Source organism: Prinia subflava, chromosome 13, assembly GCF_021018805.1.
Source record: "Prinia subflava isolate CZ2003 ecotype Zambia chromosome 13, Cam_Psub_1.2, whole genome shotgun sequence".
In the NCBI taxonomy this organism is placed as follows: Eukaryota; Metazoa; Chordata; class Aves; order Passeriformes; family Cisticolidae; genus Prinia; species Prinia subflava.
In genome coordinates, this window is record NC_086259.1 from 16,476,124 (window position 1) to 16,726,316 (window position 250,193).

The window sequence follows — 250,193 nt, forward strand, 5'->3', positions numbered from 1 at the left end:
GCTTTCAAGTACAGGGTAGATTGTTTGGAGGTTTTTTGGAATATTAGTTTTAAGTTAGTTCTGTAAATAATACATGTGTTTCTTACACGCATTTCAACTGCCACAGAAGCAATTTGAAAAGAAGTACAGCATCAAAAAAAGTAACACTGGGATATTTAAAGTTTAAAGGGTAAAGTTTAAGTGACAATTAACAGTGATTTTTCCATTCTGATGAAGACAGACCTTGTCATTTCAACCCTTAAAAAATCAAAATAGCTAAAAAAGCTAAACATTTCCTTTCTCTTTTTTTCTCAAAGTGAAAACATATGATGATTTTATTTCCAAATACTAAAGAAGGTAGTCTTGGGTTAAATTAATTGCATTAAACGAGCACTTGGAATACGGGATGAAATGTTTTGGAGGCAAATCCAGAGTGACATGAACCTCATGAACTACCAACAAGTGGTTTGATCCCACTTCCAGGTTGTTCCAAAAGGTCACTGTAAATATAACCAGGCATTTTTAGGATTAGCTCTGATACCTGCTTGCTCAGTGGACCAGCAGGCATCAAGCAATGACAAAAGCAGTTTTATGAAAGTTGAGCAGTTGGGGCTTAACTCCGGGGTTGACATCAGGGTCTAATTTTAGGCTCTGCCCTTCCTCGGCCCTGGTAGAGGAGGCTCCCCCTGGGACAGGCTCTCCTGCACCTGGCACTGCTCAGAAAGGGAAAAACAGGCACACCTGATTTACCTGATTTCAGGTATTGTCATTTCTAACACAAAAAATGCTGAAAAGAAACAAAAAAGGAAGTAGGAGAGTGCAATGAGCGTTCTGCATGACTTTAATCTTCACCCATTCAAAGCCCCAAATGAAGGCTTTGCCAACAAATAGGTTTCAAGATATGCAATTAAATGTGTGAAATGAACTATTTCTAGGGTTGCTGGGGTTTTGACACCCTTTGCTTGATCATCTCATTGACAAATTAGGGCAAAGTCCACAAACAATTTTCATCCGCAAAAATGAAATTGTCAGAGGGGCTAAAAGTTCAGGTTTCAAGGCTGCTTTTTAAAAGCACCAAAGACCTGCATTATTTGTAAACTTACAGGAAATTTGTCTGCTGTGCAATACAATTGTGAAACAGCTACATTGTGTAGGAGGAGGACAGCATGTTGTAAAAGAAGTGGATGGCTCTGAAAATTAATATCAAAACCTGCACTTAAGAATGCAGGAAACTCTTTAGGTTTCTCATGCTGAAACTGAAATATTAAATTGTAGCTTATCTAGGAGCCAGTGCCCAAAATGCCTTTGTTAATAGTGTCAATACAATCCTCCTTCTATTTTTCATTGGCTATACTACAAAAATTTAGTCTACTCCTACTAGATAATCTTTTAACTTCTTCTCCATTTACCACATTTTAATCTCACAGGGCAACAGAGAGAAAGGTCTGGCTAAATGAACTTTCTACAAAAAAGCTGGTAATTATAGATAAAAGAAGTACTGTGAAGTTTGGGGATCATTTTTGTAAGCATCACCAACCTTTCCAAGACTATTTGTTCTTGACTTTATGCATCCAGGGACTTACAGTGATGTTAAATGTTGCTTTTTGTACAGTTACAAATACAATTGAAACTGTTTCTACAGAACCAAGTTTTTATTAAGACAGAAGTATGTACTCATATCCGAGGAAGGAAATGTAATGAACTTATAAAATCCATGCTGTCTGATGAGTGAGCCCTAATTCTGACTGTGCTGAATAACTCCAGTCTGAAGGAACAGGAAGGGTTACTACACACAGAGGATATTGCAGTATGAAAGGAACACAGTATCTTCACTCAGCAAAGCAAGGAACAAGAGGGTTCTGAAATTAGGCAGAAGGGTGAGTGCTTACAGTTTTCCTTTCATTTAAGGTGATAATTTTATATGACTGTATTGAAAACAAGAGAAGGTGCCTGATCATTGCTGTGAAAATACCGCTTGAAGGTCAAATTCCACTGCAGCTGCGTAGAAGTCACCTGCATTTCATAGAAAGGGCAGAACTGGCCCTGTGGTAGGAAAAGAAAATACCTTTAATCTGATTTTTCATCAGCTTTTGGATACTTACTGTATGATTATACTGCAGGTATTCTATACATTTATAAATTTGAGGAGTCCAGTCTTTGAAGATTCTTCCACTACACATCTACAACCATAAAAGAAAGCAGGCATTTAGAAATCCTAGCAAGCCTTGCCTGTCAAGACATTTTCTGGCAAGTAAAATTATTTCATTATTTTAAAGGTCGATGAAGTTAAAGCATGACAAAAGCCCTAAGTTACCTCAAATACACAATTATTCTCGATATGTTCAGTGCAAGATATCAGTCCTGAATCAGTCAGCTGAACACTCTCCTCGTGCTGCCAAGTCTTGTAGGTTAATATTTAGTTCAGTGAACAGCCACTCCTTCAGATGGAGTCATCTCCTTCTGTTGACACTAGGCCAAAAGGAACTCTGATATTTCTCTCTCATAAAAGATATTACAGTAAGCTTTGTGTCCTTCCGTCTCCAAAGACATGTTAATAATGCAGTCAGAAATTATAAAGCGTCTTGTTTAAATGGAGAAACTGCTAGCGTGATACAGGTTGGAATATTCACATTAATGGTGCTGTCCACAAATTAAGTTCCAGAAAGCTTAAGTGAACATCATCACACCAATGAAGGAAGGAATTTTAAGCCACTGTTACCAGAATTTAACAACTAACGGGGACAATGACTCTTTAGTTCTGTGAGCTGCTAGGTGTCTGACTAAGGAATATTTTGAAAATCATCCAATCTTGCTATTCACAAAAAGCTACAAACCAAAAGATTCTCCAAAAACACGACTTTGCTTCATTTTACTGGGAGAAAAATTGACATGAGGTGATTGCCCTGCTCTGCTGTGGTGCAGCCTCACCTCGAGCCCTGTGTGCAGCTTTGGGAACCACACATGAGAAGGATCCAAAGCCATTAGAGAGTGTCCAAAGGAGGGACAGGAGCCTGGTGAAGGGCCTGGAGTGGGAGCTGTGTGAGGAGAGACTCAGAGCACTTGGACAGCAGTGGGATTGCTGGGGCTGCCCTGTGCAGGACTTGGAGTTAGACTGGATCTTTGTGGATCCCAGCTTCCAGCTCAGCATATCAGAAATCTATGACTGGAAGTTGACTGAACATCAGCATGTTACCAGATAATGTAACACAATTTAGCATTCACCCTCATTTTTCCAGAAAGCTTCTGAAGTGAAATATTTTTTTAAAAAATCCATCACTAATACAAACAGCAGAACGTAGTCCTGTTACAATACTTTTAGACATCAATTTTCATGTACAGAATATAAAGTTTGCCTTTGGGGCTTTGCCTCATGCTTCCTTGCTGATGCTATGCACACTTTCAGGTCAATATCCCAGCTCCTTCCCTGCTCCAAGACCCCATAATTCAGCCACAAACAGCTGGAACAGCTGGATCCTCTCTGAGCCCTGGAAATGGGGGGCTGTGGGGCAGGAGGGTGGCCGTGGCAGTGCACCACGAGTGCCAGCACAGGCTGCTGGTGCAGACCCTCCCTGCACCCAGCAGGGCCAGGGATGGTGACAATGGGATTAAAGTGCTGCTGTCACACAACCCAGCAGGGTCACACCCTGGGATCCACGACTGCTGCATGGTCTGACACGTGAATTGATTCCAGCAGGGACACTCCACTCTGGTTCCTTAGCAGATCTGGGCTTCATGCCAAGTTTTTAGTAAATCATAATTACGAGCTCAGATGGCAGGGATTGGTATGATGATCAGATCCAAGCAGGGAACTTGGTTCCAATCCCCCTTTTTCACCATAGAACTAAAAGAATGACCACCCAGCACTGAGAAAGCTCAATTTAGCAATGCTTATTGCTCAGTTTAACAAAGTGAATCGCACGGAATAATCTTCCATTCTCAGAGCAATCCATCTCCTGAAAAATTCTACTTCATCATTGTGGACTAGCTCAAGAAGAAATTATTTTAAGCTTGGCATGAGAATTCTGGATAAGATATTCAATACTCACAACTGGACAAAGAAAAAGGTCAGAGGAGACATCTTGTTCTGAACTTATTTTCCTTTTTTATACCTTTCCAATTGTATTGGAGACTAAGAGCACAGTAAGGAAACTACTGGTCAGAAACAGATCCTCTCCTCATCAGAGCCCAACTTGGTGCAGGAGGCAGAGCAGACATAAGTCAGGACAGAGCTCCTGGGCTGAGGTCCAGCTTTGCAGCCCCAGCAGGGAATGCTCTACAGCAAAGGATTTCTATCCCAGCCAGCTGTGGCCAAACCCCATGTCCTTTGGATAATGGAACACACAGACCAGGATGTCAGAATCCGTTCCAAGAATTTTGCCAGATAACAGTTAACAAGGATACTCATTTGTACATATTTTATAAAAGCTGATGGGTTTCATGTGAAGGCTTTGGGCTTTGCTGGAGAGTAAGTATGAAAGAGTCTACTTTACTTCCTCTACTGAGGTTACTTCTCTAGTTCCAAGCAGCAGGACTGCAGAGAGTAAAGACAAAAGATTATGTCATACACAATTAAATATTCATTTCTACACGTTTTTAGAAATACAAATAATATTGTTCTCAGTATGTGTGAGAATTTGAGTATTTCACCACTTTTCTTGAATGTTTTACTTACAATAACCTGTTTGTGATATTTTTCAATAATTTAAATTTATTTTCACCTTTTCTAATTAATAGATTATCTATATAAGATCTAATTTTTCTTATGCTGAATATTTTTCCTCACAAAGTTAGTCTAATATTAAAAGTAATTCCAGACTGGCTGCATCTTTTGAGAAGAGTTAACATTTTTCTCAGTAACTTTTTAAAGGAATTCCATGTTTGGAGCATTCTACTAACATTGAAGGACTCTGTATTCTAGCACTGACTTAAATGGGAAGATTAAACTAAAAACAATATATTTGGCAAATGCCATTCCCTACACTTGTTTTTGAGCTTTTTTTTTTATCAGTTATAAATAGACATCACATCTAACAGGATCACATTCCTTCTTGTTAGTCAGCACTTTAATAGTAAAAACTTGACCACTGCAACATTTTTCTACTGGAGTAGTTAATGGAAACCTCAGTATAGCTCCTATTATGTATTCAAAGTATTTGCCAATTTCCTCTCAGCATGTGAAAACCCTTATTTGTGAGCAATGTGCTTCAGACACTGGGACTATCCCAGGGAAGGCAAAGCGTGGTTACGGTGTAACGTCCTCCAGAACATAAAAACATCAGGAAAACACACAAGAATGATTTTATTGATACCAGAACCTGCAAAGGAAGAGCCACCCTTCAAACCAGCTGTACCCAAGGCTGACCTTTCCTAAGGTAACTCAGTCACATTCCGTTTTATCAAAACACCTTCTGTTTTCATAATGGACTTCATCAATTTTTGCTGAATTTGCTGCATGTTAAATTTTTAATTCAGGTGCAGCTTCTCTTTTAGGAAATGCAGAATATTGAATCGTCTGAACTTTAAGATACAGAAGTAAAGAAACAGATTTGCACACATCAGGGATGCCTCTGTAAGTTTTATGGATGTCTACTTTCCTTTAAAGTACCTAACAGATGGCTCACGATTTTCCAGAGACAATCATGAAAGTCAAACTTATAGGTCAACCCATCTTCTCTGAATATTAACAATAGAAATGGCTATAATTTAAAAACCAAAAAAACCACAGTCCTACTGAAGTACTCCATTATAAAAATAACATGAGCATAAAATATTCTAACACCTCCTCAGAATTCAAACTGTTCACAGGAAAGAGTGAAAAAATCCAAAAATCATAGCAAGGAAAAAAGTGATTAGGGATCTACAAAAAGAAGTTCAGGAACAGTTGTTCAAAGACCTTTCATAGTAGGGATGTGGAACTAAATGGGAAATGACATTCATGTCCTAGAACACAACATAATCATCTGGCAAACTACAAACATGATGGCAAAATTCTTCTCATATGAGCAATGATGAAGCTAAAAAGTCACGGTATTTATGACTCCTGTAACACCAAAAGAACCCCAGAAATCAGACCCCAAAACGCATCAACAACTATTCCCAACAAACAGTGAAAGCAAGATTTCAGAAGCCAGCTTCAAAATGACTCTTCACATTGAGAAAGTGTCTTGTGTGATCAAACTCCTTTATTCCCTTATGGATCCAGTTCATCAGGAACTGTGCTAATAAAAGCAAGGAACTTTGGACTTATGTTTTCCACCTGATGAATTTTCAGCTGGGTTGAACTTCCAGCTATGAAGCCAAAGAGTAGTGCCAGCCTTTACACCAGTATCGAATATGACTGGAAAATACATCTATAAAGCTATACAAGTTCATGTACTATAAGGAAAGATGCCATTTTTTACCTTTTATTTATTAAATTTTATAGGAATTACCAATAAATTCTCAGTAATGAAACTTAACTGAAAACTGAGATTTTGTCATTTTTTTCTGAGGTCAGAGGAAGTTTTCCACACCCAGACAGGTGATTCATCCCATAGAAAGATTTTTGCTTGGCTTTCTTACTCATGTCTTCAGCACTGCTTGTATCACAATGTACAATACGTTGTGATATGAGCCAGGGAGAAAGAAGGGATTTCTCACTGCACGGGAAGGAGGAGGAATTCCACAGAGGAGTGGAATGCTGTGTCTTCAGAACCCAGCTCCAGAGCTCTGGTGCCACCTGCATTGCCCCACACCAATGCTCTTTCACCTTTCTCTGGAGCCAACCCTTTCTATGGATGTATCTCTCTCACAGTGCAGCTCCTTCTCTTTTTTCCATTGAAATCTTCTTACTCAAATAATTCCTAAATTAATTGTCCAATCCCATATAAAGGATGGGCTGAGTAATGAAATCTCCCCACCAACGGGGAAATAGCTCAAGCAGAAGTGATAAGCATCAAATTCTATTCTGAGGGCTCAGCTGAAGGCAGAGGTTGGTTCCACGTTTCAAGCTGGCCACAAGGTGTGGCCTCATTCTAAAAGAGGTGGCAATGCCTGGAATGTAAAAATTACTGACGCAGACTCTGCTCTACCTGGGGTTTTTCCATTACAGATCTGATCTCTTAATGATAGCTTGGGCTTGAATAGTCCCGCATGGAAACATTCTTTTGGAAATTAAAAAATCATAGTCTTCAGATTCCCTCAGAGTTTCTTTCCTCAAAAACCCTACATAATTTTCTAGGAAGCTGTGTCACTGCTATCCAATTTTACAAGCTACTACAAAAGTTAGTCTGAGGTATCACTTACTGTTTAGTTCCAGGGGTAATCTTAAAAGTTTTGGTGGGACTTTATTAAATTCTTGTAAAATTCTACTATACTTGTTCCTATCAAATTTCCTATTGTTTTTTCCACAGGGGTTTGCACAGCCTGTTAAAGCAAAAGCCTGGAGTCAGTATAATTTAATTTAGACATTCTGATGAATGAATTTAAGAGGGAAAATTGAGTCATCATTAATTTGCAACACATTGCCAGACTTAACAGTAAATACTATCACCATAGTTTTGGAAACATCTATCACAAAGCTTATGCTCCAAGTCTTTTATGAACTGGTTTACTACCACAAACAAACAATCTCAATAATTTCATGCTGATATAGACAGCTGGATCCTAAATTCCTATCCTTGAAAATATAAATTTAAAAGTCAAAATAACTTAGCTTCTGCCTTCGAATATTCTTATAGAAAATAAAAACAAGCAAACAGAAGATGGTTTACTGTTATCTAATTGGAAAGCAGAGGGGTTTGTTTGAAACAAACACATTTTATGACTACCCAGGATGAACAAATTGGAGCAGAGTGCTAATAATTTACACCAGCATTGCTCCATGCATCAAGGATCTTTTATGCTCCTGGGAGGGCATTACAAAAATTAGAGTAATGTAGCAGAAAGAATGAGTTTGATCTTCCGTTACAGCATTATTCTATCACCCTTGCTTTGCATTTCTGGCAGCTTCACAAGGAACATCTCAAAGACTGAGAGAAGTGTGCCTGCTGGTCAGAATTCACTGGGCTTATCTTGGACTGTGAGACTTCTAAAAACTATGTAGCAGATGAGAAAAGTGGTATTTCCTCTGTACTTGCTCCCTTTCATGCAGAAAGCCATGTATTTGATGAGAGTATTTAAAATCTCCAGCCCCTTTGATCATGTTGTTAATTTTGTTTAATTGGCTTCATCCCTGCCTCAAGAGCAGGGAATTTATAGGATTCTCTTTACTGGCACATGAGCATCATAAGGGGACTGACCTAATGAGTTTCAAATGGCTGTTGGGAAGATACTGTGAAAATATTGTGACAAGCAGCAAGAAGTTATGAAAGTGAATTCAGGATTCACACTTTGAACTAACTCGCTACTTCAAGTGAAGGAAAAATTCATATCATTCATTATTATTGATAATAATAGTAAAGTAAGTAGATAAAGCAAACTCATAGGCATTATACATAATCTGCTTTGCAGTGATCACAGAAGGCAGCCACCTTCAGCATAATAAACCAGGGATGCCTGCACAGGCAATATAAACATCAGGGGCCTGATGCTGAATATATATTTATATATATTCAAGATTACCAATAAACATTTAAATGAAAATAAGGCGAAAATGACTACTGATTTATAGTCCTGTTCTTCAGATACCAAGATCACAGTTTCCAAAGGTGGTAAAAAATTGAAACAAAAAGGGGTCTGCAATGTATTACTCAGGGCAGGCCATACCCCCATATCTCCTGCTACAAATAAGATCCTCTGCAGAATTCTACCAGAACACAGAACTGCAGTGTTTTGTAGGAGATGCTGCGATAGAAACTTCCCTGCAAAGCCTGACCCTTTACAACGCAAAATTAAGACTTCAAGAAACTTTGTATTAAAATCAAGAGAAAGTCTTTCAGTCACCCTTGGTTTCCATTACTAACTTGTAACACAGCTGAAAATAAACATTTTTACTGCAAAATAACAAGCAAGGGCAAACGAGGAGGTTGTGTTACTGAAAAATACATTTCAGTATGAAAGTTCATTGGCTGAGTAAGCACTTCACAGTACTTTTCTTAATTTTTTTTCATATCTGTTATAAAACCAACTTCTCACATTAATGATACAGATGTGCATATATGACAATTTTGTACTTCTTGCACTTTCTCCATTCAGAGTACATTTTGTGAACAAACCTCCAAGACACAAATGCTAGTAACTCATTAGCATAAGAACTGTGTGTTAATAAAATCAGTGGCATAATTAAACAACAATAGCTCAAGCAACACCAACATTTTGTCACCCATGTATCTCCCATGAAAAAAGAATATTGATATCGATGCCACTGATAAAAGTGTGACTTCATTCTTCTGTCACACACAAAATATCCCTACCATATAATTAATCCCACTAAACTCTAAGGCTGTACACGTGTGTTGCTTTTATCCCCCTTGGAAGCAAATAATTCCAGTGGTTTTTATCATGTCCAAGTCAGTTTTGCTTTTCAATCCTGAAAGAAAAGCATTGTTTAGGAATTCATTAAGCCCTGTATTTTCAGTCCAGACTCCTGTGCACAGAGGAAGGGGATTCACAGGGAGGGAAGGATTGCCCCGCAATGGAAGGACTCTTGCTCATGTTTGGTTTGCCACCATTCTGTGAGGGACTGAACCCTCACTATTTCTGCTTACCAAGGCCCTAAAAAACATCTTCCAGCAGTTGTTGTATTAGGTTCTACCTCAGCTGAAAGTAAAAATATTTACTGCAAAGAAGGAAGGAATTGCAAATGCACCAAAGGTATGAATGATATCGAGCCCCTCGAGATCTGAGCCTGCTTTTGGGACAGAATCAAGAAGTTGTGTTAGTGATTATCCACATGCTGCAGGCAAAATGGGGCTGATCTCTGTTCTTGATCAGCCCACACATCACAATAGCTGGTCCCAGCACACCCAGTGACACAATCTCACCAGAAAGGTGAGAAAGAGGTGAGTCACTACCGTGAGATGAGACACACACGGGCACTGATGCAAGAGCAGGGGGATGGCAGTTTTTAAATTAATGCTGGAATACCAGAACAGCCCTCAATCAATCCTGGGTGCTTTGGTAAGAAGACCCAAGTTAAGATCCTCTTGCTCAGAAGAGGCAATACTCATCTGGACCCACTTTTTAGTGATGTTTCTTCCTGCACTCAAAAGTTACTTGGGCAGGGATGAAGTGGGACACACTGAAAGCCACCTGCAGTACCAGAACTCTGACATGAGGGAAAGAAATCCCTCCTGATGTCTGTGAAATCACAGGGATTTGACACTTGTCCATGTTACTTCTGACTACAAGGTCATGCATTTTAAAGCTCTGGCCTTACACTAAAGCAGATATGTTTATTAAGATATCTTCTGCGATTCATTATCAATTCTAGAACACAATTCTGTTTCCTGAACAGAACAGCATCATTATTCATTGCTTTTCACTTGCAAACAGCTGCTATTTGCATGTGAGTGGAGTCCTGCTTCTTAAAACAAAGGAGAGAAGGGAAAAAAGTGTGTAGTATTGTTCCTTATGATCGCCAGCTCCAGCCTGCATTGCTGGGCATGAGGCCTCATAAAAGAGACCTTGCAAAGCTGAGCTGTTCTTTGTGTTCTGCTGCACAGCTAAGACCATGCATCAAAAGGATGTCTTCTGATGCAATGTCTTTTCCATACAGAAGAGAATATGGGAAACTTAAAACTCCAATGATGAATGTGAAAAATCTTCAAGAGCAAAGAAGAATTAAATGCAAGCTGCTGCAGCCTCTGAACTCTGCAGCACAGCTCAGTTCTAACAGCATGAAGGGAAGAGGTGGAGTAGACAAATGATGGTAAATTGAATGAAGTAGGAGGTTAAAAGGGAAGAAAAAAGATAGTATGTCTTCTGGAACTGAAATTGCAGGAAAACACCAGAAAGTTGGAAACTGAAAAAAGAAGTGGAATGAAACCTTTATATGCTGCGTGAATCAGTGTTTGGCTAGAAACCAGGAAATAATTGCTGGAACAGGCAAACAGTGAAAAACCATTATAGGACCCTCAGCAGGAAACAAGCAGGATGGCCTGGGAGAAGCTGCTGGGCTGGCTCTGGACAATCCCACCGGTGATGCAGGTTAGCAGAAAACAGGGAAAACAGGAATTAGGGAACAGACCCTGCTCACTGTGAGATGTAAAATTACAATGGTCTGGTCTGACAAGCTACAGGAAATACTGACCACAAGAATCACAGATTAACTTGGTAAGAATTAATCTGCCCAAGTCAAAAAGTGACATTGAAATATCTAAAATGGAAGAAAAGATTTCTTTTCTTCCATAAACTGGATGGCTACATCTGGTTTTAAAATGAGTACTTTTTTTCCTACTAAAATAAATAAGTTTTCCATAAAGTGTTGGCTTTTCTTGGTAAAATGCTGATTCATTAAAGTAGAAAAAAAAAATCAAGAAATACAGAGAGGGCTTTAAACTGTATTAAAGTTCTAGAACAGATATGTAGTTTGAGTCTTGTACTTCCATGAGAGAAAAACTGAAACATAACTCTAAGAAGACAATAGCAAAAATAAGGCACCCTGGAAGCATTTCCAAATTTAAAACTTGACATTCCAAACCAAAATCTTTTGACTGAATTTTTTTGTGTTTTCACTGTTTACTTTTTAATTTGTTTTACAAAGCAAAATCAGAAAGTGTTCCCTTTAGCTTTAAAGGCAAACTTTCACAATAATTCTCTCTAAACAGACAGAGATATTTACATAGCTTGATAATTGCAAGAACAGTTGAGTAGGACGTGTCTTTGAGAAAAGGAGGATCAGATTGTACTAACAAGGCATAAATTTTTGCTAAAGTTTCTCTCCTGTGAGGTCAGATACCGAGTTACCAGCAGGAGGATGCTGAGGAGGAGCTACTGGGATGGGAACGGGGCTGTGGCTCCTGCCCCATCTCAGAACATGCTGTGAAGAGTGACCAGGGGTGTACCTGAGCACTGTGCAATTAATAAAAATAAAAATATTCAGCCTTCACTCTTGACAAGTCTGACTTCTGGGTGCTCATTAAATATTACAATATTAAGCCTTTGCAACAGCTATGAAGACACACTCAAGTGAAGGAGATTTTAGCCCTCAGCCATTAACATAATTAGCTCTTATTCTGTTTATTTCAGGCCAACTCAGAACATTAAATGCACGTACAATTTTCCTAGTTCTTATAGAGGAAACAGATGTGAGCTAATTGAAAAATCTCAGAAAACATGTATCTTTTGGAGGAAATATACATTTCTTGTGCCTACTGATGTCTTTGTAATTTCACCCTCTTAAGAGATAATAGCTGTCTCTTTCTTTTCCCCTGTAAATTAAAGGTACCCATATTAACTCAATAAAATAATAGCAGTGAAAGAGAACAAGTATCAGGCCCATTATACTCTTGCATTGCATAAAACCAGTATTCTTCAATAGAACTTTTCACTGGAACTGGTCTCTAGAAATTAGACCTCTAAGGAGAAAAAAAAATTTACACAAGACTTCAACATTTTAAAATTTAACTTCATTCTAAATTAAAAACCAAAGCTTATAAGAGCTGTGCACACTATCGTACAAAGACTGAAAAGAACAAGGTTAGCAGGGAATGGTATTTATCCCAGAATACTCTTTCAGAATACTAAGCCAAATATTGTGTCTCTTAATTAATAGCTGTTGACTGATTTTTCTATCATAATTTTTTCCAGTTGCTTTTAAATTTATGAAAACTTTTGCCTTCCACAAGTTTTCAGCATCCTGTGGCAGAGAGTTCCACAGCTGAATCCCACAGCTCTAAAGGAGCACCTTCTTTTGCTGTTCTGAACCTGCCTGATGCTTTCATTGCATGCCCCACATTTTGTTGGGAGCAATTTCCTCCTCACTTTTTCCATGCCACTCTGATTTCATGGATATCTACCATATCTTTCATTTACAGGCTAAAAGGTCCCACTCCTCATTCATTATCCAAGAGGATGCAGCATCACTCCTTTGATTTGGAATGCTGTTTCCACAATCTTCTGGAATTCTACTGCATTTCCTTTGAGGCACACAACCAAACCTTTGTCTACAGTGTTATGGATTAAAGGTCATAACATGCGGCAACTTTAAAATGCTTTCTGGTTTGTTTCTATTTTTCCTGATTTTTCTCAACATCCAATTTTTTTGACCACTCCTGGGTATTAAACTGACACACTCAACTGAGTGACACTCAGCTGAGTGATGCCCTGACCCTGCTTTGAGCAGGGGGGTTGCAGGATGATTTCTCTGGATGTCTCTTCCAATTTCAACAACTCGGTGAGTCTGGGATTCAATCTTAGGGGACGGCAGATGCAAGATTTCTGTTTTGCCACTGTCCAAGCCACTGGAATGGCTCCTGTCCCAGGGTTATGCACAGCCTCAGCAACCCCCACCAGAGAAAAATGAACACAAACTGCATCAAGCACAGAAAATCATTACTAAGATGAATGGGAAAGGCAGAGCTTATCTTCCACAAGAAAACTAAATGAACTTAGGCTCAGACTAGCAGACTGAAGCCTGAAAAGGTTTATGATTGATGTCTGGAGTACATTAGAGAGCTAAATACATTGAATGGTTATTTTAGCTATATGACAGCATTGAATTAACAACAAATTGTCCAGGTGTATGAACCGTTCTTGAAAAAACTCAAGCTAGAAAATAGGAGAAATATTCTATGAAGGTTTTAAACATTTTTATCTGCCAGTGATTCTGGCAGTACCAAAGTCAAAAGCTCATTATATTTAATATTGAGTTTACCAAGTTTTGACATTTTTGTGAGCTCTTTCTTTCTCGAAACTAAATGATGGGAGAGACAATGTAATTTTACAATGTGCTTTAGCTTTCATGGAATTTCAGACTGTAATGGAATATGACACTTGAAATTTCTCTATCCACATCTATCTCAAGTGCAATATATGCAGTTTGAATCTGTGAGCTATAGCAACAAGTGAGAGAGAGGCTTTCCACAAATTCTGGATCAAATTCTTAACAGTGTAATGAGGAAAAACTCCAAAAGTCTCAGAACTGTCTATATTGAAAAAAGAAATACGAGCCCAGAGAAATACAGCTCTTGGAAAAGTTGATTAATGACTTAATTAATGACTTAGCTGCTAACTCTTTCTAAAGACATGTGACAAATGTTTACAGAGCTAAAGCAGCAATTCTTCTATTACCTCAAATAAAGGCCCTTATTAATAACTGGAAACAACAACAAATTCTTGAACATTAGGTCAGAAATTTCAAGATATTCTTTATATTCTATATTCTGCCTATTAAAACAGGAGAAGTACAACCAAATTAATCAAACTGAGCAGGCTTGCTTTTTAAAACCTCGTGTTCCCTGACCTCCCTGTGCATGAAGCATTTAAGCTACACAAAGGTGGGGCAGAGTTTGGGAACCCATTGGCCTCAGCCCTCCAGAGCTGCTCAGCTGCTGATGTGCCAGAGGACTCAGCATGTCAGATTTTATTTGAGCTGCAAAAGTCAGTCGGGGAGTTAGGAAGTGCAGAGCATGAGACATTATACACCTCATAAACTCTTTTAAGTCAGAGCATTCTGCACAAAAGACTTCGACTCTTTCAGGACTAGTTAAGTACATAAAGCATGTCCAGTGCATTGCTGCTACAATGACAGGTCTGTCACACCATGCAGAGGGTTTGTGCCCACTCGTGAACAGCTTGGGTAAGACCTCCTCCTCCTCCTCCTCCTGTGTCCACCCTGACACACATGTGCATCATATTTTGGGGAGCATCACACACAGGGAAAGATCAACTCAGGCAAGAGATCTGTTGGTTTTCTGAAGAAAAAGCAACAGAGCTTTTCTAACTTTAATTTTAAACAGGAAAAAAAATTGTTATTCCAGTTTTTAGACAGATATCAGAATCTCTGAGGATCATTTTACTCCTTTGATGGAGCCGTGTTACCACATTATCTCTGGAGAGGACACAAGTCTCTCTACAATTCACATTTTAATTCTCATCTTAATCACTCTCTCTTACCAAGTCTTGCCCTCACTAAGGGAATGGCACATACATCATTGGCCTCAGGAGAGTCACTTTTTTGTACATAAATTATTTCTGAATATGTATGTAAGACATAAAAGTGGGCAACACTTAAATCTTTAATTAATATTATTGCAGATTACAGGAATCTCCCTCTTATTAAAGTGGTGAACTTGTGACAGGTTTTAAACAAATTACTCTTGTGTGGTGGAACAGATCACATCTAGGAACAGCCAGTCCAGTCCATCACCATCCTGCCGTGGAGCAATAGTGGTGGCAGCTGCCTTGTAAACCTTTGGAGAGCTCCTGGGGAAAAGAGCAGGGGTGAACAGGTTCAAGGTAGGCTCTGTTATCAGTATTTGCTTGTGGATCTTCTTTAATGTTTTAATTTGACTGCTTAACAGATTTTGTTTCAAAGTCTTTTGGACACCTGAGCTGATTTAACAGTATAATTAACTCATTTAGGCTTTAGTATTCTGATCAAAAATTTAACTTAAATGTGAATAGATTTATTTGCCCAAGTATATTCCTTTTTTCTACTTAATTCTCTCATTTTTTGAAATTTACTGCTTGAAGAACACACTTAAATATTTCAGCCAAAAGGTCTGGCTCAGTCCCATCTCATTTGATGGGAAGTCCTTGAAAGGCTTGGCTGGAAGTGGATGGGTTCCTGATGGCTCCCTGAAGGAACAGCAGGTCCAAGGGGCAGCTGACTGGCCATCACTGCACTTTTTCACAAATATTTACCTAAGTGCCAATATACATTTTATACTCTTCCTTAGGGTCAACAAACCCTGACCATTAAATAACTTTCTACAAACTAATAAAAGTTAAAGAAAACTTCCATGGAGTTTCCTGGAACTCTGGACATAGTAGAGCTGAAGGCTTTAGCTCCAGCTTCACTATGCTGCCACTTGAGCCATCCATTTTCTTTATCTCAAAGATTTATGATGATCAGAAATGGTTCAAAGGCCACAGAAATAACGCACATGGAATCCTCAGTAACACATATGTAATAATATGAACATGACGGATCTTAATTAATTCAGATCCTACAGTTTTAACATTCTGTGGCCCAGATTTACTGACATCTTGCAGCCATTCCCTGGTTATTCTGGTACTTGCCTGTTCAGAACGCCTAAGAGAAATAATATATTAGCCTTGTCTCTGTAATTTACAGTAAATTCCCATTATACATAAATGGAATCATCTGGGACTGCATCATCCTAAATACCAAAATAAATGTGGAACAAATACCAACATCTAGATGGAGCCACATGGGGCTCCATCCATATGTGCCATATTCTACTCAGAATAAACACCTTTTCAACTTTCAAGTGTGATGTTTATAAAATTCTGGTCTTAGATGAAGCAAGTTTATTCCAAAGTTACCAGTTATGGAATATTACTTCACAAATTTAGATTTTTGGCTTTTCTGTAACTTCCCAAGTTGACTCAGCCATTAATGCATTAAATGTGTTGATGGTCAGATCAAGGTTCACCAAAACCAAGCTTAGCTACAGATTACCACCCTATTAGCACAAAATTTTCATTGAGTTTTCCTTCAAAAGTCACAAGACTATAGCTGATGCTGCATCTGTCCTCTGTTTCCCCATCATCATTTTGGTTTATACCATGAGTCATATCCCACAAGGTCAAAATGTTAAACACAACAGAGGATCCATCCCGTATAATGCAGATCTCTGTAACATAAATTAGACTTACTCTGATGCAATATTGAAAATTACTTTTGGTTTATATGTTCAAATAATAAAATTCATGTAGCTTATAATAGGTTTTGATATTATTATTCTTGTGTTACTATAATATTGAACACATTAAAATGCAACAGGATGTAAAGACTCCAGCTTGTACCACTTCAGTGGAATTAAGATCTTTGTAACCAAGAGGTAGATCAAACCCAAAACATAAATTTTACTATCTACATAGTCTAGAAACATAAGACAGGAACAAGTTCAGTAGGACAAATAGTATAAAGTAAATTTAGTACTGAAATATATTTTCCATATAACAGGCTGAGATTTTTTTGAAGGTTTAAAAAAGGCACTTTATCACCCATTAGGAATCAAATGCAATATTTGTGGCACAAGTGCATATACTGTAACATTTATTGAGTCTATTTATCTGAGATAAAACACATAGGATACAAAATGTGAAAGCCATTACCATGTTTTGTCCCCATTTATTTACCTGGCCAGGATACACTGTTGAATTTCCCAACTCGTTTATGACAGAGTCATGGGAATATGGCAATTGCATAAATAAAAGTCAAAATGCAAAGCTATAACCATTGAAAAAGTACAATTGCCTTTTATAGCAGTTCTTAATCTGCTCTTTCCTCAACACACAAATATAGCACATTAACCATTTCTTGATCTTTGATGTCATCATGTGACCTTTAAAATGAAAATGCATGGACTTAACCAAAAGTACTCTTCTGTAACAGATTAATGCATTTGGCCTTGGTTGTGGCACTGTTACAGCTTCCAGGGCAAGTGTTTGTGATGCTGGATGCCAAATATCACAACCATGGACAGACCAATAGGAGAGAGAAGCACCACAGATCAGCATCATTGGTTTAGCCTGGCAATGAGAAGTAACCAAGAAAATACTTGGGTACATCTAAAATAAATCATGTCTTTGTCAGAAACAGTGATTAAAATACATGAAATTAGTAATGAAATAAGTTTCCAACTTCCAAATAGGCCACACCCAGACTGCAGACACGAAATACCTTCCATCATGAACACACTTCAAGCTAGAAGTGCTGGAACCTCCACACACAAGGGACTAAAAAACACCCAAATAGCCGGGACCTTGCAGTTTTTAGTGAATGCACTGAACTTACAGAAAACATTCTGCCTGCATTGACAAAAGAACTACTAATGATGGAGTCATAGACTTCAATTTCTTCTGCCTTTTTTTTAACCAGTCATACTCAAATACCCCTAATCAGATAAACTGCTGAGTCATTCAGGGTGCACTGCTGACTCATGGCTGCTTCAGCATAATTGTGTGGAAAAAAAAGCCTGAGAGAAATTATTTTAGTTAAGTAGCTGCAGCAGAATTAGGATTTCCTATCCTGGTTCTACTCCCATAAAAATAATTATTATATTCAACTGTGTAACTACCTGAAAGCTCAATGACAGCTTTGCTAGCTGATTAAAAAAAAGGAAATATATTAATTATGTTCTCAAACAAGAGGCTTCTAAACAGAAAAGGTGACAGAAATCTCACCATTGTAGAAAGTGTAAAGTTCTGCACCAGCAAGCAACCAATGTCTACCATGTTTTTGGTGTCAGAATTTCCCATCGTTTGGAATGCTGGAGTAAGTGATCTGGAGAGCTCTCCCTGCATTTATTCCAGAAGCTTCCTCCCCTTTCTGCTCTCCATGAACAACTGTCATTGACGTTCTACATCTCACTTGGTATTTCCACAACAGAAGCAAGGGGACATGTGTTTTCCAGCTCCAACAAGAAGAATGTGTGGAGAGACGAGACTCCCAGACGAGGCAGTGCCAAATCCTCCTCTGCTGCCACGATGTGGCCCCACTGATTTCAAGATGTGGCTTTAGGGATAAAAGAAAGAATGGAAATGCAGCTTCATCACAGGCCAGCTTTAGAATGAAGAGGCAGAATATAGACGAGTATGAGCAACATTATGAGTAACATATAATTATGTTTTAAAGCAGAACTATGAATCAAAAGACTCATTAATGGAACCCCTGAATTTATTAATTTTGCTTAAGAGGTAAGCCACTAAACTGCCTTCGAAGTGGTGTTAATACAAAGGTCAGTCAGTCATTACCAGCATAAAGTGTCCTCCTGCACTTTGGAGAATTTGAATGCTTAGTAATGGATGTTAAAAGAAAAGCTGGAGCTTTTTCAGTGCATTTCAGCTGAAAATTGGAATATTTTTCACATAGAAACATACCAGAAATAAAAGGATAACCTTTTCACACTAGGAAATGTCAGTGCTAAACTACAGAACAACAGAAATATTACATTTCTATTGGGGCTTTTTCTGAAATAGACTGTGTAAGTGCTGACTAATGGTGAGGAGGGAAAGACACTCAGCAAATATTACAAGTGCTTTTTACACTTTTTATTGCAGATGGAAGATTCAAAATTCCCACAGACAAACTCCACCTGTGGAAACCCAAACAGCATAGAGCAAAGGCAGCTAGGAAGCCATATTTTTTATTTCATGGAAAGTTTTAATCAATGACAAAAAAATTTCATTAAATCTGGGAAAGGGGTCTCTATAAAACATGCTCATGATTATCAGAATTGAGAACATTTGCATGTTTTCAGATTTTAAATAAAAAATAGATGTCCCAACAAAAGTTATTCCATCCCCAAAGTGGTTTTTAATTGAAAACCTACTTTATTTCCTGCAAAACAAAAGTTTTGCTGAAAAATGTTCTACTTGCAACTATTGGTTTCAGTGCTCAGCCTAAGAGTCTGGAAACCATTGACACTGATAAATCTGCTTGCAGTAGCACAGCAATGCTGCAAACTTCCTGCAATCCCCACCTCCCTTCAGGGACCCAGAAATAGCTGCCAAAGTCCCACCGTGGGCTTAGCTGATTCAGGAGAAATGCAATTAGGCCAGGAAGAAAATGCACTGATTAGTTCTTTCCCAGATAGGTTTTTGCAGGTGAGAGCTGCAGTCTTGGAGAGGCTTTTGGGTTGTAAGAAACTCAGCCAAACTGGAGAGGCAATACCAACTGTCCTCATTAACTGGCTCTTAATCCACAAGTATAAAGTAATTTGTGTTCTGTTTTTAGGGATTAATCTAGGCCACAGCAAGAGTTTCTAGTGAGCCTAATGCACAAGAAAATCCCAAATGCTGAAGGAAAAGCTTGCAGACAAGAACATGGCTTGATACACGTCTTACCACCTCCCAATTTATTTGGTCCCACTCTAGAGCTGGACAGCATTTCCAATCAGTAACAAGATTTCTGTGTCGATGAAGGAAGTCTGAGTAATGGGCATGGAAAATTTAGTTACTGAACCAGTGCTCCAGACCTGGTAAGCACAGCAAAATTTCTCTGGAAAATATATGAAGTGTTTTACCAAAAAATTAATGAAGAAGAACATTTCTTCAAGCTTCTTGTCCAGTCCCCACAATGCTTGTGTACTGGACCTGTGATTGCTATAGACCACAATTAATCCAGAGCAGCACAATAATTTTCCCTTGACAACATTATACCAATCCTTCCCCCTACATATGATGAAAATGGAGCTTCTTCTTCCTCCTTTGGTAGGTTAGGGGGGTGGAGGATTTAGAAAAATTTTTAAAAAGACATTAAACATTATTGTTATTGGCCAGTCCAAGATTTATAATATCTAAAACCCTGTATGTTAAAAGATTCTTACAACCATTTTGACAAGCTACCATGGTTGCTACAGGCCTTTGAAATTCAGAAGGCAGAATGCCCTTAAGCTAAAAAAGTGCCTTTTCTTCATCCCATTGAATTGTACTCAAGCTGAGCCCAGCTACAAATTGTTTAAAATTGACATTTTCTTCTTATACTCGAATTGCTCAGGAAAATTTAGGAACATAGTACTGGAAGGGATTTCTTGAGTCATCAGATGCAGTCTGTAGGCACCATGTTATATAATTTTTTTCATAAAAGTATTGAGCTCCACCTTAAAAGCTGCTGTTCTTTTGCTGAACCCACTACTTCATTTTCAGACTGTTCCAGAACCTAATAAAAATAAAAAATTCCTCTGATTTCCAGTCAGTTTAGACCCATATTTTTCCATAAGCAAATACTGCCCTTTAGCTCAACAGTCCTTTTCCTTGTCTTGTATTTATTCCCTCAGATATTCATATTGTCTCTGGTTTTCCCCTCCAGTGCTGAACAAGCCAAGTCTTTTTCAGTCCCTTATCCTAAATTAGGTCTTTCTCTCTCCCAATCAGCTTCAGGAGCACAGCAACAATGAACTGTCCATGGGCATCCTAAAGGGCCAGGTTTGCAGGACTAACCTAGAGCTGCCAACTCTTCCCCAACCCAAATCATTGAGCCAATAAATTCAGGTAAGAAATGGATTAAGCAAAACTCCTGCAATGCACCCGTTTTTGGAGCCCAGCACCACCAGGGAGCAACAGGAAAACAGCATGGTGCAAGCTTAGGTTTTTTATTTCACAGGTTTTTTTGGAATTGATAATTCTGGAGGTATGTGATCTATGGACAAAACCAGAAAACATCAAGAAGGGTTTTTAAATGTTGTATTAAAAAGCCACTGAAATCAGTCTGAATTTTCTAGAAGCTCTCAAAAGGTTTTTAACCAATGGGGGGTAGGTTTTAAACATTTAGTGACTGCCAAGACAACAGAAGTAATGGGACATAGGTCCTTGCAAAAACATAGTACACAAAGATTGGTGTAATTATGTTGCCTGTGGACTTCTTGGTGGGTACAATAAACATAGTTCTGGGAAAAGAAGTGGGGAAATACATCAACTATGGGAAAGAAAAGAACAGAGATATTATATAATCATATTTGGTGAGTCAATGTTGATTTTGATAAAGACAAAAAAAAACCCACATGGAAAATTGGCTTGAGTATTAGAAAAGCTCATTATTTCCTAGAGCTTGGAAACTGCAAAACAGTGAAAGTCTTAAAGTTTGTAGCAAAAATCACTGGATTAACAAACTAGAGTTGATCTGACAGAAAGCATTTTAATGCTCTATATTTTCTGTCTTTTATTTCTCAGGGTTTGAGATGATCATTCTTCATTGGGTTTTGTTAGCTTTTATTGTATTCCACCCAATAAAATTCCTTATAAATTCCACCCTGAATTTCTCTCTGTATAGGAATTTCGGGGTGATGGATCAGAAAGGCACCACATCTATTTCTCATATACTGAACACAACTGATGCCCCAGAGCAGGGAGAGGAGCCTCACCACTGTTCCACCCTTCCTTTTGTGGAAGTCCATGGCTGAGAAGCACTGGAGAAGGGCAGTGAGAGCAAGGGAATCATTTGCCAGCCTACAAGATGAACACTCATCAACAGCATTTATGAATGACTTAGTATTCAGAGTGCACTTGGGACACTCTTGTGCATCCATCACAGACACACACAAAGAAAGACACATAAACCAGAAAATTAATCCTTTATATGTTGTTTTAGCCAGCACAATGTGTCACTGCTGTGGTTCAGTTCAGCCTGACTTTACAAAATGCATTCTGAAGACGCCACAGCGGGATGACAGCAATACATTTTATCAAGCAGGAGATTTGTTGATTCATCATTACAATCCAAAGTCCAACCTAGCTGAAGGATAAGGTCGGTACAACGCTTCAACATATCACCACTTTTCTGCCCTCCTTGGATAGCTCTGAAATCTGCAGCAATGCAGATTAACCTCTTGAAAAACAGGGAAAGAGTTGTATGTACTGAAACGAGAGGTGAGAATATACCACAAAAGTCTTTAAGGCCATAAGACCTTGCATAGCTTTCAAGACCAACCATAGGTCAAAGGAGCAGTTGATATCATATCTGATTATTCATTTGATTTAGAAGTCCTCCTGAGTCAGTTTTATCTGTTATTGTTCAGTTTTGCTGTAAATCCCAAAAGCAACTACTCAGTGGCTCCTGATACTATAGTCTATGTCCTCTTATAAGAAATACAGTATCTTTTTGTAACTACATATTCTCTGTCCATATATGAAATTTCCTCCATGTCTGCCCTCACTTATGAGATCCTATTGAGAGAAAGAAATATTATTCCATCTGAAGGGAAATAGCTCAATTTGAAATTAATCTTCTACTTTTGAAATTCTTCTTCCTCATTACACATCTGCAGAAAGAAATTTTCTAACTGTCAAGAGGAAATACTGCTTTTTAGGGTGCCACTTTCCAACTCAGTTACCATCAGCAGTGTGTTCTCAGTGTTCTGTTAAAGCCTGCTCATGAACTGAGTTACTTCTCTCCTCTTTATCATGTGAAAGTAGAGGCGAGGTTTGCTCTGTAAGGAATTTTACTACCCAAGAGAGGTGACAGTTAACAGCCATAAAGTCTGAAGTGTACTCATGGATTTCTTGGGAGCAGACAGCTGATAGTCATAACCTTCGGGCTACACAGGCCACATCTGAAGAGGACAGAGACGTTCTGGGTTTATACCCACCAGCATTAGTTTTTTGAGACCAATAGAAAAAGTGGCTGATTTTCTGACATAAATACCAGTTCACCTAGACTTGAAACTCAAAATTCCAAACATATTTCACAGAGATATTTTCCCTTTCTAGTTGGGACTACTGTTTTTATGAGCCTTCCAACACTTCAGCTGCTTTCTCAGTTTTTTGATAGCACCAACAGAGTCAGCAAAGGGGCAGCTACTGAGCACAACTGGCTGCACCAGAAGGAGCCAAAGGCAGTTCCTGCCTCTGCTGCTGTCACCACCATGTGACAGCAGAGCCACTGAAGTAATCCCATGAGTGAAGCAGAGTCCACAGCCCAGCCTGTCCATGATCTCTGAGAAGTCCATGACAGCAGCCAGCCATGGTGAGATATCACGGGTGGGTCAGGCAGAATTCTCAGGCAGGCAGTGAGGGAATGAGACCTGTGGACAGGAGAGGAGCTGTTTCTGGGCTTGGGGGACTGTAAGCACAGCTCTCAGTTCAACCACTGTCTCTGCCACTCTGGGCTAACAAGAAATACCCCCTGTAATAGTACTGGATTCTTAGAGGAGCTCTGGGTCAGGCTGCAGCTCCTGCCCAACCAACAGCACCAGACTGTCAGAGCAGAAAGAGTGACCAGGCACATCAGCCAACTCTACCAACTCTACCCCTTCTGAATGTCAAATATGGGCAGGTACACCCAAGAATCATCAAGCAGCGATCAATGACCATGTCCCTGGGTTACAATGCCCTGTACAGTTAGCATTCTGGAAAAGTTCATGGGTCAGACTCTGAAATAGCCTGAAACCAAAATACAAAGGCAAATTATGTGATCTGCATCATGAAGATGTAGCAAACACTGTCCTCCTAACAATGCCAAATTCCCAAATTCAGGCGTGTTTTACTAACCTTTTTTTGTTTGTTTATTTTACTAGACACTTGAGTAGAGTATCAGCGCCACAACAGTAACCAGCAGACCATGATCACCTCAAAAGTTCTCTTGCTTCCTGCCTTCCTTCAGCTGAAGCCACTCTGGTACTTGCACACACGGCAGTGCAGAAAGAGCAAGGCAGAGAGCAGGAGCTCCAGCACAGGATACATCCTGCTACCACCCTGTTTAATTACTATTTGCAGTTCAAGGCTGCACAGATTACCTCCACCCACACAAGGTAATTTGAACACTTTTATTTCATCTAACTATGTACTGACACGATGTTAACAGTTGCAATTTCAAGGAGTAAAATCCTTAGAACTGCAGTTACAGATCAAGGAGAAAAATCTCAGATCTCTCCCTCTGGTTTCATAAAATTACAAAATAGCTGAGCACAGAAAGGCCCTCTGGAGGTCATCCCGTCCACCTTCTTTTTCAAAGGGTTAATTTCAAAGGTAGATAAGGCAGTGCAAGGCCTTGTCCAGTTGAGTCTTGAAAGCCTCTGAAGATGGAGAACCCACAAACTCTCTAGGTGTCTGTTTCAGCACTTAATCTCTTTCATTATCATTTTTTTCCTTCTGTCCAGTCATATTTTCCCCACTTACAATTTGTGATCATTGCACCACATCCTTTTGCCATGTACAGCTCAGAGAAGTCTGGCACATCCTCCCTATTACCATCCCTTAGGACCACTCTTAGATCCACCTTAGCCTTTTCTTCTCTGGGCTAAACAAACTTTTGTCCCTCAGCCCTTTCTTCTATGAGATTCTTGGTCATCTTCACTTGAAACTCAGTTCAGGGGATGAACAGGGTGGAGAACACGTGTCAAAGATTTCAGCATTAAGGAGCAAAAACAATCAAAAACACCAATAAGGAATTGAGTAGCCATTTTCACGGAGATACTTAGTTGACACATGCTCTGAAATTGTGTTATTAAAACTAGAACGGAAAATTATATGTTGCATTACCCAGAATTAGAATGAGAATGGACTGGTTTGTGCACAAAAGAGAGTGTAACTGAGAGGCTGTTCAAGATAACAAAAAACAAACCAAGACTGTCAGCTGATGATATCAGCACCAATATTCTGCACTGTCTTGAATGAAAAATTATCTGTATCATATACACTAAGCTGCACAAACTCACAAATAAATAGAACTCAGCTCTCATTTCCATACAGTATGTTTAGACAGGCTGATTTGGTTTGGTGTAACTGGTTAACAACACAGGGAACACACAGCAATACCAGTCAGTGAGAAGCACAACTACACCTGACCCGAATGCCAGGCTGAAATAAAGTCACAAATTTTGCTTTCAGGACTCTGAACAAGAAGGAGGAAGTAACATTGCCAAGAGAGCAGATGAAGAAGCAAAATTAATGCACTCTTAGGGAATTAGAATAACACCGAGTAAGACAAAGTGGTGAGAGGTAAGTTGGGAGTAATCCTTGCTTCCTACCAACATTATCTCCAGTTAAAGAGTCCGGTGGGAATTTCAAGGAAGGTGAATTGCTCTTGCCATGTTGACATCATTACTTAAATTCACTGAAAGTTCAGATTTCAGGTTTTGGTTTTTAATACGCTCCAGCCCACTTTGTTCTGACAAGACTATCAGGAAATTTGGGGTTGAGCGTAAAGGTACAAACCTGACTCTCATATCCCCTCAGGTTTTACATTCTCTGATTTTTCAAGAATTAGTCTCAATTCACACTGATAAATGAATTTGTCTTTCAAATTAAAACTAGGCTTTTTTCATTGAGTTCTCTCACTCTAAGAAAGTCCATCTTGGTTTAAGAAAGACTATGATGGAGGCTGTGGACCAGTTCATGCCTCCCACACGTGGGCTGGCTGCCATCTCATCTCTACTGACACACTTGTAGAGAAGCTAAAGAAAAGTTAAATGGTTTGTTATTTGGAAATCAGTATTACAAACGGATTTACAATTTTTAAAAATCACTCTAGCAACAACTAAAAAGAGCTAAATTCTTGATATTTCTAAAGTTGAGAATATTTAATGTCTAAAAATAAAAAAGAGAATGTAAAAACTTAGAGTAATGTCTAAGAACAAAATATTACCAGTTTCCAAGTTCTTTATGAAAAATTGTGTGAGTAACGCTTTGGAAGGGTGCTTTTCCTGCAAATAAATGGAATGCAAATACTAAGTCCCTTAAGACCAAGTTTATAGCCTTACCCTAAAAAAGCAGTCCTAATGATTAGCATGGCTAAGTATGTACTGTAATGCAGAGCCTGTTGCATATTCATTCACAGTGGGTATAATTCTCTTCTTAGAGACACAACCAAACCACCAGCAGCCCTTGTATGTAAATGGAGACTTCCACTAGCTTGTATTTAAAGGCATCTATAATAAAAAATAATTAACACGTACGATATATTTACACATTTTTAAAGTGCACACTGTATGATAAGGCACCATTAAACATATATTATTTCAAAACATAAAACATCTTAGTAAAATAAATAAAGAAGAAAAATATTCCTTTAAAATTTCATTTCCACACACTCCTAAAAAAGAAAACTCCTGTGAATGTATACATCTTCCAAAAAGTGTGCCATTTGGAACTCTAGCTAACTTGGCACAGAAAGAATTTCTGAATGACCAGCAGACAAAATGAATGCTGCTTCTGCCTGGACTACGCTTGGTTTCTCCCATTTTGTCAAGATCAAAAAGCTCTTATTTTAGCTTTACAGGTAAAGAGTAGCTAATCCTTGACTATTATAATTATAATATAATTATTTTATTAGTTCATTATAATATTTTAGGCTGTGCTATGATATTCAAATACAATATATATTCATTTTCCTGAGTGAAACTCAGCATAATGTACCAAGGCCCAAGCATCTAATAACCACAAAAAGAAGTCTCTCCTTAAAGAATGTCATTAGAAACAATACCACAGATATCCCAATTAACTGATGGAGAAGGAGCCTCAGAGTTGCGGTATGGATTTCATCCCTGACTATGCAACTCTACTCAAAACCCAACTGGAGACAGTCATGAGCAAATGCACTCTGGATGACTCAGGGCTGAGCTGCAGGCTTGGTGTAAAGAAGCAACAGAGATTTTCTCCAGCCACCACTATTCTATATTTTCTTACAACTGTATGTATTTTTAAACACTTTCAGTGTATCATGGAGTTTTTTGCTTGCAAGTCCTGGAAAACAGACTTGAAGGCACCTTGTGGCTTCAGGCTCTCCATCCTCACAAATAATGACATTCTGTAAACCTTTCCATGGATGGATCCAGCTCCATACTTTTTCTCATTAATAAGGAATAATTCTTTTAGTTTTCTGAAATATTATGGGTCCTTGCACAGTTTCAGAGTTATTATAAAATCGTGCAGGGATTTTCCTTTTCTTGGGCAACACTCGTGAGCAGCCTACTACTCACAGAGGGTTTGTGAGAGGCAAATACAGAGGTACAAGCTGAGTCTGTGATTGAAAGGCACAAAACACAGCATTGCTTAACATATACAATTTATACACCTCGATCCTAAAACCCTGCATATTTGTAGGCTGGATATCATTAGTTCAGTACAATTTTTATAGAGCAAAGATACAAGGAGAAAAATCAGCTTAAAAATTAGCTTACTAATGTGTTGTAATACACTGTGATCACTCTGAATATCACATGCACTCTGTGTAAACCACACTGAATTTGTCAGATGTCTTCCCCCAAGAGAATCACTCAGATTTATGCGTTTCCTATAGTCTTGATATTTATGGATTCTTTATAATTGTTCTAATACATCTTGTCCAGATAGTACTAACAAAACATATTCCAATCTCCTTTAATTTCAAGTTTCAAATCCCATATTCTACAACTTATTCTTAAGTATTCATATATTGTTATTTATTGCTTAACTGAAAAGCAACTGGAGCTCCACACTTCAATTTCAACCCACATAAAAAATAAGGCCATAACCCAAAATCTCTACTGCTGGACTCTTTGCTGATGTTCAGGATATACAGGAATATAGGAAAACAATGTGTGCCATTTGCTCCTGTTAGATGTGCATCGTGATTTCCTAAATCAATTGAAATTCAGTTGATGAGCCAGCAATTTTGAAGGTTCTGTGTACACAAGAGCTCCCAAATGAGACTGACTTCTACATACATGATCTACACTTTGTCTTTTTTTTCACCCTAGTTGGAAAGTCAGCAAACTGTCCAACAGGAATGTTTTGGCACCTTCTTATTATCTCTGACAACGTGTCAAGTGGGAAAAAAGGCATTTGCAAACAAGAGGGAGAAGAATGTGGAAAGATTCTATTTTTGGTGCTATATTGGGAGGTACTCAATGTGTTCAGAGAAAGACAAAGTTATCATCATTTTATTCTTGGTCAAAATTTCTTTTTTCTCCTTCCCCGATTCAAGCAAAATGGTGTTGGTCACACTAAAGAGAACAGAATAGACTCATAAAGTTGAAAGAAATAAAGTCACTTTTCAGAGCAGCAGCCATTAAATTGTACAATCAACCCTAGAAAAGTTCTGTTCCACAGTATGCAATGTACTGCAACAAACAAACATTACTTTGTTTTCCATATATTACTGTTTGTTTCAATATACTGTGGTATTTCAGCTTCTATTTCAAATGCTTCCTTCTGATGATAAGTAATTGCATGTTACAAGATCCAAGGAAGGGTTTGGAGGAAGACATAATTTGGTGTCAGAATCAAATGATCACAACTACTTGTTTGCTTCCAAAGATAGCATGGCACAGGGCAAAGTACACTGGGCTTTTCCCAAGCCTACTTCTTGTCACAAAATAATGCAAGTCAATTATTAAAAAAAATCCCATGGTGCTTTCTAAATTTTCTTACGTTCATCTAATTTCTACTTTTTAGATGTTCTCTGTATGCTAAGGACACCCTCCTCTTGTTTTGCAGTTCCTTTTTGACTTCATGTCTTGGATAATTTTTGGGATAAGCTTCCTGTGGCATCCCAGCGCTTCCTCAGACCTGACAGGTGAGTATGGAGCCACCACAGTCCCAAGCCCTGGGAAATCCCTGATCCTGCCTGTCACCCACCCAGGACAGTGGTGCCAGAAGTGGTTCTCCTCTTCCTGCAGTAGCTACTCACCATTTCCTGTCCTCTGCTACTCTGTGAACCCACTAAGACACGTTTTTCATTTTCACTCACTGTTCTGATCATGTTCTGATCTGTTTCCATGTTCTGATCACCCTCCCTTCTTAGGTTGGCGATAGACATCTTGCTACCTCATTCCCTGCTTTTGCTTCAGTTACTGCTGCTAAAATATTCCTTTGCCTCCCCCATTTTTTCACACAACCAAGGCTTTGTACTGTCTTCTCCTTGCACTTGCCTTTGGGTCCTTATTCTTCACTCATGCCTTGTTTTCCCTCCTTCTCTCACATAATTTTCATATTTTAGCACAAGAATTCTCTCAATTTCTCCATTTATTAATTATTCCTGCCCATCATTCTTGTTCCTCTTCAAGAGCCAACACAGCCTCTCATGGCAATTTTTTTATTCAAGGTGTTTGCAAATACTCACCTGCACTCCTTGGGGGAACTGTGCCAGTGACTGTACAGTCACATATTCGTACAGCCATGGACTGATTGACTAAACAGTCAATAACAAATCAATAGCCCAGCTATGACAGCAGTATTTTTGCTTTCTGGAGTAGAATAGTTTTGCTTTTAAGTTTATTCAAACTGAGAGATAATTCCTTCAAATAAAGTAATGGAAACCAGAGCATCCATCAAATCCAAAGTGTTCAAATGTGGTGTATCGTGCTTGGAATGCCTCCCTTGCCTGCATTACTCTCTTGGGATGGGAAATAGGAGAAGGCAGAGAAACAATAAGAGTAATGAATAATCACATACTTTGCAAAACCATTAAGTTTAGAGTTTGAAATTTGTACACCAATCTGGATTTTGCTGCAATTTCATTTCATAGATATTACCATTGAAAGGCAAATAAAATTAGAAAATATGTATTCCCAGAAAATCTATTATCAGAAACCCTACAAAAATTATCATAATTTAAGCATTTCTAGTTTTTATGCAAGACTCAGAGGGATGCTGCCTGCCCTGTCTAGTTACAATAAAGACCCGCTGGGCAAATGAAGGTCACTTGAATTTTTTAGAACTTAAAACTTTGTCTTCTGCTAACTCACAGGGAAATGCAACAAAACCATAATCAACTTTTCCTGGGTTTGACAATCGCAAAAGTCCTCTTCATGCTCCTCTCTACTGACTCACAAACCACCAAATCCCAAGGGACTGTGCACTCTGAAACACGGAGTGAGTAATCAGGAAAAAGATGTTTCCCCTCTTCAAAGTATTCACTAAAGCATTCATGCTTTCAAAACTTCCAAGCTACTATTTGTTTGGGTTGTAAATCTTACAGCAATAATGTTGACAATGTTACCGTAAACACTGTCCAATGTAAATGAAATTTACATTACATCTAAAATATGGACCAGATCATGGAGGCTTCTTCCAGTATGATGAGTTGGTCTCACTTCATCTGTCCAGGAACACAGGAACAGCAAAGCCCAGAAAGAACAGTCTGATTATTAGATCTGTCTCAAAATAAAAGACTTACACTCTTCTACAGCTTGGAAAGGGACTTATTTTAATTCATTCAAGACACCTTTGGAAAGAGTTGATACTATGAAATTTCAGAGACCGAATATTTTAGTATGCATCTGAAAAATGACTCACTGGCTCTGACTGCCATTTTGTTTACTGCTGTGGAAAGCTGCAAAATGTAGTTGTAATAAAGCAGACATTGAAGAGATGTATTAAAACACAAACTTAGAGATGGATATATTCTTATATTCAGCTCAATGAGCAGATTTGCTACTGTAAACAATAAATGTCACATTACAATAAGACAAAATAATTAATTTATCAAGAAGAAACCATGGGGTGTGATTTTTAAGTAATGCATTGCTTGGCAGTTAAGTATTTGCTGCATTAATTATTGGAATTACTACGCATGGGTAGTTTACAGTATTTCTTTATCTTTTCAAAATTTTACTCTTTAAATATCAAATCCCAACAATCCAAATACTGCTGGCAAATTGGAAAGCAGAGGACAACTTTCCAGTTACCATAGTCAGACAAAAAAAAATAGTTACATTTCATGTAAGCAGAACATCTTGTCCTTAAGAGTCCAACATCATCATACACCCCCGTAGAGCACAGAAACCATAAATGTCTTTGAGCTCCAAACTACATTTAGATAGTTTTTATTGAACCCGCAGTCAATACTAAGCTGGTTAGCTGGCAAGTTCATAATCACCAGAGGTAATAGTCACAGTTCAGGAGATGGGGTCAAGCAAGAGCTGGATGTGCATGTGTGATTTCCTACTTTCATGACACAAAGTGACAATGTTCAAAATACCCAATATTGATATTTTAAAAAGGAATCCTCTAAACTAGAAGAGTCTTTGGCTTCTCATCACTTGAACCACACCAGGATTTTCGGTCATAAATGAAATTTTGGAAATAATTCAGTGCTCAATACCAGCGACTTTTATTAACCATTACCACATTCAATAACCCTCTCCAACCCATGCTCTGGGCAGTGCCAATTCTCGCATTCACATGGAAAATCAAGACGGGAAAAAGAACAAACACAACGAAGACGAACAAAACCACAGCAAAGCCAGACCCTACAACATCCAGCACTGATCGCAGGTTACAGGGAATGGCTGCCACAGGTCTGCCATGAGGTGAGAACAGCGAGTCTGAAACTCAGTAACAACTAGAGCTGGCTGGCTGGGGAGCCAAGGTGTGAAGAACTGGTCAGCGAACACCCTCAGGGTGCTCTTTCCTACCAATAAATAAAATACTGAGAGGACACTCAACACTTTACCTGGAGAAGCACATCCTCCACAGCCCGAAGCTGCAGGAACACGACGTGTTCCACATGTCAGTCTCCACAGGGAGCAGCCCTTACCTTTCCGGTGGCCACGGCATCGTACTCAGGGTTCTTTGCCACACCCCGACTCCCGCCTCCTCCGGAGCCCATCACCGGCGCAAAGTTCTGCTTCCCCTCTTTGTAAGCTCACTCGTCTTCCCGGAATGACCAATGCACAGCATCAGTCATGGTGAAGGGACCGTAGTGGGTCATCTGCTCCAACCACCCTGCTCTAGGGTTGCGTCCAGGCCGTTCTGGCCAATGTCCGGCCTGGGGTCACTCACGGCCGGGTTCCTGTGAGAGAAGCTCCCCGGGCTGGGGCTCCGCACACGAGGAGCTCTGCGGTGATGGCCGGCCAAGGCCTGTGGTCAGTCAGAACGAAGCCCGGCTCACTCGCCATCACCTTCACACGTTCCTCGTCTCTCAGGTAAGCACCGCGGGGACACCAGCGGTCATGGGGCGGCATTTTTTCCTCCAAGAAACGACACGGGTGGCTCTAAAGTGGCGATGGCGGATGGCTTCGTGTCGCCGCGCATCCCCCAGTCCCTTCAAAATTCCGGCCGCCGCCTCCACGTGAGGGGCAGGAGGCGGGAGGCCGCTGGCTTTCATGTCCCCGAGCGGGTTGGCGAACCTGCAGAAATGCCTGAGGGGCAGCGGGAGAGGCATCGCCGTGCCCGGAGGGGAGCGGGGACGAGAGGTGTCCCCGAGCCCCGCCGCGCCGCCCGGGCCGCCGCTCCCCGGGCGCTCCCGGCCCCTCGCGTCCCTCGGCGGTGGCCGCGGACGGCGGGGCGGCCACGCGGCGCCGGGGGGGCGGAAGGTGCCGCCAGGGCCGCCCCAGGCCCCGCGCCCGCCTCTCCCCGTGGTGACCTTGGGCGGGCGGCGCGGCCCTCCCCGCCGAGCGCCCGCTCTGGCACCCACCCTTCTCGCCCGCCCCTCTATTTTTATTTTTTTATTATATTTTTTTATTTATTTATTTTGGCCGCGGAAAGAGTTTGGGGCGGGGGGGGGGGAATGGGAGGAGGAGGAGGAGGAGGAAGAAGAAGGAGAGGCCGCCGTCAGAGCGGCCCGGGGACTTTCCCTGAGGGAGGGCGCGGGGGGACCCGTCCCGATCCCGGTCCCCGCCCGGGGCGGGAGGCGGCGGCGGCGGGCGGGGTGTGAGGGGAGGGCGGGGGGCGCCGGCCCCGCCGCCGCGGGGGAGACGCGGCTCCCGGCGCTGTGCGCCCGAGCTGCTGCTGCTGCTGGTTACGCCAGCCCCGCCGCCTGCCTCTCCGCTCTCCTCGCCTCTGATTCTGCGCACAGCCAGCCCCAAAGCCTGTCATTCTGCAAAACACAGTTTACTCAACAGAGAGAGCGAGTGGGGGAGCGGGAGAGGTGGAGAGAGGGAGACGGCGCGGAGGATCCCAGTCCCGCACCCCAGCATGGCTTCGGGGGACCTTTACGAGGTACCGGGGGCCGCGGGGCGGGCGGGCGGCGGGGGGGGCGCCGGCCGGGGCGCCGCCGAGGGCAGCGGGGGCGCGTTCGGAGCCGCTCCGCCGAGCCCTCGTAGTTGCCGAAGAGCGGAGGAAATCGCCGAGGGAAGGGCTGGGGTGGGGGGAAAAGGACTGGCGTGTGTGCCCGGGGGGGGGCAGGGAGGGATGGAGCGGCTCCCCTCCCTTCCCGCTGCCTCTCTCTTTCTCTTTCTCTCTGTACTTTCCATCGGGCTTGATCTTAGCAGGCCTTGCAAGAGGGAAGGAGGAAGGAGTGAAGGAGAGCGAGAGTTAGCGGTAGGATGGGGAGGCGATCGCGGTGTGATGAGCCCGGAGAGTGGAGAAAGTCCAGGTAAAGTCATAGGCGCTCTGGACGTGCTGAATGTGCAGATTAGTGCGAAAAAATGCGCCTTAGCGCTGCCGGGAGGCGCAGGGATGGAGGCGGCTCTGCGCCCGCTGTGCAAAGTGCAGGAGCCGGCGCCAGGTTGCTTCACCTCCTGCCCGGGGTGCTGCGGGGGCGGCGGGGGCGGCGGCCGGGCCGGGCCCCGGCTCCCCGCGGGCCGCAAAGTTTGGCGGGGGCCCCGCTCCGGGCGGCCCGCGGTGCGAGGTGGGGCGGCCGGCCGCCCCCGGCCCCGCAGCCCGCCGTGCGCTGCCCCCCGGCTGCGGCGGCGGCGACAGCGGCGGGGCAGCACCGGGCGACGGCCGCCGGGTCGGGAGCTGGCAGGGGAAAAGGAGCCGACGGGCTGTGGGCGAGATCCAGCCGAATTTTGACCTCCGGCACCCAGTTGTAATGCCCCAACTGAGAACGAGTCTAGCCACGGCAGAGAAGAAGAAGGGAGAAAGCTGAAATGAAAAATAAGACAGACTGGATATGGGTGTTTGAAATATCCAGGTCCAGTAAGTGGAACCAGGGTGGAAGTGGAAAAAACAGCAAACATGACTGGATGTCCTACACTTCTTGGTCTGGAGCACCTCCTCAGGCTCCACGTTTCCTGGTGAAATGGCTGTTTGTGTTGAGGTTCTCTGGAGTGCACAGTTGAAGGGCTGGGACAGAAACCATCACCTTCCAGTTGGAGCTGTGTGCCAATGATAGGTACTGCTCAACCATCAGGGTGTGCTTGGGTGTGAACTGCTGCTCTGGTTGGTGGGACGTGGTTGGACTTATTCTCCGTTCGATGATCTTGATCAGCTGTAGGGTCTCAAGTGCAAGAAGTGCAGCATCTGACAGGTTTCACATAGACAATTTTCACTTTGACATTGTCTTTCAAAGTCTTTAGCAGAGGTCATAGCTAAGGGATGACAGTGCTCTGTTAGGATGGTATTTTACTGTGTGTGACACAGACCTCCTCTGAAGTGAACAGCACTTAAACTCTCCTACAATGGTGTTAAATTATCAGAAGTACATGATGATCTGAATAGTGTCATTGACCTTTTCCCCCCCATTTTGCAATATCTGTCATTTAACTTTGTAATTTTAAGGATATTGTATGTCAGCTGTGCTGCTGTTGTGACTCTAGAATAACCAGTGGAAGTTCTGTGAAGAACCACTTTGACCCAAAAAAGTTAGCAATACAATTTTAGGATTAGTACCTTGGATGCGTAGAAGACCTTTGCCAGGTGTTGTCCAAGTTTTCTTTAGATGTTTGGATTAGTTCTAGAAAGAACTAAAGTTAGTATGTCTTAGGCTAATGGTAGCCATGCTGGTTTAGCTCTGACTCATCGTTAAAAAATTCTGCTGTTTTATGAACCTTGTGTTGTAAGATGATGACGTTTGGTAGTTGGATGTGGGCTGTGTCACTGTGTGACCTCCAAGGTTGCTCGAGTAGTCACCTGGTGTGTTCTGTGAGGGAGCAGACTCAGCCCAGTTTGCAGGCACTGTTAGGCCCAGTCTCTTTGCAGGCGTTTGCATGGAAGAATGTCAATTTTTGAACTGTGGTTCAAAGCCTCTGAATCACTTCCTTTCTTTGTTTCTCCATTCAAAATACTTTTGCGTATCAATGTACAATATGGAAGAATTCTCTCCACCAGAACAGGTAGGTGGAAGAAGTGTGGCTGTCCCTTTCTTGTTGTACGAGGTGTTCAGAAAATTACCTCAACTGGTCATGGTGTAAAATCTTCATCTACATGTGGAAGTGTGGCAAAAAGTACATGCAGAGCTTCAGTTATCAGTCCATTTGCATTTTGCATTTTGCATCTTCACTGGGAAGTTCTCTATGACAGAGGTCAGAAGAAATATCTAGAAAGCTGAAGAGTTTGTGTGTCTAATAGGTAACAATTGTGCAGATGGTAGTGGCTTCATTTAAAAGATGACTCAGTTTTGCCTCCCTGCTTTTTCCCCTTCCCAAAAAGCAGCTGTGTCCAGAGGATTTATTAAAAAGAAGCTCTTAGAGCTGGGATGTCCCACACCAGTTTGCAAGTGAGATGAAGTGCTTTGTGCCCTCAGAGCAGTCCAAGTTCTTGAACAAGTAAAATATTATGTGGATCGCAAGATGACCATTAAACAGTTCCAGGATTTTACCTTGAGATAATTTGGGGCTGTGGGTGTAAAGAAACAATTTGAGTCTTACGGTGACATTCCAAAGCTATAGTGCACTCCTGATTCCCCTTTCACTCCTTAGTAGTATCCACATCCTTCAAGGATTCTTACTGAACTTCTTCAAGTAAGACCAGTAATTAACTCTGCAATTTGGAGAATTGAATACTGGCCACAAAATTATTTTTAAAGCCAGTCATGATACAGAAGCCCTGATAAAGCATATGGAAAAAGTACAGTGTGTATATTGCCTATATGAACTCATTATACTTTGGTGGCACCCAAGAAACTTTTATAAATTTTGAAGTTTTGGAAATAGATGTGCATATTTATCCTGTCAGTTCATTCATTTTCTACTGTCATATTATTTTAAAGGCCTTTTCCACCTTTTAAACTTAAAGACAAATTCAATTACTGTCTTTATATCAAAGCAAAATAAGATCACAGACAAAATAACCTCAGTGTTTGGTTTAGTAGGTGCCTTTTTCTAATGAGAAATGGCTTTTAATCATCTGAAATATGTCCTAGTACCTTTGGGTTAGGACTGTGAAACAGGTACCAATTTATTCTAGAAGCAAAAGAACACCTATCAGGAGTTCTGTGTTTACTGGTAGTAACTTCTAGACCTGTGTGTTAGAACCAAGACACTTTACAGCTCAAGATAATTCTTCCATTATATGTTAAAATGTAGGTGTTCGTTTTGATGTTTTTCAGTGCATTTTTTTCCTTTACCAGTGAAGAATCTTGTGTATGTTTTAGTGTAATTCTGGGGCTCTGTGAAATACTGGTTTGGCTTTGCTTGACTTCCATGTGCTTATGATTTCAAGTGGGTGAAAGTGTCATGGAATATTTCTATTTTTTTCCTTGCTTTTCCTCTTAAGAGGTAATCTGTTAAATATTAAAGACCTATGGTGCATCTTTGCTTGGAAATAATAATCTGTAAATAAAGGACTGACAAAAAGGGTCTTCAGAGAAGCCTTCAGTGAGGCTGCCCTGGTTTGCCTTGTGTTTCACAATACACTGTTGGATGCATTGACAGGAAGTACTCGTTCTTTTTGGAAACAGGCAGAAAGGGAAATGTATTTACTCTTAAAGACCAAGTTTGTTGATTTCACATTAAAGTTGTCAGTAACTTGAAGTAACATTTTTCATTTTCCATGCATGATTTGTAACATTATTGAACCCAGACAGTTATCTCACAGACTCTGGTATTTTAGGTCTATGAGATGGCTTTAGAGGGGAAACAATTCCATATGAACAGTGCTGCTAACTTTTTTTCCCTACCCTAGAGCATCCTCTTTACTGCAATAAAAACCTCCTTTACTGATGAATATGCAAACCAGTTACCAGTATCGCAGAAATACTCCTTAAGCTCATCTTGATGCACTTTTTTTAATTTAATGTTTTGGGGGATTGTATGCAATGAACACCATTAGACTTTGGGGGTGATGAAGTTGAAATCTAAAGTGATATTTTATCATTGTGTCAGATTGTATTACAACACTTTAGGTAAGTGATCTAAAGATTACAGCCAATTCTCTGAAGGGGACTTACCATGTATGCGTTTCTAGATCACAATAATAAAACCAGCCTTTAAAGCTCAATAGTTATTGCATTAAAGGGAAGAAGTGACATTTTTAAAAATGGCATCTTCTCACTGAAATGATGCAATGCCCATGGCCAGGAGCACATCCACCACAGTGACACATTTCAACTCAATCTGAGTCTGTTTATGCAGTGGTGTAAGAACGAGCTGCAGTTTATTTCAGCTCACATGATCCACCAGAAAGATAATGTACTTCCAGATAATTGCAACATTTCCCATTTATACCTGCACTCAAGACCAGCAAAGCCAAAACTTGAAGATAATAATGGCACAGTTTGGGCTGCTGAATCCCTATGACATGTGGAGACATGCAGATGGGAGAGAACAGGTTTGAACTTTTGGATGCAAGGTTTGGCTTGAGATGCAGGGTTTAGAAAATCATCTTTGTTTTACAAGGAAATGCAAGTTTTTGAGCGTTGTGCTTTCCATCTTGCATCTCAGTGGAGTCACTTTTTAGCAGAGATACATACTTAAACCTGCTTACTGAACTGAAGAGCAGAAATTATTTTTTAATTATTTCACATCTGTATTTTCTAAGACAGAAGTGACTTGGAAGAAGATGGTGTATTTTAGTAAAGGTTATTCTCAAATCAACCTCTGTATTGATACAACTGCTCTATGGTGAAGGAATAGGAGTGACTTCACAAGCAGAAAACTGGCTTGAAGTAGGATTTGGGGAATATAGAACAGTTAAGCACCTGCTCCTTCTGTACACTGGCAAGCTGTGGATGCAATTCTGATTTCAGTAATACTGAGCAGGCACTCACAAGCTCTAAGATTTGGTCATCTGTAAGTAAACCTTTTATTTTAGTGGAAAAGCTTTACTAATTGTTTTGAAGAATCAGCCATTTATTAATATGTTATCACTGATCTTTTCTCAAAATCAGCCTTTAGAAGACAACTGTCCTCAAAATCAAGTAACCTCCAAGCAGTATTACCTTCAGTAGGTAGAAATCCAGAAATTTTGTTGCCTGATGAAAGTTTTCAGGACTCTATTCCAAATGTGTGATTTGCAGTGCAGACTGTATTCTTCAATCCTAAACTGAGCAATCATCTGAGGTATAAATTGAGGTATAAAGATGGTAACAAAGAGTTAAGCAGAGGTCCTTTCTGCCCATGCCATGAGACTTCTCTAAATTAAAATTACTGAGAGGGGTTCAATATCGGACCTGGGTAACTCTGGCAATATTCATTGTCTTATGAAGAAATTGCAGTTTAGAGCTGCACATGTAACATTGCAATGCCCATGACTGTCTTGTTTACCTACAGTGTCACTATTACCACAAGCCCAGCTTCCTCATTTCATTGTAAACTGCTGAGCATATTTTGGGACACCCAAAACCAATTGATTTCTTGTTACAATCTTGATAAAAGTGTTTTATCTGGCTTAAGTGTGGCTTGCTTCAAGGTACAAGTCTTAACTGTGCTCCTGCTTGGGAGGGACATTGAAATACAACCTTGTCACCCTTGAAACTCTGAACATTTAAAGTGAAGAGACCACCAAATCCACTGAACTGGACAGATTTCCTTCCATTCAGTGTCCAGCTTCAGTGCTCATAACTATCCAAAAATTAAAATTGCATCATTTTTTATAATACTTCCTGAGTGACGAATACAGTGCTTTATTTTGGGCTGGTCTTTGAATATTAAAATATAGCAATAAACTCATTGTTTAATAATTGCTTCTGAAAGTTAAAATATTTGGAAAGAGACAGCTCAAATAATGGCAAAATTTAAATGTGGCCTAATATTGAAAGAAATGGGCTAATTATTTTTTTTTAATCAATGGAGTGATTGTGATGGCCAGCTATGTTGTAAATAGCATTTCTTTGTCCATTCATTTGACTTTTAGCATTAGTACAGTTTCTTGGCTCTGCACATTTTCATGTGCAATCCCTTTTTGTTGTTCCTTCTTATCCATATATTTTTCATATAGTTTTTGCAGCACATTTTATGGCACTGGCATTCTGACACTGGCAAAAAAAAATTAACTAGTTAATTGTTTCTTGCATTCAAACTATTAGAACAATTTAATTAAAGTCAAGTATTTGTAAATGTACATTCATACAAATACAGATATTTTGGTTTTGACAAAAGGAAATTCATCCTTTCTGCCTGTGTAATTATGTAATAATCTTTGTTTATTATTAAAACTTTATGTTGGTAATATTGAAACACTAAAAGGAAATACACCTCAGTCTGTTTTTCTTCTATTACACAGAGCAAATGTGGATTACAGTGCTATTTTGATATTATCTCATTACGAGTCCTGATATAAAATATTGCTGCAAATCTATTAAGTCTCTAAAGACTTTCACAAGAAATTGATATGATTGACCTGTATAGAAAAGAATCATTCTTCTCATGCCGCACCAAAAAGAGGAATTAGGTTGACTCTTACAAAATGGTAAAGGCCAGCAGTATGAGCAGGAGACTATAACAAAACACTAAACCAAAACGAGCATTTAAAACATCTGTCAGAAAGACACTTTTGTCTGAAAATAGCAGTTCCCCTACTTGGGCTTTCCTAGATGTCTCACACAACACCCACAAAATTTGCACTCCATTCCTTCAGAGGAGCACACCAGAAACAATGAGGATTTTTTTCTTCCTTCAGGTTCTTCACTGCATTTATTTAGATTTTGTTGGGGTTTTGTGAAATCATCTTCTATTAATCACTTATATGTGCTCATACTGAATGGATTAAGAAGGAGCATGAGGGACTCCACAGCGCTAATCTGAGCTCCATTGCATGCAGATTAGTAGCACCTGTCAAAAGAAATAGAATTAGCAGATAACATGTGAACACATCTTGGTTTGGACAAGAGTTAACATTTTTATAGGATATCCCACAGATCTTAGGGTCAATATTTAGAGAAGAATGACTCTGGCTGGTGTTAATGGTTTTTCAAAGAACCTTTTTGTAAGATCCCACAGGAGCAGCTGGTAACAAAACCAAGCTGTGGTCCAGAAGGTTTGGTCATCTTCTAGACCACCTGGTTTACAGAGAAGTGTCTATGAATAGAGGTTTCAAATACAGGTATTGGGACCTGTATTGTATAACAGAGCCATCAATTACTTGAAAATAATCACATCTACTCTTGATAATTTATAGATTGTTATTAGTATAATTGTCAAGACAAAAGTTGACAATGAAGAGCTGAATGACAGCAACTGAAATTCAGTGCTTACAAATGCAAGCTAATGATCAAAGGAAAAATAATCCTGACTATGCATGCATAAAAATGAGCCCTGAAGAAGCTGTTACTATTCTGGAGAAATCTTGGAATCATCGTGGAAGGTTTTTGGGTGTGTCCATGTTAGTATTTTAATTTGGATCACGTGCATGCTTTTGAAGTGAGTCTCCCTGTGATCCCCAGTTACCACACCTCTGTTTGCATCACAGCATTGCCTTGGAGAGCAGTGACCACACTCCCTTCCAAAGAAACCACACCAGAAAATGTGTTTCACCTCCTGATGAGTGTCCTGTCCACGGGACCAGACTTCTGACAAACAGAAGTTTACATATTATTAGAACAGCAATTGAGAACGAAAGAGAGGATGATCATCCTTGTGTCCCTGGGGAACGTGGTGCTTCCACCTCTGCAGCACTGCCAGGAGACACAGAACGAGAAGCCGTGCAGAGAGGGGCCATCAGAGGATGGAGTGGCTGTCAGTGAAATGACACCTTAGGACAGCTCTCAGGCTGGGTAAAGAAGTGACTGGATGGTATAATAAAGGCACTTGTAGAATATTTAGTCAAGTCAGAGATGAGTGCTATTTCTCATTGCAAAGTATCAAGAAAAGATACGCAGCAAAGGAAATAATTAGGCAAGTGACAGAGACAAGGGATGTACTTCACAGTACTAAAATCTTGGAAGTCTTTGCCATGGGATGTTGTGGAAATCAGAATTGTAAATGGTTTCAAAGAATGATAAAAAAGGTTCTTGATAGATTGATCCCTTTATACTTTTCAGCACAAATTAATCTTTAAACTGCTAATCATGAGAAGCTGTGAGGGCAGAGCAAGGGCAGCACTTACTCTATAGATGCTGTTTCCTAAGCATCAAGTACTAATTTCTGTTTAAATATACAACATGTTGAGCTAAAAGAACCTTTAGTCTGACCTCGTATGGCAGTTCTTAGTTTTGTACTTACTACAGTCATTAAACAAACATAGTTATTGACTGAGGTGTTGATACGGTCTGCAGAGATCTCAAACACACTTGGCTTACAAGCTGTATCCCAGTATTCTAATTTGTAACCTTTGTCAATTAATACCTTTGCAAAGCAAAGGACAAATCAGAACAGTGGGTTCAGTTTCTGCTTTAAAGCCCTCACAGTCTAGATGTAGAATCATAGAATCATTAAGATTGGAAAAGTCTTCTAAGACCATTGAGTCCAACCATTAACCAGCACCACTGTGTTCCCTAAATCACGACCCCAAGTGCCAAATCCACTTCAAGGATGGTGATTCCACCACTGCCCAGGGCAGCCCATTCCAGACTTCAGTTGCAGTGTGTAGTACAAGGAAACAAAATATAGAAGAAGAGAGGAGGTGATGAAGTAACATTGACAAACATATGTAATAAACTTCAAATTTTGGCTCCTTGTAGCTCTGCTTAATAACTGGGACTAAAGGGTTAAAGATAAACTAGAAAACATTCCAGTAAATGCATGGCATGAGGCAAATGATTGAGTCAATGTTACTGGAAAGTTACATTAATGGAACAATATGTTTGTGATGAACAAAACCAGGTTTCTCCTACGAGAAAAGCATTTCAGCATCTAAAAGGTTTTATCCACATTTATGGTTTTGGATAGGATTCATAGACTCCCTTACTATTGTACAGAATTGTCAATCTGCCTTACCTGAATGTACATCAAAAAGCCACAAACTTTTAACAAACTTTTAACAAGCCCATCAAGTGGTGGTTCTGTTGTTTGGGGTTTTTTTCCAGAAATGGTGATTACTATTATACATAAACAATCTCATTTCTAACTGACCAGCCTGACCTGTCAAATTTTCTCACACATAAACAATGAACTTTTTTGTGACATCACTTGGCAGTCACTCCAACAAAGGAGAGAGCATGGCTCATGCATCTTATTATTCTTACTAATATGAGAGATCCTAAATAAAATCTGACATTGCATAGTTTTTTTAAAAAAATAGTAATAAAAAATAAAAATAAAAATATAAGAATTTTTTAAATATTTATAATATTAATTTAAGGTTTTTTAATAAAAAACTTAATTAAAAACTATTTTTTAAAATAGTTTTTACTTTGTAAAATTTGTTTGACTCTGTTAATGGACTTGCCTTTAAATGTTACACAGCTGAAATTTGCTCTCATATTTTCCATTTTTGGGGAAGGGACAATTTTGCAAGATATGAAATGACATTAATACACCTAATGAATTTGTCTTCCAGAAATCTTTTGTGATAAGTTTCAGGTATTTTAGCACAGGAAATCTCACAGGAAAGGTGCTGGAGAAATGCTGAGAAGTGGGGTTCACATGGAAGGAAAAGGCACAGTAATGCTTACAGGGCTTGTAAATGGGTTCTGAGAGAAACTGCAAAGGTGTTGATCACAAAGTGTTTTGTGATTAATGTAAGGGAGGAATAGCAGACTGCAGTGTAAATAGAAATGCATGAATTTAGGATGACATGGCATGGGGAGACCTTCGTTGATGTGAAGTGACTGCATTTATCTCTACATAAGCAGAGGAAGTAGCAACCTTTTAGGTTCAGCAATGGTGCAACATAGCAGCAAACCTCCAAATGAAATAGGAATATGACTCACATATCAAAAGCTATACAGGGAGAAGGAGGGAAACTTTGGATCCCAGTTAAGTACTAGGAATTGGAGGGTAAACTACATTTATGTACCAAAATGACTCCACATGATTCCAGGGGAAATAACCTGAAAGTTCTTGAAGAAATGATAAATACTGGCTGAGGAGGGGCAATTAGAACTTTGTGATTTGTCTGCAGTAACTGGAAGCAAGAGTAATACAGTCCAGGTGCATAAACTCAAGCTTTTCACAATCTGAAAATTGCAAAAGTTGAGAAAGAACATCCACTATTGTGTTGAGTAAATATTAGCACTGGTTCATCATTTTGTACTGTGCTGACAAGTCAGGACCAATGTACTACAGCAGTCAGAAAAGGAGGTGTGGTAGAGATGATGAAGAACTTGACAGTGTTGAATCCATGTGGTCACTATTACAGATCTTATGCTACTGTTTGCTGCAGATTAATACATGGCAGTATGCAGTGTTTGTACAGTCAGCAAAATACATCATGGTATGGAAACAGTGATAAAAGTAACAGGAAACTGAAAAAAGCAATGAAAAAGAAATTATTTCTGAGAGTGGTTTTTTATGTGTGGTTTTTAGGGTATTTCGTTTGTTTCATTTTTTACAGGGAAATGCAAAATGATCACTTTACTGTCTTTGTGTATAGAAACAGTGTGAGATAGGCAATTAAATAGACAGGCAGTTCAGGTAGAAAATTTAATAAGACTGAATGTTCATCTAACTTACCTTTATGGTCTGTTAATGTCTTATGTACAGAAGAAGCCCTAATCATCTGTGCACTGATGATACCCAGAAGGTGCAACAGAAACATGAGATAAAGTTGTGCTTGATAATCTGTTTTTACATATACCAATGAAATAGCTTCTCTTTTACCCTACACACAGAGAGACCCTCAGATATCTTAAGGAAAGAAAAAAGGTGAGACCCTTTGCCAGCTTTTATTGCCTTTCCAGTGCTGCATTTTATTTGCCTCTTGGTGTCAAGAATGGTGATTGTCAATTAGCTGTGAGAAATGTGGGTCTCCCAGAGGAAAATATTTGAGTATCGATGTTCTGAGCAACACCATCAAAGCCCACATGATTTGGTTCAGCCCCTTACTCTACTTTTTGCTGGTTTAGGACCTTCTGCAGCATTCTGTACGCAATAGTGATGTGTTAGTGCTTCTAGGGAAGCTGAAGTGTAAATACACCATGAGGATACACAGCAAGCAGGCTGCCTGTGTGGTCTGATGGAACTCAGGAGCATCAGAGAGCTGTGCTCCTCCCCTGTCCTCACTCAGCATTTGGAGGCCATTGCAAGGAGAGTTTTCACCAGTAGCAAGTGATTTCCATTGCCTTTCCCCTGCACTCACATCAGGTGATGGGCTAAAGCAGGAGTGCCAAGGTACCTTGTCATCTCTCTGTGCTGACTAAGGCCTGTGTGAACAGCCTGTTGTATGGCATTTATCAAATGGATCAAGATAATAAAAATTACAAGCTCTAAGGAAAACACCCCTTTTTTTTCATTGTACACATCCCAAGCTTTGCATTATTATTCTCATCAATCTTTTGTTACTCTGAGAATGTTCTTTCACTGTAGAGCAGCATGGGTCAATATGGGGACTACCGGATGTAGTTCATAATCTCCTGTGAGCTGCCTCTTGCTGCCTCAGGAAGCATTGAGAAGTTGCCAGAATTGATGGAAGAGTGAACAGCATCTCCCCAGCTTTGTCATGGGCACCACAAAGGATGGCAGATCTTTTTCCTGCACTCTTTGTCCGTCCTATCTTTGGCTTTCTGACATGACATCACTTCCAGTATTTCTAGGGAGTGCCTCTCAGCAGCTGTATCAGGTGTTGGAGTGGCACTGGGTGACCACTTACTGACGAGCTGCTGTGGGCTGTGATTTGAATTGTTCTGAAACTGTGCTGCTGTTAGGTTTTGTGCTTCATCCACTCATGTCAAACACCTCTGACAACCTGCTCTGTTTAGAAGAAAGGCAGGTCTCCTTCTAACATGAGCTGAACCTTCTATTTGTACCATGAACGATGCAATTTCCTCCCCTGCTATTAACTGCTACTCTTCTAGCCTATGTAGTTTACAGGGAGAAAATATCTTGCTTACTGATCAATAAGATCATATACATAAGGTCATTACATATAGTTTTTATTTTGGATATGCAGTCTGCATTGCTGGTATATCTTAGGTTACACAACCCTTGATTTTCTACAGTCCATTTGAAGATATGTGTCCAAAGGACAGTTGACAAACCAAGGACAATATTTTTTCAAGATTTTTTTAATCCCCAAACCACAAGGCAGAATTCCTTTAGTTAACTGAAATAAATTCTGCTTTAGTACAACACTTTTCTAAGATGTCCAGATTCCCTTATTAATTCTAGGATTTTGTGGAGCTCAGAGCAGTTTTAACAGAACTTTTCCTAAATGTCTTTCTTACTTTATGTCCAGCTGCTATTGCTCCTATTACCACCCAAAGGCAGCCATTCCACAATAAGAAGCATCTTAAAAGCTGCACTGTAATGGCAGTTGATCTTTCCAAGTGCTGGGTTAGACACCGAGGATGTTTCTTAGTACTGAGAAATCACCAAGGCATGTTTTGGATGTACATTTAAATACGTACACTTTCACAGGCATTGAGGGGATATCTAGGGATTGCCTACAGATATTTAGTAGTTGATATATCACTTATTCAAGATTTGGAAAGTACTTGAGAAGTAAGCCTCAGGGTTAGCAGAAGAGCTGTGTGATAAGCCTTAGATCTCACAGAAGAGCTGATAGCAAGACCTGCCTTTTCATTCCCCCTCTGATTATTCGGTAGCGCGGTACGGCTTTGCAGAGACGCATACAGCCTAACTGAGGGAGGCAGAAGATGAACCAAGGCTGGTTTACAGTCAGTTTTGAGGGGGTTTTTTGTTTTGAAGTGACGAGTCCGTAGCTCCATTTCTGAGAAGGTTACTTGAACCTGTGACTCAAACAGAGACCTCTCTGAACGGGGTAAACCGGTAGCTGAGCACTTCTGGGACAGAAACTGCTGACGGCTCAGAGCACATTCCCCTCTGCAAACATGGTGGCAGCTGCTTTCGATCTGTGGCTTCTCACTGCTATTGTGTGAGGGAATCACACTCCGAGCTTCAGGAGCCACAACAGAGAGTAAGTAAAGCTGTGGCTCATTTAGGACTGGGTGTTATTTTAATGAGCTTAATAAATCCTATATAGGACTGAAAGTTTCTTTGGAGTTATCAGTCCTGCAAAGCAGCGCTCTCAGTCTGACCTTTGAGCCTTGTACGCTGCAGAGCTCTGAATAACTGCACCAGTTCTGTGCTGCACCAATTTCAGCAACATCAGCAACCCCAGTGGAAGTAGCTCACCCACTTCAGCAGCTGTTCTCAGCATCAAGTTGGTGTGCAAAGGGCTTCCACTGCCACAGCTCACCATGCTCACAGACACTCACTGAAGTGCAGGAGGTCCACGCTCATGCAGAAACAAAATTATTTGCTTTGTGAAAGAAGTACCCACAGAAGATAAGGAGTTGGAATTTTGTTAACCAAACTCATCACATGGTAAAAGCTGAAATGTTCATGAATGTTAATGGTGTCCTTGTAAAGCATGAATGGCAAGGATTTATTTCATGTACAGTATGGACACCGACCTTCAAAGGGAAAAATTCATTGCAGCAGCATTTATCTCATTTTTGGCAAAGCATGGTGATGAACTGGTATAATTTTTTTTTTTAAGTACTATCACAGCTGTTTTCTGGCCATGTTACAACTTTATTAATGGATGTGTATTGTAAGTTATCTATCCTTGGACAGTCTACTTTGGAACAGTCAAACTAAAAAAATGCTTTTATAAAATTATTTCAGTGTGGTTTAATACCAAATGCTGAGAAATATGGTAGCTGTACTAAGAAAATTAAAAGCCCTGGGGCTAAAATTTTTTATAGAAGTGATTTAAAAAACAGAACTTCAACCAACTAAGTTGACCTTGGTTGTTACAGTGCTGGAGAGCTTTGGCTGTGCACAGCTATAAGTATAGCACTGTTTGAATAACTTATCAGAATCTGCCAGTGGTTTAAGGTTGTGACTTCTGCTAATACAAAATCTGCAGCTTTTGATTCACATGATTAGGGAAACGTCCAACATGCCATTGAAAAGGTTTACAGGTATTCTTTGGTTTATTTCAGGTTTTCTTTGGGTTTTGGTAAAACCAAAAGATACCTGAGATTTTGGCCCTTAAGTGAAAATATTCACGATTTTCCAGAATGTTCCTGGAGCAAAAGGTTGTGTCTCTCTTCCAGGAAAAGGATGGCATCCTAGAACACAACGGGATTGCTGTATCTTTCCTTATGGTAGATTTTTGAAGGTCATGTACGCTACAAAAGTGCTGCAAGGACAGGAAAGTGTCACTGATGTGGCCCTCTGTCTCCCTCACACTTGGCTGCCCCAGACCAGGGAGTTCCTGTGCCACTAATGCAAACAACTCACTGAATTTACCCTGTGGAGTTCCCTGATGATGCAGAACTGGGTTATTTCAGTGGAAATTGATTCACTAGTCATGAATTTCATTTGAAAAAATCATGTAATTTTTGGTTCACTGTCTGCTCTAAAGTGACAGCAGCTCTTTTACATACCCCAACAGGCTCAGCAAACTATTTAGTCAGTTTGAGATTGAGAAGAAAACGCTCTTACGTCTTCATTTCCCAAATGCAGCTGATGGTGAATCACTTGTGCCTAGTGAATGGTCTGTCAGGTCAGCAAAACCAACCCTTTCTTATTTTTGGGCACATATATCCAAAAGACACTTACTCTTTGGATAAAAAATGTGAATTTACTTTACTATGGTAAAAAATACATAAGATACTAACTCAAATTATTTATCTCCTTACACTTGATTAATGTTTCGTGTGTCTGCTTTCAGAACATTCTTAGTGTGTTCTGTTTAAATTTGTTTAATTGGTATTTTTGAATTCATGGCATAGGGTTTTTAAAAACCCAAACATTGAAAAAAAACTAAGATAAATTGTTAATTTTTTATAGATGTGCGTCTTTCATAGACAACTGCTTTTTAAGCTTTTGTACTTAGGTAGTATTATGACTCTAAATTAATTCAAATACGGATTTAGCACTTGAACTTTTTGCAGACGAACAAGGCTGTTGTTGTCCTGTTTCCAGCAGGGTGCAGATCCATGCAGATGTAAAGCAGTTTGTAGACAGATGTGGGTAATTATACAGCTGTTTGCAGTAATCCAGTATAGCACAGTGAAAACGTCTCTTTGGCCATGTGACTGAGCACGTGGGTACAGATTTAAGACAATAAGTAATAAACTTTTTGCATACGAGAAATAAAACTGGGACACAGGAGTAAGCACATCTTCCTTGTATTTAATATTTTCTCTTTTTTTTTTTTAGTCAAAATTGTGTTATTTTAAGTGGAGGTCCATTGTTTTTCTAAGAATAAAACTAAGAAAAGAAGTTGCTTATATTGGTCTGGTGAATGCAGTTATTATAGTCCCACACTTCATAAAAGTTCTCTCTCCCAATAATATACAAAATGACATGAATTTGAACTTTAAATGCAAGTGATGAACCCTAAAATTTAGGATGAAGTTTCAGAATATGACTATAAAGCAGCTACAAAATTTTAGACAGAGCCATCACATTAGCTTCCAAATTTTACAAAATGTAAAGAAACATGGAGACCATCTGTTCAGTAAGTTGCAAACCACTTTGCAGGATTTAATGTTTAGAAAATTAAATTAACCAAGAGATATAAAAAGTGCCAGTGGCTTGAAGTTTACCCTTCAAAATTAGAGTTGAGACACACTTTTTAACATTAAGGTTATAACATTCTATTTATGGGACTTTGGTGCACAACCAGCAATGGTGTACTTTCTGTGAATCATGTCAAATTAAGACATGATGACTTTGTAATGATGTGGTTTGAGTAAATCAGAATTTGGGACCTCATGCAGAACATGGATGAAGAACATTCCTGTGCAACTCAGGATGGGTTCAGTGGGTATAATTGTCTTTTTGGCATTCAAATCTGTAACTGTGAGCCTGTAAGTAATGTCATAACACACAAATAACCAAATCTGGGTCCTCATACTGAAAAGAAATATGAATTCCTCTTAACAGAGTGGCTCTTTGGAGACCTGGTATGCAAAATTTACTCTAGATTTGTATTTGAGTTTTAATCTGTGTTTCTTTGGGTTTTTAGTGTTACCAAGACACTATATCCTCAAAGGGTAATAGTCATAGAAAAAACATTTGTCAAAAAAGGAAAACCTTGAAATTGAAAAAAAATTTGTGATATCATATGTCATTTACTCCAGCAGGTCGCTATTATTTTAAAAGTTTTGTGGTTTTCCTTTTAAATTATACTGTACACTAAACACCTAAAATGCTAGAAACCTCAAACTCAAATATGCAGAGTCTGTCTCACTATTATTTTTAGAACATCTGATGAACTGATCTGATATTATTAGCTTTTTATGTTAAACAGCGGTTAAAAATCTATAGTTTGAAGAAAGGCATGGTGACCAATGTTGGAGAATGAGTTTTAGTGTGTGAATAAACTATAAAGTGTAGATCACTGTAATGGAGCAGAAACTTCCAGTACTTTCAAATAACAAGTGATTTCAGACTCTAATTCTTTAGAATTATAATTTTTTTTCACTGTACACACAGTATATTTAGATTAGCACTGGATGCCCTTCATTGAACAGTGCCCACAATTACTTACGTAATTAGATTTAATGTCGTTGACTTACAAGTCTGTGACTAGATGGGCACTAGAAAAGGGAAAAAGCCATGTCTTGGGTATAGTTTGTTATATAATTTTGGGGGTTTTGATCTGTTTTGTTTGTGCCCGGAGTGGCGGCTGTCCCCACCCCAGCCCCATCCTCCCTGGCTCTGGGGCGATCTGTCACGATGTTTGGGAGCCAGGCTGGGGTTTCCAGAGGGAGCTGGGAGCAGGGTGAGAGGCAGCCCTTCCTTTCAGCATGTTCTGTTCAACTGGATGTGCACAGCTGGTATCTCTGACCTTGGATCCTGCTGTTTCTGTGGGGTTTGCCTGCTTCTTTTGGTTTTATTTTTGCTTTGGCGCTGTAACTGAGCTTGCCAGTTTGGCTTCTTTTGCTGCTCTGCCGTTGGGAAGCCCAGAGTCAGTGTCTGCCTGCCAGGACTGGGAACATCCTCATTTCCCACCGGGCGCCACACCACCCGGGCCCAGGGACCAGCCAGAGCTGGTGAGAAATCCCAGGGAGTCTCTCTCTGCCGTGTCTGGGATCTGGGCTGCTGCTGCCCAGTCCCTGCTGAGCCCCTACGGCTGCTCCAGGGGTTGTGCTGCACTGGAGCTGTTTGGAGGTGCCGCAGTCCAGCTACAGCTGCAGAGCTTCTGCTGCCTCTTGCTTGTTGCCCCAGGTGAGGCTGCCCTGCCGTTCTGGCTTGTGCTTCTGCGGTTTCCTGTTCCAGAGGGGCACCAGGACCGGCTGCCCCAGTGGGTTTGTAAAGAATCCCCTTTCCCATCCCGTCCCGGGGGCTGTGCCCGCCGTTCCCGTGTGGGGAAAGGCCACAGCGCCCCTGCAGGCGCGGGGGAATCACCGCAGCCCTGCCCGGCCGGGAGCCAGCGGCGCCCCTGCCGGCCGTGCCCGGAACTGCGCCCAAGGGGAAGGCGGCACAGCCGAGAGAGGCTGGCACTGGGTGTCTGCAGGGGTATGGGTACACTCTTTCAATAGCTAGCATTTATTATTTTTTTTAATAAACAGAGGGTTTTTTTACTTTTACCCCCTGGTATCCATTTTTCTCAATGACAGAAGAAAAGGGAGTTACTGAAGCCTTTTTCTCCTTAGAGGAAATACTGATTCCGGGGCGTTTTCTCCTGACGTTTGTCTCAAAACTGAGACAAACCAAAATCATAAAATGCAGATTCTGGGGCAGAGAGAGCCTGAAAAATCTTTGTTCCTTAAATATCTAATTTTTTAATCATATATTTAAAGATTATTTTTTTAAAAAAATTGAGGCCAAATAGATTTTTTTTATCGACAATTGCACTTCTGACCCTTACAAAAAATTCAAGTGGCTTATTGATTAACTTGGAAAGGACTGTCCATTTTGATACATATGGTATTATGAAGGGTTTAACAAAATGAGACATACATCACCATACAACTGCAAGTAGAAAGATTTCAGACATTCAGATTATTTTCAGTTAAAATTATTTGATATTCTATGGCCATCAGAGGAATTTATTAAGCACCTCACAGTGCTCATCTGAGTAAGGAATATTTCCAGCAAAATTTAGGAGATGTACAGGTGATTCAGACACTTTTTTCTCCTTTACTGTCACCTTTGGAAGACTTTCCAGCCATTTAGAGACAAACTGGAGATTATTCCATCCCTTTTTCCCCAGTGTCATCTAACCAGTATTTATCCTTACACGTCATAAAATATCTGCGATTCCCTCTAGAAGTAATTCACAGGTGCAAACTTGCCTTTTAAAACCTGCACTAACTATTTATGATTGTTGCATTAACAGAATCAGCAAGGCAAGGACTGTAAAGATCCTGGAGCATACATGCTGCCTCTGCTGCCTTTGCCCTGTACTGCACAGTCCATGTGACATTCAGCAGCCAAGGGCAAGGTCTTTTCCAGAATAACAATGAATTTTTGCACAGCAAAACTAACATCTCTGTGCTTGGGGCACACTAGACAATCATTAGCACTTTTCTGACAGACATTCTGTACTAGATTTTGTGATTAACATATTCTGAACATTTCATTTCAAGAACAAGTCAAACGTTGTGGCACGCTACATATTAAAGGAAAGTGCTCACTGTTCTGAGCTTCACCTGTAATGCTGCTAAATAACAGTAATGATCATTAGTATCCATGTAGTAAGATAGGTTTACATGGTGCTTTGTAACTATGAAAATAATATTTCAGAGTGGTAATTGGGGAAATATATACTCTCTAGGGAAATCCTCTGATTATCTAAAAATAAACTTGGTTTGTTTGAATCCTTCTTGCATGACCACAAAAGTTGCTTGTTCCCTTGGAATTAAAATAAAATTAAACACGTGCACATCATTTTGAAATCTTCAAAACATGAAATACTTCGTTATTATCTAGAAGGCAAGATTAATTATCCTAGATACCTTACATTAGTTATTAGCCCTAAAAATATTGCAGAAGGGTGAGGTTTATGTTCCTTCATTGGACTACAGCATGTAACCACATATAATACATCATAAACATAATAAAAGCAAACTTTTCCCAGTATTTATCAGTATTTCTGCTGAGGTGCTAAGAATATAGCACCTCTCCATCATGGGTGTTATTGGTTGGGTTTTTTTATGTTCTTTCTATGTATGTCTTTGTCCACAATTGGTCTTTGGAGAGAAACAATGGTTGAAATGTGATCAGAAATTCCATGTTATTCCAGAGCCGTATAATCCAGCTGTAGTCTTTTCCCCACGTATTCATCTTGTGAGTCTTGCTCCTCCCAAGAATGCCAGGAACCTTTTGGTCTTGTCAGGCCATTATACTGCACATTCTGCTCCCAAGCTGTGAGATGCAAGCAGTGAACACCAGTACAAAATGCACATATACAGCACAAGTTAATCTTGGGATTTTTTCCCATTTTTTATTTTCCACTATGCTTCAAAACAGATCTGTTTCACCAAAATTTTCATTTTGTACACTGCTGTACGTACAAATTATTTCAATGCACCTTTCCCATTTTCAAAACTAGGTCTGAAATTGCTTCACAGATTGGGTGTTCTTTTTGGATGAGGTGCGTAAAAGCAAAGAGAACAGTTCAGGTGGTGACAAGGAATAGAAACACAAACTCTGACCTTGAAGCCCCATCTAAACATCCTGTCCTGCAGAACACTCTATTGCTACCTCAGCACAAACCTCCAGGACAGGTACAGGAAACACAAGTATATATTGATTAGCATATTTCGTCTTACCTTTGTAGTAAAGGTTTGGCAACTTTACCCCTCTTATCCCTGTCTTTAATTCCATCATATTGAATGAAGAGCAAATATACAGCTGTTGCCATGAAGCGTGTTGTATGTTCATTCAAACACTGAAAAGACACCTGAGGAATGACTTCACAATTTATCTTAGTACTAAAAAACATTCATGTAATGACTAAGAAAATCTTTTTAGCTTGTGAGCAGCTGACCCTTCGTCTTCCAACCCATCTTTCCTTTGTACATCTCAAAGAGTGGATGGCTCCTCCTGTATGAGTGAAGGCCAACAAACCCTGATGGTACCAGGTCAAAGAAAGTGGGAAGTTCAAAGCTGCTTGTGGGAAGCTCCCTTCCAGCTGCCTGGTGAATCTAAACTCAGATTAATTGAGTACATTCACACACAGTTCCATAGATTGCACAGAACTCAGTTTTCCAAATGGAGATGCTTTTCTAAGTGTAAAAGAATTAATAAAGCATTAATAAATTATTAGTAAATATTTTAGGCAAAATGTATTACAGAATTATAGAGTAATGCAGGTTGGAAGGGACTTTTGGAAATTATCTGATCCAACCCCTTGCTTAAGGCAGCACCAACTTAATTAGGTTACTCAGGGTCTTGCTCAGTCAAGTTCTGAATATCTCTAAGGGCAGATATTCCACAGCCTCTGTGGACATCTGTCCCAGTATTTGACCACATGTATGGTTTGTGCTGGGCATGACAGTGAGTACAGCAGAAGATTATTATTGACTCTTTAGAATCAGATTAGTTAGCTCTCCAATTCATAGGAGTCCTAGAAGGTAAAAGTCCTTTTTGTAAGCTCATAAACCATTTGCAAGTGGGATCTTAGTATTAAATGTGACTCAGAGGTTTGTTATACTAAAGTGGGAATTTAAGCTTCCATTCATGAAGTATCTGGAAAACAGTTTGGGTGTTGGAGCACCAGTGTGCATTGGTCTCTGCACTAACCCTCAGTTAATAACAAGCAGTCAGCTGCAGCCCTCCTCAGCTCCAGTTTGTGACTGGCATAGTGCCACAGAAAGAACATACGCTAGCCCAGTCCCAGTGAGGCAAACGTAGGGAATAAATCTCAGAAAAACCTACATTTATAAAAATATAATTCTGTAATTGCCCTGTTCTACAGAGGGACATAGAATAAAGCCCTTTGCCACATCATTGCTGCAAATATATCCAGGAGCAGCTGAGGTATTCACACAACCGCCAAGTTAGGAATCTGACTAACAAATACATGGAAAATTTCCTCAGTAATATATTCACTACTTACATATTCAATACTGCTTCGAGCATAGACATTTCTAAATGGTTCCTCAGCCTCATCAGAGTTCCAGTGTCAGCCTGATGCTTGATGGGTGTGCAGCATGGAGATGTGCACATGCCTCAGCAGGAACTCTTGGGGTGATCTGGCAGGCCTCTGGAGCAGGGTGGCAAGGTCTGTACCTCGCCACCTGAGAAACCCCATTGTTGTTCCTTAGGACCCCCCTGAAAGGAGTGATGGATTCCAGACCAGAGCAACTCCTGTGACAGGAAGTACTGCCTGGCTGGAAGTACTGCCAGCACTTGGCCAAAACCTTATCATCAGGAATCATGATGACCTGAAAGAACTCAAGACTCATCAGTTAAATCCTTGGCTTGAGTGAATTACCAGGGCTAACAGAGGACTCCCTGAGATAAGGAATGGTGTCCATCTGTTGCCAAAGGCAGCTTTCAAGAGATGTAAGGCCTGAGGAGAGCAGGAGGGTAACCTGTGGTTGTCTCCTCAGCAGCACCTGAGCACAGCACACAGCACCGTCGGTGGCTGTGATGGCAGCTCCTGGGGACTCTGCACTGCCAGGGGAGTTTCAGGCAGCGTGTGGCAGAGCGTGCCATGCAGCGTGCTGTGGTCAGCCTGACTCACTGCAGACACTGGGACAAGCCCAGGTGTGTCAGTGCCTTTCACCCACCCTGGAAGCAAACAGCCTCCTCAGAGCCCAGCAGATTGCTCCAAAGCACCCTTCTGTTAAATCAGTGGAAATGCTTGCACACCCTGCATGTCTGTGTTTAGAGCACTGCCCCCATATTTTAAATGCACATTTCTCATTGGCTGCACTCTCAGGTGATTTAAGATGCATCTGTCAGATGAACAATGACAGCTTTCTTAACTGCCTTTACTGCTGTCCATGAGATAGTTTGTTCCTTCCAAGCACCAGTAGGAAGTTGGTTTTATACTGGGCAGAATTCAAATCTCAAATACAAATTAAATCTGCAGTGAAAACCAATGCAATAATTGAGGCCAAAACTTGGCCTACTGACCCTGCTCATCTGAATGCTATTTCTGAGGGGATAATGATGTATTATTCTTCCTTTTTGACAATTACTCCTTCACAGATAATTTTTGAAATTTTCTGTGCCATTTTTCTGTGATGTTGCTCTGGTATCCTGGATACTTAGTTGTAATATTCTGTGCTCCTGTCACACCATTATAGTTGCCTAAAGCATGTTTCTTTATTCCTTTTTCTACTCTACCTTTCTTTTTGGCTCTTTCCTGTATTCTGCCACCACATTAACTTCATTTGTGTAACCAAGAAAATGAAGAATTCTACTGAATTCTGAAAGAAACCTTTGTGTTTCATGAGTTTTCGTCTCTTATTATCCCGCTACTTTACAAACTGCAACTTCAGCTTTTTGCTCAAACGATCACCCCTCAGCCTTCTGTATTGTACAAAGTCATCTATTTTTAGCCCTTTCCCTTTAAAACCTATCCCTGCATGGTATTATTCACAAATTTGACTGTTACTACTTTTGCTATATGGATTGTTCCAAACCAGTTGCCCCCTATTCTAGTCTGGATGGAAAGTATGAAGTGGATATATGATTTATCCTTCTCATTTCACCTTATCCCTGTCCAGTCACTCATAACATGGACATGGTTCTACATTTTCCCCTTCTGTGTCAGTGATGGGCAGAGATTACTGTCCTCCTTCACATTCAGACCCATCAGCTGGGGATTATTTTTGATTTCCTTCTCTGTCAGGTATGTATTAGTGTTGTCCTGGTTCTCCCCAAGACAGGGTTAGTTTTTTTGTGGTAGCCAGGACAGGCCAGTACCCTGATGTTGTTCTGTACCACCTCACATCATTGCCAGGGGCTGAGAAAAGGACTCTCCTCCAGGGAGAAGGGGTTTCTTCCAGTCCAGAAAATGCAGTAGAGGGAGCTGTCTGGTATTGTTTACTTACAGGGAGTTTTTCTGTGTGAATTATTTATTTTCTTACGCCTCTTGTTGCTGTTATTATTAATTTTTCTTTTCTGTTGCTGTTTCCAAATGTTCATATCTCAGCCCATGGTCTTTACCTTTTGTGCCTCCATTTGGCAGGGGAGGGGGAGCAGAGGGTGGTTTTAGTGGGAATACTAAATTGGAGAATATAATTTCTAAGCCATGACAATAATTTAAAAAATAATTATATCTCCCTGTGTGCAAGAACTACAAAACACATACTGCCACTGGAGATTCTTTACATAAAAAACGCTGTTTCATATCCTAGATCTCAGAGTAACTCCATCTCATTGTCCATTTGTCTTGTTTTCCAACCCACAGCCTTCATATTTACTAAGCTGTCATTTCAATCCTGGAAAATACCTGCAAAACGATTGTATTATCCTGCCTTAGATATCACTGTAAAATCCACTTTGAGCCCTTCAGTACAATGGCACTTGGACTGACCAGTGTCCCCCTGTAGCCCCTCTTGTCCCTCATCTCCTCTTTGCCGTGTCCCCTTTGCACAGCCAGCAAGCCTCCCTCTGCAGCTGCTAAAGCCTCTCTGAACATCTGAAATCCCAAATCCTCAGCACCTACAGACACATGGAGTGATGCAGGGCTCCCCAAAACCAAGGCTTTCACATCTCTGCGCTCAAGTTTGCCACTTTGCAGTAAAAGGGCTGAGAAAATATTTTTCTACCTACCCCACAAGAAGATGTGGTTTGTTTTATGACAGTCGTACCAGTAGCATTTGGAAAGCAATGACTCACTGAGTGCTAGTACAGTGAATAGTTCAAATATTTGTTTATGCTGTATTATAGTTAAACCTTAGTATTTTTTTCATGTTGAGTCTTCACTTCTGACTAAGCTTTGGGATGGATGTAAAAGTGTTGATCTGAAGTCCTAGCCTTGAGTTGAATATGAATGAAGCCCATATGGTGAACAAAAATATTGTGTGAACTGTAGAAAAAAATACCAAAAAAAGCCATAACTGAACAAGGTAGTGAAGGAAAAACTGCCAATGAATATAAAAGAAAACAGCATTTATCTTTTTCTAATGACTTCAGGTAAAATTTTAATGTAAAAAACCGATGGCATTGCACTTCTGGTTTTCCATCTGAACCCCAACCATGGAATCTCATAGCAGGACACTTGTGCAGTGTTTGTGTCTCTCAGGAGGGGAAAATCAAAGGTGCAGGACAGGGAGCAGCAGGAGATTTTACAGCATTTATTTGTTCTGTTGTAAGCTGTCCCGTGTCTTTGTTGAAGGACACATACACCCAGTGCAGTGGTTTGCATACCAGTGGTTTCCATAGCAGGCTGATAGGCTTTTCCCCATGAAAATGCAGAAGTTCCTGGAGTTCCCCACTAAGTTTAAGATCTCTTCTGATTCAAAGAAAATTGGAAAGCAGCAAAGAAAAACCTCATATGCTTAAAAAGAAAATAAAAAAGTAACTGAATAAAAAGCAGTGTCTTTTGAGATTCATGGAGTGTTCGTTGGTTTTCCTGGGAAAATGTCATTTGATGTTTTGCCTAAGAGTAATTCCAATGAGGAATGGCTTCTCTTTCATTTTTAAGACTATCTAGCCCTTTCACCTTCATTCTAACCTTCCAGGTAACAACACAAATTTAGTACTGAAAAGTTTCATAGCTGGACCTATGCTGTGGGTAAGATTCTGAAGAGTCCCAGCAGCCATTCCAATGTTATTTTTCTAACGTGAATACTGGCTGCTTCAGAAGATATGTTGCCATACTTTTTGTACATCTGGAACAAATGCTCCAATTACCAGATTTTGTGAAATCAAATACAAATACTAGAAAAACAAAAATAAGTTACAAAGACAAGGAGGCAAAAGGTTGACTGCTAATGAGATACAGTATTTCTCAAAGCAAAGGTAACAAAAAGGGGGAAGTTAGGGCAATACTGAATTTTTAAAATACAAACATGTTGAATCAGATGGCCTTTATCTCTCCCAGAAATCTTACTGCCTTTCCTTCCTTGGCACTTCCTTCAAATACCCTTCCAACACCCTCAGGCACAACATGGGCCAAAGACTTCCAATGAAAAAACCCCACATTACCCAGTACAAGTCCTGCAATCATAGCAATGAAAGGCAGTTTTTCAGTGTCTGTCATGCAGTCACTCATGCTCTGAAGAGCTCACTAACAGAGACCATCTGAACACCACTGACTACAGTTTAAATTGCTTACACGGATGTGCATGGCAAGAAGAAGAGATGACATGTATTTATTTTAGAAATCACTAAGTAGATATGCAACCTTCCAAACCTTTCTAGAAGTTTATTCATCTCCCAGAAGGTGTTTCCTGGGAGCACAAGGATTTTTATTTATGCTTTTCAGCGCTGTGACCTGAGATGAGTATGCTGTGCTTTGACTTCAGAGTTACATCTGTAGAAATAATTCCATAGAAATTATCCTTTTTAAACTTAGCCTAGATTAACTTTTTTGATAAGCAAACAATAGCATTGTGCGGTGAAATGATTTTGACACAGAATTTTCTGTGAAGGAAGGGTGGTGGGGTTGTTGTACTCTGCATATACAAGCAAAACACTTAAGTTTATGAAGCTCTAGGTATTTGTACTTCAATTCACTATTTTTTTGTATTTCACATGAAGTATAGAATGCAACTATATTTTAAAGGCATTTATTTATGACTTTCATCCTAGTTTGTGCAGATGTGTATAGAGTTAGGTTTAAGGCTACTTGGAAGCTCAAAAATGTGTTGGAAATGCATTTGCACAGATGCCACGTTCTCATTCTATTTGTTCTCTTTATAAGTATTTATATGGTAACATATCAGAACCTCATTTCATCCAGAATTAGCCAACAGGGGCAGGGAAAGAGAGAATCCAGGGAAGTAATGGCAGATGACATTTCTAGCAATCTTTTAAGTGTGATGCCTCTACAAAGTTTGTTTGTAGTCATTGCACTTTTATTAAATCTAACTCCTAAGTTTTCCAAAGCAAATACAGTGAAATCATGGATTTGGCAACTGTAACTACCAGGGTCACTTTTGGGAACATGTTACTCAGTCCTGATTAAAGATGGAACTGAGGGGGAAAATGGAAAATCAGACACTGAAGCCCTAGATATTTTCTGCATATTCTCAGAAACATGTATTGCTTATTCTAGGGGAGGATTCAAAGTATTATTTTTATTAATCACTAGCTGTCACAGAATTATTTCTCATTAAAAAAACTGATACGATTTATGCAACCTTAAGTAAATACAGAAAGATTATTATTTCACATAGTACCTGTTAAAACAAATACACATCATTAAAAAAACAAAGTAGTGATGTTTGTTGTGACTGTGGATAGAAGGAGAAGGAGACAGACAGTAGCAGGTGTGGCTAAAACCCTGATATTTCTGCCTCCACTGAAGCACTTCCCAGTGGCACTCCAAAGGGGATAAATATTACTGAAGAACTCAAAGCCCTGTGATAGCAAAGGGAGCATGTTGAGAGGTCAAGTATATTCGATGCTACCCTCAGATGCATTCAGTGAACAACGAGGCAGTAATGAGGACAGGAAAAGATCTACTCAGACTTTTTTATGCATCATTAGTCAAGCCAGTGGGTATTATGGTTGAACTAAAAAAATCAAGGAAAACAAACTAATTTTGGATTAAACCTTTTTTTTTTCATTTCCTCCCCAATAAAACAATAAGCTGAAAAGAGGGTTGACCAGAAACAAAACATTTTGTCTTCAGTTTATTTAGTCTTTATTTTAGTTAGTTAAATTTGAACATTGATAGTTTCTGAAAATGCTGTAATGAAATGGTTAGTGTCTCCCAAATAGATTTGCTTTCTTAATGTTTTTTTCAGAAACTATTTATTAAATTTGACCCAATTTCATAAATACTTTTATTCTCCCTTCATGATGTGTTTAACTGGTTAATCACATTCTCCATTGCCATTATTTTATTTCCCAGGAACAAAGACTACTCATATTTTCTCCTTTTATCCTCCTAATTGAAATGCAGGATGCCTCATCACCAAAATACTTGAGTGTGTTCCATATTAAAAAACACCCTCCACAAAACCTCTATACATGGAGCAACAATGTGAAAATAAGACATCTGTGTAGTTAAAGATACGTGTACGAGTGAAAAAAGGTGAGGGTGGAGAGATGGATTTTTGTATGGGATCCCGAAAAAGGTGAGGTCTTTGTCCATCCTTTCTGAGGCTCTTCCTTCAAGTGAGCAAACAAAGAGAACCAAGAGAACAAAGCTGGTACAATCCTTCAAAACAAAGACAAGTAACTCCCAAGTAACACCAACCTGACACAGAGTTTGTGTTCCAAGTCCAAAGTCCTGAATTAAAGGGAGGGGAATGCATGTGTTGTTTATCTGCTACAGACAGAAAAGCAGGAACCCCGACTCTCCAGTACCGATAGCTGTGGTCTACCAAGTTCAGCAGCAATTCAATTTTTTCCCCAGGACATACATGTATGTGTTTTGCTCCTTGGTATAGCGAGCTGCAGTAATTAAGGTAACAAATCCACAGGCAGCCCACACGGAATTCCACGGTTCAATGTACAGTTTTTCTGGCTAGTCCCTGATAGGAAGATGAAAGTGTTTTAAAGCCAAGGATAATTTGGACAGCTGCTTTCTATAAAGTCAACAAGATCATAATAAGTCTACTATTAGTTTGACAATCGAAAGCCACATCCCACATGAGGACAAAAAAAAATGCCAGTTCATTTATTTTGTGAAGCCTTTTCCCTCTTTTCAGACAAATGATCTCAAACTTGCCCAGGCTGAGCTTCAGTTAATTGTTTTGCCTCTCTGATCAATCCTGAAGGGGACTGTGCTAAATTCAGAGTAAAGAGGGTGCCTTGCTTTACTTCCGAGGTGGTTCTGTGTAGATATTTGATAAGCCAGAGCACAGGAAGGAGCTGTTTGGGATGCTGCAGTGAGAGCCCTGGAGATGGAGGAAGGTGTCCACTCTGACTCAGAGACAGATATCTCAGCACAGTTCCCATGTAAATGAACGGAGATAGAAGTATAATGTTTAGTTGCTAATTACATTAGACTCCTTTGGGGAACCCACCAAGATTTCTGTGAATGTACAGTTCCAGCCAGTGAACAGATAGAATTAATCCACTGGTTTGCTCTAACAAGGGACCTAAAATGAACAATTACTTACACTGCTGCAATTGCCCTTCTTCAAGGTTAAATTCTCCATACAGATTCCACTGTTGTTCTTCACATGAGATGATTTTTCTTTGACGAGCAGTTAAAGCTGTTACATGATCTATCCACTTATTTATTCTTCTAAATTAACAATATTGCTTTGGGTTAATGATAATGATTTTTTTTCATTAGATCCTATCCTTCATAAGCCACATATTAAAAACAAAATTTAAAAATTAAAGAATGAAAAAATAAGACCTTGGAGAGTCTTTGAAGGTTTCCTTACCAAAACTGATCTTCGAGCACTGACTTTTCATGGCAGACGTATGTAACAAAAACTGTTCTAAAAACCCTCCCTACCTTCCCCACGTTACCAATATTATTCTAATACTTAATTCCTGCTGCCATTACAGCATTTTTCCTAATGACTTGATCTGAATTTCACTTGGTGCAGTTTAACTCCAGCTTGCTGCCACTGTTTGGCTTTTCCTCTGCATTCTCCCTCTGCCTGAGGCTTGTCCAGCATCCTGGTTCCACAGCATCATGATGCTGTTAATTCACATTCAGGCTGCAGACCCAATACAGCCCATTAGCCCTTGGTGTAGAAATATTCCTTACAATGGCATTCTCCAGCACAGGCTGATAAAATTCATTCCTTCCAGGTAAGAATCCTGCCTTAATGTTCTTTGTTTGCTGTTTTATTTTTTAATTGGCACGTTCAAAAATTTTCTGTATTTACTCATATATTGCATTCCTAAAAATACAAATTTTTATAAGCTGGAAGCAGCTAAGTGGATGTACACTACTGCAGACAAGATCTTTGCTGTAAAATACTGCAATTTGTTGTCATGAGTTCTCTGTTCAAGGTAGTTTCAAGACACAAAGAGGACTGGGGAAGGTTATAGGGACATAATACATGTGTGGATTCAGGAGAATGAGCAGTAATAACAAAGCAGCGAAAAATGCTTTATTTGGCTCTTTGAAACAAGAGGGAGCTGAGGAATGTAACAGTAATAGCCTCGTTTTGTAACCAGATTTTCAAAGAAATGGTGTTTTGATTAAAGATCTCAGACTCTCTCTTGTTTCTTCACATTGGAGCTACTACAAGTGCCCAGCTCAGATTTGAGGATGTATTTATGTCTCTTTTAATGTTTTCAGAAGGGGCAGCGGCCTCGCTGTCAAAATACCACTGAGGCTCTGCATTTTCACTCCTGTCCTGCTAAGTCGGGAATTTTCTCTAATACAGTTTTGGTTTCTCCATGTAGGTAGAGAGGATTGTTGACAAAAGGAAGAACAAGAAGGGCAAGTGGGAATATCTTATCAGGTGGAAAGGCTATGGGAGCAACGAAGACACCTGGGAACCTGAACATCACCTACTCCATTGTGAGGAATTTATTGATGAGTTCAACAGACTCCACGTTACCAGAGAAAAGCGTTCCAGGCACGGGAAACAGGCCAGCAATCCAAAACTATTGCGGGAAAGCAGAGGGTCATCTGTGGAGAAAATATCACATAGACCTTCTGAATCTGGAAAGTCGAAAGGATCAACACACAAAAGGAAGAGAATTAATCCATCACATCAAAAACAGAAACGAGGATATGCAGCAAAGCCAGGAGCTGCAAATGACAGGGCTGCTAAAACTGTGACTTACCGAACTACTCCCAGCGGTTTACAGATCATGCCACTGAAAAAGCCACATAATGGTCTGCAGAATGGAGATGGCAGCCACGAGAAAGACTCCAGACATTTTGGGAATGGCTCACAGCAGCAAAACATGGATTTAAATGATCACGAAGGAGAACAAAACTTGCCTAGCGTGTTGGAAGTCAGTAACAATTCCCCTGTTGTGAATGGAATTGGTATGTGATTTAAACAACTCCTCTGTGCGGGAGGGGGGTGTTAATTGCAGCAACTGCAAGTAGGGCCCACTCATAGAAAAATTGTTGTCACACAAGTGATATGGTGAGAAGCACACAAACAAGTTCCACACTTTCCCTACATATTATACACTTTTTTTTTATCAGTTGGCTTCCCTCTTTCTTTTCCCACAGAGTGACAGAAAGCAGTGTGGACTCTGTCACGTATCTTTGCAGTGTAAATCCCTATGGGAAGTGAGTATGGAGTATGGAGTAGGAATGACATCTGAGATATGTATAATGCTGCAGCTTTAACAAATCACTACGCAGTTGGGTGTGCTCAAACCCAGTGGTCTAGAGAAACCAGAATTATTTTAGAATTAATACCACTCTTGCTAAAGTGTCCTGATAAGTGTGGCTGAATAAGATTCTCTGTATTAATGATTTTCATAGTCAGAAACGCTCAGAACAGCCACGTCTTTGTCTTTAACTGTGACTTGACACATCAAGTCTTAAGGCAGACTTTAGAGGAAGGTACAAACAGTCTTGAAGTGATCAAGAAGATATAGGAGAAATTTCTCTCTAATCCTCATAGTTACTGACTGGCTTAGTTCGCAAAGACTTAAGGTTTATATTCTCTATAAAAACTGTTCAGCTCAATGGAAATCAAATAGCTTCTCATTATCTATATGTGTCCAATCTTTTTGGTTTGTTTGTTTTTAACCCTACCAAATTTACAGCCTCAGTGGTGTTCTGTGACAGTAATTTCCAGGAGTTAACAATAAGATGCACATTTATTTGACCAGGTTTTGGGATTTGGGATTTTGCTGGTGGGGGAGGTTGACCTTTACTTTCATTGAGTAGCCTCCTGTCCCTCTGTGACGCGATGAAGTGGAGGATGCCCTGTCAGTCAGGAGGCAGCCCCAGCCTTTTCACCCTCCCTGCCACTTGGGAGGTTTTACTGATTCCTGAGAGTTTTGAGTATCTTCTTGTGCCATTGGTGTGGGGGGGTGGTTTTAATACCTTTTAAAAACAGCAGGAGCTGTTCCAAATGATTTCCTACTGCTTACTGATACAGCGATGATAGAACCTTTGGAGAATTATTTTTTCTGCTCTTACACACTGCATAAAGGTTTTCATTGAGTGATCCACAGTTGCTCTTGGGGTTTTTTTCCTTCCTTGTTACAGTTAATTTAGAACACAGCTTTATGTATGATCCCTTTCACTATGCATTTAATCTGCTTTACTGTTGCCAATTCACCTTTTTCTTCTGATTCAGTGAAGCTCTTCAAAATCTTTCCTATTTTCACTCCACTTATTTTGTATTGCCTTCAAATTTTCCTCTCATATTTCTCTTCCCAGTTCATTAATATATACATTAAATAAACTAATCCTTCTGCAGGTCCTTGGGACAGCCAACTTGACATGATGAAAAGTAACCATTTGGTCCAATTATTTATTTTTATTAGCTACTTTATATAGCCCATGATAGTACTCATTTCCTTAACAGCTTCTGGTGAATTGCCCTGCCAAAAACTTTTCAGAAGTCAACATAAATTATATCACCCTGCTTTCTATTTTCCACCCTACTGGCAACCTGGCAATTGCTCCTTGATTTGGGAAGGAGAAGTGATCTTGCCCAGTCTTACTGGCTATATGTGATAGCTACTGGGAGCTTTCACACTTGGCATCAAATATGCTGTTAGAAACTCCCAAACCAGCAAAATGAATGGTCAGATTTAAATGCATAAGCACTCATGATGATGTCAGTGAAATCTGAAGGTAAAGCACTTAAAACTGTATTTTGGCTTTTGCATTTTGAGGCGTTTGAGCTCATGTAAGAATGCTTAAAAGGTTACCTGCTTCTTTAAGACAATTTGCATATGTAATTACAGATGTGTACAACGTTTTGGGGTTTTTTTACTGTTTCTAATGAAGTTTTTCTAATAGTTTATGTTATTTGTGGGGAAGTTCAAAGATGCAAAAACGTATCTTTGAAATGCATTAATTCCCATATTTTAGAATCTTCTATTTAATGAAGAACTAAAAGGTCACAAAGAACTGTTAAGGTCAAATGAGCCCTTTCTCTGTCCTCACAAGAGCTAAGGAATGGCCTCCAGCTCCCCTGACTGAATAATCCCTGTCAGAGAGCTCTCATTCAGTGGAAAGCTGCTTTGCCTGAGTAGCCAGGTGTTCTCTCCTGGCCCAGGAGCTGATCTCTGCTCCTTTCAAACAGTTCTTTATGGCAGCTTTTGCATTCTCCCAATCCATCACTTGTGTTCTGTATTTTGCTCCCCTTGCATTCTGTAGGCAAAAGTAAGAGATCTTTAAATCTCTGCCTGGTTCCTTTCTGAAAAGCCTAAGCTCAGCAGCACAGCCAAGGTCAGAAATCCCTCGAGTCCTGCTGTGTGATACCCAGCACATGCAGAGTGGAGAAACTACAGAGGAGAGATGAGACTGCCTGAGTAAGAGCAGACAGAAACTGGTGAAGAAGGGTCAAAATGAAATCACTAGGTTTTTTCTTAATACTGCCCTGCAAGCTTGAGAGAAGCCACATTTCCTGAAACAGGGGTGTGAAATGTCAAGTGGAGGAAACTTGCACTACTCTTCACCAAGTCAAACAATTTCCCGAGCTCCCTCAGTATTCACACTCACACCAAGGATGCCAGTGGGATTCTGCCCTGTGTCCCATTATTATCACAGAAACCCACTTTAATTTGGATTGATACCACACTAAAACCAGGCTGAATTTTTACGGATTACAAATGAAGAAAGTTTCAGAGAAAAATGCCCAATTTGTTGAATAACAGAAATTTTGTTCCAAACATCTTGGGTTTCAAAACTTTCTCCAAACCTGAGCCAAGGTCCTAAGGCTGTCCCTGGGGAGCAGGAGCAGTGTGGCACTCTGCTTGGCAGCACTCCCACGTTTAGCTTGGAGCAGCCAGCTATGCCAGAGGTTTCAGGCAGCCTGCCACTGAGTCTGGGAGTTGAAAGCCTGGCATGCTCCATCCGTGCTCGCAGGGCTCCCAGGCACTAGCATGGAACAAAGAGGGAGCCTGGAGGAGCTGGTTTGGCTCCCAGAAGCGATGGCTCCTGGGCAGCCCCAGCCAGAATCCGAGCAAGCAGAAATTTGTGTCAGCTTTGAGATTGCCTGTATGGAACCCAAATGAGTGTCAGATTCATTCCACAGCTAAGTGTAAGACTGCACAGAAAATATGGATGGAAGTTTTAGGTTTGTCTTGAGATGAAGCCTAGATTGGAAAAGTCAAAAATTCCCTACAATTTGAAAACCCTGCTATAGACCCTGCTGCCAGTGTGGGTGTATGCTTGAAGGTCTCCAAACCCCACCAACATGAACCAGTATTGTTTCATTTTATAAAAATATTTAACCACCAGCGCATTGAACCAAGCAATACAGACAGTAATGTTCAAACTAGAAGTAATCAAATAATAGCTATTTTGTCTGTCTGCCCATGCCAGTTCAAGCAAATAACAGCTATTTGAAAACCAGCTTTTGATGACTCCTTGAATGAGTTTCCACCAGTCTGTTTGGTTTTGTGTATCAATCCACTGGGGCACGGGTGTTTCTTTTTCAGCCTCTAGACAGACTCCCATCAGGAAGCTCTTTACCCCAGAAGGGTGAGCGTGTACCTACAGGTGTGTGCACAAAACGTTCAGTGCATCCCAGGGGAGGCCTGGGACCTTGTGGGAGTTGGGACAGATCTTTAATACCAAAAACTGTCTTCTACTTTCTACACATCCTGCCATAGGGAGAGCAGAATCATCTTTAATGACAGTTAAGGGTCTGCAAATTGGAAAATATTGAAAAACTCTGTGAAGAACATCCATTGATGTTCCCAGGAGCTAACAGTACTGGTCTTTCTGATGATATTTGTTGTCTTCTGTTATCACATTTCTGTTTCTCTCCAGCTATTGTAATTGAGAGTAATTGTTTTGTCAATTTTCTTGACAGCACCAAAAAACATCCCCTTTTAATTTTCTCTTTCCTTTTTCTACATCTCTCCTTTTGTGTACCATCTGCTGAAGAATTTCTGCCTGTCATGTATCACTAACCACTGTTTTTCTCCATTACAAAAATCTTTGTAGTCTCATGGTGTCCTGGATTTAAATACTCTCAGTGACTTAGTCATTGCTTCCTCTTGGTTTTTAGCTTATTCTGTTTTATTTATTCTGAAAGAATACTGGCAGTAAAAGACAAGCAAACATGCTTGCTCTCTCAATTTGGATAAAAAATCATTGCTTTTAGATATCTCACAGATATTGCTTTTAGATATCTTACAGATGCTCCCTTAGCTGGAGAAGTCTGAAATTATTAGTAAATTATCAACAGAACACAGCTTTTAAGTATCAAACCAGAACAGTACAGTATTAACCATTACCCACAAGAAAGACAGAAAAGAGGCAGTAAAAGGCTGTTGGGAAAACTGAGGAATGCCAAGCTCCTTTACCAGGGAGAGTGAGGGAGCATGGCTTATTTCACCTAGAAAAATTAAAGCCTCAGCTCCATCATCCTTTCCATTCAGCACAAATGCATTCTGCTGATGAAAGCAGCAGTCCAGCTCTCCTTCCCATGACACCCTGATTGTTATTCCCACCCCTCCCTCTGCACTGGTTTTAGTTCTCTTGAGGCTCCAAGGTGAACTGCATCTGTTTGAAAATTAACCACTTTTGCAGGGTGAGTCTTCAGCCAGAGCAGATCACCAGCCAGTTCATGGTGTGGCACTGGGGTTGCTGTGGAGGGTGGTGGCACAACTGCACCATTAAAGTAACTCTGATGGAACACTCAGAAAAGATGTGTCTGAAAATAGCAGGAGTTGAGGTGTCCTCTAGCAGTGGACAGAAGCAGTGGAAGGAGATGTGGAGCTCCAAGTCCCTCAAAGCTCTGAGGGTCAGTGCGATCTTTCCTCACTTTCCTCTCCCACTCTTTGCCTGCCTCAGCTTTTTAGAATATAAATTTCTAATATGTTTTCTGCAGTGCCTGGTAGAATGAAGCCCCAGTCTCAGAGCCTTTGGCAGTGGTGGAGTACTATAGAAGATGCAGGGGTAGGCAGATAAAATGAAGAGGATTACAGGAATAAAAGAGGCTTCAGTTAGGAGAGGGGGTGGCTGAGGGGCAGCATGATCAAAGTTCACAAAATCATCAAGGTCTCAGATACACTAAATACAGAACTGTTGCTCCTGAAATCCCTCGATAGCAGAACTAGGGACCACTCACCAAAACTGAACATCAGAATATCAGATAAAAGCACAGATGAAAGAAAATTCTTCTCTGTGTAGTGGTTACCCAACTTCTCAAAGTCTTACCAGAGGAAGCTGTGGAGACAGACAACATCAACAGGCTCAGAAGGGGATTAGAGAAATCCATGAAAAGGTCCACAGGCAAACACTGAAGGGAACAGGAGGGATGAGCCCTCTCATATTCCCATACAACATTGAGGGATGATACTATGGGAAAGGACTGCAGAAAGCAACCAAGCTTGCATTTTCTCCTTAAATAGCATCCTTTACTGCCATTTTTTACTGCCGTTCTTGGAAAAGGATTACTGCAGGCAGCAGTGCTCTGGGAACATCTTAGGTTCCCTTAAAAACATATCTGAAGCTTCTTCCAAATATGAATGTTGGCTTAGGTATTCCACAAGTTCTACTGCTGATTAAACACAAAGTAATAATTTAACTCCCAGTAAAGGAAAGAGTATTTTCTCCCATTCTGTTTTCTTTTTGTACTTCTACTGAGCATCAAATACTCATTTACTATTATGCCAGAAAACCACACTTAGATGTATCTAAAGCATCCTTAGTTAATTTGTGACATCCTTAATTTGTTTCATGTGCAGTATAAATTGCTTTGAGACTTGGAATGTCTCTTTTTGCCTGTCACAGTCATTTTTCACCTTGACATACTCAGGTGCTGCTCACTTTGTGTGCGCTGGGCAGGTGCTGACTATTGACCCTCGTGAGGGACAATCCCAATGGCTCCAGAGCAAACCTGCAGGAGCTCCACCACCTCCACACAGCAGAGGTGCTGAATTGGCCTGGTTCTGCATCAGTGTAGTCTTTAGAGTGTGCTAATCATTTTCTCCAGCTTATCAGGTTAAACAAGGTTAAAGGGATGCACTGGAGACAGGGAAACAAGCTACTCACTATATATTGTTCTGTTAAATGATCCACTTTTAGAAATGGCACTTTTTCATTTATGTTTCTCTCATATTTAATTTAGATCTTTCCTCTGGTTAAATTTCTTTCAGCTGGCATCCAGATAGTTAAAATACCGTAATAAGATCTATAGCTTCTTACATCATATATTCATTTACAAACTGAATACATAAGAAAGAATAAAAGAAACCAAAAAATTACTGTGAGGCTTTTTGTTGAGCTAGATTATCTGAGTTAATTAATATTCTACTATTCTATTATCATCTGTATTTAAAATAGATGTAGCATAATCTTCCATACTAGGTAGATAATCACTACAGTTAATCTGACACACACTCCATTCAATGGGCATTTGTGCCTCTGATTTTATAAATTCTTTATACTTTTTTGGGAGTTTGAAATCACCACAATTCAGCAGCTTATTTCTGGTTAAGCACTGAATAGATAAAAATGCAATATTTAATAGCCTGGCTCAGTCAAAGAGTTAATTAGTTTCAATACATTATTCCCAATGACACTGTTGTTGTATTAGTAATTTCACAAGTTGATTTCTGTTTGTAAGAATACATGTCAAAAAAAAAAACAACCTTAGGAAAAAGAAGAAACATGCCATAGGAAATTATTCATAGCATTTAAAGTTCAAGCACATGGTAATTTCTACACTTGTAGACAGTTTTTGTCCAGAAAACACATTTCCAACTCTTCTGGTTTCAAATGATTTTTTTAAAGTGATGATTTAATGGAATTTGGCCATGTTTACATTGCAGCAGGTAAATCCTCTATTCAGTATAACCCAGGCAATGCTTTAGATGGTATCTATTAATTCAACAACAAAAAGGTTTCCTGGTTGCCTGAACAGGCTCCTGGACAAAGGTGGATCCCCGTGTGTGGATGTGGAGTGCCCACATGTGCACACCACATGAGAGGCAGTCCCACAGCGCTGAGCACTGGCTGTGTTTGCACATCCATCTCCTGCCTGCAGTGCACATCCAGCATTTCACACACTGTGAACAATTCCACAGGCCACTGCCAACTGAGAGGTGTCACACAGATCAGTTACCTACGTAAGCATCAGGCTGAAACACAGCTAATCTGAAATGAGGGTCTGTGATTTGGGTTTAGAGTCATCTGTCAGGAATTCTGATTCTAGTCCAGCAGAGCATTTTTAATTGGATGGTGGTCACTTAAACTATAAAATTTAAATCTGTGTTCTAACATTCATGTCATCTGCCCTTTAAAATTTCCTAGCTATTTGAAACCAGGAGCTGGAACGGGTCAGCTTTGGCAGGAGTAAAGAACAGAACAAACAAAGGTGTTTTCATTCAGCTCTCTCTTGGCCTTTCTTAAAAATGGTGCATTGTGGGCTGGTATCTATATCAACAAAACCCAGTGACTTTAATCTCTGTCCCTCAACAACCTGTCTCTGCTTCATTTTTAATGGCAATAGTGTGAAACATCTGTAATTAGAAGAGGATTATTGCATGCAAACCTTGTAAAGCTCCTTCAACACCCCCGCTCAGCACTGTTGCCAATCATCATCTATTGCCTCTACAGAAACACTGTAGACATCAGCAAAGGAATGGTTTGCAGTTCATACACAGTGTAAGTCAGAATAAACTGTCTTTTTAAGCTGACTTCTTATTGCTCTTACTTGTTTTTAAGGAGGAATTATATCTTTCTTCTCACAGTTCTCTTTTTCCCCTACTGCTGGATACTCTCCAAAATGGCATCAGTTCCTTGGGTCTAGAGGTTGTCTGATCAGAGAACAAAAAGTTCTGCACGTTGGAGTACAGAACAGGAACAATGGCTTGAGGCCACATTGGACTAGCCAGGCATATTTTTTATTATTTTTATTATTATTTTATATTTATTTATTCTTGTTGAAGCTAATACAGAGTATCACTCCATTTCTTTGATGGTATAGAGGTAATTACGCTTTGATTCTTTCCGTCTGCAAGGTTCTTCTCTGGCCAATGGAAGCTTGAATCTACACAGCACTGTGAAAAGGAAACTTGATGGAGAGAAAGATTACGTCTTTGATAAGAGACTGAGATACAGTGTGAGACAAAATGAAAGTAACTGTCGCTTCAGGGACATTGTGGTCCGGAAGGAAGATGGTTTCACACATATTTTGCTGTCCAGTCAGACTTCAGAGAACAATGCACTGACCCCAGAGGTAAGTGTTTAGCCCTAAAAGCCAAAGAAAGCCATCCTAATGTGTGGGTTATCTGGCAAACACTGCACTTAAATTCAATTTTATGTCTTTTTTTCCTAATTGATGAAATTAGAAATCTGGAATACAGACATATCTAACTTTTTCATGCTTGGGATTCCTGTCCAAAAGAATGCAATGGAAATTAAATTTTAATTCATATCTGAAAAAAACAAATAAAAGCAATGAAAGGAATGGCAGAATCAGTATTTCCAGCATGGAATTGTGTGAAGCAGCTTTTCACATGTTGAAGTTACTGATATTTATTATCCTTAGGAGAAATCTGGTCTCTTGCCTTTTACTAATTTAAATAGTGCTCCAGTTGTATACAGAGAATTTCAGTCTATATCCTGAGACAGCCGTTCTAAATTCTATCTTGATCCCTAATTACTTTTTCTCTGAATCACTGTGTAAGTCCTTATTTATGAAATCTTAACCAATTAGGGGCTCTATCCTCAGCTGAATTGCATAAAGTCATACAACATATAAAAGATAGAAATGAATTCCCTTGTTCCAAACCTTACACACACGAGGGCAGACTCAGACTTGCAGCTTGTACACACATGGATCACTGGAAGGGCTGAGGAGCTTTTCCTTGCACTCCCTGTGGCTGCAATGCCATTCCCATTATACTATTACCAGTTTGAGCCCCACCTGAGGGAAGAGTTGATTGTAGCTTTGAGGAATCATTTTATTGAGTAAGAAAATGGATAACTTTGAAGGTAATTACTTAAAATGGGCAGGTATGATGATTCCCCTTCTCAAATGCACACGTACTCATGGGCAGTAATACACTGAATGATATTAAATGGCTAAAACTGATGGTACATAACATTGATCACTCCTAGTTTTTAAACTATCTAATATTTAAAAGGACTGTCTTGGTAATTACCACAGAACACCAAACACTCGCTTTTAACACTAATTTCTTAAAATGCATTAGATGGCATCAAATCCATCACTCCATCTCTGTCTTAATTACCACTAATTGACACTGCAGGTAATTTAAGTGAAGGAGCTCAAGGGCCTGAAAAAAATATCAAATCATGGACGTGCTGTGTTCAGTCAGAACAGACACATCTTTACATTGCTGGCCGTGCTGTTCCACATCAGCAGTGTTCAGATGCTCTAACCAGGGGATTAATTCAGGCTTTTTGGATCTGCCAAACCAATCCATTTCATCCTTTGAAAGTTTTCAATATGCCAGGAACCCACTTCTGTGGAAGAATAAGTGATAAGCATGTAAAAGTCATCTTCCTGCATCACCAGCGTAGACTATTTCTAGAACCTTTATTGAAGCTCACTTGAAAACCAGGAAATACATTTTAGAAAACCACTTTACTGACCAGGATGGTCAGGAATTAATCAGGTATTGAGTTCTCCACGTGGAGATTGTCTGTTTAAACCTCATCCAGGCCAAGAGCAATCTCAGGCTCCTGCCCTTGGAACACTCACGGCTGTAAACTCGAAACGGCTCCTTTGGCCTCGGTCCAGGCTGCTGCCCATGATCATTCACACCACAAAATCCAGCACCTCCAGGACTGGCAATTTCACAGTCTTGTTGGCAATTACAGCAAAAACCTCAGGAACTGAAAGGAGGAATGTGTCGAAGGACTTGCCCCTGCAGTTTGTCACCCGTAGCCATAGGTGAGACAAACTGACAGGGTATTTCAGGGAGGTTTAGAGCATTTTCAGTTTTGATGCCTTTTATTCCCAGTGAATACAAAGTACAAACACACAGTTCCTACAAAATGAAGACAGTGTGTTTCATTTTGTGTAAAGAAATGCTAACTTCAAGCTTTATCAGACATTTAGTCAATTATGTTTGCCAAATAGCAAAGGAATCATTTATTCAGAGCAAGTCTATTTGATGTGCTTAAATAGTGGCCTGGTTATATCCAGCCATCTACATTAAAGAAAGAGAAGTTGTGCACTGCAAACAATCATTTTAAACTTTTAAACTTAAGCTTATACAAAATTTTCTCAACCCTCAACAGCTCTGCTTCCCTTTGTGCTTTACAGGAATCTTTAAATGAAATTTAATAGTTGTGTTCAACCATTGGCCCCTGCTATTTATGCCAATTTAATTAAAATAGCAAAGAACTTATTTATACCAAAAAAACCCCAAAGTCCAGAGAAGTCCACCTGACTCTTCATCCTATGTTGCTGGTAACCCCATTTGTGCAGGTGATTTTAGCATGAAATGTGTCAATGCTCTTTCCAGCAGCCTTTGCACTGACTGAAGTTGGCTCAGTGCCTCTTTAGTAATTGAGTTTTTTCTACAAAAATGTTCAGGGCACTACTGAAATTCTTTCTTATTTTTTACAAGAGCTTATAAAACTTCCAAGACAGTGTCATGAAACAGCAGGTCTTGTTCTTATTTCAGTAACTTAGGCTTGCTGCTTTTAGGATTTGTTTTTTAAATAAATTTGTGAAAAATTTCATTATGAATTCCATTAGGGCATTTTTTTCTTGTGGGACTTTTGCTGCTCCTGAAGCTCTTCCTCCAGTGATGCTGCTGCTGTTTTAACTCAGCACATATCAAGGATCCCAATTCTGTTTCAGACTAAATGGACCCATCTGCTCTTCTCATTTAACACTATTAACAGAGCTAGGAGTTAATATTCCCTGAATTAAAAGCAAAACATTCTCTAAACAGCCAGTGCTTCCATGGAAGAGTGACAGAACTACCTCAAGTACCTTCTCCTACACAAGAATCAGGTTTCAAATTTCAAATGTGAATAGCAGGATTTAATGTTCTGCCAGGTGCAGTTTGGAGCACTGGCTTGCCTTGACTTTTCCCAACCTGGGAATAATAAAAAAGAGGCAGGTACAAGTTTACTGTTCTCTGTAGTACTGCTCTCTACACAAAAGTGAATTTTGGGTTTGGACCAGTGCCAGTGCCTGCAGCTTTAGAGGGTCCCAAGTCCTTTTTTAGGTGCCGGACAGAAGGGACAGGGAATCAGTAACACAAAGTTTATTTATGTAAAAAGGCACAACGGAGGAAGAGGTTCTAAGAACAACAGAATGGCTTTAAAATTTTGCTTTACCATAATATTTACGGAATAATTACCTTTAAGAATATCACAGTGAGTCCTCAGAGATTCTGAGAATTTTTAACTAGTGCTTCTATTTATATGAACAAGAGATTTCTGTTCAAGATACTTTGTGTAATTATGGTGATAAATTCCTAGCTCTTTGATTTTCTCAGAATGTAAGCAAGATGGAAAGCAAAGGGCAACAAATGCCTTTGGAAATTTCCTGCGTCCAGCAAAAGTCATTAAAATAAACTCTTAGAAGTTTAATGAAGTTTTAACGGGTTCATGTTTGTTTTGCAATATAAGATGTCCTGTTCAAGAACCAATGAGATTATTTACTTGACAGGATTAAATATATAAGCAATTTCTGAGAAGGTGATAATTTATTATATATTTGTGTTTCAATAGAACACTAAGTGAAGCACTAGGTCTGGTCTAAATTTACAATCCAGTCAACTATCATAACAAAAATAACTGGCCCATACTGTTGTGTAAATACTTCCTTGGAAATTTTCATCACATGCATTCAAATAGAAATACTGTCCCCACAACTGAAAATTACCTAAAAGGGCATAAAAAAGCTAATTAATAAAAGCACAGATCTGGAGAATATTGCTAAGGAGCTCTGGAAATAGTAGTATTAGATCTGGTCCACTAGAGAAAATAAAATTTAATTGGACAAATGCCATAGTTTTAGCAAGATGGGGAAAGGTTTAAAGGCTATGGAAGAAAAAAAAAGAATATGGAATCTGATAAAGAAATGTAACTGAAGACAGGTTGTATCTCTGTATTTGAGAACTGAATTCACCACCACATTAAACATAAATTTGTCCTTAAAAACAGAGAGCAGTTCTCAACTAAAATTATATTTACTTTACAGTACTACAGTTCAATACACAGTTCTGCAGCCCTGCAGACAAACCAGCTCTTTTATCACTGTTTTCCTGTTTGTAACTTCCCTGTAATCAGGGAAAGAGCTGGAGAGAGATGCCCATCCCCAGATAACCCCCGGGGAAAGCCAAGGCTGCAGAGGCAGCAGTGAGCAGGATTTGCCATGACCAGGCTGAGTGACAAAGGGACCCAGGGGATTTTGGAACCATGGCAAGGTTCCTGTCCAAGGGAGTAGCACTGACTTGGCTGGAATTGCTGGATTCCAGTGAGCCTCCAAGCACCTTTGGATGATAAATTAATGACAAACTTAAGGCTTTTAGAAAAAACCATACTTTTTAGAGCCTGAAAATGCTGATACATAATGGTTTCTTTTGATAGAAACAAGTGGAGCAGGGAAATTTCCCCTTCTGCTCATAAACAGTAACCAAAGCCTTCCCACTTTTAACCATATCTGAGAAATTGATTCCCAATAACAGACTCAATACCATCCTCTCCAGAACACTGAAAAAACAGGGATGGCAGAATATTGGTTTTTCTTACAAGTAATGTAAAGTCTGCTCAAAAATTTGGATGGGTTTTTAGATGGCTTTAGTCATCCAGATCAGTGAGGGGCAAGATTAAAAAGAGGCAGGTTTGTAACATAATGATGTGAGTGAAGGACAGCACTGATGACAGCAGAGAGGTGGCACATAGGCAAATGACACTGGAGGAAGGGGAATCATAAAGAAACTTGCTGAATGGGTATCATGGCCTCATACTTACTGCAGCATTCCTCACTGGATAGAAGAATGTTTGACTGGTATTCCTAATATTTATACATTCACCCTAAGAAAGAGCAGATTGTGAGATCTTTTACAGTGAATGTAGAGGACAACATTGCATTCACATGGAACTAGGAAAACCCAAATATGTGTATGTTTTAATTTTAATATCTATCGCATTCTAAAGTTTCTCTTTTAACACTGAAGAGGGGTTTTAGGGGTTTTTCCCCTTTGTTTCCCCATTGTATGTGCAGTGTTGCTGTGTTTCCCCCAGCTGAGGGCTGAGACAGCCTCTGAGACTCTCAGAATAAACAGTGCTCCTAAAATCGCTGATGACATTTTTGTACCTGCATAAGAATTTCAAATGCACTTCCAAATTCTGCAGCTTTTAATTACTTCACTTCCACCCACTGTAACACACTCAGTATTACAGGCATTCTGAAGTGCTCTTGTAGAAGTGAAGCATCTAAAAGTTCAGCACCTGCTCTCTCATGCCCGGTCCCAGCAGCCAGTAATACTCATCCTTACACAAACCCAGAGAGAAAGCAGCACAATCCACAGGATTTCATTAAAAGGGTACCTAGGGGGTGGCATCAACACAACTTCAGTGTTTAGGGACATTCCTTAAACAAGGCACTTCTGAGATCTAATGAAGTTTTGGTAACAGAAAGTAGTGAACAGAAATAATCACAGCTAAAAATCTTGGGTTTCTCTCACATGGAAACTCTATTTAAATCCCCAGCCATATTTAGCTCTTTTACCTAAATTTACACCAACAGCAAATCTTTTGGTGCAAAGAGAAAAATTTGAGACAGCAGGACCATATCTATAGGAAATACTTTGACCTATGGATGAAGGATAGGAGGTGCCACTCTAGGTGAAATCAGGGTCCTTGCAGTGAGGAGCAAATTATAGAGGAGAGGGAGCTGAAATGGGTTACAGCTCACAAACCACACCCAGCTGTGACCAAACAAGAAGTTACCCATCAGAAGTTTATGAAATAATAGTTCCTTTTAAAAATCATTAGGAAACAATTCTCAGGCCATTTTCCTACTATACCAATAGCTCAATTCTATAAAGATTTTGATTAGGTTTGATTTATGGTGCAATTAATAGCTTGATCCAGTTGTAAAACAAAGTCAAAATGTCTCTTTTTCAAGGGACTTTTATGATTTAATTTTTGTAAACTGTAAAAGTGCCACTGACCAGAGAAAAATAAATAATATATTGGTCGTGTTGATGTATATGATGTCCTCTTGTCCTGCTTTGCTCTGGTTGAAGTCATATAAACCAAAGTAATTGAAGAACTGAAAACTGGGGTTTACAAATTTTGTTTTCAAGCTGTTGAGGTTAATAATAGGCTTTTGCTGTGATAAACATGTTCCTGAGGATACAGTGATGTACACAATGAAAATAAAAAAGTGATATTTGAAATTAATAAATTGCAATCAAATAGCATAAGCTGGGTAGAATTTCCCATACAACAAAGAACTGCCAAGTCCTAAAACCTTTTTGAATTAGTAAAACATCAACAAAGCACTGCCAAATATAAAATACTTTGCAAACTCTCAGTGTTATCGTTCTCATGATTCTAATATAATTCTATATCAAAATTATATATATATATATAATTGATGTAACTATTGATAGTGCCCCAAATTTAAGTCTCTCAAAATCAATAAGGTTTGTAAAAGTAGGGAAATGATATTGCCACGGCATGCATGTCGAATTGTTTACTTTTCTTTATCCACAGATCATGAAGGAAGTTCGGAGAGCATTGTGCAATGCATCAGCTGATGACAGTAAACTCTTACTTCTCAGCGCAGTGGGAAGTGTATTCTGTAGTGGCCTAGATTACTCATATTTAATTGGCAGGTTATCCAATGACAGAAGAAAGGAAAGCACTAGGATTGCAGAAGCTATAAGGTGACCCAAGCTTACCTATGATCTCTAAATTATGAAATGCAGTGTGTGATTATAAAAATATTTATCAGGTCCAAAAATGTTGTATATTTAAATGTTGATTGCATTCTAATTATAGTCCTGCAAATTTGTTTAGTAAAAAGAAACTTGGACCTTTCCATATTAGAAAAGAAAGCACATTTATTCCAGTGCTAATATCCATAGGGATTTATTTTATTCTAATTCTCTGTATTTAATATTTCAAATCATTCCTCCAGATTCAAATACGACTTTGTTGTTGTTTTTCCAAAATCAGTATTGCTTCATGTTCCAAAGGCAGAACTTTCACTTGCTTTAATGCTCATCCTTTGAATGAATTTCATTCCAAATGGGAATCCATGGCTTCCTCATAGTCGGTTGGAATAGCAGTCTGCCACTGTATTTCAGAACCTTACTAGAAGGGTCTCCACTCTTCTTCTAAAATTTAAATTACTTAATATATATGTAAATATAGTTTTATTTTTGTACCTAAAATGTGACTTTCCTTATATATATATATCACATCACCTTAGTAGAATTCCAGGGTTTGTGACATGCAGTCTGCAAATCAATCTGCACAACACATCACCAAATATTCCATTATCCACAAGGTAGATTTTCTGATATAAATCAACATTATTCCACTAAAGCCAATGGTATTTTACCAGTCTGTACCAGGAGAAAATTTGGTCCCCTTTTTTCTCCCCATTTCCTACAAATAATTATTCTTTTGAGAGCTTTAAAACTTGATGCAATAATTCTATGAAGGAATATTAAAGAATTTTTTTACAAGATATCTCTACTTGAGATTTATTAGTATAACATAAGATCAGGTTTAGGTGTTACACCATCAATTATCCTAATAAAAATACTGAAGATAAGTTTGGATTCCGGGTTAAGAACTTTGTAAATTCTCAAAGTAGCAAGTATTTTGAAATATTTTAAAAGGTACTTCTTAAATGTAGTAAGTTACAATCTGTTTGTAAGACCCTAACTATGCTTGAATATCATAGAGGGGTATTTTTTTTAAAGAGAAACTCTTTGAAGGACACAGTCTAAGTTTATTTTTTAAATGTGAGCGTTTTTAACAATGTGGAACCAAAAAAAACTGAGGGAAGAAAATGACTATTCTTGTTTGAAAACACCAATACACTCACCGCCCACCAAAAGATACAAATTTAATATTATTCCTGTAAAAACTGTGCAGTTAGGTGCTGTTATCTAAGTTTACCTTTATTTGCACACATCTAATATACAGGTATACTTATCAATCCAACATTTTAACACGACTGTGATACTCAGTTTTTCTACCCTTGGACTGACGGAACACTCTTGAAATACTGGTACAATGTACTGCTCCTTGTCAAGAATGTCGGCTTCCAGCCCACTGAAAATAGATTTTTATTGTACTTCTGGAAACAATACCCTACGTTTTCCATTTAGCACTCTCTGTGCTTGCTGTGAATAAAGGACTCAACTCATGGAAAATAAACTGTAATAAGAGAGGAGAAAATGCCCATTGCATTTTTCGGTGGTTTGGATGATATAAAATACATCCAGGGATCTCTGCCTCCAGTGCTTTACATCAAAGTGGAATTGAAATCTTGGTCTCCACGTGTTTCCACCTTGCAGAGCATGGCTCTCCTGTACTGGTCACAAGTTACGACTGAAGTTCCAGTCCCTGTCAAGTGTCCCCTCCCATGAACGGTTCCTGCATTGATGCTGTGTCTCAGCCACGGCGGGTGGCAGTGATCGGATGAGCGGCGCTGCAGCTCCTCTGCAGCTCACAGATCTACCCCACATCCATCCCACACCATCCCAGGCCTGAGCTGCCGCATCCACACGCCCTCCCACAGCAGGGAAAGGCAGAGAGGCTGCACAGTGTGGCCTGCAGAGCCCTGGCATTGACACTCTCCCTGGAAGGCATTCCCAGCACGGGCTCGCACCATCAGCTGGGCAGCGTTGGGAGACCTGAGCCACAACACTCTGGGTATGCTGGAAGAAATCAGACAAGGACAAATTTACTTGCTCAGATTCTTTACAGACCTGGATGTACTTTCAAGCCCTGACCAGGAACAAGAGCCTGAATCAGTGCAGAAGTGTCTGAGCATCCCAGCTTGTATCTGATGGTCAGCCTCCCAGATATCCTCTAGCAAATCCAGAAGACCTCTGCAGACACTTCTTCCTAAGTTTGAGCATCTGGGTCTATTATAGCAATAACAGCTGTAATCTGAAATAATTTTCAAAGACTGCTTTGAATTTAAACAAGGATCTTTCAGCATAACTTTGTGTGAACTTATCGTTTGGAGACAAGGAAACATGCCAGGTTCAGGGTACAGAGATGACCCAGTGAAACAATGCACCAAACAGCAAAGATAAATGGAGCTTCAGCTTCTGGAGACCAAAGGCAGGCATTGTTCCCCTCATCATCTCCCAATATCGTAGCCTTCCACTCCATCCTTTAGGTAGCATGTTCCACACACATCCATTTTACCATCCTCTGTGCTCCCCATTCTTTCCTCATGACAGAGCCTTGCTGTGCCTTCTCCATGTTATGTTTCCACTCTCTCCAGGTCCTCCCTCCCTTCCTCATACAAAGACTTCCTTCAACCCTTCCCCTCCATTACTGTGTTCTGCCTTGTTCTTCCTCCACATTATCTGTTTCCTCTCCACATCCCTAATTGCTTTTCCATATTCACTTCCAGCCCCGTTTATCACAGTGATTCCTGCTTTACTCTACAACACTAGTTTCATCTGCCTCCACATGGTCCTCAGATTTACTGCCACCATTTATTCTTAGTTTGCTTTCTTTTTACTTATCATTCATCATATCCCTATTCCCAACTGCAGTCCTGTCTGGAAGGCTTACGTAACTACTGAGGTTCTCAAAATTCTGGAATTAATGAGGTGCCATGATCCACAGTTACTACTCAGTCATAAACAACCAAAGAAATAATGAGATAAGGGAACAGCATTGTTTCTGTAAGAAAAACAAATCACAACTCTCTTTAACCCTGCTCTCCTCTAGCCAGAAATGGTCTTGAACAGACAAAACCAATGTTCCTTATTTCACTCTCTTTGTCTTGACAGTAATCTCCTAGTTTACTTCTGTGAACAGAGCTGCATCAATTCTCTGTTTTCCCATGGTCAGAAATTAACTCCTTACTAGAGAACTTGAAAATCAGAATGTATGAATTGAAAACTTAATTATGGATCATCTCAGACTCTGTCCTCATTTAAAATACTCTGCACTTCAGCCCAGTTGCCACATGGGCTCTCTAACCTGCAAGGCCCATCTGTGCTCAGGTACAGAGGCCTGGATCCTTTTGACCTCAGTGGGAGAGCAGCAGCTCATCAAAGGGCACATTTGACAAAATGTTCTTTCCTAAAATCTGTCAGCAAAGATGCACTCTGGATCTAATAAATACCCAGTGCAAGGACAGAATCTCCTCTTTTGCTTGGAATTTGATTTATCCATGTCTTTTTTCTAAAGTAACTGAGCATCTCATTTGCCTCCATATACCTGCTGTGCACTGAGCTGCTGGAGCCCATAATTTGCCCACAATTACACTCTTGCTTTTTCCTAATTGGTGTAAAGGCCGTTCCATTCAACAGATGTCTTTCCACAGTTGCTGGTAGGTAACTTATTTAAAAGATCTCCTCATTGCACAGAATTTAACATATTCTAGTTCATTTATCCAGATGAATCCAATGACATTTAACTTCCTTATTATTTCTCATCACATTATGGGGTAGTCAGGCAAGGGCATCTGCTTTGTAACAGCTTTGCTGAAGACTTTTGCAATGAACACCCAACTGAAGATCGCTCGTCCGGTTCAAACATTTTTCTCTCTGACTCCCCTTTGCACGTCTTGTTCTTTTTGCTGGTGTGCCATAAACATTGACAGTCTCCCAATCCACTGACGGGACTTGCAGTAACCTTTGCCACAGCATCTTGAGAGAACTTTTTGAAAAAAATAAATATTCAGATGATAATATTTCATCAGCAGCCAAACCAGGTGCATCCCAGCCACTGTGGAGCAAACCAAGAAGTGCTTTGTGTACAAACTCAGGAGTTACTGGTCCAGAAGTAAAATTAAATCCAACCAAACCTTTCTGCAAAAAGTACAACACTCAGTGCAATCCACTTAATACAACATACACAAAACTGCCAAAGCCCAGGTACTCGGAAAGATTAAATAGCTAAAAATAAACAAATTTTTCCATGTGCAAACTAGAAAGTATCTTGCAGTTCTGACCTCATAAAACTGGGCATATGTTGTGTTCTTCTGTGGTTCTAATTTGTTTTCAGATTAAGTATTTTAAACTTGGGTATTTATGTGTTACTTCTGTATTCAAGATCTTTCTTTTATTTTCTATTTTAGGGATTTTGTAAAAGCTTTTATTCAGTTTAAGAAGCCAATTGTGGTTGCTATCAACGGCCCTGCTCTGGGGTTAGGAGCTTCTATTTTACCCCTGTGTGATATCGTTTGGGCAAGTGAGAAGGCTTGGTTTCAGACACCATATGCAACAATCCGACTCACTCCAGCTGGCTGCTCTTCATACACATTCCCACAAATTCTTGGTGTTGCACTGGTAAGGTTTTCCATCTCAAATTGCTGAAGAACCTTTCATAAATTCCTGATCTTCTTTCTCTCTTTAAAAAGTAAACCGTTTTCTGAATTGTTTCTAATAGAAATTAAATCGGTAGAAAGTTCATCTAATCCCTACCAACTTCTTATCACAAAATAACCTCGGAATTCAATATACAACACCTGCTGTACACAAGAAGGATTGCCAATATCATGGTAGAAAAGTGAAGAAATACATTAGCAGAATAACCTTGCAGAATAGTTGCCTGCATTATGTTAGGAGTAGGCAGTAACCCAGCCAGATACAGCTCTCTGCTCTTTAAAGATAATCCACAACGATTCCAGTAAGACTGCTTAGCTTTTACCAGTATAATAAATTAGAATTTGCCCCACAAATATTTCCTACCAAGTTCCATGACTCTCAACACACTAACACTGACAGTTACTCTTGTAAGATCAGCGATACAGATTCACCATGCTTGCCAGCACATTTCTCTTAAATTAAACCCATGCTGTGCTCTGGCCACCTGCACAATCCTTAAATAGCTACTGAAATCCCTTTTAAAGTATTTTGCAGTATGGAAAGACACAGAAGAACATTTGTAATTTAATCATAAAAATAGCAGGCAAGTATGAGAAAAATTTTAAGGGAATTATAACCCAAGATTACCAGAATCTTTTGGTTTCACAGGCAAATGAAATGTTGTTCTGTGGGAGAAAGCTGACAGCACAGGAAGCCTGCAGCAGAGGACTGGTGTCACAAGTCTTTTGGCCAACAACATTCAGCCAAGAAGTGATGCTGCGAGTGAAAGAAATGGCATCCTGCAGTGCAGTGGTAAGAAATCAAACTCCCTCATTAAATGACATTTCACAGAGGTAAGGTGTGCTCACAAGGCTCATCACATGTGGGACCTCGGTTTCCACAACCATACCTGTGAAAGGCTGATATCAGAAAACCTGGATAGGGATCAGTGAGCTCATGGAGTTTCTCATTTTTCAGGGATAGGGGTAGGGGGTTATTTCTTTTCACCACATTTGCATTTATTCAGTGAGTGGCACCTCCTTGCCTCATATTTTGAAACGGGATTTTAGTACATGTTTCCTTCATGAAAATGTAATAGTCTGAAACTCTACAACTGTACAGGGAAACTTCTGTAAGAAAACAGATTTGCCTTTCACTTTGTCCTGGCCTAGCATGTTTCAGCTGAATCTGCCTTCTTTCTGCACCTGCACAGTTCCTGCTGCTGCAGAATGTTCCACACAGCACCCAGAAGGGTGGGATAGTGCCAGCTAAGCTCTGCTGTGAAGGAGAGGTGAGATCCAGACAAGAGGGATTTGAACACAGTCTGGTCACAGTGTATTATAACTTTCCTTTTGTGTACACAACAGTTGAAAGAAAATCCTTTCCTATCTTTACTTCCTAGGGGTTTTTCCCTTCAGGCAGATATATTCCTGTTCTGGGCACATCCTTGTTTAAAAAACATGCAGTGAAGAAAGTGATACTGGCTGCAATAAAACTGCAGTAATTAAAGTGAAAATTGTTATAGTTTCTTGCTATATTCCCTATGCCTGAAACTGTCTCAGCATCCCTCAGTTTAGTAAAAGGAGGTAGAGACACAAGAGATTTTTAATTAAACAAAGTGTAGATTAGATCTCACAGAAGACATTGAGAATGAAACTCTCTGGAAATGCAGCAGAATTTTATTTGATGATGCTGATATAATGTGTATTATTTGAGTTGGGAAAACCTCTGGGCTTTACTGTGAATTCTTTCTTTCCTCACTGCTATTGCTTGTCAATGAAATTTTCTCAAGACTCCTTAGGAAGACCGGTGCTGACTTGGGGACAAAGATAAACCCTCAAAGACTTGTTCACAAACAGATGACAAAAAATACCCAGGCCCTTGATTTGCTATGAACACCATTTACTTTGCAGTAGCAGTGTTGAAACCCACAACATGCAGGAACTGGGCTTAACATGAAGGTGTTGACAAAGCTGAGTGAAGAGAATGCACCTCTGTTCCCACAGAACTGTGTTAATTACATTAAATCTCCTGTCCTCAGAAAATCCGTAATGTAGGAATTATTGTTGGGTTTGTCTGACCAGTTAGGTTCCTTATGAGATACATACTGGTGGTGTGTATTTAAAAACTAATTTTAAAGGAATCATTGTGTTTAAAAATGGGTCTGGGAAAAATGAGCTGAACTATGGGAGCAACCATGGATGTGCAGCTTGTGCCTTTCAAAACTTCCCACAATTACTAAGGGCTTGAGGTTGGACTTCTATTGCAAAGATCTCAGGTGATTTGTTTTGTCTGCCAGCTAAATCTAACTCCAGAACACAGCCAGAGTGTGCTTGCTTTGCTTAACACCATTCTTTTACAAAATGTTTCACTTTTATAAAAATGTAAGCAAATAGGCTTAAAAGAGATTTGCAGTAAAGTCCCTTTCCTATTAATTTCTTTATTGATAAGGAAATAATACATGAGGAAAAATTGTTAAAGATGATGGACATCCACATTTCATGTCTAACGTCTAACATGTCTAACCTTAAAGGCCACCTTCCAGAAAACAGGTGGGTTGTATATTGTGCCTCACATATTTTCATTTCAGTGGGAAGGAGTTCAGCTCCTTGTGCTTCATGGCAGACCTTCAATAAACTAAGGTACTTTAGAATCCCTCATTCTTTTAAAAAGCTGGCACTAACCCATCAACCTCAATTCTTAAAGATGCTGACTATCAGCAAGTGGAGTTATGGCTATAAATCAAATGCAATTTCTGTGCCCAAAGGAGTTATTTCGATTGTAAAGCAGTCAGTAGTCTAAAAATGCTGGTCACACCATTATCCACAGTAATTTTTTCAGGTTCAAAATAAAATACTGAGTCATATTTTGGCTTTAGGTATTGGAAGAGTCCAAATGTCTCGTGCGGAGCTTCCTGAAATCCGGACTTGAAGATGTGAACGAGAAGGAGTGTCAGATGTTGAAACAGCTGTGGAGTTCTTCCAAAGGACTGGATTCGTTATTCAGCTACTTGCAAGACAAAATTTATGAAGTCTGATGTCTTGGCCTGACTTAAAGAGAAATTGCTCCAGTTGTGACCAGAGTCAGACATGACCATGTTTGAGAAGCAGAGGCAATGCATCAGTGAGGAATTTGTGATCCCAAAGCCTGTGGCTGTGTGAGGCACACGGCTGCTCGTGGCCGGTTTGATTTTGTGGGCAGGCGTTCAGTGGGCGCGACCTGTGCAGAGGCTGCATCTTTCACATTGCTCATCCACACCCAACTCTACATTCCATGTGCTGAGAGGCACCACTGAGGCCCAGCAAGGCTCACCCACTGGAAGGGTTTATTTTGTCTGTCCTTAACTTATTCTTGCTGTTGCAGCACATCTGGGCTGACACAGAGGGCTCAGTCTAAAATCCGGGTCGGCACAATCTTTTGTAGACCCAAAAACCATACGTTAGAAATATGTTAATTATTTTTTTTCTAAGTTCTAACAGTTTAATGGAAAAATCTGATAATTTATATGTATAGTGTGTAAATTTAGTTTACAAAAACTACTAGATTTTTTTTCTTTGTTAAATTTATTTAACTTATTTATTTTGTGTTCATATTCAGCTGTTTATTGATCACAGATCTTATTTTCATATTTCCCTTTTGACTGAATTAAAAGCATCATATGAGAATGCAAACACATTTTTAGCAGCAAACTGAGTAGAAAAATAAAGAATATATAGAAAACCCACAGAATGTTGTGGGCAGTAGATGAAACAGCCACATGCATGCTCCTCTATGTGTAAAATTGTACAAAAAAAAGTACAAAAACAGATTCATTTGCCAGGGTTAAGAGAACAAAAGTGGGTTCTGGCACAGTGAGTCCCCCCTAAGTCTCTCTTCACTTTCTGCCTTCTTGAGGAGCACTGAAGGGCTTGCCAACCAGACGTTTCTTTAAGTTTACTATATTCCTGTTAGCGGTATCAGTAACAGGGTGAGTGGTGCCGTTCCGTGGCATCGTACTGTTTTTCAGGTCTAAACACCCCTTTTGGTCTGAAGTCTAAAAGCAAATCCTTATGAGCCTTAGTCTAGCTGCCTGATTCCTCAGGTGTGAGATAATCTCTGCTCTGGAGGCCTTTGGGTGTGGGCCAGCCGTTTCTACAAGGTGCTAGGCATTGAACTTGTGGAGGCAGAGGTTTTGTTTTGCTTTTCCCAGCTCTCCACCTGGCCACCCCACCACCTGTAACAAGAACTTACGGCTATCCATAAAAGCAGTCCACAATAAACAAGGAAAATCCAATCTGCTCTTTTCAAATGTGATCCTAGAACTGTTCAGTGACACTGACTGACTTCTGAACACTGGATCTCTCTGGGTTCTTTCCTGCTATGGGCAGTTCGTGTGGAAAGGACAGGAGCATGCTCTGAGACTTCACCTGCCATTGTAGTATGCCCAAATTGAAACCTCTTGAAGCAGAAGCTTTGCACATTTGTTTGCTTTGTAATTTGTGCACTTGCTCTCCATCCTTGAGCTCGGTGATTATGATTTAAACCTCTGCAAATGAGGCTGCTCAGCTTTCTCCCTCTTAGCATTACCATAAAGAGTTTCAGCAAAGCCTTTGTAAAGTTATTGAACAGGTGATTCCAGTAAACAGTAGCCTTCAACATATTAATGTAACATTTCCTTTTCTACAAATAATTAAAAGTGGGTTTTTTATGCCCTAATTGTACCACTGAATTTTAAGGCAATCACTACTCTTAATGCAGAAGTTCTCATGGAAATTCTTCATCAAAAATACAGAATCTGGCTTCTAATTAGCCTGTTTAAAATGTTTTTTAAAAGAAACTTATTGAAACCATTAGCTTACTTTAAAATGACTGAAAGAGAATTCTTTCAATGACTATTTGAAGTGATGGATGCACGGTTTGTTTTCTCCCAACCCTTGCTTTTGTCCACAGCCTGCCAGCAGTGCCACGGGCCGTGCTGGATCGAGGCCCTGCAGGGGCAGGTGCACACGGAGTCACCTGGAAAAAGAGGGATCACCCAGGTGAAAACCACTCACACACACACACACGACTTTGCACAATCAGCCCCCAGCATACACCTTCAGAAAAACAAAAAAAAGGCAGTGGAAAGTACCATGATTCCTCAGTTTCCTTCATTTCCTTTATTCCTGTCCAGAGAGCCATAACTCCTAATCATTTGTTAATAAGATGTTGGGAAGATTATTTGCATACAATGCTTAGTTTTTGTAGATAAATATAGCAAGATTGCTCAGCAATGTGAAGGAATGCATTCTGAATGAGATTTGCAAACAGAGAAGACTCTTACGTTGTTGGATCTTTCAAACTGCACCATTTCATCTGAATTTTCAGATATCTGTATCTTAGCATTTTTTATGACAAACAAATGGTTGAAATACATTTTCTATAGTTATTTTTCCATTAAAGCAAGCGCTAACCATAGTTAACATTTTTAATTATTCATATCTATACAGTTACAATCTAGTTTTCATGGAATCTATTTTCCCTTCAAAAAAGAGTAATAACAATGTTGAAAGCTTCTTTTCCAGTATTTAAATATCAGAATCTGAATTTTCTCTTGTGTTTCCATCCTTACTGGGTATTCAGATATCTAGATGTACTGTACATATTAGTCTGGGTACCTTTACTAATATTCACAGTATTTAAGATGAAAAATGCAATTTGTTGTTTAAGTATGTTATTTTATTCTTGTGTAAATTGTTTTGTACAATCTTTAAAAATCTACAGTTTTGCATTTGTAGATATTAAAGGTAAGCAATTTATTTTGTGTTGTCCTGCATGTATATTTTTGCTGTAGATAAGTGTTGCTTAGTTTACTATTTCAGTACATTTCTGTTAAAATAAATAAGCTTACAAACTTTAATACAGTATATATTTTCAAAATATAAACTTTTATATTTCTGTGGTAGGTTAGGGTATGCGTTTTAGGCAATCTTTTTCACTACTATGAACTGTTCTTTTAATCTATAATATAATGGTTTTGTGCCAATAGTTTTTCATTAGAATAAAATGCTCTTTTAATGTTAGGGATGAACAGAGAATTTTGGTTGGGGTTTGTTTTCTTTTTGGTTTTGGGTTTTTTAATTATTTTGCCAGCCTTTACAGTTTTAAATATAATTTATAAATGTATTGCATTTGTGAATAAGCCTTACCATTAGGTACAAGAAATCTTTAAAGCTGCATAATTGCTTATGCAGCACTAAGGACTTCCCCAAATAATTGCTGTAAGAAAGTTAGCAAATCAGAGTACAGGGCCTTAAGTTTTTCTTGTGAAAAGGATAATACGGGTTGTTTCTTTTGAACAACATAGGTAGACTTGTCAGCATGGGCTTTGTTATATATAAACTGTGCATTTGTGCTCCCAACCATGGTAGTTTAATCTCAGGCTTTGTGTGGCTGGGTCTATAAAAGTCAAATCTGGCTAAAGCCAGCACTCTTTAGGAGACACTAAAGAAGTTTACATAAGAGACTTATAGACAATCTTATCATAGTACATTTGGGTACTTGCTATCCTCAATGTGTTATCTGTGTCTGCCCAATTAACCGTATGTTTTAAGCCATATTAAATCTCTTTACTGCTATTTTAAATACTACACTGAAAGTCATTCACTAGCTTGCTTGCTCACAGACAGGATTTCAATTTTTAGTGAATAAAAATGTTATGCCTTCCATAAAAAACAAAGGACCAAAGAATCGCATTATTCTAACAAAGCATTAGTTCCTTTGCCAGTGAACTGGTTTGACATTTATACCGAAGATCAAACAGTCTCTTTCTGCTTCAAACACTGCGTCCTCATCCATGTCAGGTGTAAGGGGGAAAGATGTATCCACTGAGGTGTTGGGAAAGGAGTGATGTTCAGCTGGGATGGCATGTCTATTGGTAAGGCTTATTACCAAACCTCTGAGATGAAGCAAAGAACCAAAAATTCACAAGTTATGTCAATGTAAATTTATTTTCAGAACTTGCACAAATAATTAATTGTAGAACTTTGCAAATTAGGCCCTTAAGTTATTTTGTCAGAATGCCATGGAACAGACTAAAACAGTTTCTAATATTTGTAATGATGAGTACATATTATAATATTATAAGGGTACAGGCACCCCTATATCACAGTGTTGTAAATATTTTCTGAAACTGGTACAGTACTGAGGGACTTGTATCTTCTGATATATCAAATATTGACTGTCTAGATCAAATTGTACACAATTTATTTGTTGATGGTCCTGTAACTAGTGTATGGACACATTTCTGGGTGCCTTAGAAGTTGTATTTTTCATGTGTGTTAATATGCAGTATTTATACATTGTGAGAAGCTGCTTTGAATAAAAACATTGAAACTTCATTTCAATGCAGTGGTTTTCAATTTTACATAATCAGAAGCAATGTGATAAATGATAGCCATTATATATGATAATAATATTCATGGGCTCCTGCCTTCCCAAAGAGACCAGGCACACAGTGGGCTTTTCAAAAGAATTTTTTTTTCAAATGGCAAAACCCAGGGCACTAAGAGACACTGCATTAAGAACTCTCTGAAATCAATTATGATCCATTTCAATTACCATTTCTTGATCAAGTCCAAGAAAACCACCAAGAACTGTCACCAAAAGCACTTTGTAGGACACCATTATCACTTTCCCCATTATCACTTGTTTGATAAAGCATTCCTGCCCAGAAACAGCTGCTCCAGGCAGGATTTTGGCTCCACATGAGGGAATTTGAAGTGGTGTTTGCCAGGAGGGCCAAGATCCAGCCCAGCCTGGTGCAGGAGAAGGTGGATCAGCCTGTGGGCCCCTCGTGGCTCTAGACATCATTTTTGCTGTACCAGAGGATCCTTTGCTCACAGCATCCACAAAAGCTATTTCCAATCACGTATCTCCTGTGATTAGAGGAGTAACTGTAAATTACTTCTGCCTGGGGCAGAAAAGGAGGGATAATTTTACAGAGAGCCGGGGTTAGCCAAGCCAGCTATACAACAAGGTCTGAAAAAATGACCTACACTTCACTCAAAGGAAACAATTATGTTCTAGCAATTATATTGGTTGGCTTTAAACTGACCAACACTTAGTAAAAACCCTGGTCAGCTATCTGAAGCAGAGGATTGTGCAATTTAGTCTTGCTTCACTATCAACAAATGCAATTATTTATTACAGTGAATATTGTCAGGAGTAACTTATTCTGGCATGCAATGGACTGTGAGCAATGAGCACATGATGAACAGGATGTGACACCTTTCCTGTCTAACAGTTTTATCGATAGTTTGGTCTAGTTTTGACACAAATTTTCAACATGTCAATTTCATTTTAAATAACTCATTTTTAAAAGAAAGCAAAAATTCTTTAAAATTAAAAATGTCATCCAACTATTTGGGGGAAGGATTTTCAAGCTTTTTCAAATGTCAGTCCCTGTTGCAGCAAATTAATACACAAATTACAGGGAAGAGGAACCTGTTATGTATATATAAAGAAGTAATTGTATGTATAAAAGAACAGGAAGGTATTAATCCCAATTAAGGTATAAAAACAGGTCAAAGCTCTGAATACACTAAGATGTGCCACGTCTCATTTTGAATAACAGAAGCAGTATTTCATATGGCAAGAACAAGGAGAGGTTCTGAAAGCAAATGAAAGCATGCAAAAAAAAACCCAGAAAGACAATTGTAAACACTGGGGGAGTTCAGAGCAAAACAATTGTCAGAATTTGGACTTGGAGACAGTTTGGTTGCAAAGGAAAAAGTCAGGTTTGATTCTGGATATATTAACTTCAGGAATTCACCTCTCTTATTTGTCTTATTTGTCATGAAACCACCTCAGAAGTAAAATTTAATCAAACATAATCCATCTCTTCACAACTCTGACTTAACCTCAAAGCCAGTCTTCAGCTGTAGCAAGAGAGTTTCAGATTACTAAGAAAGCCAGACTAACAACCCCCTCTAGAATTCAAACCATTTGAACTTTGTTAACAGCACTTTGCTTTAATTTATACTCTTTCCTTGGTTTTACAAATTTGCTCATTATAGATATATCATAAAAATAGAACTGCTAAAAACTTTATTAAATTCCAATTAAGTCCATCTGGTGTGACTCAGTAATTTTCATCTGGAACAGTTAAGAGTACTATGGGAGAAAGAAGGCAATTTTCATCTGGAGAAATGAAACATTTTGTATTTAGTAACTTTAAAAATTCTATGTCAGACTTTGTTACCTTTCCTTATCACTTAATGACACTGGTGTCACTTGAACAAACCCCCTGGATCCAAGTCAAGAGCCACCACCATCAATGGAGAGCCTCATCCTGACTTCACTTGCTTCTAAAAAACCCAGTGGCTGATAGGTACCACAGCAAACTCCTTCACAGCAATAGTACAGGAGTATCTTGTAGCCATCTCTTCAAAAGATAAAATTTAACAGCGGTGCCTATGAAATTCTGTATAGATTTCAACATTTTCAATGTTACTGCTGACTCCTGTTAGTAGAAAGTCATGCCCTGCTGTGTTTTAACCTTCCTCAACTCTTCAGTCACATTTATCAACTTGAATTGTGGATGACTGTGTAACATCTGTGAAACTGATTTTATACATTGGTCATAGACAGAAATATACTGGTGAACAACTGTAAAGAGAAAAGTGAAAATGCTCTTTGCAACCAGGAGTCATGTTTGAAATAAGGGCTGTCGAACTGCTGCTGCTTCCTAAGATGAAATAAAAAGCTTCTAACAATGGAGTTTCTAAAATGAAAAATTATTTAAACACTAAGCAGCAATCTTGACTCGTTAGAACTGAGTTAATTACTATCATCTAGAAACAACTTATTCACAGTCATCCAGAAATGTGTTTCTGATGTGTCTGGAGATAAGTACTACACTACTCCAAAAAGATCAGCAATTCCCTACTGCTGTCCTTCCAGATGCCTGGTTACTGCATATGCTGCCCACCAGGCTCTGGGTATTCACTTTCATTAAATGAATACAGGAATTCACATCAAACTCTTCCCATGTCTAATTATTCAAGATCTACATTATTTCAGCCTCTCACTTGCTGATTTTATATACAGCTGCAGCAACTTTGTCAGGGGCTCAGACTCTGACAATTCCCTTCAAGTCTGCCTTTTGCCCATTAGACTCAAAATGAGCAACAACTCCACACACCCAATGGCTGAGGGCTGCTCCTGCTCAAGGGTCAGATGGGCACAGCTTTGATGGCTGGTTGGACTGTGGGCTCCAGAGCTTCCCTTTATTTCTAAGAGCGAGCCTTACTGAGATCAGTGGTCCAGACCTGAGTTTTATGTCACGACCTTTTATCACTCCTTTGCATAGGGCTGCTCCTCATGAGGTCTGAGGCCTCAATGCAATTTAATAACTGTAAAGCAACTACAAGCTTCTGATGCCCATGGCCAGGGCATCTGACAAAAGCCCAGACATGGTGCTGATAACACCCACCCCACCCAGAGCACTTGACTTCATCAGACCAGAAAAACAGCACATTTTATTCTTCAAGTATTTACATGTAGCAGGATGAAGCAGACTTATTTTCCTGGATGCTAATGTGATGCCAGCTGGAAAGGAATATCCCAAAGCACGTTAGACCTGGTAGGATTCATCTTCCATACGTGGCTGTAACTAGTTAGAACACAAAGACACTGTCTCCTTCTAAATGATGCTTTTTAAATAAATGCTTTTCATCTGAAAATATATTCAAAGATTAAAACTGAGCTTTAAAGGAACAGTCTGCAATGTGGCTGATTTGAAAGGCTAAAACTTTTCCCAACCATTTCAAGTATGAGAAAATCCAACAGCTCTCCATTTGTGATTCAAGCACTTGGTAAACACACTCCACAACTGTACCATGGCTGTGTGCCAATGAAATGGTGAGTCAGCAGGCAGGGGAGGGAATCAAGTGTCAAGAATGCATTTAACCCTCACTCAGAGAACATTCTTCTTACTAACAGAATGAAAGCACAACATAAAAATGCAAAAAATTACTGGAATTTTTTAACCACTAATACAGGCAACTATCTCAATTTTCTTCCAGCTTTACAGAATTTCTCAAATTTTAAATTAGGACAAACACTTAAGAAAATAGCTAACAGCAAACTGATGAGAAAGAGGTTCATGAACATGTATCAGTGCAATCCTAAAATCCTTACTCTGACCAAAATCCCAGTGATAACCCTGGCAAGACTGAGTGCTGAAGGGTTTCACAGGAGCATTAGAATTGATAAAAATTGATACTTGCACAGATATTAAAAAGGAGTACATTTTCCTAATGAAAATATAGTTCAACTCACCTGTCCTATTTCCAGAGGAGTATCTGTGCACACTACTTTGCTTCACAGTTTTCTTGTGGAGTTTTTCCTAAATCATTTTTAAATTAACCCATTGTAAAAAATTCCTCACTAAAGCATCACTGTGCATGATCACTCTAGGCACTCTATTCAGGATGGAAAAAGAACATACGAAAGTGTGGATTAAATACATATATATATGAAAGAGTACTCAGTCATCCACCTGAAGATTGAACACTCATTTACAAGGTTGTTAAACACTGCCAAACCTGAATGACAGCATTTTATACCTCCTTTCTTACTCTTCACAGGTGTAAATAACCTCACTGGACACCTGGGGAGGAGGGGAAAGGAGCAGGGAGAAAAGACTCCAGTTATTACCTTCAGAGTGTTAGTTAAGCGTAGTTACAGACCAGCTGTGAATTTACAGCTTGCCCCTATTTTGGAACAGATACAGTTTCCAGTTAAGGCTGAGGACAGCCAGCTCTGCCTGAGCCTACAAATACCTACCCAAAGCAGTTTTTTTAAACATCTGGCCCCACTGACCTCCATGGCCTGAGCCATCTCCTCCAGGAGCTCAACTCACAGCCAATATCATCCCTTTCCTGTTAGTTTGTCCTGCCCTGATTAAGCCTGGGCTGTGAAATGGCAGAGATAAGAATTGGTTTGTATAGACACCTGGTATGTCCAGGGTGGAGATACAGTAAGCATCCCTTCAGAGCTCTGTGAAAGTCTTTTCTCCCATCTAATGGCCCTCATACAGCCTAAGTCAAAGTTTAGACAACACCATCACCAATGGCATTAAGAGACAAGGCCTGGCAAACCCGGCTGGAGTGGTCAGAAAGATTTTCCCCCCGTTCTTCAGCTGTCTTTCTGCCAGATGTTAACAGCTGTAGCAGAATTACAGACACATCTGAGCCAAAGCAGATAAATTTGAGCTGACTGTGAGCTCAAGTGGTTGACCAGAATCTAGGACATTTGAAAGATGGCAATGTCCCACAGAAGAACACAACAGCAGGAAGATTTTCTCTTCTAACACCACATTCCCCTCCATCATCTTACAGACTGGAAATACAGAACTATGACCAAAGAATAACTATGAGAAACCAATGTCACTCACTGTGAAGGATTCTTCCATGAGTTGCACTTGACCTACACAAATGTGAGAAGAGAACCAGGTCCTGAAGAACTTCATTTTAGAAATTCCCCATGCATGCTGCTAAATTCCTCCATCTGAGACTTCAAAAGAAAGAGAAATGCAAAAGATTGTCAGTGTGCAGTATTAAGCTTGCAGTTTATGGAAGAAAATCAAGACACATCTTTCTTGTATGCAGAAGGCTCTCTGTAATCTTCCATCATTATAACACTAATTCCCAGAAATCCTGCAGAGCTCCAGAACTCTCTAGAGCACTATTTTTCATACCAAATACTTCTCCATGAAAACTATCTTTTAAAGAAATCTATTTACAAATAGGAAATGCTTTATTTTTTCTCCCAAACCCAAACCCCTTTTTAGTTTTCTCTGTGTACCTCCCTGGGAAATGACAGCATCTCCAGGTTATTCCATCCTACCCTGCTTGGAGCCTGTGGAACACACCAGGAGAGACAGAAAGAGAAGGAAATGACACATGTAATGACATTACAAGGCTAACACAATTGTTGATTTAGCACCAAAAGTATCCGAACACTTTAGAGCTTGGTGGCTTGTTGTATGAAGGCTCTTCACCCAGATAATGTGAATAATTGTTGGGAATTTTATTTATATAATTATCAATTTTTATGCAGAAAGCATTAGCAGATACTGTTTTAAATAATTTCAGATACTCAGCACTAAGTAAGTGGCTCATTTTCAGGAACCAACCAAGAAAAAACACTCCACAGAATGTCATATATTCCTTCAAAAGGGGAGCTACATTTCATTAGCATGGATGCTTAACTGGAGTAAGCCTCAGTATGGGGACTGTTTTCAGCAATAGTTGGTAATTTAGTAAAGTACTAATAAAATGTTTAGGCAGGTTGCATTTAAATAGCATAATGATATATAATGATATATAATTACTAAAAAAGAGTGCCAAAACCATTCTGCAACAGACCACATTCAGTTTTCATGCACTGTGCAAATCCATTTGAAAACAGAAAGGATTCCAATGTCCACTGTACAGTGGCCAGGGCACAGGCAAGCTGTGAAATTTATGCTCTCAGTCACAGAGGAGAACCTTTTACTTAAAAGCACACTCCAAGTTTCTCTCACAGAAGCTACAGAAATTAAAAGAAAATATTCTTAACACATACAGGAACAAATAAGCACACAGCAGCAGTGAAGCCAGCAGCTCTTCTGCAGGGTCATGATGAAAAACCACCAGGAAAAGAAGCAAGAGCCTGTGAGGAAGGATAATGCTCACTGACCCCACCACAGGGGACACAGCAGGAACCTGGCCCCACAGGACGTGTCTAAGGGTGAGGCATCAATTCAAAAGTAACTTTGGTGGAGAAGGTACCAAAATGTTCTGCTGCAGCAAGGTATGGGGAGATAATTCTTTGTGGCTAAGCAAAACATGCAGCAGGCAAAAGGAACTTGTCACAGCCAGGATGAGTTTCAACCAAAAGAAAATGCAAATATCTACAACTTAAAAATGTGTCAATGAAGATAATCGCTCAGTGGCAAAAATGCATAAGGGTGAAGCTGAAATGCACAAAATTGCAACCTTAGCAGTTAAAAAATAAATTTAAAAAATAAATAAAAATACTGCAGAGACAAATGTTTATATTATAGATATTATCTCTAGAAGATAAAAAGCAGTAACACCCAGTACAGAGGTATTTTGATTTTCTAACTCCTCTTGTGATGACAGCAGTTCTCAAACCGTGGTATAAATGCTGATAGTCTAGCAGGTCCCAAAATTGCGTGCAGAATCTTTATATTCTTTATAAATCTTTGTATTTCTCCATAATAGCCATTAGTGTCTTTTAGACTAACAAAAGGCTGCCATGAACATGGGGCCCATGTTCCAGAAAAGGTCCTGTTTGTTCTTAAATCAAATCTAAGTGTCATTCATATTATTAATATGGTGACAAATAGTTTATACATACACATAATAATTGTGAATTTTTTTATTTTACTCTACATGAAGCTAAAGCTTGGCAGGCCCTTCCAACTTAAATTATTTTATGATTTGCAAACAAGGTTATATGCATGAAAATAACTATCTTTTTAAAACAGGAGGAAGGTCTTGTTCATTTGACAAGAATGGTTCATTTTTTAGAGATTCAAGCCTTACAACTAGAAAAAATAGGTCATCTTCAACTGATATGAAAAGAATTATAACCAAGCAAGTACAAAATGCTGAACCAACATCCTTGGGGTGAGATTCTCACCCTGTAAGTCAACTAATGCTCTAAAATGTTCTAATTTCTATTACTCAAGACCTCCCAATTTTTCCTGTGTATAATCTGTGCTTTGAACATTAAGATAACATTTATATGAAGGGAGTAAGATATTCAGGGGGTTAATGTTCTACTTTGTGGACAGATTACCAAGAAAGAACCTTCCCTTGTTCTAAAAGGCATTTCTGTTCTGTGGATTCAGAAAGCTGATTTCACCACGTAACTGAGTCATGAAGGAAACTGCTGAGCAGCACCAGCCAAGAAATAAAGATCAGGTTGCCTCTACTGCTGCTCAAACTTGCACCTTTTTTGCTCAAACCCATTTGTACACAGTCACTTCAATCTCTTTAGAGCTCCCCTTGTACAGCAGTTTGGTTTCCTGAAGCACAGCAGGAGCTTCATCCCCACCCTCCCAGATAAGAGCCCTGAGCCATAAATCCCAACACTCTGCTTGCTCTCTCTCACTGATCTACAGAATTAAGAATTATAAAACTGAACACACAGTGGACAAATTCACCAGTTCCAATGTGGCAGCAAGGTGATCACCCAAACCCTTTTCCCCTTTTCCTTCCCATCTTTGATGCTGGCAGATGTGGTATTAAGGGACACACCTATGTGGAGGACCTGGCAATGTTATGTTTGGTGTTATGGTTAGACTAAAGGGACTTAAAGGTCTTTTCAACCTGAACAATTTTATGATTCTATTACAATAGAGATGAGATCTTAAACCCAGATTTGTCTCCATTACCAAGACGCTGTGGTAACACAGACAAAGATAGTTCTTGTCCTAGGAGGCGGAAAATTCACCATCAGAAATAGTTATAAATACAGAACATGGAAATTTGATATTGACCTTGCTGCACTAAAATCAATAAGAGATTTTTCACCAACATGAATGGATCAAGCCCACAGATGGGAGATCCGCCAGCTTTGCTCATCAGCCTCTACCTAGCCTTTGCACAGGCTCATTTATTACAATCATCACATTAGAGGGAGGTCTTTGAGATCAATACAAAAGTGGAACAGACACAGTAGGTTTGTATGAAATGGAAAAATGGGGTTTGAAGCTGGGATCAAGAGACAATGAGACAAAAGACAAGCAGGAAATAGCACAGGTTAGCAGGTGATACAAATCGTTACAACTCCAAGAGAACCGTGAGACATCTTTATGAATACAGGGCTTGGAAACTAACAGGATAAAGCACAAGGAATGAAGAGGTTGAAAATGGGGCTTTACTTCAAAAAAAGAGGAGGGTTGAGTACATTTTTATATAAAGGTAATTCAGGGAAATAAAATATTTCTCTCAAAATCAGGACTTGGAATTACTCAGTGGATTTGTTGTCAGCCTGCACAGTGAAAGGCATTGGGTTTGAAGGGAAGGAGGGACTAGTCTGAACATGAGGGACACAGTAATGCACTGACTGATTTACACAGGATTTTGAAGTCAGAAGCAACAATTGTAAAAATAACCACAGAAATTTAAAAATACCAAAAATTGTGTGTTCTCAGAGCACACAATTACATTAATAAGCAAACAAGCTGTTAGTGGGTATCGCATGATTGATTTTTGGGTTCACTGCTATGAAGATTTGATTCAAAAAACGTAAAGATACTTCCACTGTGACTGATAGCAAGACAAATGAATTAGGGGCTGCCAGCCAAAGAGTCTATTTTATCTCAGGAGAAGGGTTGCTTACTCATCCCTAGTCAAAAGCCCCTTTTAAACTGGAAGCAATTTTAAAACCCCAAGGAAAGATGGAATTTAAATTATTTGTGAGGGTGGAAGACTGAGAGGTTTTCCTACATGACCAGTTATTTCCCAGAAAAATATCAGATGCTCTATCATCATATTTGTGATATTTTCCCCAAATTAAACTCCAGCCAATACAGTTAAACTCAGACTCATCACAGCAAATTGAATTTGCTCTCCCTTTCTTTGCAATGTACAATTGTTGCAATCTGCTATTTGCTTTTCTCATGGTCATATTTCTGCATAAATCAGTGCATTCAAATAATTCCAGTGAATCAGTTAATACTTCAAATGAAGTTCAAATGAATTCAGATGAATCAGCCAGTTTAGAGAGAGAAAACAATTGAGCAGGTCAAGGTGATGGGTTGAAACCCAGGTTCAACCCTCTGCTCCAGCATGAGGTGCTCCACGCACATGGTATGACATGTGAATTGCTTTTGGGATCAGTCTGCAAAATATTTAGGTACTTTTCACTGAAATCCCCTAAACCACACAATCAGTGAAGAACCCCAGTCCATCAGCTATTTCACAGAGCCACAGAATGATTTTGGTTGGAAGGGACCTTAAAAATCATCTCATTCCAGCTCCCTGCCATGGCAGAACACCTTCCACTACACCTGCTTGCTCCAAGCCCCATCCAACACTTCCAGTGATGGGGCACGGGCCAGCCACAGCTTCTCTGGGAAACCTGTGCAGTGCAGGCACAGCAAAGAATTCCTGAGTAAAGAATTTCTTCCTTTCATATGTTCCAAGCCTGCCCTTTCAGTTTAAAACCATTGTCCCTTGTCCTGTCACCATCTGCCCCCATAAAAAGTCCCTCTCTCTCCTTTTTATAAGCCCCCTTCAATGCACTGGAAGGCAGAAGAGACAAATGAGGTCTCCCTGGAGCCTCCTCCTCCCCAGGATGATCAGCCCCAGCTCTCAGCCCTTCTCCATGGCAGACGGGCTCCAGCCCTCTGAGCATCTTCATGCCATCCTCCACTAACAAATCCACATCTCTCTTCTGCTGTTTTCCCTTGTATCCAAATTATCACAAATTGTAACTCCAAAACTGTGATCAGCTGTTTAAACCAAGAGAGAGACAGCAAAATCATAAGCTTTTAAAAAAGCTCAGACAACAGAGGGGAATGGAGACATTTTTTTGTTCTATACCACTCCACACTGGAGTTACATCTCCCTTTCTGAGATACTAAGGTTCCTCTGGAAAATAAACAACACACAGACTAACCATTCATTCATCCATGAGATAAACTCAAATTGCCAGCTCCACAGTTAAGCAAATGCAAAATAAAGTGACTAAGAAATTAGTCACTGAACAAGTATATTTGAAAATAAATTATGCATATTATATGAATGGTGTCTAACAATCTCTTTTGGCAAGGGCATAACTCTGTGAGCACTGAAATCAGTGATACAGCCCAGGTTCATTTCCACAGGTCAGGATGAGAGTCCTGAACTGACATCCTGACAGGCATTTAACCTGTGCTGGATCAGCCCCTCAGCAGACAGCAAGCAGGTACTCTCTACAGAAAACCTACCAAGGACACAAAGAAAGAAATATTAGAAAGAAAATGAAGTCCCAAAAGTCCTTTACTGTAAAGACAGACACTACTTGTGGATGGGTGAACCTCAGCATTTAGCTCCAATACAAGGCAGAGAGCTGTAAGGGAGTACATATTTCCATCTGGGCACAACTCCAATTTTATATTAATAAACTGGCTCTTTTTTGTAAACAGAATCAATATCCTGTTGAAAAGCGATTCTCAGAAGAGCAGGAAATTAGAAAATATTAATATTAAATTAATCAAACTTCTCTTCATGAAATATTGTTCATGTTAATGAATAAATCTCTTTTTTTGATTTTTTCAGAGTATGTACACTTGAGAACTGAAAATGCTACCCTATGAGCTATGTGCTCATTTGAGATATGCAAAGGTACGTATTTCCTTCTTATTAATTCTGATTCCACGAACACTGAGTGCAATTTCTACTTTCAGGGATTATGAATTATAAATATGATATAATTTTTCAGGATGAATCATAAAGAATAAGTTTCTTTTTGGTCTTTGGTATTTTTCAGCAATACTGGATTTGCCTCTAAAAGTAGAAGGGGCAGGGATAAACCATGCAAGAAAGCTAGAATTTTCTAAAATGTTTTATTTTACTACTGGCACACCAAATTCCCATTTCCTTGTCCCTGTCAGGAAATCTCAGAGACTCAAATGTCATCAGTTACATCACTGGAGGCATTCTAGTCCATGGCTTGCATTTTTACATAGCTAAGGAATTTCTAAGTTCTCTACAGTTTTTCTTTTCCAGAAGGGTAACAGCAGTTCCCAGTTTAGAAGAAATGTATCCAAGACAGAGAGAGGCTGCCCTGGGCATAGAGCAATGAAAGCAGGGACAAGAAGGAAGAGTGAAATGGGGTGAGGTTTGGGGGAACAGAATGTCCAAAAAGATCAGAAATGTGGCTTGGCTTGTGAACCTGATGAATATTACAAGCACTCAGAAATTATTACTTGGTCTGAATGTGGATAAAAGGCATGGGGATAAGAGAGGAAAAGAAAGATTTTTCCAATCTTTCAAAATCTAAAATCATAAAAAATCTTTAAGATTAAAGAAAAATCTGCTGAAACAAAATTAGTTTGTAAAGCAGGCTTAAGGTGCAAGCCTAAATTTAACCACAGCATTCATTACCAAGAACACTTCAAAACACATCACACCCAGGGAAGGTTGGTTACTTACTCCATCCAGCCTGTCTTTCTAGATCTCAAAACTTTGCTTCCTTACTGCATCAAGCTATTTTAACTTTTGAACTGAAGAGTTGCAGGGGCTTTGGTATGACCTTCTGAAGGAAGTTACACTCGAGCAGAACATACCTGAAAATATCAAGTGCACAAACCAAACACCATATTGAGAATCACTTGCAAGACTGGTGCTTTATTTACTGAGCCTTTTTCCTTTTGCGTCTGCACATTCACAAACAGTAACTTTTTATGATGTCCACTGGAAGCTCAGTGTGAGAGTTCACTGTGATGCCTTTCAAGCAATAAGTAAACATTTTTAACTGTGTGTGTGCCAGATTAGCTGGGAGTTTCCCATGTCCTGCCCTGCAGCCGAGATCACTGCTGACTGCCCCTGAGTGTGGATTCCACTGGTGAGTGGGAGAGCGATATGACAGTTCCCTGAATTACTCACTCACCCTAACACACACTTTTATTACAATGTACAGAATTCACTCAGGGGAAAGAAAGTAAATCTATTCACAGTCTTCAACATTTCTACCCTTCCAAAAACGTATTTCAGCAATTTCCAACCATCCCTCTTCTCTCTGTTATTTTTAAAATGCCATCAAAATTAGCATAAACTGTCATTAATTTCCTTTGCTACAGTTTGTTACCTGTAAAATGGGAGTGGTACACACATCTCTCAGACTGCTTTGAATTAAAATGATAATCCAAGAACAAACATGCATGAAAGCCTCTGAAGGAATTAATCTACTTGTCTATAGGGTTGAGTGTGAATGTTGTACATAGGTCAACTGAAAAAATCAGAAAAAAACAAAATACCAAGTTGCTGTCCATTTTAATGTACAAGGAGTTCATTCAGAAATTTCACTCTTGAAATGACAACCTTTCCAGCAAATCTGACAATGTGCTTTCACCACTTTGCATAAAACATTTACAGAGGGGATACCGCTCATCATTGAACTCAGCTGACATATGAACCAACAATGAGCTGGAAAGCAGCAATCAAACCTTCTGTTTTTGATGGGGGCATGCATATACTGAAATTCCCTTATTTTCTGGGAATGACAAAGGAGGCTGCAGAGTATTTTGCATCGCAGCTCTTCCTCAACATCACTACTTTTCTCAACAGAACCTATTTTACTATTGCATTCACTTTGCTCCATGCAGAGCAAGAAGTACAGATGAATTCTTGCTGTTAGAAGAAATTAACCATTACGTAACACTAAAGCCTCCAAAAATATCTCATTCCTTTTGAACTCTGACTATAAGTATTTCAGAAAACACACACACTCCTGCAGAACCATGTGTTTATTACTGGAAGCCCCAGCTTCCTCACTCCAGTCTTTGTATATGGGTATTATCAGCATCTGCAAGTACAGTTTCCACTACTGCTGAAAAGAAGAGGAAGAAGCACAATGTGGAACTGAAAAAGTATGTGCACAGCTTATTATGTTCAAAAACAGCTGTGAATGCATGCATTCACGTGCAAGGATTACTGCAGCAAAGCCTACAACCACAGATAAAATTAAACTGATTTTTTTTCAGCCTCCATAGTCCTCATGTAATATAAGATTTTTACTTTCCCTTTCTGATGTGCCCTAAAGCTTCCTGCATTCCAACCTCATGGTCTTCAGCAATGCTTAGCATGAACCCAAAGCCTCTTGTTCCAGTCAGCTGCACTTCATCAGATCTACTGGGAAGCACCAATACTCAAATAGACCTACTGGGGAACCCCTGAGCTGTTTGCAGCATTTACAAGATCACAACTGCAGTTCGTTGTACACATTTCACTTACTACACTCTTTATGTTTTAATTCAGAATTTGAGAGGTGGGGTACATGAGAATCACATTTCAGAAGCTGGTTGGTTTGGTAACCACAGTACTTTGTTGTAATATTTTTATGTAAGGACAGCCAAAGTCAAAGAATATCATATTAAAAAAAATCTGAAGCCATTTCTTGTTTCTTATTGATCTCTGGAAACAATACCAGATTTTTAGTAGTTTATATCATCTGCCAAAAATAACACTTATCTATCCAAGCACACTACCACTCAATATCCTTTTACAGGTGTCAGTGAACACAGCACGAAGCTGTGATCACATCAATTTCTCAAATTTGCTTTCTCAGTTTTAAAAGCAGCACATGATCCCAGCCAAGACTTTTGTCATTTTCACAGCCTGAATGAAGTATGAAACTCAAAGGCAGTACTTGGATTGGCCATTCCTTCTCTCAAACTTCTCAAATAAAACATTTTCTGCTTGTATTTTTTAATGTAATATCTTCAAATCATTTAGATTATCACGGCTGTAAGAATGATAGACATAAATATTCATGGCACCAAATATTGTAAGGAAAATTCTTCAGAATAAGATCCTCAAGTTCTAAATTATATACCATAGAATATATGGAGCTGTCATAATTTACATCCATGGAGAATCTTTTTCATTTCATACATCTACTGAAATATTTTGTCCCTTGGTCATGATACAAACATCAAATTTAGGATGCTTTCATTTTGCAGGTCCTCTAGTGAGCACTACACTACAGAAGGCACTGAACCTTACAAAAAACAATGCATTCAGATGAAATAGTGTCACTAATTTCAAAACATGCAGCTGATTCTTACCACATTTCAATAACGCGTCTAATCTCCCATCATAAAATATAAACCAGCTCTCTGAAAGGCTAAATAACCAATTTCAGCTGCTATGATCTGCACAAAGACTCTGCTTTAGTAAAAGATATTTGGTTCCATCATTTTTAATATATCAGTTTCTGCTGTACTAGATAATCATTTATCCAAGTTTTAATTTCCAAGCTCTGTGCTGTTGACATTTTACAGTGTTTTCAAAACATGAAAATTAAGAACAAAAATATGACAACAAAGAGGATGGTGAAGATGCTCTAAGAAACTATTTTAATTTTTTTAACCTGCCTTAACTGTGTTTTATATCGTGTGTACTGAACTCCTGCATTGACAGGAGTTCATATTCTTTATTATTCTCTTAATATGAATGTTCATAACAGACTGGCTGCCGGTTCATCTTCTGACATAATTAAGAACTAAAGTTTAAGAAGTACACACTATACACCCACAGAAGATGCCACATAAAGGAATGATTTTCATTTATGGTTGTTTAAGGACACTGCTCCTAGTCTTTAAAAACGAAAGAGATTTGCTCTGCAGACACACATGAAAGTGTCCCCGTGCTGATGGGGACAGCTGAAAGCTGTCCAACCACTGCTGCTCCAGAGCAGAGCCAAACGACAGCTTCTCTGTAGTGAGACACAACATTCACCCAGAGCCAGGTTTCCTCCAGAACTTTGGTGGCAGAGCTGGAGAAAAGAAATAAAGAGTTCACACTTTGTTATAACTGCATTTTTTTTCCTCTGTTAAAACAATGCCACAGGTCCTTAATCAATGCCTCATTAAGGCTTAACAGCACCAGATTGGCAATACCATAAAAAACACAACTTCTGCCATCAGCTCTTCCCTGCTTTACCTTACTACAGATCCTCAGTGGCCTTGATCAAGAGAGGAGAAGAGAAGGAAGTTTGGGCTATTAATTCCTGAAGAAATGTCATTCAACTAATGGGAAAAAAAGAAAACAAAGAGCAATATATTCTCAGCATCTTGCAGCCATGAAGAAGGATCTCTGCCAATCCTTTAACTGACAGTATGTTCAAGTGGATTTTCCTGAGACATAAGAAGACTTTCTTGGGTTCTGTATTCCAGTAAAGTAATATACTGTACAGGAAATGATAAGAGAGAATGGAAAATTAACATGGGGAGCTTTCCACACCAAATAAGTACCCAAGTGGTTTGAAGGCAGCCATTTTGTTTCACCAGACTCTTCCTTCAGCTCTGCAGAGAAGAATTTGGGGTGTGGACAAACCCCCACCTTGTGTAGACTGTACTGGTGGAAAAAGGTTTATTTTTATCACCATCAGCTGCAGAGGTTTCTGCCCCTTCAGAGCAGCCCCCAGCTGTCCTCTCTAACCAGCACCAAAACCACTTCAGCCAAGACAAAGTAGATTAGCACAGAGCTGTCTCTTCACACTGTTAGAAAAATGCCAATGAAAGCTGCAATACATCCCCTGCCCTTCCCCCTCCAATCCACTCATCCTCTCCCTCATGCAAACAACAGCACTTAACTGACCCCTTCAGGCATCACAGGATGCTAAATAGACAAATAATGATTTTTTTATTGAACAGGAGAAAAAAGAGGAGAAGGGGGAAAGTAGGAAAGCCTTCTTCAGTTGCCAGCTTCGTGTCTCCTGAATTATAGTAATCAGCAAGCCATGGCTTTATATTCAGTACACAAATGGAAGAAGGAAGGTTAATTTATTTCACCTAATGAGAAATATAATGTTTCCTCTTTAGCAGATAAAATACAGAATGGGCCAGAAAAGAGTAAACTAAGTATACTGCAAGACAAGTCTAAATTATCCTAGTCTTCCTCTCCTTTAGGATCAAGACCTTCTATCCTTTTCACGACAAGAAAATATTTTACTGTTCACCATTTAGAAAGATTATTCAGATTGGTTTACTTTGTATTTTTCAAACCTGAAACACCAGAATGAATAATTACAAGTGTTCACCCTTTCTATTACTTTAGGGCCCTCTAGGGCAAGCTGTTTAATTCTTCCCTTTAAGGCTAAACACTATTTTTCCTCCTCAAGAAGCAGTTCAGAGAATGGCATGGGTTTGATCAAGAAATACTTGAAATACAGAATAAAAAAATCCTCCATTATGGGCAAATGCTAGGAATCTCTTCCCTCATCTCTTTTTTTCTGTCTTTGAGGAAGACAAATTGCTAAAAGTTTAGACATATAAAAACTAACAGCAGCATCAATTTTGAAGCAATGTGTATTTCAGCAGACAGCACATCAGTCAGTTTGTTTTATAGAACCTGAGAAATGATGTTTTAACTTTTACTGTTGCCTCTGTCAGAGTAGAAAAGATGTAGTTTCTCTGCTTCGGAGCACAACAGATAATGCTGTCATATTCAAAATTATACTTATTGCTTATGCATATAATAACTACAACATTTGTCCTGCATTTAATTTTATGCCTGTGTTCAAGTGTTGCTTGGTTAAAAGAAAAAAAAAAGGAGAAAAATAGTGCACGTGTGTTCTGCATGTAAATGCATTTTTTGATGTGGAGTGCCTACTTTGGGGAAAAAAAAAAAAAAAGGACAAACTGTTGTGTGTTTTAGGGAAGTAATTCAAAAGCCTTCCAATCTTTCCTAAAAGATGATTACACCTTAGCTATGGCAAGTGCATTTCTACAACACAATGGTAACAAGCTCAGACCAAAACTTTCTGAACTCCTCAGTTTCTCTTGCCCACTGCATAGATAACCCTCCCCAAGTGGTTTTGGTCTTTTTTCCCATAATTAACGTATTTTAATGCGTTCTGGGTAAATCTTGCAGTGACAAATTTAACCCATTCACTAAACTGCTCTGCACAGAACACTCCAATGTGAGCTTTTCTTGCAGAGGGTAAGGTCTGAGCAATCCTGTTTGCAACCCATGGCAAAAACACGGGGTTGGACACAATACTGATGTGAACCAAGAGGAGGTGTCTGATCCTTCCACACTGAAATGGAAGGTGCAAGTGAACCCTCCGTACAGCCCATCCCTGTCCACCCTCACACAGCTGAGGTACAGCTTAGATGATTTAAATTAACAAATAAAGCATTGTGTGAGGTCTGTCAGGCAGTGGGGGTTAATCACAGTGCAAGACAGTCCCTTCTCTCTCTCCATACCTGGAGCTGAAGCTCTTCCCATTCCATCACAAACATTAATTTTTCCTCCTAAGACATAAATCCAGAGCAGCTTAACTCTATATCCTAACCCCTAGTATTCCATTCTGGGAACATCAGCTCATTCTCCTTCCTTGAAAGCTGGCTAGCTAAAATGTTTTAAGTGCCAAAGTATTAGTATTAAGCCAGAAATCCATTATTCAGCCAGTCAAACAATACCTCAAAAGAGCAAGTACAAGTAGCACTGCAGCAGGATCAATAACATCCAGAGGACAAGAGCAGAACAGATCCCTGAGGGTCAGTCTGCTCCAGCTCAATGACAATAACAAAGACTAGATGCACCAGGTATCTCTGGCAGTTGAGGCACTTCACAAATATAGTGCCCTGGAACAACATATTCTTTGGCCCTGATGGAAGTAGCCCCTTTAAACAACCCTCTCTCCCCCAAAAAATCACTACCATAGACAGTCCTGAAAATTACTGACCTAGTCCATGTGTTTGAAAAATGACAATAAATCCTCATTTCACAAACTTCCTTATTCCTCTGCCTAGTCTATATAACTGTAAACTCTTCAGGGCAGAAGCTAGGGGAGTTTTAACACTGCAGTGAAGAGTACTAAACCGAATATGGCTTTAAGCACCAATTTATTGTCAAAACAATAAAGGTCTATTTCATCCAAATATTACCTGGTTGGTCAAAAAAAGAGCACCATCTAGAATCCCCCCTTTTCCAATTCTTTGTTGTAAGATTAGTAAACCTTTCACTGGGTTCATCACTAAAACATCTATTTGACTCAAAAAAGGGCCCCTAATAAGACTTCCTCAAGATGCTGCTCTTTCCTCACTGCTCTGACTTTTGGCTGCTGACTCTTCCTTGTTTTGCTGACTCCTCCTAATTTCCTCGTGTGTGTGTGCATGCTTACGTGTGCGTGTGCGCATTTCCTCCTCCACTCCCGAGTTCAAAGCGAGCACAGCGCTCTTGACCAACACGCAGAGGCAGCAGGGGAAACGAGGAGGCCGATGTGACTCAGAGTGGCTGTGAAGAGATAACAGCTCAGTGGTTAAATCGGCATCAGTTCTCTCGGGGCAGGCCCCTGCCAGCAGCACCCTGTGCTGTGGTGCTACAGAATGAACCAGTTCTTCCTCCACTGCAAGAAACCCCTCCCTGACCTGCAGCTGCCAGGTGCAAGGGACAGCCGAGAGTCAGCACTTCCTTTGTTACCAATATTCGTGTATTGATCTGTGTCAAAGCACAGAACTCCAGCCCAACCTCAGCCCTCCCACCACAGCTGGTTTAGATCCTGGGGCACACAAAACATTGAAGCCTCATAACTGAGACCCCTGCACAACACTGCCTCTTTACTCCTGAGATGGTATTTTACATTTCCCAATGGATAATCCTGCCCAGGAGCCTTTATACCATGGCTGTGAGTGTCAGTTCAAGCTGAGAGGAGGGAAGATGAGAGATGATAAGGTGGCACAGCACTTAATTTCCTCAGTTCTTCCAGCCCCTTATTATTGCTGGAATATAACATTACCGCTTTTTATATCCCGAATGGTCTTGATCTTATATTTTAACACCAAAACTCTCTACACTATTGTCCCAAAGAACAGCAACAATAGACACCAGCAGAGAAGAAAGAGCCTAAGTGGTGCAAAGGAAAGAAACCATGGGAGTGTGCCTGCATCCTCATTGTGATCTGCTTTTCCTGCTTCACCCGGATTATGGGAAATGTTTTTGTTGGTGTGAACCAACACAGGCTGCATCTGTGTACACAGGGTTGACATCACAAACTTTGTAGACACACAAATGTCTAGAAGGAATCTGCATCCTTCAACACCATGCCAGTGCCACCATCTCCTCAGACACACTTAGGAAGCGCTGCCCCAAATGTTTCAACTAAATCTGACAAGGTACAAGAAAAAGCTGTAGAGGAGATCTTTAACTTGACAGAAATAGGTTGCAGGCCTGGAAGATGGCCACCTGTCCACAAACTATTGGAAACCACAGACAGACATCTTTGCTGAAGTCTACACCCATCTCTACCTTCTCATCAATATCCACCAGGACTGTGTGATTAACACCTCTAGGGAGAATTTCACATGGAATTTTCACACGGCTTCTGCTGCAATACAGAAACCTCTGGCAAAGGTAAGTTTCTGGGGTCAGCAAACCATCTCTGTAGCTCAGAAAAATGAGCTTCATTCTATGGCCCAGGAATCTCTGAAGTAGATGAAATGATATAAAGGCAGAAACAGATGTAGGGTGGATCTAGGAATTACACAGCTGCCTATGTGACCATGGAGAGCGTACAAAGAGCCAATGAAAAGTAGAGGTGGAGGTAAGAAACAATCCCACCTCAATGGATCTGTCCCTGTGGAAGCAGCCTTTTGGCTTTAGTGACATTCTGTCTGTACTCCGCACAGGTACAAAGCAAGCAGTGCTGGAGCCACGATTCAGGGCAGAGAATGGCATTTTCCTGAAACTGCTTTGTCACAAAAGCATCTCCCAAAACCTGTCTAAAGTAACTAAATCAGCAATTATTCTCCTGACTGAACAGTTTGCACAAGAAAGGGTATTTTCAGAACAGTTTTAGGTATTGATGTGTGTTAACCACTGGCAGTAAGAAAAATCATAAAAACCTTGAAGGATGATACAGACTTTCCAGGTGTGAAATACCCACTTGTCTCTAAGAGGCAACAACAGCTACAGCAGTGAATGCTGAGAAGCCTCTGCTGTCGTAAATGTTATTTTAATACAATCTTGTTTTTGTTTTTACACAGAATCCAGCTCCTTTCCCGCACTGGTAATTTTATGCCCTCTAGAATGCAGTACTGTAAGAAACACTCAACATTGTGGTGAGTTCCAGAGAACTGGTGATGACATGATATTGTCAGCACCAGTTTTAATATCTGTTGAGCTGGGATACTGAACAGATATGGGGACCTTCCTCACAGACAGACAGAAATAAAAGGCCTCTGTTTGTTCCTGTAACAGGATCAATATATGTATTAAAGGAGATTCAAAGCAAAAGTAAACTGAATTTCAGAAAAGCTTATGCAAATGGAAAATCAGGTACATGGCTTTTTAAGTATTAGAGAGCCTTGTATGTGATATGACAGAGGTTGCTGGTGTGTCTGAGTTCCTCTGACTCACATCTTTTTTAATATGTTCCATCCAGGCAAGTCACTGTCTTCCCGTCCCACTGTCTTTGACATGGATTCACAGGAATCTGATGACACAGAGAAGTGTGCAGCTGGTTTTGGTGGTAAATTCCCTCCCTGAACATTCACATGTGATGCTCCATGATGTGCTCCTCAATGATGCACATGACCCTGCCCCAAGGAGAGTCAATCTAAAAGCTGCACGGCACAGCGGTCACGGAGCATGAGGGGAGACAGGAAATGTGATTTCTGCCAGCAGTACTGCACCAAGTGGAATCACTCACTTCAGCAGCTTATAGATACATTCTAGTTAAATTTATAATACTTAAGTGCACAGAGTTTTCTGTTTTTCCCTTTTTAAGACTAGAAAATGAGGTTATTGTGGACAGCTCAGGTATCTTGTAGATGTTTCAGTGGGGTTTGCATTACCAATTAACTTTCCCAAGTAATGAGGTATAATTCCCCCTGAGAAAGCCTGCTTCATCTTGATATACTCCCCACAGAAACATGGAAATCTCACAGCCAAGGCTCAGATTCATTAGATTTTGGTGGATTTTTTCAGTATTCTTTAAGAAGCGGCAGGAATAAAAGTTTTACATGGGAGCCCTTCTACTGTTTTCCTCTCTGGGACAAACACTATATAATCATTGAAAAGTGTTTTAACAGTAAGAAAGGTAACAATATTTTATAATCAGTGTGCATATAAAACTATGCGTATTAAAAAGTTCAGCCAATTTCTCCAGAAAACAAAGAAGATAAATGACTGCTGTGAATTAGTTTGGGGCTGCTCCTAAAAGACGTCTCCATTTCTCTCATGTAACAGGTAGTGAAATTAAAAATTTACTCTGGCTTTTATTCACTGACACTGTAATAAAACACCCCAATAATTTGGCAGCAGTATAAACGGTTTCCCATCAACATGAATAGTGTCAGTGTGTGGAGGTCTATCTATTTTTACTTGAACTCAAGTAAATCAGAACTTAACCACTTCAATGTGAATTACAGTGATTCAGGTTTAAGAAGGAAGAAATCAGATGTGGACACTGATTCTCCAGGACCTTTGCTAATGAAACCAGCTCTATCATTGTTTATACCCTCACTGAATGATCTCACAATCATTTGGATACAACAATCAGCTCTTGCAGATGGCTGACTGCTAAAGAGGAGAAAAAACAAAGAGGTGTATAACAGCCACACTGAAAGGCTTTGATAACAACACATCAACTTCATAAACTTGTGTCCTGCAGTAACACAAGTGAACATTCAGCCAACCACAAGAAACAAAGGAGAATGTGGATGACTTCATCAGCCATTAAGTGTGTTGTGCCCTGATCTAACAGCATGACTCAAAACTAAAATCAAGGAAATTTGTCAACAAGCGTTTCCTCAGCTCAGAAGAATCCTCAATTGTTGTGGCTTTTCCTCTGCACCCATTTGGGAGTGTCACACAGAAATGAATGGGAAGGACTGGAAGCAGACCGTCGCTGTATTTTACCAATTCTGAATCGATAAACCCAGTCAGAGAGGCAAAGGCTGAGCCTCTATTTGGTTTAATTTACTCTGGGGACTGGAACAGATATACACTGCAACAATTCCATCTCTTCCCCCTGCACCAAGACCTCCCAGGCTTGTTCAAACACAGCAGAGCAGCCTCTGTGACTCTAAGTCACAGCGGTCCTGAGAAGTGAAATCCAGAGAGGCTTTCTGTGGCTGTGGAAAGAAGTTCTCCAGCACTGGGAGTTACATGGAGAACCAAGAACAGATTAGATGAATATTCATTATTCAAAGTAGGATTAAGAAGTAAATGATGGTTTGAGGATGTAAATTATGAGGGAGAATGACACAATCCCATACCATTTAAAGAGTGCCTTCTCAAACTGCCCCCGTACTTTCACACCCACACTTTTTCCCTTCCCTTAAATGTTAAAGAGCTGGGGAAGAGGCCTCATGCACAGAAACTGCATATGGATACCTACCCTTTTTTTCATATATTTCTGAAAAAAAACTGAGCTCTGGAATATGCAGGAAAAAAATGGCATACAGGACAAATTACTTCAAGGCATATTTTACTCTTCTAGCCAATAAGTATTTCCAACTCATACACGTGGCAACATATTATTTTTCTGATCTGGAACCTCCTCATATAAATACTGAACCAGTTTTCTATACCAGCAAGAGTATTTCATATGCATCTTAAGTGACTTCACATTTTGCTTCATCAATGAATTCAATCATTTTTCAGCAATTAATCTGTTGAAGTGTTATTTTTAAAATTTTCTGAATTTATCTGATGAACTGCAACATACACTGAGATCTTTATTCTAGTTTCATCCTTTAGAAACCTAGTTTTTGGCAGGTGTTCAAAGCAACGTTTCTATAAACTGCAAGTGCAAATATGTCTCACAGAATGCAAAGAAATGAGAGGACTGAGGAGACATTTAAGAAAACACAGTGGAACAAAGGGGTGACCTTGATTACAGGGGTAATTTGTTTTATACACCAGTATTTAATATATGCCAGTATTTGTTTCTGGCCAAAACTCTATTCTTTCAGAGCAGCACTCTGCTGAGTAGTGTAACAGGGTATTCTCTTTGTACTCCAAATTTTCCAGCTTTTAAGTGTCTCAGTAACAGAAAAATTAAGGATTTTAAAAAAAATCAACAGAGAAGAGAAGAAAGAAACCAAATTAAAGCATGGGAAGTAACTGCAAGCACTCTACCCATAGCTGGTAATCACCACTCTACAGACATGGGTAAAGCAGAGGAGTGGAGTTTACCTGCCTAAACTCACAGCCCAAGTTAATAGGACAGTCAGGAACAGAACCCTCATATTCTCTCCTCACCTGAGCACCAAGCTACAGCTCTTAGAAATGGGAAAAAATATTCACAAAAAGCCTATTTCTATAAAGGGAGCATAGGAGAGAACAGTCCCATTGAGGTAAATACTTGTTTGTGGAGATTACTGCTTGTCTCACCAATACCCCAGGGACCAACTTGTCTGCACCCATAATTAGGGCAAGCCCCTCTGTAACTGCATGAGGTCATGTTTTTCTTTCAAGCAGCAGTAAATTACCATGCTTGTTATCATTCCTCTCTCTACACAGATTCTCTTAAAAATTAGATTATCTCTAGGGCATCCTTTGCTATTTTGTCATTTGCAGTATCATTCACTCTACAGTAGGAAAAAGGCCAAAAAATTGAGCATTTAGGGTTTGAGAAACAAAGATATTAATGCATTAAGGGGAGAAAAGAGTCAAAGAAGCAGATCATTCTGGAACTGCCAATTTTCTGTATCCTTTGAGGATTAGATCCAAGCTTATAATTTCTGTGAGCAATTATCTAAATAGAAATGCTCTAATTGCACTAGGATTGTGTTTTCTCTGGAGTGTTATTTCTTTCAAGCATCCTGCTGTTTATTTATATTCAGCTAAATAAAAGGTGTGCTGAGTTACCCAGTGATTTACACTGCAGTAGGGACGTTACCAGTGGTACACAGGAGACTGCTGGGGTAGCACAGAAAGCCCTCTAGGCTATTCTAACTTACTAGAACAAAGCCCATTCCAGTCTCTGTCTTCTAAATTCACAGTTTAATAAAGAAAACAAAGCAATCCTTCCTGGATGATTGCCAATGAGCTACTTTGTTGCCTCTGGAATCACTGCCAGCTCAGGGGAAAGTAGGGAGAAAATTAGGTATGATGCACAACCACCCAAGGAAAACAGCTTGCCCAGCTTGGTGTCCCACGAGTCTGGAAATGTGTTAGAGGAGAGCCTGCCACGGAGGCAAATACAGCCACACACACTCTGTGCCCTCAGGAGTGACAGCAGCTTACACTGATCACTTCCATCTGCTTCCATGGTGCTCTAATCAATATTGGATGACTGACAGAGGCAACAGCACCAAAACGGCCAGGACAAAAGACCCAATGCTCGTTAGAGTTTCATTCCTAGAAAAGGGAGATCACAAAGGTTGGCTCAGGAAAAGTCTGTCTTAATGGTTAATAAGCCTGTAGAATGGCTTCTTCTGTAGAACCCCTCACACACTGGAGGGGAATGCAAAAACTCTCCTTCACAGGGAATTGTCTAAAAATTGTCTAAAAAGGAGTCCTAGTCCTCCTCCCGCATCACAGCAAAGTTTCAGAAGAGAAAGCAGCAAGGGGAACCTCACAGCTCACTGCTTTCAGCTTGAAAACCAAAATGGATCACACTACCCTACAAATCTTTAGTGACAACATCAGGAGTGGGATACAATCCCTAAAGGGTCAGGCAGCAGAGAAAGTTTTCTATTGCATGTATTCGTATCAAACACTACTTACTACCCTAATTTTTGTTTATTTATGTTTATACACAGTGAAGGAGGAAAAAAAAAGACAGAATGGGCCAAAACTAAGTGAGTTTAGAAAATTCAGGAGATTGCATGAAAATTATCATTTCAGGGGCACTAAGTATCAAGTCAGGAATAATTCCCTAGAAATGTCAATGATTCCTCAAAATTCCAGTCAAGAATAACTGCCTTATGTTAACAGGAAAGAAACAACAAATAGCACATTCCTCCTTTTCTAAATGTGTCATCATTAATGGACATTAATCAACTGGGGGAGTAAATGAAGAGTATTTCTATCTGTTTTAATTCTATTTCTGTGTACAATAAATTAATTTTAACCATTTTCAAACAGGACAACAACTTTAGAACCACGGTTCTGTTCTCATTTCCAATAAAAAAAAACCAAACATAATAAATAGTAGTTTGCATAGAAGCCCAATTTTTGTACCAAATTTTACCATGCAAAACATGCACAGAGCACTTGTTGATGAGCTACAGGCATCTGTGAAACAGGTCCCAAGAATAAAACACAAAAATATGTTAACTAGCAACTAAACCCATAACAGCAAATACATTCCAATCCCTGTCAGGGACTGAAAAACATATATTTCAGACATACACCTACTTAATTTTCTATGCTGCCATGGACATTACCATCAGCAAAACAGTATCTCCTTGCCTGTCCTTTAACAATGAGGAAGATGACTGTGAGTAAAATAAACATAATAATTTCTTGTCCAAAGCTGTCACTCAGATTGATGGAACAACTCCGTTTTTCAACAGCTGAATTAAAGCAGAGACATAGCTGATAATTGTATTGCTTTTCTCTGTTTCTTCAACTGAAGTGAGAACCTTCAGAGCTTGGGACATCCAACACCAGAACAGACAAGTGCCACTTACGCATATGCAAAACATGAATTAATGTCAAAAAAGGGTCTGCTGAACAGACCAGATTCAGAACTACTCTTGAGGGAAAAAATTCTATTTTAAGCAACTGGAAGTTTTTCTAGTTCAGTGAGTTTCCATCCTTCAAGTCCATAGTTCACTTCAGCCACTTAAATATTCTTGCTTCCCAATATCACAATATTCTCACACAGAAAATTTTCTGAGTGCATTTTAATGACTAAGTCTTTGACACAAGAGGAATATTTAAGTCTTTGCTTCCTTCTTGTTCAAGTTTACTCCCTTAGAAACATGAGCTCAAGCACACAAAATCTCCATGTAGAAGCAGAAATCCACATATAAATTAAGGACTTTTTTCCTTCCAAAAAAGAGAAAAAAAAAAGGAAACAAAGGAATATGATAAAGGATCCTGGAGAGCAGAGGACACAAGAATCCCAGCCCAGTCTTCAGCTCTTGCAAGCCTCATTTCAGCTCAGAGGGCAAGAATGTGCCAATGAAGACTCTGGTGTTTAAACCACCACACACAGATTTGGTGATCGACCCTTTGCAAGTCCTGCCTGCTCATCTTTCTTCTTCTGGCTCTAGAGGAGAAAAAATAGTATTCAAAGCCAGAGCTTTCATGGTATTTTAATGATCTTGGGATTCCCTGTCCTCTTTATGGACCCCAGATGAAAACCAGGTCCTCTATATGTGCTCAAAGTTTATGTACGTCTCTCTTCAGGATGTTCTGCTATTTTTATACAAATATCATGATATTCAGTGGCAGAAAGAAAGATTTCCTGAAATAAACTTGTACTCTGCTTTGTCTTCCACAAAATAAAATTTTTACCACCTAGTTTGCAAAATGTGATGGCACAATTGCTTTTGCCAAATTCCAGCAATCATTCAAATTTCCAGAAAAACAGGTCAATTTAGGAACACCACATTTAGAATTGAAAATGTGAAGGATGCACAGTAAACCAGTACTTTAGCTGGGAGCAAACCATAACATTCTATCAACATTTTTCTTCATAGAATAGCATTGAATAAAAATTAAAAGTTTTCCATCTAGGATGGGAAAAAAAAATGAGATTCCTCATTTTAAGACATAAGAAGAAGAATAGTTTTCTCTGCCATTAATTTGGTATTAATTTTTACTAAACCATTCAAGGAAGAGCAGTGTCTCAAAGGCTCTCAGTATCCAAGATACTTAATGCACAACCTCTGGATTCTGAAGGCACAGTTTGTATCTCAAGCTCAAATCTTACTTTATCTCTGCTTCATTATCTCCATCTCAGTGGAAGACAGTTCCATACTGTTTTCCATGAAATTAATGGGTGTAGTAGTATTGTATTTCTGTTTATTATAAATGCAGTACTCTCTCATCATACATCCTCTTCTGGCTGTTTCAATGCTGCCTCCTCAAATATATTCTTTGAACTGTGCTCCCAATTTCCTGTGAATAAGACTCTCTTATATGATGTCCCCTACAATAGCCTTCTCTTTCTCATACATATTCAAATATCAAATAGAATCTGTATTTCTCCTATATCTTAGTAAATTTTTGCATATAATTTAAAAAATCAAGACATTTAGGGCAAAACCTGAAACAGTGTTCCAGTCATAATTCTCACACATACCACAAAAAGAGGATCAGCTGCCTTCCTGGTGGAATTTCACCCTGAGTTTCATTTGATAATTCTGCTTGACACAACCCAACAGCCAGGCCCTGGTCCCTTTTCCTAGGGAACAAACCCAATCTGTTCCATTAATGTCCAAGAAACAGACAGGCTTGAACAGTTGTATCACCATAAAAAATCATTCATCATTGACATTCCTGAATGCTCTTTCTGCTTATGGAGGATATTTTCAATCCCATTCAGTGCACTGGTAACCTTAGAGAATCAAAAATCCAGGGATGTAAATAGTTATATTGTTATTGTTAAATTGTTATCTTCTCAAGACCTTTCATCCACAGCATGCAGAGCACAGATGTGCTAAAGCAACCGGTGGTCACATTCTATCCTCTAGAGCAATAGTAGCTTTTCATTTAGTTAAGAGAAAATATTTAAAGCCATCACTGCCTCCATGAACTGTTCTTCTCTAATATAAATGGAGGGAATGACCATGGCATCTATGAATGATGAGTTTTCCATACTATTTTTCTCCTGTCTTAAACCAGTCTCTAAGTGAAGATGTTTAATTGCATGTGTGGATGAAGATATACTAAGGTAGCACTTCAGGCTCCAGAAACATGGGAAGCATGAGCTTTGAAAACTTTACCAGTTTGCAACTGTTTAAAAATTTATGAAAAAAATGACAGAAAGTGTTACTGAAATTAAATACACAGAAATAATTGCAAGGCTACACTAAATGTATGTGCTGTATACTACAAAGCCAAGCAGACAGGATCAAATGGGTTTGCACTAAACAAGGGGATGGGGCGGGGGAGTGGAAAAAATACTTCAGGAAAACAGAACAATGGCATAATTTAGCATAATTGTACTTGGGCCAGATCCAGATGATCACTTGGGAAAGGATTCTTCTCAAAGTGAAAGGTGAATGGAGGAAGGGAGTTCAGGAAAGAGGCAGGTGTTTGTCTTTAAAATAATTTATTTGGAGAATGCAATGAGCAGTGAATGTGTTATGTTGCAGTAAACACTCCAAATACCTCAAAATACTATAGCAGTGTCTTCTTTGCTTTGATTGTTATTGGGTAGAAGGCAAACAAATGTTTCTTTGTGAAAAGAACTTGGAGCTCTGCCACAAATGGTCATGTCTAACACACATTATTTATGACTGTATAAAGTGTAAGAATATTAGTCACTTAATGAAAAGCTGGAGGATGTCTGTTATGAGATATGAAATGATCAAAACTTGTTAAAGAAGGTTAAAAATGGGAATCTCTTCACTCAAGAAGCTGCTGTGAGTCTCCACCTCAAATCTACGGAAATGTAGTTTCAAGCTTCTGCTGAAACAGCTGTCCCAGGCATCACTACGGACCTTTGTGAATTCAAGACACAACACTGTCTTCTCCAAATCTCTTACACACCCTCACTGATGTCTTTGACATCACAAATTACCCATCTCTCCCTAAAACTTCACTTTGGTACAGTTTATACTGTGGGCTTCCTCCTTGCCCTTCTTTTTAGAGCTCCATTCAGTGGTCTATTTTCCCTCCTCCTCCCTTCACACCCTGTAGACATTTTCCAAGGGACTCTTCTCACTCCATCCCTTTTTCACATTGTCTATTTTTACCCTTCTGTTGACCTCATTCACTCATGGTCTCTCCTCAAGCAGGGACCGACAACCCTCAAATATTCCTCTTTTGCACATCTGTACCCTGCTACCTTTCTCCTGTCTCACAGACACTGCAGTACTAAATATAACAATAGAATTACACATTTATCCCACCTAACCTCATTCCAACCATCACCTTCCTCTCCAAAAAGAATCTTCTACCCAACTACAGATGTAGGTTTTGAAATGGAGCAGTCATAAGATAGATATTTTTCTTTTATTTATACCTCACTTATTTCCACTTTATATTGTTTATTCCGCATATTAAAGAAGGAGAAAAAAAGAGCTGTCTGAGAAGGAGGAACTCTCTTTGGATTTATATTCAGACAAGGAGATGAAACAGGACAAGAAGAAACAATAGCTTTTTGTTGTTGTTCAGAAGATGACTGAAATTTCGTGAAATGCAGAGCTCTTTGTACCTGGAATCCAATTACATAAAGTGTTCTGTACCTCTGCCGCTGAATGCTGTGAGTTACAGGGTTTGTTGCTCGGGCATTTTAAATTGTGCTTTTATATTATTTTGGCTCTTTTAAAGCAGCTCCCCCTTTTCCTAAAGAATGGCTGTTTCCAGCCATCAGACTTTGCTACCTCTGCTACAACAACGTGACCGTGCCTGGCTAAGTACTTGCTCAATCTATTTATTCAGCTTCCAACACAGCTCAGCACCATGTATCATACACATCGTGCAAAAATTTTGTTCAAGCATAATCATGGTTCTTAAAACTCAAACTTTGCCACACAATGACAAGGTCTCCACATTACCAGAATTACTTTCCCTCCTCCTCCACCCCCATCCAACTTCTCATCAGTCTCAAGCATGACTCAACCCCGTTGAAAAGCTGTAGGTTTACAAGTAATTTCATTTCTTTCAAGTGAGATATATCATATGGAGGAAATAAATAAAATGTTTTCAGTGTCTGGTCCCCAGTGGATAATAGGGTCTATCTGACTTCATAAGCTGCTTCTAACTGGAAATTTTTCTGTATTAGTTGTGGCTTAACCAGAGTGAAATCCCCATTCTGAAGCCCACTCTCTGATGGCAGCACCACCTCACCCAGTAGCACATCAACATTTCCTTCTTGCTCTTCAAGCTGACAAACGTATTTTGGAACTATTCCTGTTCCAATTCCCGCCTTATCTCCAAGACTGCGGGCAGAGTAAAAACTGCCTTTGGACAAATGCATTTTTCCCAAGGTCCTGTGTTGAGAGCCATCTTTTACTTGCCAAAACCCCAGACTTCAGCTACACTCTGAGGTTTTCAACACATTTTTAACCATTTCACTTTCAGATCCTAGGCAGTTTATTGGCTAGCCAGGAGAAGTTTGTGTATGTGCTCTTCTCTGTCTCCCTCTCACTGGCCTGTGTTAAAATGTAAACAAAACAAAAGGTATGGGGGGCAGGAGGAGAGGGGGAGAAGAAAATTACTGTCATGAATCATCCTAAGGAAAATGAAGCTAAAATATCATGTTTTCAGTAGTCCTGAGGGATTAAAAGCAAAAGCAAACATTTATCTGGAACAACTGATACACTGCTATGATTGCAGCTGCTTCCCCCCACCAAGAGTTTCATGGTGTTAAAATTTTGAGGATGAATTATATCACGTTTTGAGTATCCCCTGCTAGCTGCTACTTGCCCTAACTTCCAGTCAAATTACTTGAACTGATCACTGTCACCTCACTGTACAGAATTAAAAGCCCCATAAGAAAAGCATCCCCAAACCTACAAAAATAATTGCAGAAGAATCAAAAGGGGCAGATGTGAAAAAAGAGCAATGAGGGCTAACAGAGAAGAGATGGTTCATTGAATTGAAAGGGGCCAGGTAGTAGCTGAAATTTCAGTATTATAAATAGGACATTATGTAGCTGAACTAAAAATAGGAGTTTTATTTTTACATGATGTTCCTTGCTGCTGGCTGCTGACCTAGAGAAAGAGGACTCAGAAAGGAGAATTAAACAATTCCCCACAACAATGCAAAAAACAAAACCACTAGCCTAGTGCCAGTGCCTACTTGTAAACTAAGAAGAATATAATTTTTTACACCAATTTCAAAAGATGCATAATTGAAAGAACTCCTTAATGCTGCTGTGAAAAGAATGTAATAGTACTGAACAATTTCTGCAGAAAACCAACAGCAATTCCAAATTCCCTGTCTACATGCTCACTTGTAAGAGAAAATGGCTGGTGTATGTACTCGGACTCCTTCACTCACTGTGTCCGTGTACAACTGCTCTCTGCCCAGCACTAATAACACATTTTCTTTCCAGTACTCGGTTTCAAGTCAAGATTGAGGGGCCCAGCAAAGGTCTGGAGGAAAATGCTCTGTCAACTTGCCACCTGCCAACTGTCTCAGGGCAGATCTTGCATTCTCCCCTTTCCTAAAGGCCAATTTTACACTTAAACTGAGAATCCCAATTCAGGTATGGTAAAATGGCAGCTTTTCTGGCCAGCTGCTGAGGTGGTTGTTCATGCTTTGTTTCATTTAAAAAAGAAAAAAAATCAGCACAAGCCTAAACCACCAAATCTGGATTTAAGTTTCAAGCCCACGCATCTAATCTTCAGCACAAAAGAGACTTGAAACCCTGGTTTTGGTTCTGCTTACAAAGACAAGAGGAAGTTGTAAAACAAAACCAGATCTGAATCTGAACTTAAGCTCACAGCTGTTTAAGACCATGGCTTTTGGAGGAACCCATCATTAGCTCAAATCTAAAGGACTCAATAGACTTGAGGTTTCCCTGGGCTGATTTTGGCTTTATCTGTTAATACTGGATCTTTGCAATATACCACAGACCCCAAAGGCCTGTGCTCAAGTATTTATCCATCACTAGTTTTGTAGAAAGCTCAAATGAAGACGAAACATGGTGATTCAATTTTGAAGAGCAAGCCATAATTACTTAAAAGATTTTATGGCATCAAGAAAAAATAATTTGCATTACTTGTCATTGCTGATCACATTGAAATAAAGGCATTTATTATAAGAAATTATTGCAATTATTTAAGGAAAACACTTAGCATCTGTGTAGTCTATATGCAAATCTAGTAGTCAGTCATCCTTTCCCATGGGCTGAAAAATAGCAAAATTCGTATTTGCTGTATTTGTACACTATTCACATCTGTCATTACATCGGTGATCTGATTTGTTTGGGAATGCTAAGACTCAGAACATAATTCTGCACTTAGCTAAAATAATTCTAAAATGCAGGTTAGCACAGTGGCAGATGATAATTCAAAACTTCTTGCTGCTGCTAAGCTATTTTAGCTTCTCTCACTGTCAAAGCCAAGTCAAACACACCTAAATTAAAATGCCTATTTGCAGTGTGTCAAAAGACAACAGAAAGATTAACGTATTTTGGGTTTGCTCTTGATTTTTGGTAATATTTTTTTCACTTTTCATATGGTGAATCAAAATCCCCAAATAAACACCCTCAGTGAGGTTGCACTGTTGTATTCCTGCTGGGTTTTGATCCATTGGACAGCTTGAGAGAGGAACAAGGATTGTAACCCTTCCATATTGGGAATGTTGGCTAAATTGGTCATCTCCTTTCTTTCACCACTGTACCAATTTTTATGCATTTATACATACAGATGTAGGTATACAGGCATACACACCACACTACTCCAAATCTGGTTTTAGATGGTACTAATAATTTCAACAACCCAACATTTCTGCCTTTACTTCTTCCTCTTCCCATTCCTTAATAACTCACTTGAATAAAACAGAGAAGAGTTGCTGGGCAACCTCCGGAGCAGCCACAAATGGAAGGAACACAACTCGGGAATGGGCACAGCAGAGACCCAGGTTCACCTGACCCGTACTTGCCAAGCATGACCTACATCTCTTAAGCACCATTTTTGGTGTAAGGGCACAAGGAAACGTCACCTTAGCAGCATCACAATACACTAAAACTGGCCTGATGATCTGTAACTACATCAAGCCACAAATAAAAGTCTTGATGATTAATGTACCAAGTTCCTCCTCAGATATTCAATCTATTCAAAGACATATTTTCAAACAAACCAGTTCCCTTCCTGCTGTTCCATTCAAAGGGAGAATTCTCATTTCCCTCGCACGTATCTTCACTTTCTGTTTCTTCCATAGTACATATAGTACACAACTTCTGTATGCAGTCTCTTCTAAAACATTGTAAGACCTATTTAACCACTAGAGATAAAATTACAACATCTCCAGTGAGTACGGAACACTGGAATTGGTTTCCACTCAAAGTACCACTCCCTGCAATAATTTGAGACTTCCCAACCAGGAGATTTAGATCAACTAAATTATTTTTGCCCTCACCTTGAACACAGCCCCAAGCACGGAAATAGAAGCCCATGAACACAAGCTCAGCACAAAAAAAAAAAAAAAAAAAAAAAAAAAAAAAAAGGAAGAATGTCTAGCTCTTGTTGTAACCAGATGATTTAAGAGTCTCCATTTTGAATACCAAGCAGCTCCAGAGGAAAGTGTCAGGTTTCCTTGTTGCTGCCCCTCTTCAGCCCTCACCATCTATTCTTGGCCACTCTGCAAACAGGACCAACAGCAGCACAGCTGCATCACACTGAGGACAAACTGGTTTTCTGATGAAACTTCTAGTATTTACATCTTCTCCTCACACAAAATATCATAAATGAGCCTTTCCTATTTTCCTAGTTCAAATAAATTCTCTTATCACAAAAGAAAAAAAAGCATCTTGACACCGATTCTTCACAGTTGTTCCCTCTCTTGCAGTAACAGCCAACAGGTTTTGGACTGTTTGCTGCCACACACCACACATTTGTACATCCACCTAAATGAAGCCACTGTGGACCAATTATGAAAGATCTGTTATTCCATTTGGAGCTCTTCATTTGGGGATTTGATTTTTGATTTGTTTTCCTCTGAGGTTTTTTGGAAGCACTAGTGGGATGAAGTTTAAATTAAATTGGGACCATCCGCATCCCAAAGACAACTATTCAGTAGCACACATTTAATATTGATTTAATATGATTATGTGGGCTGTTTGTAACCGCAGCTGTCTAACTGATGCCACTTAGACACAAAGTACTTTATATATTCATTACCAAGAATGTTAGAATATGAACCAAACCAAAACACAGCTACATAATCCACACAAATATGTAGCTCTGAAAGCTACAGGAAAGTTAAGAATTAAAAGCTGCAGTTTTCAATTAACAGAGACAGCTGAGGTGGATTGTTTTCTGCATTGCACACACGGTCTAAGGTGCCACTAGATAAATAATTACAATATCACAGAATACACAGAGCAAGTGACAAACAAAGCATTATGCTACACAAAACGGATCACTAATAAATCAAATCTTCACCCATGCCAGTTGTCTTTGAGGATGACCTTCTATTTTTGGCTGCTTTCAGAGCCATGTGCATCAGCCAGTTCCAACATCCTGCTGAACTTTGGAAAACAGGAATGCCTGTATTAGGGCACAACAGCTGTTTCTAAAATATCTCTTATAGCTGTAACTACCAGTCCAGGGGGTGGAAGAAAGTGAGGTGTAGTCTTCTAATCATACCAAACACCACAGAGAGGACTTTTGGTAATGTCAGCGCCAGTCCCTGCTTGGTTTGTGGCTACACGTGGGGCTTTGCTCAGCGCTGGACACAGCAAAGTCCAACCACACGTTTCAACAGTGCTGTTCTGAGCACAATGTGGACTTGATTTCAACAAATTTTTAAAAAGTGGGTAATAAACAGAAGTAGGCTAGTGCAAGAGAATTCAGCATCAACGTGCGATCAGCAGCATCCCCAGAGTACGTCAGAGCACAGGGGTACCTGTGACAACTTCTGGCCCATGAGGGAAGAGTGTGATCTCGTTTTACTTGAGGCAGACACTGTGGCTGGGCTGCACAGAACCCAGGGGTGATGACACCTCACCAGCACCCGGCTCTTACAAGGGCTGATGCCACTACTCAGCACAGCACCGCCAGCTGGGCACAGACCAACCTCAACCCCGCAAGGTTGGGGCAAAACCAGCAACCAGAGCCCCGCCAAGATGGCGGCGCGGCCTGAGGGAGCCCCGCCCGCGCGGCGGGGAGGCTGCGGCCTCCCGCGGGACCGAGCGGCCGCTGGGCGGCGCTGCCGAGCCCGCAGCGCGGGTGCGGGGACGGGGAACGGGATGAGAACGGGATACGGGGGACGGGATAGGGGACGGGATACGGGGGACGGGGTAGGGGGACGGGATACGGGAGGCCGGATCGTGGCCGCCGAGCCTGGCGACGTTCCCGCCTGCCAGGCGGCGAGTGGAGACGGCGCTGCCGATCGCGGTGATCCCGCAGCGCCAAGGCTGGCGGCTGGCCCCGGGAGGCAGCGGAGGCCGCCTTGCGCAGCTCCGAAGCGGCCGCCGTCCCGGTCTGGCCACGATCACGTCCGGTGTCTGTCGGCTGACAGCGAGCAGTTCTGCCAGCGCTCGGGAAAAATACCAGAACATTCCCAGTGTCCTTCCTGGCAGTCTGTAACGAAGGATTTCCCAGTGGCACCGCCGGACGGAGCCGCAGTCACCGCCGGCATCGTGGCACAGCCCGAGCGCGGTGATGCCGGCGCGGGGAGCAGCCGCCTCAGCGCGGGGCTGGAGGGGAAATCAGATTTACTTCAAGTCGAACAATTCAAGCGTCGGGCTGCTGGCAGCAAAGGTCATATAGCTTTCAGTCAAAGGTTTTTGTAAAAATTAGACCGCTACTGTCATGCTAACAAAACACGTCCTTTGCTCTCAGCACCTCAGTGTTGAGGAGTACATGGTCACAGCAGCGTTCCTGCCTGTAACTTAGCCACACATATTCCACACTCTTCAAGGCATTTGACGCTTTTGCCAAGCTGAAACAAATCTCCGGCTTCTGGATGGCTGATGTCTGTACTGGGAATGAGTTCTGTCAAGCCATCAGTAACATCTTGCCGGGTAATTAATGTCCCAAAAGATTTTTCCGCTCACTTGTATCTTTGAAATGTATCTTGTTTTGTCTAAGGGTCTACATTAAAATACCCATAAAAGTCTCATTGGTTAAAGCAATAGCTTTACATGAAGATTCCCAGCCTTTAAAATGTCACCAAATAGTTCAAAAGAATAATTTTAAAGCATGATGGTGCACAAGAACCATTTTCAGTCTAAATAAATATGTTGTTCTGATTGATACATTTTTTTGGTACACAACAATTTAAGTAGGTTTGAGGAACCTGATGTGAATTTACTATTCACTTTCAAGTTTTTATTAGTAGACCTTCATGTACTGCAAGGCAGTTCTGTTGATGAGCAGCATGGTTTATCACTGAGCCTGTAAAATAAACAATCTAATGGGACCACTAAGATTTGCTGATACTCCATTCTAGTCATGTTAATAAAACTCAATGTGTAACATAAGTTGCAGCACTAAAATCCATTATGTTGTCCAGGTAGAGCATCTTCTTTGCTTAAGCACTAATGCTAATAATTAATTTTTAACTCAACTATCAGAATCTGGTATCAGTTTTCCAGTTGTTTAAATCTTTTTAGGCATTCCACAGAAATGTGCTTTCATTTATATCAGAAAAAAAAATGTATTAGGTGTCATGAATTTTTTAAAGCATGGGCAGTGCCAAATTCAGGAATGCCTGACTGGTGAATACACTTTATACATGAGGTATAGAGCTTCAGCAAATTGTGTAACACATCGGAAATGTTCATTACAGGGATTTCCAGTGACAGAAGGAAGAACTAACTCACAGGACCAGTCCTCATCCAAATTGTACAGCCAGCTCAACTAAATCAAGGCTTTGCTTCAAGGTCTACAAACTACACATTGTCTTTATCAGCAACAAAGGACATAATTCCTTGAGGATGTTACCAAAGTTTATACGGAAAGATGAACAGTACATTCATAATATATTAACACTCAGCACTGCAGCTTAACAGGAGCACCAGATTCCAGCCCTGTTGTATAAAGAAATTAACACCAGAGCAAGAACTCACTCTGCTGTTCTTATACTATGCTGCTGCTATTCAGCAGAGTATTTTTCCTTCTACTAAAAAATAAATTTTAAAAAAATTAAAATAACGAAAAGAGAATGTCATTTAGTTTTCCAGCAAGAGAAGGTACACTATGTGTTTCTGGTAAAACTGGAGGGATTTTGCTGGACAGTTGTAATTCCCTTGGTCTGTCCTCCTCCTGTCCACCTGGACTTTTATGGCACATCAATATGGAAAATCCTCCATTATGGCCAGAGCTGCCATTTGTGCTGTTTCCCCCTTCTTCACTTTCCCACGTGAAACACCTATGAGCTTCTCACATGCAATTCAACACAAATTACATCAAATTTCTTTTCTCTCTCAAATACACTCTTGCAGAAAGAACAATGGGCAAAATGCTCCTATAGACAAATGACATTGCAATAAAGTGTCTTCAAAGTCTACAGAGATAAGGTTTATTTCACCCAAGCTCACTTCAGGAAACAAGAAAAAACCCCGTATTTACTATTTCACCCTTACCCCTTTCTCTGTCAGATAAATCAGTATTATTGCACCATTCAAGATCAAATTAGCAACATGAACATGTCAAACAAAAGAACAAAACCCACAGGAATCAATGGGCACTCTCATATCACACTACTAGTGGGCAATTAGCAAAGAGAGACAGAAGGAAGACCATGATCAGACTTTCACTAGGTAAACAAAGCTTATCTGTAAAATAGATTTATAAATAAATGCAGTTGAAAGTATCAATAGGAATTGTGTGTGCCATTTGGCCTTCCATTCACTAAGCGCATTGATCTTTGCAAACATGATTCTGACTAATGAGCTGTGTTAAGTGGCTCTTGGTTTCTTATTTTGTTGCTGTGTGAAAGACTGGGGCTCACAGAAGCTGATTAAAGAAAAAAAAGCTTCAGTGCTTCTGCACTCAGATATCAGCTTCTCAACCTAATCTCTGGAACAATTCTCTATTTATTTATTTACTTAAAGGCTACAAATCCTATTTAAGAGCTTGCCTGAAGTAGGTTGTGCCATCTCAAATGGAAGAAGTATCATGGATGCAGAGTTCCCAGACAGGGGAGTTCACTATGAAGTACTCTTTGAAAATACTCTGAAAAGTACCAAGAAAGGCTGCACCACTTCCAACCATTCACGTATTAATTCAAACAATGCATCATTTACTTCTTCTAAGAAACATAATGTCAAGATGCAGAAACAATTGCTTCAGCCTTGCTTGAAGTTTTCACTGAAAACATTGGTGGTTTAATTTTACCAATTTAATTGGGTCCATCCAGGTACTGAAAAATTATTCTAATAATTTTAGACTAAAATTATTCTAATTAACCCTTCAAAACAGTTCACAAAGTACCATTTTCTTCCAAAAATAAGGGCATGTACCAATTTCAAGATTATCAACAATGGTTCTTACAACAAACCATGTAATTCACTGTAGAATAGGCACCTTTTTTCTGAAAGGTTTCAAGATACTTTGTATGTTTGGCTCAACAAAATTTATTTTTTATAAAAGTCTTTTGCTCTAGGCAGAACTGAGGCATTATTTAGAAGTAAGGTGAATCCAGCAGACACACAGAGAAGCAGCTCCATCACTGAACAAACTGGTGTATGTCTTGATATCAAATCTTCTGAATTCTGAGACTTGTTCTGGGCTTTTATCAGTTTGATGGCAAATAAACACCTTTTATAGGCTAACAAGGCAGCTTGGTAACACAATACATATTGACTTGCCTGAGAAAGTTACACCTTTCATTTCAGTGTCAGTTTTTCTTCAGCCTCAATAGTCATAACTTGACTTTACCTTTGTACCAGAGAAAATGGAAGAACTTTAGCTTGTATTTTTGGCAGCACTCCTCTTCAAAAATCATTCAGCACATGTTGATTGTACTCAACAAAAATCAAGGGGAAGCTTTGTAAATCCCTGGAAATGTTCCATTCTGAATTTCTAAAGCCACTTGCTTTGGGTATGATGAACAAATTGTCTTACAACAGTCTCCACTGTACATATGGTTGGCAGGGAGGATTTGTAATCTTCTCAGCTGAAGACAGTAGCTTCATCCTTATAGCTCCAATAAAAATACTAGAACTCTAATTATTCCTTGATAGACAATTTCCAATTTCAAGCCACATCTGTTTAAAATTTCTTTTCCTAATCCATTTAAGAAGTGTTATCACAACATTACAAAAAGTGGTGGAAAAAGTAATTTAGTGTTTTGCAATGAAAAACAATTAAAAACCTACAAAACCCAAGATATGAAAGAGAAACTGCTAAACACAAGGAAATAAATGCAACTCAGTAGAAAGTGGGGAACACATAGTACCTCACACACACCAATTCCTCATCACTTAACAATCATAAAACTGCCAGAACAAAGACTTGCCACAGTAGTTTTCTTTTAGAGGTCAAAAATGAAGTTGGGTTGTGAGCGATGTATTTATTTTTTCACATAGTTTGCCTTGTTGGGAATGAACATGTATTAGATGCATTTATTGTGTCACCATTTCCCAAACCACAGGCTGAACACTGGTGAGGAAACCCAAGGATTCTGTCAGCTCCAAGTGAATGTCCCTGTGGAGCAGCAGCTGCCCCACCACAGCACAGCTCACTGCGCTGAGGCTTTGTGAGCATTTATTATCCTCTCTCGTTTCTCCCGGTTTCTGCGCCTGTTTTCTTCATACTGGAAGATAGATCAGGAAATTAATAGATCAGCACTTATCATTAAACAGGTATGTCAAATTTAAAACCATAGAGAGCATTTTTTACCCAGGAACAGAAACAATATATTTGACTGATGCATTAGAAATACAGCTCTTGTTAATATCTAGATATGTTTATTTTTACTTTGAATTTAACATTTATTCCATTAAAATACAGGTGTCTAAGTTTGAAGTTATTAAGCTAAAGAGTATTAGAACATTCTAATAAAGAATATTCAGTTAATATTAAGGAGGAAGTTAATTATACAGTGATCTAACATACAACAGCTACACTTCACACACAAACTAGGAAAAACATTGCACTGGTGCTATTCTAGAGGACAGGTCAAGTTCTTTCCTATTACAAGATACTGATTAATGTGTATCTGCCTTCTGAAACATGAATTTGTCATCACAGGCTTGGTCTATTTTTGATCCTGGTCATTAATCATATGCACAGATAAAGCAGGATACCAAGATTAAAGAAAAAAAAGGCAAATTTGGATTGAATGAGGGTAAGGCAAGTGGGGATTTTTTATGGTTTAAACAAGAACCACAGCAGAGGCAGGACTCCAATGTAAAATGGAATCAAGAAAGCCTTCACAGTTAAGATACATGTATATCACCATATTTTCAAGTATGCCCCTGCACAAGCAGAAGCTTGAAGAGCCTTTCTTCCATTGCAAACAAAAATGAAACATTTTCATGGCTCAAATAAATGAAAAATTAAAAATCAATGCGTAATTTGATATGTATTTCATGGGAAGCAAATTATTCTTGTCCTTAGGTTACAGCATATATTTGTTCAATATTTTAATAATTGGTAACAAGAATAAAACCCAAGTAAGCCACAAATATTCCATTTTCTATATAATGTAATAAAATACTAAAGAAATTGATTTTGCAAAGGATTTGCAGTTTTTCATCCATTATACTGATTGGTCTATAACTGAAATAATGACCCAAAACATTACTTAACATTTACAGAATGCTTAACTTTTTCCCTTGGCAATATTTAATTTTTCAATAACCCATCCATGGTTTTATGTCGAATGAGAACGTTGGATCTTTAAAAGCTACATCTGTACCTATTCAATATTTGTGAACAACCTTTCAGGGGTTTCCTAGTAATGGCATATCAATATAAGTACATTTTAAGAAGGCAGACAAATATAATCATCAAGAACTCTTTAATGTAAAGGCTTCAATGGAAGAAAAAATAAGAATAATGAGATTATGTGGAAAGAAACTTTTTAGTATGGTGAAATTTATGTAAAAATTATTAAGTACAGTTTCAAGTTAAAAGGTGTGTGAAATGTTCATTTATATGTTGTCAAGTAGGTACAACCACATAAATATAAAAACACTCTTCTGAAAATGTGCCTATTAAAACAGTTAATCCACGTAAACTCCCATAGTCTTCATCCCTTCACATGTGCAGATATTTTCCTTTAGGGTCTAACTCAGCAACTCATTAAGTGGTTTCAGTCAGTGTAACTGACTTCAGCTTTAAGTGTTACTTATGTAGAGGCAACCATTACTGCTTTATATTAAATTCTGTGCAAATACCACTACTAAAAAAATTAAGAAATAAGTCAGAAGCAATCTGTGAAGTGTCAGTTCCTATCTGCAATATTTGTTTCATTAAAATGTGCTTGCCTATTTTTGTATATCAAAAAATACACCACGCCATTTGTTAATGCCAGATTTTACTTGACAAATTTATTAAAAAAAAGTTTAGATTTGGTCTCAAGTGCCCACAGCAGAATGTGCTTACATTTATTGATTCATACTACTTAGTAAAAAGCAACTCTAGTTCTTTCTCATTTTTTATTAAGCATTTAGTTCACAGTATTGATAATTTATTACTTACCTCTTTTTTTAAGCACTTCCTCATCTCACGGTCAATATCATTGCAATGGCCAAAAAACTTCAAAACATTGTGCTGATGAGTTAAGGAGAAAAAAAATTACAATTCAAAGGTTTCGTCCTCTGAAGCTCTAAATTAGTTTAAATTCATTTGCATTTTTCAGCATATCCTGGTCTTCTTTTCCTTTCCCTTTCTTGTGAAAAGTGGTGTTTGGTAACTTTTTTCCCTAAGCAGGCAGAGGTTGGAGCTGCTCCTGAAGCTCACTTGAGCCACCCCTGCTTTGCTGGAAGTTGAAGGTACTCACCATGTATAACCAGACTAAAGAGGACACTAAAAATAAAGCAATTGTTTAAATGCAGAACATACATTTTATTGATCTAGAAGTCAGTCTCGCACCTCTCACTCACACTAGGTTAAATGATGTACAAAAAAGGAATATTCTGAGCTCCAGGTTGTGATACAGAGGCAATGTCCTCCCTGCATTTGTTTTCATTATTTCTTTGTGACCTAGAGGGGCAAAGGATTCAGTGCTCCATTATCCCAGCTACATGAAGAATGTGGTGTTGGTCCAGAAGATGCACTGGGCTTAACTGACTGGAACATTAGAACCAGTATAAAAAATCTTTCTGAATCTTGAGGTTAATAAATAAGATGCATTTACCATCTTTATGGCACAGCTCAATTGTGGGCCTTACACACATTTAAGTGTTCTTAAGTTTCTAAAAAACTGCAGGCCTTGTCCTCATGAGGGCTCTCCACAGCTAACATGATGGTATTCACCATAAAAATCTGTCCTCTTAGCCAGGATTTCTTGCAGCAATTCCATACTACTGGGCCTTAAACCACTCTCAGAATGCATGGTTATAGAAGGACTGCTTTCTCAGGGGTGCCATGCCACAGAACCTCATGGCAGAAGCTCACAGCAGATCATCCAAGTGAGTTAGAAGATCTGAGGGAGGGGGCTTTTAGCAAATTATTGGCAGCTACACAATGAATGGAGACAACTCAGCCTATCTTGCTGACAGCTAATGAATTTAAATTTAAAAGACCCAGAAGAACGAAACTGATGCACATGAAGTCCCTCCCATACTGCAGAGGGAGCCTGTGTGCATTTCCAGAGCTGACCAGCAGCTGGGTGCATTCATACAAGGGATACATGAACACTACTAAAGATTCAAACAATGAACAAGATCTCAGCCAACAGAACACGACTGAAGTAGGAGTGGGTTAATAAAGTTTATGACAAACACTTAACTATTGCAGTGCTATAATTGGCTTGTTTATACCTCTGTGATTTATAAAGGGCATCAGAAGACTCTGAAGCAGTTGCATGGAATAAGTGGTCACCTTACTGCACACTGATCTTGCTTTTACAACATGTTCATTCCAGCTAATACACATTTAATTTTGCATTCTACTTGCATATCTCATGTTAAATTTCAAGGTGAACGCTCAAGCTAACTCCACTCCAAATAGTGCATACAGTGGGTTTAAACTATGTTTATTTAGCCAGATTCCTAAAATGTCAACTTCTTGGCTGAGATTATAAGGGAAACAAAGAATCAGTTTCTCAAAAATAGCTCTTACACCTATTACAGTGATACAGCTGCAAGATAATCCACATTTCTTTGAGCTGCTACCTATAAAAATTCGTCTATTTATAGCACATACTTGGCACCAGAGTGGAGTTATTAAAAAAAAGTGACTTCAAATAGGAATCCCATTAACCTCTCCTCACTGGATACAAAACTTGATATACAGAGCAGGTTCTAGATTAGGGATAAATTAAATCAAATTGACTGTTGCGAAAATGGACACCCAATTTAAAAATAATGCTTTTAATTCTTCAGGAATGGTGATTTAAATTGTAGATGAAGGTTCTTAGGACATTTTGGCATTATAAGAAAACAGCAAGTAGGTACCAATAACTCATTAAGATCACTGACTTCAGATTTCAGTGAGTTCAATTTAAAAAGAATATTTCATTCCCCTTGAATTTCAAATGAAAAAGTTTGCTTCCTTTCAACTGAATGTGAAAAAGTCATCCTCACCCTTTCTGTTCTGCAACTGCCAGCACAAACATCCTCTCCCAGCTGAGCACAAGCCTGACAAAAGTAATTCCTCTTCCTGTAAAGATCAGCTTCAAACAAAACCAAGAGACCATAATTCTGTGCATGACTGTTACTGCTGCTCCCAGTCCCTTCACAAGTCAGACTGACAACAGATTCCTTTGAATCACTGGATTCCAAGGAGTTCAAGTGCACCTTTAGTTCCAGTTCTCAAGACAGTCTAATAAGCTACGTCACACGAGTCCATGATATTTCTATCGTGACATTCATTTAAAACAAAATAAAACAAAACAAAACCACAAACAAAAAGCCAGCCAACCATTCATTACTTGCAAGCAGTAAATCAATACTGCTGCATTTCTACTCAAAGCACAGAAAGACCCCTATGCATGCAGGACAAATCTTAATTTTCTTTCCTAATTGCATTTCTTTTCACAGTTATGAAAAATAATCACAACACTTTCACTTTATATTGCTTACATGCTACTGTTCTCCTAACTGATGGTTATTTGGCAATTCTTTTGATACTGTAGTAGTTAATGTACACGTAGTCTTCTCAATTCTAGCTACTGAACATTTACCTACAGTATAACATTAAAGTTGTTGCAAAAAAAATCAACTAAAAAAGGAAAGGAAAAAGACTTCTACAATCTCTCAAACAACCTAAAGCATTTTTAGGCAAATTAAAATTTCTGAACTCAGAAGAAAAGCATAACTCCTACATTTAATTCAACTTTTCATTTTCAATCTTGGAGATATTCTGCACAGGAGCAGTGGAATGGGAAGTACCAGCTATGAAATGGTATCACCAGACTGCAGAGTGCTTATGTTTCAAGATACTGCACTCCAAGTGTCAGCAAAAATAAATTACATGTTACTGAAGAAAACCAGTACAATATTCTCCCTGCAAATGAATTTTAGTATTAAAATCCTGCTTCCTTCATTGCTGTAATTTAGAAACCATAACAAAGTGTGGCGCTGAAAATATTTTTTAATATGTTACTTTAGCCACATTAAAATCTTGCACAAATGTTGTTACTCCTCTTTCAGATAAAATGTCTTCTCTCTCACATTTTGTGAATTATCAGCCTTGTCTCTCATTCTGTAATGGTGCTTGAAAAGAAAAATTTACAATTCTGTTCAAAACAGTAAAGCTAACATTTGCATTGTCTTAGAATCTAATTGTACTAGAAAAAAGTATCATCACAACTAACCATGGAGGTGAAAATATTGTAGACTGCAGGTAGTGGTGTAAATTAAGGTTTTCACATTCATAGTGAATATTTAAATATGTTTTTATCTCTGTAGAAACTATGAAATTTAACTTTTTAATGCAGTAATACAGCAAGATTATCTTTGCAGAACATCTATTTAGAATATACTGGGAAAATAATTAACAACATTGCAATGATGCTGCAGAAAGCTTTCAGTGCAGGGGCCAAATGTTCTACATCTAGAGTTGCAGAAGATGTAGACAAAGCAAATTCTTAAAAGGCTTTTAAACAAGTGAGATGACAATTCCATAACCTTGAAGCGAGGAAGAGCCTGGAGAGCCTGAAGACAATTTAGCATTTCACATCCGTGAGAAGGTGCCTGTTAAGAAGATGGAAGTCAAACAGTAATTCCCAATTAGCTCTCCAAGACTGAACATCAGGCACGTGGCTGTTGGGATCCCCATCAACACATCTGCTGATAACCACACTGAAGCATCTGCCCCAGGGACAGCTGGAATATGGAAATGCCATGAGCTTACAAAAAGAAGGCATTTGAAGCTGATTTTGTTATTGCTTTTTGGGGGTACACAGTACTAAGAGGTGCAGAAGTTATTTCAGTCATTAAAATCTGTCCCTAAGTGCTGAGCTGCAGCACAGAAAATTTTAAGGTATGTTGTATTTCCTAAATAAATCACTGGCACGATTTTACACAGTCATCAGACAGCTCTTCAGTGAAAACACACCAGCTATACTTCATGGCTGTTCTGCCTAGAGGAGTGTTCTCTCTCCATGATCATATCATATCATCACTAATTTATCTGACACTCATTTCCCCAACCCACCCACTCTTTTCTCTGCTCAACACTTCTTACCTCCTTGTGACACTGCTTGAGCAGACTGATAATTACATTACACTCTTCAGTGTGCAGATGAGGAGACAGGTCTGGATGCATCTTTAGTTAGGGATGATTTTAGTAGCACAAGGACAAGAATCCGAGAAAATTTCCACCTGCCAACATTAAAATAGTGTCACTAGCAAGTCTGATTTAACACATAAGATATTATCATGGCGTTACTTTAACAATATTTGAGATCAAAATGCAGTTTAATGCATATAATTTATATTACACGGTTACAGTCATTAAATCAGCACGTCTGATCTTCTAAAGAACCCAAATGTTAATGATCAACTAGAAGTTTATAATCTTGGCCATCACAGACATAAACACACAGCTGAGATTTTAATTCTCAGGAACTCTCTAGCAGCATTAATCTTTCTTGAACTCCAGATTATCTTTTAACCTTCCTACTTAATTTTTCTGCTTTCTTCCTTTAAGAAGTTTATGCGATTTTCTTCCTACCTTTCCACCTTTCTTTTCTACCTGTAATCTTCTCCAAAGATTACAACAGGAAGCACAATGCTATTCTATTACAGCACTCTAAGAAATGGCATCTTTTTAGCTATTTACACTTTTTTAAAAATCCTAATCCAGACACTGGTGGTTCTTTAAAAATCAATACTTAATCACTTTATCAAAACAATAATGATATTCTTTTTAAATCACTAAGAATTGAAATGTCCCTTTGTGAAACTCCACGTTGTTGCCTCTTGCTGTTTCACTGTGCTCCTTTGAAAAGCAATGGGATTGGTCTTCCACGTGAATTCCCCACTCCATCAGACAGTGGAAGGAAGCACTGAGGTTTCCCTCACGTTTTCTCTCTGGAGCACTATAGGGGAACACCCTTTCCTGCAGGGTTCTGTGGAGAGGGAGCGAGTTCCTCAGTTGAAATGGATTGAAAGCATCATAGGATATAAGATGACATCTCTGTTCAGGAAGATCACCAGAAATGGGAGGAGAAAATTCCAATCCATCCCAGGACAAATGGGCTCATCCTGTAAAATTTTATTTTTATGGCCCATACTGTCACTGAATTAGACAGATGTCTGTTTGTTTACACAGTATTTTGTCATTTCCCCTTCTCCCAAAGAGATCACCTTTCCAGTTGCAACACAAAAGGCAAACACCACTACAATTGTACTCAGCAGCAATCACTGTCTTACCACTCCTGCTAGACAGACTGGACAAATACAAGTAACCAATGGTTAGATTTTACAACTGCAATATCCCAAAATTCAGCTGCAGTACTGACAGTTATAATCTTCACTGCTATTCCTAGAATGCTCACGGAATATCTCTGGCTTAAAGAGCCACATACACTCATATATCCAGTACATACACTCATATATCCAGTACTTCCCATCATGTGTTCAGCTTAACAGAGTTAGATGCCCACAAGCAAACTTAATTTTAAAAATCCAAACATTTAAAAGCTACTGAGAACCCTGAGAATATGTTACACATAGTGTTGTAATGATTTCTTCCAAAAACCTTCCCCCATACTATCTGGAAGTCTAATACTACACTACACTTACTCTTAGAACAGAAGTTGTTGGAAACTGTACAAGTTGCTTAAGCATTCTTTTCAACAAATTAACAAATGAACCTTTAGAAATATGACAGCAGGAGCACGACTGTAACAGCAAAGTGATTAAGAACCCTGCTGTGTTATTGCCACCAGCTTTTGATTGCATGCCACACAAAGTCAATATGTTTTAAATTTATCAGCAGAGCCTTTTTGATAGCTCTGGAGTTAGCATTCCCCTGAGAGGGTGACCTGCTCAATGGCTGTGTGTTATTTTAACATGTGTGAACCCAGAGGATTATTAAAGCTCTTCATCATTCACCCTCTGCCTGTGCTTCCTAAAACTGTCACCCGAGCTGGCAGCTCAGGAGAACACGAGAGCAGTGTCCTAATGAAACAGGGAATGCACATCAGCACAGGCCAGCTCAAACAGAGCATTTCAAGGAAAAGAATGATTATTTCTAAACTAAGAACAGTAATCACTGCCACGGTTTGCAGAAGTATTCTCAGCCCGTGGATGAAAGCCACCAATGCCTGGAACAGAGGTGATGGTGCACTGCGTTAGTTCAAAGCCTCCTCACAACTCCGAGGGATTTTCCAGTGGCGCCTCTTGTGGAACAGAGCTACAAATCCAAGGTGCCACATCAGCTCATGGATCAGTACTCCTGGAATCTCCAAATAACATTCAATATTAGACTGTTTCAAGTTGTAGCACTCAGTTCTGGTAGGATGTGGACTGAGTCACCAAACATCTTTCTGTGCTTCCCTGGAGGCTTTCGGCATTTCTCAAGCTGTGACAGAGCAGTGCTCAATGTTAAAGTGAAGTTTAGAATGTCAGATTAGACAGTGGTCTGTAAATGAGCAGGGAAAGCTGAAATCTTTGTGCTGGAGGGGAAAGACTCTGACAAACAAAAGAGTTTCAAGAGAAACAACATGTGTGAAGAAGGGACATTGGTTTCCTTAATTTCTTTTTAATAACATTCTAATGAAAAATAAGAATTGCAAGTTGCCATTGTACCAGAACTTAAGCCCAATGGACAGAATTTTATACGGGCAGTAGCTCATTGGGACTTAATCTATAAAAGAATACTGGGAAGACAAAACAAAACAAAGCCAAAAAAAAAATCAGGAAAAAAAATTGTAAATAATATAAAGTGCTCTGAGGAAACTACTAACAGAAATGCAGGGTAAAGAAAGCCAAGGTAAACACACAATACAAGAAATACTGGAAGTGAAGTAAAAGAACTTTAGAAAATACAGGAATTGCTTTAGAACTGCAAAATGGTAAGCAAATGATAATATCTGAAGTGACTATTTGGAGAAAAGTAGAGAAATTATCTTTTTACATAGTGGCACTGACATATTTCACTGGTTTGCACAGAAATGTTCTGCCCTTTAATGTGTTTGATATGAGATTCAGGGCAATTTTTTCTTCCTTGATAGAAATTACTTTACATAGATACCTCAATGATTTGGTTAAAATACCTTAAAAATACAAACTTCCATAAACTATTATTCTCTGAACACAGAAGACAAGGATGAGAATAATTAATCTTTCAGCTTCCTAAAACGATTTCTAAATCTATGCTATTCTTCTGGGAAAAAATAATTAAGAAATTGTCTCATTCCAATATAATATTCTGTCTGGTTTCTCCTTAAGCAGGGGAAACATAGGATATTCTAGCTTTATGGTTTCCAACATAAATCAGATTTTTTCTGAAAAATCAAAGGTCTAAAGCTGGAAATTCTCAGATAATGATACTGAATTTCCAATACTAATGTTTCTGTTTAGAAAAATAAGGAGATAATTCCTTGTGTAAGCAATCTTAGAGATACTAAGCATCTCAAATTTCCTAATAGCAATCAACATATAAATTATCAAGAGATGATACTCATCCCTAATCTAAAAATTGATCTACACGTGTGTTCAATACATCAAATATTACACATTAATTGCAAAAGGAACCTACATGTACTATAGAATTCAAATAAACTGCAGACACCCAGGAAGTAGGCAGAAACCAAAGGCTGACCCAAAAGAGCAGTGAGGAACACTGAGGGCATTTCATGTTTGACACCAAAACTCAAAATGCTCATTTCTCTCCACATGCCAATTTCTCCTCCTGACTCCCTCAAACTTCCTGTGTGGAGAAACAAAAGGTTCAGTAGATTCTCACTTCTTCCCAAAATCAACTCTGAGGTCAGCATGGCAGGAATCCAGGGCAGTTCCTTTCTTTTCTCAGAATCTCCTATAAATATGAACTAACATAAATATGAACTAACCATTTCCCTGATGCAGAAGGAAAACTGAGTTAGGTTCCTTTAGTTTTGCTGATTAGCCCAATGTTTAATCCTTCCATGCTTGAGGGACAACAATGAAGGGAAGGTTTAGATCTAGGTAATTGTTTCCATAAGATACTTTTTCCATATTTAATTAAAACATGTTAGAAGACTACCTTTAAAACCGAGTTTTACTATTGTTCCATTTGAAAAGAACAATCTCTTTTTTTTTCAACTTTCTAAGGTCAATGATAAAAAAACCCAAACCACATGAATTCACACACACTATTCAGAAAAATGATCTCTTAAAGCAAAATGCAAATCCTTTTTTAGCAACCCTGATGATGCAAAATTACACCTTAGCACCTACTAATGATGAAGCTCTTGAACACGAACACAGAACTCTGCTTTGCACAGCGCCACGGAACACAAACATTTGCTGCAAACACTCAAATGACGCCCACAAGGCGGCAGCAGGAGCGTGCAAACCACAGCAGGGATTCACAGCAGGGAGGGGAACAAACCCGAGACTCCTCTCAATACACTCTACTCTCCACGTTTAACATTTCTTTTTGCAGTTAATGTCACTGTCTAACTTGAGTAATACAAAACATTTGGAGTTTCGCATTCTCAGTTACACAGTATTGTTCTGTTTGGAAAAAAGGATTTAATCTCAGCAACTTTTTGTTTACTCAAATCCTATTTTCTCTAAGATTGAACAAATTTTTAGCATAAAAAATTCAGCTCCACACCCAACAGGCTGGTGTTTACTTCAAGGTATCATTCGTGCCACTTCAGCAGAACTCCTGCATTCCTTTCCTACACACAGAATTTTGACAATAGCTTTGAATACTCTGTGATCAGCAAAATGAGAAATCACAGTTGATGCAAACCATTTCAAAACCCAAGGGAACTCAAAGCTCAGGACTTTGTTTCTACCTTTCAGTAATATCATTTACAGCTTCCAGCCCAGGATATTGAAGTGTCACTGCTGTCCTTAAGGCTATGATTAGGCACACTGACAATGACCCCAAACTTTCCAGCATCTACAAAAAATTAAAAACCCATTTTAATAAAGCAAGCCTAGCTAAATCTTACAAAATGTACTCATGACCTCTTGAGTTTCTGTCTCTGAAACTAGCACTGGTTTTCCAATATTACTTATTAGAATGGAGGAAAATAATTTAGAAACGTATCTATGAAGACTAGAAAGGAAACAGAAAAAGGGTCAATTATGTCTACTTTGAGATCTTTTTAATTATGTAGATGTAGAATGCACTTACTTTCCCTGAACCTAAAGAATATTTTTTTATGTTGATAAATAAGAGTCATATAGATTTTACATGACCACTTTCTGCCAACAATTCAACCTCCCTCACAGCAGTAGAATGAGCTAACCTGCTTTTAGTACCTGATGAAACTACATCATACCTGATTTCATACTTAGCAAAACAAATTAAGAAAGTGTTAATCCTAAGGAACAGAGCAGGTGGAACACCAATTTGAATACTAATTTCTACAATTTTATTAAAGGTTGAAATAGGTGAACAAGTAAAGCACCAGAAGATATTTTCACTTTCTGGCAACTATTTAAGGTCGTATTCATACAAGAAACATCAGCAGAGTTTTGGCACAATTAGTGGGATGTTTTTATTGTAACATACAGCACCACTGCCCAGTACAACACTATCACAAATTACTAAAGGAGCCTCTTCCTATTCCTGTTATGCCTTTGCAGAATATACAGTTAAGAATGACAAGATCCAGACAGCATAAATCTAAAGCACTGTCTAGTGGAAGGTGTTGCCTTCCCTGCCTATGGCAGGGGCATTGAACAAAATGATCTTTGAGGTCCCTTCCAACCCAACTCACTCTACAATTACATAAGGACAAGGTGCTGTCACCAAATTCCTGTTTTGCCAGCTGCTCTTGTATTTCAGCCGCATCCACGAGAGCAGGCTTCTTTCCATTTCATCGCCATTTCATTAATTTCCCGAAGAACTCTATGAGCCTATCACAATCTTCTTGCTTACTGTAAAACAGCGTTTTCCCTTCAGAAAGAAAGGAAGCAAGAGGATCACATTTCCGTTTTGGAAAAGACAGGCTCCGACCCTTCTAGGAGCCCGATCCCGTGACGAAAGGAAGGTAGAACTCGGCAGAAAGTAAACATTGTTTAATAGCGCGGTTCTCCCATGGGGTGCGAGGAGCTGGGGCAGCTACTGTTAAGGCAGGGGGGTCCCACTGAGCTAGGCCGCGCTGTTCGCAGCTCCTCACTGCTCCCGGAAGGCCTTAAAGAAGCAACGGGACACACACAGACACAGGAAAAGCAGCTTACGGCAGCCACAACCGAGAGACCCGTGATCCCACACAGACCTGCCCTTCCAAAGCCCTCCGGGAGTTCCGGAAAACGCTGCGCGATGAGCGGAGGGTCCCAGAAGGTGGACCCGAGCTCAGCTCGGCACGGCCCCCCCAAAGCCAGGCGACTGGAAGGGAAGGCAGCAGGAGATGGGGGAAGGTTCCCCTATACACCCTCTTTTCCCTGAATTTTTCCCGTTCCCGCTGGCTCCGCCCGAGGCCGCCCCTCACTCACCCCGGTGCGGGGCGGGTCCAGTCACTCGCCCGGCCCCAGCCGGAAGCCGCCTCAGAGCGAGGAGCGCGGCGGGGCTGCAGGCGGGGAGCGCTGTGATTGGATGGCCGGGGGACGGCGCGGACTCTGATTGGTCGGTTCGAAAGGCGGGCGCGGGAGCGGCGTGGGGCGGCGGGGCCGGGCCGGGCTAGCTCCGCTCGGGTCGGTCGCGGGGTTTTGCGCGCCCGCTGTCCGAGGGCCACGGACACCGATCGGACCGGAGAGACAGCAACAGCCCTGGAGGGCACCCAGCGCCCCTTCTCTCTGCTCGCACCAGGCCTCGGTAAGGGCGTGACGGGATTTGGTCTGTTCAGCCTGAAGAACAGGAGACTGGGGGGAAACTCATGGCAGTGTACAACTTTCTCGTGAGGGGCAGGCAGTGATCTCTGACGACTAGTGAGTGACAGGATCCCAGGGAGTGGCATGAAGCTGTGTCAGGGGAGGTTTAGATGGGATATCAGGACAAGGATTTTCATCCAGTGGGGGTTTGGAACCGGAACCGGCTCCCCAGGGCAGTGGTCACAGCACCAAGCCTGCCAGAGCTCAGGAAGGGTTTGGACCACACATTCGGTCCCCTGGTGGAAGTTTTGGAGTGTCCTGCACAGGGCTGGGAGTTGGACTGTGATCCTGGCGGATCCTTTCCAGCTAAGGATATTCTGTGATTCAGTGTCTATGTAAGTTATTGCATGTGTTTTAAATTGCCACTGTCTAAATCTGTAGTAGTGCCACACTTAGGCCTGACATCCATGTCAGCCAGTTGTGCCGAGGTGTTGCTCTGTACACCTTCAAAGGGAGCAAGTCCCCTGAGCCTGCCTGTGTCTTGCTCTTACCTTCTTTAACCTTTCAGTTCTCCAGGCGGTTCCATCATGGATGAAACCGTGGCTGAATACATCCGAAGAACTGTGCTAAAAATCCCAAAGAATGAAATCAAGATGATGCTGCAGAAATGGGGCTTTCTCTCTGAGGCACAGCTGCAGACTCTAAATTTCCACCAGACAAAGGACAACATTTCTCAGGAAGTTGTTCAACTCTGTGAGGTAAATCTACTTTAAAAAACGTCAGTGACATACTTCAGGATGCATGAGAAGCATCATGTAAAAAACCTGAAACATTAATCTTTGGCCACAACACAGCCTCAAATGGCACCTTGTAGTCAGGAAAATATAAAGCTCAGCTGGTAAGGATTGTGTTCCTCTTGCTCTGCAGAGGAATATTTAAACCTTGCTGAAATAATTTTTGTTATTGATTTCTCAAAACCTGAGACCAGGTGTGGTGTCTTTGAAGAGAGTGTACGTGCTGTGGGCTTCAATGAAATGTCCTTTAAACTGCCAATACTGAGATTATTTTTCACTTGCTAACCAGTGTGATCAGGCATTCTGGACCTGTAGTTCACCATATACTCTTGTTCCTTCCAGGAAAATTCTGCAGACATAAAGCAAGCAGCAGTTCTAGACATAATCTGTAAGTAAAAAGTGAATTAAATGACATTTATTTTTTCTGAATAAGTTCATAGTGCTCTTAATTACATGGTGATGACCCTTGTGGGGTGCAGATGCATTTAGGGTAAGCACATCACTTTTTAGATGAATCTTATTGCATGTGACCTCTTTTACAAAAAGCTTAAGATCAACAAAAGTATGTAACTCCTAACTCCAATATCAATTCACAACTTGATTAGATAACAGTTTAAATCTCAAGGGTTTTTCTAACAGTCCCCACGTCTTACATTGGGCAGTTTAGGTAAAATCCTTCCTTAAACACTGAACCCCAGGAATGCCCTTTATTAGCCACTCACCAAATTACAAAAGAACTTTACATATCTTTTAATTAAAAATATTTTGCTTTTATGATTACTATGAATGGTAGTTTAAGAATGTTAATACATTATATTGCATTATCAGAAGTAATATTTTTAAAGTAACCCGTCTATAAAAGTATTATAAAATTCTTTGTACCTTTAATTCCTGCTTGATAATACATTATGTTACTGAGCAATTCTTATTTTTCTTAGACAACCACGCCTACCAAAACAAAAGAATGTGGAGTGTTTACCAGATGAAAAAATCAGGTAAAATGTCTTTCCTTGCTGTAATCCCACATTTCTCTGCACCTTAGTGCTGTGCTGCTTCATACCCTACATTTTAACCACAAATGTAGTCTCATCTGGATTTTTGCTGTAGAGAGATTTTTACATTTTACTGCAGCCTAGTATGGATTTTTCAATGGACATTAATGTTTTTAGAATACTTTCCATTAACTTCTCAAGCTATTATTACACTTTAGTAACTACTAATTAAATATCAATCTTTTCTCTGTATAGCAATAATATGGGTCAGAATTAAAATACAGCTTTTCATTTAAGGTTATGCAACTTCATCTTTTTCTGCTTAATTTTGTTTCAGCAAAACTAAAAACATCTCTACTTCTTGTACGCACGAATCTTATTTCTGGTTGGGTTTTTTTGTCTCATGTAACAGGAGAAGAATTGGAATATTTTGACATAACAGATTTCAGAAAAAAGTTTAAAAGAAGACTTCGGTCAGCCTTGAAAAATGTAAGAATAAATCCATTCTAAATTTGCTTCACAGCTTTTGTGTCAATATGTTGTTTTCAAAACTGTTCCTTACAGTTTGAATCAAGAATTAAATGGAATTATTCATTTGAGTATGATAGGAACTGCATGTGAAATAGGAAAAATTTATTGTATATCTGTTTTAGCGACTTCACAATTATGCTGGAAGAACATAAAATGTAAATTTGTCTTAAAATGTGACTGGCTTGAAGAAAGTCAGCATGTTGGTGGGTTTTTATCAAATCTTTGCCCAGTTTGCAGGAGCCTTTAGAGGGCAACAAATCCAAATCATACTCACAGCCAATCAGCTGCAATTCATATCCCTCTCTTATAAGAAAATTTTTAATATTTTGGGGGTTTTGTTGGGTTTTTTTTTAAGTCAATCCAATTGAGTCAAGGTAAAAAGAAGTAAACAAGGAGCAAATCAACAAGAATAGAAAAGGGAATGTTCAGACTTGATTGTGTATTCTTGGGCAGTGACAAATATTATGTTCAGGTCTAAAATCACAAGTTGATCAAAAATTTAGTTTCTCCAGAAATGGACATATTGGAATTATTGCCACTAGCCCTCCTTCTAAACAGACATCTTTGTGTGGTTTTCCCAAAAGAGAGATTAGTGCTTATTTTCAACCTTCAGAAAAAAATGTATATTGACAGGAAGAAAAGCAATATTAGAGTTTGAAAGGTGATTCTTCTTTTTATCCCAGTTTGTGAGGTTATTGTTTTTCTGTGAAAATTTTATTTAAATACAGTCCTTACGACACTTAGTGTGTTTTTTTCTTTTTCAAGCAGTGGTACTAAATTATGTTTGAGTGTTGTGAACAGAGATGTTAAGAGAGAAGACAATCTTTACGTGTTGGTTTTCTTTTTCTGTCAGGTCACCATCACCTTTAAGGAATATGAGGATAATGCAATCTGGATTAGAGTTGCCTGGGGAACACCATATAAAACCCCAAACCAGTACAAACCCAGCTATGTTGTGTACCATTCACAGACTCCCTATGTCTTCATTTCTGCCTCAGTGCTGAAGAGCAACATGCCTCTGCTGTGTCAGGTACAGCATAAACCTGCCCAGACCCTGGCTTCCCCACACTCATGTACAGCTATAACTGGGTTAGCTTGTAAGAGGTTTGGTAAAGATGCCTCACTTAACATAATTTGTTAATTTAATAATTTGCTAAACTATGTACTTTATTTTTTTTCTCCTTAGCTCATGATAAAAATGGGGCAAAACCCAAATCTTTGGATTGGTGCATTGTGAATAAACTCAGTTTATTGGGATTTTTGCTGCTCCTGAATTTAATTTCTTAACCAAGTCTTGGGCAGTATTCCATTAAATTGTCTCACAGAAGTTGAAGAATATTAGATCAACACTGTTAACTTCAAGAGCTAAGCATATAAGCTCATCAGGAAATGCTGATCATTTCTGTTAGCTTGTGGTGATCAGCTTTGGTAGTATTTTTTCCTCTATTTAGAAATTTCCTCAAATTTCTGTAGTAGTAATTCAAATATTTTATGATTCTCTTGGTTTATTTTTCAGCTGATAAGACTATGGGCTTAGCTGGTTAACTGTGAATGCTTTTAAATATTAACCTGACTGTATAACAATCTCTGCAACGTTGTTTCAGAGATGAAAACCCTAGTTAAACAGCAGTTGCTTGAAACAAAAACGTCACAATGTCTAGAGATGCTATTTTTTTATATATTACAAACGCAGTGATGATTAAGACTGATGTTAAAACAATTTCAATTTTCATTTAAAGGCCCTGATTGTTGCTTCCAATTACCATGACATCCGTGAAATGGAGCTTCGAAGTCATTCTTTAAAATCCCTTAAAGATATTGTGTTTAAGAGATATAGCCAGGTGAGCCACTTCACAAGTAAATCCTAAGATAAGTCTTGCTTTTTGTTTCAGGCCTAGTTCTCACCCCCTAGCAAGGGGGAAAATTCACCTTTTCCAAGAGACCATCAAGTTAAAATATTATTGAGCTTCTGAGGTCGACAGCCTTTCATGAAGGTAACATCACAATGGGGATGTAATTATTTAGTATCCCACGTGCTCTTTATTATTGTAATTCCTAATGGCTAAACTCAGACTAAAAATTAAAACTGAATTAACAATTCAGTCCTAAGCTTTTTTAGCATTCTTTTATTAGGCTTCCTAGAGCCATGAGTTGAAGGCTGTTGGAATGGGTGCTTATTCTGCTCACCCATGTAAAACTTGTAAATATGGAAATGTTCACAAATACCATAAGACAGGCTTTTTTTTTTCAAAATTAGTTGGTTTCCAGACCTCTAGTAAAGGTCAAAATTTGGAGAATCATTCTTCCAGAATGAGAAATAAAAGGAAATATATTCAAGTTCTTTTCAGCTAGAGATTCTAAAAGTAGAACTGAACTAAAATCTTTTTTCCTCTCTCTCTCCATTTAGAATTTCCAAACTTACACTACAAAACCTCTGCAAGGAGGGAAAGTAGAACCAGAAAATGGTATGTATATTTGAAATGTAAAAGCAATGTAAATGTCATTCCTGCTGGCTTGTGCTATGAGATTGATCAAAGGAAATGTGCATATTCCCCATTCCCATGGGGTTATCCAGCCCTGGTGCCCTTGGCACTGGGAGAGATCAGTATTTCCCAGTACTGGCACTGGACATGGAAACCAAATCCACTCAATGACCTGCACCTCACATTAGCTTGTGTTTTTCTCTTGGTGAGAACTGAAAATATAAATGGTAGAGACAACTACCTTATCCAAAAAACATGCAATGAATTCATTAAAGCTGTTATTTACAAGTTTTCATTGGAATAATCTGATCAGAAGAACACTATTACAGCAGCTGACAATGTTGTCTTTCTCTTTTCTTTTCCCTATCTTTTCCCCTGCAGCAGACATAAGGATAGTTCAAGAAAACATAAGGGAGAAAGAAAGGATCCACAGACTGAACCAGGAAGCTTTTGGTAGTGGTCCCCAACCAAAACTCGAATTTGCACAATACAGGGTAGGAAAAGGAGCCAATTTGATTTGGGGTTTTCTGATTTTGATGTAGTGGTAGTTAGATTAAATTTCAAATTTAAGCTTTTGTGGGTTTTTTTTTAACTTTAGGAAGTTTTAAAATAAATGAGTTAAAAATCTCTGTAAGAAACAGACTGAAATTTGATCAGAGTTTTGTGTTTCAGTCTTTCAGCCTTGTGAACTCAGCATTTGGATCTGTTTTTGTAATAAAAGTAGATTTAGAGCAGTGTGTCACAGCATGAGAAATTAGGGTTATTTTAAGTACATGCAAAGCTGATGCTGTGTATGACACCATAACTGACTTCTCGATGAGGCACAGGTTTTATTGTATGAACAGATAAATTAAAAATTCTAAGAAATACTTCATGTTTTACAGTGTTACTGAACAAGCTGCCTCTTGCTTTTAGTAGAAAACTCTGCCACATGGTGGCACCCTCAGATTTTATTACATTCCTCCAGCTGGAATCATGTTATTACAAATCAGAAACAGTCTTATTTAAATGTTTAAATGTAATATGTAATAACATATAAATAAATTATATTCATTGCTTATACTCACTGGTTAAATTTTGTGTTAACAGCTTGAGACAATGTTTAAAAGTGATCCTAAAATGGATGTTTTGGATAAAAAAGAACCATTCAGATGTTTGGTCAAGTTTTCTAGTCCACATCTTTTAGAATCACTGAAATCCTTGGCACCAGCAGGTAAGTGTTCTAACTCTGTAAAACAGGGAAATTCCAGTGTTTTAAATATTTTTGTGTTCTTACATTCTGCTTGTATGTTGCATAAGGGAGTGACTTCATAGTTTGTTTAGAAAGAGAAGCATAGTAGAATAAAAATGTTACCACTTTAAAAACTTTTGTCTAAATATCTTTCAATTTATTCTTAGAATTAGTGGTTTGTACATGGATACTCAAGCTGTGGTTTAGTTTTAGTGGTTTAGTTTTGTGTTTCAGTTTTATTAACAGTTATGAAAGGTAAATAATGGTTGAATACAGCTGCAATTATCTATCTCTTTATCTCTCCCCAGGTATGGCTGATGCACCACTTTCACCACTCCTTACATGCATACCACATAAAGCTAGGAATTATTTTAAAATTAGAGAGAAAAAAGGTTTATTTCCAGAAAGTTTTGTAAGCCCTTAATTTAAAACTGATTCATAGAGAATTCTGCAACTCATTTATTAATGGTATTAATCTAAATCATCATAAGCTTTTAAAAGCTAACTTATTCTTTCTTAATACCTTAAAGTTTTTTCCAAATTATAGCTCTTCTTGAATATTTTTTCACAGCTGTCTTTAACAGATGTTAGCCTTAACTAGTAACAAAAGCTAGTTGCAAAGTTTAAACAGAAATGATGATTACTTTAAATTTCAATGTGATAACTGCTTTGAACTGTATTTTCAATAGTATTTGTGAAGTTAATAAAGACACAATAATAGCTGTAGCTATTCACTTTGCTCTCATAGCTGCAGATGGCTGCAATATTTCATATTTTGGAGAGAACACCTGCCCTGTTTGGAACAGGGGAACAATCCCACACAAACGGGTGGGGCTCCCTGGCTGCAGCTCAGGCCTGTTTTTATCTAAGTAGGTAAATTGTATTCTAAGATTTTTTCAGGAATGGGAGAGAATAGACTTTTGGAGTATAGATGTCAGTAAGAAGCTTCCATCCAGCTTTAGGAGGTATTAACTCACCTTCCAAAGTCTTTCTCACCAAGGGCAACAGCCAGTAACAAATACCTGAGAATCTGCCTGTTGCTATTGCTGTCTTATGAAATTTTATGTTGGAAGAATACCCTGAAAGAGGCAATATTTTCTTTTGAGGAAGGTACACGTTTTACAGTATCTCAATTAATATTTGATCCTTCTGACATCCTTGCCTGTTGCCACTGGGGGTATTTTTGCGTGGGGACAAAGATTATGGAATCAAGATGGCAACAGTCACTAATGCAAACAACTTTGCATTGGAGTTCTTTAGAGCTGGTAAACATTGGTAATTGTATAGATATTTCCTGCTTTGTTTTTTGAGATTGATTTGATCTGAAGATTCATTTAAAATGTACAATTAATTTTCAATTCTCTTATCTGGATTGTTTTGTGTCTACTTGGTGTATGTAGAATTCCAATATACTTTCAATATCTCAGTGTGCAGAAGCAGTTGTATTTCCAGAGGTTGTTTGCATATATTTTTTGAACTGTAAATAAATGTGTAAATTAAGTCTTGTCATAAAAGTTTGCTTGGCCTGACTTAAAAGCATTACTTATCATATACTGATTTTTGTTTTGGGTTGGTTTTCAGCACCTCTATAACTCACACATGAAAAGAGATTTGGAACAATATGCTAGTGGTATGGATTTTAGGAATTCCAGCTGTGTGATTTAGATGTTGATTTGACAAAATACTTGACATAATGTTAAGATTCTGGAAGAATTCCAGGTGTGGTGTGATAGACATTAAAACTTGGCTCTTAACATGTCTCACCATACTTCATGGATTCAGATCCATTTAGATTCCAGCATATATTTCACTCCATGCAACTTGTTCTTCATAAAGCTCTCTCCCAAATAACCTAAGTGCCTGAGCTGGCAGCGATTTGCCATAAAGTTAAAGTTCCCAAGTGCTCCAGAGCACTGTGAGCACCTGGCCTGCTGCCTCTTGTTTCTGGGAAAGGCAGTCTCCATCCCCCTTTTATCATCCCTGCTTGGAATCTCTGATTTTCAGAGATGTTTCATTTCTGACTTCCTGTAAGCAGGGGATATGTCAGGAATGACACAGCATTTCCAGGCAAGGAGGTGTGTATTTATTAATTTGTCAGGAAAGATCTGCAACTCAGGTTCCTTCTTGCTGAGCAGGTGTCCCCATTGAGGAGGTGAGGAGAAGGCAAAGGAGGAATGTGGAGATCAATCTTGTCTTCCCCATTCCAGTTGTCCTCTTCGAGGAAGCTGGAAATTTGGGGTTAGATGTTTAAAGGTCCCTTTCAACCCAAACTCTTCTGTGCTTACCCCAATGCAGAATGCCTGCAGCTGAGGGCGCAGGGGCTGCAGGAGGAACACACACCCTGGGGCTGCACCTGTGGCATAACTCTTACCCAATAAATGGTGTTCATCTTTTCCTTTAATTGGATCAGCTATAGGGGAAAAACATCTGTGTGTTGTGTTGGTGATTCCAATATCAGGAAATCGGAATACTCTGATTTGGAAAGGGACCCACAAGGCTTGTCCAGTCCAACTCCTGGCCCTGCCCAGGACAGCCCGACAATCCCATAGGGATTCCAGATGCTCCTGGAGCTCTGCCAAGCTGCTGCTGTGGCCAATTCCCAGGGAACTCTGTTCTAATGCCCGACTCCATTCTGGATGAAGAACCTTTCCCTAATACCCGACCTCCCCCTCCCGCCAGAGCTCAGGCCATTCCCTCGTGTCCTGTCACTGAGCAGCAGAGAAATCAGCGCCTGCGTCTCCACTGCCCGGTGCCACACACGAACCGCGGCCCCTCGGCCGTGCAGCGGAGCCGCCTGAGCGTGTGGGCCGGGCGGGCCCCGTGCCCAGGCCGGAGCTCCCGGTGCCCGCGGTGCCTCCGGTACCCGCGGTGTGCGCGCTTTGTGCCGCGGGAGCGCGCACGGGCCCGCGCTCGGCCGCTCTGCCCGCAGCCGCCGCCGCGGGGCGCTGGCGGGCGGGGGCGTGGTCACGCCACGTGCCTCATGAATATTCAGCGCCACGGCCGCCGATTGGCCGCCGCCCCCGGAAGCCGAGCGGGGGCCGAGCAGCTGACAGCAACATGGCGGCGGCGGCCGGGCGGCGTGGTGGGGGCTTGGGGTGGCCCCCCGCGCCCGTGAGGGACGTGCCGCCCGCCGGGGAGCTGGTGCGGCCCTCGGTGACAGAGCTGTCCCAAGTGCGGACCAACATCCTGTGCACCGTGCCCGGCTGCGGGAAGGTGCTGCCCAACAGCCCGGCCCTCAACATGCACCTCAGCAAGGCGCACCCGCTCCAGGTACCGCCGTGAGGCCGGGCCGGCCCCGCCGCCCCCTCCCGCTCGGCCCCTCACCGTGGTTGCGGGGCTCTGTCGTGGCGCAGCGCCGTGTTCCGCCCCGGGGCCTGCGGCCGGCTCGGGGCCGGGGCCGGGGGGCGGCTGCGATGTTGGCTGTGCTGGGGTTTGGTTCGTAGTGAGATTGAGTGGGGCCGTGGTTCCCCACCTTGAGGAGAATTGGGATTCTTCCGAGAGATTCTGAGACAACTGGGATTGTTCAGTCTGGAAAAGAGGGTGTCTCGGGGTGACCTAATTGAGGCCTTCTGGTACCTGAAGGGAACTCACAAGAGGGATGGGGACAAGAGCCTGGAGCGGCAGGACAAGGGGGAATGGGTTCAAATGGAAAGAGAGTAGGTTGAGGTTGGCTATTGGAAAGAAGTTCTTTACTGTGAGGGTGGGGAGGCCCTGGCACAGATGCCCAGAGAAGCTGTGGCTGCCCCATCCCTGGAAGTGTCCAAGGCCAGGCTGGACAGGGCTTGGAGCAGCCCGGGACAGTGGAAGGTGTCCCTGCCCGTGGCAGGGGTGTGGAACAGGATGGTGTTCAAGGTCCCCTTCCAACCCGAACGATTCTGTGATTCCAGATGGGAATAATGAAGTGTTTATCCTTGTCGCTTGTTTAAATTTCCCCTTGTGAAGGGCCCCTGCAGGTCCATGTATAAATACACAAGTGTCTGTGCGGATGGGCTGACCAGTTGTGTTGAGGATTCCTCTGAAATTACTTACAGAAAAATAACCGATTTTGCACACTTTTGTAAACATAGCACAGGCAGTTAAGAGTTCTTTGGGACTCAGCTTCTGTTGTTTTACTTGCTTATCACCAATCTTTCTGCAGTAAGGCTTTAAAGCTCCACTTGCGAGGTGCTGTGCAAACATGCAGCATTTCCTAACCTTATCAGCTGGCAAACCATCTCCATCCCAGCACCGAGGGCTGTTATACTGGGGTTTTGTTTGTTTTTTTAAAAATGTCTGAGCTAAAAAAACCAGCAAAACAGATGGATGCCATTTTGGAAACAAGCCCTCATTTCCATAATACTCCTGAGCTAAGCATGTGCTGGGGGGGAGGAGAACCGCAGTTCAGCAGGCACACACTGAGAGTGTGCCTTTTGGAAAGATATCCTTGCTTTTCCCAAAATCATAATGCCAAGTGTGCAAGGACAAATTGTATTCCTAGAAAACTTCAAGTGCAGCGTTTCTAGCTGCATTCTGTGTGTGCAGCCTCAGTGGGTGAACAATAAACATCCCTGTTTTGTGAAATGGCTACAGAGTCAAGTGTGGGTCACACGTTCCTTGGTGAGGAACAAAAGGAAATAGTGTCAAGAGTACTTGCTGTCTCCTGTCTCTGGGATGTTTTAATTTCATTTCCTATACCAACTAACAACTTTACTGTGTGTTATGTCTTAGATCTCACATGTTCGTGTGGGGGGAGGTACAGCAGAAGTTCAAAGTGTTCTTTCAGGTCAGCAGAGTGGTTTTGGTTTTGATGCTCTGAATGTGCACTGCAGCTGGTGGGTTACATAACTCAGGGTGTGAAGGGTGAGGAAATGCTGCTTTCTCACCCAGCTTGCTGTTAGCCATCAGAGCCTTGTAGAATTAGAGCAGACTCCATATACCTAATTACTGAATCCTGTGATGGCTTGGAATGAATACTGAAACGTGGATGGATGCAGATTTTCAGAAACTTCTTGGCTTGTTTCAAGGGCATTGTAATTGAGACTAAAATGTTGAGGCTTAAGGGAGGCTAAATATTTTAATATTGGTATTCCCTTTTAAGAGGTAGCTGATTCCCCAGATAAAATGAATTTAGTAGATTGCATTTATTAGTGAAATATGAAATTAGTGAAGAGGCAACATGGCAAATGAGATGGTAAGAAGCTATTAGGGAAGGAGAGAACATAGTACTCCTGAAGAGAAGGGAGGATGACTTGGTTAATTTTCATTAATAAAATAACACCAGTAGGGTGTTTTGATACCAAAACCCATGAGGGATTGCAGTGGCACAGGAAGGACATTTACATAGGAAAGCAAGATGACCCTGTAAAAACAGAGTCAAGTGCAGCAGTAGCAGTTTTTAAACTTGTGAAGTGATAACAAACAGTTTGATCAGCTCTGGTTTGTAACAGAAATAACCTGAGGTGGGAAACACTTGCAAAACAATTTGGTCATACACGGATGAGCATTTAGGGTAAAGCTGCTGTGAGAAGGGCAATCCTAAAATATGGCAGAGGGATATTCTATGTCAGTGTTGTAGGGTAGGAATCTGATTCAAATAAGTTAAAATAAACCCAGAAGATGTGTAGAAAATAACTGCTAAGGGTGATGAATGGCAAATGTTTCTGACAGGGAATTTAGAAGAATTTTTTTGTGTTTGGCCTAACAAAAGAAGACATAAAGTATTGATATATAAAATTTTATTTACTGGCTCCTTGACAGAGGATAAACCAAGGCGGGGAAAAAAAAGAGCAGTGGATATAGACACTTAATATATTAGACTTGAGGTTTTTATTTTAACTTTTTGGTCTTTTGTCTATATTATTTTATGGGAAGAAGGGAAACTATTTCTGTGTAGCTTAAAACAAAGCTAGAAGAGTTCAGGTAAAGGAGAGGACTCTGTGGATTCCTGTGATAACACAGAGGCTGTAGCCAGTGTGAACTGGAAAGGGTAGCATACCCTTGGTAGGTTACTCAAACACTGCACTATCACAGAGGTGCTATCATAAGAATAAATGCACTTCTCTCCATGTCCCATTTAGTAAAGAAAGGGCTGAGCTTCTGCTGCAAAAGCCCTCATGTTTTAAATAGTTGCCTACAGTCTACTGCAACATAATTTGAAATTAATCCTTTGGAGTGAGCCTTTCTGGGGCAGGAAAGCAAGACATCACTGAGTTCACCTTGACTGAGTCTGTAGCAAGGTCTGCTAATTGCTGTTTTCTGAGTTATTGTAACAAGCCATGTCGATATTCCCTGCAGTGCAAAGGTCTGCACTGGGAGAAGTTCATTGGACCAAATATCTATCTACCAATAGTTTTGGTGGGTGGATGTTGTAGAAACGTGGGATATAAAATCGGATAAGTAAGGAAGGGAGCTGTGAGAATGTGTGAAACAGGACTGGCCAGGTGGGCTTTGAGAAGATGGAAGATTAACCATTTAGAGCCACAAGGACTTGGGATAGATCAAAAACAAGCTTATTTGCCATACATGATATCTTACATGTGTAGAGGATCTCTCAACTGGCCACAATTAATAATGTTGTGGTCTCTGCCACTAAAGGCTATGTTCCAAATGTTTAAAAAGCATCTTACTGGTGTCTATCAAGCTTTTACATGCTTGGTATTTTTCTATACCTTAGTATTTCAGTAGTTTTAAATAACCTGACTGTGGTTTACCTGTTAAGTGGCTGAATATGTTTCCCATATTGCCCTGTCAGCTGTTGGGTTGTGATGTTAAATATAACACACTTATTAGCATTTTGTTTAGGAATAAGTAACTCTAACTGCCAGCTACTCAGCATATTGGTATCATCTGCAGTGGGAGAAGCCAAACACAGCTTTATTTCAAAGACAGATCTTTTCTCTGAGGACTTTGACATGTGATGAAAGTGTTCTGTGTAAAATCAGAGTTAAAAAGCGGAATTGGGGCTGGAACAACTAGATTTCTTTGTGTCGTGTTCCTGTTTGGGCAGTGGCTCTAGGAGGTACAACAATAGTCACACTGATGATTCAGCAGAGATAGAACAGGCCTATTTATGAATGGGCTGTCCACAGGGAAAACTGCTGTACATAAAGGTGCTTAGAAGGTTAAAATGTTACATGAAAACTCCCTTTTTGGAGAATTATTGCAGGTTTTCTTGATATGGCAGCTGATAATTTTGGTCAAGAGGCTCTAAACGTTGCTTTTTTGAATCTGGTCTGTCATTAATAAAAATGAACTTATGGCAATGTCCGCAAGTAGCTGTGTTGAGTGTGTGGAAATATACTGAAATATTCTTGAAGGAATAGCATTTTACACAAAATATCTTAGCTTAAGAGGTGATTTGAGGGAAAACAAAATCATTGAAATACCCCCCTCCCCAGATTCCTGAGGTGTAAATGAGAGGACTTCAAAAGCAAGGCTTGAGTGGCTGAGGACAGCATTGTCGGGTGGGTAAGAAGTGGGGGTGTGAGCAGTGAAGCCCTTTGGGCCCTGGCAGCTGAGTACAGACTTTGTTTGCTTCACATTGGGAGTACTGTTGTTCTTTGTGCATTCTCTGTGTTTGGTGTGACCTGTGTAAACACGACCAGCTGGAGATCTGCCCAAAGAGGTACTTAGGGAGTGACTGGTGTGCAATCAACCTTCCACTACTGACTGTGCTCACTGTCCTCATGCTAAGGAAAATGGGGTGCAGAGTTCAGACAGGGCATGGTCCCATTTCTTCCCTGAAAAATCCGTTTGGGGATGCCATCATGGACTACAGTAAATAGACTGTGTTTGGCCTCTGATTCAGTCTCAGGATGGAAGGAGACTCACAGCTACTCTGAGCATCATTTTAAATAGTTCACTTTTAATTTTTTTGTTTAAACACAGATGCCTGATGCTTCCACTGAGACCCTTTCAGATAGGATATATCTAGAGGTATATGTCTAGTCTGGTTTCTATGCCTGGCCTCAGTAGGAAGGGGTTCTGTGTGATTGAACAATCTGGACAATCCCACTAGTGTGTCCTTATATATACACTTTTGAGGTTCTCTTTGATCAAGTTATGTTGCTTTCTTCTATGTACATGTGAGGTCAGTGAGACAGCTCAGATGAAAAGCCTGGGTAGATTGGTCACTTAGTGTTTGGAGGGTCAGAATTAGCATTTCAGTTGTTTCATAGACTTAAGTGAGATTTGGTTTGTGATGCAAATTAAGTGGCAGAACATACTTGGCATTTTTCATTTCATTACATGTGAACTCTGAATAGTGCTAACAGAATTCCAGCATCAAGGAAGTGTGTTCCAGTGACTAATCTTAATGGAGCTTTTCATACCATGCTACTAACAATTAAAACCATATTAAATCAGCAGTCTAGGGTAGTATCTATATGGAAATTTTTTTTTGGCTCAAATAACAGGAAACATGGGACGGAGTGTCTTGGTAAAAGTAAATAGTACAGTACCACTACTCCAAAGGGCTTGTTGTAATTGCACCTGGTAATTTCGATGGGATATTTGCAAAGTGGCATCCACACAGGGCAAAAACTCCATTTGAACTTTCAAATCACATAGGGAAGTGCCTCCAACTCACTGAGATGTGTAAACTCAGCCATAGTTGACGTGTACTCTGAATATTGTCTTGAATATGCAAACCTGTAGAATTGTCAACTTCTCAACTGGTTCTTTTTCAGGATGGAAAACTTAATGCACCAATAAGGAAGGGTTTGAAAACTTCACAGAAATTCTACTGCTGTCCTATTGAAGGCTGCCCTAGAGGACCAAACAGACCATTTTCCCAATTTTCTCTTGTAAAACAGGTATTCCTGTTTCCTGAAGTATTTTCACACTGATTTAGTCCTGTCTCTACTGCAGAGAGTGTGCACTTTTGCATACAGATACGAGCATAACCTCTTAGCACATAGGCAGAGGTTAGAGAACTGTATGCAGCAACTCCAAGTGCACACGTGGTTCAGGAGTTTGCATGTTTGCATGTTAATATTGGAGGACTTGAACCTTTTGATCAGACAGATGCCAGTGTGTTCTAAACTAGATCAGAGCCCCTCTCCACAAAGTAAATAAATGGAGAAAGACTAAGGAAGAGGGGGAAAAATCACAGTAGCAACTAATGAAGGTTTAAACTGTGGCTGATGCTTTTAACTGCTTTTTCAAGTGCTCAAGGATTATGAGGCTTTTCTCTGCTTTAATACCAAAATGCATTTGTTTACTAGTTAACCTGTTTAAGAAAACATGTAGATTTGTTTTTGCATTAGTGAGCAAAAAGAGCACTGTGCTGCAGTTGATGACCTTGCTGAGCTGAGGACTCTGTAGGAGCTGAGGGGCTGGCACTTGGTGCCATAAATGAAAAGGAAAAATTCTGGTGTTTGCTCTGATGTTGACCTGTATGACTTGAGATTATTTGCTTGGTTGTAGATCTTCAGGAGTGTGCACAGGTTGCAGCATAGACTTGCTGTGCTCTTTTGGCAAGGCTGATCTATGGATTTATTGATGTCCACAGGAAACCTTCAAAAGCATTAGAATAGACAGTAGATAATAGAAAAGATAATTGTTTATCTGTGTTTTTAAGATGCATGTAGCATCAGCAGATTTGCAAACTTCAGATTCTCACTGTTGCCTTCTTTAAACTTATTTGTAGTAATGCTTTAAAAAAATAATTAATGCCACACTTCAGTGCTACTTAGCAACTAAAACATTACAGATATTTTCTCTCCTAACCATGATTTTCTTTTTTTAATCTTCACTGAAAGCTAATGTTTACTTTCCCTTGTGTATTCTAGCACTTTATGAAAATGCATGCTGAAAAGAAGCACAAATGTGATAAATGTAGTAACTCCTATGGCACAGAATGGTATTTGAAACGGCATATAGAGGTCTGTGGCAAGACTTTCCAGTGTACTTGTGGGTGCCCTTATGCCAGCAGAACAGCATTACTGTCTCACATTTACAGAACTGGCCATGAAATTCCTGCAGAACACAGGTAAAAGTGAAGCAGTGATGATACATTTATCACCAAGTCCTGTGTGTCTCATGTGCTGCCTTTTTGTCTCCTTTCTGTTGATTAAATAGGAAATAGGATCACGTTGTTTTAGCTGCAAAGCAGTTTGCAGTTTCTTTGTTGCTTTTAGGAGTTTCTGTTTTGTTGAAGTCAGTGGAGATCATCTAATCAGTAAGATCTGGTTTTCCTACATAGAAAACAAAAAATACTGATGACACTGCAGTGCTTGGCATAAATGGTGGAGATTCTTGTTGCATCTGCTTTTACAGTTCTGTGACAGTAGAGATAATTTGGTAATGTTTATAGCTGGTAAGTGAGGTGTGGAATGCAGTTCAAGTTATTTTCTTGTACAGTCTAGTCATTGTTGCAATTTTTGGTGGATATATTTTTTACCACCTATCTCTACATGTTTAGATATATAGTTTTAGTACATACATATATTTCATAAAGGGCAGTCCACTTTCTGAGGCCTATCCTGTCTGTCTTTGAGGTTCAGCTGCAGCAAAATTTAAGTTTCGTGTGAAGAATTGCTAGATTTTATCTTCCATTTCCATGAGAGACCATTACCTGTACACATATTTTAAAGAGCTCTGTCCCTTCAATGGTCAGTGTGAGTCAGTGTCAAATTAACATGTTAAACGTCTTCAAATAAGAGTGCTTAATGTACAAGGGGGAAGAAACTATCTAAACTTGCACATCCATTTGGAAATAGGTCTCCATAAGGGGTAATGTTTATTCTTTTTTAAATGAGAGAGCAAGGAATGACATTTTAAAAAGTTGAACTTCATTGAGTCTTTTTATTTTAATCTGGATTCATTGTCTTCTCATATCCAGCCTCATCTGTGACTTCAGTTTGTATTTGCAATGCAGTGACTAAAAAGAATGGAAGGCAGATGTTCTGTGTTTGAAAGAAGTATAAATTGTTGATCTCATGTTCACAGGGATCCTCCTAGTAAGAAAAGGAAAATGGAAGCCTCTGTACATAATCAGCAGCTGGCAGAGAAAGCGACCGAAGCATTCAGCAATACACACAGCACTGCTCCTGGCACTCAGGAGCTGGACTCCTCTGAAGTGAAAGTAGCAGCTTCTCTTGAAGGCTCCTGCAGCTCTAACTTCACGAACCAAATGCAGCCAAAATGTGCACCAAAGATGCTTTTACCCAAGCCCAAGGTGGCTTTGGTTAAACTTCCAGTGATGCAGGTTGCTCACTTGCCTGTGTATGTATCTGCAACAGACCCTTCTGTCAAACCTGCTGTAGTGGCTGTTGATAATCAAGGCTCAGTTGTAAGTACTGTTCATTTATTGCCTCAGTCTATAGGAATTCTGATTCCAGCCCTAGAGGCAGAAACACTTGTGTTTAAGGACAGCATGCCCGTTTCAAAAGTGACGACTTGTGGTGATCGGGAACCAGTAAGTACTGGTGTACAGGTTGAACTGGACAAGGTTACATCAAATAACACAGGGCAAGAGCTGGGGAATGTTTGTCACAAGAACAAAATTTCTTCAATAAATATACAGACTGACTTATCTTATATCTCACAGAGCTTTGTACCTGCTGCAGCCTGGACTCCCAGTTCTTCTGTGTCCTCTTGTTCTCAGACAGATCTGTCATTCGGTTCCCAGGTTTCATTACCCATCAGTGTACAGACACAGACACTGCTGCCTGCTTCCAAACTGACTTCATCCATAGCTGCTCAGACTGATGCTTTCAGTCAGGGCTGTTTTCCAGCCTGTGGCATTTCCAGAGAGACTCAAACCAGTAGGACACAGGACTGTATTGATGGGAGAGTACAGATGGACCAGGCTGTAATGTGCAGTGACATTTTTGACAATGTTCCTTCATCATATAATGTTTCTACTCACATTGAACTTCCAGAAAACAATTTAATGCCTGCAAATATAGATCAAACCTTGCTGCAAAGAAGTAGTTGCAAGAGCCTGACTCAGGATACGGTTAAGTCTGAATCCCTTATCAACTTCAATACACAGACTAATATACTTCCACCTCAAAATACAACAGATAATCAAACCCAGACAATGGACCTGCTAAGCGATCTGGAAAACATCTTTTCAGGAAACATGTCTGGCCAGACACTGGATAATCGTGGCCTTTTGTCCGAGACAAGTTCTAATGCTGACACACATCTTCCATCTGGTCCACCACAGAGCACGGGGATAGACTTCGACATCGAAGAGTTCTTTTCAGCATCCAACATCCAAACTCAGACTGAAGAGAGTGAGCTTGGTACCCTGAACTCTGAGCCAGTTTTGGAGTCACTGGACATTGAAACTCAGACTGATTTCTTATTTTCAGATAGTGCCACTCAATCATATAACTGTCGAGGCAATTCTAACTTCTTAGGTTTGGAGATGTTTGATACACAGACACAGACAGACTTGAATTTCTTTTTGGACAGTACAACCCATCTGCCTTTAGGAAGTATTCTGAAACAGTCCAGTTTCTCCATGAGCACTGACTCATCTGATACAGAAACCCAGACAGAAGTATATATGGCTACTAAAAATACACCTACTCAGAATATTGAAAGCAAAGTCCAGCTCAGTAGTGCTGAGACACAGACTATGGATAGCTGCTTTGAGAATCTGGGGAGTTTATTCCTTACCAGCAATGAAACACAGACAGCAATGGATGACTTCCTTCTGGCTGACTTAGCCTGGAATACAATGGAGTCCCAGTTCAGTTCAGTAGAAACACAGACCTGTGAAGAGCTGTGCTCCTTGTTCCAGAGCTCTGACAAGCCCAGTCACTGAGTGCTACGTAACATAACTTCCCTGTGGTTTGAATTTAACTTATTGGGGTGGGAGAGATGGCTTTACCAAGTGATCCACTTAGCATTATTGAATGTACTTGTCATGAGCAGTTGACCTAAGAGACTTTTCATGCTGAAGGTACTCTATTGAATACGTAACTTTACATAAACTATGTGTGTATAAATAGAGGGGAAAGCGGGGGGGGCTGTAACATGTTAATGTACATTTGAACCTTAAAAAAAGATGTGGTGCCTATGTTTTTTCCTCCAACTTCTTTACGAAGCTGTTACTGCTTTCATCTAAGTGGAAGAACTTTTAAAGTTGTTCTCTATATCTCTCTCTGTTCCTGGCTTACATGCAGGGTTCCGTTGTGCTGGACCAAAACCCTGACCTGTTCAATTGAGATGCTTCCCTGAACTTACGGGGGAGGATTCTATTAGTGTAAGCTACTTCTGTTTACTTTTTTTAGTAGCTTGTATTTTAAATCCGGCATGAACATAATCAGCCGTATTGTCTTCTTTTACTTTATGCCTTCACAGCTCTTTCTCCTGCATAAGCTGACATTTTCCAAACACCTGTCCAACACACTAGACACATAGAGATTCTTGAATTGTTGAAAATATTTATTATTAAAAATGTGTGTAGAAAACAGTATTTTTTTTTTCCCTGAGTGGCACTGATGCTCTTTGAAGGGTAGGAAAAGAACTTGGAATTTGTAATTGTAGGGAAAATTAGTATGTTGTCCTTTTAGCTAGTGTAATAAATGGGACTAACATTTTTAGAGTCTTCAGAAGGGATTTGCTTAAATTATTTTTGTCTGTAAGATGCAAATGTTACAATGTGTGTGCCTCAGAGACTGGAATTACTTGGTTTTGCTGAAATTCTCGTAGCTTTACTGAGATACAAGTTGAGACATGTTATAGTGGTTTACTACCTTAAGAGAAATCTTTCAAAATGGGCAATTAAATTCCTTAAAACACTCACCTTTACTATTGTTTTTGGACTTCCTGCTTCCAAAAACAATTGGAATCCACACAGCACAGCTGGGAGATCACAGCTCACAGAAGCCCTTCCAGAACAGCTCTGTCTTGCTTTTGCACATTGATCTGCAGCCCTCAGTTCCTACAGCTTTCACAGTTTTCCTGAGTATAGTCAAATTCACACAAACTGATTTTTCATAGAAGAAGCATGTGACCTCTTGGCACCTTTTTTTTTAATGTTTAGGTTCTCCCTCATGCCACTGTTTGTGGTATTTTTCATTTACATTAAGCCAGTTGTGAATGTATGTTGGAATTTGGCCTTAATTAATTTTTATCTCTTACTATAATATCTGAAATGTAGGCTTCTGGTTTTCTACTGGACAGGTTTTAGCTTCTATAACCTTAAAGGAAAAGAGAAAACTCTTTGTGTCAAATTCCTGGGCCTGTTAACAGACTTTATTCCTCCATTGTTAGAGGAGGGGTCTTGGCTGCATATTTTCTCTGCAGCCCAGCAGCAAATGTATGTCCAAGCCTTAGGTTTTGAGGACTCCCTGTGCTTTGTGCTGCATATTCTCAATTCAAAGATGTGGGAGTTAAGTTACTCATCCATTGCAGCCAGCTTGTTTTTGTTGCAGATGAGCAATACTTTCTTTTTTTCTTTTTCTTTCTTTATCTTTTCCTAATACTCTTTATACTGCCATGTTAAGTGTCTTTACTGAAATAATCTCTTTAGATTAATCCTGAAACTCACATTTTCCTTCTGAAACTCCCTCTGTGTTGCCTGTTTGATTTTTCAACGTTTCGAGGTATGATTTCAGACACTTCCAGTCTGGCTGAAGAAACTGCAGAATGGAATCTTGCAGTTCCTCAGGAGAAAGTAACTCTGCTGTGGGGAATGCCCCCAGGTTTCACAATGTCTGTAGAGTTCTCATCTGAAGGGTGGGATATATTTAAAAAAAGAAGGCCTCACTTGTAATTTTGTTTCTTGTAAAGATGACTGACTCATATTTACCTGCCTACTTTGAAATTGAGAGATAAGATAATGAACAAAGTTAGGTTAATTTATTCTATTGCAATATCTTTCTAGTAATGTTGCAACTTCACATTTTAAAGTGTTTGTCCTTTTCCTTTCTTCCCCTGGTTGGAATACCAGAGAACACTTCTTCATACACTGATTTCTGTGTCTGCCATGTGCAAGGTGTCTGTACTGACAGTGAGAGAGAGGCAGTTACTATAAACCTGCTTTGGAAAAATGGTATTTTCCACAGCTGTAGAAGCTGTTCATTACCTCTGAATTGAGAAAGTCAGTCTTTACTCTGCAAGAGAAGGAGTCTTAGGTGCTCAGGAGCAGAATTACTGAAGGGTTTGAGTTGAAACCATCTGAGAGATCAGTGAGGTTTAAAGTACTTTGAAACTAATTTACAAATTAGAGTGATAATTGCCATGTTGTGTAAGCCAAAGCTCTTAGCATCAGGGACTGTCAGGAAAACCCAAAAGTTTGTGTGGACGAAATCTTATAATGTAATCATTACCCAGTTATTGTACTTTGTAATTAAAAGTGTTTTTGAGCTTTGTGTGCTTTATTAGAACACACAAATCACAATCCTTTCATTCATTCTATTGGTTTAAAACAATTTGGACTTTAATTAGGTGAACACAGTACTACAACATGAAGTCATTTATTGAAAGTGCAGTATTAAGGAATTTTTAAACATCTGCACTGTCTTAGGAAAGAAAAAATTAACTTCTGACCAAAATTAACTTCTTTCTTCACTAATTTGTTCCTCCATAAATCATTCATAAAAGTGAAAAACACATTTCAATCGTGTATGTCTGGCATATGTCACTCAGTCTGGATTTATTAAGTATTTTTGTGAAAATGTGAAGACTGCAGCCAGACTTCATAGTTTGGTGAATCCCACACAAAATTTCATGAAACCTGATCTGAAACACTGTTGCTGAATATTAAAAATTCTTCACATTTAAACAAACTCTTGAAAAAGGCTGATTTTCTATTTTTGCCTTTGTTATGAAATAAACTTCAGACACAACTATTTCTGGGTAGAACTAAAGTGATACTTATCTCCCTTTTTCTGCAGTTTGTCTCTGATTTGATTTTCAATGCACTGTATTGTAAGTATTGGTCAGCAGTGATTTGCTGTCTTACTCTTTTTTGTATCCCCTATTGCAATTAGAGCTGCTATACAGAAAGTAACATCAGATTCTCTGTAGCCTCTTAGCACAGTTTTTTAATCTGGAAATGATACTAATGTTATGTGTGCTTACCCTTTGTGTTTCCTACTTAATTCTGTTAAGCTGTGATTGCTGGATCTTGATCTGGATGCCAGTGTAACACTATGATAAAATGGAATAAGTACTTTTGTAGTTTCATTTGTGCTTTTCTTTAATATATAAAGAGTTGAACAAAGGAACAGCAGATTTGGGACTTGCATTCTGTGAGAATGTAAGCACAAATAAGCTGAAAAATGAAAGGTCTGTCTTGTTGCCTTCCATATTTGTTTGTCAGAATGCTGAAAGTTTGTCTGACAGTAGATGTTTCTTCTTTTTGTGTCTGTTTCTGCTAATACACCTGTAAATACTTTCTGCTGTGGGTAGGGAGGGAGTCCTCCCCAAAACTTTGTGTTGGCCTAGAAAAATTGGTAGTTTTAAGTCAGAATTTGCTACATATTCTTAGTTATTCAAAGCTGCTTGTGTCTAGAAAATTCTCACTTCCAAAGGATCTGAAAGCATTACAAATTTATGTATTCTTGAAGCTGTAAATTAAACAGCTGCAAAAGAAACCTTGTGAAACCTCGTTTAGTTTTGAACAACTTGGTCACTGTCTGTAACTTCATGTATGTAACTAACTCCTTACAAATTTTTATTCCAAGGCACAATACACAGATTTTTTTTCTGTTGGAAACAAGAGGCTGAATTTCCCTGTTGGTCATATGGACCCCAGTTGTGTAGGGGCAACAGAACAAAGAACGCTGGCTGCCTTCCACTGTTCTAAATCCTTATGCTGCTAAGATGTCAATTGATTTCTTTGTGAGGCTGAGTAGAAATGTAAGAGTTAGCAGGATTGGGGGCTTAGGGGGCTAGAGGGAGTTTAATAGCCTCTTAAATGTAGGGAAAGTTAATAGAACTGATACTTTATCAACATAGGGTACTCAACTTGTGAAAGAACATGTTCCTGAAATGGCAACTCGGAGGTGAACCAAATGTACTTGCCTTTATCATTAAGGTTGTACAGCTTCCTTTGCTTTAATCTATTTCTGACGTGCTGGTTTTTTAAACATGATGTTAATGTACCATTTACTGTTCCAAATGCATTCACACCAAACTGTTGGTAACGTTCTGGGCCTTGCAAGCTTTTTCATTCCTGTTTGGTTGAAGGTGCTGCTATGCTTGTGTCCTGGTGGGATGGGCCTCCTGTAAGCAGGCTGCCACTGATAACAGGAACACTGTGAGGATGTTTAATGGTAGCAAACCAGTGCATGGTGCAGTCATGCACCTGCTGTTTCTTTTGTTGTTGTTTTTCAAGAGTTGATGTGAATTTAAATATGTGCGAGAAGGACTTGCTGCTTAGAACACGACTGAATTCTCTTGTTTCAAGTGCCATTGCTATGCAATGAACAGAACTCAGCGCTCAGCCCCGCGGTCAGGGTGAGGGAATGTTTGTGTTTGTGTGTGTGAGACTCTTCACTGAAAACGTGACTGGACAGCCTGAAACGGTGGGAACTCCTCGAGGAACTGCCGAGTTAAATTACACAATTCCCTTTACTGTGACCATTTTTCATATGCTGGCTTTACAGTACCTTCAACAAGTAGCAGTGGAATGTAATAGATGACTTGTGGTGATGTCAGCTCTACGTTTTGCAACATCCAGTGCTTTAAATGCTTCAAGCACCTGCATGCAGAGCTAGATTGACAGTACCTCTATCTACAGACATTTGCAAGTGCATCTGTGATAAAGCTAGATATGAAAGATGGCCATATCTTTACAGCTCAAAGACTTCAGCACCTGATTACAATCTCATTTAAATTTGTAATTATTTGGAATGGATGAGTAATAAATCTCATGGGCGAGTCTTTCCCAAAGCGTGTGTGAGTTAATCTCAGCAAGGCTGAGAAATGTCCTTAAAACATTTTTCTTTTCTTCACTGGTGGGATTTTTTTATTTAGTGGACAAATCTAGTTTTCAAAGGTTGTTCATATTTAATTCTTGCTATTTAAGCCAGTAAACTTGCAGTGACCAGACGAAACCAAGCATTCATTTCTTAGACCTATTTTACAAGTGACAATCCCAAAGAAGGAATGTTGTCCTAGTAACTGTGAAACTTGTAATTACATTATTGCATGCAGAGAAAACCTTGTGCCAAAATACTGTTTCATATTTCCCTCTGTTGGAAACTGAAGTGTTACACAAAGCTATTAGTAAGTTATTCGCAAGTATTGAAATGTTTTGTTCACAAATGAAGCACTTATTCAGTCCTGTAAATTATACATATTTTGGAATAAAGTTAACTTCAATCATTTTTTGCCTTCTGTTTTAATGGCCATGATCTCTGCCTGCAAAGGCCTGGGTGGGGGATTCAGTGCCTATTGGCAAATACCACCCATTGCTCCTGAACATCTTAATTTAGAAAATCTCTCCTATCTCAAAAGTCTCTCCTATCTGTCTCAAACCTCTTGTCAGCGCATGCAAAATGTAATCTTTACCTTGTGTGTGCAGTGGAATGAAAACCTCTGCAGTTCCAGCTCTGTGACAGATGCCTCACCTCTACAACAGACTCTTGGGTCAGTGTTCCTTTGCTTTCTTCCTCAACCTTACCATCCCCTGTAGCTTTTAAGATCTCTAGTGTCATAACACCAAGTAGAAATTCAGCTGCATTTTGATGGCTGGTTTTCAAAGTATCCTATTCTCTCTAACACATTATTTTGTAATGTATTTTATATAACAGAGAAAATATTTCTTGCTACTCTAAATATTAAAAAAAACCAAACCCTAGAGTGGCTTGGTTGGAGTATGCCTCTTACTCTGTCCTTTTTCTTCCTGCACAGTTCCCATGCTTAGTGATGATCCCAGCATTTTCTGTTAGTTGGAGGATATAAAATGCTGATTTCTGCTGTTACCTGTAAGTCTTGCATGTGTGATTCAGAGGAGGTGAATGAGCAGAAGCCTCGTGGCTGAAGGTTCCTCTGCAGTTACCTCAGCTGTAGTCCTGGATGAGGCATTCCCTGATGGACAGCAGGAAACTTCTGCATTCAGCCCTGTCACAGTCCAGGTAAGCATTTGCAAACAGCAGCATTCACGTATTTCCAGAGGGGAAAGAGAGGTATTTCCAGAGGGGAGGATGTCAGAAATATCTTAAAACTAAATTCCTGTTCAGAGCGTTTGAAATCATGGAACAGTCAGATGTGTGAGATCCCTCTAGGAACAGCAGCCGTACTCCTGACATAGGGATGGTTCTGCTTTAGATGATGCTGTTACTTCAGGAGTTCATCATTCAGAACAGATTTCACTTATGGACAAAAGTCAGGTATTTTGACAGATTGCACCTCTGGAAACTCTACAAATGGTAGGCAGTCTGAAAGGCAGGGAAAAGTAAATCTTGGCTGAGAACAGACTGAGGAGAAAGTGGCTGTTCAGAGATAGGGAAGCCCCATGTATTTTCAAACTACTTTCTTGCCTGCTGTTGCTGAGAATTTTGCTGGCAGTGGAAGTGTTCATGACTAGTTTGGGTTTAGCTCCTGAATTTCCTTCACTTGAAGAAATTGCATGCTGGCAAGCTGATTGTTTTCCATCAGAACAATGCACTTAGAGGCTGATTTTCTTTCTGGCTGCAGGATTTGACAGTGAATCAGTCCTGTGGATGTTTGGACCTAAAACAATAGGAGAAAAATGTTGATTTAACTTTCAGGTGTTCCATCATTACATTTTTACATTGTTGTCAACAATTCACTTGTTTTGTTTTGGCACCTTGAATGCAGGAAGCACTTCTGGCTGATCCAGCCTGTAATTTTATTTCCTTTCCTTGAGCAGGAATGGTGTTGTTCTTGAGAGAACTTAACACAAAAACAAGAAGCTGCTGTTTCCTCTGCTGGAAGAACCCAGTGTATTCAAAGGCACAGAACCTGATTAAGCCTATGATGGCTGAAATGTTGTGTATTTGTTCCTTTACATTCCAGGTCTTTAGTCAGTAGCTTTTCTGGCCTTCTGCTGCAGGTCTTGTGCAATAATCTGTGAGTGTGGTCCATGTTCTTATATCAGGTTGTAGTAAAACCTCTGTCTAATCTGTCTGATTTGACAGTTTCGAAAAACACAGCAAACCTCTTACCTGGCATGAAACTGGAAAACATTGAAATAATGTTTATAATTTTCCCTGCAACTTTTTTTTTTTTAATGTCGTCCTAAAAACCTAATAGTCTGCAAAGGCTGCAACTTAAAATTAGTATAACAAACATCATTGGCTTAACTTTTAATTTCGTAATGCATTCATTTTTCAGCTTTCTTGCTGAAACAGCATTATTTTCCATGGTCTGAATGGAAGAAATCATCTCCTAGACTTTGAAAAATGTTTCTAGTTTCAAAGTTATAGATATATGTATATGAATGTTTACATTTTCTATTTAATGGAAAACGTGACTGAAACAAGTATATATGAATTTCTTTATCTTGGGCCTATATGTGAAGGATGCTTGTTTTGTAGAGGCTGCATTTTATATCTAAATATGGAAAATATTTTATCATAGGAGGAAAGGTATAAAGAAGGGAAAAAAATGGTCTATAAGACCTAACTGTAAAAAAAATACAGTATGCAACAAACTTATTTTTAGGTCTATAAAGTCATGAACTAGTGCTACATTTGCAGTTGATAGAAATCCCTGTGGTTGTTTTATAGCGTGGAATGAAGACTGAGTCACAAGGACTCTCACCAGAAGATGGGATTTGGGGACATCCGTAAGGTGCATTTTTTCAGATCTTTCCATGAAGAGAGTGTTAAAAGTTCTAGCACTGAAAGAGTCCCAGACCTGCTTGCTGTTACTTAATCCTTGTTAAGCAAATTCAGTCCTTTAAAAATGCAGAATTACTTATATAAGAAAAATAAATGCTCTTTATCATTTTCTCCATAAATGTGATGTATATGCTAGGGTATTTTTTCTTTTTCACTGTCTTAACTGGGCTCTTTTTTTTAGCTTTTTTTTTTTGTTCTCCAAAAGTCTTAAGTCATTCAAGAGTCAACAGACAGTTAATGCTTCATTAATAAAATTATGTGTGAGCATCATCATACTCTTAAGGCAGATTCACAATGTCATGAATGTAGGTAAACTCTTAAAATTCTATTTTCTTGTTAATGCCATGTGTTCATTTGGATCCCAGTACTTAAAAAAAAAGCCAAAACAAAACCAAAACTGTGGAAACCAATACCCAAACACAGAACACCCTTTCCAGGTGTCACATCTCTTCTTTAGCAGAATTTCAGCCTGTTGGAATTTACTCACTGATCACTGTTTGACATCAAATATCCTTGATGATATTCAACTCTATGAATCAAAGGATTTTCACCTTAATAGATAATGACTGCATCACCTAGTTGGTAAAGATAATATTTGATGCAGAAATCAATACCATTGTTCTTTTACAGAATACCTAATTTTTTACATATATATATACTTCAAACACACTATCTAATTCTAATCTGGCGCTTCATAAGATATGACTAAGATATTTTCTTGGGGAAATAAATAAAGTCTGAATTAATCATCAGTGTGGGAAGGTATTTTTGAAGTAGAGGCATGCAGAACAACTGTATCATGCAATGCATAAAGTGTAAATACCATTGTCACATTCATGTAGTCACATAAGATGATTAAACTCAGGGGTGATATTCTCCTGTAACACCTCCATAGTTCAGCAGCTTCAGAGGAGCTGCACAAAGGAGAGGAGAATTTGACCTTTACACTTCATGTACTGAGTCACAACTCCATCTCCAAAGCTGCTGTAACCGTAATGCACTTCGCCTTTACATGCATCTTATCTGCCTGCAGTTCTCACTGCTAAATATAAACCTGTTCTGGAAAGTTAAAGTGGACATGTGACAGTGGCCACTTTGGATAAGCCCCAGCACTCAGACAGACACTCTGCCCTATTAATGGTTCCATCCCAGTTCTGCCTAATGCTCCCCAGCGCCGGTGTTTGCTTTCTCCTAGATTACCTGGACTCGAGACAATCAATAAATGCAGCAGAAGAAAGCTCCCGTTCACTTTCTGCTGCAGCTCTTTTTCTTTGCAAATCTTTTAACAAAGCTGAACCAAACGTCTCTGTTAATTTAGCTGGAAGTTCCCAAGCATCAGACGGATTTTAAATGCACTTTGGCATGGCAGAAATGTCAGGGGCACTCAGCTCACGTAGGCAAACAAGAGGCTGTCTTTAAAGTTTCTGATGTCAGCTGGCAGATGCATAGACAGGTCAACAAAATGTTATTAGGACAATGTTAATTAGGACAACCCTTTATCCTGTGACCGTGCTATTTAAATCTGCAGAGGGAGAGAAATCTGGAGGAATGAAAACAATGCTTGAGCACCATTTCCTAAGGCTGTCAACAATAATTGCATTGTAAGACCTTCTGCTCTTCTTGTCCTGTAATAGAGCAAACCTGCATAGCTCTAGAATTTACAGGATGCTGTCTCCTTTAGTGCTGGCACCTTCAAAATTATCTTGTCATAAAAATACTACTTTCCAGTAAAAAGGTGATAGGTATTTCTTTAAAAGGGGTAGCGAGGGCAATACTAATGATTTCTGTATCAGCTTGGTTTTGACAGTATTGTTTAGAAAAGAGTCTTGAAAAATGTCCTTAACATAGTGCTATAGAAGCAGAGACAGATTAGGCTTTGAAACTTCAGTGCTCAAAATTTTGTGAACTAAATTAAGATCAAGAGGGGGTGGTGCATGGCTGCCTACTACTGCATACATTAAACCATAGTTTCTGTGTGTGGTAGTGCTTACTTGCTTCTAAGGATTTCAGCATTTACTGTGCAAATATTTATAGTAGGCAAACCCAAAATTTGTTTTTAAATGTCCTTTTACAAATGGTGCCTGATGCTTACTGTCTTTAACTCGAACCACAGTTTCCACATCACAGAAGGATGCAGAAGGCTGCAAGCTATTTGAGGGAATATCTGTGTTAAATTTCAGTGCTCAAGACTTTCATTTACTGCATTTGTCTTAAAATTCATCAGAGGGGCAGACCAGCCTGGTAGTAAGGACACCCTCAGAAGTGAAAGGTGTGGGTCAGAGTTTCCACAGCTCATTGGGCAAGTGAGCAAGAGTAAAAGGAAAGCAGCAGCATCCTCAGATTCAGGGAGATTTACTGGGAATGTTTGGATTGAGAGAAGAAAGTGAGAAATACCATTGTGAGAATTCTGGTGGTGTTTACACAGTGACAATGTTTGAGACAAGGCTGAGGTGCTCCTGCAACTCATGTTGCCTTGACCTGGCTAGTCTAAAACTTATTGTGTTGGTCTGGGTTTTTTTCTTTCTTCTTTCTTTCTTTTCACTGTAATGTCTTGGGGTTTATGCTTTTTCTTTTTTTCTTACTACTTTGGAGGAATCTGTATTTTCACCTCAGTTATGTGAACTACCTCACCTGCAATCACCAGAGAAGAAGGAAGTTGGGGTTTTTTGGTTCCATGAAATGCCATGGTTGTGGAAGGAAAGAGGAGACCTGAGAAAGCCAAAAAGCAATAGTATTACACAAGTTTATGATAAGAGAAGTTAGGCAACTAACATTACCAGAAGAGGGGAAGTGAAACTTTACAAAGGTACCCCAATTGTGTAAAGTACAGCAGAAGCTAAATTACTCCAAAGTTGTATTTCCTGGCATACCACGAAAACATCCAGACCTGACTGAATGTGGAATTTGGTTTAAACCAATTTAGCTTATTAGTGCTGATAGTTTCACAGTGGTTTAAAAATGCAAAGATGTTGCATAGTGATGGAATAAGTAAAGTTCTCTCTACTTTAAATCTACTTGATGTAAAGTGAAATGAGCATCAGCCAAAACTAAGTCTTAGTTCATTAGAAAACGTTCATTATGACAGAGAGAAAATATGGAAAAAATAATTCAGCCATGAGTTCATGTTGTTTTACTAAGAAATGCTCTTTTCTGTGAGGGAGACCCCGGAAAGAAATCTAAAAAAATCTTTCCCATGGTGTGCATTAAAGGACAAGTGAGACAATTTAAAGATTCTGGGATAATAAATTTAGATGTACTTATTTATATTGTTACTATTTGACTTCTCAAAACCTGTGATCAGGCTGCGAATGTGAGACAGTGGAACAGTGAGACATATTGGTGTGAAATTTAATACCAATGGGCATCATTATCATCTGTCATTAACAAGATTTTGTAGCCAGCAGCAATAATCTAGAAATTATTTTCATACTTATTAGTAAAGGAATTAAAGCTGATTGTTCTGAGACAGTGGGCAACTTTTCCCTGTGTTCTGATGGCTTTTTTTTTTTTACTCTTAGTCCTTATCAGGTTTACTTGTCCTATTCTTAATCTTATCAGCCGCATTTCCACTGCCTAGACTGTCAAAGGAGCACTCTCAAAGCTGCAGATAAAACGCTAGAGGTGTAAAAAGCTCCTGCTCAGAAGCTAAATCAGAATCACATGTCAACACAGTTCAGGCTCAGGCTCCGGCAGGATGGTAGGATCACTGTTTTTAATGCCATTTACTAATTAAAAATGAGTCCCAGATTACGGAAAGTCTGGAATGAAGCGGCTTACTGAAGTGGTGGTTTAGCTCTTTGAACCGGCTACACAGAGTCTGTCATTAAAGTGTTATTTCTTTGAATATTGCTCAGCAATTTCCAAATGCTCTTCTGAGAGAGGCAGTGTGGTTTGTGTTTCACTCACTCATTCCCCCCGCGTTTCGGCTTTTACCCCCGATGGAGACGCGTGGCAGGACTGCAGCAGGTGTATTTTATTCGGCAGATGTACTGTAAACGCATTACAGCAGATCAGCTGGATTTCTTCCTTTAAATGTACACTGTGAGATCCAACTTGCAAGCCAGCTGTTTCTTATCGGCCCGTGTAATCTTCCCAAGCCCGGCTTTGCCTCTTCCTCTCGCAGCTATTTCTGTAACGGGATCGGACGAGCGAGAGCGCCGCTATGAATTTTAATGCTTCCACTGGGGAATCCCTCCCGCCTCCTCCTTTTGGATGAGATCCTCGAGGAAAGACCCAGAACAGAGCGAGGAGGAGGAGAGGGACGGCGTAGTGGCGGTGCTGGGAAGAGCGGGAAGGGGGAGCCGCGGGGTGTAGTTGGGCACCAGGGCGGGTGGGAGCCATGGGGAAGGAAGGATGGCCCGGGGCGTGTGTGGCTGCCTGACCGCGGCACGTCACCAGCGGCAGCGGCCGGAGCGCCGCGATCCCGCCGCCGCCCCCGCACACATGCACCCGCCGGCATCCCCCGGGGCCGGCCGCGACCTGGACAGCGCCGAGGGCATCCCGCTGGCTCCGGGCGAGAGACGGAGCCCGCGGACCGGGCGCTGAAACCGCCTCGCCATCCGCACGCCGCGGTCCGAGAGGAGGAGCCCCGGGTGCCGCGCCGGCCGCCGGCACCGCCGCCGCTCCCGCCAGCACCCCATGGATAAGGCGGGCTCGCTGCACAGCTCGGTGCCCGGGCCGCCGCCCCGGCTCTACCTGCCGCGGAACTTCAGCTGCAGCGCCTGTCTCTATGGCAGCCTGGCCGAGCAGTGCAGGGCGGGCTGCAGCCCCGACGGCGACGCCGCGCCCACGCCCGTGGTGCGGGAAGCGGCGGGCGAGAAGCCGCCGTCGACCCGCGGCCGGGAGCCCACGCTGCCCGCCGTGCCCCCCAGCCCCACGCAGCGCCGCCGCGCCAAGTCTCTGCCCACGCCCGGCGACCGCAGCCTGCGCCCCGCGCTGCAGCAGAGCCCGTCGCGCCGCAAGACCGTGCGGTTCGCCGACTCGCTGGGGCTGGAGCTCACCTCCGTGCACCTCTTCTGCGAGGCCGACCTGCCGCGGGTGCCGCTGCCCGCGCCTCCGACGCCGCGCCCCGCCGACCTCCTCAAGACCAGGAAGCCGCCGGCGCTGGGCGACCTGGAGCCGGTGCTGTTCGGGCCGCCGCCGCCGCTGCTGGAGCCGCTGTTCCCGCCGCAGCCCGGCGCCAGCCCCGGCTTCGCGGAGCGGGTGCGGCAGCACAAGGTGAGGCTGGAGTGGGTGCGGGCAGAGCCGACGGGGCTCCGCGGGGCCGTGCGCGTCCTCAACCTCGCCTACGAGAAGGTGGTGTCGGTGCGCTACACGCTCAATGGCTGGGCCAGCTGCGCCGAGGCTGCCGCCACGTACCAGCCGCCCGGGCCGGCCGACGGCATCACCGACCGCTTCGCCTTCCTGCTGCCCCTGGGCGCCGCCGCCGCCGCCGCCGACACCGCGCTGGAGTTCGCCGTCCGCTACCGCGTGGCCGGCGCCGAGTACTGGGACAACAACGAGGGCAAGAACTACCGGCTGCGGGGCCGGCAGCGCGTCCCGCCCTCCGCAGGGCCCCCGCAGGACCCCGACAGCTCTGCCTGGATCCACTTCATCTGACGGGGGCAGCGCGGAGCCCGCGCAGGGTCGGGGGGGCCCTCCCGGGGGCTCGGCGCCCTCCCCGTGCCCGGAGTTCTGCCGAGTTCTGTTTACAGAGGGGTGATTTGTGTTTTCTGTGTCACTAGCGGGGCCGGGGGAGCCCTGGCTCGCCTCCCAGGCGCTCACGGGGTGTGGGCAGGGAGGCCGGGCGCGGGTTCCCCCTCAGAGTCCCGGGCACCGTGGCTTCCACCAAAGCGGCGGCTGCCGGCCGGGAATGTGCGGGGTTTGCCGGGATCCGCAGGTGAGTGCACATCCTCCCGGCCCCGGAGGTCAGGCTGAGCTGCTGTCACCTCAGCAGGTTACACTGCCACAGGGCATCCCTCCGTCCTATTTGCCTAATCCGGCTCAAGCAAAGCCCGGATCCGCCCTCAGCGCCTCGCTGACCCGCTCTGTTAGCGGGGTCAAGGGCCTGATAGTGCAGGCTAAGGCACAGATCTGTTTTGAACCCAAAAAGACAAAAGTGCGGATGCCCCCAGGCGTAGCTGTGTTTCATTATGCAGTGAAAGTGCTCGATTTCAAGCTAAGATTTTTTTTTTTTTTTAAACTTTTGAACCCTATTTCGGGTATTCAGTAATAGAGAAAAAACAGCATCACATCCTATTTGAAACCCCACTCACTGAGGGATTTTTGAAAGAAAGTGTTTTGGTTTAGAATTCGTGTGGTATGTTGATGGAAAATTTTGTCAGGATCTGGTGTTCGTTTCAGTAGGACTGGTCCCACAAAGCTGCTTGTGTTCAGGAAAGTTGTGGAATTGCACCAAGGAGCGAGAGACGGCAAGCATTGAATCTGTAATTCCAGTCTGCATCACGAGCAACACCTTCATTTCTATTTCTGTTAACAGTTTAATTGAACAGTATCAGTGCAGGAGCCTGCTTTCTGAATTTCCTGCTCCAAATTCTTCATAATAATTTCAGTAAGTGATGGATTTCCCAAAAATGGTGAGGTCTAATCAGACAAATCAAAGAAAGTTCTGCCTTGCCATATAAAAGTAAATCAATCAAAATCACACAGCATACTGACTGCTGCCTTCAAAGGTGTGTTTTAAATTATATTAGCACTAAACAAAGCATTTTCATTTTAAAGCATGCTTTTTCAGGAGTTCAGCTGCATACAGGTTGTGCTGGTGCTAAATGTGGGTGCTAATTTCCCAGGATTGAGGCATGGATGTGTTTGCTGGAGAGGGGCCTCTGCAAATATAACTTGTGAGAGTGGTAAAACCATGTCAGTGTGATTTTCTGGTTGTGAAGGGCTGTAAGATCAGGGCTTTAGGGTTTGGATTTTGTGTAGGTTGTTTTGGGATGAAATGTGATTTTTAAACTGCTTTTTGTTTCTTGAAGGGGTTAAGTGCCCCAAGCAGCTTGAGTAATGTCTGGAATAATGAGTTCTCACAGAACCTTTTGACTCTGGTGAGAATTGAGAACAGTTTTGTCTCCTGAGGGTTTGATTCAGTCAGAACAATTAAACTTATAAATTCTGGGGGAAAAAAAGAGGTCTGGAAACTCAATGGGAAAAGAGAATTTAATTTCATTTCTGTAGATTACTGGTTCAGATTTAATGGAAGTAACAGCAAGACTGCTTTCTGTAGTATTGGTAGCTTGGTTTTAATTTCCCAGTCAGTTCTAATCCCTGTGCTTTTAGTGAAACCAAATTTAACAGAAATACACTGTCAGCATCTACTGAGTATTTCACATTTTAGTATATTAACATCCCCATCTTGTAATACAGTAATCCTATAAGTTACTGGAACACATTTATAAAGCTAGAATTGCACAGTTAGGGTCTTAAAATGTTAATGATTAAAACACATTAAGTGGTGTATTTGATAAAGCAAGCCCAAGTGTCTTTTAGTTGGACTTTACATTTTATAAGAGCCTTAATACTGGAGAGAAGGAAAAGGACTTGTCTCCATTTGAAAGCACTTTGAAATCTGGTAGAAATACAGCAAACCATCATTTATTTATGTGTTGTAGCTTTCCAAAGCTTGGCCTTTTTAACTGACAGAGTGAACCAACAGCAGTTGTGTGGACTAATGAAAATGCTTGGAGACAAAAGTAGTTTCTATGCATTTTAGATCAACTGATGCTGCAATTTCGCTTATGAAGTTTTAACAGGATTTCCTGGTTTTTGTTTCAATGGCTTTAAAAAACACAGACAGTGCTAAAAAAACTTTTTTAACACTGAGCAGTTCTAGAACTCCAAAATTATTTTCCAGTGATTGGCAGTCTTTATTGTCGTTTGATTTATGCTGCATGTGTAGGTCTCCAAAAATTCTCTAAAAATCTCTAAAAAGAAATTTGACATCTCCTTCTAGCAGCTGTGGCTTAAACACTTTCAATTTGGATTACCTAAGTGGATGTACCTGAATCAAGTGCACAAGGAGGTGGTTGTATTTCACTTTATTTTTGGTCATGACTTAGGTGTACTTACTGTTGTTCTTGGTTGGAATTTTACAGGTAGAATTGGGCTATGGCTTTATAATACTGTTCAGATATTATTGTTCTTTTATTTATGGCCACCTTTGCCAAACACAAATCTGGATATTCAACCTTTTGAAGTTGTAGCATACCAGGAGAGTGTTTTGCAAAACAGTCTCCTGAGCTTTCAAGCAGTTAATCCTGACCTCAGCCTAAATTTTGTGAGTAACTTGATAAGGCTTGATCAGAGATTGTTGATGAGATATGTGCAAGTACAGTAAAAGATGTGGTCTTGTGGAAGATTTAGAGACAGCTCTGTTGTAATGCCTGGAAAGGGAAGGCTGCACCCAGCCAGAGAATGCTATTGATGAATTTGTGGAAGGAGATTGAGGTGCTTCATAGAAATATCAGTAGCATATGCCAAAGCTGCACTACTTTGATTACACATCTGCACTTCTGTCACATGAATTTATTTCCAAGAAAGGTTTATTCACATTTGCAAACACAAGTTCAGTTCAGTGGCTGGGAATGGCTTTTTCCACTGGCAGCATTCATGTAGTTTTCAATCCATTAGCTTTCAATCTGAGCCCATCTATAATACTGTAATACTTGTTAGAAGCATTGTGGTAAGTGGAGATGAAATAGAAATATCAAATGATATTTATATAATTCATAAACAATGACTTTGAGGAGAAAACCTGTGTTGCAGGGGGTCAAGTTGGCAGGACACCAATAATCTTATTGGGATTTGGGGCAAAACATCTTTTTAAAATTGTATTTCTAAAGAATATTGTTCAAAAAATAAAACTTCCACAAGCCAAGTAAAATACCTGAAAATTTTCCAGCCAATTTGTTTCTGGAAAAAAATGGTTTTCTATGCATGAATGGGGTCCATGCCACCTCCCTTTCCAAGTGATGGTTTAGGTAAAGCAATAATCCTTAGGTCCTGTGCTTCACTTGTAAGTGCATTATTCATTGCTTATGTCTCTAGGTGTAAAATGTGTCTGTCATTCCTGGTGCAAAGCTGTAGCTTTGTGAAATGTGCCATGTTGGTTTTTGTGCACTGTAATGCTCAGTTATACAGCGAGTCAGGTTGTACTGTAAGGCTGATAGATGTGGATGTTTGCTGCTTCACACTGGAACTGGTAGGGTTGTGCATGTGATTCTATGCCTTCTGTGGCAGTACTCTGGAGATTTACCCTAATTATTAGAAATCCTAAAACAAATGAGAACTATTAAGTAAATGGAATTTCAGCTAGCTAAACATATTATTTATTAGCATAAAATCAGGAACTGAAGGTGTTGTACTTATTTTCACTAAATGTACATAATTTCAGGTAAATTAATTTTTTTCTCCTTTTACCATTTGCAAGTAACTTTTTGATGTGAATGTGTGTGCCTCAGTATCTCAGTAAACAACAGAGTAAGTGCACACTCAGTTGTTTCAGCAGATGTGAGGGGCAAATGTATTTTGAATGAACAAATGTCTGTTCATGCATGAGCATCATCCCTTGACAGATACATAAAATGTTTTTCCATAATGCCAACAGGCAAGCAGCTGCTAATTTTAATGGAAAGTAACCTGCAGAAATACTCAGAATCTCATTTTTTGAACATATCATATATTAAAGTTTTTATGTGCCTTTCAGCATTTCCTAGAAATAAAGCTCACGTGTTCCTTAGCTCTCCCACCACAAGTCCAGTAACAAACTGGTCATTAAAATGAAATTTTTACAAAAATATAATAATCCTAATTCCTGACACATTTTTAGCTGTGCCAGAAATTGTGTGTCTATAGCAGTCAGAAGGATTTGATAATATTTTCCTATATTACAGTGGAAGAAATGTCAGTCAGAAATGTCTTCCCAGTACACCTCTGCAGTTATGTAGTTAAATAAAAAAGAAACAAATTGTGACTATAGTTAATATAACAGAATATATTTGTTGTACATATTCACCTCTTGCACAAATATTCTAAATATATATTCTATCTGAAGCCAGAAGTTCTAGTTTTCTATGAAATCTGTCTGTGGAGACCTGGTCTTTTCAACTTTTACTGTTACATATCTGATGCTGCATAATGCATACTGTTAATATTTTTTGATGGATTTAATCTGTCTGCAGGGTTTATATCATGAAACAAAAGTGCTCAGTGCAAGGAATATCTGAAGTAAATTAATTTACCTTCCAGCTGTTCTGCCAGGCTTTTTGGCAAATCCTCAGTAATTCTGTTTCCTGTAGGTACTCGAGGTGCACATGCTTGGTATAAATGGAAGGATTACTTAACAGAATGGAAATGTTTTTGAGCACTGAAATTAAGGATTTTCCAACATAAATAGTTCAAGGCAAGAAGTAAATATAGTCAATATTGTTGTAAAACAAAGCCCACTGGCCTTATGTAGAGCTGATCAGTATTTTGTTTAAAATGGAAGACAATGGTCTATTTCAAAATTAAGCATGTTCAGGGAAACACACCCATTTCAGTGAAGGTTTTCTCAGGTTCAGGTGGTAGGACAGAATTGCCCTAAAATAAAGAAGTGGTAAGAGTATTTCCTTACATCTGTGTATGGGCTTGAATGTAGGTGTTCCATGAGCAGAGTGGATACTGAGCTGTAAAACCATTGGCTTGGAGGTTTTCTTTTTCCATCTTACAAATACTGTTTTAAAACACCCTCACAGAAAGGATTTTTGATCCTGGGTTTCCCCATCTCGTGTGAATATCCTCTTCATTAATCACTCTGGCTTTTGCTTGAGGCTTCTGTTGTTAAAGAAAGATTTGATTTTATTTTTATGCTACATAGGAAGATTATTTTACATTAGATTTTTGGAGGGAAAGGCAGGGAAAATCCTTTCCTTGCATTTTTCATTTTTAGATATTAAACAATAGCATGAACTATAAAAATTGCTTGAAATTACATATGCCTAGTGATTCCAAAGAATATAGCTAAGAATAATGTCAAGTGTGAGATGTGCTTTTTAAAAAACATACGTGCTTTGATCTAGAAAGGCAGGGAGAAAGTCCTAGTCTCCAGTGCAAGCTATTAATGCCAGGGATTTCTTTCTATGCAATTCTATGGTGCACCTGTTTTTATAGGGATTAACTTGATTGGTGTAGTTCATGTATCAGTGTGTTATGTATAGAATATTCTGTTTAAAGTGTCATTAAGGAAACTGTGTGTCTTAAATGGTGTTATAACTTTAGGCTCTTTTTTGTCCCACCTGACTTCACTAAATCATAAGAAACTCCTCTGAATAACAATTACAAGACAATATTTCATAACATTGCATAATCAAGTCTCACACATTACACTTATCACCTTTTAGGACAAAAGTTGTGTTACTGTTGTGAGTTTGAAAATTTTTGTATTTCTGTATCTTGAAACAACAAACCAAATCATACCACACTTTTAAACACAAAGAGCTAATAAGTGTGTTTTTAAAGCTGATTGAAAGTAGTCAAACTAAAATTGGCTCAGATTACTCGTGTGTCAAGTTTCTAAACTGTGGTATAAAAAATGTTTGTGTACCTCCTGTGCCTCCTTCGTGGAGAGGCATCCTGGGTGCAAAACCTGCCACCATCTGGACAAGAATCCAGGTTGCACTGCAGGAAAATTGCTGTGACAGAATTGCTGTTCTTGGAGAGGTTTGAACAAACCCAGCTCCTCCCTTGCAGTGTTATTACACAAATAGAGATTCTGTCTGTTGAATAGAGTTCTTCAATATGCAGGTTTTCTTACTGTTTCTTTGATTTACTGTGACTTCATTCTGAAAAAAAAATGTTATTTAACTCTGTACTTGACTAGTAAATTACTTTGGGTTGTAGTGTCTTCTGCAATGTTTATATTTCACCAAATAATGTTTGTTTCTAATGTTTGTAAAAGTTAATGTAATATCACCAAAAGTCAAAATTTTCTAATAATGCCTTGTAATTTACCTAGCCTTACAGTATTTCAGAAAATTTTCCACCAAAACTGCATCCAGTCACTGCTTGTCACAATTATGAAAAAGAGATATTTATAAACCTGTAGCTTCTAGCTGCCATTAAAGATTAATGAGACAAATAATGAGCATGTGGTGACTACAGACTTTTTTCTTAAATTGACAAACCATTATGTCTTTTTTGTTTGGTATCTGAAGCGATGATGTTCCAAAACCTCCACCCATGTTGGGATGTACCTGCAAATCTGAGACACATACCTGATATTTGGGGCACCTTTCCCAGCCAGCCTGTCCTGAGAGTATCTCCAAAAATATTTTCTCTTCCAAATATTTTTTCTCTGTTCATTGCCTACTTCAAAATATTTGTTTCTTGAATTGTTACAGTGTGCAATCTTTATTCAATCTTTATTGTACTCAGCATCTTCTCAGTTTTCAGCTTTTCTTTAACACTTTTTAAGCCCTTTTTATAATACAGATAAAAGCCATATAGCCACAAGGAGAAAAAATGTTCTGTGTTTGTTCTTATGTGATTGGTACAACTTATTTTTCTATCCTCTTTCAGGAAAATTTGCCTAGCAATCTTATTAATAATATTTTTTTTGTGCATGTATTTCTCTGGAAGAGTGCAGTAATTAATATTAGCTCTAGATTTCTTTTGTTTCCAGAGGGAATGTTTCATCATTTAACATCCATTTAATCTTTCTGTTCAAGTCAAAAGGAACTCTTAGCCCACATAAATTACAGAATCCAGAACTGTTTTCTTAAGGTACCATTACATAAATATTAGACTGCATTAGTTAGAATCACAAAGTGTAATTTAGATTTCTTTGTGGTAAGAACTATGTTTTGAATTTAAAATTGCTGTTTTACTTGAATGATCTGAAGTAATGAGATTACAATTCTGAGTGAAGATTATAATGAAGATTAGTTTTACATTGTTCTTGGATTAATTTTTCTTTTTTTTTTTTTTTTACTCTTCCATGGGACAGTATATATGACTAGGGTAATTTTTCTGATGATTAATCAGAACTACATTTTGTAGATAGTCTTATTATTTAACAGGAGTTAAAATAAATGAAGTGTTCAGACAGTTGTTCTACTACTGATGATGATGATAATAATAATTGTGGTTGAGGGTAATACACTGCAGAAAAAAAGAGCTGTACCATAATGATATTACACCAGTTTTATCACTGGCTTTGCCTTACCAGTTGTGGCACAAGTGAGGGCTTCTCAGAAGAGCCAGGAATTGCCAAGAACACTTAATTCAGTCATTTTCTCTTGATCCAGACCCACACAGTACAGAAGGGAGGCAGGCATGGCAGAAAGCAGAAGCTCTCCCGTGTCCTGAGAAGTGCAGACTCATCCTCTTTGATTGACTTTCATGGTCAGAGAAAGGTACAAGTGCCCTACCTGCATTTAAATGCTTCTCTAAGCAGAATACATCCAGCAGCATAAATAATTGAACACTATAAACAAATGACCAATAAAACAGCCTAATAGCAAAGGATGTAGGGTACTTGTACTGCATTAAAATAGATCAGGTCTGAATTATGCTTTGTCAGGAAGAGAGAGAGGCATCAATATTGTGGGGCAAACTCAGAGCAACCCAGATACCACAGAGACAATTCTCCTGCCAAGGACTGTTCTTAGACTGTCTCAGTGTGGGGAGAGTGGAGAAATTACATCAAGGACACTCCTGAGCAGCTCTCAGAATTTGTCTGGGCCATCTGCAGTATATCTTGGTGGTAATTTGCAATGACTGGATGTTGCTCGATGTTTAATATTGCCTTAAGGCGTGAGGTCCTGGTCCCTGGAAACAGCGTCCCCAAGGGGGCTGCTTTCCATCACTTCAGTCACACGGCGGCGGGTACAATGAAACGAGGTTTAAGTTGATTTCTTTGTTACAGGCAATGCTGTGAGGAATTGTTTGTGTGTTTTAAACCTTTTCAATGGAGCAGGGTGTCCTCATCTCTTGCGCTGCTCCGCAGTTCCCCTGGGCGAGCGGCACCCGGAGCTGCGCTGAGCCTGCGGCCCTGGGAGCTCCCTGCCCCGGCCTCGAGGTTCCGAGTGCCACCGTGTGGTGGATTTGTGCGATAATTCCTATTTTTCATTGCAGTCACAGCACCGTTTGCGACCTGAAGCATTTTTTCCCCCACTGGTGACCTGAGTTTATTAAATAATTCTGCGATATTCTTAGGGTTTCTTTCTCTTCTGCAGAATATTTAGTGCGGGTGCAGTTCCCTTTGCCTCTTTGCTGTGTGATCTCCTCACATCACAGCAGAGCCTCGTGTGCCCAGAGGCTGAGTGATTGCTGCAGTTCCATTTATTCACTGGGCTGGAGATGAATCCTTTCTGTGTCAGGGTGGAAGATTAAAACTCAGTGACGGGAACCATTTCTGCAGGGATATTTTAGATTCCCAACCTATCAGTCTGAAGGAAAAGGAGAGAGGATCCTTAGCCACAGAACATCACTTGTCTGCAGACACCAGTTCAGGCAAGCATTGGATACTGAGATTTGCTGCAATTCTAATCAGAGCTGCTTAGCAGATTGTCTCACTGCTAATTTAATGACAGTGAAGCTGACATTGCCCTTTCTTTATGCTCATCAAAACACTTGGCAGTGTTTTGATGTATTTTAGTTCTTTTAAACATTGATTTTTTTTCTCTCTCTCACTAGTAAGAAGTAAAAATTACACAATTTCTATTTATATGCAAGTACAAGATTCACAGAGAGATGCAGCACTCCATTGGCTGAAAAACAAACAAAATGTAAGGTATTCAAGCTTTTGGGCACTGATGTTAAAATCTTGGAAAATAAAATACAGATTGAAAAACTTAGTTCCATGTTTAGCTTCTATTAGTAAGATAGATGATTGGGGAGCTAAAGGGTTTGGTACTTGTGGAACAGTGAGGAAGTGTTGGCACAAAGAAAGGTGATGATATAAATTGACCCCCAGGAGATACAGAGATGTAATTATTGGTTGTGGGATTATAACTTGCTGTAAACCAAATCTCTCTATTGAAGCTCTAATGTATATAAATTATCCTCTAATTGTAATTGTTAAGTTCTTAAGCTCAGGATCAGGACTTAAGAGGTCACAGATAAGGTAATTATTTTTGTAAGAAATCATCTCCTTTTATTAATTTTCTGTAGGAGAACACACTGGTGAACAAGTTTTCCCAACAATTTATACAAAAGTGTTTAAAATCGTGTCACAGACCAAAGGTAATGCACATTCACTCCATCTTTTTATGCTGATAAAGACATTCATTGTGGATTTGTGTCAGCAAGTGCTGCATTCCTGCTCTTGCAGGCTTCAACCAGTGCCTGATGCTCTGCTGCTGAACTTAGTGATGAGATGCTCAGAGCTCTGCTTGGGGAGCAAACATCAAACAAGGAAGAACTCATTATTTTGGCAGCATAACTCAGGTAGTTGAGTGAATTGTAAAAAGGTATAAAAATATTTGGTCCAATAGACATAATTTGTCCTAAACTGCAGAACACCACAGCTCTTGGCATAAACCACATGGGGGAAAAAAAAAACACCCACCAACATCTTATTCCCACTGTTGTGGGAACAAAGCACTATTGTTCCCATTTTAAAGGAATAAGTCACTTTAAAGTTGTATACAATTTTAAAAGAATTAGGGATAGAGATGTTCTTGATCCTCCTCTTTAAGCAACAGAACATCACTTTTCCACCTGTACACCATGTAATTTATCCACACTGATGTATGTAAACTGCTAATACAGTTAAAATGGGCAAAGTTTGAGGAGAGATGAGGTTTGCCAGTTTTTTGTTGTCCAGGTTCCCTAAGTCATTACAGAAATTACGATTTTATTGATCAAAATAAAAGAAAACAAACATTTTAAGGGAAAAGGGTATAAAAACTTCTTACAGTGCTCTGGACTAACCTCTGCGGGGAGATCAACAAGGGTCAGGTATTACACTGCAAAGAATGAAGGGCCTGAAAGAAACAGTATCAAATGAAAACATTTTCCTGTGTTCCTACCTCAATTTGCCTGCACTTGCTGCATTTGAAACAAACTTTCTCTTTCCTATCCGAAACGCACAGGGGGTAAAAGGCTCAAATTGAGGCCGGGGGGATTGTAAGAGGCCAGGACCAAGCTCCCAGCCCTCAGAGCCCTGAATGTTGTCACAATAAATACTGCACAGAACTGTGAATAATGGATAAGTACTGAGAGCTTTTCAAACATTTACAGTGGGTTTAAAACAGCCTTTTGTTTATCAACCACTGCCAAGATAGAACTCCTGTGGAAAACAGTCAAACTCCCTCTTTCTTCTTCCTCATTTTGCAGTTTAACACCTGTGGAGAAGATGAAACCATCTTAAACACACAGTGGATCCTCTCTTGGCAGGGCTTTGATGTGTGACTCGTGCAGCAAAAGTTTGCTCCTAGGATTTAAACCCAGAAACTACCAAAGCAATTACTTTGACATTCATTCAGATCACAAAAGAAACCCTCTTTTTATACATTAGAAAGGTTTCTGTATTACCAGCAGTGTATTGAGGCACTTTAGAAGGTCTGTGATCCACATCCCTTTAGAAAGAAGGAACTTTCAAAGGAATATGAACTTTGCTTTAAGTCATCTTACATGAATTAAGCATTTCCCCTGCTTCCTCTTAGATCAGCCTAAATTGCTGGGGTTTGTTCCCATTTTGTGCTTAGCTGTTAACAACCATTTTTAAATTGTGGAAAAAAGTTTTAGACCAAAACTCTGCTGTACTATTGTGTTTTCCTAAAGTGCAGGTGTGTACAACTCCACTTTACCATTAGATATCACATCAACTTTGAGTTCACATTTGTGGATTCATTAAATATTAAATCTAATGGAATCAGCTGCTTTAGTTCCCTGGTTTGCAAAGGGGAAGTTTTGGGTTCAGTCCCAAAACTTCAGATGTCATTAGAGTAGGTAAGCAGGTACTGGATCATAAATACAGACACACATGGATACAAGATATGTTAAACTATTGCTGATGACATGATTTCCACAAGTACCTGCTCTGCTGAAATCACCACAAGTGCCAGGCAAAAGATGTAAAATTAATTCCTTAATTACTTGTGACTTAGGTAGTGTTTACTAGACAAAAATACAGCCTAAATAATCCACTGTGGAACCTTGATAAACAATCTCTGCAGAAAGCACAGAAAGAGGAAGGCCCATCCCTCCTGCCTAGACAGGACTACTTGATTATACGTTAAAAAAAAAAAAAAAAGGTTCTTTAAAGGAATAAAAATCACACAGTGGGGTAGTTGATATGGCTTCTCCTTTTTTGGTATCATCTTTGCAAAAAGTATTTCAGGGAAAACTGTAGTCCAGGTTATGAGAACAGTCATGTGCCTACGACAAAATTGCCATATTAAGGCTGCTGTTATTGAATTTGATGTCAAATGAATCTATGGAACTAAATATTTTAGCAAGTGAATTTTGCTTCCCAAAATATTACAGATAACATCTGAAGTTACATGAATCAGACAACAAAATAAAAAACCCTCACAGGTACTCAGATGTGAAACACATTTATCAGTGTAATTATTTATAATCTTGTATATGTGATCTTGAGTGGTGTTTTTCAAGTTGCCAAAACTGGATATCCAATATTTCCTTAATTGATGACAAACTACACTGAGATATTTTATATGAATTTATTTCATTATTCCAGCTCAGTCCTCAATGGATTTTATGTATTTCTCATAGGCATCTTCAGTCATCAGTTCATCAAGTTCAGCAGGGTTTGCCACAGTCATCTTGATAAGCCAACCTGTAGTTAGGGAATTAAAAAGAATTGGTAATATCCTATGAGAACAATTCATTCATGGTACTGCCTTAGGAAAGCACTCCCAGCAGGAACAACCAGCCTTGGATCACTGGAGAATCAGCCAGGTTTTTGTGCAGACAGAACAACATTTCAATGTTTAAAAATTGAACAACCAACTCATCATAAGAAATGGGTTTTTGAGTCAGAGCAGTTGTGTAATTTAGTGCTGGCTGAAAGAATAAAGGACCTGACCTCTCAGTATCATGAACTCTTACAAGATCCAAAACCCAGAAAAGTAGTCAAGGCAAATAGATTTAAATTCAGCCACAGTGTATATCTGAAAATAACATGTTTTAAAATGGCTGTTCAAAGATGACACTGTGATAAATGCTTTTATGTTAAATTTTACTGGGCTTGAACTATATTCAGTATATTCCATTTAAGTCTCCACACCATTAAACTGGAAGAACAAGAACTGCAGAGCCATTTGTAGTAGCAAGAATCCACATAGTATTCATTATTGAAAGATAACAGTGACATCTTACCATCTTGATAACAGGATTTATTGACAAGCCCTGGATTATCTGCAAGGGCAGCATTAATCTCAGTCACTTCTCCTGAGAGAGGGGAGTAGAGTTCACTAGCAGCTTTCACACTTTCCAAAGCCCCAAACTCATCTGAAACAGAGAAGAGGATTGAATGTTTCTAAGGGGAAAACACAAAGTGCTTCCATTTGTTCACTCAGACATTCTGGTGATGACCCAACCAGTGAAGAAATGTCTTGATCTGGAGCAAGAAAACAGATTGAAGTCACCCACTTTATGAAAAGGATCAGAAGTATTAAATTAGATGTTTATGCTCTTGAATTCTGGGGAATTTGTGCCAGCTGGCTACTACAGAAGGGACAGGAATTCCTTACATTTGGTTAATCCTTTGCCTAAAGCCCCATAGCACATATGATCCTGACTTAAAAGGAACAACACCCAGATCTTGCTTCAAGAGACCCAAATATGCCTTTTATCTACAATTTAAACCTTTTTATTTCTAATTTGGTTACAAAATCAACACAGCCACAATTTCAGCAATCCCATTTTTCCTTCAGAAACACTATCAAGTGCTATATTTGCACTCACTGGGAAACACACATTAGTATTCAGAAGCAGCCAGCAGCTCTTCCCTTTTTCCTGTTTTGTGGGGAGTTATGGAAATGGTTCCTGCAGCAATGTTAGTCCAGAGCAGCTCCCAGCCACAAGCAAACAAGACAGAGGCTGAAGGAACAGGGAGCTGTCAGAAGAGTAGATAGGCACCAGCACAAGGGATCTGAGAACAACTTGTTCTGGGAAAGCTTAGAATTAGGCTGAGGCCAGAATGGGTAGAAAAGAGAAGAACTTAAATGGAAATGAAATTCCCTCAAATAAAGCAAAACTACAAATTGGTTAATTAAAATCCTACACAGAGAGACCTTTTGTGTAACAGTCAGCATTCAGTGTAATAGATTTGGCCCAAACAGTTTGATAGGGATCTATTCCACAGGAAGGATGGCAGAAGAAAGGCCTTCTGCTTTAGCTCATAAACTCCCATTCCTTTTTTAAAAATTGTCTGAAGATAATGACAATCTTTTCTTCATGTACTACCGAGACAGCTCTCCATGTTAATACAGGGAAAGGCTTTGCATTTCTACCTGGTAATGTTCACTTTCTTCAACAGGAAAAGTTACATTATTGAATGATGAGGAATGTAATAATTTGTACATCACTAATGAACAAAACCCCTGTGATTACATTTAATACCCCAAAATTACTGAGTCTCTATATCTGTAGAAAAATTAGAGCTTGATACCAATTACAAGTTTCCCATCATGCAGCTCACAAAGTGCATAACTGAAAAATTATAAATAAACACTTGCAAGTCCAAGTCAAAGAATAAATATTTTAAAAATAGAGTGTAGATAAAATTGTTAAAAAAATATTTTAAATACTTTATTTTTGAATAAATTTCTTCAGTTTTGAAAGCAAGTATTTTCTGCTGCTAAGCACAGTGAGAATTTTACATTAAAACTGCCTCTTGTAAAAATACCTGAATTTGTCTTGTAGCCAGAAGATTTATAATGGTATTAATAACCATGAATATTATTTCAGAAAATCTGTCTTTGCAAAGGAAGAGTGGGATGAGTAGAATAATCACTTCAAGAGCAACTAGGACTGAAACTTACCGTGTTTACTCAATTTTGTCCCAACTTCTGGAAGACTACAGTAAACAACATCTCCTAATGCTTCCTTAAAAGAAAAACAAAAGCATCAGAGCATGCATTAACAAAACTACACATAGGAGAGAACTGATACAGTAACTCTAGAATCTGCATGTAAGTATTCTTTGTCTCTAAATATTGTTCTCATTCTTTACAGATGACATATTTTTCACTTTTTCTTAGCAAACACTTAATATGAATAAACTGTTGTGTTATCATGCCCCAAATACCAAATTATTGTTTCTCTATTACAGTGCTAATAGCCCTCAGGCTCAGTTTATATGCAGATTTCTTCTGGTGAATGAGGAATAACATCTGCTGATCGTTTTAGCATCAGCCACAGAGAGCTGTTAGCACACAGTGTGTCCTTACTGACTTAATTGAGACCCTTATCACGGTAAGAGTTGGCTAAACTCTTCCCTGACACATGTACTCTATATCACACAAGACCAGAGAGTAGTACAGTTATTGACAGAAATATGAGATTAAAAGAAATGCTGCTTGTCCTGAGAAACATTAATTCTATTTATTGAGAGCATGTCCCATTCTTTTTTTAAGTTTCACATACAGCCCAGAATTTGCCTGTGACTATTCCAAATCAAGTCCCTTCATGAGAACAAAAAATCCAAAGGAATTCCTGTCCTAGGGTAAGAAATATATGCCATGCTGTAAATCTGTTCATAACTGCTCTATAGCCAGAGAGATTTCACCATTTTTGTGTTCAAAGGAAATTTGACCTAAAAATGTACACGGTGTCCTCTTCACACACCATGAACTGCTCAGGCTTAGACCTCAACATTGAGGTTTCTCACCAAATTCAGCTCTCCACAGGCTCAATCTGAAGCCATTAAGACCTTATCAGAATGCTGAGGTGGCACAAATAACGTGATAGACCCAGGTCCAAAAAATCAGTGTGTTGCATATGCAATTAAAACAATAAAAAACCGTAAATGTCCAAAGAGCAAGGACAGAGCAGATAGGCATAAATAAATATTGCAGACCTGAGCAAGGGGGGAGGGATCAATACCTGCGCAAAATTGCTGATTCCTACTGTTCCAATGCCATTTTCCACAGATATCCATTCGTGCTTGTCTGTGAATTTGCGGGCTGAAAGGAAACAAACTTGACATTTCAGAAAGAAGTGACATGTTGCTTGTTTAAATACAGTAACACATTTGCAGGCTTAAATTACCGGGTTTTTCAATAAGTTTGTTCGCTTTTCTTGGAAAATATTTTAACCAGCACATGCAACTTAAGCATAGAAAATGTTCAGTGACAGGGCAGAGGCTCACTGGGTGTCCTGCCCAAAGTATGATCAGTTCCTGTGCAACCATCTGGAGACTGATAAAGTACAGGAGCAAAAGGAGCAGCTCTACTTCAAACAGAAGTGCAAATCTAAAGCTTAGATGTGTGTTTTACTCATAGTTACACATTTCTGTGATAGCACGGCGGCTTTTCAAACATATTTAGTGTTTATTTCTGATAACTACTTTATTGTGGCTGGAATGTTTGTGACTCTAGAAACACTGTTAGCATTACAGCATCTCATTCAAAGTGCAAGCTGGCACAGTTCTATTTAATATTAAGGCAAACTAATACAGGAAAAATTAATAAGGCGACTGCTACTGAGTAGAATTCGCCCTCTGTTAATATTGTTACTGTGAAAAGAACACAGTAGTTATTCTGTATCACTTTAAAATAAGTCTGTTAAACCCTTGATAAGTATTTTCACAGCAAGGTTACAATTCTCCTTACATTTTAGATCTGGAAGATTCAATACAGCTTTATTAGAGGTAATTGTTTTTATAAAGTCATATGGAGAAACTTTGAAAGAAGTAACTGAAACAAGCAACATTTTTCTTGCTAACATTTTCCTGGAAATTTTCTTACTCAGGGAATTTTCAGCCTGCCATGTCTGTTTTCTCACTTCTACATAACTTCCCTGTAGATACCTTCCTACATCTTTTTTAAAATTATTTATTTATTTTTATTTTCTACTTGCAGCACCCATCCAGTCAGGCAAGGGATGTTGTAGAACCTGGAAAAGGTAACTTATGAAATAGCTCCCTGAGTGATTAGTGCCAGAGTAGTACAGCTGCACCTTCCTTTTGAGCTCGAAATTCTCCTCTCAGGTTCATCCTGTGGGCTGGAATCTTTATGGCAAACACCAGAGAAACTACACTTCTGCAAATCCTTACATATTTTCTAAAACTGCATGTGAAGGAAAACAGAAGAGCTCGCTGTAGACCTGCTAAAATCTTTCCAGACAGTCAATACTTTCTTCAGTTGCAGTGATCCTCTGGTGTCTGAAAAGTTCAAGAGTAGCAAATCTCAAATAAAATGGTTTGTCTTAGAATCGGGCCCAAGTTTCATAGAGCTCAGTAGAACAATATGTGGGTTTGCAAGTACAGTGCAAGTACACAAACAAACATGAGTAAACTGTAAATATGAAGTATTTTCCCATGAATTATCAGTCAAAAATCCACAGAATTTCATCTAGCACAATTTATAACTACAAAAAATCTCACATGAACAGATCTTAAATGTCTCAAATAATTTCGGGTCAAGATGTTAAACCCATGGGGATTCTATTGGAAATGGGTAATGAACTGTAAGAAGGAGAATGACAATTGACAAATCTCAGACCCAAGCTGAACATTAGTGATGTTACACATGGCACAAAGAAGCCAACCAGTACATTTTTATTCGGGATAATAACACTGTATAGAATTGCTTTATAAAGCAAGGCTAATAAAAAACCAGAAGATTTTCACACCAGTTTGGAACACAGCAGTGAAATGTTCTGAAGAGTTAGAAGAGCACATGACTTTCTTGCAGGACAAAAAAAAAAAACCCAAAAAATAAAACCAACCAACCAACCAAAAATCAAAACAACAAAAAACCAAATTCACAACAAAAAAATTCTGAGCATGCAACTAAAAACACTGCAAATAAAGTAAAGGTCAAATTAAAGACAGTTAATAAGTAATCTCAAAATTTGAACTTTGAGCTTATGTGGTCAGTCCATTAAATAAATCAACCTAAAGGAATATGAAATGTCAATGCAAATCTCTCTCTGCATTTTTTTACAGAAGAACAGCTGAATTTATTCCAGCTTCATTCATTTCAACAGGACTTTGGTTTCAGCTTAACTAGCACATTCAGAACTCAGCCCTTCATTTAGTGTGACCTGCCTCTATTAAATATTTCAGACATACTTAAAGAGTGAACTCACACCTCCACAAAGAGGCATACAAAAGTTTTTCTCTCTGTCTCAAACAAAAGCACTGTTTTTTATTCCTTCAAGAGATGTATAGAAAAACAATGGGTACATTGACCAGAATAGTGAAAAAAAGTTTACATCTTGACTCAGTTTGCAAGTAATGAACAATAAATATTATTTCTTTCACTTGCAGCAGAATCAAACAGGTAGGTTTGTCCAGAAAGAAATGGATGTGCTCTTCTCAGTGGCAGTCATTACTTTTACCGCACCTTCTCCTCCTCTTCTCGCCTACTTTTTAAACACTTCTGTTTGCTAGAGTACCACAGATTGTGTCTTTCAGACTGTCGTGGGAAACTTCCATTCAAAGAGAGCTTTGACAGCAGTAGATGCTTTAAGAATTACCTACATCAAATGCAAAATCACAGCAAGCAATGATGCACGAGTCCAATGATCCCCTGCCAAACCTGTGCAGCCCAGAGCGGCTCCGGGCCCTGCGAGCCCGGCTGGGTCTCTCTGGGTGCCCACACCAGACCCTGCTCTGGTTCTACCTGGGCCAGACCCCCACCCCTGCCCCCTTCTTGTGCTGCTGATGCTCCTCGGGGCCAACATCCAGCTGATTGCAAGCGGCAACGCCGGGAAAAGCGATCCGCTATGCTGGGCAAGCTGCGTGCGCTCCCCGCTCGGCCCACTCTGCGAAGCATCCTTCTGGGACCAGAGGGGACTGAGCCGCTCAAAACTACAGTGTGGAGACGAAGTTAAAACTATCTTGGCCAACTACCGGAGGTGAAGCTGCTCCTGTGGGAGCGGGCTCGGAGTGCCAGCAGCGCCCGGGGACAGGTGAGGGCCCCTCGGGGGCTCAGCCATCTTGCGAGGCTCCCCGGGCCCCGCCGACACCGGGGGGCTCCGGGCGGCTGCAGCATCGCGCTGCGAGGGGCCGCCGGGACACGGCACGGCGGGAGGCAGGGGAGGAGGGAGGGACAGAGGGACAGAGGGACAGAGGGACAGCGGGACAGAGAGCGGCTGCCGCCCGCGGCCGCCAGCGGGACCCGCGCTCCGGCCGCCCCGCACACCCAGCCCCGGCTGGCGGGGGCTCCCCCGCAGGCGAGACAGGGGCGAACCCCCGCAGCCCACCCTGGCCACCCTCCCGGCAGCACCGGGCCGCCGTCCCGCCCGCCCGCCGCGCACCTCCCTCCCTCGGGCCGCCACTCACCGGACAGCAGCAGCGAGCTGGTGCCCAGCCTGCGGGCCGCGGGCCCCCGCGGCGGCAGCGGGAGGCGAGGGCAGCGCGGCGCCAGCACCGGCCCGACCCGCCGCAGCGCTCGCCACGCCATCTTTGCCGGGGGCGGGCGCGGGCGGCGCCGGCGGGAGGCGGCGATGGCGGCGGGGCGGGGCCGGCGGTGGCCCCGGGGACCCGCGGGCCCTGAGGGGCGGCCCGGGCTCGGCCCCGCGCCCCGGCGGCCGCGGGCACCGGGCGGCCTGAGGGAGCCGCCATGTTCCGTGCGCCGCCTCGGCGGAGACGGAGGGGAGTGAGCCAAACAGTGCAACAGCCGCTCGGTGTTTATTAAATAAATACAGGCGCCAAGACTACAGCAAGTGCACGTGGGACGTTTCGCCTTAGGGTCACCGCTATTTCTTAGCTATTACTGCAGAATAACGCGCCGGCAGCACTTTGAGGGTGATGTGAAAAAGGCATATTGGGTGTGTGGCTCTACGCAGATATTTACTATATGTAATATGCTAGGTAGAAAAGTTATGCAATATTAACATTTAAATAATGTAGTAAATGTAGTTTTTAACATTGAATCTAAGTAAGAATTGTGTGTAAGGTATTGTCCTTAGCTCAAGAGCAAAGAGAAGATAACCCAGAGGTTTCTACACAGAGAGAACAATTACAACAAGCCATACTAAAAACCCCTCTTGGATGTTTCAGAGGGAAAGATACATATCTCCTTGAAACCACCCTGGTCACTCCAGACCGTGCATATCTCCTTGAATCTACCCTGGTCAAGCGAGACCATTGTATATCTCCTTGAATCCACAAAGCCACCTGGTTAAGCCAGACTCCAAGACGCCAGGGGTTTTGCAAAAGGCTCTTGGCAAACGGGCTTTTCTTAGATAAAGTATGCATAATCATCAAAGTTTGTCCTCAAAAATAGAGATGCTTCTCTCTAACGGGGCCCTTCTTTCTCGCAGCTTTTGTCTGAGAGGAGAGGGGACGGTAGACCCGGGCTACCTTTCTTTGCTCTTATTGCCTCATTATTTGTCCTGTCTCTGAAAACTTTTTAAACTTTTATTATTGTATTAATTTTTTTGTAACCAATTTTTATTCTTTATTAAATTTTCATAAATTTCAAAAAGCGAGTTATTGGCATATATCACAATTTGGTAGCAGAGGATGGTTAAAATACCCCACTGTAGGTGCTGTGAGAAGATTAGAGACCAGGAAGACGCGTCCCGCCTGCATTAGGCGGCCTCGGCTCTGGTCCTCGCTAAGTACCCCAGAAAGGGGTAAGATCCAAAGACAAAAGGAGACAATAAGGCAAAGAGAAGGGAAAGAATTCCCTAAAAACCGCGGTAACCAGCTCCTAACATCAAAGTGTGCACGAAGAATAAAGACCCAAAGACAACGGAGTGGTAAGAATTGCTGGGATTGGGGGTAGCAGCGTTTTGCGCAGAACGGGGGCTAAAAGTGTGTGTGTCTGAGAGGCGGGCTGGGGTAAAACCCAGACCTTCCAAGCGAGAGCAGAGTCCCCTACGCTGCGGTTCCGTTGTCCCGCGAGGGACGCGGCCAGCACCGGGACGAAAGTAAATAGTAAAAAGGAGTGAAAGAAACCCCCCCCGGGAAGAAGTGTGTAAAAAGGGAACCCTAAAAGCTTTTGCTAGGTTGAGGAAAATTATTCCAAGAACACCCAGGTTATTTTAATAATCGGCTGGGTTGAAGAAATATTCCAAGAACACCCAGAATTTAGCTAAGTTGAAGAAAATTCTGAGAGCACCCAGGGTTGATAACCAGCTAGATTGGAGAGAAATTCTGAGACATCCAGGGTTATGTTAAATTCTGCAGAATCTATAAAATAAACCCAAGACATCTGGGGTTGGAAAGAGAAATCCCAACATTGCCAGATTGAAGGTTTGTGAAATACATTATCTAGCCAGGGACTCTTTAAAGAGTGTAAAAGTTGTGTAAAAAAAAAAAAAAAAAAAAAAAGGTACCTTGTTGTTGTCATGATTGTTGGTTGTGTGTGAGAATAAGTGGAAAATAGGGTGGAGTGAATGTGGATGAATGAAAGTATAGAAAGTGTAAATTTTTATTTTAAACTTTATTATAGTTCCTCAGAGAAAGTAAACTGTATTAAGAAATAGTGTGAGAGAAAGGAAAAAAGTAGCTTTTGTGGGAGTAAAGGGAAGTTGAACAGAGACAAGGGGGGTTAGAGTAGAGAGAATATTGAAAAATGGGACAGAAATCCAGTAAAGAGAAGATAGAGAAGAAAAGAAAAAGTAAAAAACCATCCACAGAAATTCCTCCAGACAGTCCACTGGGAATCATGTTAAATAATTGAGAAAAAAACCCTTGTACAAGGACAAAGGATAAAATAAAGATGATACAATTCTGTATGCTAGAATGGCCAAGAGAGAAAATAAGATCTGATCACGTTTATTAGCCTAGATATGGTTCCTTCGAAAAATAGATTTGTCAGGCTTTAAATGAATTTATAAATTCAAAGGAACAGAGTAATTTAGAAAAAAGAAATTATGCGGCCTGTTAGACTGGAGATTATAGGAGAATCAAGATTTTTAAAGTAGCAGAAACCCCTAGAACAAAGCAAGGAAGGAAAACAGGGAAAGGGAAAGAAGGAGAACAGGAAAAAAGAGAACAGGAGAAAAAGAGAGAAAAGGAATAGGACCCTCTGCAGTTTCTACCCCCTCCTTTTCAAAGCACGCCTGCATTGCCAGAGTCAAGACCCAGCGGGAGGTCTCCCTCGGCCCCAATGTCGGAGTTCGTCCCTGCCCCCGCGTATACCACGGGTCCCGGCTTGTCGTGTAGTCTCGCCCCGGTTCCCGTCCCGGGCGTGGGTCCGCTTGGGGCAGCAGCCCCGGTAGCACCGGGCCCCCTCCCCCGCCCGCCCCCAGTAGTGGCTCCCTGTCTGCCTGGGGCAGCAGGAGCGAACTTTCTGACCCCTTCCTCCATAGTTGTAGGTCCGCACGCCTTTTCGCCCGCCGCAGTGGCGGCGGCGGGAGGTCTCCCCTCCCTTTCTCCGCCGGTGGCGGCGGCGGGTTCGCCCGCGGCGGCGGCGGCGGGAGAGGCTTTCCCTTCCCTTTCTCCGCCAGTAATTGCAGCAGACCCTCTCCCGCTCGCAGAAGCCGCCCGTTTCTTGCCCCTTTCCCCCGCGACCCCAGGTCCCCAAGCTTTTCCGCCAGCCGCAAAAATAGTATCGCCAGAAACGGCGGCAGCAGCGGCCCGACCCTTGCACACCTCTCCTGTAGCTATGAGATCGCCAGCCCTCCCGTCCGCCGCGGTGATGGCGCCGCAGGCATCTGCGGCTCCTAGCCCTCCTGGGACGGCGAGTCCCTCGCTGCCAGCGTGTGGCGAGTCTCCGCCGGTCCCGTCTCCGAGGACCGTGGCGACGACCCCGGCCCCGGCGATGCCGGGCGCTGCTGCCGCGGCCCCGTTTGTGCCGGAGACGGCAAGCCCAGCCGCCATGGGCCGCGTGGGCAGCCCAGCCACATGGAGTAGACAAGAAATGACTTCCCCTTCGGAAATTCCAGTAGCAGACCCCGCCCATGCCCCTCCTCTGGAGGACTCAAACTCTATAGTTACTTGGGAGGACCAAAATTCTATAGTGAGTCCTCCAGGAATTCCACTTCCTGTTAGGAGAATCGTCTCTATGGAAACCGCTGCCGCTACGGTTAAAAAGAGTTCTTTGTCTCTGCCAGATGCCCCTTACAAAAATACTAGAAATGCAGTTAAGAAGCAACTTTCTCCTGATTATTACTCACCACATGAAAACAAAACTAAAGAAAAAGAATGGGAAAAAGAAATTGGGCTATTTCCCCTAAGAGAGGTACCCATGGGAGGGGGAGGAACGGGTTTCGTGAATGCTCCCCTAACCTCCTCTGAGGTCAGGAGTTTTAAAAAAGAAATAAGAGAGATTCTGGAAGACCCCATAGACACAGCTGAACAGCTTGACCAGTTCCTGAGACCAAATATCTATACTTGGGAGGAATTGCAATCCATAATTAAGATATTATTTTCTCATGAGGAAAGGGAGATGATTAGAGCAGCAGGAGTAAAAATATGGAATAGAGAGCATCCCCAGGGACCCTCTGGAGAAGACATAATGCCGACAGAACCTCCAGAATGGGGTCAGAATAATGAGGAAGGGAGGAAATGTATGAATGATTATCGCAATACCATAATCAAAGAGATAAAAGAGGCAGCCCCTCGAGGAGTAAATGCTAAAAAGGCTTTTGAAATACAACAGGGAAAAGAAGAAACCCCAACTGAATGGTTAGATCAACTTAGGAGAAATATAAAACAATATTCTAGAATAGATCCTGAAACTGAAGTAGGAAAAGCTTTATTGAGAGTAAATTTTGTTACAAATGCTTGGCCAGATATTAGAAAAAAATTAGAGAAGATTGAGGATTGGCATAGAAAACCCTTAGATGATTTATTGAAGGAAGCTCAAAAAGTCTATGTTCGAAGGGATGAAGAACAAACTAAGCTACAGGCAAAAATTATGGCAGTTACTATGAGGGGAAGCAATTTCCAGAAAAATCAGAGATACACAGGCACTGCTTCTAAATATGATAGTCATAAAGACAGGAGAATAGAAAAAAATCAAAACCCAACACCAACAAAGCCACAGAGGCATTCCAAAAATGTCTGTTTTTTCTGTCAAGGTGAAGGGCATTATAAAAGGGACTGCCCTAAACGGGCAAAAGATCTGAAAATCTTCAAAGAGATGAATACAGAAAGTGACTAGGGAAGTCTCAGGCTCTATTTTTTAGAAGACAAATACCATCTAGAGCCTGTGATAACCCTAAAAGTGGGTCCCCAAGGAGAGGAAGTGAAATTTGTAGCAGACACTGGCGCAGAAAAAACTTGTCTCATAGATATTCCCAAAGGTTATAAAGTAAGTAAAGAGACTGTAAAAGTAGTAAGTGCAAAAAGAGAAAGTTTTTCTGCTCCAGTCATCAAAAATGTATTAATAGAGGGAGAAACTAGATTTTGGGTAGGAGATGTTTTGCTGGTCCCGGGGGCAGGCAGTAATTTATTGAGACGAGACTTCCAAATAAAATTAAGAATAGGAGTTATACCAGAAAATGGGAAGATGACAGCTAAAATACTGAAACTAGAACAGGAGGATGAAAAGAAAATTAAAAAGGAGGTATGGGCTGCTGAAGGAAATAGAGGAGGATTGAATATTGACCCCATAAAAGTTAAAATTGAAAGAGAAGATTGTCCCATACGGGTGCGTCAGTATCCTATCTCATTAGAGAGACAAGAAGGGTTGAAGCCAGTAATAGAAGGACTGATAAAGGATGGTACACTAGAACCCTGTATGTCTCCTCATAATACCCCCATTCTTCCAGTAAAGAAACCTGATGAGAGTTACAGACTGGTACAAGACTTAAGGGAGGTGAACAAGAGAACTCAGACCAGATATCCAGTAGTTCCCAACCCGTATACTCTCCTAAGTAAGGTCCCTCCCCAGCATCAGTGGTTTAGTGTAGTAAATCTTAAAAACGCCTTTTGGGCTTGCCCATTAGCCGAAGAGAGCCGAGATATCTTTGCCTTTGAGTGAGAGAACCCACAAACCGGGAGAAAGCAGCAATTAAGATGGACAAAATTGCCGCAAGGTTTTACTGAATCTCCAAACTTATTTGGACAAGCTTTAGAAACCATATTACAAACTTTCCCCACTCCCTCTGGGATACAAGTTATCCAATATGTAGATGATCTCTTGCTATCAGGAGAAGTAAAAGCTGAAGTCAGAGAGGCTACTATAAAGCTTTTAAATTTTCTTGGAGAAAAAGGATTGAGAGTATCAAAAAAGAAATTACAATTTGTAGAACCAGAGGTAAAATATCTTAGACACTTAATAAGTAAGGGCAACCAGAAGCTCAGCCCAGAAAAGATTGCAAGAATATTATCCCTTCCCTCTCCCTCTTCCAAAAGGGAAATCAGAAAACTACTCGGCTTATTGGGATATTGTAGATTATAGATTGAAAGATACACACAGGCAGTAAAATTTTTATACAAAAAGTTGACAGAGAGAGATGATATAAGATGGAACAAGGAAGATGAAGATAAATTAAGAAAACTGAAGTCAAAACTGGCTTCAATCCCAGCATTAAGTTTACCCTCACTATCAAAACCCTTCTATTTATATGTGAATACAGAAAAGAGAGTAGCTCATAGAGTTCTAGCTCAGGAGTGAGGAAGAGTAAAGAAACCAGTGGCTTATCTATCAAAAATGTTAGATCCAGTGAGCCATGGCTGGCCAGTGTGTATTCAAGCTATAGCAGCTACTGCAATCCTAGTTGAAGAAAGCCGTAAACTGACTTTTGGAGGTAAACTAATTGTGTGCACACCTCATGCAGTTCGAAATGTGTTAAACCAAAAGGCTGAAAAATAGTTGACAGACTCTCGGATGCTAAAATATGAGGCGATCTTGATAGACAGTGATGATTTGACATTAAAAGTAAATAAAAGCCTGAACCCAGCTCAATTTTTATATAGAGAACCAACAGATAACTTAATACATGATTGTCTAAAAATTATCCAATACCAGACAAAGATTCGAGAAGACCTTGAGGACCAAGCCCTTTTAGAAGGGGAAATAATTTATGTAGATAGTTCTTCCAGATGCCTACAAAGAAAAAGAATGTCCAGATATGCAGTAGTTGATGAGAAAAACATGCAAACTATTGAAAAAGAGAAATTACCCTCAAACTGGTCAGCTCAAACCTGTAAATTATATGCTCTAAAAAGGGCACTAGAACACTTAGCACATAAAAAGAGTACAGTTTACACTGACAGCATGTATTGCTTCGGAGTAGTACATACCTTTAGAAAAATTTGGGAAGAAAGAAGATTGCTTAATTCAAGAAGAAAAAGATTAGTACATGAAGGGCTCATTTTAGAGGTCTTAGAAGCATTAAAATTACCTGAAGAGATAGCTGTAGTACATATTAGAAGTCACCAAAAGGGAGTAACTCCAGAAGTAAGGAGAAATAATTTAGCAGACCAAGAAGCAAAGGACGCAGCAGAGAATAGAGTGGAAAGAGTAATGTTAATATTAACTACAAACGAGGAGGAATTGGAAATTCCAAAATTCAGTGAAACTGAGAAAAAAGAGTTAAAGGAGATAGGAGGTGAACAAGATGAATCAGGGAAATAGAAACTTCCTGATAGAAGGCAATTACTCAATAAAATACTTACTAGAAAGATATTAGAAGACATGCATCAAAAAACTCACTGGGGTACCCAAGCTTTGTGTGATCATTTCTTAAGAAACTATAGGTGCATTAGGATTTATGGGGTAGCAAAAAGGGTAACTGAAAAATGTATAACTTGTCAAAGGATAAATAAGAAAGTAATGAAGAAAACCACCCGGGGAAGTCGAGAATTAGCCCTTAGACCATTTCAAAGTATCCAAGTAGATTTTACAGAACTTCCTCAAGTTCAGCGATGGAAATATATATTAGTAATAACAGACCATTTAACTCATTGGGTAGAGGCAGTTCCCACTGCCAAAGCTACTGCTAATGTAGTAAGTAAAACCCTTTTAGAACAAATTATTCCAAGATATAGGATGGTTAATAGAATAGATTCAGACAGAAGAACACACTTTACATCAAAAGTGTTACAACAATTAATTCAAGCCTTAGAGATAAAATGGGAATTACACACCCCATGGCACCCACAAAGTTCGGGCAGAGTAGAGAAGATGAACCAAACTTTAAAAAGAACTTTAACCAAATTAATAGTTGAAACCCGAATGTCATGGATACAATGCTTGCCTTTAGCATTACTGAGAATTCGAACACAACCCAGATCAGATCTGGGAGTGTCACCTTATGAAATGATGTTTGGGTTACCTTTTCTGACCACTAAACATGAAAATGCTACTTATGAAGTAGGGGAAAGGAGTGTTAAGGGATATATTAACACAATTGCAAAAACCCTTGAGAATTTAAGACTAAAAAGAATAATCCCTCAAACCACCCCTTTAGACTTTAAAATCCATAATATTCATCCAGGGGAGTGAGTATTAGTAAAAACATAGAAAGAACAATCTTTAACTCCACAATGGGAAGGTCCTTTTCAGGTATTGCTGACGACCGAAGCGGCAGTCCAGACCAGAGAACGAGAGTAGATCCACGCCAGCAGAATCAAAGGACCTGTGGAAAAGCCTAAGGAGTAGACAATATCATCGGAACCGAGTGAAACGAAATTAACCCTAAAACGGAAATGAGAGGTAATGAACTGGGGAGATCCGCATGATCCAAGAAACATACACAGGATCACACCAGACTGAGAAGCTAGACCGAGTTTGCACCAGTGGTTTCAAATACCACCTAGGAAAACTTTAAGACACCTCCGGTACCCTCCCTAGGGAGGAATACTTCCACCACAGACAGGAGGATCGAGATTGTTTCAGACAGAAAACCCCTGTGTTTTTGCCTTAGCCTGTGATTTATATAAAGAGGAGGGAGAATTACCTCATACATTGCCAAGCCAAATACCCTGTTTGATTCACCCAAATACTAGACATGCTGGTTGGTGTAAATGTAAGTGTTTGAGCTGTGGGAAAAATTAGTACTGTAGTTCACACAAACGACGCTCTCGTTGCATGAAGTGTAGAGTGTCACCTGAGCCCCCTATCCAAGCAGAACTTGAAGCTACTGAAATAATAACTTAGTTGTGTAGTTGGGAATTATTAGTGCCTGTTGAATGAGAGATAGCTGAAGAAGAGTAGGAGACCACAGTCAAGAAGTGTCAAAAACGATTTGCCTGGAAATTAGCTAAGAGAAAGTGACAATAGAGGAGAGGGCAAGACCAGATTGGCCTCTGTAATCGCCACCGAGAAGATCACATACACCTGCTGTGGGCTGCAACCCCATAGGCATGGGAGGTGGAAGTATAAGCCATACTAGACCTCTGCTAGTTCTGTCACTCATTTTCTAGCTCTTCCCTTTTGGGATGCCAACCAAGCCATGCTACAGGTGTTACCAAAAACTGTATATAGAAAGACACCGAAGCTCCTTCTTTATTTCTCACACTCATATCAACAGTCACTGTTATAACCCTTCCAAATTAGGAAACTGCATACACAATGGGAAAAAGTACTAGATAGCAGAAAATGTGAGGAGAAGTGAATGTGCAAAAGGAGAGAAATAGATGTGTTTCACCCACATTACTGAGAGTAAAACAAAAGATTTAGTAAAAGAAGAATTGATAAGCAAAAAAGCTAGGCCTGCACCACCACCAAAGCCTGTACCAATCTCGCTGGATGGTTTGTATAAGAAATTAGAACAACAACTGGAGAAAGAAATAGATATTTCACAGATGGGTAAAAATCTGTTTGTAGAATTGAGAGAAAGAATAAGTAAAGAACTCAACGTAACCAATTGTTGGGTCTGTGGAGGGGCTTTGATGTCAGAAGAATGGCCATAGAAAGGCAGCAGCTTAGGCCCAATCGAGCTCCTTAAGTAGAACCAAACAAGTATAAAGGGAGAAAATCGGCCAGGGGGATGGATTTTAAGTTCAGTAGTCATAGGGGAGGAATGTCTTTGGCGTGAAAGAAAAAAGTTCCTCCGTAAAGTAGGAAAAACTCCCTGTAAAAGATACAAGGTTAGTAATGGAACCTCTGTATAGTAGATCCCAGAAGAACCTACCATGTACTGGACCCAGAAAAAAGAAAAAAACGGAAATTGTAAATATAATAATAAAATCAGGCTTTTTCAATGTAATGATACAGGAAAGAATCCTTATGTTGGCATCCCAGAGATTTCTAAATTTTGGGAGAATATAGATGAGCAAAAATTAGACTATTGGAAAGCTCCAGACAGTTTGTTCTAGATATGTAAGAAAAGAGCGTATCCAAAACTCCCTCCCAAGTGGAAAGGGAGCTGTACTCTGGGTGTCATACAACCAAGATTTTTTCTTTTGCCCAGACCTGAAGGGGATCACTTAGGGATACCAGTTTATGAAGATCTAAAAAGAAGCAAGAAAGATGTAATTAGAAGATTCCAAAAATGGGGAGAGGATGAGTAGCCCCCTGCACGCATACTAGAAACATACGGACCAGCCACCTGGGCACAAGACAAGAGTTAGAGATATCGAACTCCCATTTATATGTTAAACCGTATCATAAGGCTTCAAGCAGTCGTAGAGATAATAACAAACAAAACTAGTAGTGCAATAGAATTAATATCCAAGCAACAAACTCAAATCAGAGCCGCTGTGTACCAAAACAAGTTAGCACTAGATTACCTATTAGCTGAAGAAAGGGGCGTTTGTAGAAAATTCAATACATCAGATTGTTGTTTAAAAATAGATAATAATGGAGAAGCTGTCCTAGATATAGTCAATGATATCAGAAAAATCGCCCATGTACCAGTCCAGAAGTGGGAATCCATGCTAAGTACCAGCTGGTGGGATAATGTGCTAAGAATAGAATAGTAGAAGAAACTAGGTTTTTTCCTCTTATGTGCTACAGCTGGTTTAATATTCCTCCCTTGTTTGATCCCTTGTTTTATCAGATTAATCACTAGTGTAGTTCAAGGTATGCAATTAGTGACCTTAAATCAAAAGATAGATACAACAAAAACGGTACAAAAGATAATAGTATTAAGAAAACAAAACAGAGTAGCAGACCCCCTCCAGGAAGCCAGACTGATTTATGAAGAAAATGAACATAGAAAGGATGCAAAAGAGCAGTAAATATCGCTCGAGCCAATTTTATTATAAAAAGAAAGAGGAGGGATTGTGAAAAAGGCATATTGGGTGTGTGGCTCTACGCAGATATTTACTATATGTAATATGCTAGGTAGAAAAGTTATGCAATATTAACATTTAAATAATGTAGTAAATGTAGTTTTTAACATTGAATCTAAGTAAGAATTGTGTGTAAGGTATTGTCCTTAGCTCAAGAGCAAAGAGAAGATAACCCAGAGGTTTCTACACAGAGAGAACAATTACAACAAGCCATACTAAAAACCCCTCTTGGATGTTTCAGAGGGAAAGATACATATCTCCTTGAAACCACCCTGGTCACTCCAGACCGTGCATATCTCCTTGAATCTACCCTGGTCAAGCGAGACCATTGTATATCTCCTTGAATCCACAAAGCCACCTGGTTAAGCCAGACTCCAAGACGCCAGGGGTTTTGCAAAAGGCTCTTGGCAAACGGGCTTTTCTTAGATAAAGTATGCATAATCATCAAAGTTTGTCCTCAAAAATAGAGATGCTTCTCTCTAACGGGGCCCTTCTTTCTCGCAGCTTTTGTCTGAGAGGAGAGGGGACGGTAGACCCGGGCTACCTTTCTTTGCTCTTATTGCCTCATTATTTGTCCTGTCTCTGAAAACTTTTTAAACTTTTATTATTGTATTAATTTTTTTGTAACCAATTTTTATTCTTTATTAAATTTTCATAAATTTCAAAAAGCGAGTTATTGGCATATATCACAGGTGAACACTGCGTCGTTTTCCCAGGATCGCGGAATAGGCTGAGTTGGAAGGGGCCCTCAAGGATCGAGTCCAGCTCCTGGCCCTGCAGAGACACCCCAGCAATCCCAAATGTGCCTGAGGGCGTTGTGCAAGTGCTCTCTTGGGTTTGGGGCCGTGCCCATTCCCTGGGGAGCCTGCTCAGTGCCCGATAGTCCTCTGAGTGAAGAACATTTCCTAATACCCAACACAAACCTCCCCTGACACAGCTCCAGCCATTCCCTTGGGTGAACCCATTTTAATCAGAAGCTGTAATAACCTAAGCGTACAACCTAACCTAACTCTACCACAGCAGCTGATAGCAAACAATCAAATACTTTGCACACAAGCAAAGTGACTTTTCAAGGTGGTCTTCATTCACTCGCTGACAGATTGTTCCAGTTGTTCACCAGTGACTGGCTTCTCTTCCTTCTTGCATTTTATCCCAAAGAAACTGAAGAGTTTCATCAGCATTAGATCAACAATCTCCTCTTCTTCTGAAGCCTGAAATAATAACAAATAGATTGCTCAGAGGTGCACACCCAAAGTGGCTTCAGTCTGTGCTGAAGCCAGGACAAGTTGCAAGACAAAATCTCTACTTGAGGTGAAATAAGCCAACTTTCAGCAGATAATGAGTGACTGCAAAGCAAAACATTTTGCCAATATTTTTATCCAAACACAAGCCCCACGTGAGTATGGACAATGCAGAAATTTTGGCTGTCAAATCCCATGGAAATCTCTCTACAGGAGCCGGAATGCACTTGCCAGTTCCCATACAGCTCGTGGTATACACAGTGAGACACTAGATGAAGTAAATGAGGAAAACAAAGTATATATCCTGTCTTCTATCAGCCATATCCTTTGTTTTCATCTCCCTTGACTTTATTTAAAACATCAGGGGATTCTGGGCAGTACTGGAGTGCTAAGATGGATTTCACAGCACACTGTCAATAGCCTGAATGGGTCAGGCACTCACAGTGAGAGTTTTAAAAGGAGCTGTAAAGCCTCATGCACTTCAGTAGCAGTTTTGGCACTGATTTCAATATAGCCCAGCACATATCTAAGAGATTTTTGGTGGATGTAGCATGTGAACAGAAGGCTACAAATCATATCTGAGCAGGGACTCATCTGAACAGGAATGGACAGTGTAAATCTGGAAAATCTGAAGTGTACTTTCTGAGCAAATGTTGCCTTCTTAAGAGTTGGACTGAATTGACATGGTTTTCATCCATGGTTGAATACCTGAGTAAGCACTGAACAAAAAATGCTAAAAGCAGGAGAGCTTAGATGAACAAACCTGGTAATGCTTCTGCTCCTCACTAAAAGCAACCAGAATCACCGAAATGAACAGATTCAGTACCACAAATGTCATAAAAATGATGCAGGATCCAATCAAGAAGGAGCCTAAAATTGGATTGTAGTCCAAGATCTGTATAATGCATAAGGTAAGACATCAAAAAATCAAAAAGCATACATACCTACCTATATACCTACATACATACCTATAAGCAGTTAAGACCCAATTAGAAGTCTGTCACCTTGAAAATCTTATGTCTATTCAATTAAGACATATGTATTATGCACTTATATAAATTTTCTACTCTAGTATTGTCCTTTGTTGATATGATATAGTACAAAGACAAGAATATTTTATACATATATGTGTGAATATGGGCAATCTTTGGGGGTTTTAAAGTATTTTCATTGTATTTTAGTGGTATAACAGTTTCACATGAAAGCTGACAAGCCTGGAGAGCTTTATTCACAGAACAGCTGAAGCTTCCTAATGGCTCAGCTTTCAAAATAGATGAAATCCGTGTATGCATTTCATTTATTTTACTCTATACTCTATAAAGAAGCACAGTCACTGTCAGAGACACTTATAAACCAGGGGTTGTGAAAAATCAAAATACTAATTTTCATTTAAGCTACAACATAGAAATGTATTTTCAGGATTAACATCAGTGGAATATAGAGGTGAAAATGTGCCAAATCACTGAGCTTCAAAGTTATCCATATCCTATTTGATCCATGATCTAAAAACATGCACCAAAGAGGACTTCACAGTCAGAGATGTCAAAAAATAAATCCACAAAGAAATGTTCAAAGGATATTGAAATATTTGAAAGATCTTGCTGAAAAAGTGGTATATAAAGAATAACAAAAAAAAAATTAACATGAAATTCCCTTGTGGAAGGCCTTGCCTTTCTTGGGAAGATAGAGAGGGTGTTCAGGACAAACACAGGGCTTTGCTCACATTTCTATCTGTAGCTTTCTAAGGAAATTGCTCCAAACTTTTTGCAATCAATTAGTAACATCTCTAGCTGAAATGTGAGCAGGTTTCTCAATGAAAGGTTCATTATGAGCCTCCTCGTGGTCAAAATAGGACATGAAAAGAGGTTTCACTTGATGTCTTTTTCTTGCTCAGAAAAGGTGGCTGCTTTAGGGAAGCTGTGGAGCTTGCAAAATTAGATTAATGTTTAACACTAATTGAAAGTCCTTCTATTTGCTGGGTCAAAGCATATTTGATAGCTGAGAGGCCAATTGTACAGCTGTAAACCTCTCAAAGTTAGATGTGGTACCTCCTCGTAGTTGAAGATTCCCAGCTGAAGACTGACCATGGTCTCTGCTGAATCAAAGAGGGTTTTGTAAGAGCAGAGCTTCCAGCCAAATATCAGGTTTGCCTGCAGAGGACAGAAATCATGTCTTGTGTCATGATCAGAGTCTTTGCTGTAAAGTATGTTTAGCTTGAAGACCTTTTATCATGGATATGAGAATGTCTTATATCTGCTCAGGCTGCCACTAGATACATAAAAAAGGCAATTATTTCCCACTTACAATCTAGTCAAATAGGAAATGGCACTTTCTGAATGCTCCTCAATTTAAGCTTTTTCCAGAAAAACTTTTTTTCCTGCACTTTGTTCTTGGTGACATCTACTGCACATAGAGAGTCCTTATTTTTCAGCTCAGTGTTTGATTTTTCACTAAATTTCAGTTTGCAAAGAACAGACAAGTAGATGTTTTAACTTCTCTTTCACTCATACTGAAGACTTGGGCTCCAAGCTGCTAAACTAAGATTTAGACAGGCAGCTTTATTCCATTTTACATGGCAAAACTCTGTTGCTTTTTGCATTCAGGAGTGGTTGATTTAAGCCAGCAGTACCTACAAGCAGACTGCAGACAAGAGAAAGCTCCGTGGTACTCACAGCAATGGAATAGGCAAGGAACATGATTGCAATGACAGTGATGAATCCAGAGATATCACCCCATGCCCTCCGTAGTGTTGAAGTGATCATGTTCAGTTTAGGGTTGAGCCTCAGCAGATGCCACAGTTTCACTGTGGAGAGAAGCACCAGGAATGCAATCAGGTAGCCAAGAACTGCATCAGCTCTCGCTGTTTCACTGAAGCTTATGGAGCTGTTAGGGAAAAAAAAGAAAATACATAATATACCATGCACACAGAATGCTATGAAGTGCATAAATGGGGATGCTGGAAAAGCCAGTCACCCTGTGCTGGGGTTTCTAATGAGTTCCTACTTGAGTGCTTCCACCTGCACCTCCTACTCTGTGCACACGAAAAGCTCAGTTGTTTATGACTAAGATTTTTAAGGAGAGGGGGTCTATGCTGTAGCCCAAATTCTGCTCATTATCCTGTGATTCTATCATCTTTTTCCTGTGTGACTATTTTTAAAAAGATGTTATAATATTCCATTCTGTACTAAATATTCGATTATTCGGTTGACATTCTAACCAATGGCTTTTTATAACAAAGAACAAGGCAGATTATGTGTTTTCTGGGTGAGTGTCCTGTAGAAAGGCTTGTTGGTTCACAAGAGGGTGATACAGACAGGAGACTAGGAGCTAAAAAAGGGAACTTAGTGCTCAAGTTTGCTGGATTTTATTAGAGCAGTATCAGAAGAAATCCTATTGCTGACACAAATCTAAGCCCTGACACACTTACAGGCTTCATGAATTTATAGCCATCTAGGATAGCAATATCTAGCACAGACAAGGTGCCGTCTGGGAAGAGGAAAAATAGATTTATTTCTGCATAAGTAGCAACAACAAAGGATGCACTAAATAGCATTAGTACTTACTCCTCCTTGTGTTCCTGGTAGTAGCTGATGTCCCGGGACCCGAGGAGTGTCCGTTTCACAAACACTGACAGAGCACTCCAGCTAATCAATATAATGGCCATCTCCAGGAGATTCCACTTGCTGTGGAAGTATCTCCATCTCAGGCTCTTCAGCAGCTTTCCCTGGGAGGAGTTTTACTGTTTCAGTCTCATGACTCCGTATCATACAATGAACCTCTGAAGATTAGGGCAATGCCCTCCACAATAAAGCAGACTGCTCCGCATTAATAAAACTACATCTTGCTCTAGTTTCTCATTGTCTTTCTCAAAAACAGCATCCAAGCCAAATAAAGTGTTGCCTTCCTATATTTACTACTGACACTGTACCTGATTCAATCTTCCATTGGTGTAGTGCTACTGAGGTCGAGTACAGTCCTAAAGCTTTTGTAAGTGAAATCAACAGCAGGCACAAGATAATGCCCTCAGCCAAACTTCCCATTGGCCTCACCTGTACTGTCATGTAGTACACAATAAAGAGGAAATAAATGACTTCTGCTGCAACCACAAAGATGTGGAGGCTGTCGGTGTAGGGGTAGAGCCGGACACTCTGCAGCTCTGCACTTGTGAAGAAGGCCCCTAAAAAACAAACAGGGATCACCTCAGGGGTCCCTCTGCTTTCATTCAAACAACCCAGTTCACCAGTAAGACTTCTGCACTTGCTTTTACGTCAGCGTGAGGCTGAATCCAACCACTGAACTAAGATTTAGACTTCACTCTGTGAGTAACCCTATAAAGGTTTGAAATTTTCCTCAAACAGGAATTTCAGAGAGTCATGGCTTTTGGAGTGGTAGTACTTGTCTGCTTGAGTCTTGTGTGATAGCACAACAGTAATCCCAGCAGGACTGAGTTTGAATTGGACTGCAAATGCAGAAATACAGCAGAAGGACTTGGAATTTTTAAAAAAGCTGAATCTCATTCTAAATCCAAAATGAGCTCAGTTTGGGCTTTTTCCAATACTTGGACACATCCTAGGGAGGCTGATGCTCAGACCAAATGTTTTCCTATAGCCTTCAACCAGAATATGCTTTCACTATTCTCTTTGTTGTATCCAGATTATGTATTACATGTTTACATAGCTATATATTAGAAGTCATCTGGAACAAAAAAGACAAATTGTTATTTGCATGGGTTTTTTAAAATATTGTATTGATTAGCTGAAGTGATTAGGAAACAGAATTTTTCTTGTTCCTGCTGTGTAAATTCTTGGGATCAAGTTTCTGTACTATGTTTTCTTCATCAGCAGATGACCACAGCATAAGCAAACATAAGATATTCCATTATGGTCTATTTTACTGTAATGCTGCATTTTTCCTCAATGGTTTAGAAAATTTGCATTGATTTTCTCATTATTAGATTTACTAATTCACTTGTCTTTCCTGAAGAAAGAACTAGGGAAACACTGACAGTGTGTAAATCTACCTTCTGTGGGTGCATTGCTTGCTGTCTTCTGAAATGTGTAACTTAGGCTCTCACCTAAAGCATTGCTTTCAAACATCAGGCTTATAATGCAGAAGAGGTTCACGTTGGCATTGTAGACTGTAAATTCAACAAACACGGCTCTTGTGAAGGTGTCAAGCCAGACATTGTTGAAAAGGTACTGGAGAATTCTGCCAAAAGAATTCTAGACAGTGATCTAATTCATACAGGAATGAGACAGCATCACATGGAGAATGCACTGCTAATTTACAAGAACACAAGTGGTACCTGGAGGCATTTTTAGGGTCAGTTCCCAGGTGAATCACATATCCCCCTCCGCCATAGACTGCAAGTTTACCCCAGCTGGGGTGTCCTCTCAGTTTGGACTGACTCTGATACTGCCATGCTGAGCTCAAGTCAGAGGAGTTATCAAAGACTGAGGTATTCCAGTGCTCCCCATAAAGTGATGTATCTTCTGTTTGTAGGGAATATGGAGCATGGCATTCCTCAACGACGTGCTGGAGTCTGGGAGAAATAGGGCAGGTGTCTCCTTTCACTCGTACTTGGCGAATTCGAGCACTACCCACCAGCTTGGAATTGCCATCTGTAATGAATCCTAAAGAGGAGATGGAAAAGAGCAGCACTGGCAATATGACAAAATTAATAATATTTCTTCCTTTCATTTATGATTCACTGATGCATTAATATTTTGCCATATATTATTTTCTCAGAAACACTGTAAGCAAAATAGTAGTGAAAATGAAACCCTTGTGTTGATTTGAACTGAGTTTTTAAACATTCACAATAACAGAGTTCTGTGTCACTCCCATCTGTATTTTATACAGAAGGAAAGTGAGGCCTGGGGGAGAAAAGTGCCTCACCTCGAGTCCCATAGAAGAGTAGCCTTGTGCAGTGTTCATGTGGTCTGTCATGTCCAAAGAAAACTCTGCTAATATATTTCAATATTTACCCCTAAATGTGGTCTGGAAAATGGGTCATATTTTACTGGATATGGCTAGATAGAAACATGCTGATATTGCATAATTTGCCTTCACATTGACCCAAGTTGTGATGCAAACAGCTCCTGAGAAAAAGCTTTATGGTGCCACCTGTCTGCCACATTATTTTTATTATGGAAAGAAAGATGTGTAAAACTGAGACTATATCTGAATATCTGGAGTAAGTATGTAAAATGTGAGAAATTTAACATTGCAGTGCAGAACTTCTGGGTTATATTAAATATAAGGAAAATATCAGAGGATGTTGAACTTGGGGTCAAGCTGTGGAGTTTTGCTATCCACTAGTATTAATATTATAAGATTGTTTGCTAGCTCACAGTCCCTTTCTCCACTCAAATATGCAAGTTATAGTTAAGTATTAAAAATAATGTTTCAGAATCTGGCAAACTAAAGGGAAACAATGTGACTCTGCACCTTTATATGATCCATAAAGATTTTTGAGTAAAGTAGTGTTCGCCCACGTGAAAAAATCCTGGTAACTGTAGACATCATGGAATCCATCCGTAAAGCTGTCCTCAATGTGTTTGTTTAAATAGTAGGAATTGGGATCTCTCTGCCCATAGGCAACCAGTAACAGCATCCATAAAAACCCCAGATAGGCTGGAAAAAACAGGAAGAGACAGCACATGTGAGCTCTGAATTAACAACGCTGTTCAAAACAGATTGCATGAATTACTGTCAGCACCTGTTAGGCCAAGGCTGTGCTTTGTGGACTCTGAGTGACCAGAGCTAATGAATGCACCCAGGCTGTTCAATGTGCTGCAGTTTGAGTGTTTCACACTTGGAATATGAGTAGCAGTCAAGAAGATAAGTGGCAAGGCTGAATAGAAGTAGTCATGGCAGCTCCAAATAAAATGAGTAGTCTTAACTTTGTTCCAAGTGAAGTTGAGGTGATTGTTTTCTGCCATTGATTTTAGAGGAAATAAAACAGGGGCATAAATCATTATCTATAGATACTATCTGCTTTTAGAAAGATGGCCTCCATCTGCTCTTTGATTTCAACTTCATTTAACTATTGATCTCCTCCTTTTATCCTTTCTGCTCTCCTTTAATCTCTGGTTTGTGATGTGTTTCTTTATCATAAAATGAAGCCTTAGCCACACTTTTCTCTCCAGCTGACATTCCCACCTCCCTGCAGCTCCAGCTGCCATGGAACACTCTGTCTCTACCTCATAACAGCTGGCAGAAAGCTGAAGATATGCCAAAACCTTGTCACCCAAGAGAACAATATTTTCACTGATGTAAAATTACTGATGAGTACTACTGAATAAAACAAGATAATCTACATATGGGTAATACCCAGGATTTCTCTGATGAGGGCAAATGCTTTCTGCTCCTTCATGCAGCTGATTTTCATTTTCTCCACATCAGCAGCAGGAGGTGGCCGGTAAATATTGCTTCTGCTGTCCCTTCGGACCCCAAAGAGAGGGTGTGAATCACCTGTGAGGGACAGCAATGAACCCTGGAGTTAGTCATGATCATCCATGTCCTGCTTTTTGTTTGTTTGGACTTTCTAAGGAAACATTTCTATTTAATGCATTCTCTCAGGAATACAGAGGATGTGATTTAAACAATTACTATAGCAATTGTAAGGCAAACAGTGGGGAGGGAAGGAGCTCACAAAAACTGTGTTTGGTTTAGGACCAGGTGTGGTCCTGGTGCCTCTCTAGGCTGAGCATCTCAGAAGGTGCTGTATTCACAGCCTGAGGCTGAGCAGGAGGAAAGGTGTAGATCAGATAACTTTGCTGTGCCCTAGGATTCCTGTCTGCTAGTGAAGGCTTTATTTAGATATGGTTGTGACTGCAGAAGCCACTGTTCAGTTTAGGGGAGTAATACAGATAATTGTGGCTATGGAAATGTATGTAACCTGAGAATGTCCATATAGGGCTTAAAGGATGTGAGAAATTTCTTTGTGAGAGGTTTTAGTTATGCTTGTCAGATAGAGCTACCAGTCTACATGAAGGGTAGACTTATTTATTTTCGCTAAGTTGTGGAATAGTTACAGGTTTTGTTGCAAGCCAGTTGAGCTTAGTCACATATTCATTCACAAAGCACTCCAAAAGCTTGGAGAATTCTGCACTTCCTTTAACAATTTTTAACTTTGCAGGCAGTTACCTGGTACAGATAAAGGCCCATCAATAGCTGTGTCTTCTTCATCCTCATGTTCCACCTTCTTCAGAACCAGAGCAAAAAAAGCAGCAAATCCCAGCACCTGGAAAGGATCAGAATTCACCACATATTCCTATTTCATATAAAGCAGCCTTTGGCTTTGACCTGGATCCCTCTGGATCCAGGCACTGCAGGAAAACAATTGAGCTCTAGGTTTGTTGAAGCCCATAAACAAGAAAGCAGTGCACAGTGCTGGGCTTTGTCCAGCTAAACTGATTTTGTGACACATCCTCACTAGTCAGAAACCTCATTAAACCCTGACAAAGCAAGGGAGATGAAACTAATGGAGTTAACATCAGCAAAACCCAACAGAACTCTTGTTCTGAGGGCAAAGCCTTCTCATTTTATATGCTAAATCCTGTAGCTCTTCAGAACATGTTACATTGTCTTCCTGCAATGGCAGCAGTGAGTTCATCCCGGCCAGCGGTCGCGTTTCTGAGGCTCTCACCTTTAAGGGCTGTGTGATGAAAAGACTTTCCAGGAAGGAGATGACCATGGAGATGAGCCACTTGATGGAGTTCTCCTTGCCATAATGGAGTCCGTAGAGCATGGTAAAGAACCCGGATACACCGCTGGTGGCTGCCACAAGGGACCAACCAATGAACACAAACCACCAGGGCAGCCCTCTGGGAGAAGGACTTTTCTTGTCATCTCTGGACAAGTTTGGAGTATGGGACCACCTTGAAAGTCAACCAGAAGAGAAAAAAATTGGTCTGTGATGGAACAGGAAACAAAATCGCAGTCATCAGGTTTACTGGGAACAGGCAACATTTTATGGCATAAAATCAAAATATTCTTTCAATTAATGCAGTTATATAGGATATATATACCAAATATATATACCAAAAAAGTACAGTGAGAAAAAATAATGAGGAAGTGTGCAGACATCAGCTAAAATCAAAATAAGTGTGATGGGCTTATTTACTCCTCAGTTCATGCATAATTGAATCTGCAGTAGAATTATTGACAAAGCTATGAGTGCATTTAGGCTGCTGAATGCATCTCTTGTGATCACCATGATGGCCAAGTGATGTAATTAGTGCAATTGTTTTCAATACTTCCAACTTAATTATCATATTTCATGGAACTATTTTTATCTGCTTATTAATTTTTCTTTATCCATACATTTTAAGAGACTTCTGTGTCTTTGGAGCTGGGTGATTATCCCAGCCCTTTATTATCACATATCATTGCTTTGTAACTATCCACTTCGGAGGCAAAAATGATAAACAGCAATGATCTGTCATTATTGCATTTGTGGGCAGTTCACAATGCATGGAAATTTCTTTGTAGCTCCTGCAGTGGTATAATAGTAAGGCTTATTTTTACAGATGCAATAATAGTTATCTAGCACATGTTAAGCAGTACTTATTTGGGCTCTGTCATCCTGTCCAATTTTGAATTTATGACCTGAATTTCCTTATACTGAGAATGAGAACTGGGTTACCCCTCACTGATTGATGCTGATGTGCAGATTTGGTTCTCCAGGAGGTTCTTCATGTGTTGAACCTGACAAACAGCTTGTGTGTAACTCTGAGGCATCTGAAATTTATGGGGCCCCAGTAATTCCAGCTCCATCTCTACATGCTGGAGTTGCACGTACAAGCAGCGATGGTAATCACTGTATTTCAGCTGGTCACAAATTCTCTTCTCTGGAGTTGGACTTCTTGTTTTTTCTGCAGGCAAAGAATTATTTATTGAGAAAATAAATAGTCCCAGATTAAAACACTGTTCAATACAAAGGGAGGTTGAACTGGAGCTAAAGATCCATGAGTGTGACAAAGACTAACATTTGAAGGGACATGTCAAAGCAGCTTTAGTACTAGAGCTTAATGCTCTTCTGCTGGAATGGCCTGCAACTTTTTCCAGAAGGCAACTGAGTTAAACAGCAGTCCTAAAAGCTTAATAGATCAGATCAACTGTTAATTTGTTCATGGTGTACTTCTGCAATTAGTAGCTTGGAAGACTCCCTGGAAAAGCCAAATGTGAGTTTTAATGAAACCAGTGAGATTTTTTACTCATATGTTCTTGTTAGCTTAGAGTCTGACTGAAAGAAACAACAGCACAAGGTCAAGAAGAAAGAGAAAAAAGGACAGGTCAAAGAGTTTGTGAAATAACTGCTATTTGTGAGTCTTTTTATTTGGAGAAGCTGATCCAGCTCCCAAGCCAGACTGGTAGCAAACATTTGATTCTACAGCATAAGAAACAGAGATTTCACTGTTGTCTTTACTTCGTTGGGTGCTCAGTGGTGCAGTGAAAGAACAAGGAGCAATGGACGCATCTAAAACATGGGAAATTTCTGAACATAAGAAAAAACATAGATGTTGGACACTGGAGTGGGTTGCTCAGAGAATTTGTGGAGGCTTCAGCCTTGGGGACATTTAGCATCTGACTGATTCGATACTGGGCAATCCTGCTCCCACTAACCCTGCTCTGAGCAGCATGGTGGGATCCAGAGATCCCTCCTAACCTCAACTGTTCTGTGATTCTGTTGTTGCCTTTGAGTCAGAATGTAAGAACAGCTTGGGTCATCACATCCAGTGCCATCACCATTTTCATTGCAAGGGTTTCAGCAGGCATTTCACAGTGTATTATTTTCCTTGGATATCCATAGCACCCAATGTGACAATTATAGGGCCATCCCTCTTGCTCTCATCATAAAACCCTTTCCCACCTCTGTTCTGCTGACAGATGATGTCCTCAACCAAAGACAGGAGTGTGTTGATATTAGTTGATTTTTCAAGGTCTGGTGCTGAGGTGAGAGATGGAATCTTCAGGGCTTTAAAGAGTGAGTTGGCAATTCTTCTTATGTCCTAGGAAAGAGAGCAGCAACACAGCAGTGACTCTGGCTGCAGTGGCTTAAGCTGATGTGATCTGACAGTACCACTGGCTGGGAGCTACACCAACTGCTAAAATCTCCAGAATGGATAAGAATAGCACATCCTACCGTGCTGCATGTGACAGGCACATTTCAGTGAGTTCAGCAAGGCCACTTTCGGGTTGAAAAGATCCTGCCTGAGGACTTAAGCTGAGAAAGATGTGGTCCATGATACCTTTTATCTTCACTGTCTTAGTGTTGCTTTAACTCTGAACACAGTGATTTGGTCACACACAGTAACTCTGCAAGGGCTGGGATGTACAAAGGCAGACCTTAATGAAGGATTGCATTTAGGTAGGCAAATGAATGCTTTGCACCAGTAGTAATTGGCTTTTCAGACAGGCTGAAGGGCATCGGAACAGGGAAATTTGTGGAGCTGGGGAAGCCGATAGTGTGTGGCAGCAGAGGGCAGTGCAGGACTCACTGGGACTTGCCTTTGTCACAGCCTCTGGAGTGACAGAGGCAGCCTGGGTGGCCCCTGGGGTGGGAGGTAGGCTTGGGGACACTTGGCCATTCTTTCCCGGCTTCTTCTCTCTGCCCTGCTGGGCTGGCCGGGGTCGTGTGTTCCTGAAGATCTGCACAATGAGCAGGTTGATGGGGAACATGAGGAGGGAGCTCTCAAAGCCAATCATCACTTCCTGCCATGTGAACTCGATCTTACCTGTCAAGGTCAAACAGAAGAGAAAAGGAAAAATAACCCCAGGCAAAATAGACCATCAAGTGTCTCTCTTGTGAAAAAACCTATTTATTCAACTCTTGCTTCCACATTCTACTGTCTCTCTATTTGCCTGCCCAAGCAATGGTGAGGATGGTTACCCAAATCCATTTTCTGCTCAGCAGGATCCTTTGGCACACCCCAGAAGATGATGCTGGTCAGCATGGTGCAGAGCAGCAGTGAGAAGCAGCAGGACACGCGCTGGGCTCGCGTGAAGGAGCTCCGTGGGGAGCGGCTGAAAACCGAGTACCAGATGTGCCCATCCTGGAAACCCTTGGAGGTCCTCATGAAAAACAGATTGCTGGGAAGGAGAAGAGGGAAATCAAATGGATATGTGGAAAGGAGAGTGAAGAACAAAGCCCTAGTTCAGGGTCCCAACCTGTTCATGCTCCTAGGCAGGAAGTATAATTCTAGCAGAAGTAATAACTAGGAGAAATTATCAAATATCATGGCTTGATTTGCATGGAATGGTCATAGCTACTTATGTCCTTTCCTTTTGGCCACAGCATAGAGGGAAAGTGAATAGTTCCTATTTAGATTGTTAAGAAAATTAAATCTAAGAGAAGATGTTTGGGTTTTTGTAGGTTTGTCAGGTGATTCTTCTTTAGCACCAATATTTTCAGTATGGTACTACTGTTAGGGTAATGATTAGATTTATGTAACCATCCTCCCTCTCTCCCTTGTTCAGAGCTGTTTAAGGACAGTGGAAATACCTTCCTTGTTTTCTTTTTTTTCTAGAGCTTTGGTCTGTATTTTTCATGCTTGTTTTTCCAGACTGACTGCTATCAAGAGTAAAAAAAAATACATTAAATAGGAGGTACCTGAACTGCTTCATGTCCTGTTCTGTTGCTACTGGGAACACTTTATCTAGGACACACTCTCCAATATCAATGGCCAGCCAAGAGTTGCAGAGGAAGTACCATTTCTGATCCCATGCTAGATCGTGGACTAATACTCGATTCACATACCTGTTGGAAAAACACACAGGGCACAGTCACATGTCACTGAGTGTGTAAAATCCAGAGCTCAACAAGACTGGGGAGGACAAACTCTGGCCTTCAGCTTCTCAGGGTGATTAAACTGTAAGGCACAGGACATATCCCATCATGTACTGGACATAGGAAGCACTCTTGGTCCTGCAGTTTAGGCTATGATTTTGTCTATTTAGTTGCAAAAGCTAAAATCTAACAGAAGAGTTAGATTCTTTCTAGAACTGCAGAAAGGATAATTTTCAAGTGCTAGAAAGGGAAAGCTGTTGCCATTATAAAAAAATTTTTGTGGATTTTTACTTCCCAGTGTCTCCAGACCTCCACTTACCAGGATGGACTGTCCCCTGAATTATCATGCCACAATCTAATACTCTGCAGTTCCCCAAGAGGGAAGAAGGTACAGAGGAGGAAAACATCCACTCCTCCACGTTCAAAAACTGCTGTATCAGGATCATTTAGATGGTGGGGCTCACTCTCTCCATCCAGTCCATAGAGGGTGAGAGTTACCTGGAAAACAAAAAGACAAAATGAAGACGTGCACATCTCGATCCTATGTGTGATTGTTTCTCCTTTCACCAAACCTCAGGGCTTTCTGGCTCAGACAGTGCATTTGAGCTGTCCCGTTTAATAGCCTCAGGTGCTTCATTATTCATCCAGCTCTCTAAGCAAATAAACTCTCCTCCCACACAGTGCCACTGATACCTTGGAGGTTGTGGCTGCGCCACGGCGGTGTCCTGTGAAAACTGTCACGAGGTAACGATACTGAGCAAAGGGGTCATTGTCCTCCAGGACTGTGATCTTCACCTGCAGAGCCACACAACATGAGCAGCACGTTAGCTGTCCTGTAAGTACAGATTCCTGAAAGCTGTGAGCAGGAATTTGTGATTTTGTGAACAGTGTTTACTTACCAGTAAACAGAGAGTTACAGGGAAAGGAGTAGGATTGGTTAAAGACTTCCTATTAAAACAGGCTAGGCAGGGTGGGAACTGGCCTGAATACATTGACTTTATTAGCTGGAGACTTACTTTGGCATCATCCTGGATGTCTTTCCTTCGAGCCCAAATAACTACAAGCACATATATCAGAAAGATGCATCCTACAGTTGTCACCACCACAGGATTTTCCACGAATGTACCAAACATCTGTGCTGTTTTGCTGACATCTATGGCATTGGGTATGACGAAGAAGGAGCTCCCAAAGAAGGTCAGATGGTTGCAGAGGCACTGTGTGCTGCTAGGATTTGTTTTTGGTCCTACCTGAAACCCAGGAAAGATTCCTGATAAAACATCTGGCTTCAAAGTATTAGATGACTTACCAAGCAAATGGAAAGACAGTGCTGAGATTGGTAAGTTGGTGTAGAAAGCTGCTGCACACCAAATTGTCCAAGTCTTAATAAGAAATATTAATTCTAACACCTAACCAGTAATAGGCATTACAATATATTATGGCCTTGTCAGAATGGCTCCATTTCTTCTTATATAGAAGTTCATCCCAAGAAATAGGAATTGGAATGTTGTTTAAAGGTTAGTTCAATATGACTGAACTTCTTAAGGTTATTAAAACATCTCAGAATGATGTTGTTCTATGGTGTCAGTTACTACATGATGGTGGTTATGAGGGCTGGCTTTGAAATGTGTAACAGACACATTGTTTTGTTTTGCTCTACTTACATGACATCCATAGCTGTTCCAGCCTCCCTGGTGCTCATCCCAAAATACACAGCGGGATGCAAAGCAAGTGGCATTTATAGTTAGTCCATTGTAGAGTGTTGAATCCATTGCCATATCTTGTAAAACCATGAAATAGTAGGTTCCCTCTCCAAAAATGAGTTCTTCTGGGCTGAGAACCCAGCTGTTTGTCTCACCTTGAACATAAATATTTTTGTTTTAATGTATATATAGAAAGGCTAATTCAGAAGTATACAGCTTTACTGCATGTAATAAATCAAAGAAACAGGCATAAAATCATTCTTGGAAATCTTCATGAAATCAACTCATTAATCAAATCATCCCAATCTTTGCTCCTGTTAACCCTTTATTCTAGAGATTGGAACTTTGAAGCATGAGGTTTCTCTCCAGCTAGACACCTGAACTCATGGTCAAGGCTCACTCTGCAAGTTCATGGGTCACTAACCTCTTATCTTACCTCCAGAAGTTTTCTTACAGAAGAGATGATTTTTCATATCATAGTTGGTTTCATTTGGGTGATAACCATACCCCAAGTAAAGTATCAGTGGAATGTCATGTTCAGATTCCAGGTGGATCACTATAGATGTATTTTCTGAGGTAACATTGACTTGAAAAGTGCTATAATTGCCTAGATTCAACAGAATCTTATCTTCCTGAGTTGCTGAAAGCCTTGGTAACATGATCTGGTTTTAAACAGAGAGACATAGGTTTAAATACAGAAAAGCATTTTTCTTCTCAGCATGCAGCCACATGCTAGATTATCTTTTATTTCAACATCAGGAAAGCATGGCCAGCAAAAATATCATTTTCAAAGTAATTTTCTTATTTCTGTCAACTGAACTCTGAAAAGTTAATTTGAAATCTGTGTAGACTCATCATAAAGCCTATGACCCTTTGTGCATTTCTGAACTGAGAACTGTGATTATGACTGAGATATTGGCTGCATGAAGTGCGTGTATGAATGATTTAGATGGCAGTTCACACATGGGCTAGGAAGCCAAAGAGTAGTACAATAAATACAGTGGTTGGATGATGAAATCAGACTTCACATTGTGCCTTGGGACAGCTGGAATCTGGAATCTATTTCCACAATCATTAGCATTCTTACATTAATTTAGAGGATGAATAAAACGCTTCCTTTTCAAGAAAAGACAAAAATATTTGTTATTTCATTCATCACATTACACAAATTCCTCCATCACAACTACAGACAGCATCAGCCCATTATCAAATGTAATGAACACTGCCAGCATTTGTGTTCACCTCACAAATGATAACAGATGACAGTTCATTAACGGAGAAAGGAAAAAAAAAATGGGAAAAGAGGGTGAGAGTTAGGAAATCGTGGATTTACCTCAATGTTCTCTTTGAGGTTGCTGACTGGTATGATCAAACCATCCAGACCAGTTAGACTTAGACCTCCCACTGTTCCACTGACGTCAAAACTGCCATCACTGGAGAAAAAGGGATTCATGGCAAAGCTCACCATCTGTTAGAAGACATTAACAGTCACACAACTGAGCTATTGTCAATATTTCATTTTATTCACACTCTGAATGGCTGGATAGTGAAGGATTGTGCTCAGACCCAAATAGGAGTCAACTTTCAAGAAGTCTACATCCAGATTTAAATAAGACTCTACCTTATCTCTAAGGCTGGTCTATAAACCTTGAAAGTGATTTTCATTCTGAAACATGTACAACAATCTTTATTGTTTCCATACACTGTAATAGCTTTTTGGCAGAGTTGGAAAAGGTGCAATGAAAAAAATGTTTGCAGATATTTTAGGGGTCTCCCGAGAGGATCAAATCAACCAGAGAGATCTTCAGAAAATTTATCATGAAAATACAACAATTATATGCAATCTATTGTTCTGAGGGAAAAAACAGCACATCCTAATTCAGATAGGGGACGTGCTACCATCAGCACATTTGTCTCCTGCAGGATGTGAGTGCCCCACACTCAGGTGTTTCTTGCTGGGATGAAAGAAGGCTGCTGTAGGTCAGTTTGAATGTGATATGGACTCTGAGCTGTTGCATCCTCCTGAGAGCATAAGATGTAAACAAACAGCACTTAGATTTGTAGGTATTGATTCATTCCATTGCCTGCTCCTGCCATGCATGTGTGAATCTAAGTGTATGTAAGGGGCTGATGGGATGGGGAATTTAAGAATTCAGTTGTCCTTAACTCTCTGAACCAACCTCATGCAATTAAGATAAGAGAAGGCTTCTCTGACCAATAATTTCAGATTATTTTCTTGGCATGACAGGAGGAATGAAGTGTGCTCATGTGTTCATGGTGAGAGGATAAACAATCCTAAAATCATTAGATCAGGAAGGTAAGCTGGATATCAGATAGAGTTAGATAAAAGCTGTTTACTTGCCCTTATATCCACTGTTTCGTCATCAACTCCTGAAACATTGAGAGAGGAAGCAGGTGGGAGAGTAAAGCTGGCAGAGCTGGAATTGGAGATGTTAATGGATGTGCCATCCATGTTTTCTGTTTGTAATCTGTCCAGTTAGAGTTGGGCATAAGCAAAGCAGGATAAAAGAGAAAAAAAGAAATAAAAGGAAAAAAACCCAAACATCAATAGCATGGATTTCATATATACAGAGACAGCTTTCTCTCTTCATGAGTATAACTTAGTTGCAAAGCTATTTCTGCCAGTAAATACTTCATACATGAATCTGTCCTGATGCAGTACTCCACATAATGCTACTATAGAATCATCAAAAAAGGGGTGGAATTGGCATATCAGGAGAGGAAATTTTACCAAGGTGTACTTATTTGGAACACTTGATTTCTGTGTGAACATGCTCTTGATTGAATGCACAGTTTGATGTGGATGAAAACCGGGCTCTGGGGGAACAATTTAGGGATGATTATAGGGAATGGAGAGTGCTTGTCAGACTCCTCAGGATTATATTGGCTTTTGCCAAACTGGTTACAGCTCCATATAACATGTCATTATTGGCAGCTTGGAAAAGAAATGAGACCCTTAGCTGGCATGACATGAGTTTTCTACATAATTTCAAAAGTAAGTGAGTACTGCCTCATTCAGGAAATAGTAGTAAATTCTCTGCTGGTTAAAGAACACACAGCATGGGAATTTCTGAGGTGATGTTCCTGGAGTCCAGGCTGTTCTTACTATCAGTCACTAACAACAGCCTTGTTGTACTATTGAAATTGTCATTATGCTACAATATTTAGTTAGTTCCAAACATTCTGTTTAAGCACAATGGAGTTAATATTTGTAGCTCTCAGAAGCTTCAGTGGAGGACACTGCAGCTGTTACCTGTGCATATACAGTGTGGCAGAGGGAGAGGTGAGGACTGTTGGCTCATCACCTGGTGCCTTCCCAAACAGAAGGGCACTCTGGAGATTTTCAACTGTACTCAGGAGCTGGTGTGACACTGAACTCTGGAAAAGGATTGGAGGAGGAAACTTATGACAAAGGTACACAGGATCATCGAGCTGCACATTATTTGTCATTGCTTCTATTTAATTTTGGTGTCTTACTAAGCTGACAAACTTGGTGATGAGCTTCCTAATCTCAGAGAAAGTTTTTCTATTGCAATTCAGTTTCTGTAATTCTCATTGAAACATTGCAGATGGCAAATAAATGCCTTACAGATTTTACTTCTAGATTGTAGTATTTATAACTTCTACACATTGAAATTACAAGCATGACATCAATCAATATTTCCATGTACTTTTGTGTATTAATGCCCTTAGCTGCACATGTTAGTGTTTAGTTATTCAGAAAAGCAAGACCTAATTACATATCAACTGTGTATTATGAGTGGGTTATTGTTGGGGAACTTGTCCAGTTCATAATCTTTTCTCTCAGGTTAGATTTATTTCATCCCTACTCCCTTGCAGTGATGAAATTAAAGTATGTCCAGCCCAGGAAACTCAGAGGGTTCACATATAGATAGGAAAGGATAGGACAAAATAAATATGTTGTGTCTTTCTGAACAGATAATCAGATTTTTCTCAAAAGAGCTGGTTCAAGCTGAGAAGTAGTGGCAGCAATCATGAATATTTAATTCCTGTGGCTTGCTTGACTTATGGGGCAAAAGGAGGGGATAGAAGCAAATCTGAAAAAACCACAATGTGCTTGTCATCAATGAGAGATCTGAGTTGCTGCAATGTTCTCTGTCCTGTTCAGCTTTCAGTGTAACAAATCTTAAGAGGCCTCTATCATCTTCATTACTAGACATTCAATCTAACATATCTAACTGGGCAGAAGTTTCCTCTGATATTCAAGTCCATCAGGGTATCACAATGAACCCTTCCCAGTACCAGCTAAAAAATACAGGAAGCACAAGAGATTTTAAAAACCTCCCAAGGCAAACAAATATTCACATATAGTACGGTACCAACTGGACCAACTCTAAATTACCTGTTCTGCCTCTGGCATTGAAGTGTTCCCAGCTCTGATTTCTACAGAAGCTTTAAGAACATTGCTCACTGCATTAAACAGATAGTTGGCTGCTTCCTTTAACTCCTGACCATCTCTGCTGTGCTCTGTGTTCACAGCGAGCAAGGAGGCACTGACATGTTTCAGGGTGTTGCTGGCTTCCACCTGCATGAGAAACACAGGGAGCAGTTTATATGTGCTGGCACTACAAATGACAGAAGTGACACTTGTGTCATTTACTGAATATTGCAACGTCAGTAATCTCTTGGGACTATTAGTGGGTAATGCCATTTTTACTATAATTATTTGTGCTGGGTAATACTTCAGATGCTAATAAAGATGATATACTAGATGGCACACCAAAATGGAATACAGGCGTGAAAAATGCAGCCTGCTTCTGCAGATATATCCATAAAAAGATGAATAACATCTGAAGGAGGCTTGTCTGGCAAACCCTGGGCAAGGATAGCTTTTAGATGGCCAGTAAAGTAGTAAGTTAGATTATACATTTCTATCTTAGCACCAGAGTGCTAAGTGCCAAAGGAGAATGAGTTGTACAATTTTTATTTTGTGCTTGGATGCTGCTTTGTGACTGGGAAAGCACTGGCCAGATTTTAGCCTAGGGAGCCAAGCAAATTCACTGCAGGCTTGGACACATCCATCCCCAGAGCCTGTGAACACTGAGCAGCCTTTCTGTAGGGTGAGGGCTGGAGCAGAGCTGTGCTCTTGTCTTGCCAAAGTTAACCACATCCTGCTGAAATGCTCCCAAGCCATTGTCTGGCTCCAACTCTATAATACATCAGAACTCAGGACAGCTGTTTTTATTGCCTGCATATTTGGGAAACTTCCCCAGTGACAGTTTTGTCCTGCCAGATGCTCATCCCCGTAAGCATAAATAGTTCCCTGACCATTGCCTGTGTGCATTTTGTGCAGTGATCAGGGATGAATGAATGAATTCTAGAAAAACCCTCTTGGGGCAGTTCTTCTTCAGGGTCCTAAAAGTGCTTTACAAGAGAAAGCATGCACCCTGACATGTGTCTGACTAAAAGTTAAGGATTCTGTCTTAAAAATGTATGATAAATGTAATGGTCATAGCCTGGATTGTAGAGACTGCTGAAACAATAACTGAGACTTGAATTTACTTACTCTAAACAGAGTCAAAATACTGCTGCTCAAAATACACATGCTGGTACAGTTGAAAAAATGGGTAAGAACAGATAATTATAAGGCACTGAAACTCTTCCAAGGTCAGTGAGATAATTAGAGTCTCTGCTATTAGTATGAGGAGACATAAGAATTGCTTCTTACCTGTGCTGAGACAGACAGCTCTTCACTCCTGTAAGTGATTTCTTTCAATACCTCTGACATCTTCAGAGCAGTCTGCATTGATGTTATGTTAACAACAGAGAGAGTTGTCAGCATCAGCCCTCGGAGCTTGGGATGAAAAGGGATAATTAGGCAAAGAAATAAGATGCTAATTAGACTGTGAAAGCAGTGCCGTGTATTGACAGCCAGGCTTGCTGTAAGTTGTGCAGCAGAGTAAAGCTCCACAACAAGGATCATTTGAGCTGATATTAGCTCTACTGACAAGATGCCACTTGCCCTAGTAATTATATAATCACGAGTTTTATGTTACCTCCCAGCACGGGGAATTCATACGCTTAACATCCATTAAGAGCAAGGAGAGTTACTTGTGAGAATTTGTACTAATGTATGTGAATTACTGTGTAAATGCCACTTCCAGAGAAAGCAGAGCCATGTGTGACTGATGTTATTCAAATAATGAATCTTAATTGAAGGATATATTCTCTAGATCTCTTCATCTGAGGCACTTAAAGCACTGTACAAATATTAGCTTAGGACTGAAACATCAACTGGTGGCTAAAATGGACAAAAGAAAATTACCTGCCATCTAGTGCTTTTGGGGGAAATTAGGATATTTATCCCACTGGAGATGGCATTTTATTGATATTTAAATTGCTTTGGAAAATCAGGTTTAGATTAACTAGTTTAAATTAATGAAATAACAGTTGAGAATTAACTATTTTACTGATGAGTGAAAACCAAATCATTTATATAGACAAATAATGAAAAGTAACTGAAACCTTGTGCCAAACCCTGAGACAAATGCTAGAAACTTGAAACCTTCATTGATTTCAAGTGGTGATATGTGGGCTTTTTATTACTTAAGAGCTGTCAAAGGATATGAAGAGTCCACTATATGGCATTGTACTGCAAGAAAGCATTTTGCTGACCTCTTTTCGTGTGTTTGTCTGTAAAGACATGTTAAAAGTTTCCTCTTGGATCTGCTGATTAAGGACAGATGTCACTGACTTGTACAGCTGGAAAAGACTCATGCTGTTGTTCCCATCTTTTAGGAAGGTGTTTGCCTTCTCAGATATCACAGCCTGCAGGGTCAGGTTCCCATCCATCAAATCTGCAGGTCCAACCTGATGAAGGAATCAGATATACTCTCAACATTGCCAAGGCTGTAATAATTTGCTTTGGACAGCTTCCATAATCATCTTAATCACAGCCTAGATAGAGTGTGATATAAAACCTCATGTTCCCCATTTTAAATGTTTTATTTACCCTGATAAGGGTCTCCTTACTGTGGCACTGGGGAAGAAGCAGGAGGCTTTTGGGGTCTACACAGAGTAACTCCAGACTCAGTAAATAGGCTTACACTGCTCAATCAATGTCCAAACAATTCTTTTAGACTTCTGTTCTAGGAAAAAGGGCAGTGGAAGATCTTTTGACATTGAGCACACAGAGAATAGTCTCTGTTAGATAGAAAAAATGTGATTATGGCACATTCAGAAGGAAGTAATATATCCAAAACAGGAATAAGCTCCAAAAGTCAATTATGGGTTAGTTATCAACTTGAGAGTTCTTGAAAATAATTAATTCCACCGTGTACCTTTACTGAAGCATTTGTTTGAACTGCATCACCAAAGTTGTTGCTAACAATAATTGTCACATGTAAAATAAAATTATTTTCCTCTTCTCCAAGTGGAAGATAAACTGGGAAGAGTTCAGGGTCCGGGCTACAATCCAGGAGAGAATCTGAAACAGGAAAGAAGGGGTCAGGGACCACAGAGACACCTCCTGCTCTCTGAGAACAGGGACCCAGGCATGGTTCACTCGTACCTTTGCTCTTGTTAGGAGGAGCCGAACAGCTCTCCAGGGGACTTACCTGGTGTCACATAATAGCAATATGTGAGCTGCCTGCCGGGGCCGGCCCGGCCCGAGCCCGGAGCCTCGCAGGACACTCTGAAGGCGGTGAGCACCGAGCCGCGCTGGGGGCTCACGGCACAGCCGGGCCGTTCTGGCGGGGGCACGGTGCTCACCACGAACGATCCCTCCCCGTAGCCTCGCTGGGTCCTGGCTGGGAGTGGAAGGAGCAGAGATGAGCCAGGACCGTGCCCCAGCAGCACCGAGCTGCATCGCGCCCACCGAGCAACGCGGCCGTGTGCCCGGGAGAACGCAGGGCAGGGTGCGCCCAACAGCAGTGACATCCTGCTACTGAATAAACCGTAAGGGGAAAAGAACTATTTCAAATACGTTAATGTTTTTATTATAAAGCAAAGCTCCATTATTTGATCAAGCATTTAGCATAACTTTTTTTCAGGTGAGCCTTAACAAAGTTATTAACTGCATTTCTCCTGCCATGCGGCACCCCAGAACAAACTTAAATCTGCATTATTTTAAAGAACTCGTATATAAAGTAACACCTTTCAACCTGTAGACTAATTTACCTTCATATTTGTCAGTGAGGCGATGCATGTGTGACATCAATATGATATCACGTCAGCAGAGACTACCCAAAGGAGTCTGTAAACCATAAAAACCCTGCTAGTCCCTACCTGTTACTTTAATCTGAAAAGCTTCTCCCTGTGTCTGCAAGAAGGAGCTGGTCATTCTCAACTCAGAGGTGTTGCTTTGAAGCAAATTCAAAGAGTTCTGCTGGAAACCAGTCAGGCCACAGGCCAGAGGGAGGGTTGTAGACTGGAAAATCAGACAGAAAAGAACACATGGCAGTAGAGGCTCTTTGCAGTTCTTACTATTGTGATTTATCAGGAGCAGGCTGGCAGTTTGGTGCCCTTCATTATAACCCCTACCAATTCAGGCACCCCCTGTCTCAGTCTTCACAAGTATTTTTTAAGCATCCACTTGACAAAATATCCCTCTGAGGCCGTATGATTTGTGGATATTTATTTTCGTGTGTACAGTATTTCTGACAAATCTGGTGCTCTCACCTTGTTTTGGAATGTGTTATCTAAATACCAGTTATAATATATGGCCTGGGAGTCCTCCTGTGTAGAGACACTCAAAATAACTTCATCACTAACATTCACTGGCTTGCAGTTTGCCTCACACCTGTAAGGAAGTAAGATGGGAGTTACACATAGTATGAGATGTCTGGGAGAAATTTCAGACATATCTTATGGCATTTATTCCTATTGGTTGAATGAGGTTGACACATTGAAATCTTCAACACCGGAAGGATGCAATGGGGTCAAAAACCCTTAGTGGTTTTTGGAAGAATGTGTTTCAGTTTATAAAAGGATTGTGTTTAAAAACACGGACTGAGAAATGCAGCAAGACATATTTGGTCAGTAATTTTTGTAATGGTAAGGTGTAAATGGATCTAGGATAATAAGTTTTCTGTCCTGTGAGGGTGTTGAGGCCCTGGCACAGGTTGCTCAGAGAAGCTGTGGATGCTCCAGCCCTGGAAGTGTCCAAGGCCAGGCTGGATGGAGCTCTGAATAACTTGATCTAGTGGAAGATGTCCCTGCCCATGACTAAGGAGTGGAACAAGACGATCTTTAAGGTCCCTTCCAACCCAAACCATTCTCTGATTCTATGATTTTATGATTCTATGATTCTCAAAGCACAATACCACTTTATTATCATTATTACTGGAAACTGTGGCCGTGCACTATGCTTGTGCAGTAATAATATTAACCCATGAATACCAGGGTTTAAAACCAGACCTGATGTCCAGTTGCAGTTCTTGTTTTGCAGTCACATAGAGACATTGCTCGTCCTGCCTCTCTTCAGTGCCATGGTTTTGGATGGTAATCCTGACAGTCACTGCTGATTTCGGAGGAGGAAGGCAGGAAGGTGGGATTTGCACCTCACTTTGGTTGATTAGGATTATCTGTTGCTTCACACATTCATTCCAGGCAGGCCAGCAAGCTCCTGCAGAAACATTTCCTTTATAGTTAGAACAGCATCTTATAAAGGACTTTCCTGCCATAAGTTTCATAGAGCTTTATAGACAAATTTCTTGAACACAATTTAAAGAGTTGGTAAGTTGGATTACCAAAAATACAGGCTTTTCCAAAGTCAATTATGAGGTCATAGATAATTATGGGGATAGAACACAGATGGCCTGAATCCCAATCCTGTTTTCAGCCAGAAATGTTTTTGCATCATGTTTAATGTTAATTATTGTTGTTTTATTGAGACACATGTACTTTGCAAATGCCCAAATGTGTAAATCACTTGGGACTAGTCCTTGGCTGTGAGAGCGAAGCTTTGGACAAGTAGATCTTGAAAACCTGAAAAACCAAAACCTTTGGGAGAAGACAAAATGGAGCCCTATGCCATATTATATACCATAATCAGTTTGGTGCCAAAACTAGGGTTGAGTAGAAGGACACTCTTCATGTACAGTGAGTGGCAAACTTTAAAGCCAGAAAATGAAACATCCTTAAGTCAGATTTTCAACACTGGATCTGACACAACAGCGAGTTTGTTACTCATCAAGTACAAGTTGGTGAAAAAAGCTTGGGAAATGCACAAACCACAGGTCCAGAGAAAACTGGAATTATTGTTGTTTTCTGGCCAGCCAAGTGTAACCGTTGTGAAAGGATCCACATGGCGACTTGGTTTAATATAGATTTTGTGATCCTAAATAAGAAGTAAATGTATCAGTTAGAACACAAACATGTATAAACACACACATAAGTTGCTGCTTTATAATGATAAAGGTCTGAAAGTTTAGACCCCAAATCCCTGGATGCAGATCTGTAGTTTACACGATCTTTCCCTTAGCAGAGGTAGTATGGAAGTAGAAGCTGTGGGAATAGAAGCAAATGGCACAGAAAAATTGTGTGGCAAAATTCTCCCAAATGCAGAATTGGTTTAGAAATGCAGCTCCCATTTTCAAAACTAGGTACTTAGGACATTAATTCCTATTAAACCTTCACATCTGGACCAAGACTTCCAACCCTTGAACAATCATTTGTCTTCTGACATCCCTTTTTTATCTGAACTGGATATATTGCAGCTATAAACAAAGAGAAAAAGGGGTAGCTGAATTTGTGTTTCTGTGTACAAAATTGTGATACATTTGGTTTGGATTAGATTTATATTCCTCTGATGCAATATATTCTTGCAGGTAATCTGTAAAGCGTGATGGCTCCTTGTGAAGCAGTGTATCTCCCATAGCAGATGTCTGTCTGCTAGTGTTACCGTTAAAAACTAGATTTCTAAGATGATAAAATATTCTATCTGACATTTTTATTATTTAAATTTGGACAGCTGCTAGCAATTGGTGTATCATTAACATCTTAGTTTGCCATAAACTAAAAAATTTTTCATTGCAAGATAATTTCAACACTCCAATACAGAAGTAGAAAACACTTGGGAACCATTTAAAATATATTAAACTCTACTTGAAGGATCACTCTTCAGAGAGAGGTTTGCATTAGTCAAGTAGATTAATTAAAAATTAATCTAAACACATTTTAACTTCCAAAACTGAATTGTTATGAAAAGCTCATTTTCTTTAATCTTTTTAATGAATTGTAGATGGAATGCCTGTAAACACATTTGTCTCCAAGACTTGTGGTATAGATTTTGTGTTAAACCATATGGGGAACAGAATATCTAATCCATCATTTACTATGCTACAAATACTTCTTTTCTGTCTTATACAGCACTTTTTCACTGGTAAGAAAAATTTCTAAGCAATTTTAAAGAAAGATCCTTAAATAATACTTACATTTTTCTTTCGGGTGTTTGTTTTGTAGCTACCTTCTTCCTTAGCAGAATCTGTTTAATGTAAAAAAGAACAGAATATTTTAGTGCTACCTGGAAAGCTTTCAGACATCCTCAGTGAATATGACTTAAATCCACAGGATTTGACTACTGACAGTGTGAAAGATGGGGCTGTCAGAATCAGACTCCAGAGCTGTGATAAACAGCACAAATAGGTAAAATGGTAACAACAAACTCATCACAGACTGCAAAGGAGATAATCCTGGTTCTTCAAACATAATGCAGTAAATCAAAATATATTCAGAGAAGGTGATGGAGTTTCACTGATGTGCAAAGGAAAATTGATGGAAAGCACTGGAAAACTTTCAATACAATTAGTGCTAAGGATATTTTATTTCTGGTATAATCTGCTCTTGTAAATGTAAGGATGAGCCATCTAGAAGCCATTAGTGACAGCAATTTATGAGACTGCTGTGATGCAAATGTTTTCTGGTTTCAAAGCTATGTCCCAAGCCATAAACTTCACTCATTATTTCTAGGGACAAGCAGCAAATGTGCAATGTGTTACATATACAGAGTGATGCTAATTTATGACTACATCAAAGTCAGGGAATCTGCCTTCATCAGGAAGAAGCCTCCACAAAAGTTTTCAACACTGTTTCTGGAAGGAAAGCAATTACCACATGCAAACCATAAACACTTCATGAAAAGCTCTGATTGCAAAAAGACACTTGGTCAAAACCAGCACTGTCAGATTAATGCAATTACCTTTTTTATGGGAGCTGTTTGCCAGCACAGTGATGAATCCAAGATCCAGACTCGTGTTTGAGAAGGCGTTCATGGCCACCACTTTCACTAGAAAAGTACCTAGAGAAGGCAAAGGGCCAGTTAAGAGTAGCAGAGGGCCCAGACCAACAGGTTTGAAGTATAATATCCAATTTATAAAGAAAACCTCTCTTGTCTGTTAAGAGTTTTCAGGAGGGGTTCTGATGGATGTCCACTGCTGAAAGGCTTTTCCTGGAATGTTTTTCCACTTTATCTCAACTTCTTAATAACTCAGCTGCCCTTTTCCTAGCTTTGTCATGCTATTCTTTGTCAGCTATGACACTATCATTCAGGAAACTAGAGGTGTACAAACACTGGAGGCCAAATGAGTTTAGGCATCTTGAGACAGCAGCTATCTTGTTTGAAAATTTCTGCCTATGGGGAAGGAATGTTCAAATGGGTACTGGGTGAACAAACAAAACTTTAATATTGAATAATTTAAAAATATGAAATGAAATCATAATTAGCTTCTACTAAGTGTTCCCACTTTGGCATGGGGCTGGAATAGCTCATTAGGGGTGGAAACTTTTTTATCTTCTGCCACTGTTAATTAACTCTTAAGCACAATCTGCCTAATTTCACATTTTCAAGGCTTTGACTATGTAATAATGGAAAGGTAATATTACTAACATGTTTATTCATAATTAGCTCCAACAAAAGTTGTGTTGGAAATGGACACACAGAAAAACTCCCCTTTTCTTTGTCTATGAGAACTCCTCAGATTATGAATTACTTCAGTGTAAAATGCAGAACAGTCTAAACTTAAAACATTATGAACAAACAGGAGGAAAACACTTTGCTATTCAAGAAAATGTCCTCATTTGTACTTCAATCAGATGGTGCCATGAAAAAATAAACCCTGTGTCTTTTCACTGTGTCTCTTCCATTGCAAGAATCAGGTGAAGCCTTGCTCTGAGCCTGCATATGCAGACCCATTCGTCAGCTCTGGTTTTTGGCTCCCTTACATAGGACTGTGCTGGTCATCCTGCTCTGCAGATTAAGTTTGAACAGCCAGAAAAGCTGCCAAATTCAGCTGTACATTACTGTCCCCTAGCCCAGGGTGCTGTGGCTCTTTGTGTGACCTGTCCTGGAAGCACAGGAGGTGTCAGTGTGCTGTACCTTCCACGGGCACAGGAACGCTGTACGTCCGTGGCTCCCCTCCAGGGCCGTCTGCTTTGTGGCAGTGGGTTTGGTTGGGTCCCATCACCTCAAACATCACCTTCTCCGGGGCACCACGGGACACAGAGACATTCACCTCCAGATCCTCCCCCAGCTGCAGAGTGTGGGAAGCTACTGCAGCCTGAATTCCAGATACTGCCTCAATTAAATGAACGGCAATACTCGCAGAGATCTCTGTCCCATTCCTGGATGCTCGAATTTCCAGCTGGTGGATCCCTGGGCCTATCAGCTCTTGAGAGGCACTGCTGAGTGTCAGGTTATGGGGGACAAGACCTTCCTTTGCACTGGATTCAGTCAGTGTCATGTTATCTGCTAACACCCTGTAGGTTACTCCATTGCCTGCAAAAACACAGATGAAAATTTCTCACAGCTTGTGCAATAGGCCAACAAATTCCAGCTGCTTTGTGCAGCATTCCAGTGTTTATACAGGAGTCACAAGAACACTGCAGCAATGCAGGCATTTTTAATAAAGTCACTTAAGGTGACAATGAAAATTGATTGTGTGTTTTCTGCTGGGAACATTTGAGAAGAGAACAATTTGAGAAGAGAATTTGAACATACACTACTGAATTTTACTATTTTTCAGTGCTTATGTGGCTTCCAGGAACTTAAAGTAAGAAAGGAATGTACACCAGCAAATGTGTCCAGCTCAGAGTGGAATCCTCTTACTCTAATCAGAGGAGCATTTCCATGAATTTCAAACTTCAAATACAGAAATACTCTGACTGACATCACATAGATTTTTGTGACTAAAGTTATTCTGTCAGCTTTATCAATAGGAAAAAAGGGTTTATACTTAAGCTTTAGGTGGTGAAATATCTCTGAGAAAGAACTCCTCCAGGGGAACTGAGAATTAAATTGCAGGAATACAACAATTAGAGGGAAAGCATTCACAAAAAAGAAGGATTATTTTGCATAACGAAAATCTCGCTTCCATCTCATGAACATCAATAATATTTATCCTTCCCTTTACATCATGCAGAGAAATCCTGCTCACCTCCACTGAGCTGCACTTGGATGCACAGCTCCTCCCCATAGGGCGCACGGCAGTGGGAGCTGTTCCCTGTTCCATGCTGGCTGTAGCACCCGGTAATGCTGAGCTGATCCTCCTTATCCTGAACAGTCACCTGCCTCTGGGCCAACACGTGCCACTCGCTGGTGCTGCACTCCACAAAAACTGTGAACTCCCCAGGAGAGGAGTAGCTGTATGTGAGGTTGCTGACCAGTCTAGAATAGAAAGAGAACAGCTGCTCCTTGTGGAAGACTATCCTGGGAAGTCCTTCACCTTACACATCCCCAAATCTCATTCATTCGAATGTCATTCCTACCACTAAGACAAAATCTGATTTTTAAATGCAGAAGAAAAATGTTTGATCTATTAAAGACAGGATTTTTATGCAATTAAAACAAAAAACCCCTACAGAATGTCCTTGTCACATTTTAATCGTTATCAAAAAACACTACTTAAACTTAAGGAAATAATATTTGCTCGTAGTTTGGCAATTACTGACAAGTTTTCAGTAATTTTGAGTTTTAAGATCTGGAATAAATAGTCTTGGAAATAGGAAACACTGGTTATAATAAAAGAAAGATTGTGATTGGCAGCTTAATATAAAATTTTGTATTGATTTCAAACCAGGTTTTTGCAGAATCCAAGCCTCTCATGTGCATGTTCTGTTATTAAGCTATCTAGTTTTTACATCTCATTTCTGAGACTTGGCACACTCAATAAAGTGCAAGCAGTGCAATGTACTGTTTGTCTGAAGAGAAATGAAGAATATATCTTACGTTAGAGGGAAGTAAGGATCAATGGTGTGACCATCTCCAGTGCTAATGGTACAGGAAAGATTCCCCGAGTATGGTGAGAGCAGCCAGTTCAAAGTGACCGTGACGTTTTCAAAGACGAAACTTGTGTCTGTCATAACCAGCTGCAGACCTGCAAAGCAGAATGACAATTCAGTGCCAGTGTTTGTCTACTTTTCTTACAAAATTCAATTAATTTTCAGACACTGAGATCCAGCCTGCTCCAAACCACAGCTGGTACTGCTGCTAATTTGTGTGCATTAGTGGTGGGAGTTGATTCTTTTCCATGGCTACTAATCAAAATTTTTGTTGGAACATAATTTCATCTAAATGTGTTTTACATGTCTGAGTTTTGGGCTTTGCATTCTGCTCAGAAGTCTCAGTTAGGACAGGGAATCTACGTTTTTGTGCCTATTTTCAATGATCACCACTATGCCAGTTTCTTCTCTGAGGATGGAACAGTAATTTTTTTAAGGTAAATATCAATGGTCTCAGTGTTACAGCAAAGAACACAACAGGCTTCTAGTGTGGGCAGCCCCCTCCCTCTTACCTTCCTTGCAGTGGTATTGAATAGACAAATAGCTTCCCAAAGCTGGACAAGGATCTCCAAAGAAAGTGCCATCTGCTGCCACCTGGCAGGCCTGCAGACCATGACAGTGGCCTGAAAAGGGAGCATTTCAGAGCAGCAAGTCACTTTTGCCTTTCCTGTCATAACAGCTCAGATGAAAGATGATTGAGAAACAAAAATGGCAGGAGGAGCAGTATCACGTCTCTGATTTCTAGACAAATTTCCACATCACTTTGACTTTAGTGTGTTGCTTACTGTGTGACATTTCTTAGCACCATTTCATTTTATTGGAAGAAAGCTGAATTTGAAATAGTACAAAAAAAAAAAAAAAAAAAAAAAAAAAAAAAAAAAAAAAAAAAGCAGCGTATGTGTTTTATTTAATTTTGATCGGAAGCCCTAAGAATCACCCTGGGGACAGGCCACAGTCTCAAAGCCCTTGGCTCCAGCAGGGTGGGTGCCTGACAAAAATTCAATATCCCACTGAATTTTTCAAGGAATCAGGGTGCTCACATATTTTTCTCCTACAGTGACAGGAGCCAGGCACACCCTTGTCCTTTATTTGCTCCTCCCCTCCTCTGAATCTTTGCTCCTCACAAAACCCCTCCTTTCCATCCAGCCTCCTGTTCCAACCTCCTCCCTGTCAGAAGTTCTCTGTGATTCCCTTCATTTTAGAAATAATCCACTTTCCAAATTTCTAACTGTACTGGAATACAAGACAAAGTATTTAAGGCTCAAGGAACTTTGGTACACACTTTGTATTTCTGACAAGCAACGCTGTAAGATCTCACCTGCTACTTCATCCTTGACACTGATCCAGCTGCAGCCTTCATCTGTTTCCAGCTGGAGAGGAGTCTCTGGCACACAGTAGTGAGGGGTCTTCCGCCCATAGAAGCTCTCTTCAATTTGAATAACTTCTCCTGATCCACACTGGACAGTGGCATTGTAATTATCACAAGCAATGCTCTGACCAGATTCTAATAGGAGAAAAAAAATCCCAAATATTACCTTTTTGAGTTTCTGAAAAATTCTGCTATAATTCTACTGCATGTCCATTTTGTTTTGTTTGTCTTTCTTCCCTTTTCTCCCTTTAAAGCTGAACAATTAAAAAATATAAGAAAATTACAAAAGAATTAATTTTTTGTATTTTTTAAAAGTCAAAATTAATAGACTTATGTTTTTATTGCCTTAAAACATTGAGGACATTTTCAATAAGCAAAAATATTGTAATTATAAAATAAACAGTATTTTTGTGGAAAGCTCTTAGGATTTGTTTGACCTGAAATACTGGAAGGTTTAAAGTTACTCCTTACTTCCAAAAGAGCTGTATGGATTGCATAATATTCAGGTAATTGCTTTGGAGAATAGTTTGCATATTAAGTATGGGAGCTGATCCCATTTCTGCTACAGAGGCTCTTTTGTTCCTGTGTGATATTTGACTGACTTCATTCAGCAGGACTGCTCAGATGGGTAAGGTCATAGCTCTAAATGCATACACCTCATTCTTTGATTAATGTAGGACAGTTAATTATCTTTCAGAATTCTTAGTATCATGTAGTAATCAGGATACTTAATAACCTGAAGAGAAGGATGTGGATAACTGCTCTCATATTGGAGTGTTGCAAAAGGATGTTTTTGTTTCAGCTGTCCCAGGTTTAAATACATTGTCCTTCTGTTGTTGTTTGGATCATTCCCCCCAAGTTCTTTGAGTAACAGTGCCAATGTGTGCACACTGCAATAACTGTGTGTGCTATTGTTATTTAAAGGCTAAAGCTAAGCCTGGCTGTAACTATAGCAACATGATCAGTTTGCAGATTAGAGCTCTCTAAATAAGCTTGAAAAATAACTTGCTGGTAAATTCTAGTATGGACTATTATCTCATGCCCTTTTTTTTTCTCTTACATGATGATTTCTCACAGTATTTACTGTCTCAGCAACTTTTACATGGAAAGATGTACAAAACTTAGTCTGTGTTTCTAGTTACAAATCCTGGCTCAATACATTTATATTTACTATAATAAACTGCTAACTTACAGAGCACCAAATGGTAGAATTGCCTTGATCTGGTCTTGGTTTCCTGGGTAGTGGAATGATGAATGTAGTGGAGGATATTGTTGCTCTTTGAATTTAATGGGCTCTCAGTCAGATCCTATGGTAACAGATGATAGCTTCCTTACAAACAGACAGTTGTCTACCGTGGTTGGAATGGAAAAATAATTTTAGTCTGTTTTTGCAAGGAAAACAAGCTTAAGGGATTGTGCTGTCTGCCAGTTTCCTCTCCCCCAGTCATTTTTAATGTTAGTCATCTTCTGCTAAATTTGATGTATAGATATAAACCTCCAACACCCTAAAATTTCATGAAATGCAATATCTAGGGAGAGAGAAAGAGATACATCAATGTCTCTGTGAGAAGTAGGAATTATAACCCTATGTTTACCTATTCTGGACCATGGAATTCAAGAGACCAGCACACAGCTGGAGCTCTGGAGCAGCTGCAGGGGAGGGAACTGGGGCAGTGAAAAGTATCTGCAGAGGTGAGACATGCTGGGGATATGGGAGTGAACTGGGAGTGCTGAGGAGGAGATGTGGAACAGAAAATCAGGATAGGGAACAAAACTTTGTTAGTTTTGCTTATTCCAGAACAACTTGTTATTTATGTCAGGAGTATGAGACTGCTGGACAGGGCAGTAGCAGTTCTAGGGCTTGTGGAAACCTGTCCTTGCATACTTGATTGGAAGCCTTTTTATATTAGTGAGCCCACACCAGACTGTTCTTCCAGTGCTTGTGACCCCAGCTCTAGCTGCAGTTTAAAGTACTCTTGTGCAAAGTGTGAGCAACATAAATTCCCCTCATATCTATATGTTGAAAGTGTTCCTTTCCAGAACTGTTTGTTCCAAGTCACAATTCGAGGGACACAATGTCTGTGGATTTTCTGTCTGAACATAGGAAGCACAGGCTCTTTTCTGCTTCCTTAACCTGGGGAAAACCTTGAATTTCACCTGGTGGAGGGGTCTGAGAAGAAACAAGAAAACCTTGCTCTCACTTTTGCTCACTGCAGGCTGCAAGGAGTGGTGCCTCTGGAAGCCTGACTGTATTTTTGCTGCAGTTACAAATGGAAATTTTTCTGGCACACATTAATGAGTGTTTTTACAGGGCAGCCACACATGTCCCACCTAGCTCAGGTGCCAGGGTTTTGTGGGAGTTTATTCTTGCAGCCATGTTTTCACCTAGCCAGCTTATGTCCAATGAAGATGGGGACAGCAACACATTAGATTCACTCTCAGATCCATTTCTATTTTACCAGCCCTCTGTTGGAACCCTGGACCTTAATGTCTGGTTTCTGAGCGCCTACATCTCCCAGTGATTTGTGGGTTGTTCTTTCTTTGGATCAGGTCTTACACCAGCACCTGGAAAAAGAGCACTTGCTGGGGCTACATGGCTTTTTGGTTGTTCACATTTAGGAAGATTCATTAAGTTATTTCCCATCTACTTTGAAAGCAATGAGGCAGTTTATGCCCCATTGTGATCACAGCACACTCACTTCACTGTTCCAGCTGTTGTGTTTCTTACCAAACTCGCAAATGAAGTCGAATTCCTGGCTGCAATTTTCAGTCACACCCCACTGATACTTGGCATTCTTCAGGATGTACCCACATGTGGATGAGAAGGGAGATGGCTGATCCTTGTACCAGTTACTGTAGCTTATATTTGAAGTGTCCAGCCAACTTATTGACCCTGTGAACAGAGAAATTGTGTCCTAAATGTTTATTTTCCACAGTAATACAATTAGAATCAGAGCCTGCAGAGTGGGACAGTAGCCCTGCTCCTACTGAAGCAGAGGTGGTTTAGTCTGGGTAAGGATCTTCAATTATGTTTTATATTGAACCTAATGCAATCATGAAAAGAGACATTGCCACTTCCACCTGTGTTCCCAGCCTCAAAATTTCACCATTTCCCTTGCATCAGACCTTGCAGCACTTCCTAGTGGGATGAATTGGCTTCCACTGGAGACTTAACACAGCACATTTGTTTCACTGGGTCAGCAAGCTGGTCTCATTTACCATGAGTTCACACAACCACAAGATTCAAAGGAAAGGGTGATAACATGCAACAAGGAAGTGAAGCAGGCAATTAAACATCTTAATATAAATCTGAAGATGAAGCAACAAAAGACAGAGGCTTTTCAGCAGATATCTACAAAGGCATTTTTACCATGTTAAGAAAGCATCATGAGCTGATACAATTTTAAAGACATGATTTTAAAATCACCTACCATCAGTAGTTCCATTCAGCAAGGAGTTTGAGATCAGTCCTATCCACCATTCCTGATCCTCAGCAATATGTTTTTGCAAGAACTCTTGAGTGTCCTCATTTTGAATAAACACAAGGTGCCCTCCTCCTCTCTCACACCAGCTCTGGGCACTTGTGAAGGTTTGCTGGAGTCTAACAAACTCATAGCATGAATGCTTGAAAGCTTGCTGGTCCTTTGCACAAGGGATTCCTTCATCAGTTGCTTCCTCCATGGCCAAGCACACAGCAAGAGAAATCAGAACTGTGACCCCCAGCCACATTCTTAGCTCAGTGCTGTGTGTTGCACTCATTTTGCCTTCCAGGACACCACTCTTTTTGCTGCCTTCTTCAAAAGCTTGAGATGTCATCCTTGCCATGCCATCGGCATTTCTTCTTCCTCTTTGCTGCTTGCCACAATAGCAGCAATAGAGCATGGGACAGAACAGAACTTCTAATATATAATTGTGATTGTGTCTGGGGGGCGTTGCGCTGTTGCTAAGCCCCTGCACTGACCCTTGTGAGCTCTATTGTACAAATGTCACATCCCATGTGAGATCAGTTTGAGAAGAAGACATTAAATCATTGCTTTCCTCATGAGCAGAGAAAATAAAGTTGATATATGCTGCTGTTGAACACATGGAAAAGGGAGATAAAGCTCCTACGTCAAAGGCTTCATTGTGTGAACATTGAAGTTGGGAGGTCTTTACAACAGCAAAGAGATACAATAGTGAGAATAAGAAAAATGAGAAACACAAGGAGTTATGAGATGGGAAAACACACTGCTTCTCTAGATATATTTAATTGGTCTGGATTGCTTTATCTGTAATAATTATTGTTTGAGGTGCTTCTTTTAGATGCTAATGTAATGTCTAAAATTATTGTATCATATCTATCCTGCTCTCCTGTTTACACCGTGAAGATTAATCTCAGCTGTTCCATGTAAGCTTCATTTTGAACTCTTGTGTCTGCTTAGAATTCCACACACTAAGTGAAATGCTCCCATCAGCCCTTAAAAGGTAAGCTGCTCAACTATTTGGAGCTACAGTATTTATACCTGCTGGGAGGCTGAAGGGAAGGCCATAACTTAAACCAATGATTTAGGAAAGATGAAAATATTGCCTTAATCATCAGAACTACTTGAGAGCCCTATTTGCACATTCCAAAGGCTGCTGATGGACTTTGGGAAGAAAGCCCAGCAACATTTAGGAGCTGAAATCTCTTAATGCATCTCGAACTTCCTTATAAAAGATATCCATCAGGTTTACAAAGCCACCAGCTTAGTAGAATCGCAGTACAAATAAGGATTTTAGCTATTGTAATCCTCCTGTCCTCGGCATTAACTCCATTGAGTTTGATGCCATTATTACTAATTTATACCACCATAACCTGAAACTGAAAGAACACACACTTATGTTTAGACATGGGTCGGTGAGCCAGTACCACAGCACAGAGGAACCAGTGGTGTTTGATGGATTCCTGCATTGCAGAAATGCCTCCTGTATTGCATTTCTGGGCCAAAGGCAGTGCCCAGCCCTGCAGTGTGCCAATCCAGCTCCTAAGCTTTCTGCCAAAGTCAGTCATTCACTGCATCCACTCAACATCTAAGAGTGAACTTCAATCCCAAGACCTTTATGGACCTCCAGTTTATGGCTGTCTTGCTCAGCTGGAAAAAGCAAGACTGTTATCAGCATTTTCAAGATAAAGTTAATTGGAAAGTGTTTAATGGGTAGGAAAATTGTGGGGGATGAGAGGAAAGGAGAAGAAAATGCACTGTGCTGGATGTCTTTTTTCTCATCACACCTGTAAATCAAGAGTTCAGCTGTTGTGGTGTGTGTTTTTGCTTTGAGTTTCTATTTCATTTGTGTGTTGTGACAAGCAGTTTGTCTCCCCTAGACATTTCTCCCTCCACTCTTTGTGACAGGCACTGTCTCTCATTTGTATCAGTTTGTTCTATTCTTAGGTTCTGTACCCTAATTGTTATGCATGCTGTTATATATCAATTCCTTTACTTGTCAGCTGGCCACTCCCTAGAAGTTTCCATATTGGCCCTCAAGCATTTATTCCTTCCCTAATCTCCTCCTTTCCCAGTTGTCAATCCCCTGTACCCCGCCCCTGTTTCTAGAGCCTTCCCTGCCCATCTTCCCTAATTCGATGTATCATTTGTTATTCTGTATTGTTCCCCTCCCTTTGTTATCCCCATTGAGTTCTGTACTCCCCGCCTCAGACTCCTCCCTAGGTGTACCCTCATTGTTTGCTTTGTGCCGCCCCTTCCATAAAACCCACTGTCAGAGCCCTGCTTGAGGTTCTTGGGGCTTTACTCTTCAGTTACCAACACCTTCACTAAACCTCCTCAGTCCTCCCCAAGCCCTGTCTGGTCTCTGCTTCATCTCTGCACCCCAGAAAGCGACTGCTGAGAGTGTCAGTCCCAGGGTGGGGAGGTGTCACAGCCCTTGCTGCCCTGTGCCCTGGGACATCAGGAGCACACACCAACATTCAGCCATGGAACCCTTGGAGCAGATCCCATATGAATTTCTGACTGATTAACAGGGAGAGCTTATGGAGCAGCTAAGATGTGAATATTCAGACTGGATTTCCCAGCTCTGGAGAAGGCAAATCCATATTCTAATTAGCTAATTGGCCCAGACACCCATCCCCTTCCCGGATAAGACTGTGTAATTACAATTATCAGCTGCTTCTGTTGGGGGTGTCTGCAAATTAGGAGTCCCTTTCAGGCCCCATACAAAACTTCACAGGCTTCAGTTTGGGAATGCCCAATCCAACTGTTTTATATTCAAGCTGTTGCAGCAGTCAGAGCTGAGGGCAGCTGCTCTTCAGTTAGTTGGCCACTGTATGTTTGCATGATGCTTTCTCCACACTCCCTGCTTCTTCCTGGGCCCTGCTGACTTGCCAGGCTTCACAGCAGCTGGCATCCAGCCCTCCCACTTTGTCCTTCTAGATACGAGAAGCACAGCCTGTTTCTGAAAGCACAGGCATGATGAAGGAGACTGCACTTAAATGTACTGGTTTGGTGATAGAGACATTTCCAGTAGCAGCTCATTTTTGTGATGAATGTGTTCTGTAGCATTGTCCAGTTCATTCTCTGCTACTGGAAATCTGACTACATGAACACACTAAAACTGCCAGGGCTGGGGGTGCCACAGGCTCTCCCCTGTGAATCTCCTCCAAAGGCATTGAAATTAATGGAAGTCTCGTCTCTGGCTTTGATGGATTTTGAAATAGGCCCTGAAAAAGAACAAATAATGTTTGGAAATGTCTACAAATAAAGCCGAGCTCTCCAAGTGAGTCTACTGTTGGCAATTTCTATAGCAATGTGCATTTTTTTCCTAATCTACGGTTGCTATAAGTTACTCTTCAGCTGCCTGCAGCAGATGGAGAGTGGAAGAAAGAAAATTTCCCTCTTTGGCAGTTTGTTGACTTTTTATGCTTTAGTGCCAGGAATGCATTCTGTCAGTCTATTCTGTTTGCCACAAGAATGAGAAAAGAATTTACATGAAAAGAAAATACTGCTTTTAAAGAATCAAAATTAGCAGCTAAGGTCTTCAGGAAGAGAGAAACTTCCAAAAACCCTTTTCACTCATGAGTGAGAACTCACTTGATGACAAGTAAATTGTCCTCCTTGAACTTACCTTCTTGTGGGAAACATGTCTTTTGCATTCTTCCTCAACAGAAGGACATTTTTTAAAAAAACAGCTTTCTTATGCCAGAAGTCTTTGACTTTGGAGTGGTCCTGATCTGTACCCCAGTGCAGATCACAGATCACAGCTGCATCACAACAGCCTGAGAATGTCCTGTGATTCAAACTGCAGCACTGCAGAATAGCTTGACCATCCATAATAGAGACCAGAAAGTGCTAGATTTGAAGAATTAAGGAAGTGAAGAGCTGCCAAAGAGAAGGAATAAATCACACCCTTGTTCATTTTGGCTGTTGTTCATTTGCCTTGAGGAAGAGCAAGTAAATCTACTCTCTGTAGAAGGATATTACCATCTTTACATTCCTGAATATTACTGAATGCAATATACAGATTATATCAGGAATATAAACATCTCTGTGTTCTATTAATTGAATAAACATAAAAATGGAAAATTGATTTCTATTACTTTGACTTAGAGGTAGAAAAAATTATTTTCAGGTATGATGAACTTCAGACAAGATTATGAGTAGTCCATTTTACTGTGTCATGTTAACTTGTGCAGTGTGAAGAGCATGGTTACCCTGAGAGGTAGGAAGTACTGAGTCCTGAGCAGACTCTACACCTCCACCTCCACCTTCCATCTCTTCAGCTGGTTTTAAAAGTGCCCATTTGCCAATTAATTTAAGGAGGTGGATCACAACCCCACTTCCTTCCTTGCTTCTCTCCTGTGCTGCTTAACCTGATGGTGAGACCCAGTTATTGCTGACTGAAAAGGGTTTGGTCTTGTTGTTGCTTCTACTGTCTAATTTTCCATGAGGCAACACACTGAACTTACCAGTGATCCCTGCCAAGTTGCAATTTTGATGTTATCTTGTTTATAAAAACAGGGAAAACAATTCTTATCTGTACAGGGTGCAATAATGAAATTAGATGTTCATGCCTGGCATGATGGGGTCAGGATAAAGATAAGCAGGATTACGTTCAGGAGCTGTTGGTTTGAACATAATTTCTGTTTATAGGATGTGTATGGTTACCTATATGTCACCTGGATAAGTCCCTGAGGATCTTCTCATAGGAACTTCTCCTTGAAAGTGTCTGGTGTTGCCTTTAGGCTCATAGCTGGCCTGTCCTCACTGCCACAGTTGATGCTTCAATCCCTGCCTTTTCCCAGCTATTTCCCCTGTGTTATTGCTTTTCAGAACAGAACTTTGTTAGGAAGAAGGGGGTGAGTGGGCCCCATAAGAACATTTATTGAGCTGGGCTTATCAATGGCCAAATTGAGCCCCAAGTTCACAGAGAAAGGAGCAGAACTATCTCAAGAACCTGATGACGCCTCATGTGTCCTTGTGATCCTGTCTGACTAAGTGGCACAATTTAGATTTGCCATTGCCTTAATATCTTAATTAGAGAAGTGTTCAAAGCATTGAAGGTGCCCTCTTTAGGTAAAACATTAACTGGTAGATACAAATGGACTGAACTTTGCCCAGCATGCACTGAGGTAAAATAAATTGCTTGGACCTGAATTTACAGCCATCATTTACAGCCACTGTGTCTGCAGTCTCTCCAGATTTCCATAAGTGTAAAACTGGCCAGACTTCTTAGGTGCTTCAGTTTCCACCTTGTTTATGTTATTTAATTTGGTTAGACATTTTTTTCTGTTAATTATGAGCTATTTCAGAGCTTACACAGCATGGAGATAGAGAGGAAAAAAAGCTCTATTACACATTGTTTTATTGACAATGTCTCTTATGAGTAGATATCCAACAGCTTATAAAAGAGATCGGCTTCACAACCCCCATAATGAGAAGAGTGAGGCCCAGCAGCCTCTCTAGGAACACTGTTTTTGTGTTAAGCCTTCTACACTCAGTTGCCATTTACTAAAAGCAGAAAGCAGTCCTTTTGAATTTTCCTTTAAGTTCCCCCCAAGATGTACAGTAGGCTACCAGGTAGAATAGAGTGCAGCAACATTAACTTCTGTCACCATACCCGTTTGTGACCCCATTTCTACACCCTCAGCATGGAAGTGAATGCCAACCTTCACATTGTCATCCTGCCCACTTGAAAACACATGACTGAACTGTATAATTTACATATTAAAACATGTAAATAGGGATGTTGAAAGGTGCAGATAAGGTTACAGAAGTCTTAGAGCAAGGAAGTTTATGTGGATACAGTGGTTGTTTATTTGTTTTAATGTCTAGATAATGTTTAAGTATTTGGGCATTAGGATCACAGGGCAGGCTTATGATGAATACCAGTATGGGTAGGCCAGCAGTTCCATGCCTCAGCACCTGAAGAGTTTTAATATTAAGTTACATTGTACATTTATTTTAATTAACAATTCAATATTTCTCATGATAGGTATTAAAACTATGACTGTAAAAAAGAAAGCAATACCTTTGTTTATCAAAGAAATCATGAAATCTCACAAAAAAACTTCCCCTCCCCAAAATTGAAATCTTATCAAAGAAATTAAGATCTCATAAACCTAGTTATTTTTGTCCAAATAGTGAGTAAACCAGTATATGATCAAAACAGTTTTGACCCAAATAATATCTGGTCAGAATAATATAGGAAAACTATTGTTATTTAAATTTGAGCAAATTTCATTAGTAATTCGTGTTTACAGTTTTATCTGGACAGTGCAAGAGATGTGTTTCTAAATAGTCTGGTGGCAGTTTTGTGAAATGAGATCATGCCAATAAAAGAGTATTTGACACAGATAAGAACTTGTGTTTCTAGAAAGTGAGATAGCAATCAGTGTGATTTCAGCAAGAACAACTCCTAAGTTCCTATCAGTTTTATTGCTGGAGTTTTATTTGGTAGTGATAGATAACTGCTGATGGCTGAAAGTTCTTAGCAGAGTTTAAAGTCATATATGTCCAGTCAATTTGACATTTGTTAATGGGCTTTAATTAGAACTCAATTTCTATAAGCAAAAGATTAAAAGAAATTAAGTGCAATAGAGATAAGGAATTATATTGGTCTCTATGTGATTTCTAAGGCAATAACCTGCTTCTTGCTAAGTGAACCAAAAGTACAAAGGTAGGCACACAGCAATGGCATTATTGTTGTACTAGAAATGCAGTTAACAAGCTCTGCTGTCTTGGAAGGCTTTGTTTCGATTAACCACAGAAATCACATGCAAAATGTCACCCCCAGCCTCCAAAAATATCTTTGTGGCCATTTTAAAGTCTGGGAGAGAAGCTCAGGGCATGCAGAGACTGGAGGGAAGTGGAAGTGAGAAAGGGTCCAAGAGGAAACAGCTTGTGGCCTTCATCACAGTTTAGAGCAGAAATATAATAAAGCAAATCTGCACGTGATAGGGAGCTTCAAAAATATTGTCATGAGGGGTGAACAGAGAGAGGAAACGGGAGAGAAATGTGAGATTTGATTGGAGAAAGACTTATATTTGTAGGTTTTGCAACAAGAAGAAACATTCTGAAATAATAAAATTAGAAAAATCATCTAATCCACATTCTCTACTGCTGATAATTACCCATTATAATTGTAAATCAGTGCTTTGATCTTTTGCCATTTTAATGTAAAAAGGGGGGAAATCACACAGTTGGCAAGAAAATTAATCTCCGCATACTGTACTAAACTGCTTATTTGTCATTAGTGTGATGAAAACAACAAAAAAAGTGTTTTCCTGGTAAATGAAGTGTTGTTTACAGACACGCAGGAAAAGCTAACTTCATAAAGCTTCTTTATTTAAGTTGTACAACATAAGAGACAAAACTTTCAGTCACAGACACCTAAACTTAGCTACCAAACACATTGGGGTTGATTTCAGAAGCTGTTGGAGATCTGCAGCTCCTTGTTCTTCCATTCAGGCAACTTTTAATGAGATTTCCAATTATCTCATCATGGCTGAACCTTAACCTACATGAACACTTGGGGTGGAGGAGGCAAAAGAGATTTGAATTAATTTTTTTATTGCTTGCTTGCTCTTAGTATCACTACAGATTGGACAACTCACAGGTCAGATAATTAAAATTGCAGAATTATCAGCTGCACAAATAAATTAATGAGGATACACTGGAACAAAGATATTAAAGCAAAACAGAACATTGTGGAGGGAGAAAAAGTCCCCTCAGCTTAGTGAGAGTAGAGTTGGGCAGCCTTGGTTTTTTGCCAGATCCTTTTCAGTCTCTAAATTGCTGAAAAATCCCTTACTTGAGATATAAATATACTTGGTGTATAAAGTGAATCAACATCTCAGTGCACATTCTCACATATTTGCAAGTACACACGTGCATATATACAGTGGATATGCAAGTCTATGTGTATGTGTCTCCACATAAAAGTGGATTTTGATCCCTTTCGTCTCCTACAGCCTTCTGGTTCAATCCTACTGTTTATTAGTATTACGAATTCAAACCAAGACCTTATATTTGCTAATCTGGCTTTTTATTTTGTTATCATCTGCTTCTGTCAGTGCTTTCCAAAAAGAGAGTAAGGCATGCTGTCCTGATGATCTCCCGAAGAGAAGATCAGCCATCAAACAGACAGAAAGTTTGAAGAAGAGGAATAATGTATAATAAATGTGTCAGAAGAGTTTGTAGCACAAATTGTGTTTTGAATAAAATAACTGTTATAGTTCTAAGAGATCAGTCATTCTTAAGAAGTGATATTAAACATTTTGGGAACAATGGTGATTCAGCTGAAAAAATCGGATTTTAGGGTAACCCCATATGAAATTGCATAATATATAATTGTGCAAAGCTTTTCTTTATCCTTCATGGTCAATAGAGCCTAAGATTTAGTCTGCAATCACATGCTTTATATTGAAATAATTCTCTTTCCAGAAGATTTTAAAATTAACAACATTGAACTCAGTTAAGTACCTTATCTAGAAACAAAAGCATGAAGTTAAAAATCTGCCTTAGTTTTACTGAATCCTGCCATACTTTTGTAGGTGGATTTGGGTCACATATGGGAGAATATGGTAGAGCGAAAAGATATTTAATTCAAAGATGTGCCACTCTGCCAGTTGACTCTGGAACATAAAGAAATACATCACATGACTATTCAGTGGAGATAATTTGGTCATTTCCAGAACAGCCCAGTTTAAAATCACAGAATGGAAAGAAAAGAATGATCCCCTGTTCTGTAGTGCTTGTCACTCCCAGAGTGCCAATTCCAGAACAGTGAGCAGAGATTTCTTTCTCTCTCCCTACAAACCAAATGGGACAAGCATCCCCAGCAGTGTCCAAGATATACCTGGGAAGCTGCAGGTGATGTTTGAGGTGCTCCAGCTGTCCCCTGCCTGCCTCTGCCGGTGCTATAAAGAGCTGAGTTAACTTATTTCTTGGAGCCAATGAAGGAGT

General features: G+C 40.0%; 7 protein-coding genes across 7 annotated transcripts; 4 read left to right on the plus strand and 3 right to left on the minus strand.

Annotated features, from left to right (window-relative positions):
• Nucleotides 1-33,178: 33,178 nt before the first annotated feature.
• On the plus strand, nt 33,179-90,661 carry CDYL2 (chromodomain Y like 2). The gene is made up of 7 exons (XM_063410876.1): nt 33,179-33,450; nt 63,087-63,681; nt 71,811-72,028; nt 78,508-78,680; nt 83,081-83,291; nt 83,979-84,122; nt 86,188-90,661. The coding sequence occupies exons 1-7, from the start codon at nt 33,427-33,429 to the stop codon at nt 86,344-86,346; spliced, it is 1,524 nt and encodes a 507-aa protein (XP_063266946.1). The 5' UTR covers nt 33,179-33,426; the 3' UTR covers nt 86,347-90,661.
• Nucleotides 90,662-128,306: 37,645 nt separating this feature from the next.
• CMC2 (C-X9-C motif containing 2) lies at nt 128,307-143,027 on the minus strand. Its single transcript, XM_063410682.1, has 4 exons — nt 142,817-143,027; nt 136,612-136,748; nt 132,460-132,531; nt 128,307-130,567 (listed from the first exon to the last, which is right to left on the minus strand). The coding sequence occupies exons 2-4, from the start codon at nt 136,690-136,692 to the stop codon at nt 130,493-130,495; spliced, it is 228 nt and encodes a 75-aa protein (XP_063266752.1). The 5' UTR covers nt 136,693-136,748; nt 142,817-143,027; the 3' UTR covers nt 128,307-130,492.
• A 23-nt stretch (nt 143,028-143,050) lies between these two features.
• On the plus strand, nt 143,051-150,882 carry CENPN (centromere protein N). The gene is made up of 11 exons (XM_063410681.1): nt 143,051-143,352; nt 143,917-144,106; nt 144,485-144,530; nt 145,081-145,137; nt 145,547-145,623; nt 146,519-146,695; nt 147,405-147,506; nt 148,073-148,130; nt 148,530-148,642; nt 149,238-149,361; nt 149,688-150,882. Exons 2-11 carry the CDS (start codon nt 143,936-143,938, stop codon nt 149,801-149,803), a joined length of 1,041 nt encoding a protein of 346 aa, XP_063266751.1. The 5' UTR covers nt 143,051-143,352; nt 143,917-143,935; the 3' UTR covers nt 149,804-150,882.
• Nucleotides 150,883-152,416: 1,534 nt separating this feature from the next.
• Nucleotides 152,417-168,936, plus strand: ATMIN (ATM interactor). The gene is made up of 4 exons (XM_063411080.1): nt 152,417-152,649; nt 158,046-158,171; nt 159,150-159,349; nt 160,309-168,936. The coding sequence occupies exons 1-4, from the start codon at nt 152,437-152,439 to the stop codon at nt 162,137-162,139; spliced, it is 2,370 nt and encodes a 789-aa protein (XP_063267150.1). The 5' UTR covers nt 152,417-152,436; the 3' UTR covers nt 162,140-168,936.
• A 5,698-nt stretch (nt 168,937-174,634) lies between these two features.
• PPP1R3E (protein phosphatase 1 regulatory subunit 3E) lies at nt 174,635-184,924 on the plus strand. The gene has a single exon (XM_063411081.1). The coding sequence runs from the start codon at nt 174,777-174,779 to the stop codon at nt 175,734-175,736; it is 960 nt and encodes a 319-aa protein (XP_063267151.1). The 5' UTR covers nt 174,635-174,776; the 3' UTR covers nt 175,737-184,924.
• A 2,863-nt stretch (nt 184,925-187,787) lies between these two features.
• Nucleotides 187,788-194,756, minus strand: GCSH (glycine cleavage system protein H). Its single transcript, XM_063411082.1, has 5 exons — nt 194,596-194,756; nt 191,190-191,269; nt 190,127-190,190; nt 188,460-188,591; nt 187,788-187,917 (listed from the first exon to the last, which is right to left on the minus strand). The coding sequence occupies exons 1-5, from the start codon at nt 194,714-194,716 to the stop codon at nt 187,820-187,822; spliced, it is 495 nt and encodes a 164-aa protein (XP_063267152.1). The 5' UTR covers nt 194,717-194,756; the 3' UTR covers nt 187,788-187,819.
• Nucleotides 194,757-206,472: 11,716 nt separating this feature from the next.
• Nucleotides 206,473-241,668, minus strand: LOC134557812 (polycystin-1-like protein 2). The gene is made up of 43 exons (XM_063411078.1): nt 241,191-241,668; nt 240,488-240,652; nt 237,709-237,894; nt 236,903-237,013; nt 236,338-236,485; nt 235,547-235,776; nt 234,490-234,888; nt 233,314-233,412; nt 232,550-232,599; nt 231,348-231,453; nt 230,532-230,739; nt 229,794-229,914; nt 229,401-229,542; nt 228,731-228,922; nt 228,455-228,600; nt 227,790-227,984; nt 226,843-226,968; nt 225,517-225,699; nt 224,407-224,531; nt 223,495-223,621; nt 222,466-222,600; nt 221,569-221,794; nt 221,094-221,287; nt 220,449-220,679; nt 220,126-220,227; nt 219,752-219,930; nt 219,256-219,402; nt 218,536-218,735; nt 218,154-218,380; nt 217,443-217,654; nt 216,289-216,519; nt 215,290-215,521; nt 214,788-214,884; nt 213,972-214,112; nt 213,087-213,272; nt 211,942-212,269; nt 211,711-211,844; nt 210,686-210,813; nt 210,200-210,360; nt 209,309-209,519; nt 208,685-208,786; nt 207,400-207,531; nt 206,473-206,606 (listed from the first exon to the last, which is right to left on the minus strand). The coding sequence occupies exons 1-43, from the start codon at nt 241,639-241,641 to the stop codon at nt 206,481-206,483; spliced, it is 7,572 nt and encodes a 2,523-aa protein (XP_063267148.1). The 5' UTR covers nt 241,642-241,668; the 3' UTR covers nt 206,473-206,480.
• Between the last annotated feature and the right edge of the window lie 8,525 nt (nt 241,669-250,193).

Coding starts and splice junctions, on each gene's coding strand:
- LOC134557812 (XM_063411078.1), bottom strand. CDS start 241,641: ATGCTCTATTGCTGCTATTGTGGCAAGCAGCAAAGAGGAAGAAGAAAT. Junction 231,454..232,549: donor CAAACACCCGAAAGAAAAAT/GTAAGTATTATT, acceptor CTTCTTATTTAG/GATCACAAAATCTATATTAA. Junction 206,607..207,399: donor AGGAGCAGAAGCATTACCAG/GTTTGTTCATCT, acceptor TTATTATTTCAG/GCTTCAGAAGAAGAGGAGAT.
- CMC2 (XM_063410682.1), bottom strand. CDS start 136,692: ATGCATCCAGACCTGTCTCCTCATCTGCACACTGAAGAGTGTAATGTA. Junction 132,532..136,611: donor TCAAGCAGTGTCACAAGGAG/GTAAGAAGTGTT, acceptor TTAACTCATCAG/CACAATGTTTTGAAGTTTTT. Junction 130,568..132,459: donor GGAAGTGCTTAAAAAAAGAG/GTAAGTAATAAA, acceptor TCTATCTTCCAG/TATGAAGAAAACAGGCGCAG.
- PPP1R3E (XM_063411081.1), top strand. CDS start 174,777: ATGGATAAGGCGGGCTCGCTGCACAGCTCGGTGCCCGGGCCGCCGCCC.
- CDYL2 (XM_063410876.1), top strand. CDS start 33,427: ATGGCTTCGGGGGACCTTTACGAG. Junction 33,451..63,086: donor CTTCGGGGGACCTTTACGAG/GTACCGGGGGCC, acceptor TTCTCCATGTAG/GTAGAGAGGATTGTTGACAA. Junction 63,682..71,810: donor CCCTGTTGTGAATGGAATTG/GTATGTGATTTA, acceptor TCCGTCTGCAAG/GTTCTTCTCTGGCCAATGGA.
- ATMIN (XM_063411080.1), top strand. CDS start 152,437: ATGGCGGCGGCGGCCGGGCGGCGTGGTGGGGGCTTGGGGTGGCCCCCC. Junction 158,172..159,149: donor AATTTTCTCTTGTAAAACAG/GTATTCCTGTTT, acceptor TGTGTATTCTAG/CACTTTATGAAAATGCATGC. Junction 159,350..160,308: donor GAAATTCCTGCAGAACACAG/GTAAAAGTGAAG, acceptor TCATGTTCACAG/GGATCCTCCTAGTAAGAAAA.
- CENPN (XM_063410681.1), top strand. CDS start 143,936: ATGGATGAAACCGTGGCTGAATACATCCGAAGAACTGTGCTAAAAATC. Junction 144,107..144,484: donor AAGTTGTTCAACTCTGTGAG/GTAAATCTACTT, acceptor TGTTCCTTCCAG/GAAAATTCTGCAGACATAAA. Junction 149,362..149,687: donor GAAATCCTTGGCACCAGCAG/GTAAGTGTTCTA, acceptor ATCTCTCCCCAG/GTATGGCTGATGCACCACTT.
- GCSH (XM_063411082.1), bottom strand. CDS start 194,716: ATGGCGTGGCGAGCGCTGCGGCGGGTCGGGCCGGTGCTGGCGCCGCGC. Junction 190,191..191,189: donor GAATCAGCAATTTTGCGCAG/GTATTGATCCCT, acceptor TTTTCTTTTAAG/GAAGCATTAGGAGATGTTGT. Junction 188,592..190,126: donor GACAAAATTGAGTAAACACG/GTAAGTTTCAGT, acceptor TCTCTGTTTCAG/ATGAGTTTGGGGCTTTGGAA.